This window comes from Filicampus tigris, chromosome 17, assembly GCF_054856515.1.
Source record: "Filicampus tigris isolate MCC_2025a chromosome 17, RoL_Ftig_1.0, whole genome shotgun sequence".
NCBI lineage: Eukaryota > Metazoa > Chordata > Actinopteri > Syngnathiformes > Syngnathidae > Filicampus > Filicampus tigris.
In genome coordinates, this window is record NC_141233.1 from 13,682,539 (window position 1) to 13,917,383 (window position 234,845).

The 234,845-nt window shown below is 42.1% G+C and overlaps 28 protein-coding genes and 1 long non-coding RNA gene across 71 annotated transcripts; 18 read left to right on the forward strand and 11 right to left on the reverse strand.

Annotated features, from left to right (window-relative positions):
- Positions 1-13,315: 13,315 nt before the first annotated feature.
- Positions 13,316-18,407, forward strand: cdc23 (CDC23 (cell division cycle 23, yeast, homolog)). 2 transcript variants are annotated; one of them, XM_086012940.1, is made up of 16 exons: positions 13,316-13,471; positions 14,114-14,186; positions 14,362-14,499; positions 14,577-14,619; positions 14,695-14,800; positions 15,089-15,221; positions 15,308-15,485; positions 15,907-16,004; positions 16,106-16,187; positions 16,592-16,745; positions 16,811-16,930; positions 17,005-17,080; positions 17,171-17,232; positions 17,599-17,677; positions 17,884-18,015; positions 18,107-18,407. In XM_086012940.1, exons 1-16 carry the CDS (start codon positions 13,359-13,361, stop codon positions 18,266-18,268), a joined length of 1,749 nt encoding a protein of 582 aa, XP_085869066.1. In that variant the 5' UTR covers positions 13,316-13,358; the 3' UTR covers positions 18,269-18,407. The 2 variants fall into 2 exon arrangements, with proteins under 2 accessions (XP_085869066.1, XP_085869067.1); XM_086012941.1 differs by having other exon boundaries at positions 17,896-18,015; positions 18,107-18,405.
- Positions 18,330-25,666, reverse strand: kif20a (kinesin family member 20A). The gene is made up of 19 exons (XM_086012939.1): positions 25,411-25,666; positions 24,697-24,868; positions 24,409-24,534; positions 24,220-24,339; positions 23,593-23,731; positions 23,254-23,429; positions 23,070-23,169; positions 22,780-22,992; positions 22,340-22,451; positions 22,171-22,245; positions 21,912-22,055; positions 21,561-21,729; positions 21,332-21,481; positions 20,859-20,998; positions 20,672-20,774; positions 20,383-20,578; positions 20,084-20,169; positions 19,876-20,013; positions 18,330-19,243 (listed from the first exon to the last, which is right to left on the reverse strand). The coding sequence occupies exons 2-19, from the start codon at positions 24,862-24,864 to the stop codon at positions 18,872-18,874; spliced, it is 2,727 nt and encodes a 908-aa protein (XP_085869065.1). The 5' UTR covers positions 24,865-24,868; positions 25,411-25,666; the 3' UTR covers positions 18,330-18,871.
- A 535-nt stretch (positions 25,667-26,201) lies between these two features.
- LOC147133475 (cationic amino acid transporter 2) lies at positions 26,202-31,419 on the reverse strand. Its single transcript, XM_086012113.1, has 11 exons — positions 31,038-31,419; positions 30,037-30,192; positions 29,794-29,950; positions 29,464-29,597; positions 28,943-29,165; positions 28,674-28,810; positions 28,480-28,582; positions 28,006-28,130; positions 27,710-27,876; positions 26,499-26,607; positions 26,202-26,424 (listed from the first exon to the last, which is right to left on the reverse strand). Exons 1-11 carry the CDS (start codon positions 31,405-31,407, stop codon positions 26,291-26,293), a joined length of 1,815 nt encoding a protein of 604 aa, XP_085868239.1. The 5' UTR covers positions 31,408-31,419; the 3' UTR covers positions 26,202-26,290.
- Positions 31,420-35,030: 3,611 nt separating this feature from the next.
- Positions 35,031-38,501, forward strand: casr (calcium-sensing receptor). The gene is made up of 6 exons (XM_086012648.1): positions 35,031-35,215; positions 35,411-35,717; positions 35,804-36,643; positions 36,716-36,946; positions 37,173-37,296; positions 37,366-38,501. Exons 1-6 carry the CDS (start codon positions 35,031-35,033, stop codon positions 38,499-38,501), a joined length of 2,823 nt encoding a protein of 940 aa, XP_085868774.1.
- Positions 38,502-40,369: 1,868 nt separating this feature from the next.
- b4galt4 (UDP-Gal:betaGlcNAc beta 1,4- galactosyltransferase, polypeptide 4) lies at positions 40,370-46,416 on the forward strand. The gene is made up of 7 exons (XM_086013357.1): positions 40,370-40,818; positions 42,312-42,748; positions 43,734-43,966; positions 44,044-44,231; positions 44,359-44,481; positions 44,581-44,685; positions 44,776-46,416. The coding sequence occupies exons 2-7, from the start codon at positions 42,493-42,495 to the stop codon at positions 44,903-44,905; spliced, it is 1,035 nt and encodes a 344-aa protein (XP_085869483.1). The 5' UTR covers positions 40,370-40,818; positions 42,312-42,492; the 3' UTR covers positions 44,906-46,416.
- A 2,328-nt stretch (positions 46,417-48,744) lies between these two features.
- On the forward strand, positions 48,745-60,568 carry arhgap31 (Rho GTPase activating protein 31). Its single transcript, XM_086012104.1, has 12 exons — positions 48,745-49,115; positions 52,082-52,184; positions 52,327-52,471; positions 53,468-53,550; positions 53,642-53,749; positions 53,857-53,999; positions 54,071-54,275; positions 54,437-54,558; positions 55,279-55,335; positions 55,438-56,085; positions 56,721-56,860; positions 56,971-60,568. The coding sequence occupies exons 1-12, from the start codon at positions 49,016-49,018 to the stop codon at positions 58,927-58,929; spliced, it is 3,813 nt and encodes a 1,270-aa protein (XP_085868230.1). The 5' UTR covers positions 48,745-49,015; the 3' UTR covers positions 58,930-60,568.
- A 4,016-nt stretch (positions 60,569-64,584) lies between these two features.
- On the reverse strand, positions 64,585-91,499 carry gsx1 (GS homeobox 1). Of its 6 annotated transcripts, none has more exons than XM_086012109.1 (6): positions 91,472-91,499; positions 89,359-89,426; positions 87,031-87,104; positions 85,422-85,495; positions 65,486-66,038; positions 64,585-65,372 (listed from the first exon to the last, which is right to left on the reverse strand). In XM_086012109.1, the coding sequence occupies exons 4-6, from the start codon at positions 85,464-85,466 to the stop codon at positions 65,020-65,022; spliced, it is 951 nt and encodes a 316-aa protein (XP_085868235.1). In that variant the 5' UTR covers positions 85,467-85,495; positions 87,031-87,104; positions 89,359-89,426; positions 91,472-91,499; the 3' UTR covers positions 64,585-65,019. The 6 variants fall into 6 exon arrangements, with proteins under 6 accessions (XP_085868235.1, XP_085868237.1, XP_085868236.1 ...); XM_086012111.1 differs by having other exon boundaries at positions 65,486-65,832; positions 91,472-91,495; XM_086012110.1 differs by lacking the exons at positions 89,359-89,426; positions 91,472-91,499 and adding an exon at positions 87,524-87,607 and having other exon boundaries at positions 65,486-65,832.
- On the forward strand, positions 87,142-92,251 carry LOC147133480 (actin-binding protein WASF3-like). 2 transcript variants are annotated; one of them, XM_086012106.1, is made up of 9 exons: positions 87,142-87,409; positions 88,498-88,656; positions 89,287-89,421; positions 89,524-89,677; positions 90,146-90,263; positions 90,597-90,781; positions 91,053-91,253; positions 91,353-91,645; positions 91,735-92,251. In XM_086012106.1, exons 2-9 carry the CDS (start codon positions 88,524-88,526, stop codon positions 91,890-91,892), a joined length of 1,377 nt encoding a protein of 458 aa, XP_085868232.1. In that variant the 5' UTR covers positions 87,142-87,409; positions 88,498-88,523; the 3' UTR covers positions 91,893-92,251. The 2 variants fall into 2 exon arrangements, with proteins under 2 accessions (XP_085868232.1, XP_085868231.1); XM_086012105.1 differs by having other exon boundaries at positions 87,143-87,409; positions 88,495-88,656.
- Positions 92,252-92,700: 449 nt separating this feature from the next.
- On the forward strand, positions 92,701-97,416 carry LOC147133481 (V-type proton ATPase catalytic subunit A-like). The gene is made up of 15 exons (XM_086012889.1): positions 92,701-92,906; positions 93,342-93,439; positions 93,624-93,752; positions 93,925-94,139; positions 94,517-94,654; positions 94,755-94,906; positions 94,988-95,150; positions 95,239-95,347; positions 95,435-95,557; positions 95,646-95,760; positions 95,845-95,908; positions 96,000-96,203; positions 96,349-96,443; positions 96,521-96,692; positions 96,824-97,416. The coding sequence occupies exons 2-15, from the start codon at positions 93,358-93,360 to the stop codon at positions 96,914-96,916; spliced, it is 1,854 nt and encodes a 617-aa protein (XP_085869015.1). The 5' UTR covers positions 92,701-92,906; positions 93,342-93,357; the 3' UTR covers positions 96,917-97,416.
- A 1,795-nt stretch (positions 97,417-99,211) lies between these two features.
- zdhhc23a (zDHHC palmitoyltransferase 23a) lies at positions 99,212-103,986 on the forward strand. 2 transcript variants are annotated; one of them, XM_086012683.1, is made up of 5 exons: positions 99,212-99,641; positions 100,170-100,304; positions 100,455-101,051; positions 101,992-102,159; positions 102,902-103,986. In XM_086012683.1, exons 2-5 carry the CDS (start codon positions 100,186-100,188, stop codon positions 103,173-103,175), a joined length of 1,158 nt encoding a protein of 385 aa, XP_085868809.1. In that variant the 5' UTR covers positions 99,212-99,641; positions 100,170-100,185; the 3' UTR covers positions 103,176-103,986. The 2 variants fall into 2 exon arrangements, with proteins under 2 accessions (XP_085868809.1, XP_085868810.1); XM_086012684.1 differs by having other exon boundaries at positions 100,455-100,958.
- A 1,268-nt stretch (positions 103,987-105,254) lies between these two features.
- LOC147133483 (lipocalin) lies at positions 105,255-106,536 on the forward strand. The gene is made up of 6 exons (XM_086012580.1): positions 105,255-105,420; positions 105,509-105,648; positions 105,731-105,804; positions 106,068-106,181; positions 106,256-106,357; positions 106,425-106,536. Exons 1-6 carry the CDS (start codon positions 105,328-105,330, stop codon positions 106,442-106,444), a joined length of 543 nt encoding a protein of 180 aa, XP_085868706.1. The 5' UTR covers positions 105,255-105,327; the 3' UTR covers positions 106,445-106,536.
- On the reverse strand, positions 106,530-115,690 carry LOC147133484 (zinc finger Y-chromosomal protein). 8 transcript variants are annotated; one of them, XM_086012577.1, is made up of 8 exons: positions 115,205-115,486; positions 112,926-113,022; positions 112,596-112,689; positions 112,375-112,503; positions 111,241-111,390; positions 111,012-111,134; positions 110,607-110,750; positions 106,530-110,074 (listed from the first exon to the last, which is right to left on the reverse strand). In XM_086012577.1, exons 3-8 carry the CDS (start codon positions 112,687-112,689, stop codon positions 108,762-108,764), a joined length of 1,953 nt encoding a protein of 650 aa, XP_085868703.1. In that variant the 5' UTR covers positions 112,926-113,022; positions 115,205-115,486; the 3' UTR covers positions 106,530-108,761. The 8 variants fall into 8 exon arrangements, with proteins under 8 accessions (XP_085868703.1, XP_085868701.1, XP_085868702.1 ...); XM_086012575.1 differs by having other exon boundaries at positions 112,375-112,521; XM_086012576.1 differs by lacking the exon at positions 115,205-115,486 and adding an exon at positions 115,174-115,195 and having other exon boundaries at positions 112,375-112,521.
- Positions 115,691-117,597: 1,907 nt separating this feature from the next.
- LOC147133485 (diamine acetyltransferase 1-like) lies at positions 117,598-119,153 on the reverse strand. The gene is made up of 6 exons (XM_086012271.1): positions 118,899-119,153; positions 118,775-118,826; positions 118,611-118,694; positions 118,447-118,548; positions 118,293-118,333; positions 117,598-118,201 (listed from the first exon to the last, which is right to left on the reverse strand). The coding sequence occupies exons 1-6, from the start codon at positions 118,962-118,964 to the stop codon at positions 118,034-118,036; spliced, it is 513 nt and encodes a 170-aa protein (XP_085868397.1). The 5' UTR covers positions 118,965-119,153; the 3' UTR covers positions 117,598-118,033.
- A 936-nt stretch (positions 119,154-120,089) lies between these two features.
- Positions 120,090-122,579, reverse strand: prdx4 (peroxiredoxin 4). The gene is made up of 7 exons (XM_086012270.1): positions 122,271-122,579; positions 121,676-121,793; positions 121,464-121,580; positions 120,914-121,036; positions 120,692-120,822; positions 120,522-120,556; positions 120,090-120,198 (listed from the first exon to the last, which is right to left on the reverse strand). Exons 1-7 carry the CDS (start codon positions 122,482-122,484, stop codon positions 120,148-120,150), a joined length of 789 nt encoding a protein of 262 aa, XP_085868396.1. The 5' UTR covers positions 122,485-122,579; the 3' UTR covers positions 120,090-120,147.
- A 694-nt stretch (positions 122,580-123,273) lies between these two features.
- Positions 123,274-128,238, reverse strand: pdha1a (pyruvate dehydrogenase E1 subunit alpha 1a). 2 transcript variants are annotated; one of them, XM_086012600.1, is made up of 11 exons: positions 128,092-128,238; positions 126,994-127,062; positions 126,734-126,907; positions 126,526-126,652; positions 126,351-126,442; positions 126,173-126,265; positions 125,917-126,072; positions 125,596-125,667; positions 125,425-125,492; positions 124,763-124,871; positions 123,274-124,653 (listed from the first exon to the last, which is right to left on the reverse strand). In XM_086012600.1, the coding sequence occupies exons 1-11, from the start codon at positions 128,137-128,139 to the stop codon at positions 124,489-124,491; spliced, it is 1,173 nt and encodes a 390-aa protein (XP_085868726.1). In that variant the 5' UTR covers positions 128,140-128,238; the 3' UTR covers positions 123,274-124,488. The 2 variants fall into 2 exon arrangements, with proteins under 2 accessions (XP_085868726.1, XP_085868725.1); XM_086012599.1 differs by having other exon boundaries at positions 126,526-126,907.
- Positions 128,239-128,719: 481 nt separating this feature from the next.
- map7d2a (MAP7 domain containing 2a) lies at positions 128,720-138,695 on the forward strand. 3 transcript variants are annotated; one of them, XM_086012596.1, is made up of 17 exons: positions 128,720-128,995; positions 129,885-129,977; positions 130,053-130,148; positions 130,232-130,309; positions 130,686-130,849; positions 131,029-131,125; positions 131,914-132,000; positions 133,099-133,205; positions 133,295-133,410; positions 133,511-133,770; positions 133,841-133,988; positions 134,069-134,219; positions 134,869-134,973; positions 135,054-135,104; positions 135,325-135,355; positions 136,650-137,190; positions 137,395-138,695. In XM_086012596.1, exons 1-17 carry the CDS (start codon positions 128,959-128,961, stop codon positions 137,639-137,641), a joined length of 2,409 nt encoding a protein of 802 aa, XP_085868722.1. In that variant the 5' UTR covers positions 128,720-128,958; the 3' UTR covers positions 137,642-138,695. The 3 variants fall into 3 exon arrangements, with proteins under 3 accessions (XP_085868722.1, XP_085868724.1, XP_085868723.1); XM_086012597.1 differs by lacking the exon at positions 128,720-128,995 and adding an exon at positions 129,005-129,483; XM_086012598.1 differs by lacking the exon at positions 131,914-132,000.
- Positions 138,696-139,657: 962 nt separating this feature from the next.
- On the forward strand, positions 139,658-145,546 carry LOC147133489 (uncharacterized). Of its 2 annotated transcripts, none has more exons than XM_086012216.1 (10): positions 139,658-139,795; positions 140,515-140,576; positions 140,685-141,377; positions 141,741-142,379; positions 144,124-144,236; positions 144,343-144,433; positions 144,514-144,565; positions 144,675-144,743; positions 144,846-144,995; positions 145,101-145,546. In XM_086012216.1, the coding sequence occupies exons 2-9, from the start codon at positions 140,536-140,538 to the stop codon at positions 144,984-144,986; spliced, it is 1,839 nt and encodes a 612-aa protein (XP_085868342.1). In that variant the 5' UTR covers positions 139,658-139,795; positions 140,515-140,535; the 3' UTR covers positions 144,987-144,995; positions 145,101-145,546. The 2 variants fall into 2 exon arrangements, with proteins under 2 accessions (XP_085868342.1, XP_085868343.1); XM_086012217.1 differs by having other exon boundaries at positions 140,688-141,377.
- Positions 145,547-145,693: 147 nt separating this feature from the next.
- On the forward strand, positions 145,694-148,495 carry LOC147133490 (SH3 domain-containing kinase-binding protein 1). The gene is made up of 5 exons (XM_086012224.1): positions 145,694-146,251; positions 147,121-147,221; positions 147,317-147,543; positions 147,609-147,672; positions 147,761-148,495. The coding sequence occupies exons 2-5, from the start codon at positions 147,141-147,143 to the stop codon at positions 147,797-147,799; spliced, it is 411 nt and encodes a 136-aa protein (XP_085868350.1). The 5' UTR covers positions 145,694-146,251; positions 147,121-147,140; the 3' UTR covers positions 147,800-148,495.
- lipia (lipase, member Ia) lies at positions 148,326-155,537 on the reverse strand. 2 transcript variants are annotated; one of them, XM_086012219.1, is made up of 11 exons: positions 155,368-155,535; positions 154,764-154,849; positions 151,738-152,108; positions 151,516-151,624; positions 151,201-151,302; positions 151,041-151,130; positions 150,803-150,970; positions 150,491-150,580; positions 150,201-150,309; positions 148,999-149,172; positions 148,326-148,923 (listed from the first exon to the last, which is right to left on the reverse strand). In XM_086012219.1, the coding sequence occupies exons 2-11, from the start codon at positions 154,837-154,839 to the stop codon at positions 148,839-148,841; spliced, it is 1,374 nt and encodes a 457-aa protein (XP_085868345.1). In that variant the 5' UTR covers positions 154,840-154,849; positions 155,368-155,535; the 3' UTR covers positions 148,326-148,838. The 2 variants fall into 2 exon arrangements, with proteins under 2 accessions (XP_085868345.1, XP_085868344.1); XM_086012218.1 differs by having other exon boundaries at positions 148,326-149,172; positions 155,368-155,537.
- LOC147133492 (choline-phosphate cytidylyltransferase B-like) lies at positions 155,258-161,256 on the forward strand. 3 transcript variants are annotated; one of them, XM_086012223.1, is made up of 10 exons: positions 155,258-155,560; positions 157,105-157,246; positions 157,313-157,430; positions 158,732-158,831; positions 159,365-159,481; positions 159,589-159,740; positions 159,815-159,893; positions 160,014-160,156; positions 160,240-160,428; positions 160,844-161,256. In XM_086012223.1, the coding sequence occupies exons 3-10, from the start codon at positions 157,353-157,355 to the stop codon at positions 161,030-161,032; spliced, it is 1,047 nt and encodes a 348-aa protein (XP_085868349.1). In that variant the 5' UTR covers positions 155,258-155,560; positions 157,105-157,246; positions 157,313-157,352; the 3' UTR covers positions 161,033-161,256. The 3 variants fall into 3 exon arrangements, with proteins under 3 accessions (XP_085868349.1, XP_085868346.1, XP_085868347.1); XM_086012220.1 differs by lacking the exon at positions 155,258-155,560 and having other exon boundaries at positions 157,005-157,246; XM_086012221.1 differs by lacking the exons at positions 155,258-155,560; positions 157,105-157,246 and having other exon boundaries at positions 157,267-157,430.
- A 968-nt stretch (positions 161,257-162,224) lies between these two features.
- Positions 162,225-167,056, forward strand: LOC147133493 (palmitoyltransferase ZDHHC20-B-like). 2 transcript variants are annotated; one of them, XM_086012830.1, is made up of 13 exons: positions 162,225-162,385; positions 163,231-163,257; positions 163,344-163,438; positions 163,661-163,781; positions 164,617-164,686; positions 164,963-164,995; positions 165,081-165,201; positions 165,344-165,473; positions 165,607-165,733; positions 165,836-165,922; positions 166,020-166,099; positions 166,181-166,227; positions 166,340-167,056. In XM_086012830.1, the coding sequence occupies exons 1-12, from the start codon at positions 162,268-162,270 to the stop codon at positions 166,222-166,224; spliced, it is 1,053 nt and encodes a 350-aa protein (XP_085868956.1). In that variant the 5' UTR covers positions 162,225-162,267; the 3' UTR covers positions 166,225-166,227; positions 166,340-167,056. The 2 variants fall into 2 exon arrangements, with proteins under 2 accessions (XP_085868956.1, XP_085868955.1); XM_086012829.1 differs by having other exon boundaries at positions 162,226-162,385; positions 165,341-165,473.
- A 149-nt stretch (positions 167,057-167,205) lies between these two features.
- Positions 167,206-171,693, forward strand: LOC147133494 (organic solute transporter subunit alpha-like). Its single transcript, XM_086012831.1, has 8 exons — positions 167,206-168,115; positions 168,387-168,538; positions 168,686-168,759; positions 169,163-169,321; positions 169,401-169,512; positions 169,578-169,724; positions 170,202-170,307; positions 170,396-171,693. Exons 1-8 carry the CDS (start codon positions 168,040-168,042, stop codon positions 170,554-170,556), a joined length of 987 nt encoding a protein of 328 aa, XP_085868957.1. The 5' UTR covers positions 167,206-168,039; the 3' UTR covers positions 170,557-171,693.
- A 1,207-nt stretch (positions 171,694-172,900) lies between these two features.
- On the forward strand, positions 172,901-176,361 carry LOC147133495 (uncharacterized). Its single transcript, XM_086013350.1, has one exon. It carries the CDS (start codon positions 173,086-173,088, stop codon positions 175,579-175,581), a length of 2,496 nt encoding a protein of 831 aa, XP_085869476.1. The 5' UTR covers positions 172,901-173,085; the 3' UTR covers positions 175,582-176,361.
- A 1,393-nt stretch (positions 176,362-177,754) lies between these two features.
- Positions 177,755-189,677, reverse strand: LOC147133496 (pleckstrin homology-like domain family B member 2). 3 transcript variants are annotated; one of them, XM_086012262.1, is made up of 18 exons: positions 189,532-189,677; positions 188,482-188,590; positions 186,989-187,947; positions 186,670-186,891; positions 185,468-185,518; positions 184,324-184,458; positions 183,789-183,926; positions 183,138-183,281; positions 182,315-182,425; positions 182,146-182,235; positions 181,425-181,562; positions 181,074-181,173; positions 180,712-180,898; positions 180,538-180,628; positions 179,526-179,672; positions 179,213-179,432; positions 179,003-179,088; positions 177,755-178,910 (listed from the first exon to the last, which is right to left on the reverse strand). In XM_086012262.1, exons 2-18 carry the CDS (start codon positions 188,534-188,536, stop codon positions 178,770-178,772), a joined length of 3,015 nt encoding a protein of 1,004 aa, XP_085868388.1. In that variant the 5' UTR covers positions 188,537-188,590; positions 189,532-189,677; the 3' UTR covers positions 177,755-178,769. The 3 variants fall into 3 exon arrangements, with proteins under 3 accessions (XP_085868388.1, XP_085868389.1, XP_085868390.1); XM_086012263.1 differs by lacking the exon at positions 185,468-185,518; XM_086012264.1 differs by lacking the exon at positions 183,138-183,281.
- Positions 179,172-205,658, forward strand: LOC147133497 (gamma-aminobutyric acid receptor subunit rho-3-like). 4 transcript variants are annotated; one of them, XM_086012265.1, is made up of 16 exons: positions 179,172-179,219; positions 179,305-179,448; positions 179,601-179,721; positions 182,718-182,841; positions 184,357-184,478; positions 194,163-194,250; positions 196,274-196,441; positions 196,797-197,108; positions 198,458-198,570; positions 201,461-201,528; positions 201,633-201,856; positions 202,992-203,074; positions 203,590-203,727; positions 203,819-203,971; positions 204,756-204,949; positions 205,092-205,658. In XM_086012265.1, the coding sequence occupies exons 8-16, from the start codon at positions 196,966-196,968 to the stop codon at positions 205,392-205,394; spliced, it is 1,419 nt and encodes a 472-aa protein (XP_085868391.1). In that variant the 5' UTR covers positions 179,172-179,219; positions 179,305-179,448; positions 179,601-179,721; positions 182,718-182,841; positions 184,357-184,478; positions 194,163-194,250; positions 196,274-196,441; positions 196,797-196,965; the 3' UTR covers positions 205,395-205,658. The 4 variants fall into 4 exon arrangements, with proteins under 4 accessions (XP_085868391.1, XP_085868393.1, XP_085868394.1 ...); XM_086012267.1 differs by having other exon boundaries at positions 179,174-179,219; positions 197,029-197,108; XM_086012268.1 differs by lacking the exon at positions 198,458-198,570 and having other exon boundaries at positions 179,175-179,219; positions 197,029-197,108.
- Positions 205,659-209,231: 3,573 nt separating this feature from the next.
- LOC147133498 (uncharacterized) lies at positions 209,232-211,449 on the forward strand. Of its 3 annotated transcripts, none has more exons than XR_015090348.1 (9): positions 209,232-209,476; positions 209,916-209,982; positions 210,049-210,247; positions 210,306-210,420; positions 210,496-210,634; positions 210,700-210,772; positions 210,854-210,982; positions 211,068-211,129; positions 211,213-211,449. It is a non-coding gene; the product is annotated as an uncharacterized LOC147133498 (long non-coding RNA). The 3 variants fall into 3 exon arrangements; XR_015090349.1 differs by having other exon boundaries at positions 210,049-210,216; XR_015090347.1 differs by having other exon boundaries at positions 210,049-210,420.
- Positions 209,757-222,700, reverse strand: LOC147133499 (uncharacterized). 12 transcript variants are annotated; one of them, XR_015090341.1, is made up of 12 exons: positions 222,664-222,700; positions 221,800-221,909; positions 215,640-217,519; positions 214,198-214,312; positions 212,767-212,855; positions 211,105-211,372; positions 210,874-210,948; positions 210,682-210,769; positions 210,484-210,624; positions 210,262-210,363; positions 210,121-210,184; positions 209,757-209,990 (listed from the first exon to the last, which is right to left on the reverse strand). XR_015090341.1 is itself a non-coding variant. In XM_086057402.1 (11 exons), the coding sequence occupies exons 2-8, from the start codon at positions 217,475-217,477 to the stop codon at positions 210,611-210,613; spliced, it is 693 nt and encodes a 230-aa protein (XP_085913528.1). In that variant the 5' UTR covers positions 217,478-217,519; positions 221,800-222,679; the 3' UTR covers positions 209,757-209,990; positions 210,121-210,184; positions 210,262-210,363; positions 210,484-210,610. The 12 variants fall into 12 exon arrangements, 1 of the variants encoding a protein (XP_085913528.1); XR_015090337.1 differs by having other exon boundaries at positions 215,640-215,759; positions 216,174-217,519; positions 221,800-222,683; XR_015090340.1 differs by having other exon boundaries at positions 215,640-215,759; positions 217,434-217,519; positions 221,800-222,680.
- On the forward strand, positions 215,847-226,472 carry LOC147133500 (adhesion G protein-coupled receptor G2-like). 2 transcript variants are annotated; one of them, XM_086057400.1, is made up of 27 exons: positions 215,847-216,146; positions 216,536-216,594; positions 217,332-217,394; positions 217,961-218,013; positions 218,085-218,122; positions 218,425-218,543; positions 218,615-218,696; positions 218,789-218,826; positions 219,085-219,123; positions 219,223-219,290; positions 219,391-219,428; positions 219,510-219,549; positions 220,051-220,082; positions 220,160-220,287; positions 220,362-220,494; positions 220,566-220,946; positions 221,232-221,394; positions 221,702-221,866; positions 223,123-223,245; positions 223,465-223,510; positions 223,592-223,695; positions 223,972-224,096; positions 224,458-224,829; positions 224,915-225,198; positions 225,305-225,371; positions 225,455-225,595; positions 225,716-226,472. In XM_086057400.1, exons 1-27 carry the CDS (start codon positions 216,091-216,093, stop codon positions 225,747-225,749), a joined length of 2,991 nt encoding a protein of 996 aa, XP_085913526.1. In that variant the 5' UTR covers positions 215,847-216,090; the 3' UTR covers positions 225,750-226,472. The 2 variants fall into 2 exon arrangements, with proteins under 2 accessions (XP_085913526.1, XP_085913525.1); XM_086057399.1 differs by having other exon boundaries at positions 215,853-216,146; positions 225,270-225,371.
- A 101-nt stretch (positions 226,473-226,573) lies between these two features.
- On the reverse strand, positions 226,574-234,050 carry sms (spermine synthase). The gene is made up of 11 exons (XM_086057401.1): positions 233,861-234,050; positions 232,013-232,133; positions 231,781-231,868; positions 231,338-231,402; positions 231,080-231,255; positions 230,839-230,995; positions 229,824-229,911; positions 229,532-229,646; positions 229,362-229,441; positions 228,294-228,409; positions 226,574-227,904 (listed from the first exon to the last, which is right to left on the reverse strand). Exons 1-11 carry the CDS (start codon positions 233,904-233,906, stop codon positions 227,874-227,876), a joined length of 1,083 nt encoding a protein of 360 aa, XP_085913527.1. The 5' UTR covers positions 233,907-234,050; the 3' UTR covers positions 226,574-227,873.
- Between the last annotated feature and the right edge of the window lie 795 nt (positions 234,051-234,845).

The following is a 234,845-nucleotide window of genomic DNA, read 5'->3' on the forward strand; positions in this document are numbered from 1 at the left end:
AAAATTTCAAAACCTCAACGCGCCGCATAGGTGAAAGAAAAAAAAAAAAAAAAAAAAAAAAAGACATTTCCAACACACAACAGAACGGGACGCTGTGATTTGTGATGTTAAAATAAAACAAGAACAGCAGAGCCCGGCGCCACTGCAGACAGATGGCAAACATCTCAAGGCGGCCCAAAATGAGAAGAAGAAATATGAGCGCCAGTACAGCAAAGAAAGATGATGCAATAAAGCACTGACACAACAGAAAAAGGATGGAACTGGAAGGAAGTGATGGATTCGGTGGGGAGGGCCGAATAAGCTTGAAGTCGGCGGGAATGTTTTGGAGCGAGAGAGAGGCGGGAATAAAAAAATAAATAAAAAAAAAATGCTTGATGGCACGCTTGGCAACCATGAATTCGCAGAAGATAGAGATAGAGACACGGTGCAATAGGAGATGAGAGGTGGAGACAGCCAAGTGGGTGGCTGGCCATCAGCGCACAAGCCCCGAGCAATGAAACATTGCGCCGGGATAATGAAGATGGTTCTGCTTGGTCACACTCCGCATTAGCCCAGAGTCAGAGCGACCCCAAAATGTCAACAAGTTAATAGACTGGGCATCAGTGACTCTTTCACACTGCTGCCCCCCCCCCAGCCCCCCCACCCCGCCACCCCTCTGAAAAATAGCAATTATTTGCCCCAAATTTGTGTGTAAGCAAAAACAAAGATCTGGACAGGGAGTTTCCAAAGGTACGGGTGCGCCCAATTGATTGTCGTGCCGTTTGTTGACTCGCAATGTTGATGACTTAAAGTCTTTTTTGTGGAAGACAAACAACAAAAACACAGACTGTGCGCAATAATGATTTCAATAACATGGAAATTGAATGTTGTAAAAGATTTAGGTGGGTGAGTTGGAGCTCATTTACCTTGGGCTGATCCATTTTCGGATATCTGGTGTGAAGGGATTTCACACTTTTACTTTTCAGGGGTCAGGCGGTCCAATTGTTCATTTTGTTTTTTAGTTTGACATTCTGAAAAATGGACACACTGCAAAGGGAAAAACTGCGACTACATACTGTACTGTATTATTTTTCATTGAACCACAAGCACATGACACAATTGTCGAAGAGAGAAGTAGCTTGCCACAATTAGAAGACACGAACGGGAATAAAGGAGGGAGCGTTGATATTTAAGAGGTTGTTGGCAATCATCAGCATTTTAGTGACAGAGACTCTCCGCGCTTTGCTTTATAACCACAGGTACATTTTGGAATTATCATCAATATAGTTACCGTAACTATTACCAGAAATCATAATGCATATATATTGGCATGGCTTTCTTTTTTTTATTTATTTATTTTTTTTTTTAATAAAAGAATATGTCATTTCCTGCTACAGTACGTCTGTCACTCATGAAGACTAGCTGCCAGCACTCGGCACACTGTTCAACAGTCAACTGCTCCTAATGATAACCAGTGAGAAAAATCATCAGAAAAAAAAAACCTCAAGTAAAGCTCAAATACCTAAAAAAAAAAATATCTACTTAAGGGCAGCAACAAGGTATTTGTACTTTGTTACTTCCCACCAATGATCTGCGCGATGACAGTGTACGCAGAAAAAAAACAACAACAAAAAAAAACAAACACCATATGAATGCAATAATCAGGCCTTGACCATGTGTGCGGATATGAATCAATTATATTCCAACGTGAATGCAGTGGAAGCAGACAGCTTGCATATAGAAACGTCATTGCAAGCCGATAAAATTCCATAATCTACGACGTACACACTCGGCAACCCACCCACGTAAATCAAAACAGCAGCGAAAGCGAGGAGGGGCGTAGATCATTAAAAAGGGAAAATAATGGCCCTCTGATCCCGGTGGAGTAGTGCGAGAGTTACCTGCCTTTTGAGGAGCCATGTTGTCACTTCTCTAACTGACTTGCTCCTCCTCTTGTTGTTTTTCTGAGGAAAACATTTTTGTAGGTTGCATAACAGGAATTGCTAAATTGCTAAGTAACAACTCCACTCGACTCAAGTGTACTCGGTTCTATCCGCCTCCGTTTTTTTGGGGATGGTCAGTTGTTTCTCCTGCCTATTTCGAGTAAAAATTCCAGATATGTCCGCCAGAGATGGATAAAAAAAAAACGGTGGATTTTTCAGTTTAATTCATATTCCACAAATCATGTTCCATTAATCCAAATGCCGTCTTGGGACTAGTGTGGGCGTATACAACATATTGTTTTGAAGAAAATTGTTGACTTGACTTCCAATTTAAAAAAAAATAGATCCAGGAACTAAAAATAAACTCTACATGTAGATTAGAAAGATTCGCCAGATCCCATGACGACATCCAATTTTATATAAGATAAGATGAACGTAGACATAGAAGACAACGTTACCATAGCAACTAACCCTACCCTTAACCCACATGTATGCATTACCGTTGGCATATTCTACCACTAATGAGGATTGTTTAGTCGCATATTGATTACCTTTGCCTAATGTAACCACAACCTTAAAAAGAATATGGATTTATACATGACTTTGGTATCGGTATATTCACGTTCAGGCAAGTTCTGTGAACACGCATAACTAGCCGAGCCATTTTCGGAAACGCAGAAGATTATGCGCAAAGAGCCCGTTCCTTTTCTGTTGACAACTCGAGAGTTTGTTGTAATACTCGGCGTCTTGAAGGTGCTGCAGGCCCAAGGCTAGTCGCGCTCACTTAGACGTTGCTCAGATTTTTTTTGGGGTGGGGGGGGGGGTGGGGGGGGGGGGGCTCAACAGCAGACTGAGCAACAAAACCGCCAGTGCACAACGAAGACGATTTAGTGTGATGCATTCCGGTCGTAACGCTACGACGAAGGCGAGCCAGTTGGAACATCGTTCTCTAACCCAAAGCCTTGAAGCAATGAATTTTAGTTGGGAGTTTTGATCAAATAAAGCGTTCTTTTGGACAAAGTCTGCTCTTGTACAGAACATGTGTGAATGGTTTTTTACACGTCGCTTTACGTCATAGTGGAAAATGCGGTCGGCCTTGTTAAAGTGTCAAAATCAAGTTGGGCGCTGCCTGATTAGAAATGCAAATATACACAGTGCTTGCTGTATAAATCTAAGGCACGGTTAAGTTTGATGATGATATAGTAAACATTTAAAGAGTCAGCCAAGAAGAAGTCAAGCGTCTTATGTTTCGAGCCCAATTAAATAAGGGGGAGACTTTTTCAATTAAGATGGTTTTGACAGTAGAGAATGTTGACAGGCAGCCAGTGTGATACTCCAATGCTCGTAATGCTTTGGCTCGTGCATAATTTTACATATCAGCCACGATTATGTCATTTGCTATTTCAATCAGGCGACTCCAGATGTCGGCTCTTCCATTCGAGCAGTCTTTCAGGGACTCATTCGACAAAGGCGGACAAGATCATGTCGATGGTGAACTCGGAATAAGACAGAAGAGAACTTTGGCAAACTCCTCTCTATTTGCTTTGAGTTAGTGAAAAAGGCTTGGGGGGGGGTGAAGTCCAAAATTGATCCGTATATCCAAGTAATCAGGCGACGACAGCAAATGTCCTTTGGCGTACCTTTGACCGGAGACGGGGATATTAAGGAATAGGATGGTTAATTTCATAATTTACATTTTTGCCATTTCAAGCAGGGCCACGCGTCTCGGCGGCAGCTTGTTAAGCATTCCGTACGGCGCAGGCTTCACTTTCCCCTTTCCTTTCACCTTTACATACTCTACATTTTAACAAGTTTGTCTTTGATTTACTCGCAACATCTCACTCAGAGCTATTCTAAATCTTGAAAATATAATTGAATGATAATTGCATCAGCTTCATGAGGCCTGCAGCTCAGTTTGGCTCCAGTAATGTATTTATAGCTTGAGGTTATGTCTTGTGTTTTGCTGCGCATTAGAAAGACATTATAATTATATCACAGTTGCCTCGTAAAAAAACAAAACAAAAAAAAAACAAAAAAACAATGACATCATATGACAGCATCATGCACCATACATGGTAATGACCTTTCTGTGGTAAATGTTTTGGCATATTATCATCTCACAAATGCACAGAATGTAAAAGTTGTAGTAAAAGCCAGAGTCAAATAAAAAAAATGCAAAGCATCATATTCATCCCTTGTCAATGTTACAGTGACAGTTCATTATGATTAACTCATTCATTGCCAGACATTTTCAGACCCTCTTTTACCCCTACCGTTTAAAACAAAACAAAAAAATGAAAAAAATATGAATAAATTCCCGGGATTTAATGTCTGGACTGTGAAAAGACACATAAAAACGTTTTTGGCAGTGAATGAGTTAAATGTTCTATAATGTGCAACAATATCAGGTTGCGCACTCAATGTTGAATTTGACTTTTTAGCGCGATGTGAAACTTAAACGATATCTTCAAGTGAAGAGCTCTTTTCCAAAATGAGGTAAAAGCCAAATTAAAACAAAACGCTTGATCTTGATCATTAACCGTTTCCGGACACAATATGTTTTGTCGAACATGTTCAGACTGAGCCAAAGAATTGTTTTATCTGGGTTAATAAATGATATTTTATTCGAGGTACTGAAAATAGATGAATCCAAACGACCAAAGAAAACTAATGACCTTTGGGACTTAAAAGTTTCCAAAAAATATGCAAACAATTCTGGTTGGTGAACATAAAATAGTGAGATGATCACTGACAAAAAAAAAAAAGGTTTGCTGAACCAAGCACGCAGGTCAAAATGGGGATGGGTAAAATTGTGATTACGCAATCTCCACACAGCAAGGACTGGATTCAAACCTCCAACCTTAAAACTGTGGGGCAAATGTGCTCTCACACCATACTGTCCATTGGTCCAAATATCGCCATAATATCGATCTCAACCCCGAATATGCAGTAAAGGTAGCACACGTTTCGCTTTGCCTTTGTCGCGTCGCTGTCTTTGATTGACACGCGGAGTCCCTTCAACTCTTTAATTCAATCACCGTCTCCCGGTACATCCATATCCAGAGCCTGCAAATGTCTAATGTACAATAATTAAATCTCAAATTAAAACAAAGGCTGGGCCATGTCGTGTGCTGTTGTTTGAGCTTGGTTAAGCACAATAGATCCTGACAGGAAATACAGACGCGAAGAGCTGACGTCTCTCCTCTCTGATTGTGACGTTTACCTTCGTGGCTATACTTAGAAATTACCTAAGCGCGTTTGAGAATGTCAGTCAAAATCCTCTTTTTAACTCGCAAATGTAGATAAAAGTCACCAAGCGTTGAGTCTGTTTTGACATCAGCTCCTGACGGCTCCTTTGTCGTCGGCCACTTGATTACTCTGCTTTTTTTTTTTTTTTTTAATTAACTGTGTTTAAAAGTAAATCAGAGAGACCGAGGGAGAGGTGTTTTTTTTTTTGTTGTTTTTTTCTCCTTCAAAATTTCCCCAAACGAATATAGCTTCTTTCTCTTTGGAAGCTTTGTGTTTGGCATGTACAAGCATGAATAATGTGTGAAGCAGTCTGAATGGAAGGGATAAAACGTGGCACAATGGGGACTCAGTGATGTTTCGCTTTTCTTCAAGCCTTTATGTGATTTCCAGCGTGTTGCTTCTTTCGGGCCTTGATCTCTAGCAGAGCAGTCCACGTTATATCCTCGCACACTCAAGCGTCCATCGCGTGTCATCTCGGTGTCAGCGAGTTCATCAAAAGTGTCTCGAGCAGGAGGGAACAGTTTGCACGGCGGCCGCGATGTGGTCGCCCGGCCCCCGCGGAGGCGGCGGGAACAGGCGGTGAGCGTCAACGCTTGACATGAGACCGGAGTGTCGTGTTACTTCCGCGAGGTCGGTCGGGTCAACTGTTGCCTGTCGACAGGCCGCTCGGGGGGGTGGGGGTGGGGGGGGGGCAATTTGTGTGTGCGCTACATGTTAGCAAACAATAACGGCGCTGGACATGGGAACCGTACACCTGGATTGAAAACAACATGGGAGTGTGACACAGGGAATGTGCATGCAATCTAATTGAGCACATTTGTTCAAGTTAAGATCTTTTATTTATTTATTTATTTTTTTTTTAAACGTCTGCGTGAAAAATGTGGGGTGCATGGGGTCTTTTCCACCACCAGCATGCATGGCTGCGCTGTAACCTAGCAGTTGAACATTTTATCACTTAATATACAATTGACCCCTTTTACCCTCTCAAGCCTTAGGGCTGGAAAAAGAATCGTATTCTTCTCCTTTTTATCGATGTATACATTACGAGTCAGCTTGTTCAAGTATCCAGTGATTGTTTATGCTTAAAACCCGACACATTTTGATACCTGTAGCATGCCATCCAAATGGTAATATAAGGGCGTCCAAGTCATTTAATACACGGGCAATTGATGAGATATGTTGATCAAATGTGCTTTGTACACTGAGTGGTTATCGAGGTTTTTAATCACATTACATTTGTATATTTGAGGAACCACGTTGAATTTATGCAAATTAAAAAAAAACGCTGGCCCCTTCCTCCCGTCATAAATTTCTTGTGCCACGCATAAATTGACAGACGTTGTCAGTGGATGTCTTCCGTACTTAATCCTGCAGTTTCGCTGAGAATGCGTATCCAATTTAGTTTCAATAAACCGTGGCACACGCTGTGCCTTTTCGTGCGGAGGGCCATTTTTGTAGGGGTGATTTTAACAGACCCGAGTTCATCGACAGCATGCTGAAATCCACAAATGCAATGTGACTTCAAACTTTTATATTCACTACGTATACGTAACAAATCGGATTAATACATCTCCTCAACTTGAATGTTTTGGTTTTTTTTAATTGCAAAGCAGTTTTATGGACTCTCTGTATATGATAATAATACACAGTATACTTCATTGGGTAACGCCAACAATATAAGTGTCAGAAAGCCTGCCGTTACAAGGTTAATAAAGCTCAGTAAATATTTTTCCATACGTTGCTTTTTGTGGGTTTCAACCACTTGTGGGGTTATAGTCTTCTAGTAAATGCATTATATTCCTTTTTCCACCGTCATGTTCGACTTTTGTTCCTTCAGAACAGCTTTTTAGAATCTGTTTTCGGAACTGTCTTCATAAAAAGAAAAAAAAAAAAAGTAATCCTCCAATTAAAACACCACCTGGAAAAGGTGCCAATAGCTTGTATTCATTAACATTTGAATGGAACAAAGAACCTGCAGTCCGGCTAGAAATTAGCCACGTCTCATCTGAAGGAAAAGAATGGAACCATTTATGTCATTTAAAACACCTAATAATATATTTATAAAGCTTTTGGTGCAATAATAGCTACATCTAGTCTGCCACTTTCCGTCATCTATTATCTATCCTGTATTCAAAATATCTTTTAATCTTGCAGCTTCTGATTCAACACTCTAAAAACAGTCGGGTTAAAAAATAACACAATTATGGGGTCAAAAATGGACCGATCCTGTAATTGGGTCAATTTGATCCACGTTCTTGAGTTGTTTTGTACAAAACTACAGATTTTTGGGATTGTTTTCTGCAAAAACAACCGAGGAAGTTGAGTCAAATTGACCCAAGTAACGGTAAAAATTGTGTTTTTAGACTGTTGCTTGCCATGTCAACTATAGATTCACCACCTAATTTACCTGGCAACAGTCGAATATGGGGTTACCGGCACTTTTTTTTGTTTTTCCCCCTCACTCAAAGCACTCATTAGTTAGTAGTAGGAGTAGTAGTACTAGTAGCAGTAGTCTGTACCCCGAATGTTTTAATTGAATCACTGTTTTAACATAAGAACGATGTTTTGAAGCTGTTGCCATAGAAGCTTGTTGTAGTGCAGAGAAAATCCTTATTACTCAAAGGAGAAGACTCTCACATTACAGGAGATAATAGTGCTGCTGTAAAAGCATATCGCTGACAGAGATTTTCCATATGAATTAGTTGGCTTTATGCTCCCAGTGTCCCATGGACTTAAAGTGGAGCGCGGGGAGGGGGGGGGGGGGGGGGGGGGGACGGGGGGTCACGTAACATTAGATTCATTGTGTCTGCTCCCGCTCCTCTCAGCACCTGTCTCAAAGGGCAAATTAATCCTGTAGCCAAACCATCCCGCAACACCCGCTCCCCCCCCCCCCCCCCCCCACCCCACCCGCAGTGTGTACGGACGAGACACATCTGTCTGAGCGCTCACCCGCGGCTTGCCGTCTTTTCTGCTATACATCACGCGCCACCTTGACACTGGGGATGCGTATTGCAACGTCCGTGGCTTTTCGTTGTCCCCCTTTCTCCCCATTTAACCACAATCAAATATTATCTTTGCTGGCAAAACACGCGAGCAAAGAAATGTCACACTACCCCACAGGAGACAAGCTGTATTTGTTTTTTTTTTGTTTTTTTTTGTAAGTAGGCCACTACAGTGGACAGGTTGAACACAATTGTGGTCAACCTCCCATTTGTTTGAATTGAGAATAAAAATACACCATCATAAATAATTGTTGCCATAACACAACTTTTATGAACAGCACATAACATTTTAAGTAGCCTTTAAATATTCTTATCTGTCATATAAGTGTAATAAGTTAACCACAATACCAAATTGAGTTGGGTCATAATAACTAAGCTACAGTCACGCCATTGCTTTTACTTAAATAACTATGGATACAATAATTGGATACTCTGAGTAGTTTAAATGTAACAAACCTACCTGAGTATTTTTGGAAAGAAGAGTTACTTTTACTCTGTTAAAATGAGCTAGCTACCTGTACATTTCTACAGAGCTACTTTTTTGCACTTTTGTCACACTGCAATGAAACAAACTTCAATATTAGTCAAAGACAATCTCTTTCAGCGCCGTGTAAGAATTTCGGCCCACTCATCTTTGCAGAATAGCAGTATGGAAAACAAATTGATGGACTACGATGTACTGTCAGCCTGAAAATATCGACATTTCAGCCTACAGAAACTCCACTTGAGAAAGGGCCTCTGCCAGGTGAGCCTATTGTGCCGTTTCACAAGGATGAACAGAGAAAACATTTCTTGTGGTTGAATTTGCCTTCATTTATGTTATTTTATGAAGACTGAATTGATCATTTTTCGAGTTAGTGATATTGTGACCCTTGCGAGGATAAGCGGCGTACATAATGGATGGATGGATGGATGGTCTGATGGAACAAGTTGAAAAATCACAAAAACAACAACATGTCCTGCTATACGTTCTACAGCACCTTACTTTTTTTTTTTTGCAAAGTAACTCCCACAAATGCATCGCGCATTAAACAGCTATTAGAGGCTGCATGTGGTGGTAGTGGCATGCAAATAATGCATTAAAAGCATGAGCATGAGTGAGGCCAGTGCTCAGGTGGTGGCTGTCCCCGATGAGTCGTGGCCATTGGCTCCCCTCCACTTCGGCTAAACAACATCAGCGACCAATCACACAACGCCGAGCCGGGCCCTAAAGATTGAAACCCCGGGGACTGAGTATGTCTGCGAAGCGGCTTTTTCATGCTTACTTACACAAACGCAACAGATGTACATAAGTGTTTTGCTCGCAAATGTGTTTATTTTTATGGCCTCAGACATTTCTGCGGATATTTTCACGTTACGATCTCACCATATTGCCAAACAGCTGCCGAGCATCCGAGTTGTTTTTCTCATGCAGATATGCTCGCCTCGACGTCAGATTTCTGACAGATAAATTGAGCGGTCGTCTATTCAGCTTTATTACACTTAGAGATCATCTGGTCCACTGTATGTGATATTCATGATATGGATAGCGCACACACATATGCACGGCCCACAACAATACCGTAGTCGACGCCTTTCCCGTTCAATTACACAGCTGTCTTAAAATTCAATCTCAGCACCTTCTTGTATTTTCTATTTCACTGCTCATACCTGCGGCATATACGCACATGCGTGGGATGTTTAAGTGCAGTATTAGAGTGGTAAAGAGAACAAAAAGTGTGGCTGTGTAGGAGAATGAGAGCAAGAAATGGGAACAAGATGAGAACAAGAAAGTGAGGAAGGGCCGAGAGAAAGGGATGGTTTCTCTGGCCTGTCTCGGCACCTCTTTCAACCTGCTCAGTGAGCCGTGCGCTCGGCCTTGTAAACTGCAGTCTGACTTGATTACTTTGTCAGTCTTCTCTGTAAGTGGCTTTTGCTTGCCGCGCGAAATGGCCAAACATGCCCGGCAGAGAATAAGATGCGAGGTGAGGCGAAGGGGAGAAGCTCAAACTAAATGAGAGGAAATTGTATTCTGCAGTGCGTGTGAATAATGGAGCGTCGCTGTCCATATCAACTTTTCAAACGCAACACAGAGCCTGGTAGAGTCTCCCTGTATTGGCTATAGAGGGCGCCATTTTGTAGTTCAGAAGTTGCACCCTATTCCTTTTCTATCTTTTCTTCAAGGATATGAATTAAAACATTCGAAGAAATCACTATGCTATGCGGTATCGTAGCATAGCCAATGCGCTGGCCAATGGGTCCGTTCCTTTAACCAATCAGATTTCAGATTTCGTCCTCACGGGGTCAGGGTGCTGGCCCTCGACGATGTCAGCGTTTTACCTTCCTCGGATTAGTAGGCCCCGAGCAAAACTTGTTGCAGCCAATTTCAGCTATGGCAAAACACATGTGTGCAGTAAATAATTTGCATGTCTGGCGAGTATGAGGTATGCATTTGTCAAACATTGATTCTGAACTGGTCTGCTGACGTATGTGGCACATTGTGTCGTATTTCGGAATTGTTTCTGTAACTCCAACATGGTGATATTAAAAGACGTGGATTGTCCAATAAGCCCCCACTGAAAGGCCCGTGTACTAAATTCACTGCCCACCACTGGTATTGCTTGTACTACTTACAATCTTGTTGTCAATTCTACCCACATCCAAAAGGAGCGACTGTGACTCACTCTTACTCCCTGAGGTACAAAAGTATCAACAAACATGGCAAGCATGGGTGGAATGCTGACTTCAGCGTATTTGGCTGCAGCACAACACAATGAATGAAATAACCGGGAGAACTTCAATATTGCTTTTTGAAAGTAAATATTCCAAATCATATGAATACATATTATAAATAGCCTAATGGAGACGCGATACAATTCAAGTCCCATATTACAAATTACAGGTTCCATAAGTAAATGTAGAAATGGCAAAAGATAAGGAAGGCTATGATTGGTCACGAGATAGCAGATGTGCTCCCTCTTTTCCTTGCACATTTCAAGCAAATCACACAATGAAATGTGCACGCATTAAATGTGAGGCGATCTTCTCCGAGCTGGGGTTCAATTCTGTTGCTCGCACTCAAGGGGAATGTAACTAGACACTGCCACCCCAAGGCCAATTTAGGTATGACATAATTCATGTGCTTGTTTACACGATGTATTTTTTTCCATATAAAACCTTAACTTTGAGTCATCCTAACTATGCAATATTACCATAGCAGCATAGCAGTTTGTTTTATTTTGTTAGTACACATTGTAAATGTGTGAAGTTCAAATTTGGTAAATATGTAATTGTTTTGTGTAGGCCTGCCGGGTGGGCGGCAAAGTGGGGAGTGGTTTACAAATCTGCCTCGCAGTTCTGAGGTTGGGGGTTCGAATCTGGGCACCAGCCTTGCTGTATGAAGATCGCATGTGCATATCCCGTTTCTTCCATAGGTTAATTGAAGACTCAAATTTGTACGTTGGCGTGAATTGTCTTTTGTCAATAAAATGTGTGTCCTGCAATTACCTGGTGAAAAGTTCAGAGTGAAAATCAGCTCACCCCTAACTAAGTCTACATGCTGTGTATATTTCCTGCTCTGAAACTTTTAACATAAACATCTTGACTGCAAGCTATTTCAGGAGTGGCCTTTGACTTCCACTAAAGTGCATTGCGCAGCTGTCACAAGTGGATTTGCTGGCGATTCGCACCTGCGTGATTTAAAGCTCTCTCTCATTTTTATACTGGGCACACTTCAAACGAATATGGTTCCTTACCTCCATGCAAAGATGGAAATGCCACACAAAGGCCGCGATGCTCCTGACGTTGACGGACAGGAACATGATGAGTTATGCTCCAGAGAAGGAAGGCTGTGTGGAGGCCAATGACAGCGGCTGGACAGGTCATTAAAAAAATACACATTCTTAGTACAAGCAAGAGTCATATTGTGCCTGTTCCTTCAAAACTTAGTGCTGTGTTATTGATCTCAAGCCACTGCAAGTCAATGTACATAATAGTGCAAGTACAAATGAAGGTTTGACGTATACTTTTAAGTTATGTTTTGCACTTTATTTCTTAACTCCTTAAATTTAGTTGAAAGCGAAAGCCGCGATGCTGTTTTAGTGGCATGTGTGGACTAAAACAAAGCATTGCCTAATTTTCTGTAACTGGATACCACACATTTGTTTTGTTACGCACATTCTTGGCAGTAAACACGATTGTGATCCAGACGATTATGAACAACTGCTGAAATCTATCCACTCAAATGTGCTAGTCACATGAAATTTCAAATCTAATTATAGATGAACAGGAATTATGATAATGGGGACAATAGTCTTAGTACAGTTATTAGATAGTAATGCAGGAGAAATATTCCCGGGCCATTCGATAGGAATTCTGAATTCCTGCTGCGACAAAAAAAAGGGAAAAAAATGTTTGTACTCCCCCAAGTATACCATAAACGATGATCTAAAAATAAAAAAATCACCCTTTGAAATACAAGTATATGGCTTACAGATGGTTTGATACTCAGTCAAGACGTATCATTTCAGCAGCCTGAAATTCCTTGACACAATGTACTACTTTTCTATTAGACGCTGGGGATAGCTTTCATAGGGAGAAACACGAATGTGAATGCTTGAAAAAATAACTATCAATATGTGGGGGAATTACTGTACTAAAATTAGAATGAGTGTTATTACAAAGATTATGGCCATATAGTGGTTAGCATGTCTGCCTCACAATTCAATGTTTTAATGTTTCGAATCGCAGCTCGGGCCATCCAGTGTGGGATTTGCATGTTTGCCCCATCCTGGCGTGTGTTTTATCCAAGTAGACATGCACACACACGCGCGCACACTCCACATTTCAAAAACATGCATGTTCATGTTCAGGTTCATTTCAGACCCTAATCCAATGCAGATGTCAAATTTCCTGTACATGACAAAATGAAGATGATTGTAGAAAAAAAAAATCTATCATTCCTCGTGGATACGAATGTGAATGGGTGTCTATAATATGTGAACAAAACCAGTGAAATTAATAGTAAAATAACCAATAATAGACATAATATAATAGTAGTAAAATTAAAAATGAAACACATTAAAAATAAAATGAAAACTGATGGACTGGACATCGCTATTACTACAACAGGAAAGGCTTTGTGAAAACGGAAGTGACGCCATAAAGACAGACAACGTCCACCAATAGCGATCGTTCTTTGTCGAGTATGAACATGGCGGCGCTCCGAAGTGAATTTGGGGACCTGGTGCAAATTAAAAAGCAGCTCCTGTCTGTAACGTGGCTTTGTAAAGAAAGAGGACTTTTGCATAGCGCCAAGTGGTAAGACTGGCGGCTCACAAACTGTCGGGGCACTGACAATTTGTTGCCTGCCCAAGTGACGCTATTGTGTTGTTGTTTACTTGGCTGTTAGCTTCTTTAGCATTTACTTATTTTTAACGTAACATAACATAATAATACGTGGTGCGATCGGCTAGAAATGTATCCAACATAGGTGCACGCACGTCCATAAAAGTATTTTAGCTGTGCTAACGACTATATGTGCGATACAATCATTTGGCCATACGAAGAATGTTTTCTTTTAATGTACTGGGAAAAGGCTTGAATTCGATTATGAAAGTGGTTGAATTTGGGTTCAAGTCCATTAAAGTATGCCACTCACATTTTTTTTTACAGCTCTGGCTTTGGATCTCATTATAACAGTTTCTCAGCCTGTGGAGGCAATCTACATTTTTTTGGACAAAAGGGAAAACAGCCTCACTCATCCAAAACCCAAAAATGAGTTGCAAAACGTAATGATCATATGTGGTGATGTCATTATACATCACTGTCATAAATATGTGTACAAAGGAGTTATTTGGATTGTTTGTCTGAAATAGACCAATAAAGTGCAATTTGATCATTGTCCATGGCATGCTTGATGATCTCAGGACAACCGCTATGTTTTTTTTCTCTATGATTCAGGGCTTCTGAGTTGGCCTTTGCTTTGGATCCTCTTCCCAAAGATGCATTGCCACTACCACATCCCTTGTCAGAGGTTTGTACAGTGTATTCTTAATCAATACTCACTAAGGTTTAATGGAAACCATTGAACAATAATTGGTGCAAGTAAATATCGCAACACAAATTGTCTGGGGGCAATAACCGTTCCAGTGTTGGCTATGCTTACTTTTTGAAAACTGTTATTTATTTCGCCTGTCTCGCACCGATAGGAGGACATACAAGACCTTGATGCACTTACGCTGGCCAAATCCTACTTTGATTTGAAAGAGTATGACCGTGCTGCCTACTTTTTGAAGGGGTGCACCAGTCAGAAGGCTTACTTCCTCTACATGTATTCACGTTATCTGGTAACACTCTGGCGGCAATACTCACTTGGATGACATTTTCACACACGTGAACTGAAAACATCCTTTTTTGTTTGCAGTCTGGTGAGAAAAAGAAGGATGATGAGACGGTCGACAGCCTGGGTGAGGACAACGTAAAAGGGAATGAAAGCGTGAAAGGGGTTTTCAAACTATAAAAGCGAATATACCTGTTTTTAGGTCCTCTGGAGAAGGGTCAGGTGCGCAACGAAGCTTTGCGAGAACTGAGGGTGGAGCTGAGTAAGAAGCACAACGCAGGAGAGTTGGATGGTTTTGCTTTATACCTGTAAGAAATATTCTTTGACTTTTTCAGCAGACTTAGAGTTGGGCAATGACTCCCAACCAGTGTGTTGTATCAGGGAAATTATACAATTGCGCTTAATTTGTTTGGTTTAGCTACTTTTTGTGACTTTTTTTTTCCTGTGTAAATTGAAAATAAATCTCTTGAATTTGGCACACCAGTGTTGTTAAAAAGTCTGCCAAATGTGAATGATTAAGATAAAAAAAAAATCACCAGGTACGGTTTATAAAATGAAGATCCAAACTGGTGATGTGTATGTGTGTAAAATGGCAGGTATGGAGTGGTGCTTCGAAAACTGGATCTACTAAAGGAGGCGGTGGACGTTTTCGTGGAGGCTATTCAGGCGCTTCCTCTTCACTGGGGGGCGTGGCTGGAGCTCAGTAACCTCGTTACCAACATTGAAATGGTTATAGGCTAATTCACTCAAGTGTTCGTCCTGCCACAAGCCAAGTGCGGATCATCTAAAAATCCACCATCTGGGTCCTCTTCTAGCTGAAGTCTTTGTCTTTGGCTGACTGCTGGATGAAGGACTTCTTCTTGGCCCACATGTACACAGAACTGCAGATGATCAAGGAGGCGCTGCAGAAGTACCAGAACCTCATGGACGCCGGCTTCACCAAGAGCACTTATATCATCTCGCAGATGGCCGTCGCCTACCACAACATTCGAGGTTTTTTTTATTTATTTTTTTATTGTAAAGTTAAAAAAAAAAAATTCACCATCTCTGATACTTCTATCATGTTGGGCTGTGTATTTATGGAAGGATCTTTTGAGTATTCATTCTTGGGCTGAATGATTTGGAAAAATAATGTAATTGTGATTTATTTATTTTAAATACATTTTGGGCTTGTATATCTTAGGGTTATGCTAAAATAAAGCCAAACCCATGAATTAATATAATAATTAATTAATAGCTTATCGACCCCAATTACATTTGTTGAGTTTAACTAAACACTTTGTCTTGGAGTCTTTTAAGCGTTCACGATGACAACTTGACAAAATTCTGCCAAACAGGTGTGGCGTAAACAAAAGTCAGAACAGGTCAAAAGTCCTCTCCACAGAGCTTTGCTGCAATTGTGCTATCATTGCAGATATTGACCAGGCGGTGGCTCTGTTCAACAAGCTAAGAGAACACGATCCCTATCGCATCGACAACATGGACACTTTCTCCAACCTGCTTTATGTCAAAGTGAGGCCATTTTTTTTTTTTTTTTTTTTTTTCAGGATTGAAGTGCAAGCAAACCAGGCACTATTAAAAAAGGTGAACGTTTCTTTTGTGTGCTTGCACAGATTATGAAGCCAGAATTGAGTTACTTGGCCCACACGTTGGTGGAGATTGACAAGTACAGAGTGGAGACGTGCTGCGTCATTGGTAAATATTGATCGCACTCTAAAAACACCTCAGTTGCTTTTCGGTGTGAATGGGAGTCTATCGCGAAGTGGTCATAAATCCAGCGACATCATTTTAATGCTTGACCCGCAAAACTATGCTGCAACACACTCACTGGTCAAATAAAAGCATCAAATACTATAGAGCGTGATCCCCTGAATTCACATCGCCCAACCCCTTTCTTAAAATGCCACAAAATGCTGCCCAAGCCCTGTCCAAATAGGAGCAGGTAATTATAAACATTTTTGGACGGGCATCAATTAAATGCTATTTAACTGCAGAATATGCGGCATTGCTCAGTCCTCATGCCCCACTTCTACGGTGTGTGTAATTCACATCTAAATGGCGGAATTGTCGGTGTACTAAACTGCGCTTTGTTATGGCAGGCAACTACTACAGCTTGCGCTCGCAGCACGAAAAGGCGGCCCTGTATTTTCAGCGGGCCCTCAAACTAAACCCTCGCTGCCTGAGCGCCTGGACCCTCATGGGCCACGAGTACATGGAGATGAAGAACACGTCGGCTGCCATACAAGCTTACAGGTCAGTCACCGCCCTTTTTGACGATCACAAAAGGGCGAGCGTTAGATTCTATTTGTCTCTGCCAGACACGCCATCGAAGTGAACAAACGGGACTATCGAGCTTGGTACGGCTTAGGTCAGACTTACGAGATTCTCAAGATGCCCTTCTACTGTCTCTACTACTATCGAAAGGCTCACCAGCTCAGGTTTGTATCGGACTACAGTATATTGTTGAAATGGAAACAAATAGCATAGACGGCGGGACTTATTGCGGTTGCAGGCCCAATGACTCGCGCATGTTGGTTGCGCTGGGCGAAAGCTATGAAAAACTGTCCCAGACCGCCGAAGCCAAGAAGGTAGCTTACACTGAAAAAGACGATATTCTTTCCGTGCGTATGTGCATGTTTGAAGACACGCGGGTATGTTTTTTTTTTTTTTTTTCCCAGTGTTACTGGAGGGCGTACTCTGTTGGAGATGTAGAGAAGATGGCGCTACTTAAATTGGCAAAGTAGGTGGTAATGACTCATCTTTTATGTCTACAAATGTCAAGTGTGTTATCATGCATTTGTTAGTTACATTTTGGTGGTGGCAAATTATATATTTTTTTGAGTCTTTCGGTAAAAAAAAAAAAAAAAAAGCGTTTTTTGGATAACAGATGGGTTTCACAAAAAGTATTTCCTCTAAAAGGTGGTTAAGAAAATAATGATCGTAGAAAGTTATTACCACCGGGATGAAAATTAGCATTTTTATCTTTGCAAAGGCAGATTTAATACAGCCCTTGTATCCTATTCCATAACATTGTACAAGTCTATTTACTTAAGTCTTATATTGTGTTATTAACATAAGGCTAAATGTGAACATTTGTCTCATTAAGGCTTCATGAACAGCTGAATGAAAATGATGAGGCGGCCCAGAGTTACATGCTTTACACCCAAGATGTCTTCTCCTGTAGGGTAAGCGTTTTATGTAAACTCATCTTCTGTTCACGTTGGAAGTCGAGCCCTTTCAAAGGCTGCTATTATGGAACATTTGAGTTTTTAATATCTTATTTGCAAATATTTGGGCGCTGTAGAGCCTGAACACCCACTACTGGTTCTGATTTCCTGTTATGGATGGCCCGAAGTAACCGGCGCGCCAACAACTTATCTTCTAAATACAGTTGTTCACACAGGAACAGTTGGAACACACTGAAGTCAGCACAGCCCTCAAATACCTCGGCCAGCACTATTTCAAGAACAAACTCTACGACGAAGCGTCTCTCTGCGCCCAGCGCTGCTGTGACTACAACGATGTGAGCGTTAATGTGCAGTTTAGAAATGTTACCAGATTTAGGAACACACTAAGCCCGCCCCCGCTCTCTCTATCTATGTATACTTTTATAGGCGCGAGAAGAGGGGAAAGCTCTATTGAGGCAAATCTCTCAGGTGAGAGATCAGATGGAGACACCGTCATGCGATCTGTTTGCCCCGCTCTCCAACAACAATAACAACACCACACCTGTTCGGAGGGTGTCGCCACTGAATGTCATCTCCTTCACACCATGACGCTCCTGCTTGTTTTGGACTAACTTATAATTGTGTTGCAGAAAATGATGGAAATTTAACAGCCTGTTCAAAACATTTACTGAATGTTGCATACAGTTTAATATTAAAGCTTTTTTTTTTTCAGATAACAAAACCCTTATGACAAATACTGTGGGGGGGTGGGGGATCCTGCAATCAAGCACAGTGAACACGTCTAACTTGTTTATGGAGACCCTTGTCTTGTATCATTTAGCACTATACACAGTATACAGTATATTTAAACAATGACAAGGCTGTTTGTATACAATAGAAAAGAGGCCATGTTTTGACAATGAGCTGAAAACATGACACAAAACCTCTTCTCTGTCGCATACAAAGAAACCTTTAAACCGCCAAGACACAATGAGTCTTGTTACAAAGGCTGCTATATAGTATATGAAGCACATGTGCAAAACTTAAAAGCCCAAGATGTTGTCGTTCTTGGGCTTTTAAGTTTTGCACCACAACTCTTTTCAGAGTTTTCTAATTTGTTGAGCATCAGAACTGTATCTGGTCAAATACCAATAAGGTAACAAAATCGAAACTGTCAGTAAACATGCAAGATCTGCATCCCGGTGAACAAGCTCAGTACTTGCCGCGTAGGCTGCGAGGGGTAGGGAGGGGGCTCGGAGGCGGCGACTGCTGGCGTGACCTCAGGATCCGCGAGGAAGGGGTTTGGTTAGTGTCCGCGGCATTGCGCGTGTTGTATTTGCGCATCGGCGTGCAAGTGGGGAACAAAGTGTGGTAGAAGGGCCTCTTGGGAGGAGGCTTGTTCTCAGAGTTACTGGCCGCCACGGCGCCACATCCCCGCTTCTTGCAAGAAGTCGGTGTGGCAAAGCCCAGGCGGGGTAACGGGAGAGGCTGGGCGGGTTGCGCCTGAACCGGGGTTTCGGCCTTGCGCCTCAAGTCGGCCTTGACGAGCGCCAGGCCGTTCTGCAGCTCCACCAGGATCTGGTCCTAAGAGGAAGGGGGTTACAACAGGGTTACACAGCGCAGTGAAGGCGTAGTCACCCAAAGTGGTTAGGACAGCAAAACCCTCCACATGCTCGAGCACACAAAATTCACCCCTTGAGTTAAGTTGGTTAATTTTAAAGCTGGTTGTGCAGGGGAGAGATGTGAGTGAAAATGAAAGAGAGAAGGGGGGGAAAAAAAAAAAAAAAAAGAAACATTACTTGGAGAATTCCTGAAATAAATAACATCCAATTATTTTTCTCACAAAAATTGTTGAGGCTTGTCAACTCCTCTCAGTTAATCAGTACGGCACTAATTAGTCATTCTTCACAGAAAGAGAATATAAGACTATTGTGAACACTGTTTATATTGTCTTTTGTATTCCACTGCTTTAAGGGTTGTAACACTGCAACATAGAAGCTAATTAGCGCAACACAAAATGTATAATAATGAAAGAAAAATAACTAATTTCATGCTTTGAGCCCGGAAAAAAAAAAATCCCCCCCACACACGTCCTCAGTGAAGTGTATGGAAACGTTTTTTTTCAGGTATTTCAACACCCAACAGAAAAATCTGCACTCTCAGGACCGCTACAGAGCACTGTATTTATGCGATATTGATGGCAGGGAAAAACATACCTGTTTGATCAGAGTTTCATCTGCGGCAGCCAAAGCCTGCCGCAGCCTCTCGCCACTTGTGTTGCGGCAGCAGGCCCGTTCGCCAGACTGCAAGTCCGAGCCGAGCTTCTGTAAATCCGAGCGCAGCTGACGCAGGTTCTGTTGGAGGCAGATGCAATAATTATTGGCGGCGGTGGATTTAGCCGAGGCGCCGGCTCCGAGTCCTAACCCTTTGTCCTTCTTCCAACTTGCGGACGGCAGCGTTTGTGCCCATTGAGCCTGGTGCCTCCAGCTGGGTCTTCAGCTGCGACACCTCTGAAATAGCAAGCAGAAGAAACAATGAAAATTGGGGGGGGGTTTGGAATGGGGTAGCTTCTTATTTTTATTTTTTTTTTTTTTAAACATAACATTGTCTTTGTGCTTGAATAACACGTTCAAATTATTCTATTAAAGTTTCCGGAAATAAGTTATCGCTTCAGTGAAAACTGAAAATATATCATTAACAATAAAATCGTGCAACGAACGTACCCGTAGTCTTGCTCAGCAGCTCAGCTCGACACAGTTGAAGCTCTTCACGCAGTCGCACGTCTTCTCTCTGGGTGCTGAGGCGCTGAGACCGCCGGGGCCCCTCAGATTCTTGCTGGGGCGCAGGGTTGGGGCCCGTCTCACTCGTCAACTTTTTCTCCAGGACAACAGACAGTTCTTCAATCTCCTGATCACGCTCCTACGTCAGAGTAAAGTGTTGACGGACGGTAAATTTCCCACATCTAACCTTTTTAGGATAAAGATTCTCCCAGCGCAGGTTTACAACAGTCACCTTTAACTCTTGGCTGTAGAACATCTTCAAATGTTTCTGTAGGTTTGTTATTTTGTCCTCGCAGCGCTCTTCAATCAGAGCCTTCTCTGCTTCCAAGGTCTCACTGGGGGACAGGAACACATCAGTTGTTTTTTTTTGTTAGAAAAAAAAAAAAAAACGAACAGAGGTTAGTTAGTCCTTAGCACACCTGAAATCATCTTTCATTCTTGAAATAACCTCCATCATCTCAGAGACAACCTGCTCCCTGATGTTAGCCTCTAGAAGTTCTTTTTCTTCCCTCTGGCGCTGCACCTCTCGCTTCAAGACGTCAATGGCCTGCAGCAAAGACTTAAAAAAAAAAAAAAAAAATCAAATAAAGCAACCATGATTATTCACATTTGTTCAAATGGAATGCCAATCGTGTACAGCTTCAAAACAAATTACTTTATATAGAAGAAGTTACACTGTGGCAGTTATAAGTGTCTACAAAAATTCCCACTACTGTGTCCATAAACAGATTACCAATGAAAAGTCTGAATATGACAATCTTTACCACCATTCTATATGGGTTTTTTTTCTGTTGACAGACAGCCACAGGTAATGGGGCGAAAAAAAAAAAACGTCAAATAACTTGGCATCAATGTAAACATGAAACAGTGTTGAGTGATAATGTCCCATTACCTCCATATTCAACATGGTGATGTCGCCATCTTCAACATCGCTCTCATCTGCATCCTCCTCCAACACCGTGCTGTCATTCCCATTGGCTGGCTCACGCAACAGAGACAGGATATAGGCCACTCTGGTTTTTGTGGAGGGTGCATGGACCAGCTAGAAAAGGGGGGAAAAAAAAAAAAAAAGTCACCTTCCTTTCGGTCTAACAAGTAAAAACTAAAATGTGGATGCTTACTTGGGAAGCAATAGCCGAGAACTTGAGGGCTTGGAGAGTCTCATCATAGATGGAGGCACATGTGTTGATATTGACCACCATGCTGGATGTTCCTCGGCCACAGAAGAAACCCTGAAGCACCCGCGTCAGCTTGCAGTCCCTGAAGGGCACCACTTGAGGTGGCCGTGACCTGCCAATGTTGTTCAAACGTTGAGGCCTTCCCGCCTCCCAAAAATTTGCTGCATTGGTGTAAACGGGCGATTCCGACCACACACCATGACGAGGGAAATAACCGAATTTCACTGCCCCCGCCGTTACGAAAAGTATTTTCTAGAAATACTGCAAACTGATAGTATATAGTTGAGCGCGTACTTGTTGGTCTGGTTGTGTCTCAGCGCCGCAATACAGCGGCCCAGTGTGAGGAGGGACGTGTTTATGTTGTTTGCCTCCTTCATCCGCTCACCGTTGCGCTGCTCTTTGCAGCGTTCCGACCCAGCTAGATCACACACAGTCAATCTGTAAGAAATCCACACGAGACCAGATGAGTAAAGCAACTACACTAAAAAGGAAAGTCATTTGGAAAAAATGATATTTGAGGACACCTAAATGTCGTCTCAAGCGGTCCACTTACTCGCTGATGTGCATGTTCTGACCAGATTCTGCATCTGGGCGGACGTGCAGGAGACGAATGGAGAAAATGCTATGGCTGAAAAGATGAAAAGAGGTCAGCTCTGACAAGAAAAAATCGGTAGCAATTACCACCAATACATTAAGAACTGAAAATAAAATGAGACTCTTACCTACGACTTGAGTTTTGGTTGAGATGTGTGCTGGCAAAACTTTGGTTACGATGCCCGGTTCTCAGAATCTTCCAAGCTTCTTCTGCACTGCGGATCTGAACCCACGTGAGGTCTGACACAACCCGCAGACGCAGCAAATGTTTATATACATGTAACATCAGCAGAAAAGACATTGAAATGCTGGGCCGGGCGAACCATCCACATTGGGACCCCAATCTCATGACAGCTGTATCAAAGTCTCTTTATAATGCTCCGCTTTAATTTAAACCGTTTCAGAAAGTTATACATTTTTATGAAATGCAATTATTTACCGCCGCCAACTACAATAAATATTTTACGCAAGTGCACTCGATAGCGTCCAATGACGTTACATAATACAGTATACACGCCGGTCATTTCAGAACTTCAACCTCATATTTGCATAGCTGTCAATCAATTACCTTTCACGTAGGGATTGCCGTGCTTGTCGTTGCTAAGTCGCAGCGTGATCCTCTTTCTCGGCTGCATTGAGGGCGCGGCGTCCAGCAAGTCGTACAGGAACTCGTTGTAGATCTCATAAAAGGACACCCAGATGGAGAACTGCAGCCCTTTCTCAAGGTCGTCTCCGCCGCTGTGGGAGAGGCTGTCGGGCTCCAGACACACACTGTCGTAGTCTGCAGGATAAGAGCGTGTGCGCGAAAGGATGACTGAAGCGTTGATCTTAAAATAGACTCGTAAAAAGTTGTCTTACCTTCCAGTTGGGTAGCAATGCGGCTGGTAACAGAAAGGCCCCCGATGCCGCTGTCCCACGTTGTCGTGTTGCCACCTCGGCACAAACTCGGGTTCTCGTCCTGTAACGCATAAAATCAAGACTTGCGTATCAAACGCGCAACTAATCAGGGACATACGGTACTTGCTGCTCTGGGTTGTTTTACCTCGTTGAGCAGAGAGTTTCTGCGCATTTCCTCCACCCTGACCTCAGAGGGCTCCAGATGTCTCACGTCCTGGTACAAGACCGGCTTCAGGTCCATGGCGCCGTACAGACGACCCTGCAGTTTTCGGAACAGAGACACTAAAGCTCTGGGTAGGAGGCCTGCATCACGGCCAGTGCCTGCAAAAAAAAAAACAAAAAAAAAACAAACAAAAAAAAAAGTTATTATTGGATTTTCAGAAGCAGTTTAAATGTTTAACAAGACATATAATATTGTCTCGTCAATCGATGATGAGCACCGGCAGTTTTGTGTTGTGTGGCTCATAGCAAAACATAATCTCACCTTGAATAGTGTAAGTCTTTCCAGAATTGGTGACGCCATACGTGTAAAGGAGTCTATTCTCTCCCTGAAGAACATTTTTGACCATCTCCTTCATGGTGCACTCATAAAAGTCTTGCTGGGTTGTCTCCGGTCCACAAATCTTATGCAAACAGAGATAAGACAAAGACAAAGTGTATGTTGTTACAGTTCTTGTATTAGAGCTCAGTTGTGTCACTATTGTGTGTGTAGTTACAACTGCGTGATTACATCTATTTCGTCCAATTTATCGATCTGGACCATTTTTTATTTTTTTTAAAAACTTCTGCGGTTCAAAGCGAATCCCCGCTGACGTGCGCCGCTTACGCCATCAACATGGCTACAAACAGCAAGGAGCTAGTTGAAAAAAAGTCAGCGTCCTTGTTGCCGTATTGTAATTTTAATCGTTATATTAAGCGACTTTTTTGATGTCTTTCGCAATGATTTGCAGACAACTTTAAAATTTTCAAATTTGCCGCCTATTACAAGAAAACAGCCAGCTTTTCTTCAGGGGTTATAACCAGAGATTGGATTTTTGTGAAATGATCGACACTTTAAGGCCATATTGCAAAGCCCCTCGTGGCACCTAATGTGCTTATAAAAGCGACTCACCTTGGAGAAAGTGAACTTGTGAATGCTCGGAACGATGCCCCTCTCCGCCATCTTCATGGTTTGTGAGCACCTGGGAGCTTTGAGCAGCAGAGTCTCTTCATCTTGTATGTCCACACATTCCTGGAAGAGGGGCACATTTAGAGAGGCACCGCAAGCACAACAGTGGAACAGGATGGATCAAAAATGGACCTGCTCTTCGCCTCTCTCCCTCTCCACCTCTGTGAGGGGTCGTATGCGCAGGAAGACTTTCACCCTGTCTGCGTCGCCTTTGCCACCACTTCCATGCATCGTCGCTGCAGGTTTCGAAGCCAATTCCTAAAATAAGAATACATCCGTACGTTAATCATGATTTGCCAATTCAAGTCGCTAAACTGCCGAGGGGTACATTTTGCATGTGTCCGTTTGGTTTTAAAGCCAACAACACAATGGAAACACTAAAAACAGACATTGTAAAAGACTTCATAAAATAATACTCACCGGCCCCATGGCGGAAGGCCGAGTGTCCAGGCCCGGTGATATGACCGAGATCTCAGGCAGACGCGGCATGCCCACTCCTCCATAGTCTGCTGCTGTGGACTCAAACACAGCCATATCTTCCCCTTCGTCAAAAGTGGACGCGCACGTCGAAGACAAAGAAAACGCCATTGACCTGTTGCAAAGGCAACAATATATGTCAGGTTATGTGGATGCAAAATAGTGTCTGCACAATTGAGGGTCTATCTTACCTGCTGAAACACACATTGTATAACAAAATGTTCAACTTAAGTATATACTAGTGCAATTGTTTTAAATGGACTGAGTATTTGTACAGTCCACAGCTCACTCCTAAGTGTAAGTGAGGGTGTGTCAAAAGACAACTTCTTCACAGTTGCCCGAGTTGCCAAACAGGAAGGATTTGTCAACCTGTGCCACACGACGTGGGGGGAAAAAAAAGGGGGGGAAACGTAATACAACCTCGCCAACGTACGAGTAATACTTGAAATGGCATTTTTTGTTTGTTGCCTTAGTGAATCTATTGGTTATGTTAATGCCGAGTTCCTCCGTATTAATGTGACAATCGACCACCAATATGGAAAATAGACTCATCAAATCCTATGCAGGGGGAGAAAACAATTACAGTTTGAAATATAATTGATGCGATGTCACGAGTAAGATTTAACAAGCATACTTAGGCAGTTGTTTTGAACTTACCTCGTTTGCAAAGGTTCAAAGGACGTTTACTCTCCAAAGAGTGTAAACACTCGCACCTCTAAAATCGTTAAACCCCAAAGAATTCAAAATAACCTTCAAGTATATAAAAACTAAGCTAACACTAACTGCAGATTATTTTTTTTAGCCCGTCTAAACACTCTTAACACAGTATCCGCTCTATCTTCAAACAATGCGCCAGTGAGAAGTGGTTATAAAGCAGCTTTGAGTTTGAAAGAGCCTCCAACTATATATCCACTCGTTGATTGGCTGCTGGTCTTAAAACTCTGCTCTAATTGGCTCTTACGAATACTGTAGGTGCGCCTGTGAAAAATTCCTTCGTAAACAAATTGATGCTAAACATAAGATCCGGTCACGTGTTCCTAACGTTCATCTCGAAGTTCTCTAACGCTAATGGAGTCTTAAAATCCACTGCGCTTGAATTGCAGTTTAGTTGATCATGCAAGACGAGAGGGATCAGTGCAGTTTATCCACTCACAAATTCTTATTATGGCCATACTACACTATACTATATTTTATTTTAGAAATGGCAGAATCTTAACCTTTGATGTAGAGTTCATTAAACTACAACTGCGATTAGCTATTTAATCATAACAATATATTTTATTGGTTTGTTGGTTGTAAACATCTCACAACTTGTACATAACTCATCCTGGCTCAAAGTTTTGTTTCACACCCACATGGAAGCACATTCACATCAAGTCAAATTCTTTATTTTTACAATTTTTGCATTATAGTAAAAACATTCAACAATACAAATTTCAATACAGGTTTTAAAATAATTCTTTAATACTTTTAATAATACTGACCATGATCTATTGATCATACAATTTTTATATCAATAATCCAACGAAATCTAGCTCTAATCTTGTGCGGGACCTAGGTTATCATCGACATTGCAGTTGATTCTGTTAATGCTGACTTGGTTGTGTGAATTTTGGAGCCTTTGCTTCTGTACACTGTGCTGAACGCCATAAGCAAAGTAGATGATTAAACCTGTTTGAGAGAAAATATTTTTGTGTTATGTCAGTCCATTTCGATGAAAAATTAAGTCCATATTCTTCACGTACCTATTGCCATCCACACCGCATAGCGTATCCATGTGTCCGATCCAAGTTGAACCATTAAGTAAATATTGATTAAGGTGCTTAAGATCGGAAGCAATGGCACAAGAGGAACCTGTTTATGCAAAAGAACAGAAACATGATGAAAAAATAAAGCAATGTAGAATTGGTAAAAGAAAAATGTCTATAAACATACAGGAAGTAGAAACAAGAAAATGTTTCCAGAGAAAAGTGGTAGAGAGAAGTTCTGTCCAAACAAGATACAGAATAGCTGGTTCACATGTTATTTTTTAGTAGATTGGACTATCCTAACTGGGTTTTTAGAGGTCTGGGGAAAAAAATCACTCCAACAGCTGCAACTGGTCCAGATTGCTGCTGCTCAAGTTCTTACGTATACCATGAAAGAGACCACCTTGCACCTGTCATAAAATCTTTTAGTTCCCGGTGGGACTTCCAGACCCTTCAGGTTGTTGGGTGCAGGCTTTTTAAATGTTTCCAGAAACAGAACTAAACGAATTGAAGAAACATTTTGTTTATATGCTCCTCAATTTTGGAATATTGTTTTCATTTGTTAGTTTGACTTTTCATGTTAGGATTTTAGCTTCATTTTTAGCTTTTATTTTTTATTTTTTATTTTTGCTGCCTCTTAAAGCAGAAGTCAAACATTTTTTTTTCAAGAATATGTTCTATGCAAGCCCACTAGTTGAAACGGGGAATTCTGATAAATATTGCGTTTGTGGAATAAGTGTTAATCCACTCGTTTTTAGCCATCTCTGGGGGCGGCCATTTTGTCTTCTGTCGACTGAAAATGACATCACAACTGCTCACAACGACCAATCACGACTCAGATTCAGAAAACAGGTTAGCCGTGATTGGTCCTTGTGAGCAGTTGTGATGTCATTTTCAGTCAACAGAAGACAAAATGGCCGCCCCCAGAGATGGCTAAAAATGAGTGCTTTTTGCTGCTTAACTTATATTCCACAAACGCAAAATAAATCAGAATGCCGTGTTTCATTCAACTAATGGGCCTGCTGGGAACATATGTGATGGGTTGACTTCCGCTTTAAAGCACTCGGGATTCTCCCCGAATGGTGCTCTACGACTAATCCTGCCTTGCCAATCTTACCTCTGTTAAAATCACTTCAATCAAGTGCATCTGACTTCTTCCACAGTCTCTCCATATAGTGTAAGCTTTGTAATTAACAAAGGTAACATGCCATGAAAGCGGCTCTCGCCGTGCTCTGCGGTTGTCTCCCGATGACGAGGACAGTGAGGCTCAGAATCGCTGTCAATACAACCACAGAGAGCACGCTCCACCACTCCGAAGACTGCAGCGAGGTCACAGCTTGGGATATTAAGAGACTCAGGATGGTTGCTAAAAATACTGAGATGAAAAAAAAAAAATGTACGCTTAAATAAAAAAATGACAGAAAACAGTCATTAACGTCATCCCAAAAGAGGGAGCAAATCGAATCCAAATAGAAATAAAAGAACAGAACAAAAGAGCACTTACTGATGCAAACTGTCAAAACAGACACGTTTTTTGATGTGCGTGCTGTGCATTGTGAATGAGGAAAAAAGAGTCCTCTGACTGTAAAAGGCTCTTCTTTGTTGTCAGCATTGACGTCCGCTTGGTATCTGTACAAGTGAGGACATACTTTACATACAAATATAATTTAGCTCAATAAATCTGTCTATAAAACTATTGATCTAAACTGCTAAAAAAAAAAAAAACAAGTCACATTTTTCCTCGTACACATTTCTTGAAAAATATACATGGTGTCCAAAAGTCATTGAACTCTTCCATTTTTCTCATTCATTTCAGGTATCATTCAGACAGACGTGAGGCAAAGTCTGTCCAGGGGGATCCATTGGAATGCACGTATGCATGAAATTAGTGCATTTATTATTATATCCACGTAGGCGAACTGATAGTTTAAAATCACACATTAAACAAAGGAAAGAAATCTGAAAACGCTCAAATTACCTTAATATGAGAATACATATGGCAACAAGGGTGTAGGCAAACAGGGTTCCAATGGACATCATGTCAACCAGCGCCTTCAGGTCAAACAATAACGCCATGACGGCTGTAAATTCATGAGCAAAAGAGTACATTCCGTTATTTAGGCTCACATTTGTAATTTTAGCTATTGTTGTTGTTGTCGTTGTTGTTGTTACCCGCGACAACACCTGAAGCCAGAGTAGCAATGACAGGACTTTGTCTCTCACTCATTTTGCTGAGAATGCTGAAGAGAAGGCCATCCCTCGCCATTGCAAAGAGCACACGGGGCATAGGGAACATTGATCCCAAGAGGCTGGGGTGCAAATTAAAACTGGTTTGATGAAATCATAAATGAAACATTATCCTATCCTAACCAGGGCATTGAATTGATCGCACCTGGACTGTTCTGGTTGTCTTAAAAGATGTGGGACCCTTGTGTTCGTACCTTGTTGACAGTGCACAGAGGGATCCCACTGCCACGGCGTACTTTGCGGGGCCCCAGCCCACATATGTAAAAGCCACAGGCAGTGGGCTGTGAACGCTGAGCAAATAGTATGGCATCATTAGAGTCAGGGCAGCGGACACGCCAAAATAAGCCAGGAAGCAGATGAGAAGGGATGCCACAATTCCGAGTGGGATTGATTTCTGGGGATTCTGAACCTCCTCTCCTAAGCAAAAATGAAAACACACAAAGTCATAACCTACAGCACAAGGCCCGGTGGCCAAAGCGTGAATTACACCTGCCTTTATAAATACATATACTGTATGCTCATATGCATATAAGCTACAAAGTGTATTCTTTTAACAATAGGCTTCTTAAGGAGGTATTTCCAATTCTTTGGTTACCTTATTTAGACACATAAGTGCCAAAATATTAGAAACTGAAGCAACATTTTCATTTTAATTCAATATATTGATTTCTGTGTGGCGTATAAGTCCGTCTTGCAGTTTACTGTTTCAATTTACCTGTCGTGGCAATGCAGTCAAAGCCGACGAATGCGTAAAAGCAAGTCGCCGCTCCTGCTAATGTTCCATCAAAGCCAAAAGGGAAAAATCCGCCAGTTCCAAAAGGGATGGTTTCATTCAGTGATGACGTGTTTCTACAGCAAACAAAACAGGAAGCCTTTAACGTCATTCATATCATTAAACACTGGAAAGCAAACAATTCAGAGAAAAGGGATTTTTATTTTTATTTTGTCCATTTATCCCGAGGGAAATGAGAGGGGCAAGCACAATTCTTATAAGTGTGTCTTTTTTTGGTCCATTAGAGTGGTAGGAAAAAAAAAAGATGCATACTCATGTGAATTTAGTAGATTTTCTTCATCAATGTACCAATTGTTGAGATCTCCCTTGATGAAGCCGGTGAGAATGACAAAGAGCAACACTATGATGTTGACTGCTGTAAACACTTTGTTCACCATGGCAGACTCTTTAACACCGAATGCAAGAATACCTGGAAGGAAAGTCACATTACAGTAATACAGTAATATTTAAGGAGTTGTGATGTAATACTTGAGCGTGTTGACGGTTAAAACATGCCTGCCAAGAGCATAATAAGGCCAGCTGCAAAGAAGTCTGGGTAGGGAGCTAATCCTGGCAGGTCCATGGCAGCTTGTTTACCCAGTGAATTGGCAATGACGTTTCCAATGAGGTCATCAAAGGTTCCACTCCAGGCTCTGGCCACACTGGATGTGCCTAAACACAACAAATGGGGACATTCATCCATCCATTTTCCAAACGGCTTATTTAAAAAAAACAATTTATCAATGGAATCTCTTAATGGTTAGAGAGCAAATAAATATGTGCGTACGTTCAAGTTTTGATCAACTTTGTGGCTTGTAACAGCATTCCTGAAATGTTTTATCGTGTTTATCGTTAGACAATCAGGATCAGCAAGTTTAAAATGAATGATCGCTGATCCGATCAGAAGATGGAACAATAAATCCAATTTATTTCAACAACTTGTTTATGGTACAGCCAAAATTCACATATAATTGACACCCATTGAAATACATCCAAAATCCAAATCCCCAAAACGAAATTATTTAAAAATATTGGGGAAAATATGGAAAATCTAATTTCATGCTGAGAAAACAGAACCACAGAACGTTCCTGCAGTGAACGAGATTATATTTGCTGTAATGTCCTATTTGGCGGATCTGATCAATGACTCAATTGATCAATCGGCCAATTACGACATTACAACTGTTCACCGATTTTGCATGAAATGCAAAATATCTGCCGATTTGTGTAAAGTCTATTTTACATATAAAATAGAGTGAAAATTAAACTGAAGGTGATACTCTGGCCTTTAACATTCAAAGTTGTAAATGTTAACTGCGCTTAAAAAAAAAATGGAACCAAAATCTCTGGATAATCATGTGACCACAACGAGGATACTGAGAATAGTTAGCTCAGGTTCTGTCGCTAACGCCACGATGCAGACACAGGCTTGTGAAGTCATCTCGGCTAGATTCCAACCCCTGAAAAACATGGATAGATGAATATATGGATGGATGGTGGACTTGTAGTGTATTTACCTATGACATAAGACAGGAGGAGATTCCACCCAGTGATAAAAGCCCATATCTCGCCCACTGTCACATAGCTGTAGAGGTAGGCAGAACCAGTCTTGGGAACCCGAGCCCCAAATTCAGCATAGCACAATCCCGCAAAAACCGAGGCGATGGCTGCTATCAAGAAGGAGATGATGATACTGGGCCCGGCCACCGTTCTGGCCACCTCTCCGGACAGCACATACACGCCAGCCCCTAATGTGCTGCCCACCCCCAAAGCCACGAGGTCAAGGGTAGTCAGGCAGCGGCGGAAGTTGGACACCTCCCCTTCGGGCTCCAGCGGTTTCCTGCGTGATAAGCTCTGAAGGAACAGCAGGATCTTTGCACCAGACATCCTAGTGAGACGCTACGATATACGAGATAGAAGGTATTGACAACAAAACAAGCATGCGAAGGCTTGAAATGCAAACGAAACATAGCGCTGGATTTAAAGGAAACAAGTACACTTGAGAAAAAAAAAAAAATCATCACAATGTGAGACTGAATGATCAAGAGTCAAAACGTCATCATTAGCATGACTGAAATATTGTTGAGAAACTGGCAAATTAGTGGAAAATATGACAGATAATGCAAAAAAAAAAAAGTCTTGTTTATGAATGATGGTCAGGTATAACACAATAGTGCATATAAAAAAAAAAAAATATATATATATATATATATATAGTGCAACTTTTGAAATCAAATTTGACTGCAATCAACCAAATAAATGTCCCTGGCCAAACACACATCCTTGAATGTTTGGCCTGATAATAAAAAGTACACAGTTTCATGCACATTTATTTGAACCAGTGTTCAAATAAATATGAAGGGTGGGTTTCCATACCTTTAACTTGATTTATTTGTGTCTGTGTCTCAATAGTCGAGCTCTTGTGAGACTGCACGTTTCATCCAGGGCGGCAATAAATTGGCTGGAGACCAAGGATGGCAAAGAGAACGTTTATGAATCAGGAAAATGACAATAGGTAATGTTGAAATTCTATGACAAAAAAAAAAAAAAAAAAAGAGACATATGTTGAAAAGCTCTCAGACACAACTGCCAGGAAGACTGTTCGGTATGCAAAGAAAAAAAAAAAACTGCAAAAAGTGGCTTTGCCTAATCACTTGGGTTTTCTCTAAACGATGCCATACATTATAAAAATCACGACCGAGTATCTCAACTTGGTTGTAATGACACGTTTTGTTTAGACAAATGATTGTAGTTAGTTAAAACAATACAATACAATACAATACAATTTTATCTATACACATGTTAGAATGAACTGCTTAGTAGGAATGAAAAAATAGCACATTTGATTACCCCAAAAATAATCTCTTACCTTTGCAGGATGAGAGTGACTTTCGACACGTTTCAGACCACACCACTTGTGTGGATATGTCAATCCCCTCACTGTGAAGTAAGTATTCATTGAGCGGCATTTCTTGATGCATTATGTTACATTTCAGATCTATGTGCCATTTCTGGAGGGAAAAGGAGAGAGGGAACAGATGAGAATGACTAAATGCCGGCATGTCAAACGTTCAGCCATTTTTTAAAGTCGAAAGGAGTACGGTCCAATCGGTTGAGGATGGGTTTGTCTCATATTTGTTTACCGACGATTACGAGTGACGCGTGTCAAATAGATTGTTGGTTGTTTAGACGCGTTGGAAAATTAATCCTGGTTGGAGAAAATATTTGAATGATGCACTTTGGGGAAATTCAGATGATCAGGATCATGCAAACTATTGGGAATATACAAAGCAATAGCATAGCAAAGCGAAACAGGCTAAGCTAATAAATGAATAAACGTTCAGTGGTCACGCCAAGCATTCAAAATGCAATACAAACTATTCATGCTTGCTGTTCTCACATTTTTCCTACAATTATTGAATGCATTAAAAAAAAAGGAATTGCATTGACATTGACATTTCTTCCTTTTGTGTTTCTGCTGGCCTGTCTGGCTTCACGCACGGTAATTCAAGTCCTTTCGGGATGAAATGGGTTTTAGCTTCAAATAATAAAGAAATACAAGTCTTCCAGTGAATTATTCTTTTGGTGTATTTATTTCATTCTTTTTCTTTTTCTTTTATTTATTTTTTCGAGGTTCCAAATCACACTTAGATGCAGACATGGACAAGAAAAAATGGTTACTGTTCACCGTTTGAGATCAGGTAAACACACCCCAAAATAATTGCACATTACTCCCCTCAGCTCAGTTGATATTAAAAATACGAGTGATATTTAAATACATTTGATCATCAATATATGGAAAAGGGGTAGGGTAAGGTTTGTGTTTAAAAAAAAAAAAAAAAAAAATGGTGACATACCATTAAGACAGCAAGCACCGTTCCGACTCTCATTGGACACTACATTAGGAACACTTGCACAATCGAAGATAATCTGATAAAAGAACTACATTCAAATGTCTGCCTTTACAAAAGACGTTCCGTTTGGACACCGTCAACGAGCTACGACAAATATATGTATACATCACTGCGTTTTCAATGTTGTCACTTTCACGTAGCTAAATATTAGGAACACCTGAGCAGAGACATCTGCTCAGCAACAAATTGAGGAGTGGTTCATCAGAGCAGAAGGGACACTGTTTGAGGAAACTAATGGTGCGATCCACCGCTTCCAGGGATTCTCGGCACCATGCAGTAATGCAGATTAAAAGTGGAACCCAAAAAAAAAAAAATAATAAAAAAAAAAAAACGGCTATTTGTGTGTCCTTTGATCTATTATTTACGACTATGATGAAAATGTTCCAAATAGTGGATGGATGCAGATGTTGTGAGGTGAGGAGGAGTGCAGGGTGAGTGGGCTTTATTAGCTGGAGGAAATGGACAAACCTTCTCCCTGTTAATCATTCATCCAGACCACAAAGTGGGCTCACAAAGTAATTGCGCACTGAATTCATTTCGCACTCAGGATATTTTGGTTAAACACCTTTCAATGGCTTACTGCACTTCTTTGAGTGAGGTTTATTACAGTGATTGCAAAGAATTCTAGAGGTAAGTTCGACTTGGGGATATTTTCCACGTTGGGCCGTTTTTTTTTTGTTTTTTTTTAAATCAATGCTTGCAATGCAAAGTTATTTAACAAAAAAAAAAAAGACACCAATAATCACCATATCTTGTGGTTGCATTTTTTCTTACACGTCTGATGTATTAAAATAATTTAAAATAATTTTTAAACTGCTCTCTGTGCATGTGTACATTTGTGTATTCTTTAAGTATGAAATGATCATTTTTGGATATATTTTGTGTTTATAAATAGTGCATCCTTTTTAAATTTGAGGCTCTCGGCGGTGGGGGGGGGGGTGCTCCGGTCAGTTTTTATTGGCTTGATTTTCACAGGACTGTAAGTTCTATCATTAATTATACTATGTCCATGTCTACACATGATGTACAGTATTTTGTTATGTTTGTGGTCAGCCAAATTTGATATTTGGGTGCTGAGGTGAAAAAAATCGGAAACCTTGGATAATATATACTGCTTGTTGGACAAATTCCACACTAACTGCTGGTCACAAATTCCTCGTGTGCGTAACACACACAAACGTATTCAAATTCGGCAGTTGTTTCAAAATTGTGCCTTTGTGACAAAAACGTTCTCAGTGAAGAAAAAAATGGATGAAATGGTCCCGCATTGAATTTCGATGGCAAAGCAGAGTGCGGCGGCCGTTACTTCATTATCACATCTCTGCCCCAGCATTTTTCCAGCAGTATTAGCGAGGTGCAGGCGCCCAGCTTTTGGCTGTTCTCCATGATGACTGGGTTGACTGGCCACAGCATGAGGCTCCAGGAAGGAGGCTCATTAGAGTGTGACTCCTCTCTCAGATCAACACTTCTGTCTTCCTGTGATACTTTCCACAGCGTGAACATGAACGCCGCACGGCAGCGCAGCGAGCAGATTGACGAGCAGAAATAAAACAGCGCCTTTGCTGGACATTGGGATAATCCCTCCCGGCAGAAAAGATGCCGTTTGTTCTGTGTTATCTGCTGCTCCTCGGATGCACTTGCGTCACGTCCACCTATGGGCCTCATCAACGAGCACAGATGACTGGTGATATTTTGCTCGGGGGGCTCTTTCCCATTCACTTCGGGGTAGCGTCCAAAGACCAAGACCTGGCAGCACGGCCCGAGTCCACCCAGTGTGTCAGGTGACCGACTTACACGTCACAAACAAGCCAGCACATTCAATACACACGAACAAGCTGAGATCAAGTAGCTTCATCGGAAATCCCGATCTTTTACAGAGATGAGTTTTAGGATAAAGTGTGTCAATATGTTCACTTGTGCGTCGACATCTGTTTTCTTAAACCGTCTCATCGACCGCGTTACGTTGTGTCCTCCAGGTTTAATTTCCGCGGTTTCCGTTGGCTGCAGGCCATGATTTTTGCAATCGAGGAGATCAACAACAGCAGCACTCTCCTGCCCAACATCACACTGGGCTACAGGATCTTTGACACGTGCAACACGGTGTCAAAGGCACTGGAAGCCACTCTCAGTTTCGTGGCCCAAAATAAGATCGACTCCTTGAATTTGGATGAGTTCTGCAACTGCACTGACCACATCCCTTCCACTATCGCGGTCGTAGGAGCTGCTGGATCTGCAGTCTCCACAGCCGTGGCAAACCTACTGGGACTGTTTTACATTCCACAGGTAAATCGGTGTCCGCGTACCGTAAAAGTCTGTAGGACCAGGATCTGTATTTGTTGAGTCAAATGGCGTAAACTCTTGTGTTTCAGATCAGCTATGCCTCATCCAGTCGCCTCCTAAGCAACAAGAACCAGTACAAGTCCTTCATGAGAACCATCCCTTCGGATGAGTACCAGGCTACGGCAATGGCGGATGTCATTGACTATTTCCAATGGAACTGGGTCATTGCTGTGGCCTCCGATGACGACTACGGGCGGCCCGGTATAGAAAAGTTTGAGAAAGAGATGGAGGAGAGGGACATCTGCATTCATCTCAATGAACTCATCTCCCAGTACATGGAAGACCACGAAATCCAAGCACTGGCCGACAGGATCGAAAACTCTAGCGCCAAAGTTATCGTGGTGTTTGCCAGTGGGCCCGATACGGAGCCTCTAATCAAAGAGATGGTCCGGAGAAACATCACAGACCGCATTTGGATCGCGAGCGAAGCTTGGGCAAGCTCCTCTCTCATTGCGAAACCTGAATATCTCGACGTGGTGGCCGGCACTGTTGGTTTTGCCTTAAAGGGGGGACACATACCCGAGTTTAAAGAGTTCCTGCAACGAGTGCAACCAAAGAAAGATAGTCACAATGAATTTGTCAGGGAGTTTTGGGAGGAAACCTTTAACTGTTATCTGAAAGACAGTCCCAGACTTCAAGAAAGTGACAACGGTAGCACAAGTTTTAGGCCTTTGTGTACCGGTGAGGAAGACATCACCAGTGTGGAGACACCATACCTGGACTACACTCACCTTCGTATCTCATATAATGTCTACGTTGCAGTTTACTCCATTGCACAGGCCTTACAGAACATCCTGACCTGCACACCTGGACATGGACTTTTTGCAAACAACTCCTGTGCGGATATAAAGAAAATGGAAGCATGGCAGGTAAAATATTGCTTTTTTTGTTACAAAAGGTGCTAAATACATTTAATTACAAGGCAAATGTTTGCTACACAGGTCCTAAAGCAGCTGAGACATTTGAAATATACCAACAGTGTGGGAGGAAAGACGCATTTTGATGAGAACTTTGACGTGGCGGCAAACTACACAATAATCAACTGGCACAGGTCTCCTGAAGACGGTTCGGTGGTGTTTGAGGAGGTCGGATACTATAATATTCATTCAAAGAGGGGAGGCAAGCTGGTCATTGACAAGACAAAGATTCTGTGGAATGGATACAGTTTTGAGGTACATACCAATCGCAATGTTCCGTCTGGGGTAGTCAAAATATAAATTTGAGCGGTTCCGTTCAGTCTGGAACAGAAATTCCAGATCTGGTTTGTGTTTGTACGCGATAGCGCTCCAGTAAAGAGAGTGACACGCGGTAGTCTCTCACAAACAGGACGAACGGTTCGTAACGATGTAAGTCGTGCTCACTCTCTCACCCAACTTTGGTCTGCTTCCAATCTGTCAGGTGCCGTTCTCCAACTGCAGCGAGGACTGCGAACCCGGCACCAGAAAGGGCATCATCGACAGTATGCCTACTTGTTGCTTTGAATGCACCGAATGCTCCGATGGGGAGTACAGTAACCACAAAGGTACGCCGATCGCAAACGTTGCCGTCTTGAAAAGTTGCAGTTCTAAGCGTGATCTTATTTTCCACACAGATGCCAGCATTTGCACCAAATGTCCCAATAACTCCTGGTCCGGTGGGAACCACACCTCCTGCTTTTTAAAGGAAATAGAGTTCCTGTCCTGGACTGAACCATTTGGGATAGCTTTGGCCATATGCGCAGTACTGGGTGTTGGGTTGACAGCTTTTGTGATGGGCGTGTTTGTCAAATTCGGCAACACGCCCATAGTGAAGGCCACGAACCGAGAATTGTCTTACTTGCTGCTCTTCTCGCTTATTTGCTGCTTCTCCAGCTCACTTATCTTCATCGGAGAGCCGCACGATTGGATGTGCCGTCTGCGTCAACCAGCATTTGGCGTCAGTTTTGTCCTTTGCATCTCTTGCATCCTGGTCAAAACCAACAGAGTGCTTTTGGTCTTTGAGGCCAAGATCCCAACCAGTTTCCATCGTAAATGGTGGGGGTTAAACCTGCAGTTTCTTTTGGTGTTTCTCTTCACGTTCGTCCAGATTATGATATGCGTCGTGTGGCTTTACAACGCCCCCCCTTCTAGCTATATGAACCACGACATCGACGAGATCATTTTCATCACCTGCAACGAGGGCTCCGAGATGGCTCTTGCATTTCTCATTGGCTACACGTGCCTCCTGGCGGCCATTTGTTTCTTCTTTGCATTCAAATCCCGCAAACTTCCAGAAAACTTCACCGAAGCCAAGTTCATTACTTTTAGCATGCTGATATTCTTCATTGTTTGGATCTCCTTCGTCCCCGCCTACTTTAGTACTTACGGCAAGTTTGTCTCAGCGGTGGAGGTCATTGCAATCCTGGCGTCCAGCTTCGGGATGCTGGCCTGTATTTTCTTCAACAAAGTCTACATCATCCTCTTCAAATCTTCCAGGAACACCATAGAGGAAGTCAGGTGCAGCACGGCAGCCCACGCCTTTAAAGTGGCCGCCAAAGCCACGCTCAAACAGGGCACGGTGTCCAGAAAAAAATCCGGCAGTATCGGGGGATCTTCTGCCTCCTCCCCGTCGTCCTCCATCAGCCTCAAGACGAACGGTGACGGCGGCGAGACGCCCTCTGCAAGGCACATGCCAAGAGTGAGCTTTGGCAGCGGGACAGTCATGCTGTCTTTAAGCTTTGAGGAGTCCAGAAGAGGTTCTTTAATGTGATCGCCGACCTTTGAGTTACACCTTTTATTTTTTGGGGGGGACTTCAAAAAGGAATGAAAACCATGTCAGCCTGCCTTATTACGTGTAATTTACAGTACGTTCTTTTGACTTTTAGCATTAATGTGAATAACCGTGGCACGCTTAATTCATATTTTGTATTAAAACAATATTCCAAAGACATTATTTTGCTGATCATGTGTATGTTCGACCGTTAGCGAGACAATTTTTATTCGATTTGGGTGGTCTGTTGGATCATCCCCCATGGAGCAATCCATTACGTTATGAACACTGTTTCCTAACATTTCTTTTTTACATCGCCACCATTGATTTATAATTGAAAGTATATCACACTCAGACTTAAAACTATTTGGTTTGCCCCTTACAAAGCTGAGACGTAAACTGTTTTACTTTAACTGATTTACTTTTTTCTAATCATGACCCCCACAGCTTTACATTTAAATAAGGTTTCAATGACGGAGTAACTAAAGAGAGCAAAGATGCAATAGAATTATTGAAATTGTTTTTGCAAGAACGGTAAGGATGCAGTGAAGACTCAGAGAATTTGTCGAAAGAGTTTCAGTGAACTTTCTTTGCTTGCTTATAACAAGTGTGTGACAAGATCAAACAGTGCAGATGTGTCTCACGTGTAAATGCGATACAGACAACAGGCCGACGCTATAGGCGCTCTTGACGAGCGGGACGTAGAGGCATCAGGGAGGAACACCTTTGCGAATGGCACTATTTGTTCAAAACCACTCAAGCAACTGCGAAGAAAACAAAGCTGGTTCATTGCCTTTGTGAAGCACGTGTGAAGCTTTTTTGTCCTTTTTTTTTTTTTTTACAGTAAAATGAACCACTGAAGTGGAGAGAAAGCTTGAATCATCACCACCTTATTTATTACACTGTATTACTCTAATTTAACCAGTTACAAGAACCTTGAAAGATGGGAAATCACCACTTTTAATAAAAGCTTTCCTTATAAATCAAACAAGTAACAGCTGAGTGAAACGAATGTTTTTTTTTTGTTTGTTTGTTTTGCTTTTTTTAATGAGGGCAAGGGCGCTTTTGAGGATGACACGCTGAGATTTTCAAGATCAGGGTTGACTTAAAACAGGCTGAGAAGCAGCTGGACAACTCAAGTCCCACCAAACAACAAATGGATGTCCAGCCGAGACCAGCATGGCGTTCGCATCTGATCCTCAGTGGGAAATGAGACTGAAAGACATTTTCATTTGTCTCAGCCCTTACAATTGCTTATATTTGCAGTGTTTAACTAATGGATTAGCTAGTAAAATGCACCACATGCATGACATGTTCATGATAAAAATGACTACAAGTGACATCTGAGTCAATCAGTCCTTGGGGAAGTATTTTGTTTTCAAAACAATACATCAGAAATATGATACTGTATTCAAAGAACAATTTCCCTGTGTGGTGATCCTTTATAATCCTGTACTGCACATCCAACACAAGACCATTAGGAGAATATCCATTTTAAAATTTGTTTTTAGGAGGTATGTAAGCATTTTGGCAATATTTCTAGACAATCTGATGAAGAATCACAAAGCAAAATATAAATACTAGCTTAGTACACTATAGTTACTACAGAAAGTGAAAAATCCATACCACAATACCAGACTAAACCATTTTATGTGAATGTTAACGAAGTGGATATACAATTGTCAATCACCCTTACACGTATTACCCACAATAAAAATTTAGGGATACTACTATTTGGCTAGAAAATTTGCGAATTCACATGTGAAGATTATCATTGAAAGTCCGTCCTAAGTTTTCACAATAAAAGCTATTATGGTTTTGTTATGAAACCCCCAAGCCGGAAGTGCATATATTTACGTTAACTTTATGGACGTCAAGACTGGGGAGCGTCAGCCGTGGAAGTGGCAACAAAAACTCTTGCAAACCAAAGCAAAGACTTCCACCGAACCAAAGCGATGCTTTCAATGTTACGGGAGCTATCCGTTATAATCTCCGTGCATATTCTTCAGCTGACGTTCGCGAACTAGCGGGACAGGGAGAATCTACTGAGGAGGTAAAAAAAACAGTGATAAGGGAGATAACGACGTATGAATTGTGTGCAAACATGGAGAGCATCCGGCTGGAGGAGGACATGTCGCCTTTGTGAAAGGTGTCCACTTGTACTTGTGTGCCTTTTTTTCTTGGCGTAATTACAAATGCACAGTACAGTAGTGGCCAGTGTGTTATGCTGGGATGCTCGTGGAGCTATCCAATGCTAGCTCGACTTGTCCCGAAAAGATGACTTCGAGGAAAAACAAGCATCATTAGGTCATTTGAAGTAAGTAGAAGTAAGAATACAAAATATTTTACATTCTGTTTGAATGTGCACGTTAACCAGACTGTTGTGATTGTTAATGTGAAGCCTTGTGTTATCAATGTGCTTACTTGTTAAATTAACTAGCTACAGAATGACCCTATTGGCCATAGTGTTTATTCTTAATATAATGAAACTAAGACATTACGTCATTGCATATGGCAAACAGATGTTGATTATTTCCTTTTTTGTTGTTGTTTGTTTTTAGATTTTTTTTCATCATCATCATTATTATTATTTATTTTTTTTACAAAAGCAAATTTCATCGCATGTTTTTAATGCAAAATGAATGATTAGGGCAACAAGTAGTAGTGGTTAGTACGTCTGCCTCAGGTTCTGGGTTCGAATCTGCAGGGCCTTTGTGGAATTTGCTCTCCACATTTCTGTGCGTACTCTGTTTTTTTCACATTCCAAATACAGTACATCCATGACACATTAGCAGAGCTGGGCATTCCGACGGACGCCCATTTTTGACGGTCGACGAATGACACATTTTAAAATAGACGGATTAAGCATCGACGGAGTTAGTTTTTAGTTCAAAAATAGAGGCAGAACGGCCTATAGATGGGTACTATTTTTTCCCACCGGGAAAAATGACGGACAACGGAAAGGTAGCCTCGCCGCTAACAGATGACGGACACTCAATTTTTTGTAAAATGCCCAGCTCTGTGCATTAGTTTAATTGAAGAATTGGCGACCACTCCAGGGTGTCCTCTGCCTCTCCATCTTACCTGAAATTCTAATGTGGCTGAATGGATATTAAACATGTACCTAAAGAATTTACTTTACTTTCAAATGGGAAAAAAAAAGTTTGTTTTTTTTCGCATGGAAAAATGAATAGACTCAATGTATTCTTATCTCATTAAATGATTTATTGTTAGTAATGCCCCTAGATATTGTTTTCCTATTGGATGGCGATGCGCATTTTAAGGTTGAATCGGATTGGTCAAGTGCAAGTGTACCTAATCAAGTGTCTAGTGAGTATTTAGTTACATTTGGGGCAAGTGAAAATGAGGACATAGACAGGATAATAGACAGGAGGACCTACAGAAAACTCAAAGAGATCTGTAAAGTGATACCGAGCTTTACTGTCATTCAGGTTACCAGTGTCGCTAAACTAATGGCTCTAAACACAAAGGAAAAACCTTTTTGGATACTGAACCTGCAATTTACACTTGACCCATTTCAGCTGTAAGAAAAGTAATTGTTATTTTTGGAAGATTAGATCTTTAATGGTGTAGTTCATATTGTCTGGACACATGCAATGACATCTAATAGAGCTGTATCAACAATGGTATTTTTCTATCAAACACACATTAAAAATGACCACTGTACTTTAATGTGAATCAACTGATCGCACAAGGATCCACCATGTCAATCGTTGTACTTTTTTTTGCATACAAATATGTTAGTTCTGTGCACTACATCTCATCTTTTTCTCTCTCGCTCTTTCACAGCTGATAATAAATGTATCAACCCCAAAACGACATATTCAGGCTACAACCATGAATCTACACCCCAATATGGAACCACACGGTGGAAAATGTAAAGCAGCGGCATGCTTCACTGTCTTGGGCTGACTGCTCCAGTCATGAAGGAAACATTTTAAAAGAAGTGCGAGAACATAATCACACAGCCATGGGCTTTTGTTCGTCCGCGTGCAAGATATTGCGCAGGGTCAAGTACGTTTTCCTGCTGCTTCTCTCCCTGTCTGTGCTGGCATGGATTTCCATGTTCTCGGGTGGCAGCGTAAAATCCGCCCTGGTCCCGACAACGCAACCTCTGGTTAGAGGAGAGAACACGCAGGAAGTGGCCAACTCGGGGACATCAGCGGCGGTTCGCTTAATCACACCAACGCCAAGAGCCGAATGTCCTAAGGAATCGCCGCTGCTACGTGAGTGAACGCCCACGTTTAATTCAACACTGGAGACGGGTGGTGTTTGCTTTGTTTAAAACCAACATTGGATAAAATACCTTCAACTGCCAGACACCTGTACTAATCTAATGAGATGTTTTGGTTACCTTTCTTCCAACCATGATATGAATTTTGTGAAATTAACACCTCCCTGCAAGTGTCAACCAAAACCGAGATTTAAATAAATAAATAATAAGTAAATAATATAGTGTGTTTGGAGGATGCAATGTGAATGTGAAGGTGAGTTTCTTTTTTTTTCTTTTTTTTTTTTTTCTTAACTAGGCCCTAAATCTCTGGCACTGTCCCGGGGTGGATGGCATATATAAATATTATAAACGGTCATCAGTGAGCCATATTTGCAAAAGGTAGCGCTGCTGTATGTTAGCTGGTCCTTACAAGTGACAAAGTAAATATCGTAAAATAATAATGAAAAGATTGAGGATTGCTAGGCTTCCTTCAATTCAAATGCAATCAAAATGTTTTGCCATCCGTAATAATAGCTGAAGGAATTCAAAATCGTATTTTACATTAATAACCTTTAAGGGCGGTCCTAGAGTAACATTTTGACATTTTCTTAAAGGCCATAAGTGTTCCATTACGTAAACCGCTTCAATATTAGCACTTTAATGACAAATACATGCACATGTGTCAAAAGAGGTGAATCTCCAATATATTATTATTGCTTAAACAATGAAATTGCTTACTAACTTTAATAAGCGGCAAACAGGCGGCTAGCGAGTACATGTAGCGTATCGTGTTTGAAATTGTTCCGGCTGGTCGTTCTCTTGTAGTAAGTGTCACAAAAAGCTCAAGAACTATTGGCACAATATACAGACGTCTCACGTGATGACTGTGGGACCATTTTTGTGCAACCTTTCCCGGCAAAAATGTCCCCGAACGGCGAGGCTCTACTACAAAAGGGCTCAATGATTTATCAACTAAGATGCAAATTCTGATTGCGCAGAAGGAGCAGTGAAGCTGAACTTTGAGCCCTCTCTGAAACTGGAGGAGGTGGAGGGCGAGAACGCGCGAGTGGCCGAAGGCCAGTATCGGCCTCGCTCGTGCACGGCCAGACAGAGCGTGGCCATCCTCATCCCCCATCGCAACCGAGAGCGACACCTCCTCTACCTGCTGCACCACCTGCACCCCTTCCTGCAGAGGCAGCAACTCCACTATGCTGTTTATGTCATCCAGCAGGTACTTTTCAACACTGACCTAATTTATGGTTAGCACGAGCATATTCTCATTTCGCGGTCTCCTCTGTTTTTCAAAAGGCTGGTGATGCCACTTTTAACCGTGCCAAATTACTGAATGTGGGCTACTTGGAGGCGCTGAAAGACTACAGTTGGGACTGTTTCATTTTCCATGATGTGGACCTAGTTCCTGAAAATGATCACAATCTCTACGTGTGTGATTCGCAACCCAAGCACCTGGTAGTTGGCCGGAATGCCACCGGATACAAGTAAGTTCCTGGAAAAAGACTCATTTCCTGTATGCCCACTCGGTTATGATATTAGCAAATGATTGGAAATGTTCTGATATAATCCTAGGCTACTCATAGTCTAAAACGAATGTGTTCCCTCCAACAGGCTGCATTACAAAGGCTACTTTGGAGGAGTCACAGCCATGAGCAGAGAGCAGTTCCATAAAGTGAATGGATTTGCAAACACCTACTGGGGTTGGGGTGGAGAAGATGATGACCTGCGCATCAGGTGAAAGAAAAAACAAATGTTTAAAAAAAAAAAAAAAAAACATTTCGAATATATACTGCTCGATGGAGAAGGGTCTTCATGTCTTTCATGTTCTCTTAGGGTGGAGCTGCAGAAAATGAAGATTGTGCGGCCGCCCGCTGGCATTGCGCGCTACACGATGGTGTTTCACAAACGGGACAGCGGTAACGAAGTCAACAAAGACAGGTCGGTCATTTGTTATCACGGTGTTCTGAGTCAACAATGTCTAGTTTGCCCTAATTGATTTTGCCACACCCCCCGCCCCGCCCCGTTCAGGATGAAGCTATTGAGACGGACGCCGCTGGTTTGGAAAAAAGATGGACTGAACAGCTGCAAATATCAGACGTTATCGGTGGACAGGCTGCCACTTTATGTCAATGTGACCGTAGACATCGGGAAGCCGTAGAACTGACGTTTCAAATAAGATCTGCTCGCTGTTACGCCGTTTTAGAGACGGGGTGAAAAGACTACAACCTGTCATTGTGAGTTACACTTGATATAAAGCAGGCAAGTACACATTTGAAGCAGCGGAAGCAAATGTGATCAAATCTGCAATATCCATCTCAAGCCGACTTCTCCGTGGCAACAAACGTTGTCGATGTAATGCGAGACTTGAGCTTGATTGTTCAGCTCCACTTTTGCCAAACAACATATGTTAAGGTGTGCAGTGTGAGGAGTGTCCAAACTGTTTTAGTTTACTTTGTGTCCATGCGGGACTCTGGACTGTGTGCGGTTTGAAGTACTGAATGTGATTCCAATCATTTCGTTGTCATTTTTCTTTTTTGACTAGATTGCACTTTTTGACATTTCATTTACATATTAGACTTTGAAAGGACACATTGCTCAACATATCTATGACCAAATGTCTAGCTGAACTTAAAACTGTTTGGACTCAAAAAGATAAGTAGCAAGAAGTGAAACTGGAGCCCTGTTTTGAAATACTCACTGGCCAAAAGACATCTTGACATTACTGCACGGCGAAATAGAACGTTAATCGTGCTCAGTAAAAGTATTGACAGTTTATTTTAAGATGAAATGTAATTTATATCTTAAATAGAATACTTTATACCCAGCATTGAGATGTGCCCTTAGGCCATTACAGTATATTAGAAATTGATATCATTCTAAGAACTGATTTTTTGCTGAATTATATGAATGTATCTATTCACACACATGGCTGACCATGTTGAACACTAGTTATTCACAACGGTTTTCAAAATGTTGTTATAAAAAAAAAGGGGAAGTGTCCTTGTAGGATTTGTGACGCAATGAATCTCTGGCTGTCCTCAGATAAACATCATCCTGATAACTTCTATTTTTATTGTTTAAATAGTCAATGATATTCCTTGACTGCCTTTTCCTAGAAGTTAATTATGTCCTGCCATGTTCAAAGATGGAATTCTGCACGCATTACATTATATTTTATTTTAAAAAGGGCCTTCTTTTGTTTTGCAGGAAAATGTTATTGGGTGGCGGGGTATCAATGTTACCTTAACAGTGTCTAAATGTGACCAATGAAAACAGCCTCTCATTGTACAAGTAGTGAACTGCATGATGGTTATGTAATAGGACTTGAGTTGCACATATCAATTTCATGATATCTTCTAAGAGGTGTGCGGCTTCTTGTGTGTTACAACGTGTATATTTTGTGTCCATGTAACCATCAAAATTTTCGTCCATTCATAGGTTGGTTGCAAAGTACTTGAATGGCCCTCTGACCGTTTCAGACACATTGCCAACCCTGAAAGGAGGATTTTTGCTTTCTAGATTAATTATACAACACTATTCATTATTTGAACGTGTCATTGGTGGATTTTTTTTAAGTGGCACTGAGTTTTGGAAAAGACAGGATTAAATATGACATGTTTCATGGTGGGGGGAAATGTCTAATAAACTTATTTTCATATTGTCGGATGATATTTTGTGCTGTCATAGTCTATGGTAAATTCAACCACAAGTAACATCGTTGAAATAATAAAAAAATGTTTTTTTAGCATGAAATGATTCTATTGATTGCAGTGTATGGATCTGGCCACTGGGAGGCGGAAGTAACACGGTTGCCTGTCGTGTATTTATTGTGCATTAGGCCCTAATGTACTAATGATTAGGCAACATTCAGACTAATGAGGTCACAATCAGTTTAAAAACCTGACTCATATCCCAAGTTATATTGAATTCTGCTTAATATGATAAGCACAGTCACACATGGAAGTTAAACAGAGCCCCTCCAGTCACTTTTATGAAGGGGGGCTCCAGTCTTGTGCATCTTTTCTGTTTGTGATACTTATCACAAAAAAAAGTGTTCTTTTTTTTTTTTTTTTTTTTTTTTTGCTTGGTGAGACAAACACATCAATCCGAGCAAATGTGCAACCTTTCCAGCGTGATCATAAAACTACACTGCATTTAGTGGATGATACAGGAAGCCAAGGTAAAAAAAAAAAAAGAAAGTAAAAAAAAAAAAACGATAGCAGACGTCAAATACTGTCAAATGCAAAACCACACCGGAGAGATAAGCAAGGAATCACTGACACACAGAGACAGACAACCGCACGCATTCCTAGCCGGACTCTATTTAGAATACACATTAAATGCTGCTTGCACTTTCAGAATCTTGATGCTGTGAAGTGACAGAGTTAACTGTGTAGTACTCTTTATCTTCACATCAGCACAAGAAGAGTTTCACATAGTTTCCATTCCCTCATATGAATCTGATGCTAAATATTACAGCAATAAAATGTGCAGTGACCTCTATATAGGTCGCTTATTGGCTTCCAGTGACCCCTTGTCTATTTCTTTTTTTTTTTTTTTTTTTTTTTTTTTTTTAAACAGGACAAAGAGAGAGCGGGATGTCTGAGGCTTTGTATGGACAGCATGATGTCATGTCCTCTTCCTATGGTGCAGAAAGAAGCTTTGTCTTCCAGAGACCAGGCCTAGTCATCAAGCTCACATGTGACACACACACACACAAGCACTTTTTATAAAACAGGCCCCGTTGATGCCATGTTGCCCAGTGTGCGCTACGCGTCGAAAGCTGAAGAAAGAGATTGAAATATTTTTTTCAAGAATATGTTCCCAGCAGTCCCACTAGAAACAGAATGATGTCAATTTGTCTCGAGAAATAGGGGACATAAGGGATGATAGTGTATCAATGTACAGATCTGATTCAGCGAAAATAAGGAAGGCTGGACTGTTTGCTGGACTCGAGTGGCCACACAAATCAGCGATAAGTGAGCAAAGGATCCACGACAGTCCGACGATGCTCACATAGATGTTCTGCTTCACTTCTCGTCGCATTGCACTTTGAAATCCAATTGAGTAAATCATTGCGGTAGGTGGTCCGGTCTGAGTGAATGCACTGCGTTTGGAAAGCAGGTCTGGTTATATGACTTTTTGGAAAGGTTAAAGCACACGGTTAAGAGATTTCAAACCTCAGAATATGGAATTTGGGGTTGCGGGTGTGTCATTTTCCCTGTAAAACCACTTCGTCTGGGAATACAAGGAGTCAATCATGACAACCAGTGAGTGCGCCACAATGCGCTGATGACATCCACTTGAGGTGCCTGGAAGAGTGGGAGAAAGCGCTCTGCGTTCAGTTGGGAGTCCAGTTTGTCCAAGATAAAATGCACGTAACAAGAACCATGTGTCCGTCTCCTAACCCTAACACCCCCTGCACCCCACCTCCCATTTCCCATCTGTGCCCTTCAAGCCCTCACTTCAGTCACCTCCCACTTCCCTCCTTCCTTCAGAACCCCTCTCTGTTTTTGTTTTCCAGCCTGGTCGCTTTGCACAGGAAATTGTATACACTGGGAGCATTCAGGAAGGCAGAGGGCAGCCATCCCGTATACATTTGGGGGAACGTGAAGGAAAAATACGGAGGAACAGAAGTCGACTTTCCACATCTGTCTCCTTTGTCGCAACATTTGGACAAATCCGTGCCACATCGCGGCCGGCTTCAAGTTCAAACACAGAACCCTTGAAGGGAAATCGGATTATAAATAGAACGTTCTTGAGATGATCGGCCTCCCTTGTATTGGTCGCTGCTCGCGACGGACGAGCCAGTGAGCGAGGAGGCTGTGGAATGAAGGAAAAGAGGAGGAGATAGAAAGGAGCAGAGAGGACTGGTCAGTGGAAAGGGGGGTGGGGGGGGGGGGGGTTAAAAAAAATCCCAACAACAGGAAACGGAGCGATTCTAATGCCGTTCCTGCAAGTCCTTCACAGATAAAGCGGCCGGTTGCCACGTCCCAGCAAAGCAAAAGTGTCCCTGTGTCATTCCTGTGAAGCCATGGCACCCTAAACGTTTAAACGTTTAAACAAGTGACGTCACTTCTGCCCTCAGCCTCCAGTCGGGCGCTCGGTCAAAATGTGAGCGGATGCAGCACATTTGGCAGAAGATTGCCGGGGACTTCTACGCGGCCGCTTTTTTGATCCGAAAAGCTCCCCCTTGCTCGGGGTCATATGGATTCATCGCTACGATTACAAGGAGCTGCTAATCATCTGGAGCGTTAACTGGAACCACATGAAGAAAAAAGGGACCAAGCAGAAGTCAAAGACGAAAGGAAGCGAAAATGCGTTCGGCTGTGACCTGACGGAACATCTCCAGAACTCAGGACAGGATGGTAACACTTTGCTTTTCTTCCCACGCAACCGGAATAGTCTTAGGAATTGTTTCGGACCACTCAAATTCAGGATGGTATAGGACAGCACATTTGTAACACACTGGTATGTGGAAACGTAAACCAAATGGCATGAAAGACAAAACGTAAAGAACTTTCAAGTGGCTTTTGTTCAATGACTCCATAGCATGCGATTTGTGTAGATTTAAGCGTTTTACATTGACTTGCCATTCATTCACCTATTGCCCGCAGTCACTGGTCATTTGTGAAGTTTGGGTGTGGCTGTATCTCATTTTCTTTTGGACTCAATTGCTTCCAGCGACGGAGAGTCCCTGTGACTCGCCGTCTGGGCCTCGCTGCTGCCGACAGGAAACTAAAGAGAGGCACAAAGAACAAGATGGTCATTTCTTCCGACATGGGACCATTGTTGTTGATAGAATGTTTCCATGACACCAAATGAAGATTTGGATTTTAAAAAAAACAATTAAAAAAAACAATTTGTTTGGGAGAGGGAAAGGAACGCAAAAGCAAACTTTAAATTTAACTTGAATGTTCACAATGTGAGGCGGAGCATTCAGTCCAGGAAGTGAGGGAGGGGGTATGGTGACACTGCCATTCACTTCTGTCATAGATACCCTTTTTTTTAATGAATAGTTGATATTGAGATAGCCCCCCCCCCCCCCCCAAAAAAAAAAAAAAAAAAAAAAAAAAAAAACTATGATTCCATCTGATAAGCAGACCTTCAAGGTCGGGTCTCTTGACCAAAAATAAAATAAAATCGAATGTTAGATTGTGAAGTACTACAAGCCCATAAGCCTGTATCTGATATCATGGAGAATAATGGGAATGATATTTGGAATACTGTAGATTTTCTATTACGGTGTAAAAAATGGAATCCCTAAATTGCTAGATCATCATTTGTATCCGTGTTTCCTCTGCACACTTCTCTTTTGGGTTTCATGAAAAGCAGTTGTTTAGTTGTTGCGCAATCCTGCTCGTAGGAGGTAAAACGTAACTAAATTGTGAGAATACGTCTTACTCGAAGAATACAAGTAGTTTGCACCCCACAATCAAGCTCGAAAGGTTATTTTTAGTGTGTCTTCTGCTTTATTTTTTTCTCTGAAGAGAATCTCAGCAAATTGAATTGCAGGTTGTAAAGCATGTAACGTTTTGCATTAAACAGCTACTCATTGAAAAGTATGTCTCCTACTGGATAAGAGATATCACTTTTGATATGTGCTGTATATTTTGTACCATTTCAAAGCAAAAGAAAATGCGTGCGACAACAACAAATCCGAAATTCGGAGTAAAAAAAGCTAATGATGCAGATACAGGCACATGTGTAGATACGGTAATTTATTTTCAAACATTGAGTCACGTTTGTCATCAATGAAATTATCCAGGCGCCAGAATTATGACCGTACCAAACATCATCCTCCATGAACCAGGAAGTAGAGTGATAACTTGAAAAAAAACAAAAAAAAAAAAAAAAAACAATGGTAGTGTATGAAATATTTTCATTACAATCCACTTGCAATTCAAACCTCAAAATATGCAGCATTGTAAATATTAGCTTACAAATACAAAAAAAAAGGAAACAATGTACTGTATGTCAAATTTCATGAATATTAGTGCAGCGCATTCAGAAGTCAAGCTTAAAGGGGAGGTCAACCCAGTCTTTTTTTTTTCAAGGATACCTTCCATGCAAGACCACTAGTTGAAACAAGGCATTCTGATAAATAGTGCATTTGTGGAATAAGAGTTAATCCACCCGTTTTTAGCCATCTCTGGGGGCGGCCATTCTGTCAACTGATAATGACATCACAAATGCCCAGGTAACGACCAATCACGGCTGACCTGTTTTCTGAAGCCGAGCCGTGATTGGTCGTTGCCTGAGCCCTGAGTAGTTGCGATGTCATTTTCAGTGGACTGGAATGACAAAATGGCCGCCCCCTGAGATGCCTAAAAACAGGTGGATTTTGCATCTTAACTCATATTCCACAAACGCACTATTAATCAGAATTCCCTGTGTTTCAACTTGTGGGCCTGCTGGGAACAGATTCTTGAAAAAAATATATCTTTGGCTTGATTTCCAACTTTAAGGAGGAGATGCTGCAGGCACATAGGTAAACATTCACTCATTTTTAAGATGTAATGTTACAAAAATGGGAAAAAGCCTGTTTGGGCCTTCCAGTAAAGGCAACTAAATGTGCACATTTAAAGCAAATCTAGATGGATGCCTAAGCAGCAGCTAAGCGTGTCCCTGTGTTGACGTCTGAGTGAAAAGACAGAGGACATAAATCAAGACCGCGACACTGGTCATCATCCAGCTTTTCACCGCAGGCACGCAACCTAGCGTCCAATCAAATCAAACATAAGTGAACATAGCGGAAGACTCTTTGAGCCAACGACGAGGGAAGACAAAGCACCTCTAAAAATAGCTTGTAGACTATCTTCGCAGCAAGATACATGCGAGTGAGGGCGTAGTTCAAAGTTGGGGTAGTCTGCCGGGCAGACGGAACGCAAATTACACGGACAACAACAATGTTTCTATTTCGAAAAGCAAGGGATCACGTTGTTGGTGAAAAGGTAGTTTGACTTCAAAGTCTCAACTAAGGCGGCCAAGCCGAAGGTGTACTGAAAGCAAAGAAAGTCGTCTTGGCCACTGGTAGCCCGTTTTCTATTAGAGGAAATGTCGTAAGTAATACCCGCTACACGGGCTGGGTGTGTCAACCTTCCTCTGAAACAAACAAACCATTTTTAACTTCCTGTCAAAGGCCACCTACAATCAGTAACCCCGAAGGGAGAGAAAACAAGCCCGTAGCATTCGAGGCAGCATTATAGTTTGCCCATCACTTTGCCACATTTAACATGACTGGAAATCTCATTGCTATTCACTGAGCATACATGAAACGGTGTCCATGTTCCAGCAAATAAGACTTAACATAAAAACAATTTCTACCCTTAAGTCCCTCAGGTGCTACAGAAATGTGCAGAGTTCATCGAGAAGCACGGGATTGTGCATGGGATCTACAGGTTGTCAGGGGTCACCTCAAACATCCAGCGGCTCAGGTGCGTCGCTTGCTGCGCACTCATCTCATTTTAAATTGGTCACATGACACATCAAGGATCAGGCCAGTATTTTTATTTGATTTTTTTCTTCACTTTTCTCACATCGTGTGTGTGTGTGTGTGTGCGCGCGCGCCGACGGCAGACAGGAATTCAGCGCCGAGGCATGCCCTGACCTTACAAAGGAAGTGTACCTCCAGGACATCCACTGTGTGGGTTCCTTATGCAAGCTGTACTTCAGGGAGCTACCAAATCCTCTGCTCACGTATGAGCTGTACAGCAAGTTCACCGTAAGTTTGCCGCCGAACGTATTCGTGAAAAAAAAACATGTTTGGCTTGACTTCCGCTTTAAAAAAAAGATAATAAATTTATATTTGTTAAAACTGTCAGTCTGACTTGACACTAGTTCATTAGTAGAGGGAATGAAGAAAAAAAAAAAAAAATCAACACTCTGGCATCGCCTTGTACCTTCAATGACGATTCAAAGCGCCTGAGGAAAAACAACCAATCCGAAACAGAAGGCGTGACGGACGATGTCCGGGTTGCCCCACAACCCTTAGTACTTGCTAAATCTTCCAACTCTGCGGGAACCACTGGCAACGGCCCTTTTCTGTCTCTGTGCGGCGGTCCACAAAATAAGGTCCGGTGCAGTTACGTACATGTGATGTGGAAGCGCTTGAGAGACCTGACCTCAACCCCCATCTAACTTAATAAACAGCAACAGCGCTTGTGAGCCGTATGTTCTTATCCATGCATTGTGGCCTCTCAACAAAATATTGACAAAAGTCTTCCCAAAATGGAGCCACCAACTCCAAATGTTCAAGTGTGTTTCCAATACTTTTGGCCCTATCTCAGGGTTCCGGGTGTGTGTTTTGTGTTTGATTTGGCATCATGAGTGTGATTCGTCATTTGAAGGTGATTTTCAACTTCCCCTCCATCCCCAATAACCTTCCTGGAAGCTTTTAGGGTATATATATCTGTCATCCTGTGCTTTATTAGTTCCATTTTTTTCCCCCCTCCTTGGAACCTCGCCACCAGACTTGCTGCCAGACGCATACGAGACTGCATAAAAGCAGTTTACGTTCGTCACGCATGACCGACAAATCTAGAAAAATGTGTCCAGGCCTCAGTCACATCATTTTGGCAAAGGCTTGTTGACGTTCACGCAAGTGTCCAGGTCCGGCTAGGAGGGCGTTTACTTTGTTCACACAAGCTCAGGAATTCGGTTCATATTCCAAATAAAGCAGCGAGTGGAATAAAAAACATGGCATTTATCTCACATGCAGGAAGTGGCCTCAGTGTGCGGCGATCATGAAAGACTTCTACACATCCAAAAGATTGTTAGGCAACTGCCGACCCCTCACTTCAGGTGAACTACAGCACTGGATGCCGTTTCATACTTCATTTAAGTCTTAGTATTGTACGAAATGAGAGACTGAGTGTTTCTCAACTGCCTTTAGGACTCTGGAGTACCTCACCAAGCATTTGGCCCGCCTCGCCACTTTGAGTGCCCAGACAAACATGCACACACGCAATCTGGCCCTGGTTTGGGCTCCTAATCTATTGAGGTAAGTTTGGCTCATGCAAAATAAAGAACAATCGGATTCTGAACGGTTTTTTTTGTTGTTTTTTTTACCCCCCCCCACAAGACCCAATGCACTATTTATTTTCACAGATCCAAAACAATAGAGGCAACATCTGGTAATGGAGACATGGCTTTCCAGGAGGTGCGACTACAGCAATCAGTGGTGGAGTTCATTCTAAACCACACAGAGCAGATCTTCAACAGCGACTGTGTGCAAATCAAGCCAAAAGAAGGTATGAAATCCACCTGAGGCAAACAGACCCTGAAAAGATTAGTGAAAGCTTGACATGTAGCACGTCGACAGGGCCAAGTTTGCTGTGTGGGGAGAAGTACGCCACGCTCCCGATCGGCGGTCAGTGCGGGCCGATGAAACTGATGAGCCTGGAAGAAGCCCAAGCCCGCTCCTTAAGTCCGAATCATCCCGTGCATAAGGAACGCCAACGAGAGAACAGTCTGCCTGACACCAGCACGGCCACACTCTACCACACCGTCATAGACTTGGACAGCAAGTAAGTCACAGTTCACTGAGTGCGCAATCAGCGTTGGCCAATGCTTGCAACCGGACGGGGCGGGCGGGCGGGCGGCCGGGGCGACAACGAACAACAACAAATGTCATCTTGTATGCCGGATCCAAATGAATTAGGTGAAGCAACAACCGCATGTCTTTTAGGAGAAAGCTTTCCGGGAAATCCAAGAAATGGAAATCCATCTTCAACTTGGGACGCTCCGTGGACTCCAAAGGAAAACTGAGCCGCAACGGAAGTGTGTTCATTAGAGCTCCAGGGTTAACAGGCAAGTATCTTGAGACTAACATGGACAGCTCATTGGTGACAAAGATTTACAGAATGGCAAGGGACAGCATAAAACGCAGCGTCGTCGCTCAAACCTTACAAGCCAGTGGCATTGTGCAAAACAATGCACGTATTTTAAATGGCATTCCAAGAAATCTTCATGTCCAAAAATCGGGAAATCATTGGGAGATGGGACAAAAACGTGCTACTCCGACATGAAATCTTAATTCCTGATTGCATTAATTCTCCTGCGGATGAAACAACTGCTTTGTTTTAACTTGAACAGCAGAAGGGTCAGAGTTAACAAGCCAACTGAATTAAGCGCGCTCACTCCCGCCAAATAATTCTTGTCGAGAAATGAGCATGTTACTCCGTGAAAGCAGTCTCATGACAGTCGGTCTAGCGGCCGCATAACACCCGCTACAAGTCCCAGAAGATTTTATTACAAAAGAGTCCCTCGGCTCCAGTTTTTTTGTTCTGTCATTTTGCTTTTTCTCATAGCGCCATCTGGTGTACGTGCCAAGTGGTGTAGCGAGACACACACGCAGCATAATCTCATTGATACAAACGCGTTTCTTGACGCTCATAATCGGTCGTTAAAACGATCTCGGTATCCATCCTGAGCTCATCACAGGTTCATCGAGAGCTCAGTAAGTTTGAGGTACGTCTTTACAGATTCCTGCAATGCTCTGCGTAACATTATTGTGCATTTTGCCCTTAGAAAAGTCATCTCTTCGACCCTCCAGAAGCATGGAGTCGCTGTGCTCCTTGCCAACAGGTAAAGTCTTTGCCAAATAGAATGAAACTTTTACTCTATCTGTGCAGAGCTAAAAAAAAAAATAATAATAATCCTTTTTGGTCCACCTCCTGTTGTTTCCAGACGATGACAAAACTGCAAACAGTCAATCAGAGGGACAAGGGAGCATTTTTGTTCCAGATGTCAAATCAAGAACACTGGGATCCGATTCACTTTATGACTTGAGTGAACACGAGCAAAACTGGGAATTTAAGGGGAAAAAATCCGGCAGAGCAACAGGTGGTTGGAACGCCGGCTCGAGCCAAAAAGGCGGGTCTTCGGGCGCTTCGGCAACTTCTCAAAGAACACTGCCAGAGCAGCTCAAGGTGTTCAAGGGAGATGACCTGAGTGGCTACAAACCTACGTCGCCTAAAAACAGGAGAATGCTCTACTCGGGTTCCTCCTACAACAGCACCTCTCGACCTTCCTTTCCGGGAAGCTTCTTTCCATTGGAGTCGTCGCCGAGGCATCAGCGTAGAGCCGTCAACATATCGGAGCCTTTCGCTGTGTCGGTACCCTTGCGTGTGTCGGCCGTTATCAGCTCAAACAGCACGCCGTGCAGAGGGCTCGCCAAGGACCGAATGGCTGCAGCAACCCTGAAACCCTGCAGAGAAACCTCAGAGCAGGGCAGCGGTGGAAAAAGCAACATGTGTCCCGGAGTGGAGCCTGACAAGAAAGATGGAACGGAGAAGAAAAAATCATTGGAGCTGGCCTCAAGTGAACCGCCAGCGGGTAAGAGCTGCTTTATTGAACTCTTTTTTTTTTCGTTTTTCTTAAGAACTACAATCTCTTCCAAATCCAACCTCATCCAAAATCAGTCCTTTTCTCCCTTCCTTCATCATGACTTTTACCAGATGTGTCGGACTGGTGTTGCAAAAGACATATTTCTAATCTAAATGAGATACTACGAGTTCTCCACTTGAATGTGGGCCGGACGATCAAGCACGTCTACAAAGAGATCTCGCGATGTTTTCTTTCGTATGTATGTCAGGGGTGTCAAACTCCAGTCCTCAGGGGTCGCCCTCCTGCATGTCTTGGAGGGCTGCTCACAATGCCCTGAACAGCCGTCAGTTCATGCCCGCGAGCATAGCCATCGTGGGGCAACCTCCCTACTCACCCGATCTCGCCACCACGCCAAGCTCAAGAGAATTATAAAGACGTGGAGGGGATCAAGATGGCTGTGATGATGGAGGATCCCGAAAGACTCCATTCCTGGACTGGGACATTTTGGATTTTGAATATTTTCTTTTGTCACACCAGTCCTAGATCCAATCCGAAACAGCTTGTGTGCTACTGTCACCTTTGGTAGCATAGGTGAGAAATCGCAGACTAGCAGTATAGCTTTCAAAAACGTGCTTTGTTCTCAGATTCGAGAAAAGGAGTAGTCGAGGGAGCCAGGGAACCGATGAGTCATACTCCAGTGGAGGAGCTTTCAGTTCTGAGTGGAAGCACAACTGCAACGCATTTGGGTGGGCGACAACTGGACAGCCAAAACACTGCTCAACAGGTAAATCATCTGCTGTTAGTATTGTTACAACAGTCTTTTAAACAAGTGTTCCAGTGTCGTATAAAAATGTGACCAGTGTGAAAATGTTGTTTTGTGTCTTTTTAATCCAGGATAAGGAGCTTTGGTGTGACGTCGGCCAAGAACTGAAAATAACTGAGGCTGAAATCGACCTGCTGGATAAGACTTGTGATTCCATGTTGCCTTGCGAGAACAAAAGGTTAACCATGGATGTAAAGTCAAAAAGAAGTCGCAGCTCTCCATCACTGTCCATGTTCTGGAAAGACCAGACTTCAAATACCTCTCTCAATGATCATCTTAACCCCCCCAGGGCGGAATCTACAAAGAAGCAGCCTTCAGAGTCGGACATCCTGTTTTCTCTCCATAAAAATGATGTTTGGGTGAATGACGACAGAAAAATTGTCAGCCCTGCTCCGGATGAAACGAACAGGAAAAGTCGGCAGACGTCTCCAAAAATTCCGCCTTCGAACAAAGATGCAGCTCCTACGCAACAGTGCCAACTTACTTTAAATGAAACTTGTGCAAGTGAAGTTACAAGCGACTCTCCAATAGTCGACGGCTCCTCGGCGGCAGGTGACGACCAGAGACAATCTGCGGAACACCAAAGTCCTGCAGGGGAGCAAAACGTCTCGCGTGATGTAGAGGCAATTCCTGAAGTTATTTCAAGGTTTTCTGCAAGTTTGGAGGTGAGACCCAATTCTCTGGAGTTGCCAATCCAAGAGGATGATGAAGGATGTGCAGGAAACGCTGAGGAGCTGGACCTAGTGGAATCATGGGAGGACCTCAGCTCCAACAAGCAGTGGGTCACCAGTCCGCTGCACTCACCTGACGTGGAGGAATTGTTGAACCAGCGATTGTCGTTCAGCTCACAAGAGGTAACTTTGAACTCGGACGAGGAGCGAACCTCACTTGCCTCGCGCGGCGGCAAACAATCGAAAAGAGCATGTCCGGCTAAAACCTCGTCAGGAAACATTGCGCAAGCGACCGGCAGCAAATGTGAAACTAAACTGACCTATTTGCCGTCGACTCAGGCTGGCCTCAACACCAGCAATGGAATGCAAGCTCCAACTGGGAAATGCGGACTCAAAAAACAGAAACCATCGCAACACTTTTATAGACAGATGTCTTACGATTCGGCGGGGCCAGAGAGAAGAGAAGAACACAGCTTTTCCAAACACAGACCATACTCCCTTAATTTGGACTTGGGGCCACGATGCATTCGGGACATTTCTAATCAGCAAAGCCGTCCTTCATACGACTTTTCCTCCTGTACGAGGAGTTTGTCCGGGACTGTAAACAATGGGCTCCTCTCCGAGTTGGACTTGTTCCTGAATGACCGGCAGGCGCCTCTGCGGCGAAACTCTGCGCCCGTCAGTGTGTCATCAGTGCGGACCGCCTTCATGATCAAGACGTGCCAGGCCAAAGCCGTGCCCGTTGTCCCTCCAAAGGTGCAGTACAGTCAGATACCTCACTCCAGGAGAGATGGTGACATTGAGACAGGGAAGGAACAAGACAAGGAATATCCTAAAACGAGTACAGAGAAAAGCCATGCCGCACCTCTGCCGGTGATGTCCGATCTGAAGGAGGAATTAGAGAATAAAGAGCCCGTGCCCAAACACCAGTCCCACCCAAAGGTTGAGAAACAGGCGGAGAACGCGAGGACCAGCGCAACAGAACTACCGGTCATCACCAGGCGGCACGCCCCGAGTCTTGAAGTGTTTGTTGACTGTCCCAGACCCAACAGAGCAAACCTTTTACAAAGGCCGTCTTTTAGGAACCGGCAGAGACCCCAGAGTCTGATCCTGTTCAGTCCCCCATTCCCCATCATGGATTACCCTCCATCGGGTGACGACAGCAAGCTTCTGTCGTCCATCAAGAGCCTGACTGAGGAGTCGGCAGTGAAAGAGACTTCGGGAGAGGCGATTGCTCTCCAAAGTAAAATGACTATTCCGAAAAGTGGTCAGAGACTGGAAACTTCAACCAGCTGCTTCTACCAGCCACAGAGGAGATCGATGATATTTGATAGCAGGAACCACAGGCAGATCGAGTAATCATGCGGACTTGGCTGAATGTAAATAACTTACTGAGACAGATATGAGAACGTGTTGTAAATCACAGTGTAGTATTTTATATAAAGCTGTTCTTGAGGGTTGAGCGTTTTGTTAAATTAAGATTTCTCACGTCATTCGCGAAGTATTTAAGAGAAGTATTGTACATTTCGGAGAGCTTTTAGGCTGTGAGTCACTGAGGCGCTTTGGCGGCTACTTGCGCGACAACAACGGCGATTCAGAGATACAAAAGTGTTTTGGACCCCGCGCGTGGTGCTTCAGTCACTTTATCGCAAAATGCTTTCGACAACATACGACTGACAATCAACTTTTGATACGCTATCGGTTAGCTGCAGACTTAACGCTGTTATTTTATACTTGAAAACCAATGAAGGTTAGTTTGACTGGAGATCGTTTTCTTTGGCTCAGTCTTGTAAATGCCATACAAAAGGCCTTTTACCTGTTGAGTTTCTGTTTCTTACTGGAAAAAAAAATGTTTTGTTTTGTTTTTTTCGCATGTCCAAATCTGAAAGACTTGGTTGCATTTACAAGCACATTCTCTGTATGCCATGAATCCAGTTTCCACCAAGCAGTACCGTTCCGTCCATATGCACAAGATGTGGCAGGTACACAGTGTAAGTGTAAAGCAACATAAGGAAGGACAACTTCATCGCTCTTGTGTCACATTTCTCTTTTTTGTTGAATTCACTGGTGGGCTACGTGCTGTTAAAACTGCTACGATGTCAAGACTGTCAATGATGGCTCAACATTAGCAGTTCCAAACCATACCATGGCAAGAACTGAAAGGTGCCACTTGGTGGAAAGCTGACTCTGAAGATTTCAGAAGATTGTATTGTAATGTACTGATAATGAGCTGAAAGCTAATGTTCATCCTGCAGCCTTTAAGTGTTTTGTTGAATTGCATCCAGTTAAAAACAAAAACAAAAAAAAACTTCAAACATGAAGTGGAATTTCTGGATCGATGGAAGTGTACAAAACCGATAACGACGCTGTTTAACAGTTTACCTGTGCTAGCTAGCTATAATGGCTATGATCACACAATTTGCAGGGACTATACTGCTGAAGATGTGTGTATCGGTGACATGAAGTCAACTTTAAACATAAGGAGATAAAGTACACAGTATTAAGCTTTTGACTGTGATTAATGTGATATTTAAAAGGAAATGCCGTTTCTGATATGCAGACTATATATCGGATAATGATTTTAACCTACAGAAAAACCTTTTCGCGTATTTTTATTTTTTCTTTATATTTTTTGCTTTTTTTTTTTTTATCTGAAAGACGCTCTGTGAGGAGGAGCAAAGTTGATTGCTACAGCCAACATGAATGAAATATACTGGAGTTGCTTCCCTGGAGGTTGACTTGCGCATGCTGACTGTGGACCCATGCGTGCTGCTTTGGAGTATAGAAAGCATCTATAAAATGTTTTATTTGGTCTAACTCGGGTTACATGTTGTATTATACACAATGTGATGACCGTCGTGATTTTTCTTTCCTTTTTTTTCTTGTTGTTGTAATTCTTGCATTTGCATTGATGCCTAAAATGTCAGTCGAGAAAGTCCTCGTTAGCAGAGTTTTCCTACGACAAAGATTATGAGAATAAACAGTTCTTCAAATGAAATGTTTGGGTATTTTGATTTCTTGGAATTACAGATTCTAATTTGAGGAAAAATTTGAGTGTAAATGTAACTAATATTAACATTGTTTATCTATGGGGTGATTGTTCCTTGAGGGTATTGTGCATGAAGAGTGGCCAGATAATAGGCTGTGCTTATAGAAATATTTGAGGGGGCCCCTGAATCAGATGGGGGCCCCTTTGAGAGACCCGAGGCACTGACACACAAGTGGCTTGGTTAGCCTACGAAAACACTCTCGCCTTGTACAGTATTTCCACTATGTTGGTACCCAAAGAACATACTTGCTTGTAGTGAAAACATGAGGCAACATTACTCGTTTAAGTGTTGTGGTGGCTGCTCTTGCTGCTGCACACGTACTGTACGCACATTATATCAAGAGAGTATTAATCTGCAGTGACATATTGTCTGCTTTTGGAGACTATAACTCAAATCACCGATAAAACTTTTCATCTATGGCAGGAGCTTGGCTTGGTTACATTTTCATTGCTGGTTGACATACATCACATCGTGCCGTTTTAGCAGTGAAAAAAAAACATGGAGCCTTTTTCCTTTTTTTTTTTTTTTTAAACACCACACTAAATGAATCAAAGTTTGCCTTTTCTTTACCAGCAGATGACGCTCATGCGCCAAACTGCAGGAGACCAAAGCGAGCCACGGTGCAGTCCAGCTGGACGCACACCGACAAACACACAGAGTCTGTGTGTGTGCGCAGCAGGTGCACAAAACGTAACTCGCCGTCGCAGTAAACAAACAGCAAATGAAATGTGTCCGCATTTCATCTTCAAAAACACCGGCGTTTCGTGCGTAAAAATCGGGACTTTTTAAAATGGATTTAATTCATATTCCAGTGTACGTTTTCTCTTAAACAACATCACAGCCTCAGGCATTGCAACTACAATAACCTTTCATCCCGAGGAGGGAAAATCCACATTGTTTTAGGAACTATCGCGATGGATTCAAATAAACAAATCCAGTCTGCACCGGTTCAAGTATTTGCGTTAAATGATTTACTGACACAGAAAGTGTATCCAAACGCGTAAAGGACAAGCATCGCACGCACGTCCAAGTCTATCATTTGGCGCTTGGAGAGGTCACTTCCATGTCTACGTCAGTTCATTATTAGTCGACCTCTGACACTGCTTCTATAAGCGGAGGCCGAATTAAAAAGGCGCATTCTGAGCACCCTGAAAAAGGCAAAGCAAAGCACGGTTGCGCGCGTTGAATATTCAATTAAGAAGGGGGGCACATGAGGGAGAAGTGAAGCTGCGTGCCAGTCCTTCATCTTACATTACTGATTAGCTGTTAAACAGATTATATGCAGCTGAATGGGTTCAAATGTTGCGGCAAGAATACACTCAAGAGTTCAAGGCGCCAGTTTCCTTCTCTGACACTTTTGACAGGATCTGCACCCCAAAAAAAAAAAAAGAAAAAAAAAAAAAGCTTGCATGGAATGCTGCAGCATGCTTCATTAAAAGAAATGCAACACGAGAAGCAAGTATGTTATAATATACAATATCATGATATATGAACTTAATGTATAGCTAAATAAACATTTGCCATACATATATAAACACGGAAGTGATATTTGTCTATCCCCGATTGTAAAAGACATTCAACGTTAAAAGGTATTTATCCTTTAAAACGTAAACAACAAAAAAAGCCATTATAGCATATCATAATAGGAATAATTATAATAATTGTCTGTGCTATGAAAGCTAACATTTTAAAAATGGGTTGCAAGTGCGGAGCAGCAGCTGCAATTTTTATTTATTTTTTTTCCTTTAAAATGAGGCCAACAAACAAGTTCAAACAACAATAAGAAAAGGGTTTCAAAGACTTGGAAGTTGTTTGGTTTGCACGCTGGGTGCTCTATAGCTTATTTACTGGGCTGCAGAAGTTTTAAAGTAGTCGAGTGTGCAGAGCCTGCACAAGCAAGCCACGCTCTCATTGAGAAGCCACGTGTCCGTTTGCAAAGCCTCTCCAACTTAACCACCTCCTTTGTACCACTAACCCACATCGGCAGCGTCCCTCCACATAAAGGGATTTGCAATTTCAAGATATTTCAGCTTAAATGTTTTTGACAGTTCCCTCGCTTTTACCTCGGCTTGGTTATTTTAACTGTGCCAAATGGGTCACCTTGGGTTGCTGTCTGCGCGCAAAGGGCTTTTGCGCGCATTCAGCCTGAATTTTTTCCAACTTTCCTTGACGGGGAAACCAGCTGCTGGTCGTGAAAAGACGGCTTATTAATTGTCCTTTGTCATGCAGAATTGCTTGATTTCTAAAGAAACGTACAAAGGCTCTTTTTCAGGATTCAAGTATTTTGTTTCGTGCGTATTTTCAAACCATCGAATCAGCTGCAGCGCTGCGCCCGTCTACCAGACTCTCAGGTACTGACTGCCTGCTCCTTTTGTCCCCTTTTAATGCTGTTGTAAATCGGGCAGACTGATTTGTTACAAGCCGTTCTTTTAATCTGATAGATAAGAGACATGTCAAAGAAAAGCCGTAAATAAAAAATTAGCCGGGATAAAGACGAGGGCGAGTCTGCTAGATGGGCGCCTGTTGACTCAAGCGGCTCTCCAGCGTCAGGGGAGCCCTCTCGTCAGCCCCGTCGAGGTTACGTGCACAATCCCCTTTTATTCCTTTTAAAAAGACACCGTGGTCCTTTTTGCTTCAATGAATTGATCGGCACAAAATTAAGAATAAATAAATTAAGCATTTGGAGCACCGGGCGTATAAGCTCCCCCAGGGCGCATAGCCCCGGGCTATTGAATAGATAAAGGCTGCTTTACAGAGCACATTTTCGGAGCAAAATGGGGCTATATGATGCAATTAACAAAATAGTCTAATCCCACATCTTAACAAATGCAAATATTGCCGTTTTGTTAAAATGCTTAAGTGAACCATTAAAGGAAAGTTTAAAAGCGAAAGCTAACATCCAAAAGGGACATTGATGCAAATAGCAGGCTGTGTGTGCACTTTTCGGGTTGGTGGGTTTTTTTTCCCCCCTTTAGAAAAGTCTAAGATATGTTTAGAATGAGGTAGATATAATTTAAAGTGTATTCAGTGTAATAAGATCAGTTGAAGGTGCCAACAGCAAGGAATAAAGCGGTTGGAACAGTGCGTAAAGCAAAGGCGAAATTCCGTACACGCACGGGCTGTGAGAAGAGATTTATCTTTATTAAAATACATATTGATAAATTATAATTTTATTTTTAATCATTGGATGTATCTGCAACATTCTAATGACATGTCAGAACGCACAATTTGACCATAAACAGCACACTTTTTTCCATATTTCTTTTTTTTTTTACTGTTTCCTTTGTGTGTACATAAAAAAAAAACAGATGACGTCAATAAATAGCGATGTTTTTATCCAAGATAACATAAATGGAGGCGTATCGTATTTAGTCTCTTAAAGCCACCTGCTCATGAAAGCGGCAATAAACTTGACCACGCTAACAACACAACAATGCGGGTCATGCGTGGGCACCAAGCCGTCTCTCCTCATTTAATTTCATACTAGATCGATATCTTACGTTATAAGCACACTAAATGATGCGCGTTTATTCAGCCACGGTGACGATTAACTCATGCAGTCACACGAGACTTACCGTTTCATCCTAAGACCACAAATGAATTGAGTGGCAGTGAAATCTGCTTTAAAGGTCCCCCACGGGAGAAATATTTATTATCTAGGCAAAGAGGACAAAATATTTCATCTCTCACTCCACGTTGTAGTTCAGCACAAAAATGTCGACACCGATACAAAATATCAAAAAATTGGAATAAGTCTCTCTGCACATGCACATAACAGTTGCTATTGTAATATTTATACAGATTTGTGGATACAATCTACAAGTTTTGTGAGAGCAATCCTATTTCTTTGTATTTGCGTAAGCACACTTGCACAGTCAAGTCCGGTCGACTCACATGAACTTGGCTCAGATTCACGCGCGCACACAAAGGCGCGCAAAAAGACCACCAAGACAACAACAAACCGTACGGCTCAGAAATATGCTTTTATTTCGACATTTTTAAATAAATAAATAAATTTGCAATGACACTGAATGATGGGATATGAGTCCGAGCACAAAAACTGCGAGGGCAAAGTTTCTCAAGCTTGCATCCTGCAATACACCCAAACCAGTATGATCTTATACTGAGGGGGGAATGTTTTTTGTTTTGTTTTGTTTTTTTTCTCTCATTTGAGTTTGCCTTTACAAATATGCCTACCATGGGTTCGGCAACAACAAATTGACCGTTTTCAGAAAAAAACTACATACAAAACGTACAACATGTATACTGAATGATACAATAATTCAGGACAAATCCCTGAATAAATATTCTCTTTGTATGTACACAAGTGGAACAGTCTTTTTGGCTCATGTCACAAAAAAAAAAAAAAAAAAAAAAAAAAAATCGTCCAGAAGGGAGTTCAGGGGGAGACGGACAAGTCCACATCATCCTTTTCGGAGAATGATGAGGGAGACACGGCCATGTCGTCCTCTTCTTCCTCCGAGCATCTGGCTGCCGAGCATTTGCAGCCGTTGGTGGCAGTCCGTGGGCCGCCGGATCCGATCTTGCCCTCCTTTTTGTGCTTCACCCTGCGGTTCTGGAACCAGATCTTGACCTGCTTCTCGGACAGGTTGAGGTAGGTGGCGATCTCGATGCGCCTCAGCCTGGACAGGTACATGTTGGAGGTGAACTCGCGCTCCAGCTCCAAAAGTTGCGTGCTGGTGAAGGCCGTGCGCATGCGTTTGCTGCTCTGAAGTTTGCTGTTGCTGTTATCTGACAAAAAAATAAATAAATAAAGATTAAAAATTAAAAAACATGCAACCGGATCGTCAGTACACGTGATGGCGAATATAAAGAAAGGCGACGTGTTAACTATGTGAACTCACCGATGGAGATGCAGTGATACTGTCGCGGGTCCGGCACCGTGTAGGCGGCCTGGTACATGGCGGCTCCGTGGCCGAGGTTGAGGCTGTTGGATGAGGCGTGTTGCCTGGACAGAGCCGTGTGGCAGTACTGCGAGCCGAAGGCCGGGAAGGACGCTTTGAGGAGCGGCAGCGCGGGCGGCGAAGGGTGCAGCTGGGAAGCGGCCATGCACAGCGGGCAGAAGCACAGCAGGCCGGCCTTCCTGGAGTGGCAGGAGCCCGGCAGCCCGTGCGGGTGATGGTGGCCCGGCGAGTGCACCGCGTATGGGAATAAAGGCGGGCTGTTCTCGCTCCCCTTGTCGCTGGCCTCTCTTAAAATCAACGAATCCACAAGAAAAGACCTCGGCATGGTTGCGGACGTGCAGACGAGTAGTGGGTGAGTTTGTGCAAGCCAGCGGCGTGGGACGTGGGCGGCGTGCTCTCGCGTGGATGGGTGGACAGCGAAGTGGTGCTGAAGGCGCGCCGGGGGCTCCTTAAATAGGCGCCGCGGAGCCGCTTCGGCCATGTGACGGTTACGCTGCAAGCGGCCGAGAGCCCTCAATAGGGTTTTGTGCTTTTCTCTCGGCATTCCCACTGCACGCTTCCCCATTATTTCACTTGTTAACTAAATGAACTGCATAATGTAGTCTATTCTTGTCAGCCCCACCCACGCCGCGAGAGGCGGCACTGCCCCATTTTGCCTTTTATCGGCGCTCTTATTTTATCATAAAACACAGCTTAAATAGTCACATTCAGAAAGCCAGCAGTTGGGATTCAAGGATTTGTCAGCCTTAGGTGCACGGCACCAAAACCAAAGTACAAATTGCGCACGATATTCCGCGAAACCATCACGAGGAGATGCATCTGAAATGTTTACTTTACTTGTTTTTTTGGTGGTTGTATACATAACAGCTGAATGTAAAGTTTATGCAAACCAATTTAGGGGTAATGTGTCATTTCTAGGCACAGAAAAAAAAAAAAGGGACACGCCATTGCCTGGAGGCAGTTGTGTTAAAGAGCAGTGATTAATTCCTTTGCTCCGGCCCCTGCCGAGTCGGGGGCGGGAGGGGTGGTGGTTTGGAAGAATATGTAAAAATAACCAGGTTTTCACTCGGCGGCCCTTATTGAATGTCATTGTGGAGGGTTTCAATGAGGGAGAAAAAGAGTCGAATTAAAGTGTGTGACAGCGGCGGATAGACGCAACAAAAGCGACTCTGTCATGGAGCGGCGCAGCCTCGCTTTGCGCTCTCATTCAATTAGCTAATAGGAAAACATTTGCTTTCACTTTAAGGCGCTCTGAACACGACCTTCAAAGACGTGCAAGTTCCCCCGACACTATAAAAGTTGGGACAGTTTTAAAATCATTAACGTCAAAAACACGGAGCGGGAAGCGCGCGCACATCCCTCCCCCTCCCATCAGACCGGTTTCCAATAATTGTTTAGTTTTATAGGCTTATTTTTTTTGGCCAGTCACTTCGAAACACATCAGGATAAATGGTGTCTGTGAGGCCATTATAATGTGCTCAGCATCACACCACTAATGCGCAATAAACCTTAGACCTGTAATAGGGTTCGCACCATTACAGTGAATTAGGAGCAGTTAAATGTGTGATCCCGGGATAAAAAAAATCGCCTTTTCAAGATTTTGCTCATTAATTAGCCCGCCAATCTCGTCGGAACTTGCAACGAGATCACGACAAGTCTGTTTTAAAAAAAAAAATGACAGCGGCAATTGTCACAAGAAAAAAACAAAAAAAAACGGGCCAACTGTGTCAAGTTATCTTTCAAACCCACGAACGCGATTGTCAGCTTCAAGTGGCTTCTCTCCAGAAAGCTGCAATTAGACGCACTAATTCCCAAAGTGATGTACAGCAGTCGCCCCGTGGATAGGAATAGAGGTTGTGCGGGTCGTCACGCAGGGAGACTCATCCCAATTTGCAATCCCAACTGGAGACCGACAAATAGTTCTGACCTCCCTCTGGAGGCGCTGGCCAGAAGTGCAAAGAATCTCATTCTCCATAATCACTTGCCACTGACGGAAATAATTGAGGCAAATATAGCCTGCGTGCTCAAGCACTGCGCTTTACTAATAATAATTTAAAAAAAATAAATAATAATAATAATAATAATCATGACGCTGGCGTCCCCACTTGAAGATGCCCCGAGCTAATCCAACTTCCATAAAGCTGTTTGGACAATGTTGGATGAAAGAGAAAGTAAGAGTAAATTATTTATAAGATATTAAGTTGGAACAATTGCCATCACTCACATTCATCCCTGATGATAAGGCTGACCAGTGCCTGCTGTGCTGCAGGAGGAGATCATTTTCAGGGGCTTTTATGCAATTATACCCAAAGATCTCGTGCCCGCTGACATAAAGAGCGCAGTCTGTTTATGGAGATGTAGTCAATATCTCCTTTTCTTTTGGTATGAATAATTCATAGTTTAAGACACTATCCCACCCCCCCCCCCCTCACTTAATATGTACGCGCACTTAAACACCCACACATCTCTAATACAAATGATGGTTTTAGCTGACAGTGTAACAGGATTTAAGGTCCCAGAGGGGTTTGGGCCCGGCTGACGATGAGCGCTGTGACTGTCGGCGTGACACGGAGGGCCGGCTGCCCCTCCTAATCTCCCCCTGAGGCAACACGGCAGAGTGCAGATCCCGCTGCACCTCTCTGGACACACAAAGGCCTGATTATCATTCATATGCTCACCAGAAAACACCAGTCCAATAGATAACAGATGACACATAAGTACCGGCTGAATGGTGCAATATGTTTGGGCTGCCGGAGTCTATAGGGACCAATGAATCTTTAAGCGAGAGGGCTTGGGTAAGGGGGTGTTCGGGGAGGGCTGCGAGGGCGGGGCTGCTACAGGTGAATGTGCTGTTGGGGTGAACTTGGGGTTGGACAAAAAAAAAAACATGTTTTATAGATACAGGGAATCACATCATTTCAATGGATTTATTAAATGAGGGGGATATGAGCCAGAATTACAGGGAGCTCTCAAAGGGGGAGATAACACCCCCCCCCCCCCCCCCAAAAAAAAAAAAAAAATTCTATGCAATATGTTCTGCGAGCCTTCACTGGTCTAAACATGGCATTCCGATGTGGAATATGAGTTAAGCAGCAAAATCCATCCGGTTTTAACCATCTCAGAGGCGGGGCATTTTGTCACTTCTGTCGACTGAAAATGACATCACACTCTGAAAACAGTTGGGTTCAAAGTAACACAGTCCTGGGTCAAAAATGGACCGATCCACAACTTTCTACACTTTCTTGCATTGTTTTGTACAAAACGGTCATTTTCGGGGTTGTTTTTCACAAAACTACACATTTTTGGGGTTGTTATCCGCAAAAACAACCAAACTGACCCAAGTTGTGGATCGGTCCACCCCAAATTGTGTTACTTTTAACCAAACTGTTTTTAGAGTGCACAGTTGCTCAGGGCTCAGGTAACGACCAATCACGGCCGACCTGTTTTCTGTAGCTGAGCCACGATTGGCCGTTACCTGAGCCGTGAGCAACTGTGATGTCATTTTCAGTTGACAGCAAATGACAAAATGACCACCCCCTGAGACGGACAAAAACGTGGGGGGAGGGGTAATTTTACTATTTAACTCATTCCACAAAACTAATATTAATCAGAATGCCGTGTTTCCGCTAGTAGGGCTGCATGGAACATATTCTTGAAAACAATATATGTTTGGGTTGACTTCCGCTTTAAGAATACATAAATTTGAACTTGCCTTCTCTGAGTGCAAGTATGCACATTGGCTGACCCTAACATAAATTTAATTTGTTTAGGCTTGGATTTTTTTTATTGATTGGGTAAGGACAACATTTGGGAAAAATAGCTTTTTGCTTTGCTGTCCCCGCGGCATGCAATACTCTGCTGGTCCTGTCACAGGGGGAAAAAAAGGACGTGACTTTAGAATCGACATTTTGTGGCCTTTCCATAGTCTTACTGAGTTGTTCAAGTCAAGCAATAAAAGCGCGAAAGTCGGGTCTCAAAGCGAGCTAAACATTAGAATACACTGTTCTGAGAAATCCCAATCTGGATGTTGTGCATTTAAAGGAAATATACTATCATAAGAAGAAGTGTTACAAATTGATTATTTATGTGAAACACTGATCTACTAACATTTCTATTCTCATGTCAAGAGTTCAATAAAGTTACAATTCTTTTTTTTTTTTTTAATTTAAATAAATTCCTCCGGATGGAGTTGTCGCGGTGCCTGGCAAGTGTATGACAAGAATAAATGAGAGATAAATGCAAACCTGAGAGTCCAGCCGTCCGTCCTAATGAGCCAATTTACATCTAAATGTGACGACGTTATGGGAACGAAGAGGCTCAAGTTTTCCATGACGCGTTTTAACATCTCACCCACCAACACCACAAACGTTTTCATACAACATTTGGCATTTTTCTTCGATTCTCTAAGACCGCCTCTTCACTTGTGGGGAATCAACGAAAACAATGAATCGATAAACGCATTTCAGTCGAAATATGAAGTGGGGCGGTGGGGGGGGGGGGGGGGGGGGGGGGCAAAGTCCTCCGAGCCATGAGAGGTGTAAATATCTTTGGATTATTTCAAATTCCCTTTTGATGTAAATCCATTTGTTCTGCTATAGATATGTCTCCAACTTTCCCTTTGACCCCATTCATATAAAAAGTCTTCAAAGGGGTTTGTTACCCTGCGAAGGTCACGAGGCGATTACATATGGCTGACTCACATTTTTCCCAAATCAGCAGACTTTTGGCCTAGAAATAACAGGTCAAACCAATGAATTTAATGAACTCTCGCAGACACAATGAAGCCTTCTCGCCATTTGAACCCCGGCAAAGGGATATGGGCAGGTCAGCAAGGCCTTTCAAGGGGTCTGTACACAAATGTGACAGAGTGGAGGCGCTTGAGTGTCCACGTTGACAAGTTGCTCAAAGTGCTGGGGATGTCAGGGATAGTGCCTTCGTCCACACTGCCCCTTTTGTTCCACGTTTTGTGTCCTTGGCTGCGCCGTGAACAGTCCCCCAAGTACAAAAGGCCGAGGCGGCAAAGCGCCTTTTGCGATGTTCTGTTTGCCTTATTTCTCCCCGCCGAATGTCATGCCGCAGGCCGACATGCCGGAGACGTCATTGTGGGCAAGACAAAGCGGAATTATGGCGCCCAACAACTTTTTGATGGCGGCTCGCTGCTCCCTCCCTCCTTTTCACTTGGCTTCCCTGATCCTCCCCTCATTCAATTTCGCACTTTCCTTCATTGTCGCTTTTCGCTCTCGGCCCATTTTTCGGCACTCTGATGTTTCCGCGGAAGACTCTTTTCAAAGGACAAAAGATCACAGGGACACAGGACGGGAGGACGTTGCGTCTTGGCCCGAATTCCCACTCCCGTGAGTTCCCCCGATGCAGCTGCGAGGCCGTTTTGTGAGAACAAACATCTTTAAGCATATGCTAGTTGTGTGTTCACTTAATTGAGTCAATTGGAGGCTCATGGGAAACCACAGAGGGGGGTAAGAGTCAGGGGAGGAGGGAGGTCAGAGAGCAGCGCCCAAACACTCCAAGAAAGAACGCGCGCAAACACTAGGTACACGTTTTCGACCGTGCATATTATTGGGATTTACCTTCGTGGTGTTTTAAACAAGAAAACACGGGTAGGTGGTGAACGTTTCAAAGCTGCGACCCCGCAAGGAAACAAATAAAGCAGTGTGACTCCTGGAAAATTTTATGGTTTTCTCATTAATGACCTCCTGCGGTTTGCACTATTTCCTCTGCCATTCATCTCACATTAGTTTCCTTTCAGGGGTCGCCTTTGTTTCGGAGCGGTCTTCATTTTTTTTTTTTTTTTTTTTTGTGAAGCCCGGTTTGACTGCCAACGCAAACTCTGACTTCTGAAATGTGGACAAAGGGTTTGAAAAGCATTCTGTGAGAAAGTTTTAAAGATAGTCCAAGGCTGCCAATAAATGTGTTGATTGTTAATCTTTCTTCTTATAAAACAGCATATAGAAAGGTCATTAAAGTAATGTTAGTGGTGGCTCAGTAATGAGAATACAGTAGAGTATTTCGGTGAGGGTGCCATTCTCCTTTTTAATTAACCGCAAAGAATCTAATTCGACAGACACATCATCCTCAAGTCGGCATTGCAAGCATTGTGATTTGGAGTCTGCTTTTGTAAGATTCTTTTTCTCCCCCACCCATCCTTATGACCCCTGTGACAGCTTTTTTTTTTTTTTTTTTTTTTTAATTCCGTTGACGTTCCGCTTTTGACAGAACTGGGAATATATGGCGCCCACTCTCTCTCTCTCTCTCTCTCTCTCTCAAGAGTTATGACACAAGCAGTGTGAAAAAGAGATTTAGGCTAATTCAAAGTCTATATACGAGCGCATGTGTGAGAGTCGGTGTGATGACGGGTCACTGCCCATCTCGCCGGGTCCCCCCTGTATTCTGCAGATGCGCTCTATTGGGGAGGCGACACGCGGCGGGGCGCTGCTGGGAGGTAGTTACTTTTTCACCATTGCCATAGAAACCGACACACTGGCTCTCAGCTGGTCAAGGCCAGGGGTCTGCCGACTTTCACACTACTCGTAACGCCACGGCGGCATCCAAAATGCATCAGCACTCTGAATAATCAGCATTTATATTTGGTTCAAGGACAAAATGAGCTGCCGGACGACAAAAAACGAAGAGGCCTCCTTTTTATAATGAACATAAGATGGAAAACAACAACACAATCGCACTCACGTGTTGTTGGCCGCTGATGTAAAGAGAAACCTGGAAAATAACTTGCATAGGTTGCAAAAAAAAAAAAAAAGCAACAGGTGACCCCCCCCCCCCCAAAAAAAAGCAGTGAAGACAAGTGTTAAACACAATGCCTGGAAAGTAATTTGTTGTTTATATTAGGAATGGGCATAATTGTTGAGTTGGTTAATTGATCATGGAGGATTCAGTGGGCGATTAATCAAATCGGAAAGCAATTGAGGCAACCAGCAGAGGTGCAGTTGATTCGGACTATTTTGCGGTCTAACATTCAGGATAGAGATTTTTCCATCCTTTGATTGTGTGTGCGCCTTTGTCACCAGTGGGCAGTATAAATACCGAAAGGAATCACGCACAAAGAAGAGTTTCTCTAAATCAAATAGTTATCTGCTGTAGGAATAATATTTTTTTTTTGCAGAGGATAAAGAATGCCTGTCAATATTGTCTGTCTACATATATTGCTTCACTGTTTATGTTCAAATGTCCATTGCTTATGAATAGTATTTTTTAGCCTGTCAATGGTGTTTTGAATAGTGTGTTAGCATTAAGCTAGCAGATAAGCTGTTAGGGAAATGGATGGACGGATGGACATTCAAAGTGATGTGGGGAAAAAAAAAAACTGTTGCTCGTTGTGAAATGACTTCATTGGAGTTTGCCGCCAACTTCTAGAGTTTGTCTCTCAATTTCTTGGGTTACTCACTGTAATTGATTGTTCGTTCCCTTCACCGAGTCCATGAATGAAACGCGAGCTTTTCCGCCGGTCTATGAGGCGCTCTTCTTATGCCGCAACTACAAACTTGTGACGCGGGCGGCACAGATTCGTACAGTTGGGGGCGCATCCTCAACAAAAAATGACGTATACATTACATGCTAGGAGTAATAACCGGGCATTGTCAAAGGTACGGGGTCAGAGTTCACCATTGATCCTCTCACCCCTGGCAGGTGCAGCTCACAGGAGTGAGGGGAAGCGGCCCCCTCATCTCTGCCACCTCTTCACGCTGCTCAGCGAGAGAAAAGGAGGAGTGTAAATGAGTGCACTCCAGAAAGCCATCACCTGCTCCCTCCACCCTAAAGTCCCCACCGACAGAGATATCCTAGCACCCCAGCCCCAAATTTCTGCAACTCCCGATTAATGAGTGGGACGAAGTGGAGAAAGAGAGACGGGCCGGCGGACAGGGAAGAGGGAGGAGGGCAAGGGAGGGAAAGGCTAGTTGAAATGTTTGTTAACTCTTCGCATTCCGTGCCGTGATTTTGTTGTTTTTGTCTGTTTTGTTGTTTTGGGTCTCGACACATTCACGGGCAGCAAAATGTACATTTGTCATGCCCATAGAGGGAAGTGAATCGGGCTGCAAGGCGCATTGAGTTTGTGCGCACAGAGAGCCCAAGGGTGAGGTTGTGTATTGATGGATGCCCCTCCCAGCTTCTCCCAGATTCCTCCTCTATTGTGACTTTGAGTGAATGTATCCTCTTGCTAAGGGCACTGGAATGTGTCTCCTCAACTCATGTGATGGATGGGGGCCTTGTTTTCGCACTCCTCCGCCCCTCCCTCTGAATCCTCTCTCTCCCCCCCAGCCTTTGACTCTTTCACCGCATCCCTTTATTCAGCGCCAATAAAAGTCAGCGATTCTTCATCGGCCGTCGTGTAGATCTGAGGGCGGCTGTTATTTTTCATCGGGAGTGTGTCACACATCACCATTCAGGCCCTCAGTCGCACAAATTCAGACGCTGGCACGGAGGCCGAAGCAGGTGGAGATGCACCGTCAATGAATTATTCAAATGAGACGCCCTTCTCCTCCTTTAAATTTCATTTAAATGCCGGCTTGAATGTGCTTCAGAGGTGGTTGACGGCGATTTCTGCATGATGATGGTGAATGAACGATTTAAAAAATATATTTTTTTTAATGCCAGGCATCAAAAATAATCTGCAAAGAACCACCAAAAAGACTTTGATTTACACGTTAAGATATTATTACAAACTAGCCCTCAAAAAGTAATTTCTGAAACTTGCATTTCCAGTGTTTGCATTGTTTTCCCTCTGATTTTCAAGAAAAACAACCACACATTTTCCATCACGGTGGAAAGCACAAAAAAAAAAAAAAAAAAAAAAAAAACGATTGAAAAAGTATTATTCAACACATGTTATATAAGAAACTCCAAACAGGAGTCAAATGAATCACCAGCTTCTGTGTTAAGCAATAATAACCTGGACCTCTCAGTACTCAAACTCACACAAATAAAACAGTTTACTTACAACAGTTGAAACACACACACACACAGACACACACAGAACCCCTGGCTGTTAGTTTGTTGAAAGAGTGGAAACAAAGGCCAAATAAATATGCACAATGTGTGATTATGATATGACAAGTACGTAGCGCATAAAATATGATAATTGTAGTATGACTTTCACGGGTCTTTGCAGAAAATAAAAAGATCTGCCTTTGGAGACACTCAAGAGCATTTTATTTTAGCTCTGGCTTTTGCCTATTGTTAAAAAATGGTTATTGTTTTATTATCTTTAATCTTAATGATAGTAAAACCTTTGAGTAATTAAAGGTCAACAGCACGTTGCGAAAACCTACAATTGTGGCAAACTGAACTGAACTGGAGTCAGAGTCACTGAATGTTGGTTTCTTGTTCATCGGTTTGGTGCCGTCCTTGAATTTTCCCCCTTTTTTTTTTTTTTTTTAAATGCAAGAAAGCCCTTTGCACTGAGGGAAAAAAAACAACAGTACATGGTTATTTTGTTGCTTTTATATAAAAAAAATTCACAATGAAAAATGAAATATATTTACAGCACATATTTTGTCCATATTTGAAAAATATTGTCATATCTGGTACAGAGGTGCGTGGTCCGATACTAAATGTGTGCCCTCACAGGAGCACTGATGAAAAATGGTGGCCCCCGCCAGCATATAAATTGCCCATGCCTGGGTTAAATTATATTACTGTATATCCCCCAAAAATGTGATGGCTATTCGATTTTCATGACCATATTGAACATTTTGCAATATATTGAAATATTTAGAAGATGAAAAATACAAATATTTACTTATTGAGATTCATTTTCTAGCGCCACATCCTTTTTCAATAGTTGGTTATTCCAAAGTCGGAAGTCCCGTAAACGACCCGAATCATTGAGTACTTGGGTGCAAATATAGCAACATGGTGGGGGTGGGGGGGGGGGGGGGGTAGGTAACTTTAAAGAATAGGTCTGAGCTTAAGAACATTACTTTTGTCTACAATGTGATATTGGTAATTTGGCAGGCGCTTTTTCTCAAATCAAGCGACATGTCAGAAGGAGCACTGGTTACACATGCTTTCAGATCCGTGCACATGTTTGTGTGGAAAACAAAACTGCAAGTGTTTTAACCGCTCTTGCTGGAATATCCTGAAGCCCAGGAAAATGGCAAAGGCATTACAACGCAGTAATGAATTTCAAGGAAAATGGACATTAATGGTATTAACATTACTCATGTTTCATGTAACAAATTATTGGGAATGTGACAAGCACGGCAAATTATCTCCTCATGCTGGCCAGGAGTGTGCTGAAGTCCCCTCTACCTGCCGAGGAAAGACTATTTCTGCTCATTTCACTATTTTTAACAATAGAATCAAGCCATTAAGACAAATTAATGTCATTATCAAGTCTCTATGAATATGACAAATACCAGCGTTTCGAGCAGCTTTAGAGCCTATTGACAATAATGAAATTCGCTGTACAGGTACTGAAAAGAAACACTCCAAGTAATTATTTTCTAGTAGCTTGTTTGTCTGCCATCCGTTCATTTGCTTTCATCTCAATTATCTGACTCTGTGAGCATGTGGAGGCGCATAGTGCTCTGCGGCCCACGGAGCGAGGGCCCTAATTGGGCAATTACCGTTCTGTTTCTGGGCTTTTAGCAGCGGTGGAGAGTGGAGGGAGACCGCGGTGTGTAAAACCATGAGGACCTTGCATGCACAAAAACCACACAAACACAAAACCGCCGCAGCGCTATACGGTGGCGCTTGGGAGCAGCTTGTGCAAGGCACCAAAAACATGAAAAGTGACCGCAGCTACAGGACAAAACAAACTCTCGCCGTCAAATGTGCGACAATGAATCCGGCGCGTTGATGCAAACATGCCATTACACCACTGCCTCACGCTCAGCTCTCTGTGCATTCCACCAGCTTTAAACAACAACTCAAACTACCGGCGGCTCTAAATTGTCATCATTGCTCACTTTTAGATGTCTGGATGGTCTGACTTTTTAGTTTGTGGATAAAAAAAAACCCCCAAAAAACAGACCTAAAAATGTACATGGCTTAACAGTGATTCTTCTGTTGGCAGCCACTCTCAACTTTTTGTAAAAGAGTAACCAAAGCAGAAATTGACAAGAAATGAAGTCACAACTTTGCCACTCCAGTTTTATGGGTGGCAGTATTGTGCAACACAAAGTGGAAGACTGCTGCCTTGATCCGTCCGGATCTGTGTCAAAATTTGACATGAGGCCATTTCGTGGTCGTGTACCAACCTTCCATTAAGTTTTATGGAAATCCAAGTTTTTTCTTCATAACACTGCAAACACACCAACAAGATGGCAATCAAAACATTCCATGATGCTTTTCATGTTGAGTAGAGGTCAAAAGAACGCAATTGCAATGTAATCACATGCGGCGTATTAAAAATCGAACTTATCGAGCACGACTGATTGTTGTGTGTGCGAAAGGTTCCGGGAAGCTGTATTTCAAACCCGCCGATGTGTTTCCACTTTCAACGTGGCCTAGACGATCAAACAGCACATTTACAAAGAGCTCTCCATTTGATTAACTATCTTTACATTATAGAATGTGTTTTATCAACAAGGACTTGCTTGTAGGCTACTATTTAAAACACTTTTAAAAAAATACCTCCCAAATGATCAAATTGTTTTTTTTCTTTCCCACCGCTGTTTTTCAAAAACAGAAGCAGATTCTTGATTTTAAACCATGCATGTAAAAGTTGGCACCCACTTTTCAAACCGCACCCCTCCCCCTCACTAATTTTCATATTATCCCTGTGCTGTGTGCTCTCCCCCTCACTTTAACATTCTGTCACGCGCTCCCTGGATCATGCAGCGGCTGTTAATTAAACCCTCTTTGGGATCATTTCCTTGCACAAGTGGCCTCGGTGCAGCACCCATTAGGCAGAAAGCTCTGTTATCTGAATTTCCAAATGTAGCTCAACATTTATTAAAGTGAAATTCATCCAGTAATTGCCCGCCTCGGTATGCCCCATGTCTCCCTCTTACCTCCAGGGCCACCTGCTCGGCGCCACCAACTATTTACCGGCGTGACGCAGGGTAATTAGACCTCTGACCCAGTCCAATAAGAGCCAGGTAATTGCGTTAATAAAAAAAAATTAACAGCGGCAACATGAGGATCATTATGTAAAAATACCCTGTAATGAAGCATTAGCCTTGATTCTATGCAGATTAAAAACAGCCACAGGTATTTTAGCTTCCAATGTGAGATCAAACAATTTCAGTGGTTTCAATATATTCTTTAATGGATCTCGGTGAGAAGATGACTTCACAAAAATGTCTGTTTAATACCGCCTAACCAAAAATAAATAAATACATAAACCTGTTTGTAAAAGAGAAGTTCATTTTTATTGCGAGTTTTGCTGACTATCAAGTTCCCTCACGATAAAGAATATACGTTGCATGGAACTCTTTTATAACATATTAGTCCCAGCTAGCTAAAGACACCACTGAAATGTATGGTTTCTTGCTAAATTTTCTCTAATCTAAATCTTTGTCATAAAACTACAGAAAGTAGTAAGGTAGTTAGTCGTCTCTCTACTGACACCCCCTGGCCACAAGTGCAACTGCAGTACCACTGGAAAATCAATGGAGTCCGTTTTGGACTAGAAAGAAAATAGGGTTGAGTTCAAATAAAAACATAACCCCCAAAAAGGTGTGGCCAACAGTTATTTTGTACGTTAACGTACTTTTATTTCAACAAGGCTGTTTGCCAGCATGACCAAATATGTTGTCTGAGACCTACATTATATAGTCACTTCTATATCATTCCTCAAATGATTTTCCAAGAGGGAATTTCTCCAGCCAAAGACCTAAAGCTATTTTCTGATCCAAATAAATGTCAAGCATATGAAAGTATTCGGACATTATGATACTCACGCTTCATTTAACATCTGTCCTGCTGAGCTGTACTTTATCATGCCATGGAATGAGGCGTGAGACAAGACAAATGGGAGATAAATGTACAGTTTCCCCTTTAATGGGTATAATTGTGAGGCGAGCATTCAGTTTGTTTGGTTAAAAAGGCTGAATAGCAAGCTGGGCTGTCATGGCCTCCCTCATTCCAGACAAGCTCAGTTGGTATTTACAGCATCGCGGAGGAGCTGACCTTCACACCTCAGACCCCACCTCATTCACTGCGACTAAATCAAGGCAGTCCCCCCCCACCCCCAAACAAAGAACTGTTTGCTGTGAAAAGACACATTTGTGTGGCTTGACTCAACTTCTTTTTTTTTTTTTTTACCCCCGTGTGTATTATTGCAAACAATGTGAGGGATGCGACAAGGAAGCGATGTCCAATTAGCAAATGAGGAACATCGCCTTTATTGAATGCCCATTCGGGAATGATCAGTCAAGCGTGCCGTCATCCACCTGCCACTACTGAATTATGTTCTTTATTTAGATGTCTCTTAAAAAGAATTGAAATGGGGTTTTCAAACATGCAGGATGATGTAAAGGCTTTTGGGCTTCTGGATTGTTCGTGTTGCCACATTATGAGTTCCCCTTCCTAAGAGAAAAAACAAATGTCCAAAAATCTATCAACAAGGGCTGATACCAACCAAAGCCAAGATGAAATTGATGAGTACCATTTCCGATAGTCTGTCATTATGGCAAATTCAAGATAAATTGCTTAAAGCGCGGGACATAAGGTTTAGACGTTTGACTTTAAATGAATAAAAGTCAGGCAAAACCAACTTTTCTACCGACAACAACTCATTCCAACATAATGTGAGAATGTGACCTACGTGAGGAGCAGGTAACGCGCGCTGTCAAAAACAATTGTTTGAAATACTCCACTAACGCTGAAATTAAAAGCCTGAGAAGAAATTATGCATTAACCATATTTATCTTTTGCTGAGCATCTGACTGTGAAATCTTTGGTCTTGACGTCTAAAGACCAACGAGTAGACCTTTTGCTTCATTTCATTTTAAACTGCCTTAAGGAAATTCTATTCTATTCTATTCTATTTTGGCCTTAAAAAGAGGACACAAAACAAGGTACACTTTTTTTTTTTTTTCAAACTTACTCCATTTTGAGACATCTAAAATGAGGTAACAATAGCCTCTTCATCCAAGCCTTTAAAGGAGCTTTGCCTTTGATGACAGCCTGAGCCAAACAATTCTACCAGACCCCCGTCCTACTCAGTGAAGGCCTACAAAGGGCCAATCCTGAAAAGACAAGCGGTTGTGGGAAATAATAGAAAAGCAAATGTTGAGAAATGAGAGCTTCCAAAGACTAACACATTTGATAGAATGTGTACGGATAGTATTAAGTGCCATTCCCGGGAGAGCGCAGGAAAACAAAAGGCAAGCAGAGAAGGGTATGGAGTGAGGTCAAATTGTGTCAGGCTAAGTTACGTGCAGATGACTGCACGGCGGTTGACCCGTGGAGCAAGCGTAGGCCCGCGCCGGCGTGCTGAAAAAGCCCGATTGCATTCGACTTCCTTGATGTCATTCTATCTCCAGTGGGCCATGTGCCGATAGTTGACAGCCTCCTACTTTGACGACGTTATTTTCCCTCAAAGCTGCCTATGAGTGAAAGCGTCCAGAAAATGTCCACGTCTGCGAAAGGCCACATGTGCGATCCGGTAACAAATTAGGCTATTCAAAAATTCGCAACAAAGACAAGAATTTCGGCGGCGAGGGTGGTAAGTGAGCTTGAGGTATAGAAGCATCTGGTCAAAGTTATGAATCACACTTTAAAAAAAAAACAAAAAAAAAAAACATCTTCCTTGACAAAGACAATAATACCTTCTTTTTTTTTTTTAACTCTACCATACTGGTACTTTGCAGACAATTTCAAGACCATTGTGTAGGTTAAGCTATTATAATACACACAATCCAAATATGTTTTCTGTTTTACAAAACCACAAATTCAAGCAATCATTTATTGTAAGGGCAAAGAAAATGTCCCAGTAAGCATTTTTCTGGGTAGTTGAACTCAAATACATTGCATATATTTCTTTTCAACATAAGCAAATACATCCAGTGTCTTATTAAAGCTGGTGCCTCGAGTTGAGTGAGTTGCAATAGAAACATTTTAATAGCTTGATATCCCCCTTGTGGCGAGTACGAGGTACTACAATACTACTGGTCCAATTTACTGACGCTTATGGCGAATTGCTTCAAGACTGAATTAAAAAACAGGATAGGTTTAGGACTGTGTTAGCTTTAGGAACGTTTTTTAATCAGTTATTCTAGTCCCTGAAATATAGGGCTTTCTCTTTCACTCTTTCAACTTCATTCCGTAATGCCATTGGTGGTTTAACGTTATACAATATGGTGAATATCACCGTAAATTGCCTTTGGAGTCCTCATCAGAATTACTACAGCATACAAATGTTGCAGGGTTACGAAACTCTGAGTCCGAGATCTGATTATAAGTATCCAAACATGTGCATGCAGTACAATTAAATAAGTATCCTTAAATATGTTTAATTCATTCATTCGTTCATTCATTCATTTTTCATTGGATGTATGTGATTCTAGCACATCCCGCACACTGCTCAGCTAACTAGTGTGGGTCATCGGTGTTTAAAAAAAAATACAGAATTGAACTTTTTGAAATGGTTTTATTTGTCAGCAATGAGTTATTTAATTAAATGAGTCATTTTGATCATGGATATTGTCATTATGGGGTAACTTCCCCTTTAACACACCCTCTGATGTTTTCAGTAATGCTATGACCAGTATTTCTGCCTTTCTCATTTAAAGGCTGAAACGGGATGGTTGCAGAATAAATACTATAGTCATATTGAAATATCAAATGTTTTTTTTAACCGCATTTACTGCATACTTTAAGTCTACAGAATTTGCTAAACAGTACTGAATCATGTTGCAAAGTGAAGATCCACCATGTGCTGATTAAATGTCAACATTGCTAAAAATGTCAACCCTGTCATTGTCCACCCTGTCGGCAGCTCACATATATGCTCTTTACATGTCCATTTTTGTTTGCAGTTACATTATTTAAAAATATGTTTTAAAAAGTGTGGAAGCATTTTCAACAACATACCATTTAAAGAAAATCCAGCCATCTCAGGGGGGCGGCCATTTTGTCACTTCTGTCGACTGAAAATGACATCGCAGTTGCTCAGGGCTCAGATAACGACCAATCATGGCTCAGCTTCAGAAAACAGGTGAGCTGTGATTGGTCGTTACCTGGGCCCTGAGCAACTGTGATGTCATTTTCAGTCGACAGAAGTGACAAAATGGCCGCCCCTTGAGATGGCTATAAATGGGGTATATTTTGCTGCTTAACTCATATTCCACAAACGCAATGATAATCAGAATGTCCTGTTTCAACTAGTGGGCCTGTATAGAACATATTCTTGAAAAAATATACGTTTGGGTTGACTTCCACACACATTGAATATGAAGTTCAACGGAAAATCTCAACAGTTTTATGCTGAAACGGGGAAGTCTCCGAAGCACCTTACGGTGATCTTGACTCGGTAATAGATTCAAGTAAGCTGACCAAAGGTCAACTGAAGTTACAAGCTAATTTTTTCGCCTTCATATCTCTATTAGCAGGGGAATAATTGAGCTCGCGTGCCTCATGAGAGTCGCACTGATGGGTGGTGTGGCCATTTGTTGTTTTTTTTTGGGGGGGGGCTGCACTTCATTTGCAAAAAGACATTGTCCTTTTTTTTTTTTTTTTTTTTTTTTCCTCCAAACAACCAACGCACACGATGAGATTCCTGGGCGCACACAGTCACACAGCTTTTAGACACTCATTAGCCCCTGCTAATACAATAAGTGTCACCTTCCATTACATGGTGCTGGCAAAGATATCAGGATTGGAAAGCCACCAAATCTCCGCACAAGGGGCGCCGCGGTCTCATGCCCACTATTGTCTTTCAGCCACAATGTTGAATTGTTCTTGCTTGTTCCTTTACTATTTGCTTAAAATAGAAATATACGCAACCAAGTGTGCAGAAAATGCTCAGGGAGAAAGTTTGGCGACCACAGAAGCAACAGCGCTGACTATCTAATGAAGTGGCACATTCCTTCATAGTGGGGATCTTAATGTTAACTTTGCGGATTGTTTGGGGAGCGGGCAGCTGTTTAAGGAGCCGCCACACCCCGCCCTATTCATGCCCGTTGTCTCGCATATGAACAGCACATGCAGAGTTGTTAAAAATCTTAATTAAGACTCCTAATTCTCCACGCTGTCGCCTGAGCAGAGCTGTGTGCTCACGTGAAATGCTCTTTTTGTCATTCTGGTATTTACGTTTCTTTTTTTCCCAATGCTGCTTTACATATAATTCATGACAAAAATGTATGTCTGACAAAGTCCAACACAAAGCGGATTAGAGAAGAAAATAAGGATTCTGTTACAAATAGCAGGTGCTCGCTCGCACTCTGTGCACAGGTTTAAGAACCTTTATAGTTTTTCCAGCACTTTTAAGTAATCTGCAGTACATTTTGACACAAAAGAACCAAAAATGACTATTCCGCTTTTAAATAACTTTTTTTAAATGTGTTAAATAAATAAAACTAAGTGTCGTAATAGCGGCGAGCTAAATATTCAGGGGAATATTTTCATTTCTCCACCTAACAAGCAAAAATGGTCATAATTTCAATCTTTTTGAAGCACTTTTTGACGAATTCGAGCATGCAAGAATTTCCAGAAATCTATTTCTCTACTCAAAATCATTCCATTGTGCATACATTTCAATTAGTATTCAACCACTGCACTTTTTTTTGTTTCAGTTTTATATTCAATTACCAGCGTTGCAAACAGGAATCACCCCAACAATCGTCAGCCTTTACATTTACTGCTACTTATTTCACAGCAAATCAGCAACCCCTCCGCGAGATGAAGTGACAAGTGCTTATCAACGTCAAGCTGATTTCTGAACGTCATGAGAGCACTCCCTGCGAGCGGTGGCAAAGGGCATGCGGTCCTCTGCGTGCAACGGTGCCCCTAAGACGACTTGAGTCGAAAATGAGCGTGACGCGTGTTAAACAGGCGAAGCCCCCGCGACACTGACGTTTGACAAGATGATGGGCGTCAGCAATCGGGATCGTCTCAGCGAGCAGTTAACACTCAGCGTTGGCGTCCAGGGTACAAATGGGGGCCTTTGGGGGAATTCCATGAAGGTGTGTGGATGGATAGGTAGAATTGAGAACGGGGGTGCTTTTCCATCATGCATGTTCAGCACTTGTTTAAAATGATCAGTGTTAAGACGAGAGAACAAATTCCTTCCCCTGCGACTTAGCTCTAAGTTGACCTCAGTCCTTCCTTCCGGACAAAAGGTGCCAACGACTGCAAGTTGGGCATCATGGCGAACATGCCAAGGAGGTGCCCCCCCCCCACCATTGCTCCCCCCCCCCACTCCAGAACCATTTGGACCACAGGGAATGGGTTAATCACATTAGAGGCCCAGAAGAGAGATGGGAAGTAGACAGTACCGTGACAGCCGGGGTAGCACTGGCACGACTAATCCCGTTAGAGCGAGGAAAAAGGGGGACGCCATCGCGCCTACAAGGCTGAGAAAGAGAAAAACATTTTCCCAGGAATGAGTTCACCTGTATGGTAACTGGGAGAAGTTGGCCTGTTGATGCCTATTAGCTGAAACAATCGCACTTGGCACACCCAAATGTTTTTTTTTTTTCCCTTCATGCTGGGCATCACTTTGTCTGTGCCTGGAAAGGGAGAAAAAAACAAAACAAAACAAAAAAAAAAAAAAACAATCGGTAGCAGACAGTGGCATTGCGTGAGATCCTCTTTCATGGCACGGTAAAAGCAGCCCCTTTCAACTCTGTGCCATCAGCACCCCAAACATTGAGAAGATGGGGAGGGGGTGCTGTAAGAAGGACAGGGCTTACTTCATCTGCCATTGTAAGTGCACCCGAGTTCAACCTTAATGTAAACCTTTGCAGGCAGGATATGAATAGGATGCTCTCTATAAAAATAGATCCTGCTGGGTAATCCGGCAGATGGCCACAGCGGTGGACACTACAAGCGCGGCTGGCCACTGCAGGGGTAACAGCGAATGTCCGACCAGCCGCCACTCTTCAGCCTGGGAGATACGGAATCAAGATTCCTAACTCCCTTTTGGCAAGGCTGGGAACCCGAGCCGTCACTTTGCATCCATCAAGTTTCTTCTTAATCTCGCTCGCCATTTTTTTTTTTTTTCTTTCTCCCCATTTTTCGCATCGGCCCCTTTTGTTGTGGGGATTAAGCCAAGTGGTAAAACAGTGATTTAATGATCTTTCCATGGCTATGTGCGCCACTTAAACCATGAGACAAACAAGCCAAGGCATTCTTAGAGTCACCCCCACTTAAGGCGGCTCAGGAACTGTGAAGGCTTTTCATGTGGTATTAAACTGCGCCTGATTATTTTTCCCGCTGTTGTGTGATGCGCCGCTATGGGAAAATTCAACGTTCCGTCTTTTGTCGAGGCTCATTGTAAATAAGACAAGAAGACAACAGTAGCTTAATTACATTATGACAGCACCACCAGAAGAAAGTACAATTTGGTATTTAAAAGAAAACATTTGGAAAATAAGTCTCGGACTATGACCTTTCATAAGGCGTTTTTAAAGGTGTTTCTAAATGACTAACACAAAAATGATATCATCATTTTCTATTCCACTAGTGAGTGGTCAAACCAACTTGAACCCAAAACTAAATTAAATCTTTATGTTTTGGAAACGGTGTATAAAGCAGTAGTACCACGTACCTGCAAAAATATGGTGTCCACTTGCACAAAACAGTGAAAATAGATTTTCGGTAAAATATTACTACCTTTAAAGAGCTTAACTTGTCTTGAATATCATAATTATTGCCAAAGTGGTCATAAAGTTGTGGCTGGTCAGTGTATACTGTTCATATACAGTACTTTATGAAGCAGATTTTTTTTACTTACAATTTCCCACCAGGCGGAAGGGGTTTGCTCTCTCTGAAGCTCCATTGCCTTGCAGTGTTCACAAAGCTGGCCATCTAGCCAAAGAAACATTTCAGAATGTAATATTCACATATATTCATCATACTCTTTGTTTCAACACATTGTCAGTTAATAGCCCGTAAGGCACAATTCATACATGAGAAATATGTGGCATTCCCTAAAATACAAGTAGGAAAACGCCAATCTGCTCATTTACATGTCATACCAACAATAGCCAGCAGGCGGCACTAATGAGAGAGTTCAATTGAACCCAGTGCTGGATACTGTAGTAGTGATTCTGAAACGTGTTACACCAAGTACTACTAGGTCTACATTTAAAATATATATATATATATATATATATATATATATGGTCAAAGCATTCTTGTACTAATGCAATTAATGACACATAATAGCAGAACCCGTGCACGTTTTGTCTGTAGCAATAGGCGACAAAGATGATAATGGGGGCTACGTATTGTATTGGGGTTAATACCGCTGATCTGGAGATTATTGCACCATCAAAAACACCGAAGACCCCTAAGTGACACGTGCTCTTCCCGTGTCATGACACCATCATGTAAATAATCCCCAAGAAAAAAAAAATGGTCTTGTGAGTTTTCAAACTGTGTTGAAATGTGGATGCACTATTGTGAAATACAGTCTGTAGTCCTTGCTAATATACATGATGACGTAGTTTATGAACACTTTCAAAATTGTAAAAAAAAAATTAAAAATGCATCCATGTCACTTGCATACAATAAAGCCTTTAAAGCAATGATAGAAGACAACTAATATTCTACTTATGGCGCTGCAAGGTATCTCAATCAATTTCCTGCCGAATTTCATTATCATACATCGAAGGGTTCTGTAAACATCAACATACTCAAGCATTAAAAACAAGGCGAAATCTGAAGGAACATCCTTAATGTTGGATTAAACAATGTATTTATGGAATAAGCAGACTGCTGTTTGTAGGGTTAAGAGTCTGACGGTGTGCTACTTATAAAGATTTTTTATTAAGCCTCCATATCTAGGTTACACTGCTCCCTCCCACAATCCAGATGATGCCATCTGTGATAAAGCAGCAATGTGTGTTTGTGTGCGTGTGCATGCGTGTCCGCTCGTGTGTATGTGATGCTTTCAAATCAAATAGCGAGTGTCTCCTTTCACTCTTAATCCAGGGCAGCTCCAGTGTGACTTGCAGGCTTCTGTTTACTTTGTGAACATTGGGTGATTTTGAATTAAAAAAAAAAAAAAGTCAACTTGAGAGACAATGAAGAATGTTTAAATGGCAAAAGTTTAATTCATGCCAAGTAAATGTGATACCAGCTGCAACAGGGGAACCCTACCTCTGAAAAGTAAAGATTAGAACACAAGAACTATACATACAGTAATGAATAGTGAAATAAATTATAATTTTTCTGATTTCTTAAATTTTCCACTTACAGTGGGTTATCATACTATCCGTGGTGGGGTGTGGGGGGTATATTATTTGTCAGGGACGATTTGGGTGTGCATGTTTTCATTATTAGCCGACAAATCCAAATGAATGCGTCATTTGAGAGGCAAATGAGAGCTAAATGCTCACCTAATCAAGGTGGAAAATTTCAAACTGATGACTCCCCTCATACTTTGTCCTTGGTGTAAGATCTTAATTAGGCCCTGAAAAAAAAAAAGCACACAGGATGTCAGAGGTCTACCATGGCACTAAGGGATTGGTCGATCCAGTAAATCTGCTGACTAAATCCCTCATGTTGTGATTTAGATTGAGAGGTCATGTTGTCACAGTGCATTCCGTCGTGCACAAATGTCTCCGGAAGCTACTTGGCACACGACAGGAGAAAGGAAGTTAAAAAGAAAAAGGGTTGTTTTGTTTGTTTACTATATGTTAACTAAGACACTCTGAGTCCACTGCTCCGCTTGGCTGAAAAAAAAACGAAACGAAAGCACCCAATTCTGGCAACGACGTAAGTAAGGTTTTTTTGTTTCGTTTTTTTTTGGGGCGTGAAGAGAAATGTGTTTTTCGCCCCCACTGTTGTCGCATAGAGAAAGTTTTGTGAAGAGTACTGAGGAAAAGTTACCTGTGGTATTTGTGAGCTGCACGGTCATTCATTTTCAAAACGTTTTCGCGTATCGCACCTGTACACAAATTGACTTGGTCGCGCGCCGCGCAATGAATTGTGGGTTTGAGTAAAAATCAAAATTTTGAAAAAATGAAAGAAAGAAGCGATAGAAAATAATATTTTAGGGGTCACTTTCCGTTCTGAATTCCCTTTTTGCGTTTAAAAAATATATATCATTAAAAAAATGGCAGCAATTGCCAATTCTCCGTCGTCCAAATTCCAGCATTTTTGCGTAATTGTTTCATTGTTAAATGAAGACTCTATAATCTCCATAGGCGTGAATGTTAGTGTGAATGTTTGTCTATATGTTTGCAAGTGACTGGCAACCAATCCAGATGTACATGCTCTCTTGCTCAAAGTCAACTCGGACCGGCTCAAACTCACCTATGATGCCAGAAAATGGATGGATGGACATGCAACAATATGGACATTAAATAAATTGAAGCAATGAATATAAGACTATAAGTGTGCATTCAAAAATGGCGCGCAATATGGTGACTTCACCTGTATCGAAGAGGTCATCCATTTTAGGGGTATAATATGTACATGGACAATCAATATGATTAGCCTATGTCATCATTTGAATTTACACGAGTGCAATTTCTGTGACAGTACATTATGCAACAGATCTCTGATGACAGGGATTCTCAAACTGTGGTACGCATATCACTAGTCGTCGCAATCTTTTTGGATTGAATATTGAATCATTATTATCCCATGTGTTTGGATTTCAAAATAATTTGACTTCCTTGTAAATTATTGGAGCATTTTTATTTTTTACCTCTTGTTTATTATCAAGTATGGTAAAATGAGGTCCTTTTTGTCAAAATATGGTTTTGTTTCAGCCATTGTGAGCAGTTTTATCAATGAAAGGTAAGATTTTGAGTTGTGTGGTGCTCTATTAACACCAATGTCGTCTTGTATTCCAGCAGGTGCCGCGGATGAGATGTGAGGAGGGATGCCTTTGGTCAGGAGAACCATTGAGCCTCGGCACCTGTGCCAAGCTGCTGTGCCCAACAGGATTGATAGCGAGCTGGAATGTGTGAACAACAACACCTTGTCTGCCATCATCCGTCAGCTCAGTAGTCTGAGTAAGAAACTCAAATTTTCATCGACTGGTGCATGTTTGGATCTGATATATATTATTTTTGTTTTTTCCCCTACAAACCAAATTTTGTGCTTGACCAACACAAAGACAACTGCCGCAATGTGACATTCGGGGAGAAAAATTAACAGACTATTTTTGGAAACAAATTTACTCTAGGACATCTGGCTTGTAAGTCTCTGACACACACATACACGTGCTCAGTGTGTGTGTGTGGCGGGATTTAGTGAAGTTATGAGGGGTTAGAGTTTACTGCCGAGCTTGCACATAGGCAGATAAGATGGAGAATGGGTAGGTGGGAACACAAAGCCAGTCTAATAACACATAATACTCTCTGCCATTCTTAACGTTTGCTTGAGAACAGATCACGTGGTGCTCCTGTAATCCAGACAGATTAATTGGATTTTTAAAAAAGCACACAAACAGTCGCTGAAGTGCCCGCCCGGTCAGTGTAGCGTAGATTATACAATTGATGGTATGATGGATGATCTCAAATTTATAGTCAATCGTACTAGTAGTCATTCACTATTTTGCACATATTACATTTCAGCCACACTGTCGCGGCTGTTTTTCATCTACTTAAAAGCTATTCTCAAAAATGTTGTCGTGGTCGCAGGTCAACATGCAGAGAATGTATTTGGTGATCTTTTCAATGAAGCCAACACCTTTTATGTGCGTGCAAACTCACTCCAAGACCGCATTGACCGCTTGGCCGTCAAGGTCACCCAGCTAGACTCCAGCGTGGAAGAAGGTCAGCTGTACCAACAGAAAACACATTTAAAAAAAAAACATCTTTTCTAAATTTGTTAGCCAGCTTCATAATATCTTCAATATGCATCCTGCTGTTTTGCAGTCTCTCTTCAGGCCATAAATCTGAGGAAGGCATTTAAAAGCTCGACTATTCAGGACCAGCAGGTGTTGTCAAAAGGCAGCACCCCGAGCTCGGTGACTGACATGTACCACAGCAGCGACCAGCCACCGCCTCTTAGAGACCTCACTGCTTTTAGGTATGTCAAAAGCATTATGATGTAAGTTCATTGATTCCCACCTACTGTGTTTGTAGCACATTCATATGACGTGGGAGCATATATCCACTGTCACCTTATTGGTCCAAAAATAGCTTCTTTACTATGAAGGAATGTATCTTTGTTCACCTATCGGTGCCAGTGACATATAGTGGCAAGCAGAATAATTACCTGTAAATGCTATTCCACTAGATGGCAGAAGGCGAAAAATAATCTGCGTACCAATCTGTTGCTATTCATACTACTTAGTATTTGTGAGTAAGTGCGACAACGTTATTATTGTTTCAGTATTCATACATGTTGTGATATTTTGGTTTGGTGGTGCCAGGAGATTTTTCGAATGTAGAATATGTGCCTTGGCTCGATAAAGGTTGGGAGGCGCTGGTCTGGTTAACTAGCCAACAAACAGGAAAAACACAATTTTTCTTTCTTTCTTTTTTTTTTAAACAGAGATGACGGCACTGACGCCATGAGGTTCTACTCGGACCCGTCATACTTTTTTGACTTGTGGAAGGAGAAAATGCTGCAGGACACGGAGGACAAGAGGAAAGAAAGGAGGAGGCAGAGGGTGAGCGCATGAAACATTTTATTTCCCTGCTACGTTTTGATTAGCATTAGCAGCGAGATATTATGTGTGTTAATTTATTATTGTGCGTGCGCTTGTATTGGTTTTCCTCCAACTATTCCTCCTACATTCCCAAAAATGATCTGTTGGTGCGAATGCGAGTGTCAGTAGATATGCCTAAAGCACCGGTATGTGCAGGAACACATATACCCAGACAATATAACAATACTCACAGGCATATATTCTTTATCCTTCCTTTGATGTATCTTACTTAGCAGTTGTCATTACCAATGGTTTGCGCATTTCTGCATAGTTGTGAATTAATTCTCCATCCAGGAGCAGAAGCGATGCGTGGAAAGCAGCACCCTGCAGCGCCAAGTGAAGAAGGTGAGGAAGGCTCGAAACCGCAGACAAGAATGGAACATGATGGCTTTCGACAAAGAGCTCCGACCAGATCACCGCCACCCTCAAACTCTGCGGCGAGGAGCGTCTTCCGAGGGCTCGCTCTCCCCAGAGGGCAGGTTTGTGCCACGGGAATGTAATCACGGAGTCCATTTTGTGACCTCATTTAGGTTTCACTGACACTGTCCGAGAGGTTAAAAATTTGAACCGTATTATCGTTATTGTGGTTGTGGTTTGCAATGGTGTAGAGCTGCTAACAACATTAGCTGTTCGTTCATTCATTCGTCTTGTTTGACCTCCTGACAGCAAAAGGCAAGTTCCACAAACATAAAGCAGCAATTTACTTTTTCAAATCGCAAATCATGTTTTCCTTTCATTTTGTTCTTCCAGGCCTGACCTTCCTGACTATCCTACCCCACCTGTGCCAGCCCACAGCGCTGCTAACTTTATCAAGTCGCATGGGAACGCGCAGCCCTCTCCACCAGCAGAGCACGAATACCACAGCATTGACGTCAACTATAAGATAACAATGGAAGAAGCTCAGGCCACAGAGAAGATGAACACCTCAATACGAATGCCTGCTGATTACAAGTATGTTTGGATAATAATTGCTGCATTATGTAATCAGAGCTTGAATTTATTTATTTTTTAAAAATGAAAATATTCTTTTCATTTTTTATTGTCAAAAAGCTGTGCCCACCCTCCACCTGCCCAAGGCCCGCCCATCCCATCAGCCCAGACCGCCTTCGGTTTCGCCCCCCCAGCAGCTCATAATGGAGCCACGACGCACGTCGGCCCAGGTTACCCACTTCCACCTGTGCCTCCCCCAGGACCTTGCGTTGCTCCTCCTCCAGGTCCCCCGCCACCACCTCTCCCTCCCCCGGCTGCCCCGTCACACCTTTCAGGACTCAGCGGAAGCATCAGAGCTGAAATAAAACCAGTGAGAGATGTGAGGAGTGATCTGTTATCTGCAATCCGCATGGGTAAGTACTTATAGTGACCCTTAAAGCCTTAATGTTCATGGAATGTACATTTGGTTATGTAATTCGGACGTTTTGTTTCTGGTCATTAGGCATCCAGCTGAAAAAAGTGCAAGAGCAGCAAGAGCTGCAGAGCAAGCGTGACCCAGTCGGGAATGACGTGGCCACCATCCTGTCACGGCGCATTGCGGTGGAGTACACTGACTCTGACGACGACTCAGAGTTGGATGACAACGATTGGTCGGACTGACTGCAGTGTGTGGCTTAATTTGACCTTCTGTGCGACTAAAGACACTACTGGGAGGACATGTATTCATAATGTTATGAATCATCATCATTACTCATGTTCTCACATCTTTAGACAAAAACAGCAACGAATGAGTACAGCAATAATACAAATTGTAATCATTTGTTGTGACACAATACAATGTATTGTTTTATTGTTTTATGTCTATATTTATTTAGTATTATTTTTTAAATGGACCATGATAATCTCCCTAACTTTACCTCCATCTATGTGTCTTTTCCCCTTCCATTTAAATGACATCACACTAAAGAATACAGTACTGCAATATTATCACTTAAGATCAATAAAGAAATATGCTTAGATGTGCTAGAGTATTTTTTAATTGCATGTTATATATTTTATTGGGGGGGGGGAGAATGAACGCACCTAACCTCTTGTAAGGTATGGCATAAGATAGAATACAACTTTTTTTTATGGAGCGCATTTCATAACGGCTGCAGCTATAACAAAGTACATTACATTTAACAAAATTATTATCATTAGCATGCTTGTCACTTTGCAATGGCTTTGAAGTCAAATCTGCTCTGTGTAGACAGCCACCATTCGCAGTGGAATGCACTTTAATGTAGAACAAAAAATAAATGACGAAATACAGTACAATGTTTAAATATCGTTTACAAAAAACATGTTTATAAATTATTTGTCATTAAAGAATGAATTGCAATTGCATGACGGTGAGTTGAGGTGAAGCTAGCAATTATGTCCAATAGATGTCAGTAGCGAACCTCGTATAACTGCATCGACCTATGACATGGAATCTGTGGCGCTTTCGCCGCCATGTTGGCTCCAAGACATGACTCACTCTTCGGCATAGAAGCTAACGGCCCGAGCCACAATGGCGACAGTTTCTTCCCGTTTCTTGCCTGTCTAGTGCCGGGCAGGTGATTAGCACAGCTAAGCTTCTCTCTGCAGCCAATACGTGAGTGACAAACCTGGATAACTGTACATCTCTGCGAGGTAGGACATTGCTAATTGCATTTAGCTGACTTTTGAGCCACTCGTTAATATTACTCTTGAGTCATTTTTTCGGAAATAATGACGATTTTACGCGTTTATGATGCGGATGATGACGTTAGCATGTCGTTGCAAGCCAGTCAGCTGACTTGTACGTGTACACGATCAACTTTACCCCGACTAACGATTTAATCAAGAAACACTAAATTTGTGTTAACCAAAAGCGAGACAAACAAGTGACGGTCGTAATCGACGCTAAATGTTTTTGCCTCATCCGTGTTAGCCAGTGACCCTGTGCTGTCATTCATACTGCGGCATCGGGTCATGTGAGCTGGCCTGTTATTGACATTGGAGATGTTGAAGTCTCTGCGCTTGTTTCAATGGTCTGGTGGTGTGTGTGTAACGCCGCTAACGCATATGTCTCAATGGGTCTTTCAGAAGAGGAACTGTCAAGATGGATACCTCAAAACTTCCAAAGATCCAGGATGCGGAGCGAGAAAGCCAGTTTGGATACGTCCATGGAGTTTCTGGACCAGGTCTGGTTTAGTTTCCTATTAAAAATACATGCTCAAATTTCAGTGCTCATTTTTTTTTTTTTAAATGATGCCCCTTGCTAAACATAAATCATTAAATGTTCCCTTATCCCCATATTGCATCGTAAATATTTAGTTTACCCATAGCCATTGTTTGTTCATAAATATTTGTTCTCTTGTCTCCCAGTGGTGACAGCTACAGCGATGGCTGGAGCCGCCATGTACGAGCTGGTCCGTGTAGGCCACAGCGAGCTGGTGGGAGAGATCATCCGTTTAGAAGGAGACATGGCCACCATCCAGGTCTATGAGGAGACTTGTATCCTGTTTTTATACTCTGGTAGCTCCCCTGGAGTCAAACACTTAGCAAGCCATGCTCATTGACTGTTACAAAAGCTGTGAAATCCATATATTCCGCAGGTAAACTATCATTTGGTATTCATTGTCGTGTTGTTTAGCAGTTTGTCGCTCTCCTTAACTTAGCACCACAGCTGGCGTGTCCGTGGGTGATCCAGTTCTTCGCACAGGTAAACCCCTCTCTGTGGAGTTGGGACCAGGAGTCATGGGCTCCATCTTTGACGGCATCCAGCGACCACTAAAAGACATCAATGACCTCACGCAAAGCATCTACATCCCAAGAGGAGTGAACATTGGCGCCTTGAACAGAGACCTCAAATGGGAGTTTACCCCGATCCAAAGTCTTCGGGTATGTTTTTAGGTGGATGTTGATGCTTGGTGGATAACAAAACATCATTGTGTTATTAGTCCAACTTGACAAAGTGAAGTAATGACAAAAAAAAAAAAAACTGTTCCGGGCAACATTGTAGTTATGGTTTTCCTCAGAAGGGCCATAAATGTTTCTTCACCTAATCTTATTAATACATATAGGACAACAAATTGATGGATAACTAGTTTTCAAGTCTGCAATTTAAGTAATAAAAGAGTTTTGTAGCAGAAAATGTTTGCAGTATCTCAACATTATTAACTAGACAGTTTGCCATTTTGTTCAATTCAGGGCTGAGTTTTTAGTATTCTTTTACCGCTGTAAGTTAGTTACTACTAATGACATTCCATCTTTTGTAGGTTGGCAGTCACATAACAGGTGGCGACATCTACGGCATGGTGTTTGAGAACTCCCTCATAAAGCACAAACTGATGCTTCCGCCTCGCAGCAGAGGCACAGTCACTTACGTGGCCCCACCCGGAAACTACGACGTCTCTGTGAGTCCTCCCCCCCCCCCCAAAAAAAGTTCCTTTGTCGTTTGTGTATGATTAGAAATGAGCAACTGTGTATTTTTGTCATTTTTTTTTTTTCGTTTAGGATGTGGTTCTCGAACTAGATTTTGAAGGCCTCAAGGAGAAGTTTACCATGGTGCAGGTGTGGCCGGTGCGGCAGGTCCGCCCAGTTACCGAAAAACTACCTGCCAATCATCCACTGCTCACCGGTCAGAGAGTCCTGGACGCACTTTTCCCGTGAGGCTTCCTGGGTATAACACAAACATTTAGCTTTTGTGCTAAAACAATAAAAACTGCTGCGTGTGCCGCACTTTACAGCTGCGTGCAGGGCGGCACCACAGCTATACCAGGAGCCTTCGGCTGCGGAAAGACCGTCATCTCCCAGTCGTTGTCCAAATACTCCAACAGTGATGTCATCATCTATGTTGGGTGTGGGGAGCGCGGAAATGAAATGTCGGAGGTGCTGCGAGATTTCCCAGAGGTTAGCGAGAGACCTTGACTCGATTGAATTAAAACTTTTGAAATCATCACAATTTGATCACAATATTCATACTGACCTTGCCCAACAGCTCACAATGGAAGTGGGCGGCAAAGTCGAGAGCATCATGAAGAGAACGGCACTCGTTGCCAACACATCCAACATGCCTGTGGCTGCCAGAGAGGCTTCGATCTATACAGGTACCAAAAAAAAAACAACAAAAAAAACATCATCCCCCAACTGTCCTTCACTTAGTGCTCATTTTTATTTCATGATCACTTGGGCAGGCATCACACTGTCTGAATACTTCAGGGATATGGGTTACAACGTGAGCATGATGGCCGACTCAACGTCGCGATGGGCCGAAGCTCTGAGAGAAATCTCCGGCCGATTGGCCGAAATGCCCGCCGGTGAGTCATCCGGACGTGTGCCACAAACTCAAATGAGGGAGGAAAAATGCCATTTTGTGAACGGCGACTTGGTTGGCATCGTGTGTAGACAGCGGATACCCGGCCTACCTGGGCGCCAGGCTGGCCTCCTTCTACGAGCGAGCGGGACGCGTCAAGTGTCTGGGGAATCCCGAGCGAGAAGGCAGTGTCAGCATCGTAGGAGCGTAAGATGGCTTTCATATTAACAAGAAGTGAAATAAGCCCTACTTTATGCTGCTACACATTCATTATTGGTTTAACTTTTCTAGTGTGTCTCCCCCTGGTGGAGACTTTTCAGATCCCGTCACATCAGCTACTTTGGGCATTGTACAGGCAAGTGGTGACTAGTAGTGCAAGGATGCACTTATTCACGAGACACACTTCATCTACTATGACGCTATTTCCTTCATTTGTGTCCTTTCAGGTGTTCTGGGGACTCGACAAGAAGTTGGCTCAGAGAAAACACTTCCCATCCGTGAACTGGCTGATTAGCTACAGCAAGTATACTCGGGCGCTGGATGAGTACTACGATAAACACTTCCCGGAGTTTGTGCCTCTTCGCACAAAAGCCAAGGAGATTCTCCAGGAGGAGGAAGACTTGGCTGAGATAGTGCAGCTTGTAGGAAAGGTGAGGGGGGGGAAAAGATTTGGAAAGCTAAAGCGAGGCGCACGAATCATTTTTAACGGAACAAATTTTTCAAATGTGAGAAGCCCGACAGAGGATAAGGAAAAAAAAAATCGTCATGCAATCTTGGGTTATGTTTTGTGCTCAGGCTTCTCTGGCCGAGACCGACAAGATCACGCTGGAAGTCGCGAAGCTCATTAAAGATGACTTCCTGCAGCAGAACGGTTACACCCCTTACGACAGGTGAGGACAACAGCATCGTAAGTGCCACACAAAATGTTTTTGTCCTCACCTGACCCCACCCGCCCCTCCGCCAACAGATTCTGCCCCTTCTACAAAACGGTCGGCATCCTCTCGAACATGATCGCCTTTTACGACATGTCGCGGCACGCCGTAGAGTCCACGGCTCAGAGCGACAACAAAATCACCTGGGCCATGATCAGGGAGCACCTGGGCGAGATCTTGTACAAGATCAGCTCGATGAAATTTAAGGTACCGCCGACTGTAAAGTTTATAACCAACGTAGCAAACCAACATCTCACCATCTAAACCAACACTTAATCAACCTCATTCATTTTCCTCCTGTTTTGTGTCACTGTCTTTCAACTAATGGACAACCTCAGGACCCAGTCAAGGATGGGGAAGCTAAGATAAAAGCAGACTACGCACAGCTGCTGGAGGACATGCAGAATGCGTTCCGGACCTTAGAGGAATGAGTTCCTCAACCTTGAAACACCTCCCCCCACAATTTCTCAACCATGTTTGGTGGTGCAGTCTAGTGCAGATTAAACGGTCCTATTTCTGAATGTCACGTGAACTCCTTTTGTGTTTACTCTCCCATGTAAGCATTCCATCATGTGCACACATTTCATCCTGTTGATTTACCTCAACTGTGTAAAGGACCGGTCAGTACGTATTTATTTATCCATCTTAACGTTGCAGTTGAAACAGTTAAGTGCTGCTGCACAGAGACGGGAGTTTACTGGGAATATGCACATGGCTAAAGGGACATCGTGTTGTCTGGAGGGAAGGCGGACCGATCGTCCAACCCGTAACCTCCAAAGTCTGATGATAATGTGATTTTGTGGATTCTATACTTGATATTACGTGTAAAATGTGGATGAATGAGTCTTTTAGAGTTATGTTGTAGCAAAACAGATGTCTATGTAATGTCAAGTGTGTCTCGTGAAATAAAATAATAATCAGGCAATAATAATCTGTTGCTTTTCTTTGAATTTGTTGCTGAGTGGACACTTGCAAAAACGTGAGATGCAAGAAGTGTAATTCAAGAGTGGTCATTTATATGACACTTTGCCCCTTTTACACTGCTAAATGTGGACGTGTGGGGGGCGGAATCTGCCGAATTGCAACGAGACGGTAGGTGGCACACAAACACTGATTGTGTGCCAAGAGAAATGCAGCCATACATACGTTTACTTTAACACTTACTGTTGTCAGGGTCATATGAAGATTACTGTATACAGACACCGACAACCATAATACAACAACTTACTACTCTTTTTTTTTTTTTTTAATTCCCCACAAATATTGGGACTCCTTGACCCCAAATGAAGACCCAATTTGAACTAAGTCAAGACATCCAAAATGATGAGGTCACAGTTTTCAAAAGCTCACCGGCCAATCCTCCATCTTTGTGGTGCAGTCGTACACTCATCACACGCTCGCCCGTTCAAATTGCGGCAGTAATTCCTCCAAAATAGATTAGAGGCGGCCTGTGTATCTCCAGTTCCGGCGTCCATCAAGACTAATGGAGGCACAAAAGCCACAGGAGCAAGAGCAGCAGCTTTGCGCTGCATTGATTTGAGTCCATCCAGACTCACACGGACATTAAAAAGGTTTCAGTGACCTCATAAGGCTCGGGCCTTTATCTCATAATGCACATGGCTCTTTTTAGATGACGTTCTGATAATCAGTGAAACATTGGAAGAAAAACGAGGGTGCGTCCTGGTTCACGCTCTACTACAATTGCTCTCCTGACATCACCTAAATGCCAATTTACAGTTCATAGCAGAGTGCTAGTAAAAATAAAAGCAGCACTTCTAGTCTTTACCATACAATGGGTTGCGAAACTTTTTTTCTTTACTCACGAATGGTTAAATTATTATTTTCTATAGCGCTTATCCTCATAAGAGTCAGGTGTGAGTTGGAGTCTATTTAAATGCAAGGCGCATATAAACAAACATTCGCACTCACTCACCCATGCAGGCATAAGAAGAACATAACAAGACCCCTGACCTCATAACTGTGTGGTGGCTGTGCTAACCGCTTTGAAACTGTTTGATTTTGGTGATAAAAAAAAAAAAAAAAAAAAAAAAAAATGAGACCAAGAAAAATCATTAAAAAAAAAAAAAAAAATGCTTCCACCATTAAAGTGACCCATATCCTGTACAACTCAATTAAATAAAACATTTGAATCTTTTCAAGAGGGGAAGTAAAAATGAACAGCGGAGATAATGTGGTTGCGCAAGTGCGCACACCCTCTTTACACTGTGGCTGCGTTCAGAAGTAACTAATCATATTCAAAGCCATGTGAACTGGGAATCAGTATGCAGCCGCCGCCATTTAAATACCCTGGAATTAAGCCCAAATAAAGTTCAGCTGTTCCCCACGCTTTTTCTGCAGTGCTAAAATGACTACAAAACAACAAATGAAAGTGGACCATACGGCAGGGTCACACTATAAACCTGACACTTTATCAAATCATACATTTAGTTTGTTGTACATGAAATAATAATCATTTATGGCCATTACAACACTGTCGATTCTAAAATTGCCCAAATCGGAATGCAAAGAAATGAGTATCAGAACAAGAACTGGACTAGACACAAACAAAGTCTTCCAGAGTTTTCTATGAGCAAGCGGCAAGGTCAGGTTGCTGGTGTCGAGGAGGAAATGTGATCCCGGTGGGTGGAGCTGCCCGGTGGCTCATCACATCACATCACTCCACTCCGCTCCACGTCCATCTACTACGCTGCCTGTCATGTGGCTAATATTATGCAGCCTTGTCCTATACAGCCGGGCCAGTGTGGATCCAGGGAGGCTGCTGACACTCAACAACAAAGCTCCCTTAGCCAATCAAACTACGTTTTTAATTCAGACCTAAAAGGGTGACGACGGTAAAACTTTGTTGAATTTGCTCAAAAAGAATTTTTTGTGCCCGAAGTGAGGAAGCAACAATAATTGATGGGAGAACTTGAAGGCAACCATCTCATTGCTTTGACACGGAAACACCACAGCGGAGACGTGAAAACTTTTTCTTCCCCCTTTTTCTTTTTAACCGGTACTTTTTTTTTTTTTTTTTTTTGCCATCATTGACTCACACAAGAGCTGCAAGAAGCTGAAGCCGAAGCTAGGACCGAGAGACGTTTTTACAATTTTTTTCTCAGGGGTGTATCTGAATCTGTGTTTGGAGATAAAAAGGTAAGTTAAACATTGGAAATTGGAGATAAAAGGCAAGTTAAACACTGAAAATGTTTGTCCTAGGTGGACAAATAGAAATAGAGGAATTATCCGTTAGTCTTTATAGATAATGAATACACTGAATAACGCTCTAATTTGAATTAATACAAGAAATGCATCAAACCATCTGCCTATACTAAGAATGCTCATTTTGATTGACACATTGAAGGATGACATTTCATGTCCTTATTGAATGATACGAAATACGCAATAATAACATACAGTAGTTAGACAGTAGCTCAAGTGCATTACAGTTGCATATTGGGAACTTGATTGGCCCAGATAGTTTGTCTGGAGGGACACAGTGGCCTTGTTTCAACAAATTACGTTGAAAGCACCAAAGGCTGATTATAGAAACGATTCATTTTTTAAGCCACCCCGTGGGATCCAGATAAATTAGCCTGTAATACGGTAACGATAAATGCACTCTCACTGACTGATAAAATGTTTGTCCTAAAGTGAAAGATTTGGGGACTGTGTTGTGCGTAGGTCAAAGTAAGCCGCCATGAAATGGGAAAAGTTAAAACCTCCGGAACCGGATGATCCAATGTGTTGCTGCGAATGTGACGTATTCCAGTATGGATGTTATTGTGACTGTGAGGATCTGGATGAGGCCTTCAACAGGTATGGAGGTACATTAGTATACCTAAACCTCACACGCAATGTCATGTCCGTGCACTGACTACGGAAGGATACGACATTTCATTCATATCCGTCTATCCATCAGCGCATTGTTTTGTCGGCCTCTTCATCAATCGAACTATCTATTTGTAGATGGCTGAGGGACAAAGCACCAAAGAGTGGATGTCATTCATTCCTACTGGGGGCCCTGATTGACAACTTGGAGATCTCCCTGGTCCCTGCACTGGTTCTGCTGCCTCTCCTGATGCGCGTAGCGGCGCTGCACTACCTGCTGGGTATCATGATCTTGACCGCTCTGCCCGGCCTGGTGCTCTGGCTCTACTACGCCACCCACAAGAGGAAGAGACGCACGCTCTTCTTCCTCACACTGGCGCTCTACTCTCTCACCTACATGTACTATCTCTTCATCACTGAGATTGTACCTCGCGGGGACGTGAGTCGGACGCAGCTGTGTACCGTGACCACGGGGATGATTTTCACTATTGCGTCTCTGGTTCGGACCAAGATGAGCCCGGGATTCGTTAGTACTTCGTCACGCGAGGAGGATGCCAAGGGTTCACCGCATGTCACCGAGTCCGTCCAGACAGAGGCGTCCTCCTCTTTTTCAGGATCGATACCGAGCCAAAAATGGAGCAGGTGTCCTGTGTGCAAAATTACACGACCCCCTCGGGCGGGACATTGTAGAACATGTGGAGTTTGTGTCCAACGCCTGGACCACCACTGTGTTTGGTGTGTGACTTTATAGCCTATTTACAACAGGTCACTAACTAAGATTACGACATATCTTCTCGGGTTCAATTTAAAGTGGCAGTCAACGGGGAAAAAAATATTTACAATAGTATGTTCAATGCAGGCCCACTATCTAAACACGGCCTTGTGATTAATATTGTGTTTGTGGAATATGAGTTAAGCAGTCTAATCCACCCGTTTTTCTCTATCTCACAGGGGGCGACAATTTTGCCATTTTCTGTCGACCGAAAATGACATCACAGTTGCTCAGGGCCCAGTTACCTATTTTCGGAAGTTAAGCCATGATTGGTCATTATCTGAACAACTGAGATGTCATTTACAGTTGACAGAAAATGGCAAAATGGCCGCCCCGTGTGATGGACAAAAACGTGTGGAATTCACTGCTTAACTCTTAATATTAAGAGTTTTACTGCTTAATATTCCACAAACACAATATTAAGCAGAATGCCATGTTTAGATAGTTGAAACACAGCATTCTGATTCATTTTGCGTTTGTGGAATATAATTTAAGCAGCAAAATGCACTAGTTTTTAGTCATCTCTGGGGGGCAGCCATTTTGTCTTCTGTCGACTGAAAATGACATCGCAACTGCCTCCAACGACCAATCACGGCTGCCCTTTTTTCTGAAATTGAACCGTGACATATTCTTGAAAAAAAATACGTTTGGGTTGACTTTCGCTTTAAGCACTTTAACATTTTCAAGTCTATTTTACCAACAACACATTTTGCAAAAAAAAACAAAAAACAGATGTATTCAATTTAATATAATACAATAAATCAAAGCTTTGCATTTGAAGCTTTTGAAACATTAAAATACAGCTTTTCATGGATTTGAAACATTCTTGGAACTCCTAAAACATAATGGCCTATCACACAAGGTTTTAATCCCCAAAATCAATGTGTGTGCACTATGTTGTAGGATAAACAGTTGTGTAGGGCAGGGTAACCACCGCAGCTTCCTGTTGACCCTATGCGTGTTCCTGCTAACATCTTTGTATGGGATCAGTTTGGTGCTGCGCAGCCTGTGTCCTCAACAGTATCTAATCGGCGCGCTCTTCTACTGCCCGGGCGTCTACTCTCAGTCCAGGTATGACCACCAAAATGTGTTCCCAAACTACAAGTGAACAAGTCAACTGATTGTACGCGCTGCATACAGGGGAAGGGCGGTACATTATATTGTTCTCATCCCAAACAAATGTTGACTCCTGAATACAGTTTGGTTAGCCATATAACGTTTTCATAGCATGCTACTAACTTTATTTGATACGTTGCACTGGTGAAATCAGGTACTTGCAGGTTTTGTACTATTTATACTTTTAGTTGATGGTGATATCAGTAACTTAAACTATTTCTTTTTTTTTATAAATACCCAGTCTGCAATCAATTGAACCCAAGGAGTTTTGATATGTGAGGGCCATTTATTTGAGGAGAATTGTACTCATGCACACACCTTAATCTATTTCGGGTTAATAAGAGGCTCTTTAAACAGTGGCAAGTGTGTGCTGACCCCTATTTATATATATATATGAATTTAAATGTGACTGCTTAATTCTGAACACAACCACATCATGTACAAGAGGGTGTGTGCACTTATGCAACCATGTCATCTCAGATTGTTTTATTGACTGTGTTGATTGTGTTAATAGAAAAAAACCTGATTAGCTATAAATATAGTACTACTGCTTTTTTTCTACGTGTTACGAATAATTTTGGCGCTGTGCACATGCCTGAGAAGGACTTAACAGTTTCTCTGATGATGTTATGCATATATTTGCCACACGTTTTTAACCGTAGCACACTTTCATGTCCCTCTCTGTCGGTATGTGTAGCTCAGCGCTCTGCTTCACCTGCGCCTGGTACGGCGTCATAGTCACAGGGGGGCTGCTGTACCTACTGGTGGCACAGGTGGCGAATATCAGCTTCAATGTGACTGAGCGGGAAGCCCAGCTGGCCCTGAGGAACAAAACGGGCCAAAGTCGCCTGTGGGGGCTCGCCGTCGCCACGGGAACGCATTCGCGAGGCTTCTACCAGAACTGGGTTGACTTCCTCACTATGGCTGATGCCTCGACGTGTCCTCGAACCCGCCCCCCCGACTTGGTCTAGTTTCACATCCTTGAATACGACTCAACATTAACAAAGTGGAGCTCATGTATTTTTAAAACAAGAAACGGTGCTTTTCGTTTTGTTGTCGATGAATATTGGACATCTCAATATGGAAACAAAATATGGATATTACATGCTTCGTGATTGAAACATTAAACGCACATACATTTAACGCGTGCGAAATAAAAAAGTCGCCAGTGACTGTTTTAGCAGTCATGTGGTAAATACATACTTTCAATTATTAATATGTTAATGAAGGCCTGACCATCGTGAGTATGATATTTAATGTGCTCTTTCTGCTTTTTTATAATGCATATGGTGGGTGGAGCAAGCTGTTTAAATCAATACATTGTCTTCATGTAATGTCCAAGTCAATGCACTCAGGGTATTTTTTGTTTTAGCCATCAATGCATCCCCTTCTTTTATCACCATGTGAATGGATGTGGGCCTCTTGAGTTAAACACCTCTCTGTATGATGTTGTGCAGTTCTATCCCACAATGGCAATCACAATAATAAACATATTGTGAACCACCACCACTGACAGTGTCAATCAAAACAGAGTATTATCATCTTTGTAAATACAAAATGTTTTATACAGGTCTTGTATGGGATTCCATTATATTGTACAGGTGTACTTAAAGCGGAAGTCAACCCAAACATTTTTTTTTTTTTTCAAGAATATGTTCCCAGCAGGCCCACTAGTTGAAACACAGCATTCTGATTAATTTTGCGTTAGTGCAATATGAGTTAAGCACCAAAATGCACCCCTTTTTAGCCATCTCCGGGGGCGGCCATTTTGTTTTCTGTCGACTGAAAATGACATCACAACTGCTCACAACGACCAATCACGGCTGACCTGTCTTCTGAATCAGAGCCGTGATGGCTAAAAACGAGTGGATTAACACTTATTCCACAAATGCAATATTTATCAGAATGCCTTGTTTCAACTAGTGGGATTGCATAGAACATATTCTTGAAAAAAATATGTTTGCATTGACTTCCACTTTAAGGTTTTAGCTGAGGCCCGTGGGTTCCGAATTATCACCTCACTCAAGTTTTACAAGGTACCAACGGGACAACATACAGAAAATGATTCGGAATATAATATTTTGTAATACTGTATATGAATATAAAAATAATATCCTTATAAATGAATTGTAGAAAATCAGCCTATAGATGGCAGTGTACAACAATCCTCTGGTTGGACACTTGGTGTTTTGAGGGACGCCATGGCGTCATTGCTTTTATGTCCATGATCTCATTTCTTAACTTCCTGCGGAAACTTTCAAACATTTTAGGAGCCATAAGTGTTTGAATAGAGACTCGCTGTCTCGCCTAAAGCACACATTTTGTACCTTGAGCTGTGGGTGGTTCAAAATCAGTGTGCAAATTGGCATCAAATTTGGCAGTTAAGGCATTTCAAGTTAAGGCGTTTCAAGTGTTCTCGTGAAAATATACTGCAAATCATGACATTAATTACATGTTTCCTCAGGGCTACTGGTTTACCTGTTTAAACTGGCAAGGTATGTGAGGATTCTATGCAACGAGCCCCCTGGCATGGGGAAGGCGACTTTGGCATATGTTGTTTCACCATAGGACAGCACTTATAGAACATACTTAAAATCACTCAGTCAACACTCATTTTTTCAATTCTAAAGTTGACCTTAAAGCTAAGTCTTTCTCCAAATGGGCATTAGATGACATTTTGAAGTCAACGCCAGAAATCGGTGTAATATCAGTTTGAATGATGTGGCAAGAGCATTGACAGAGTAGCAACATGAGAATGCAGTAGTTTCTCATGCGTGGATTTGTTTGTGTTGTAACTGCTGACAACTGAATTTAATTCTGTGCTCTCCGCCGTGGAATACACCAGAGAGGAGCCACTGTTTTGTTCTCCGTTTTTAGTCAAACTAAGGGGATTAAGAATTACGCAATATGACACATTGGTCTAACTCTGTTACTCTTAAGCACATTTTGCTGAATTCTGAGTGTGATAGGGTTCAAAGTAAGGCGTGAACATGTTTGGACTCATCCCAGCTACCATTTTGTTTATGAGTGTGCTTGCAGGGGAGAGAAAGTGAGCCCTCCACTATATAAAGAGATGTCAGGCAGGCAGAGCATTACCTCTTCGTCCTGCCTTGTTTTCCGGCTATGGTCTTGCTGGTGACAGTTTTGGCGGCCGCGCTGGCCTCCATCGGGGCGTCTGCAGAAGTCATACCCCCAGCTGACTTCAACGTCCAGGGGGTAAGACGTCTCGACTGGGCGGAAAGATGATTTGGTGTCATTTTGCATGTACACTGCAGCGTTCAGGATATCTTGCATGCGTCCACAGATGGCAGGGAAGTGGTACCTGATCGGTTTCGCCTCTAACGGCCAATGGTTCATCCAGCACCGCGCCAGCATGAAAATGGGCATCGCCATGCTCAACCCGACTGCAGACGGTGACCTGGAAATTTCATATGCAAGTCTAAAGTGAGCGAGACGGGTGGAAAAAGGGATTTTTGCGGTGGGAGAGGGTGACACTGCTTAGCGTGTATTAGTTGTTTCTGTGCAGATCTGATGGAACATGTTGGAGGATGAACAACCTGGCCAAGAAGACCGACACGCCTGGAAAGTTCACATACACAAGTGAGTGTGCACAATAACAAAACTACAGTGCATGGGCTGTTACCAAATTCCAATGAAGAATTCATTTTTAAACAGTAATCCTTGGAATTTGAAACGTAGAACTGGTAGTGATGAATTTGTGTCTATGGCTCCAAATCTTTTTTTTTTTTTTTTTTTTAAATGACCAACGCGCGGTGCACATCAGCGAGTCACCCCTGTTCAAATGCCAATTTATCACGCAAGTGGCTCTGCCTTCCTGAGATCTGTCCGCCTCTGTCCATCAGGTTGGGGCAATGAGAATGACATGCGCGTGGTGGATGTCAAGTATGACCAGTATGCCCTGATTCATACTGTTAAGATATCTGGAGATCATCCCACCGTTGTAAACAAGCTATATGGTAACGACCTTGATTTTTTTCAGTTTGTAACATTTCAACCTTCAGTGCTCAACTAACCTGATGTGGTTCCACAGGCCGCGGTGCGGAGCTCAGCCCAGATCTGCTGGAGACGTTCAAGCAGTTCTCCCTGGAAACTGGAATCCAAGCTGAAAACATTGCATCCCTCCCCCAAAACGGTACGATCAAGATTTATGTTTAAACTCACGATTAGAGATTGATTATCACTATTTTTGCCTCATTTAGGTGAGTGCACAGCTGCCTAGCTTCCTGCCAGCCTCAACTTAACTCGACAATGCCGTCAAGACAAACAAAGAGGTTACACATGTGTGCTAATAAAGGTCAAAGAGCTAAAATACTTTTTTTTTTTATTATGTTTTTCTTAACAAATACGACACATCCAGATTGACACAGCCCACTTTCATCAAGTGTTTACATCTACACGCTTTATACAGATTTGTATACAAAACAATAATTTACGTCCCATAGAAGTCTAGTTACACATAACTATACAACAACTTGTAAATGGAAATAAATATAAAAACAAATCACAGGGTGGAAAAGAAAAAGAGGAAAAATGTAAAAAGTACACCACAAGCACCTGTCTTCTGAAGTTGCTTCTAAAAACATTTACAGTTTTTTTCCCTTCTGGTAAGAGCAATGTGTGTTGAAAAAAAAAAGACGGTCCATTTATAGCTGGCAGCACCGCATGGTGTCCTCTACGGATCCCAAGTGGGCCATTGTGAAGTTTTCCTAGTCGGCAAACAACAATGAGGCCATTTCTACAATCTAAATGTGCCAGTTGAAAGGTTTGTTCATAGACAACTTGACAGAAAAGCTTTCTTCAGAAATAATTCATGAGTCAAGACTAATCGGGCATTTTGAATTTACGCGGATTATACTCCCTGGCGTGTGTAAAAAAATAAAAAATAAACATGAAAAAAAATACTGCCTTGATGATCATTAGCTACCGATTTGGACACTTTCTGATGACCAAGGTGGGGATCATGAACCTGCGGCTATTTGTAGAATTTTCACTTAGAACATTCGCTTCACAATGAATGCCCCGAATTTGTGTACTAATCTCAGAATGATCGTTTGCATCTCATCTGTGCGCTCTACACACATAGCCTTGGCGATTTGTCACAAAATACAAGCCACTATGCTCCGGAGGTGGATGTTTCAGTATCAGGAAGCAAATGCTTGAAGTCAGTCACACATAATTGGCACACGGCTTTCGAGAAATGCCTTTACCTTTAGCCAGGTGTCAAGTGCTACGGCAAACGCGGTCCTAATCCACACGGCCCGTTTAAGTAGAGCGGGACTCGGAGACACACTTTACACTTGGGTTTGAAGACATGAAATGAGGACCGTTATGATTGCAGTCTGCAAAATGAAAAAGAAGCGTATCAAAAACAAGAGGTTTGCACTATCTGTCATGCAACCTTCCCCCCTCCACAGCATGGAACATGCAGTTTAAAAAAAAAAAAAGTGCAGGTCTACAGAGAGTTCTGCTGCTCCCCAAGAGCATTGGTCTTATGTACATGTGTATACATGCGAAGAGACACGAGGTTGAGGCTGTAAAAGACAATTACAGTGAACCCCCGCTATGATGCGATGAAAATTCACACCTCTGCTTTATTAGGAAGTTCTAATTGTTTTATTTATTTATTTATTTATTTTTATACAGGCAAGGCTGAATATTGTTGTATGCATTGATTGCATGTGTTGCTTTAACGGTTTGCAATTACTTTAACATCTATGCTAGCTTGTTAGACTATCTATGGCGTTTCACACTATATGCTAGCATCAAAATGGTGGAAATATGGATTTGCAGGACCATTTTTGGGGTTAAGTAAACATTTTTTAACTGTCTCATTTATCAATTTTATAGTAACCTTCAACTTCGAGTGACAAATGGAGATCCATGCAAGCGAGTCTTTTGTTTCATCCTCAAAGTGATATTACGACTTCTTGACCGTGAGCGAGTAAGAACAAGCGCTTAGGAATATTCTAAAAAGTATGTTTGACTAAAATTAAGTGTGTTTTAATTACGGCTGAACACATCAAATTAAAATCAACATTGCAATGTCGTAGAATGCAAATTTAAAGTCACAAAGACTGCAATTTTGGGGGAAAAAAAGATCATTTTGTTGGATTGGCTTTTGTGTGTGTGTGTGTGTATGTGTATATATATATATATATATATATATATATATATATATATATATATATATATATATATATATATATATATATATATATGAAGTTGTTGCAGTGAATGCTTAAAGGACTGCAAGTCAAAAGCGTTTGTAAGTTAACAAGTAATTGCAATTAGACATTTTTCAAAATCATTCAGTCCTAGTTGTAATTAATTCAAATGACGTGCTTAAAGGGGGAGATTACGTTTTTTTTTTTTGTTGTTTTTTTATGGTCGGTCTTTATCACAGGTTTTCACCTCTTGGAACATATCCACGATAAACGGGGGTTCACTGTAAAGAAGAGGACAGGCTAAGTGCAGCAGAAGCTCCACAAAGTTTCACGTGAGCGGTGCAGTGCTCAGGATTTTGATGGTCCGTCCTGTCACTCCGTCTGAACCACGTCTTTGTGGTGGCGCAGGATATGCTGGTTCTTCTCCGACGGTCGCCGGAAGCCTTTCGAACAGATCTCGCAGCGGTGCGGGTAGTCCTTTGTGTGGATGGAAATCACGTGCCGCTTGAATCCCGACGCGTCGCCCGTGCTGTAGTCGCAATACTGGCACTGGTAAATCCGGCGCTCTTTTTGTCCTTTGCCGATAACCACAGTCACACTGCTCGCTAAGCTGGCTGCGCTCACTCTAGTGGGCGGGCCGGAGCCGGAGGAGGCGCTCGGGGCCGACTTTTTGGGGGACGCCGCGGGAGAGTGCGTCTCTGTCCTCTTGGGCTCGCTCTTTTCAGGGGAGGCCTGCTGCTGCTGCTCCTTGGTGTGGACGGACAAAATATGGCGACTGAGGACAAAGGGGTCGGCGTTTTTGAAGTTGCAGTGCCGGCACTGGTGGAGTTTCTTGGTGCGGTGGGCCACCGAGTGCTTCTTTAGTTCGGACGGTCGGTGGAAGCCTTTGCCACAAACGGCACATTTGTGCGGGTAGTCCTTGGTGTGCACGGATATGATGTGACGTTTCAGGTCGCTGGAATTGGAACTTTTGTGCTCACAGTGGGCACAATGGTGGGTCTTATTTTCCTCGTGCGTCAGTGCGTGCTGGTTTAACTCCTCCTCCTCGGCAAACGTCTGGAAACAGCGCTCGCACTTGTATGGCATCTCCTTGCTATGCTTTGTCTTGATGTGAGTCTTGAGGTTGGACGAGTCCGCAGACTTGTAGTCGCAGTACATGCAGGAGTAAGGCTTCTCGCCTGTATGCGTGCGCATGTGTTTCTTCAACTCCGAGGGGTGACGGAAACCTTTCCCGCATTCCACACAGATGTGCGGGAAGCTTTTACTGTGAACGGCCAACAAGTGTCGGTTGAGCAGTCCTTGCTCGGCAGTTTCATACTCACAGAACTTGCATTTGTGCGTCTTGGCGGGTGGCGGCGCAGGAGTCTGCTGACTCTTGGCCTCCCGTTGGTGGTGCTGCAGTCTGTGGGAGAAGAGCGCCGCCTGCTGGTGAAACTCCTTGCCGCACATTTCGCACTCGAAGGGGGCCTTGCTGCTCAGGGCGTGCACCTCCATGTGGTTGTGGAGGCTGGCTTTTTTGTTGGTGGTGAAGTCACAGTCCGTGCACTGGTACTTTTTTCGGGTTATAACCTCCTGGTGATGATTCTTTGTGTGCCGCTTCAGGAAGCCGCGCGATTTGAACTTTTTGCCACAAAGCATACAGGGATACACCGTCAGAGGTTGACCATAGGGACCGATGATGATGGCTGGGGAGGAGAAATAAGAGCAACATAATGTAATGTAAAATATGTGCCTTAAATTGAGCCCAATAAAAGGTTGGGATACAATGTTTAATATACATGAATTCTAGGAACAGTCAATGTGCAAGAGGGTGTCCGCTTTGGGTCTCGCATTATTCACAGAGCTGCAAAACCGCCAGTACGAGAATCAGCACCTTCAAGTCTGAGGACATGGTATGGAAAAATTGTGGCTTGTAGATCCTATTTTAGCAGCAAAGTTCTGTCTTAAACATCTAACTAGCCCTGGCTTACTTCTGAGTCAAAACATAAACAAGGCTAGTATTCTAGTTTTATCTACAAAGTACCCTGTAACCCCATTATCCAGACCCGGATATGTGAAAGATAACTGATGGGTACAGAATACATTTGAATGGGCCTCAAAACACATGTAATGCATGCGATAATGTGGAAGCGAAATAGAACCATGCACACTGAAGTTGTACAATTTGAATTTCAGTGTGTTCGAAGGGGGGACCATCTCCCCGGCTGCATTTTGTACCTGTTTGGACTTGTCGAGGTTCGGTTCGCCGCTTGGTCTTGTTGCGCTGTCGGCCTATTTCATCCACACCGTCCGATTCGTCGATGTGCAGCAGCGCGCTTGCGGCTCCGTTACGGTTTTCACAGCTCTCACTATCCTCCACACCTGTGAGGACAATATAATGACATCAATAAGATTACATCAGTACAACCGGCATGTCAAGAGCGGTTGATTCACTGACTTCCAGTATTATTAACAGATTTATAAAACCTGAGAAAACTCAAGCGGCCACCCAACAAAAATGTAACAAAATCCTTGCGCACAAGCATAAAAGCAAGTTCTTCACCTCAAACAAACGGACGACGCAGATTTGTGAAGTTTCCGAGGTCTGCAATGTTTACAATTTGGTTGCACTAATTCACTCACCGTGGTTTTCTTGGTGATGAGAATCACCGACAGACATGTAAACCATCTTCTCTCGAAGCGTTTGGCCCGAATCTGACAGCGCTACATTCTCCATGTCCCCATCGCTGATGTCGACTGATTCTCCTGCAGGACCAAAAAAATAAAATACAATAGAATCATACATAAAGTCTCCTCTTTGTTTGTGATACAAAAAAACGATGGGTAAATGCTTCGGTTTGAATGCTCTTACCCATGTCATCCTCCCCAGAGTCAGCTTTGAAGATGTACACCTTGATCACCTCTTGCCCATCCTCATCCTTCTCCACTTCCTGGTCCTCCACTGCACCCTCCACCGTTACCTCTGTCCCATCTTCTGACACCATTTTACCAGCTTCATCCACTGGTGAGGGTGACAGAGAGCGCCTAATGTTACTTAACAATTTACCGCACGTGCTGGTGACATTGACTACTCTCGGTGACTCCGGCACATTTGAAATGCCCAAATTCCGTATTTTTGTCAGACTCTTATTGCCAGACAAAATAAAGGGAATTCTTTTGGAAAACGATATGCCTTTATTAATCATTTATAATGAGTGTAGTTTTCCGCAAACCTCTAGGTATCTATTCTGCGTAACTTTTTTAGGGTTCAACTTGACTGCATTTCCTAGTTTGATCAGAGGACAATTGACAATCAAAAATATCAATTGGCAGCATGGTGTAGTCGTGATTAACTTCTTATGTGGAGTTTGCATGTTCTCCAGCTTCCTCCCACATTCCAAAAACATGCATGTTAGGGTCATTGAAGACTCTTAATGGTCCAATGGCGAATAGGTATGAATGGTTGTGGTCTAAATGTGCAATGTGATTGGCTGTCGCTCAGTCTATGGTGTATACCGCCTCTCATCCAAAATCAGCTGGCATAGCCTTTCACTCTACTGACCCTAATGAGGACAAATGCTATTTAAAAAAATTGATGCATGGATAAATCAATTTAAAAAAAACATTTCTGCAGGGACACTTTAATCTTATTAGAACTTCTAATGTGTGATATCTTGAGGGATGATTGAAAAACAAAAAGGGAATATTTGGAAGCAGCACCAAAGATTTCCTTTGTTTTCTCACACAATAGGCCTGAAGCTTTGTAAAAGACTCTTGTATAGATAAGCCAAGCCACTTGGAAAAACAAGATAAATTTTATCTACTGTATTCTTGGAACTATACACATTTTTCCATACAACAGTTTCCATTTTCCAGACTTGGAAACGCATAAAATCTACCTCCATACTTTACTAGGAACCCTGGATTATGACAGTTTTTATCTTCACACGATCATTACATTTTGATGAACACAAAGCAAGATTCTCACTACAAAGCTTTAACTTACATGATATCATCAGATAATCGCCACAGCTATCTTGGTCATCATCCTGCTGCTCGGGGTCGAGGCCGTCTTCAGGGATGTCACCCATGGCGACGCCTTCCTCCTCACCATCCAAGGCCATCACGCAGGTTTCTACAGCGACATCTTCATCTTCATCGCAGTGCACATACTCAGATACCACATCCTCAACAGCATCCTGGATGACTAGCTCGTCTGGGGCAAACCTGTGCACCGCCATGCCTTCACCCTCGCCCTCTGACACCAACAAAGTCTCTTGAAGCTCCACAACAAACTCCTGCCCGCCGGCACCACCCTCATCTGGAAGAGGCAGGATTACCCAGTTAGCCAGATAAGCATGCAGAGCATTTGTTTATTCAAAATAAAGATCCATAGGATTGAATGGCTCATTGTCATGCATGCACATAAACTCTTAGGTCAAAATTATCTGGCTAAACTAAGAATCCTGCTTCTTCAAATACCCCAGCACGCTCTACTGAATGGCGTCAGCATTCTTTTTGATACATACAAACATTCATACAAGCATGGCTCATTACCCGATCCGTGTATTATTATTTTAGGTTCTTCAGAAGGTATTGAAAGCCTGGTGACCTCCTCATCCATTGTCCTCGCACTTCATTTGTTACTGGAAAGCTGAAAACAAATGATAAAAGAAACTTAGGTCTTCCACACTATGGGTAACAGCATTTTAAAAAAATAAAAATAAAACTTCAAGCCGTATATCAAGACTAAAACCATCCTATCAACTTACAACTATTAATATGATTAATGCCAAATGTATGACTATGAGAATCAAAGAACAATCCTTTAACCGTAACCCCTATTCTACATTTATTAGAACTTTGGAAAAAGGTTCTTATTAAGGTGCACTAAAAAGATGATCTTTTTTTTCTCAGGCAAAACAATTTTAAAAACATTACAGTTTTGTATCATTGTTGGATGATTCCTCATTGAACATCTAATCACATTGTCATTCGATCAATTGTTTACATATTTACCAGGTCTTTGGTATTTTATATGATATGGTGTGATGTACAGGAAACCCCCACTATACAACAGTTCAATGTTCGCATCATCGTTACATCCCAAATTTTACCAAAATACAGGCATGTCTGAATTCAAGAGTGCGCCTTCAGAGTAGTGCTGCAACATGTGGGCAGCACTGTTGTCTACTGGATGAGATGCAGCGTAATTAACAGCAAGTAACAGAGGCAAAAAAGTAACATTCATGCTGACATCCATTGGACCATCTGTGGTGTTTCAATATAAATTAGCATTAAATTTGCAGACTTTCATTAATCTACAGGGATTGGTTGAACATTTTGGTTTACATACAGAATGTTGAACTCATTCACTGCCATTGACGAATGTACTTGTCTTTTCACAGTCCAGCCATTCAATCCCAGGGATTTATTTATATTTTTTTTCAAATTTTCGAATATTAGGGTAAAAGAGGGTCTGAAAATGTCTGGCAGTGAATGAGTTAATTCGCTTTTATTTTATGAGTTAAACAGCAAACTTAAATGGGGTGACAAATAACTTGAAGCAAGCACACTGCGCTTCTTTTTGGGAGAGCTGTGCCGCAGAAGTGAAAAATGAGAAGGAACACTTTAAAAGTGTATTTTAACCAGGTTTACATGCGGTTCATACATTTCAAAGCGTTTGAAACACGGGATGAGCGGAAAACTAGTTTAAATTTGTCAAGTTTGTCTCTAAATCTTAATCAATGGTGGGTCAGTCTGAAATGGATCCCATGACAAATGGTCATTGATTTTATAAATGCATTATGCAGTAATGTCTAATGACTTAACATTCACACACAATTTCAAAGTTCGCTTACTTTGGCCATGCATCCATCTATAAAGCCTTTACAAGGAAACTAGCACCACCTTCCTGTGATAGTGTACATCTTTTTTACACTCACTTTCCCACCACGCACACGGAGAGGGATGCAGAAGGGTAACTAGTGATGAGGGATGCTGGGGGTACCATCCCCCCCACCCCCAAATCCAGGCGAAAAAGACATCTATGGCGTGAACGATGCTGCACAACAGCGAGCGGTTAATTAGCTCAAAAACGTACACCAGCAAACCGAATCAACCAAAGGCAGACTCAAACCGATATTAACAGCCAAGTAAAATGAATAACAGCATAGTGCTTCACTGGCCACCGGAGAAGAGCTGACTTACACACGTGAAACCGACTCTAAATACAAATTTATGCAAAGCAGTCATCTGAAAGAGTAGAATACAGAAAACAGTGAAGAAGGTCCACATGTCGTGAGCAGCTTTTTTTGGAAGAGAGGAACACACACACATGCACACCTTTGCCACAGCCAATTTTTAATCACACCAGCATCCGCCATTTTGTTAGCTTCATGTACAAACGAATGCTAATTTAACTCACGTATGTAGAATAAACAAACCAAAGGAAAACACATGAACAGCACCACAATTGAGGGTTGTCGCGCGTATAAAGTGTTGAAACAATACAGGCGTGGCGGAAGTCGTTATATTGGAAATAAATCCGCTCCTTTTTCCGAGCTAGCGAGTTGGTTAGCACGCTAGCTAACAGATAGGCCCAAATTCCCGGTACAAATTGTGGCCTTTCTTCGGGCCTGGGCCTAAGAAGAAAAGGCCACACCGCTTCTTTTTGCGGCCTCTCGGCGAGAATTAATGGATACATTAAACGGTCTCATGCATGCAATAATAATCATCATAATAATAGAAGATACACAACCAACACGAGCAAATGCCCAATTCGCATTGCAAGCGGCCGCCTTACGAGCAACAAGGAGCCCCATGGAACCCCGTACCAGATGCAGCAGGGATGGCCTCCGTCCGCTCCTCGGCTTCCCAGGGCCGCTCGGTCCCCCCCACTACCCCAGACTCGGGCTAGATTCAATCGGGAATTTGGTGTTATTTGGGCGGGCCGCGGAGGAGTAGAGAAGGAGGGGTCGGGGGGTGTATCTGGAGCTCCACTCAAAGCAAGGCAAGGCGTCTGGAGCCTGATCTTGTCATGCTAGTAGCCCCCCGCTCCTCCGAGCTCCGAGGCCGCCGTCAGCACGACACGTCACAGCCCAAGAGCGGCAGGAAAATGCGGAAGGGTTTGTGGTGGAAAGCACGCGGGTAGGTAGCAGACGAAAACAGGCCATAAACCCCCGACAACCCCTCATTTGTGGTTGTTATTTTAATTTGCGAAGACCACCAGGGAAGTTGACACTTGGGGCTCTTTGTTGCACACTTACCCACAGAATTCGGAGCAGCAGGCGTGTAGTTGCGCATTAAAGAGTCAAACAATGGCTCCACTTGGTGCATTAAAGCGAATATAACTGAAATAAATAAATAAATACCATGAGTTGATTCCATTAGATTGGTGTGGAGTGAACTAGTGGTTAATTTCACCTGGAAAAAGAAACACTTAACCATTGTTGCACTCGTTTTCCACACATTTTACTTTAATACAGTGCTTTTCAAACTTTTTGCACCAAATACCTCCTAAACACAACATTTGGTTCTTAAGCAATGACAATCATTAAAAACAGTAGCATAGTAGACCCAAGCGAACTTAACCCCAAAACAACATACTTAGACTAAGTCATAAACTAAATGTACTATTATCTTAGTTTTAGGGCTGGGCGATAATTCAACATCAATATGTTTCATGATAGACATGAACAATATCAAGAGAAAATGTGTTTAATCGAAAAAGTCAGGAAGAAAACCTGACCCCTGCATTTGCATGCTGTAGGCAAAGCCCACAGTATAGCGTTAGATTTGTGCCACAATTACAAGCACGAAAGAGGAAAATTTGAGCACAAAAGTGTGTTTGGAGCACAGCTGAGCCGCAGAGTGCTCATTTGCCATGTGGCCGCCCGAATAAGTAAAGCCGCTTCAACCAGCGAAGAAGTGCGCGTGCAGCCATTGCACACACGTGCACGTGTGGCATACGCAGACTGAACGAAAGCGTGGCTGAGCTTTATTCAAATAAATAACCAGTTGCATCACTGCAACTCTTTAAGATTACTGTATATTGTACAAACACATCCGTCTTTAATGTGCTAGCTCCTGCATTTTTTAGCCAGTTCCAACACTTATCATTGCCACGAAGTCACACTGAGGTAAAATAATATGTCCTATGGCAATAATGAGCCTGTTAACAAGTTAAAGTAGACTTAAGACTGTTGGTCAACTGTAACACACAAAACGTTGAACATCCCTTGAGAATTAGTTTTACTACCTGATATTTTGAATGGTATTACACTGTATTTACTCTGGATAGTTTTTAAATCAGATTTATTTATCTTAAAACCCGTTGAATAATTTTTCTAATTCTGATTAGGTAAAAAAAAATATATATGTATATCAATATCGACTAATATGACATACTTATATCTTAAACTTTCGGGCTATATCGCCCAGCCGTACTTATACTTAAAGAATGAGTTTGCTTTTTCACATGGAGAACACGTCGGGCTAACGAGTGGCCATAAGATTAGCAAGCATAAGCAAAGCGACAGGACCTGGGGCAACAGAGTGGATTTAAAGATAAACTGGTACATTTACCAACTCTTTTTAATCATTCATTAAATGTAAATTCCAAAAAGTAAAACTTCAAAATGATCAATTTGGTCCTATACAAGTCATGCTACCAATATAGCAGCGGTGGCTAACGTTGGCTTAAGGTGCTAATGCTATCTTAGTATTAATAGGGCTGCCAATTTGTTAAAATTGGATAGTGTTCAAACACAACAAGACATTTTATAGGCGTGTCCCAAAATGTACTCTCGGCGTTCTGTGCTACACTTTGAACCACGGTTACATTATGATTCATTTGAACTATAATTCACATATTATTTTACGTACCACTAGAGGGAGCCCAAATACCACCAGTCGTAAACAAACAGAATTTTGAGAAATTGCTACTGGATTAGGAAAAACCTAATTTACTCACACGTTTATTTAAACCATGAGTTATTTTGTCGTATGACTGGCAACAGATGGATACACAGGTTAATTAATTATACCTGTGTACTCAACCCGTTGTCTGCCTGAGCCTTTATAACGACACAACTAAATGGTGATTTATTACAGACATTATAAAATTGTGTATATTTTGGAAGGCACCCCTTTCCAAAAACACAACAACAAAAAACAGTATTAGAATGAATGTACTGCATGATCTATAAGACAAACACACTTGTTGAAATTCTTCCCAAATATTTTATTAAAGACCTATAAATACAATGTAAGACAAAAAAATAGTGGAAACCGTTCCAGTGTAATAGAGTGAATCAGGATGTGGAATTGAATCTATGAATGCATTTAAATAAAACAGTTTTCCCCTCTGCATTACAAGATTTCCATTTTATTTGTTGCATTACTATGACAGTTTGATTATATGGTTTACTGTAAAATGGCGAGAAAAAAAAAACCTGGATGAAACTTCTGTTTTTTTTTATTATTATTATTCATTCATTCGTTTGTATTGTAGTTGTATATTTCTTTTTCCCTACTATTTCAATCATTTGGGTGTTCCAAAGAAACAAACATAACAGCAGGGATAACATAGAAAACTTGCAGCTAATGTACATGCTTTATCAAGTCTGTTTGTAGAAAACATAGGTGGATTAACTGTAAACGTTTTATTTGGTGGTCATTTTCAACAGCTCCTCCTTGTCGATGGCAAACAGGCGCCAGCCTTCCTGGGAGGAAAGGTCAGCTGCCCCCCTTCTCTTGTAGAACTCAATCGACTTTGTGTTGTTTTCTGCCACAATGAAGTGCATGCTGCTGCATCGGGTCCTCACTGCAGTCTGCGTCAAAAAGTACACGTGACATGAAGACAAAAAAAAAAAAGCACAAAGAAGATCTTGAAGGCAGTTGTGAACAGTAGCTTTACTTTACCTCACTCAAGACCTTCATGATCTCTGAGCCGATTCCAAACCCTGACCCAAGATTGAAATAATGACATGTCATTATGATAATTAACAGACGGTGCACGTTCAAACGTTACGCCACCTCATCTATACATGATTAACACACAATACACAATTATTACCCCGAAACTCTGGCATGACGAAGAAGTCCTCCAAGTACAGTAGCTTTCCAATCCAAGGGTCGTACGTGAAGTAATACATGCCGAAGGCAATTACGGTGTGCCCTAGTGGATGAGCCAAATAAGATTTCACAGTCACGCTGCTTACATGATTTTATTGCTTTTACCTTGTGGTGTTTTCTTTTCGTTTGGCACCTCAGCAACCAAGCAGTGGTAGAACGGATGATCTCCAAAGCCATCTTCAAGTAGGTCTGTAAGAAGAATCCTGATTTTATTTTCTCATTTGCATAGATTGAATATTGACAATCACACATTCAGACACAACAATGACCTTTCTCAGTCAGAATGACCTGCTCCTCCATCTCTTCATATTTTGCAAGTTCCTAGAGGCACAAAGAATAAGGTGTCATGACGACAACCACTCGCAGAAAATTAATGCGTTGTAATGGTCTTACCTTTATCAGTCGTAAGATATCGCACACATCGTTTGGTTGGGCCATCCGTAATATAAAATTGGCCATTTTCTTTTTTTTCCCTTTTTGCCTTTGCTTACTATCCCTCTGAATGTGAATAGAAGCAAAATGTGTTTCTTCATCCGCTCCTCAGGAGTTGACCCCCCCGATGAATGAGAACAAGCAGCATAGACTGAATGGCTTTGGGCTGTGTTTGCTTCACGTTATTTCCCATGCACTATATGTAGACTTGGGAGTGGAAAAACAAAAATCCATATATGGGAAAATGCCAGTTACTTCCTGTTGTATTACGAGCCTTATCTTGGGAGCGATGACAACACTGCAACGCAAACGCTCCCTTAAGGTAAACATTAATCAGAACTGGAAACTTTCCAGTCGATTTAACAGCTTAACAAGTACACCGTATACGAATGGCAAAAGTTAAAGAGTTAATGTTTCACCTTTAAATCCTTTAGTGTTAGCATTCATGTCTTCAACAACCAATGAACTCTCAGTTGCCTTTCATTTTTTTCTCAGATTGCGTGACCCAGATGACTGAGAAGCTACACAGACAATAAACCCTAACCCTCACAAATTTTCAGCTGCTTTTCCGGTGTCTATTGTATATAATGTTTTGTGTTAAATTATTGATTTCACGTGTTGCATTATGGCTATTTTGTTGTATGTAAAGTGCTTTGTTGCAGTTGTAGCTGTTGTAAAATGCGCTGTATAAATACAATTGTATTGTATTTGAACAGGGGTGTGCAGAGTTTTTACACCCACTATTCATACTATAGTCAATGTAGTAAAGATGTGAACATTAGCAATTTAGACAAAAGTTATTTTCTCATTAGCTGATATGACCAGAAAACGGCATGGCGTGCCAGTGGTTTGCATTTCTGCCTCACTGTCAAAGTGGTATCAGGTTCGAATCTTTGATCAGGCTCAGCTCCTGTGTGGCGTTTACTTGTTTTTATGTCCCCTCTGATAATTCAATAAACATGTTCTTCAAGCACATGCAGTACTGGCTTTGGATGAAACTGTTGACAATTTGGAGGTCATTTGTGTCGGGCGCCACCTAGTGTTTAAAAGTGGCATTATATTTTTTAGTAGAAGATTGATTTTACAGTACAATATATTGATTCTACGGACTAACTCTTTGGCTGATAGGAATGAATTGATTTCAGCAAAGGGTTGACCAAACAAGAGTCTTAACAAAAGACATTTTATTTGAATTTCCAAATGTATTACATCAATTCAGTTTATCAAAATACTTCAGCTTGCCTGACGGGTCGGGAATGATCTGCAGAAAAACATAAGTCAAATTAGGGTACAGTAAATAATTCGGGTTAAAGATGATATTCAAATCTTTCAGGCTCACAAGTTAAGCAGGTTTGTTTTGATTGCTTTATGTTTGTTAGCAAGATTCTGAAAAACATTACATAACCAAATTCTATAAATTTGTGGAGTGGTGGTGCGTAAACCAAGAAAGTGGACATTAAATTAAGGCACAAACCCAAGAGTGCATGTAGGTTAGGGGGGGTCTGCTCATTTATGTTCATTTATGTTGAATGCACTGTAAACAACAACAGCTGTTCATGGCAAAGGATCAGTCACATCACTCACTGTGTCACTGCCTGGCTTCCATCCTACTGGACACACTGAAAAAGTCATTTCATTCCAGTTAGTGCTTGAGGATAACATCAACACGAATGTGATCAGCTAAAATATGTATGTCCGCACATGTAATACGAAAACTTGTCTTTTCATCTGTAAGTTAGGTGAGATCATTGTACCTTCTCCGTGTTTGTCGGTGTACTGGAACGCTTGAACCAGCCGAAGCGTCTCATCTACGGATCGTCCAACTGGAAGATCATTCATGGTGATCTGCCTCAGGACGCCTTTGTCGTCAATGATGAAGAGCCCCCTGAAAGACATCGACAGCGACTAATTAACTAACTAATTAACATGAGTTTTGACTCATGAGAGAGGCATCGAAACTGGTTTGACATCTGCACCTCAGTGTGTGGCCCTGATCCTCCAGGTAGACTCCATAGTCTTTGGAAATCTGATGAGTGAGGTCAGACAAAAGAGGGATTTTCATTGGTCCAAGTCCTCCCTGCTTCCTGGCTGTATTGATCCTGTCAAAGGAAGGAATCGGGAGCACAATTATTCTCTACCGGTATATTTGAAGGTTTCACAAATCCCATAATTTATGGATATCTGTGTGGGGTCAAATACTGAAATAAATAAATATGTAAAAAAAATCATCCAGGTTGGCTTCAAATTAAACATTTAACACACGTTGGCTCCAAATTCAACTTTTAACACAATAGGGTTGAAAAATGCTACTGTTCGGATTTGTCCATGAAGGAAGCTTAAATGCGAATGGAAAAACAGCATCTTGTTGCATAAAATTGATTTAAAGTGGAAGTCAACCCCCAAAAATCTTTGCTATATGTTAGTAACTACTGTATACTGCTAACCGCACAAAACAATTTTTTTTATCCAACCGGACTATACATCTATATTTTTTTCCAGATGTGGATATGAGGAGTGTCAGGTTACCAGGCCAGGTGGGTAAACTGGGAGTCCACCGAGCAGGCAACCACCTCTGTGTTGATGGCCTGAAATTCATGCACGCGATCACTGAAGGCAATGATCTCAGTTGGGCAGACAAAGGTGCTGATAAGAGAGGGAAAAATAAGACATATTTAAAACAGTTTCACTTCGCAGCTGAAGCGGTGACGTCAGTACAACGTTTGTTTGCGGTCACTCACAAGTCCAGAGGGTAGAAGAAAAAAACGAGGTATTTTCCTCTGTAGTCAGACAGCTTCAGCTCCTTGAATTCACCGTTGATGACCGCGGTTCCTTCCCAGTGTGGCGCAGGCTTTGAAACTACAAGAGAGTCATTTTTGTTTTGTTAAAGCCGATGTAGTTAGTTAAGAGTAATCACTAAACAGGTTGTATTTGCATATTTAATTACACGTGGGCGAAAATAATTTGTAAATTTAGGGTTAAAAAAGGGACACGTTCCACATGCTCCAGTTTAGTCCAACCCCTTTGTGTTCTTTTGCCAGGTACGTCATGTGTGCGTGGGGGGGCGGATGAGGGAAAACAACATGGAAGAATGACGTGTCCTAAAAATGCACCTAGTACTGTATTTAAATCCGGCCTAATGTCTTCATTGTCTACGTGCAATTTACCACAGTAACCTTAAAGAAAGAAACTGAACGACAATAAAGCAGACTGCAGCTCTCTAAAGCATTTGTTGTCCTGACAGCAGCACCGTGGCAACGCCGATTAAGCGTTCCGAATGCACGATTTTAATAAAAAGCAAAAGGCTCGCAAGCTTCTTGACTCAAATGGACTCACTCTTGGCCTGGCTGAGGTGCAAGGAATGCTCTGAAACGGGCACACGGGAAGCCTCCCCGGGATAGACGTGTCCTCCCGCGTAGTTGTGACACTGAGCGTTCTTCACTTGGGAGTTTTCTTGCGCGGAAGACAATGTGACGAAGAGCAGCAAAGCGGCACAAAAGAGTTCCTTCTGCATGTTAACGGGAGCGGAAATCTCCATCACGAAGTTCATATGAGTGCACGTAGACACTAGCACACGTGAGTGGTTGTGTTGTGGAGGCTTTTGCCTAAATTGCAGACGCTCTTCGTCTTCAAGTACTACGGCAGTTTTGCAACCGCACTACTGCCACCCTCTGGAGATAAATATACACGTTAGTTGCCAACTTTTTTCGAAGGATGTTGCTGAATGACGTCGCATTAAGTGATGACGTTGAACATTGAGTAGATTACGCAGTAGCATTAGTCATCTTGATCGGCCAATTTAGCAAAAGAAAAAATGCTTTGAAATGTGCTGATTTAACTTGGTTTTTATACGTGTAGATCTACTGCAATTATTGGGGTGAGGACCTGTCCTCTGTTATTTGTTCTTGTGCTGTCTTAAACATGTCTAATATGAAAAGATGCTTTAGCACCATCTTGCGGCATCTAGGTACGAAGGAACTACTGTGTGATGAAGTGATGAATTCTTGCTGAGAAATGACACTGTACAGTATGCATACCTTTCGGCCAGCAGTTGTCCTCTGTGTTGATACGATACTGGTGAAAAATAAAGCCATTGAGCCTGCTTGTCTCATGATACCTAACTAATTCGATTTTGATCTCAGAAAATGTATGGTTGACTGTTGGTCTGCACCTTCACTACAAACCACAAAGGCAACTGAACCGTCACGACAAATCACAGTCAACCAACCATTTCTATTAACAGACATTGCCACATAATTACACATATGATCTTAATTGGCATCCATTCAAACGGTTTGACACGCAGCAGGTTGACAATAAAAACAAGCAATAAAAAACACAGGATTTCACATAGTTTATTCCACGATACTCTTGAGTCGTTCCCTTGAAACATCATCCTTCTCTCGATGTAACAGTTATCATTGGCAGATCGACAGTTGAAGTTGCAACAAAACAGGCTCAGACATTCCCAATGTTTTTTGTTGTTGGCAAAATAGGCTATTTCTATGTGGAAAAAGTCTTAACATGTTGATGTTGACGTGTACTTTCTTTATTTTAAGTGTAGCATAAGTGGACTTGCGCTGTTTATTACCTGTCTTATGGAGTGTGACATTTGCAGAACATTTTTTTAAATGACACACCTTCCTGGCAATCACCAGATACTGTGAAGCATGTCATTGCTACCAGTATGTCTTACAAGTGCTTCATTGAAGGAAAGAGAATACTTGCTATTGCAGTGTCCTATCTCAACACTAACCAAGGAAGAATCATCATACTCCTTCTTGAAAGGAGGTTTATTGCAAGTTGGCGGTTTCTTACCTTCAATAGTAAATGAATGTAGCCCAGGGGTGTCCAAACTACAGCCTCGGGGGGCCATTTGCGGCCCTCTATCCTATTTTCAGATGCCGTGGTGTAGAGTAAAAATGTCGTTGGACACGGCTCGCAAGGTTAATTAATAAAATTCTATTAATAGAATTGTTTCTTCCGTTTTCTGCTCTACGTCAATGTCCGATTTGTGAACATTAACAATGCTCGAGTAACTGTTTTAGAAGTGGTCAGCTTACTACAGTTTGTTCTTGTTTTGGTTCTAAATGTGGAGATGGGATTTGGTCGCTGTTCAGTGTAGGAGTAGATCCAGTCTAGTGGGATACAAGGCCAACCCCGAAATCTTGAAGCTCCTAAATTAATGTTTAACAACTTTAACAGAAAGCTGTTGTGTAGCAGTTAAAAAAGCAACTAGGAAATATAAACAATAAATAATTGCTTGACTTATTGATTTCTATGTGTTTAATAAATTAAAGAAAATAATTTCAGAGCGGCTCTTGCATCCTTCCGTTTTTCTGTATGCGGCCCTCAGATGAAGTTTGGACACCCCTGATGTAACCACATCTTGCACTTTTATTTGAAAGAGCCCTAGCTGTAACATATACACTTTGGACATAAAACAAATTGCTTGGACTTCAGGTTTGACTTTAATAGCTAAGACAGAGGTTCCTTTGGGGCAGCGGGGTTGTTTTATGAATATTGAAGTGGAGTGGACGGAAAAAAAAATTCTTTAACTGACAGACTTCAGCTTGGTCCATGGGTTGGTGCCGCGCACCTCCAGCGGTGGATCGTTGTGAAAGATGTGGTTGCACAGTTCTTCCAGCGGTGGTTCAGGATCCGTGGTGGCAAACTGGGCTGCGTCTTCGATTTCCTTCCTCACCTCAACATCAATTTCCTACAGACACAACGCAACAGTTTGCTTAATCAATCCTAAAAGCACAAAAGGTTGACATGAAAGTATCTTTTTTTTTTTTTTTTTTTTGCTGAGTGGCGGTAGCTGCTACCTTGAGCTCTTCCACGCTGGCCATGTTGTTGCTGAGCATTCGGTCCTTCAGCAAGGAGATGGGGTCGCTCTTACTGCGCACTTCCTGGATCTCCTCACGTGTGCGGTAGCTGTGAGGGCAAACATTGGTGCACGGTGGTTGTGAAGGTGCACTAGAACAATACGATGGACTATCGTACTTCATACCATAACATAGCAGTGTATTTTGCTGTTTTGTGTTTTCTTTGAGAACAACGTCTGGAAATCTTTGGTATTTGCCATTTTTGTATTTAGGCCAAAGCAATTTATGTATTATTTTGGCACCTTCTGCAACACCCTGTTTTGATGGCTCAAAAGTCTGAAAGTATGTTTCTGCTTCCTTCCCGTTGCAGCTACAAATAGCCCGTTTAGTCAACTTAACTGTTAAAATGTACCTGTATTCCCTTCACAATTATTATTTTGAATTGCCAAAAAGGGAGTTTTAAGACTTAAGACCTGTGTTAAGTGCTAGCGTGCACATTTGCTAGTATTAGACTAGTATGGTACCTAACACTATTAATTTGTCTCAAGCTAAGGTGGTTTACGTTAAATCATTTGAATACTGAATACAGTTGTTTATGTATTAATTATTAGCATTAATTATTCAAGGTTTCTCACTCCGTCCCAATCAGGACTCTGGATTACCTGACACCAGGATCACTCATACTGTGACCGTGATAGCGATATGTCTGAAGTTCCATCAGAACAGGGCCCTGGAGGAAAAAAAAAAAAAATAATAAAAGAGGGTGAGTAAATAGACTGAGCAAAAAAAACGAAACGTCATCTGTATCTCATAATTTCATATGTTTGACATACTTTCCCAGCTCGGCACATATCGGCTGCAAAGCGAGTTGCTTCCCGAACACAGAGGATGTCCATCCCATCGACCTGAAATCGAAAAAGGGTGCATATTTAACGGCTGAACAGGCATGTTAAAACAAGCTAATGTTTGTGTGAAATGTAAACATTTCTAGGAACTTTGCAGTTGCTCAGTCACATTTTGAGATGTCTAATGATCTGAAATCGTCAATTCGGACACAAAAAGCCCACAGAATCTAGTAATGGCTGATACAAATTCGACTAACACTGTAATTATATAATAGTTTTTGTTGATGGTTTGCAATGGAAGAGTTGTACCCTAAGACCAGGGATGTAGTCTCCTCTCTTGAAATAGTCCGTGCTGGCTGCTGCTCGCTCCACTGACGTGCCCATGCCGTACCTGTTGTTCTCACAGATGAAAATGACGGGCAACTTCCAAAGCGCGGCCATGTTGTACGTCTCAAAAATTTGACCCTGTGGAGCACATAATTTGCTTGAAAATAACAAAAAACAATAGTGTGCTATTCACTGTAGTGTGCGTGAAGAATAATTGGGGAAATAAAGTACAACTCACCTGGTTGGCAGCACCATCACCATAGAGACAGACACATAATTGTTTGTTGCCAAGATAATTGCAGGCCAGAGCCACGCCCGCACCCAGTGGAACCTGAGAATTCAAACGCACAAATGCAAACCTCCACTAATGTTTTTGCACGTGTTTCGCCCATGGAGTACACATTTTACACACATACCTGTGCTCCAACAATACCATTTCCGCCATAGAAATGTTTACAGTACATATGCATGGAGCCTCCCTTGCCCTTTGCAATACCACCTCTTCGACCTGCACGTAAAAATTAATCCAAATACACTCAATCATCAACATCGTCATGCTGGAAATGATTTTTAGTGACTGTGGTGATTCACCAGTGAGCTCAGCCATGATTTCCTTCACAGTGCCTCCCCTGGTTAAAGTGTAGCCATGAGCGCGGTAGGCCGTGATCAGGTGGTCGGATAAGTTGATCGCTGCCTCGATACCGACAGCACAGGCTTCCTGCAAAGAAAAATAAAAAAAGCTTAAGTCAAATTGGTGGTGGTCAAAATTACACCAACGGAGATTTGGTTTCCCGATTACCTGGCCGTCATAAAGGTGACAGAAACCTCTGATGATCTTTTGCTTGTACAGCTGATCGGCCTTCAGCTCCATTCGCCTCATCGTCTGCATGGTGCGATAGTACTGCAGACCCTCATCGCGAGTCATCACCACCTCAGTGGCCGGGCCCTCGTCCAGTTTGTGGAGGTCACATTTCTAGTAGAAAGTAGAAACAACAACACGTGAATTACAATCCCAAAGTGTGCTTGGTATTGACAAGCTCTGCAGTATTTGAAACTAACCTTTATTTCAAAAGTAGCCTGAGTTGTGAAATCGGCGTACGTCCTTGCTGACACAACCACTGCAGCACCCTGAGAACAAAGTTAAACATGCTTTCAAGCAAATCTGTTCTACAATAGCATAAAGGGAGAGAAACATTTGACACTAACTACCATCTAAAAAAATATGTGGCATTTAAAGATTGAAAAAGGAAAAAGACTGTACTGCACAAAAAAGTTACATTAAATTGTACAGATAAATGGAATTTTCTTTTCCTCAAAATTCAAGCAGACTAAGATCCAATGAGTTTATTGTTATTGTCCCAACACACATTTCCACATGACAGTGCATGAAATACGATGCCTGAGGTCCCAGGTTAGCCCAGTAAATAACATCGAGATAATATAAGTATGGTGAACAGAGAAAGGGTAATGTTTATCAAGACTTCAATGTGTGCAAAGATGCAAGCAATCAAAGGGGGTGGATGTCGCAGAATTAAAATGCAAAAGGCTTGAATTTCACATATTTACAAGTTTTGGATTGGACAAATAACGTTCAAGAATAAAGTGTTCAGCGTGCAGGGATGAATGGGCATAAAGCTATGATGATAGTTTTTAGTAATTTATTTTAAGTGGTTAAAAAGATACTCAAAATCAATAACAAATGAATAATCATGATTTTAATGTCAATCAAAATAATCGTGATGTTTTTTTTATATGACCGTCCAGCCCTACCATTCGGTGGTGTTATGATATTACATGAGTCAATTACAGCACATATAGGATAAGAACAGAATATCGTAGAGCCAATGCCATCACTCGGTTAAGTGTACATTTGATCTTTGTCTAACGTAGCAGTGTGAAGGCGTAAAACGTGTAGTCATAATCAAAGTGATAAATGCGTGAATGTTTAATAAGAAACCTATCAGTGGAAAGCATTTGCCAACCAAAATATTTGGCCGCCCTCAGACAGCGATGCCAGCTGTTAGCAACCATTCGGCCTAACAAGGTCAACACATCGCTACAGTTTCATTTTGGGTACGCATGTATCCATACATGTGGGATGAAGGTTGTTGTAGGTTACTGCATTCAAGCCCTCGTGATACGAAATAGTGTACTTACATTTTTTTGAGCACACGTCCTAAGCACACTGGAGAAAAGTGACAGCATCTTTCCTGAGCTAGCTTGCTACCGCCCCGCACAACTCCGTCCTTCTGGTAGCAGATGTATTTCCGGTTCCGCTTTATTTCTTCTTCCACGACTCGTAGGCCGTTGCCAAGCAAGCTTTGCTGCCACCACTTTTAGCGGTTTCTGTTTTTAAGATGATTGCGACGTTTTCTTATGTGGCATCCTAATTTCTCGAGGTGAATTGTTTTTTTCTTAACTGAAATTAAGCAATCATCAAAATAAACTAATAAAATAAATAAAATCACAACATCATATATAATTGTTTTATATATATATATATATATATATATATATATATATATATATATATATATATATATATATATATATATATATATATATGTATATATATATATATATATATATATATATATATATATATATATAATCTAAATTTATAAGAGAAAAGCGTTTACTTTTCATTTTAAATTTATGTATTTTAAATAAATGTACAATACAATAAACAATTCGCCGACCTAATAAGATTTTTTTATTTTTTTATTTTTTAATGCAAATACTGCACAGTAGTGTTAGATGCTTTCCAGGAGACACTCCCCCTGTTGGCTGTATAGTGCGTCATGCAGTAAGCGCACGCTTCCGCTGTGTTCACTGGGTTGTCATCTCAGCATCATCCGCGCCAGACTCCTCATTCCTAGCCCTCACCATGACCTTCATCGGGACTATTTAGCTTCATGCTGAGGTTGTTTTATTCCTTGGAGGTTTGCTGCATGAAAGCGGACACCTGCGCTGCATAGCGGCGTCACTGCAGCTTGTTTGGAGCCTTTCTTTTCTCATGCCACCATGGCCAACATAATACCGTCCGACACAGAGGCAGCAGGTAAATATTGACATCATATTTTATTCTTTAATTTGATGTTTTCATGAGGCTTTATTGCAGCCTCGTGAATAACGTCATTGGGGAAAAGAACTGCGCGGTGTGCTCGACGCAAACAATAGCTAAATCTGTGCATGATGATGCAGCATGCATGGCCATGCTTCATTTTCCTGTAAACATATCCAAATTATTCACACATTAAAATCGACGTCCTCGTGTTTCCTGTAAATTATTTAATTGTGCTTCCGGAAGGGGAATGCCTGTTGGAGATTTAAAGGCAAAACGTAGATCTACGTTGTTATTGTAATGACGTCACTCTGTCGTCGAATAGCTTTGAAGGGTGTTGAGTGCGTTGACATGGCCCCCTAGAGATTAGACTATTGTTTTTACGAGCATCCTCCCACGCCAGTGATGAAGATGTTGATGATGATGGTAAAAGTTGAAGTCATTGTTAACCCTTCCACACCCTGAAAGAAGAGAAACATCAGCAGGTCAGTAATCGCATTTCCTATAATCATGTCAATGACTCCTCCAGTGCAGGGAACAGCTCCATGCCCATGTCACATTGAGGTTCACTGCTCAGTGAAGACAAATTAGCTGAAACTGAAGCTCTTTTAGTTGTGTTGTCACGAAAATTGTGGCTTACATGTATAGAGTACGTTGAAACGATATCATTGCAAAAACCGTGACAAACCAGAAACTTAATTCTTTGTATTTTTGTGGTGTAAAACAGTACTATACCATAATAATAATAATAATAATAATAATAATAACCACTGCAAACTACCACCACAATAAGGATTGTGTCAATCCAAATTGTGTAGTAAAAACAGAATTGTGGATTCATGTCTTGCGTGATCTTGCATCAACATATTTGGTTTCTGCACTACAGTCGAAAAGATGGCGCCTCCAACTGTCCCGTTACTTCCCGACAAGAGAAGTGGAACAAACAGTCACAGCTCTCCGGCCAGAACTAAAAAAACAAGTGAGTAATTCAAATCAAAGCTGCAACTGTTGAGTCCAAACCAAATGTCCCATCCTTCCATGTTGGTGATTGTAGCTGCAACTAATACAGACAAGAAGCCTCTATTGAATGGACATGCATTGCCTTCACACTTGGTTGCGAACATCAGCACCAACCATGCCAACAAACCAAGTAAGTATCACTCATGAGTGTCACGTTGTTCTTTCGTCTGTAATTAGCCTGTATTGATTCCCCCTGATGTCTCTACCCCTCAGTTGTGGAGGGTTTTTTGAAGACAGACGACAGGATGCGTTTAGCCAAAGAGAGACGGGATGAGAGGGACAGAAGCCTTGGTAAGGGGGCTCTCGTTTTCAAGCACAAAAGTCACACCGTCAAAACGTTTCTGTATTTTTCAGTCTCCCTGAAATGGCCTTAGGATTCCTATTCTGACGTTTCCCCCCCACTGCCTAATTGCTTTGCCAGTAGAACATTTACTCTGAGCTCACTGGCTCGCTGACGTGATGAGCTCTGTCGGAGCAGAGAATGTTGACCTCGGCGTATCGAGTAGCCCACAGAAATGGGTCTCATGGCATCAGTCAATTCCCTCAGAAATTGTGTGTTAATAGCTGAAATGACTTAAGGACTATAACGTTGGAAAGTGATATCGCCCTTCCGCCCTTTATTCGGATTATTTTGAACGTATAACAAATTGGGTTTCATGTCTTTCAGCGGCACGGGAGCAGCTGATCAGGGAGAAGGAACGTCGATCTCAGCTGCAGTACGAGCGCACGGTGGAGGAGCGATGGAAGCGGATGGAGGAGCAGAGGCACAAGGAGGAGCTGCGCCGAGCTGCGGTGGAGGAGAAGCGAAGAGTGCAACTGGAGGAGGAAAGGGTCAGCTCAATCCTGATCATCCTTATTTATTTTATTTGTTTTAAATTACTTGTAAATTACTTGTAATATTTATCTTAAAATGCTAGGGGCCAAATTGACCCAAAAGCCGAGTTGCCAATTCGAACATTAAGGTGAAAAAGTGGTAGGGTGACAAAAAAGCTCTACTATGATGCATTTAGGAGCGGCTGGAGGCCCTGATGAGGCGTTCTCTGGAGCGCACCCTAAACCTGGACAACAGACACAAACGCTGGAGCAGAGGCTTCCCGATTGGAGCAGGTGAGAACGTATTAGTCTTCACAGGTTGTGGGAGTAACATTAAACAGGAGAACATTTGTCATTTGAAACAGCAGCCAACTATGACTGTATTATTATATGCATTAAAAATGTGTATGCCACACAGAATCTAATCAGAACCCATACAAGAGAAAATAGAGCACAGATCTTTGCCAAGATTAAAAAAAGAAGTCTGAATGTCCATCTGAATTATCCTTGTCAATTCTCGTCTTGATTCTCATTGGGTGAGGGTTTGAAATCCTTAATGCAGTTTTTTACTTACTCTTAAAAAGATATCAAAGTGCAAGAGCAAATTGTCCAGTTTTACTCTTATAGGCGCAAAGAAAATTAATTTTCGGATTTTTAAGACCAATGCCTATTTGTCTCAGTTATTTCTATCAGTAACAATGATAATTTTTCATATAGCTCTTGTATTGGATCTCATCAGATGTGATTCGAAGTATACCTAAAATGCCTGATGACTGCTGACAGCTTGGCTTGTCAAAATAAAAATGCATGAGAACAAATGAGTGTTCACTGATTGCCTTAAAGACGGGATGATGTGATACCTGCACTTGCACCCGTGTAGCGCCAACATACCAAAATGTTTCATGCAAAATTGTGCCAGGTTCTTTGCGCACACACAACCCAACACAGCTTCGACTTCTAAAAAGTATATAAAAAAAAAGTGCCCTTGCAGGTATCGAAACGCACATCTTGGTCTCGAAGGCTAGACAAGCCTCAACCAAAATGTTCATAATGCTCTGCTCTGCTCCGACTGCTGACTTTAGGTGACACTGAGAATGCATCGCTCTCTTTCTGTGCTGCCTCCGCCCTTTCCCATGGCCTTGCCTCCCTTCCTGCTGTCAGCGAATCTGGTAATGTTTAGCTCTCCCCAGCCACCTCCACCCCCAAATGTATATCCCCATGCAACAGTTATCATTTTATACCTGCATCTGATTGCCTTTGAGTGGGATTTGTATGCACCATGAACAAAGGCAAACCACTGTTAATGCCTGCATGTTGTGTGTGTTTTTAGTTAGCTATCAAACTCGTTTTAAAGCGGAAGTCAACCTAAACATATTTTTTTTCAAGAATATGTTCTATGCAATCCCACCAGTTGAAACAGGGCATTCTGATAAATATTGCGTTTGTGGAATATAAGTTAAGCAGCAAAATGTACTCGTTTTTAGCCATCTCTGGGGGCGGCCATTTTGTCTTTTGTCGACTGAGAATGACATCACAACTGCTCACAACGACCAATCACGGCTGACCTGTTTTCGGAATCTGAGCCGTGATAGCAAGTCTTATTTGCTGTCTTAATAATGGTTAAGATTTAGAATACTGAATTCAAATTAAAAAAATAATCTTCTTTGGATCTGTTGTGCTAGAATATTAACCTCAATTACACAGGACGACAGAACACATAATTATTGTTGTTACCATCATTTCTAGTGTGCTGCGATTTCCTAAAATCGGCTAAATGACCTTTGGTGAGCAGATTTTTTTTTTTTGTAGATTAATTGCACATGCCCTAGAACATAAATGCACACGCCACTTTTTAGAGATTACACTTCACAGATGGTGACAGATGGAACCAGAGGTCATGTGGGATGGCAAGAAAACAGTTTATAGTTTTGTGTGTGCAGAGGATGACCAAGTGTGGGTTGTCAGTGATATACTGTACAATGTCGTGTTTTGCATCCATGTGCTTGAATTACGCTGAATTCTGCACTAATTTGCAAATAAATGAGGAATCGTTGATATCAGGATGAATCTGCCAGACTTGACTGGGCAAAATCAGTGAAATTCAACATGGATGCTGTGTAAATTAATATGTTGATGACTTTGCTTGTGCGAGGGGCTATAAACATGACATGACTTTGCAGACAAGCCTCCCCCTGCTGCTCCTGAACTGATATCAATCTGCTGGCATTTTTTGATTTCATAAGCAATCCTATTTTGTGGTCATGCAGCACCTTGCAGCCCTCGCAGGTCACCTCTGTGCAACTCACGGAGCCCCGCTGATCCCCACAGAAGCGGACGACTGGAAGGCTCTCAGTCCACTCCCAACACGCCCAAGGTTAGGCAGGGCACGTGCGGACGTTCGCCACCACCACATGTAACCTCTGAGAACAAACAAGTTGAACGCTCGCTCTCTGTTGCTCTCAGAAAGAGCGTCTGCGAAAGGAGAGGAGAACTGCCTCCCCAGGTGGTCCATATACAAAACAAAGATCTGAATCGCCCGCTAACGTCACCAAACAGAGGACACCTCCGACTGCCTCCAAGTGATTATCAATTATCATTTTGCTCCAGTTAAAATGTCATGAGGCATAAAAATCCAAATGTGCAAAACCGAATGAATTTTTCTGTGATTTTTGTCCGAAGGCTGGCTTCTAAGCCACACGTGCAGTCTCCCGTCAATGTCCATGAGTACCACCACTCTCCCACCAGACCTCGGCCGTTCAATAATAATAAAGCACAAAAGGGTGAGGCGGCAGAAAAAAATACCTCCCATATCCACAATACAGCTGATGTATGGAAAGGCAGATCATCTGAAGCCGTCAAAGGTGACGCACCTGAGAAAAAAGCGGACCCATTTGAGAAGAAACCAGAGCATCACACTCAAAATAGAGAGAAGAAAAGAGGTAGATGTCTAATAACGTTAAATAACAAGATTTGTTTTATTTTTTAGTCTTCATGCATGTGTTTCAACAGAATCATCGCCATACGCAACTACCGGGAAGGCAGCGACCGGGGTAACCAATGCAGAGGAGGCTAGCAGGCTGCTAGCAGAACGTAGACGCCAGGCTCGGGCACAGAAAGAACTGGAGGACAAAAAACGAGAGCAAGCGAATGAAGAAAGGTAAAAAGCAAAGCCGTTTAATTCAAGGCAGAATGGATTTGTAAAGTGCAAATGATGTGCATGATGTACCCTGCTGTCAGGCTCAATGAAGAACAGCAGACCATACAACATGCACAAGAGCAATGTCAGCACAAGGCCAAGGAGCCTGAGAAAAATGGCACCCTTGCTAACAAGGCAACGCAAGAAAAAAGACAAGGGGATGTGCAGGAGAAGGAGCAAATGGAAATACAGGTAAGGGATTATTGTACATCATGTTGGGTGGCTTCTGTTATAATGGACCTTATTCACCAATATGTATTATTTTTTTTTTTTACAATTGTAGTGTCGTAAAGAGTTCTTATGTTGCAGTGAGCATCGGTCTTTGTAATTTTTTAAATTAAATTTAAATTAAATTTCATCTAAATAAGACATGCAATTTTCCCACAAATTAGAATGGCTCACAGATATCTTGAAAAATGTCTGTAACAGGTTTTGGTTAAAATAACCTGGCAGTCAAGGATTACAGCATATTTCAAATCTTGTTGTGAGCCCTGAATTGTAAATTTATTTGAAAACAATTCAGGCACTATAAATAGCCAAAACATTACATATAAGCAATTACAACTTGCTATCTTCTGACAAACAAACAGCATATGAACAGCATCGGTAAAGATTCATAATGAAGTGTAATCTCATTCTACAGTCGTCAATAAAAAATGTATTGTTGCTCTTTGAATACTGTTTGCTATGCAATATTTGAATAGGGGTGTCGTCATTAATAGCACAATCATCTAAAAAAAAAAGTGCCAAAGAAATACAGTGTTTCAATACAAATATGTTAGTAGAACCACCATGCCTGGTTTTGCTCCGTCCTAAAATCTTTTGTTCAATATCTTCAAAGAGAGAAAAAGCAAAAATTCAAGCACACGAAGAAGCGCAGCGTCAGCGTCAAGACCGAGAACAACAGTCGCAACAGGAAGAGGAGGAGAGGCAGCTGAGAAAGAAGGTTATTGCAAACAGGGCAACGTTTTTGTTCACTGCGTGTACCTTGAAACGCATATTTACATGTTGACGCCCTTTTTGCAGAGAATAGAGGAGATCATGAAGAGAACGAGGAAAGGGGATGCTGACGTGAAGGTACTGTAAGAGACTTCCTCTCATACAGTCGCCCTACTGCCTTCAAACACCTGCTCATGTCACAGTGTCATCTTTTTTTTTTAATTTTCTTTTTTTTTTACTTTAATTTATTTTTTGGTTGATTGTGTATTTATTAAATTCTATGATGGCACTTTGGTTTTGCGTCCTATTTGTCAAAAATGCTTATTTCATCGTGGTTTTTCCTGCATTGAATCTGAAGGACGAACAGGTGGAGACAAGGTCGCCACCAGGTTAGTATTGATTTAGTAACCATGCAAATACTTTTGTCTGCTTCTCCTGCTTACGTCACCTCTTTTGTACGCCTCGCAGCTGCATGCATGGCAGATATCGATTGCTATGAGCTGGCACATTTAAAAAAAAAAAAAAACAATTGACTTTGTCGTAGGAGGTTTTGTTTTCTGCTTGTTAGCTAGCAGGAACATGCAAAGACTGCTTGAGTGATTTTCAGAAAACCGGTGGGGTGGTGCATGGGCTAAAAAGGAAAAAAAAATGATATGAGGAAACTTCAATATTTGTTTTTTTTTTACATTTTCAGTTTTAGTGAATGATGCATGACGAATCTTGACAAAATTCAGGCATTTGCATCGGGACAACAATTTTATGCTGATTCAATTTGAGTGTATGGCTTTGGCAGATGTTTTGCACTCTACTGAGTGCCGTTCTGTGCATTATATTTTAGTTTCCCCTACTCTACGTATTCTTTAATCCGTCAAATGTATGCTTGGGCAAAGATTGGGTGCTGCTGAATCTCGTCTACATAATGAGCTGTGTCATTGCTCTAATATTAGCTAACACATTTCAATTCAGTTGCAGGGTGGGGCTATATCCTGGAATGTCATTTAGTGGAGTGAAGTACCATGGGAGCTGGCTATAAATGAGTGTGCCCTTGAGATTATAGTTCTGCCACAGCTCTGACTCACTCTTGAGTATTCTTAACACTGTTAGGTTTTAGAATAAAAAGTTTGAGTTTCTACAGTGAGCTGGAACACCAAATCCTGCATTGTAATGCTGTATTTCCTTAAAGTGGAAATCAGTTGATTGACAAAATGGCTGCCCTCAGAGATGGCTAAAAACAAGTGGATTAACTCACTCTTATTCCACAAACGCAATATTTATCAGAATGCCTTGTTTCAACCAGTGGGCTTGCATAGAACATTTTCTTGAAAAAAATACGTTTGGGTTGATTTCCTCTTTAAATACCAAATGAAAGATCATGCAATAGTCAAGCACGCATAGGCCTACGGTTAAAAAGGGCTAGTCTTGTTTTTACCCGGCTGTAATTTAACTGTTCTTCATCATAGGGTTCATTCTCTATACTGCATGCGCGCTGTGATTGGCTGGCCAACCGTCCAGGGTGTAGTGTGCCCTGTGCCTATTGTCAGAGGGGATAAGCTCCAACTGTGACCCTGGGAAGAATAAGGGGTATAGCTGGGGAAAACAGGGGACATCTATTTGGATAGAGATGTTTATTTGTTGAAACAAACAAATACATCTGGCGTGTGTGATGTTTGTTATTCTCCACAGGGGAGGTAAATACTGTTGAAAGTAAAGCTCGGGAAGACTTTGAACGGTGTAGAGAGCAGGTCACAAGCAACGGAGAGGGGAAGAAAGCTGCAGCACAGATGGACCATCGGAAGCATGTTGAAAACAACGCTGAAGTGATGCCAGCTCACAGTGTTCCTGACAAGAAAATGGACGTCAGAAAAATGATAGTTGCAGACAAACTAAGCAATGAGGGTGCAGATGGTCCCCGACTACAGGAGAGGAAAGTGCACGTGAATGCAAACAAGCAGTTGAGAATCCATTTTAAAGACACGGACCCACTCACAAAAGAAGCAACCAATGTGGCGGGTGGCCCGGTTAAGGAAAATGAGATGATTGGAACAGTTGAGAGGGCAGAAAGTATCCCTACGAGAGGTCATGTGACAGCTGAGGTAAGCAAACAGAAGGCGGCGTCCTCCGCGGGGGGGCCTGAAGGACAGGGACCTCGACCACCGTGCGCCATTCATCTGGAGCCACTCGAGGTGAAGCGGTCTTGTAATGAGGTGCAGTACATGGATGTCAGGTGAGCATTTCTCATTTATCCAGGTCATGTTATTCTCGCAACTGGACTGTCGTAAAAGACTGTCGGCCTCTCATATGAGCAGACTATCATTTCACACACACATGCTAGATGCTAGCTATACATCTACGACAACCACGACAGTCCAGTTGCGCTCAATCCGATGCCCTCTGAATCAAACCTGATCATTTTGTGGTTATCTTCCAGCCCAGCTTCAAAGGAGGAATTGATTTCCATCCCAGAATTCTCGCCTGTTAATGAAATCCAGCAATGCGGCATAAGTAACACCCGGGCCCTTCAGGACCTGATGGACCTGACAGGCAGCGCCACGGTCTCCAAAAGGACCTCTGAAGGCAACGTCGGCGACTGCAACAAAAATCTGATCCAGGGGGTTGTCAGCCCCATGTCAGACTCTAATCTTATCGGGATGTCGAATCAACTTAATATCCATTAGTGCAACCATCGTTTTCTTCTTTGCGCATACTAGACCTGGCATTTATAAAATACACCTCTGTACCAATACATTTATGGAAAAGAGCCATATAAAATGACAGCAACTAAAACTACACCTTGCAGTATTGCAACATCGCATATTGATGATGTGGGTGATGGTGACGGAGGAAGGGTGGCCCTGTGATTGACAGCACTGACTAATGGAGTATGGTTGGGCATTTGACTAAATTGTCTTCAATTATGGGTAGAATTATCATTCAATGAATTGTTTTTTTGAACTCCCGTTTACAAGCCAGTGTCATGTAGAGCATAATAATGCTGATGGATTTCGTGGATGTTACTCAAAATAATGTTAGTCCTATTGTTCAAGTCATGTTGTACAAACTAAGTCAGCGGCCCTGATATTAGTCGTGAACTCCATTTTGCTTCAGTTTTTAGTTTTAAGTACAAATAATCAACAATTCCACAGCAAGTGCAATTTCCACCTAAGTGTTAATGTTAGGTTAGTCAATGACAATTCTAATACCCATCCAAAAGAGGGAGGTACGTAAAAAAATCTTTCGGGCTTTTCAATTTTGAAGAACTGTGTAGAATGCTAGAGTCTCAAGACAATTTGATGTGTTTTTCTGACCGAAACTTCAGAATTGGATGTGATCGATGAAGGTGATTCTGGAAAACTTGATGTTTGGTGCAAATTGGAAGGAAACTTGTACTTGGATTTGGAAGCGCAGTGCTGGCATTGATTTTATCCTATTTCAAAAGTGAATTTGACTTTCAATGAGCAATTTCAACCTTGCCTCTAATGTTTAGGATATTTTGATGCATTATTTTCTTGTCAAAATACGGCCATAGTTCTAGTTTAGGAAATAATACTAAAATGCACAAAGTAGCAGCAGTTTGTCACTACTGAGCTCCTTAAAATGCTTGTACAACCAACTTGGGGTTTTTGTTGCTAAATGTTTTCATTATACAGATACCTTAAGGAAGTGCTGTTGAGTTGTGCTTTATTATCATGTTCAACAATGATCATAAACAATAAAATGTTAAGCGATCAACATTGTTTTTATTGTGTACCATACATGTTTAGTCACGATGGCTCTGCCATACTGTACATTGGAGGCCTGGAACACATCAAAAAGATGGATTTGGAGGAGTTTGCATGTTCTCTCCTGCTTGCGTTGACTCCATCCTCCCAAAGTCAAAACACGTTAGGTCTACGTCCAAAGGTGTGATCGAATGTGGCTGTTTGATGGTTTCATTGCTTTATACGGTATAGCATACAGTATATAATCATGCATTCAACTAATCCATTGTTGGTGGTCCGAACAGAGGACTAAAAGGTTGTGAGAGATCAAATAGATTGTTGAAACTGTAGTGTGACCTGTTCTACCTGTCTGGGTTTTACAACATTTGTGATTCAGCAATTACGTAGGAAAGCACAATAAGGCGTTACCCATTAATTATTATACATGTGGTGTTCTGAATACATGACCATCAGTAGCACTAGATCAAGCTTGAAAAAAAAAAAAAACAAGTAAATCATGTGAGACTAATCTATTATATGTAACAATACAACATAGGCCTATAGTGTAAAAAATATATTTTCTACTTTTGTGATGAAGGCTACATTTTAGTCTGTACTTATTTAAAGGAGTTGACTCCGCTAATTGTACTTTTCTTGTTTTGTTTTGTTTTAAACAAAATATCTGTTCTAGAATTTGAAGCTCTGAGTAGACCACTGTGCTGCTCACTCCTACTGTACTGTACATAAAGTTTTGATATAAAATAAAATAGTATCCAGTTAATTTTCTTTCAGATGAAATAGTAAATGAAATGTACTTTTGTTTGGATTATTTTAGAACGTTACTGAAATAAGGGAGTACTTTTAGAATTCAGTCACGTAATCACCGTATCAGGTTCCGTACTGGCGTCTCCCTTTTGTTCCAGAATCCAAACCAATCACGTCTTGACCCTAGAGAATTTTTGTACTTCAACGAACGTCATTGGTTCAAAGAAAGTCATGTGACTCGCAGGCAGGAACCCATCAGGTCTTCGTCATAGCTAAAGTGGCGATCCTTTGCCATGGTTGACGACGAAAGTGAACAGCTGAATTGCTAGCTATCCGTGAAGCTAAGTGTTCGACGATTGCACTTTGGTAAGCTGTCCAAAGATCACCCGTGATGTTCTTACGCGATCATGTTTTAGTAGAACTGAAGCACGATTACCGTGCACTTGTCCAAGCATCGATATTCCAGCAGTGCGTGGATGCCATTTTGTGGCAACTGCGCGTGGTTTTGCTTTCCTTAGTTTAGCATCGAGGTAAGATTACTGCCGTTACGAGCCTTTTTGTGTTTGTGAGGTAAAACCACACAAACGACATTAAACATTGTTTTTGTCATTTATGTGCGTACCTCCTGTTAAAAGTGCTGTTCTGTTTTGCACGACCTGTGGTTTGACGTTGCAACGTTGAACTGTTACAGGCCGTGTATTGAAATGGGCCACTGTTACGTATACTGAATTATCTTGTTGTATAATTAAAACAAAAAAAACCCCAGCAACAATCCTATGAAAAAATGTTTTTTTTTGTGTATGTGAGGATTGTTTTTTGGCCATCAGCTCTACTGTTATACTCAGTGTCAAGCTTGATACAGTCAAACTGATCATGCGCCTCATAGACTGCATTGACTTGATTAAATCCAACCATACATATTTGCATCAACTCTAAGATAGTGATTTAACTAAAGAGTTTGTGGTAATGCCTTAATCACACTAGACGAGTTCATTTTTTAATTTTATTTTGAGGGATTTGTTTGGCTGTGCAGTACCACTGGATCAACAAAATATTGAAATTGGACTTTTTTCCCCCCTCTTTAGAGTATAGATACACTACAGAAGATGGTCCGACCACATTTTGGACCTCCGCGCATAAAGCCAAGGTATCATAAATTGATGAACTTGAGTCACACCCACACACCAAATTGCCATGTTGTTAGCGAGCGTTGTAAAATTTTAATGGTTTACCCTTCCCCCTTGTTTTCGTACAGCAGAGCTTATGGAGATGGTCATGGCAGTGGGCCCAGAGAAGGTAATTATTCCCCTAATTCAAAAACAAGGAGAGACTCCCATGGCCCCCCAGGAAAGCCCAATATCAACTGGAGAGAGTCAAGGGGTCGAGGTCGACCTCCAACCGACAGAAGAGTTCCACTGATGGAAGAACAACGAGAGCCACGTTTCAATAACTGGAGAGCACACAATCAGGATTCCTATCAATCATATTCTCCCAAAATGGAACCACATCACAGCCAGAGGAGACCGCCTTCATCCAGATCAAACCGCTCCCCGCATGCCCAGCATCAGTCATCATCGCGCAGTCCTGCACGAGGGTCTCCGGGTCATAGGGGGCCTCCTCCCCATGGCCACTCCTCAGCTGACAGGTCACCCTCCCCGAGACGTTTTCGAGGCCATCCCGGTGACAAGAGGACCGGCCCCGCCCCAGCCTTTCAGGGTTCTTTCAGGGACCCCAAAAGAGAGCCCGGTTTCCCTCACCAGGAGCAGCGGTATCGAGGCCCCCGTGGGGATGTCAATCCAAGAGAGAGGCCCTTTGTGGACTCTGGTCACGGCAAGAAGCGATGGAATGACACCGGAGCATTCTCTCATCCACATAATGGCCAACACGGGCCTTCGGGGCCTCAGCGGAGCCCGAGAGAGATGCATGGGAGAGGCTCGTTTCCAGAGAGGTACAGGATGGGAGCAGCTCTTCCAGCTGGTTAAAAATGATTAAAAAGAAGGCTGACCCTGATGCAGACCTCAGTTACATGGCTCATAATGCCCTATTCCCAGCCACCCTTTGAGTAATTAACGGGTGTTGATAAGATCTGATGTAAAGGTGCTTTCACCTGCCTTTGAGAAGAATTTCTGTAATTGGTCTTAAAAAAAAAAAAAATGTATCATTGAAAATGATCAGATGCCTCCTTCCTCCAGTTTCATTTTGTCATGGCTTTGAGGAAAGGGGCTGCGTAATATAGAAAGTTCCGCCACCCACGTAACATGGCAGGAGGATCTGTTATTGTAACGATTTCTTCTGTCTGATGGATATGCAGGTGGTCGTCTGAGCAAGACTCCAGAAGGCAGCGTGGTCCCATGGAGAGGCAGGGCGGCAGACCCCACAGCATGGAGAGTGCAAAAGATGTCCCTCGCCTGCCCCTTTTCAGACCCCCACCTTGGAAAGGAGGCCCGCCGCCTTCATCGTCCTTTCACAGGAGCCCGCAGGACAGACCACTGACGGGTCTCCGCAAGAGGAGATTATCAGACGTCGGCATGTCCTCATCAGGCCCGACGCAGGATCACAGTGGCCCGAAATTCCCCAGAAGGGAGAGAATTCCACTCCTCAGTATTCCCAGACCGTTTGGTGGTCGACCTTTATCACTTAGGGATAAAAGTTTCATATTTAAAGGCAGACAAATGAGATTTGAGTCTCCCATGAGACTGAGAATTCCTCCACCTTTTAGACCCAGGCCACACTTGGGTGACATTCCCCCTCGGGGACCTCCCAGCTCTATTCTTGCTATCAGGAAGAAGCGCTTCCAGTCTAATCCGGTTCCCTTGAAAAGGCTTCAACCAAGGGACACCAGAGCTCAACAGTCCCCCGACAGAGATGAAGATGAAGCCAGCAGGTCCCTGCGCGAGACTAATACCCGAAAAGAACAGGTGGAGTCTCGTCGCTCCTTGAATACACACAGGTACGGTATTTTCCTTCTTGCACTCTTCGCAGGGGCTTGATGATGATGATTGGGAGGTGAAGAAAGAATGTTTTGATCGTGAGACCACATGTGAAAAATGAAGAAGACAAAATGCTGCGTCTCAGATTCGCCTCCCCCCCCCCCCCCCCCTTCCCCTCGCTATCGCCATTCTGCACATTCCATAAAGAGATCTTTATTCTCCCGTACCGTGAAAGCAAACAGCCGCCCAAGTCTGGCACGAAAATATATATCAGTGCTCCTGAAGCCCCGTCTCGTTCCGTGAGTTGTCTCGAGCATGAAAGGAGTTGCCCTCATGTCAAAACGTCTTTGGCCTCGTGAGTCACGCCCACTGTTGAAGGAGAGACCACGAAAAAACAAGGCACCCTTGAGCAATATCCCAAAATACATGCTAGCATGAGCGTTGGCGCTCATTGGGGAATTATTTCCAGCCAAGAGGAGTTGGTAACTAAAGGATGGAAATTCAAATGCTGCCGGATTCTTTATTCATCACTCATTGCAGCGAAATCATATTTGCTTTTCGATGCATCGATAAAATGTACTCGGCCACTTTGAAGCTGCACACAGAAACGGCGAGGTGGAAAATCACATTTTGTCTGCGGAAGGAATCGATGTCTGTAGTGGAGAAGAAATGGGAAGACGCAAAGGTTTCCACTACGACTGCTTCACTTTGAAGCGCCGAAGACGCCCCGCTTCTCTACGGCGTCGACCACTCGGAAGAAAGATTTGTACATCGGCTCGATGCCAGATCCACGCTGGAGCTCCACATTTTCTGTGCAGACAAGGCGGGCAATATACAGATTTAGCAACAAGACCGCTGCTGAAAATATAAATCCCCGATTTTTAAAGCTTGAATAGCTTCATACTTGAAGCCCAAAGCACTGTCACCAAGATGAGACTAAGGTCAATCGACAGCAAGACTGAAAGGACTTAACCCAGCAGCGCCATACCAAAAGCTGCATAGCCGAAGACAGAGACGTCACCTTTCCGTCCAACTTTTTATGCTAATGCTGCCTTCACAATATGAATGCATCTGGGCCACAAATATAGCGCGCTCTACGAATACCCAAAAGTCCCGCCTGATATGGTACAATGTTTACTACCTCTAATGTACCCCAGCTTGCCCCTTTTGTATGTCAGTCCTGCTATGCATGTGCAAGCCCAGGAACCGAAAAGATGCTCTCAACCATTGCCCCTTGGACTTGTGATGTCGCCAAAGGAAGAGGAGTCTGCTCGCCCTCCACCAAGCCCCAATTCGAAGACAAGCTGAGGTTGTCCGAAAGGACGCCAGGCGCGCTCTTTAAACCCCCAGCGCAGCTGGAGTTTGGATCCCTTTCTCTAAGCGTCGGGAAACCTTCACGACTGCTCACAGTTTCCATGCAGCTGATAAAATAGACCACGCGGCATCTTTGAGGAGCGGCGCGGCCAAATAAAACGCGGATTGAAGAGTTGTTGATGCAATGTTTTACGATACCCACCCGACCGGCCGCTTTAACGATCACTGGGTGTAACTGAAGAGGGCTCGGGTTGATTGCGAGTGCAAATATAGGAGTAAAGAAGCATGGACATTCCATGGTTTTGTAAGTACCACCGTGTGACATCTGGCTTTACATGATCATTTTCCTTCCTGCAAAGCTGTTGCTGTTCATTACTGTTTTTTACACGATTTTGACAGGTCAGCCTTTTTTACGTGCGTTATTTTACTTGACTGTTCATCTCCCGTCAGATCTTCCCCCATCGAGAAACGGGACCTTGTCGTCGTGTCTCACTGGACAGCCGGCCCGAGCACGTCCAAGGAAGACTCGCCTGCGAAAGACCGTAGCCCAAAGTCCAAAACTGGTAACTGCCATGCTTTCCCTATTTAGTCATCTTGGGACACCACAAACGGGAGTGTGTGCTTTTTGTCCAAACTTATTTTGTCATTTCTCTTTATAACCTGCTTCAGACATGTCTCTGAACAGCCCACCATCAAAAGCTAATTCAAGGTCGCAATCGCCCGACAGAAAACGAGGATATCTTGAGAGAAGAACGTTCAGGTAGTTGTACTGATCATTTTACAAAAAAAACACACAAAGTAGCCCTTTACTGAGGCTATGATTTATTTTTGGTCCCACAGGCCAGTTAATTTAATGGCCGACAGACCCTTCAGGCGACCTGGTCCCATGCAGGTGAGTGCAGACATTCCATGAAATGAACTCTTCTTTCACAGTTTTCATCCGCATGTTTTCTTGTACTTGAGAAAATATGATCGATTGTCTTCAATTTAACGTTTGATAGAGACCAAAGTTTCCTGGCCCGAGGAGGCCTGGCCCTGAGCCCTCTGGGAATTTTAGACGGCCACTCATGGTATGCAGAATTTTTTCGATGAGATCAAATCCTTTCCTTTGGAAGGTTTTTTTTTTTTTTTTTTTCCCCTCCACTAACCAGTGTTAACATTCTTTTTACAAGGAGAACTTGGTGCCACGCCCCTTCCCGAACCAGAAGCCAGTGTTCCGAAAAAGCTACAGTATCATGTCCAAGTACCGCAACATGAGAGTGATGCGACAGCGCCCTCCGTACAACAGAGGGCCCCACCAACAACGCTGGTGACCACCTCAGGTATCGAGATGATTTATCATCAGTCTTGCCTTTTACAAGCAGTCAGCTTGAGGTAATCATCCTAAGAATGCTATGAATAAAATGCCTTTTTTTTTTTTTGCACAGGTGCTGATACTGGACACTGGAAAAAAAAATCACCAGTCAAGTTTAATCGGGAATGCACTCCATTCATTCAACAAAGCCTTGTAGACGTGGTGCTTTTTTTCCTTTGTAAGATTTTAAGTCATCTCACTACTTTTATTACATAAAAAAAGGTCAGCTGACGCATTCAGGACATATCTCGTTATTTTTATGTAGTCCAATGTCCTGTTTTGTGAAATTGAGTGCATTTCTGAGGAAACTACAGCTTTTGAAAAGATGCTTGACTCCCTCTTGTAGATACTGTTTAACATAAATTGATTTGTTAGCTTCTGACAGAGTTTAAGAATGATTTTTTTTGTTGTTGTTTTCTTTCAGAATTGACATTTTCTCTGGCATCCTAAATTCTGTATTAAAACTGTAATTGACAAGAAATAAACCACTGCTCACTTTCATGCGCGGTGTACTCACTTGCTGAGCACAGATGGCCTTGTTACTTTAATTCATCCTTTTTGAGATTTTGAAATAGTCTGGTCAAGCACAAAATCAGGTATGTAATGGTTCTACTTGGAAATGTGGATAATTATCCATACTAACAAGAATTACTAAGATCGAACTTTGCTAGCACATATAGACCTGCAGAGGCCCACCAATTCAATATGTTGGTTAGCACCTGTTTGTCCACAACCGTTTACTTCATGTATCTCATTTTTGGATTAAAAGTAACCTTTTCCCCTGAAAAGCCAAAGTAAATAGTTTGGTAGAAATTGTTTTGTCATCTTTCGTAAGCCCTCTGATTTGACTAAAATCAGAGACTACAACTAAATTACGAGACATAAATGCTGTTTCTTCCGGGAAATAAGACATTGCATTCCACTTTTATCTGTCTGTCCAAAGATGAGATTTCACAATTCCTCCATGAATAAAATGCATAGATCTTTTATCCCCTTTCATGTAACCCTGTGCTGACTGAGTCACCCTTCCTAGAAGCACTTGCCCTTCACTTGGAGACACCCTTTCACTCTGGCCTAGTGATATTAGTGAGCAGGGTGTCGCCCCTGTGCTAAACATAGCTGTCAGTGCTGCACCCCTCTTCAAAACACTGAGCAGGCTACAATGGCTGGTGTTGAGTTACCACAGATGCTGCTGTATCTCACTGAGGAGGATTGCGAAACACGGTAAGTGTGAGTGCTCGGTCTGAACAGTAACTCATTATTTATTGAACATAAATAGTGATATTGCGTCTTTGTTATTGTACACACTCAAGTGGTGTGAACATGGAAAAATATCAAATACCAGGCATGTACATTCGCCCACAGTTTAGACTTATCGGTGCTTTCCATCTGGCATATTTAAGATGTTTATGTGACAGAATTGGTTTCTCTCTACACTTGCATTCCTCTGTCTATAGCCATTGCAATACTGTACACAAGCTGAAGCAATTCATGCAATGTGCTGTATCATAAAACTGACTTTAAAATGATTTATTAATCAGCTACCGTTTGTTTTTGCGTTTGTACTGTAGTATTGTATGTGGATATTAAAAATGTGTCTTCCTAATGTGTTGGAAATATCTTTTTAACCTACTTCTAATTAAAAGTGGTTTACCGTATTCTGCAGCTACAGCCACAATAATAAGCATTAGAAATGATATTTGTAATGTTTTGTGATGAATGTAAATGTCACTAATGTGGCCATGGCTAGTGTACATAGGATAAGATATGAAGCCATGCCTTAAGAATGCGTGTGCGTGTGTTTTGGCCTTGGTATATATTTAGCGCAACGCATTAACAGCTAATAGCTATCTACCTATCCATGTCTTTTTATTTATTTTTATTTTTTTAAAGAACTAAAAAGTTGTGCTTTCTTCATTCCATTGCCATATAATAGTAGATAAGAAAATCATAAACAATAGCCTTAAATACTTTATATAGAAAACCACTCATCTATAGTTTGCTTGTTCCTGGAAATAAATATTTGTACAGTATTTTATATTTTCTTTTAGTTCAGCATTAGCTAAAGTGTTTATTTCAAAACCCTGCACTAGCCTTAAGGTGTCAACTGTGGATGGAAAGAAAAACAAATCCGAGTTCTCCAATGCAGCAAGAAAACTCCCACGAAACCAATCAGAATGGAGCTTCCCTTCGTGTAAGTAGGGGGGGGGAATCATATAATCATGGGTACTGCAAGAAAATTAGATTAATTTTCTTTAATTAGTTTTTGCTGTCCATTCTTCTTCACAGGCAGATGCACCCAGACATGTTCACACACAGTCATCTCCATCCCTCTCCCCGCTGCTTCCCAAAGCTCTCTCCGCTGTTCTGCACGCCAGGCAACCTCCACCGAGCCTCGACCCCGAGCATCGAGCCATCAGAGGCCCAGCGGAACACTCGTCACCCAAACTGGAGCGGCTGCAGTCCGAGCTGAGAGAACTGAGGGAGCAGTTTGAACAGATGAAGAGTCAACACAAGTAGGGCATTGTGTATTCTCCTCAGCCGTACTCTTGTTTTACAAGCTCATTATCTTGTGTTCTAGCAAAGAAATTAAACTTCTAATGAATGAGCTGGATGAGGAGAAGAGAATTCGTTTGACCTTACAGGTAAGGAACAAAAGTATAAATTCCCTTTCTTTTCTTTTCTGGCTGTCCACGCAATGGCATCCATGTTTTTTTCTTTCATTTTTTTTAGATGGAGCTACAACGTATGAAGAAGCACATGTCAAAATGACAAAAATTACTAACAAAAATGATTGTGGTTGTGATGTGGAACTAAGCTGCACCATACTGAGAGCTTTTGCCAATTTATGTAAATAAGTAAAATATCTAGAGCAGCTTTCAGCATGATTCAGTGCAGTTCTACACCACTGCGATCTACTTTAAAAATGTATTGTCAAGTTAATACCTTCATGCAAATGCTAATCAATTTTCTTTGTGGAGGCAACATTTTTGGTCACTTTGAATTGGATTAATTGTGCAGATGTATTTAATGTTGTGGTCAATGAAAGTACACATTTGTGAAACCATGTTTGGTCAATAACATTTTCACATGTATTGTAAAAGTATATTCAAATAATATCATATTATTGTTCGTCATATTTCCCAGGAATAAATGAGCCAGTGTCACTTAATTTATAGAAGCACAACTATTAAGTGTTTTTTTCCTTTTGTGTTTTAGTTGAGATTATTTGTTTGCCTTTTATTATCTATGTGTAATGTCTTACTGCGTACAGTGAAACGGAGGACAAGAAACAAGAGGCAGTTGTAAATATGCACAAATGTGTGCTTTTTTTTTTTTAAGACCACATTATACTGTACTCTAGAGCACTGTTGTATACATTTCTTTCCAAATGTGCGTAAAAAAATGCTGTGAAATGATTTACGTGTTGGTTGGAATCCATTAAAGACAGAATATTATAAAATGCAATATTTGTTTTAATAACGCAGCACAAACTCATCCACAAAAATAAATAATATATATATCCATCTGGTCAGTTAAAAATACATTTATCCTGTTGAACAACACTAAAATGTCACAAAGTTGCAGATGAGGAAATGTCTATATTTACATTCACTTTACGAACACAAACAATACTGTTATGAGATATCATTGTAAGGGTTTTTATCTGATTGAGAACTAACTTAATTTTCAGTGGCATCAGATAGTCAAAACAAATCTCTCAGAAAAGACAGACAGTACATTCGATGTGGCACATTGCGTGTGGCCAATTGCAGACTGAATGGTGCAAGTTTTGTCATGTGATTTAGCCTCAGAAGTTGGACTCTTGGCAGGGAAGTGGGGTGAAGGAGACCTCTTTGCTCTCCTCGAGGACAACGTCGTAGCGACAAAGAGGCCTGAGATGCACAGGTGAACAAACAAGTGTCGGCTCAGTAAGTTGTAAACAATGGATACATGTCAGGTGACTATACCTGTCGTCGCGTTCCAGATGTGTGAGACGGATCCGGAGAACACGCAGTTTGTATTTGGGTTTGAAAACGTTCCCAGTGGAGAACATGAGAGACATCTTGGTCACTGCCTGGAGGTCAGTGTCAAACTGGGCGAACAACTTTGTCTCTGTGAACTTCTTGAACTGGGCTGCTCGACTGATTTGTAAAACACAGACATGAACGTGTAAAAATGAATGTGCCGATGACATAATTTAAGACTAACATGATTTGTGCTGCAGGATGTGACCCAATTTCACTCTGTCCAAAAATTATGATTTAATGCAAATATCTATCTATGCCAGTGAGTTATAGAGACAGAACAATTAAACCTGGGTTTGGGCAAGCACACACTGATTGTCCCCTTGATTAATTCCCCCCTAACAAAATCTAAAAAAAATATGTTTTCCTTTTTTTTTTTTGGGCTTCAAACCCTTAGGCGTTGGATTAAGATAGTGGATCTTTCATACTTGCATTGAGAATTGTATTATGAAACACTGATAATGACAGAATAAACAATGTACTACTAAAAAGAAAAAAGAAATGTATTAAAATCCAGTATTTCGCACGTATATTGTCCATATTTAAAGTCAACCCAAACATGTTTTTTTCAAGAATATGTTCCCAGCAGGCCCACTAGTTGAAACACGGCATGCTGATTAATTTTGCGTTTCTGGAATATAAATTAAGCAGCAAAATGCACTCATTTTTAGCTCTCTGGGAGCATTTTGTCCTCTTTGCATTTTGTCTTCTGTCGACTGAGAATGACATCAGAACCGCTCAGAACGACCAACGGCTGACCTGTTTTCTGAATCTGAGCCGTGATTGGACATTGTGAGCAGTTGTGATGTCATTTTCAGTCAACAGAAGTGACAAAATGGCCGCCCCCAGAGATGGCTAAAAACGAGTGGATTAACACTTATTCCATAAACACAATATTTATCAGAATGCCCTGTTTCAACTTGTCGGCTTGCATAGAACATATTCTTGAAAAAAAATGTTTGCGTTGACCTTCCTTCCTCTTTAAAATAGCATTTTTGTTAAACATCTGTGTAGGAACTTGTGTAGTTCTGTGTGGCCCCTCAGTAGCACTGATGAAAAATTATGGCCCCCTCCAACACTTTCCCACTGGATAGCAGAAGTTACTTAAATAACCTGTGGAGCCACGGCACACAATGAAGACTTACTGGTCAATCTTTGCCACAGCGTCTGTACCATTCCCATGAAGTTTAACAGTGATATAGCCCCAGTGGTCCTCCTCATTCCATACCACCACATCCAGTCTGTAATTTGCCACTGACAGAGGACATGCGATCATTTGACACTTCCTCAAAGACAAACACTCAGTTTCATGTTAGTGAGTATTATAAATGACTGTTTTATGTATATATAAAGCATTTGTGTCGTACGTGGAAATGGAAAGAACATGTTACTCTGTGTTCATTCCAATACTTTTTTTTTTTCTTATCATACTTACTGCAGAATGGATCCTTTTCATTTGTGATGAAGTAAGTCTTGGATTGGCCCAGCTTCAACAAAATGTGTCTCCACTTGTCGATGTCGTAACCTGGTTTGTAGGCAAACATGAATGAATAGCTTCTAACTTTGAGAAAAAATAATGGTGATACGGTCTAAGGACAGATTGTGTGATTCATCTTTTCTATGGCAAAGAAAAACGTATCCTTTCCTACATATTGACTTTTGTAAAATGGTAAAAACATCTATGGATTTCATGAGGTTGTTCAGGTGTAAATAATAGTAAAGAACATTGGGATAATAGAGTTTGTACCAAAAACAGGGCATCCGGCGTTGCCAAACTGCTCACAGCTTGTGCACTTGCCATCCCGGAAGTCCTTGAAAGAGTCGCATGGGAAGGCCCTGCTGGTGCAAGTTTGATTCAAGGACTCACAGTAGAGGTAGACTGATCTCTGATGGTCACATTTAAAGTAGGCTGTTCCTACACAAAAAGTCCAAAGCGAACTGTCAACGCATTTTTACAGGATCAGAAATAATTCAAACGTCGTTACCTGCGAAGATGTGTTTGGGGCAGCCGGGCTGATCTGTTCCCCCGTTGGCGTAAAAATCAATGTGACCTAGAGCTTCTCTGTAGCCCAGGGCTGGAAAAACACAAGCATGTTAAAGTAGTACTACAAGATTTATTCTATAAACGAATGATTTTTGTTTTACCATCTATGTCTGTGTGCAGAGCATCTACAAACTGGGCGTCTGCGGGATCCAGTCGGTCCTCTGGGAGAGCTCCGGTGAACTGGGGCCCTGCTGGATCCAGAGCTGTACAAATGTCGTAAATGTCAAAAACCAGGACTCGTATGATTCTTGCCCTGGGGTTCAAATACCAGCACTGGAATGAATCTAATCAATATGATGCAATTTGTTTCAAAAGTCATTTCAAAGTATTCCAGAGTGTAAAGGGTTAAATACAAATAGACAAAGTCATCTTTTAAAGTCAAATTGTGTAAACCGGATGGAGTGAAAATGTTTTACCTGTAATTCTTCCAATTGTGCCGTTCAGGTTAGCGCCGACAAAACCGGATATGTGTGCGCCAAGGCTGACTCCAATCATGTGGATGTCACTCATTGAGGCGCCTTGCTCCTGTAAGGAACATCATTTAGACACTAAAAAGGCCTCACTTGCCTCCACAAGTCAGATTACACTTTGGATGGTGATGAGGAACGTCAAGTGTGAAAATGAAATCCTAATGGTACCTTCATCAGTTTAAGAAAGCCAGTGAGGTTTTCTCCGGCCTTGTGCGTGTTCTCCACCGCTTTGAAATAATTCACATTAGCAGCGCCGTGGTTCCAGTCCACCAATATGACGTTGATGTCTTTCCTGGCCAGAAGCAGATCTGTGATCCGGTGAGCCCACACGGGGGGAGAGCCCGTGGGCCGATACCCGTGGATGACGAAGGTAGTTGGCCGAGACAGGTTGAAGTGAGGTTCGGCCGAGAAGTTGGTGTGAGACAGAAGTGAGCCGCAGTGTATTGTGTCCCTGGTGAAAAGCAGCAACCTTATCTTGAGGCTTGTCCCGATGATGGCGTGCGCCAGGTCTAAATCTACTAAGTCGGCACATCCCCTTGCTACAAAAGAAGACAACGTGAGAAAGAGGATGTATTTAGATGGAGAGGACACGATACAGTCATTGGACACAAAGTCGGGTCCACTGTCACGTTTCAAATTGTGATCATGTTTTACACGCTACATTCTGACATCATACAACATCATCATATATATTATAACCTTTTATGTGACACGGCAACGTAGCTTAACAGAACGTCTATCATTTCTTTCCTTTTGTGAAACATGCATGTCCAGCTTTTTATTGCTAAGCAGAATTCATTGGACTTAATTGCCCTATTGGCCAATAAACAAAAATGTCATTTTGTTTTACATGAATAATAAATAAATAATAAATGCATCATGTGTATATATGTATGTATATATATATATATATATATATACATTCTAGTCAAAGCAAACTGTAGTTTACCAAGCAGTGTGGGGTCATGGGAATTTGTGTCCCTACGTAAACACAACCACAGAGGAATCAGGTGAGAATCATCATGTGGACAAGTGGCGCGCATGCAACACCGCATGGCGTATAATGTCATGTTGATAGTAACCACAAAATTGGAACATCAGTACATAGACTGACACACCATGTTTTCAAATCAAAGATGAAAGCTAATTCATTGTAGTTATCATCTTCATATCTGATCAGTTTTCTATCCTCGAAACCAGAGATATGTTGTTGATACAACTTTTGTTTTGATTGAAGTTTCTAAAAGACAACGACGGAGCACACTTAAATAGCGCAAATATTATTGTAACAGGTCACCGCATAATACGAAATTGAATACTGTACATGGTATTCCTGGAATTAAAGCGAACTGGTATTTCAACACATTACAGTCGGCTTCCCTTCTGAAATGAATTTCGCAGCTGACGTGAAATTCCTTTTGCGCAATTGCGTTGTCTTTCCACCAATTCTTGATGCATGAGTTTGATGTCGTCGTTTGGAATGGATTGACGTGAGGAAAATAAAACCTACAGGTGCCAGTGAAGGGAGTACTTGAAATGATTTGTAACTGTTTCTGAATACAAAGCAGGTTTTGATTCTCATCCATGTTTCACACCGTGTTGAAACTTTGTTTTGTATTGTGGGTGCGCAGCTGGGCCTAGCTATCAAAAGGTTGCTGTTACATGTTGTGTTTGAATGCAAGATGAGGCATTCAGGGGCCAAATGAGTTACAAAAGAGACCATTGTCCTTTTTAGAAGCTGTGAAGTGGAGGCATGATGTTACTTCATTGTACACTTCACTGTTCATTTTCCCTGAAGCAAAATTTCACTTGTGACAGAAGTCAGATGATATGCAATAGCATATGGACCGAGTACGGGTACGAATATGAGTACTTTCACTTGAGTACCGGTACTCGCCGATACCAAGAACTGATACTTTGTACTGCTATTTTAAATTTAAATTCCCAGACAGATCGTTGTGAGGATAAGCGGTATAGATGATGGATGGATGGAATTCCCAGACGGCCCGCCCGAGTGGATCTACACCGAGGGTATATGTCAGGCTGGTTAACTCATTCACTGCCATTGACGAATTTATTTGTCTTTTTGCAGTCCGGCCATTCAATCCCAGGAATTTATATTTTTTTCAAAATTTTTCAAACGTTAGGGTAAAAGAGGGTCTGAAAATGCCTGGCAGTGAATGAGTTAAGTGGTATTGGTGTCTTAGTATTGGGACGTTTTTATGAATATGAATACTGACGTACAGTATCAATAGTGGTGCATCCCTAATATGCAAGGCACGCCAGCTACACCGAGTGACGCCGTAAAATTAAATTATAAATAATGTTGAAAGTAAACAATGAAAACATTAAAATAAAAAAAATAAGATCAAAAGAAAAGTTAAGAGACAATTTATAATTTAATATTGCACTTATATTATGCAGCTATATTAGTCAAAGCATTGGGGTTGTTCGATATCTCTTTTTTTCAGACCGATACCGGTATGAGTGTTCACTCTTTCAGTACTCACTGTTACCAAGTACTGATACCTCAAATACTTTTGATGCATAAAATTTCATTCAACACAATGCCAAAAAATTGTGAACAAAGATCTTTCTTTCTGATGCAGATGATGATTCGGCTATGTGTCAAACTGCCACAGTATAGCGCCAACTAGTGCTGAGGAAGACTTAAACGATGTCAGATTTTTTGGGGCGTTAAGTATCAGTGGCTGGTATCGGCAGCCTGCATGAGAGCCTGATACCTTTAAAAAACGGCTATCGGCCTGATACTCTATCAAAATGATAGGATAACATAACAAAAAGAATAATTAGAAAAATATCAGTTACGCGAATATAAAAGCTACAACAATATGAAAACATGACACAATTGAGGTCATTTGGTTTCTATGTAGTGATGCGCTGGTCTAGTTTGGTGATACCTTCAAAAATACCAGTGTCATTCCGTTTCTATTGCACAATACTCGTGAAACTACATGTGTTGTGAAACTGTTGCAAATATTTGAAGTGTTCTGAACAGGGGACAAATGAGTGACAATATTTTTCCCGCTAACCATGTTTAGGTGTTTCAGTCACGCTTTCACTTCCTCGTATGTTTCTCGAACTCCTTTTCCCACATGCAGTACAGTCATACATTCCCTGTCAAACGTGTGGACACATACAATAACCATGTTTAAGTATACACTGCGCCTTACCTTTGCATATATCTACACTTATTGCCAAGAGAAGTGCCAGGAATTGCCACTGGGACATGATTAAGGCCAGCCACATGGAAATTAATCTAGAGTTTAAAACACACAGGATTTGAAGTCAACTCAGCTGTTTCGTTGCAAATGACATCACAAACAAAATACTAAGACATGATCCTGTGGCCTCACTCCACACATCATCATAGCTAAGAGATTACAATATTTCCAAGTGCAGATTTTTTTCCTGATATATCTTTTTTTTTCCTTGTTGTCTTGTATTCTGCCCAATCAGACGGCAGTTTCAAAGTTGTAAGCATTTCTTCCCCGGTGGCAGGCCGGTTTAGTTACTCATCTACTGACCCTCCTATGTTGGCACACAGGATATGCATGACCAACTATTTTTTCATTGTCAGTGTCGCAGAGCCTTGCATTTTTTTTTTTTTTTTTTTTTTTTTTTTGAAAACAGTGATCTCACGTGACTTTAATTAAGTGGAGATGTGCAGAAATCAATCTCTGACTTGGTTCCTGACATGTGTACACAGATAGGCATTCCTAGTTAGAATCAAAGACCGCAAGTGTAAAACCTCTGAATCAACCTTATTAGTCTTACCTTAGTTGTGGGGAAGTAGTCCCTGACCCGTTCTATCCGAGATTTAAAACCTTGAAGTCTATCCTGTGTTTGTATCCCTACATGTTGAGGCACTGTTCACTTCAGGAAGTCAGTGGAGTGAGAGATACTTGTCCCGCCCGCCTGCTCTCACCAGGATGGCCACACCCCTTGCTCCAGGTCATTGTGCTCGCAGGTGAAACATTCTTGTCAACTTACCCGTGGTATGTCTACTGTTACTGCACGTGTACAGTATATTCATTCACTTGTGAAATCTCCATTGATGGGATTATTAGTCAAATAACTTGGTCCCTCACTGCAAATGAATTATTTCAGAAATTGTGAGCCAAAATGCTAATTTATAGATAATAATTTGAGGACAAAACTGCTGGTTTCTACATACCATATGCCTGAAACTAGCACCGGGATATCATTTTTGATAATCTGATAGGGCACCCAGTAAGTGCTTCAGTGAAGTGCTTCATATGAAGTTTGAGTCTCACCTTTTGAATTGATCTACTGAAATAAATTCAGTTTTCCCACAATATTCTAAATTATTGAATTGTACCTGCATAGAGTAACATATCAAATGTTACACTTTTAATTACAAAACATCAACCACACACATTTCCCCAGATGGGTTTGGGAGATTTTGTTATGGAGAGATGAAAGGTTGATCTTTTTAGCCACAATTCCAAAAGGTATGGTGGCCCAAACACAGCACTACTCAACTCCAACTTAGTACAAAACCACATTATCTCTGTTAACATGTACCTCTTTTAGGTTCCCTTTGCAAAAAAAATGTATTTTCACCAGAGTTGTAGTTATAGGCCACATTGATGGTGGAAAAAAAGTTTTTAAATTGTTTACCTTGGTCTTTTTTAATATAAACAGGGGTATGTTTAAACATTTGAATCAATCAATGAGATAAAAAAATTGTTCCTGATTGAGTTCAAATTGTTGAGAAATGATACTGTGATTAATAGCTACCTTATTTTATTGTTGTACCAGAGCATTGTGTGAATTTGTGGCTTTGCATTCACAGATGGAGGAGAGAAAGTACAAAATGTAACATTTGACGCTCAAATTTCTGGAGTGTTGATTTTTCTCTAAGCTAAGATAAACAAACACCTTTAAAATATGCTTGAACGTTGTCTTGTATTGTAAATAATATAAATATATTATTCTTGATAGAACAATACAGTACAGGTTTGTATGGCTTCTATTCCTACTACACCCACCAGAAGGCAGTGTATTACAAAATAGTTGGCATTCAACCACGGTAAGAAGGGAATGCTAACAAAACAAAGTCACAAATTAATCATAATAAACATTTCTGGCCCTTTAAACAACAATTTTGAACTACATGTTCATCTCAACATGACAAAAGTGTGTACTTTTCTTACGCGTCAATACTGAACTATAAAACTGTACTCATTTACTCATTGTTGTCAGGATTTTAGGTGATTCAAGCAAAGCGTAGGTGACTAGTTTTACGACTTTTAAACATACAAACTGTGAAATGTCAACAACCTTTATGAAGTGCCAAAACTATATCCACTATATTCAACTGTATTCCAATTACATAACATCACAGACATATAGTCCTACTGTGTTTACTTCCAAAGACAGACATTTACACACACAACTGATCACAATTGACACTTTCTCGCTCTGTCACACATCAAAATTTCGATTCATTTCTCATTGCTACTTGTCATTTGTAATTCTTTGTTTCAGTCTAGCGCTGCCTACGTGGAGATATGGGAAGTCAACCGGAGGCCCGTGATTAACAAGAACACGCTACGTTGTAGCGGCCTGAACTTTGCTCACTACATTGTATCGTCATCACTCATCAGAGTCCGGCAGGGGCCAGGCGATGGTATGCATACGTACTTGGAGGCAGATAAAGGTTTCCACATACTGTATCTGCTGTATTATGCTTAAGGAGCCATAGGTGCAGGGTTGGCGCTTGATTCTTTGAGAGGATGCCAGAAAGGAGACGTAAAAGAGGCGGCAACAACCAGCAGCAGGCCCCGCGGGGACGAAATGGAGCCTCAGGCCGGGTAAAATACATCTCGTGTGGCTCTTGATTTGAATGCATGTATACTAAAACTAATAAGATAGGTGGGACAATGACTCATTATGATACCTGTATACACCTAGCAGCCAGTTTATGATGTACTAACTAATACTTTGTCCCTTTCATGTTGCTAGATATTGTTCATAAATAAATGTAAAGACATTTCCCCCACTATACAGCCCCTTTCTCAACTGTTAGATCTTATTTGATTGTACATGCAGTGGCCAGCCAGTATCACCCCTGATCATTATTTTTTCCCCACAACATAAATTTAGAAATTTATTCAAACTAAATTTATTTTATTTTCAGTTTTAAACCTGAAAGAAAATAAAGGCTGACACAACTATTGGCCTACTGATGAGTATTTAACTCATTCACTGCCAGTCATTTTCAGACCCACTTTTACTCTAACATTTGGGAAAATTTGAAAAAAATATAAATAAGTTCCCTGGGATTGAATGGCTGGACTGTGAGAAGACAAATAGATGTGTCAATGGCAGTGAATGAGTTGAACATTATGAGGGTAAAAAAACAGGATGGCATCTTTACTGAAAATGTGACCAAAAATGTACAGTATATGCTTCAAGTGCTTTTATTTGTTTAACGGGTCACAAGCAGTAGTGTCAAAGAATACCTAGCGACAGATAAAGTTGTGTATAATATACACACAACACAAAGTCCATGACCTGCCCCTCGGTGATTGCTTGCTTTATTCATGACCCTCTAAAAAAATAAAAAAGAAATACATAAACTTATATAAGTCTTTTTTCTTCAATGACGCACTTGTAGATTATTGTTTACTGCATGAGTCAGACATTTGTGTTGAATGCATCTTGGTAACCTTTTAAAAGCCGAACTGGTTTAACACAAGATGCAATTAAAAGCACGACTGCTTGTCCATACATGTCCATTGTCATCTGCCCCCCACGCTTGGATCTAGGGTTAGGGTTGGGATTTAGAGCAGTGTTTCCCAACTGTAAAAAAAAAGAAAAAAAAAGTCACAAGATGTATAAATAGTAAAATAATGATATGTAATAATTTACTCAGAAATGGACTTAATCAGTGTGCAACCTGGGTCTGTTTAATTGAACACAAAGCTGATAAATCTGCAGGAAGCTGTGACTTATTCCGTTGTATGAATAGCAAAAGGTTGATACACAGGATTATTGTACCTTCAACCATCTAGTGGAGTTAATAATTTTTCTGAAAAAAAGAAGTCAAATTGGATAGATTCCCGCCGCACCCCTGATGATCTCTCATGGTTTGTTGTTATCCACTTTCCAGGCTCTACGGGAGCCAGCTGCGTTTGCCAAGTCGACTGGTTGTGAATCAGAGGTCCCCCATGAAAAGTTGACCTTAGCCCAGGCCAAGAGGGGCACACCAGGTTCCCATTTATTTCTCGTTTATAAATAGCGTCAAGGCAAATTGTTGTCTGTAGATTTTGCTTTGATTGCAACGTTTTATTTACAGCAGATATTAAACAAAGTTGACGTGTGAAACTAAAAATCTGTCTTTTAAAAAGACGGACCACATAACGTTTTCTAAACCCTCAGAACTGGAATCTAACAGCTCTTTTTATTTTTTTAATTATATGATTGAAACTCTTGACTCATCCTTCCAACTGAATTCTCCATTCTATAACCATTGCTTGTTTTTTAACGGAACTGTATGTGTGTGGGTGGCTGTGAGTCACCAATAGTGTAGTGGTTCACTCGCCTGACTACCGTGCTGGCCACTCAGTGACAAGTCTTGCCGCCAAAGTGGAATGATGTACATTTTATATATCTTATTATGGTATTATTACTACACAGTACACGTTCACCCACTTTACTGTTTGTCATTTTACAGAAAGGTGTCAACTTCTAGATAGCCTCATCAAAAATGTTCTTTTTTTCTTTTTTTTTTTTTTTTTTTTAGCTCATAGACCAGTTCGGGTTTACGCTGATGGCATATTTGATCTTTTCCATTCTGGACATGCCCGAGCACTGATGCAGGCCAAAAATGTGTTTCCAAACACACATCTGATAGTGGGAGGTAGACTGTGACTCTTTCTCGACTTGCTTATTTATTAAATGGCAGTATCTTAAGAAAATCAGCATAGACTGGAACTCCATCGGATGTGTTTGTTTGTTTGTTTGAAGTGTGCAGTGACGAGCTGACGCACAAGTTCAAGGGCTACACGGTGATGACCGAGGACGAGCGCTACGATGCCCTGAGGCACTGCCGCTACGTCGACGAGGTGGTGCGAGACGCTCCCTGGACCCTGAGCACGGAGTTCCTGACGAAACACAAGGTCAAAGGTTGTGCAGCCGTAAAACTAGCTACTTATTGGATGACGCTTTTAACACTATTGTCTGACTTATGCAGATTGATTTTGTGGCCCATGATGACATCCCTTACACCTCTGCTGGATCAGAGGATGTTTATAAGCACATCAAGGCAGCAGGTGAGGATTCATAGTTGCGCAATATTATTCATCACTGGCAGGTTACTAGGAAGAAAAAAAAAAAAAGGTGAATGGATGGCTGGTTCAAGCTTGAACGTGTCACGTGTGTCATTGTGGCAGGAATGTTTGTGGCCACCCAGAGAACAGAGGGCATCTCGACGTCCGACCTGATCACTCGCATTGTGCGAGACTACGACATCTACGTACGACGCAACCTGCAGAGAGGCTACACGGCCCGAGAACTCAACGTTGGATTCATTAACGTAAGGCCCGGAAAATATGTTGGATTATTGTATTGTTTTTTTGCGTCCTGAACATAAATCAGACACCTTGATGTTCATGACAGGACAAGAAATATCGCCTTCAGAACCAGGTGGACAAGATGAAAGAGACGGTCCGTACAGTGGAAGAGAAGTCCAAACATTTTGTGTACCGAGTGGAGGAGAAGAGTCAAGATCTCATCCACAAGTGGGAAGAGAAGTCACGGGAATTCATTGGCAACTTTCTGGAGCTTTTTGGACCAGATGGAGCTTGGGCATGTTTACTTTGACATTTAATCCACATACACATATTATGATTAATCACCTTTTTTTTTTTTACCCCAGATGATTTTGGAGACATTGTTACATCCATCCATTAATTTTCTATACCGCCTGTCCTACAAACTAAATCTAACACTACGGTACTTTACATGCAGTATTACAAATCTATCCCTCAGAGTAATAATAAGCATTATCATTGTTGTCAAAGTTTATAATTTTTTAGACCGTGCAGGTACGTATATGTATGTAATGGAGTGTCCAATGAGTGTTTATGTTGTTTTATTTCCTTCTTTAATGTACTGCTCTTGCATCAGCTGTTCACATTTTTTGAATCAACATTGTGCAGGACTTATCTAGTGTTGGGACATGATAAACCAGCTCCACTTTTCTGTTTGTGTCCTTGTGCAGCATGCTATTCAGGAGCACAGTGGACGAATGCTCCAGGCCCTGTCGCCTTACTCGTCCCCTCGTGGCTCCCCCAGCAGCAGTCCAACCAGAATGCGCTCATGCTCTCCTCATTCCTCCTCAACCTCCTCCAGAACTTCTCCCGCCTCCACATCACCGCCTGCTTCTCCCTCCGCCCGCCGCCACACCTGAAATTGGAACACTCTTCTTAGTCAAGGCTACCTCCACATATTGTGCAAATCAACTATTATGTTCCCAATACCAGATCCTACCCCCCCCCCCAAGTATTATATTAAAATATGGCTGAGATGTTCCATTGATTTCACTAAAATATCATTAGAATTATTTTGACTGGTTTAGTTGAATTTACATAGAATACATTCACAGTTATGGTGTTTTCTCCATTAAAATATACAAGAAAAAGAAAATGTCATTTCAATTTCTATGTACTGACCATGCTGCATAGTTAACCCAAAAAAATGTTGCAACCTGAAATGGATTGCACAGGTAAATGTTGCATAACATTCCAGGTATGGGTCAAACAGTGCAAAAATGTATTGAACACTACTACTGACACGGGGGGCACGGTGATTGATTGGTTAGCATGTCCGCTTCATAGTTCAGAGGTCGTGGGTTCGATCCCGGCTCCGGCCTCCCTGTGTGGAGTTTGCATGTTCTCCCCGTGCCTGCGTGGGTTTTCTCCTGGTACTCCGGTTTCCTCCCACATTCCAAAAACATGCATGGTAAGTTGATTGGACACTCTAAATTGCCCCTAGGTGTGACTGTGAGAGCGGTTGTTTGTTTGTCTCTGTGTGCCCTGCGATTGGCTGACAACCAATTCAGGATGTCCCCCGCCTACTGCCTGAAGACAGCTGGGATAGGTTCCAGCACGCCCATGACCCTTGTGAGGATAAGCGGTATAGATAATGCATGGATGGATACTACTAGTACTGCTTGTTTAATATGAACTAACAATTGTCATTGAGGAAAATAAGCTTTTGTTAATTTTATTTTAAAATTCAATTTGTTAAAGAAAATATTGAAATACATAGTTATTAAAAGTGAAGATAATTTATTTTCACACTGAATTTAGTAAAAAACATTTAGTCACATGACTTACTGTACATGAAGTGACGACAAACATGACTATCCATTGCAGTGTTTACTTTTACATCTTGTGTTTTCCTTTTGAGTATTATCAGTTTATTCATGTTTGTTATTAATGTTACTAATTGTAGGTGCCTCAGATAATCGTTCTCGTCGATATGTTTTTTTTGTGGAACAAGTCGCTAAAAAATATTCAGCGACTTGAACAGGAAAGTTAGACATTTGGCATGTCTGGGATTTGTAGTTTTTCAGTGTTCGCCTCGCATGGCCGTGACGTCATAACTCACCGGCTGCCACAGACTGGCCATTACAGATTAAAGATGGCGCCCTCTCGTACACTGAGGTGCTGCAAACGGGCTCTTAACTGGATACCTGTCCTGTTTATTAACCTGGTCGTTGGCTGGTCTTACTACGCTTATGTTGTGGAGCTTTGTGTTTGTAAGTATGCTTTATTTTGTTTATTCAATTGTATAAGCGTGTATTTGTCGTGGAAGTGAATATGCGGTTGTGTTGACAACTATTTCCCGGTTGTCAAGTTGTCAGCTGTCATTTGTCAAAGTGTGATTTACGATTATTGTCGGGCTTTAAAGTAATTCTTTTATAATTGTTTATTTTTCTTCTTCCGTTGTTATTCCATTTACAAAAGTTTTTCATCGAAGAGTTATTGTAAGTTGAGAAATGTTGCATTTGCGGGTCATACATATGAGGAAGTCTAACGGTATCTCTCGTCAACAATATTATCTACTGAGCTATGGAAGCTAAAATAAGTTTTATAATACACGTTCTGCCCCACTGTGTGTTTACTTACAATTCACGAGTTAGTTTTTTTTAAGATCAAATTAACTCCAATAGTGGATTTATGGCAGCCATAAAAACCCAGTCATTAAAGTAATTGATTGATAAGTCATTTAGATTTGTTTGTCAAAAGGCAGGCTGTTCTTTTTTTTTTTTTATTAGAAGACGGGAACAAAAAGCATTCACTGTCCTTAATAACAGATGGCTTCTTTTTTAGCTGCCAGCGTGGAACGGATGATACCATTATCTGCATGTTGATGAATTTTAGCGGCTGTGGTCAGGCGAGGGGCGTCCCTGCTTGCTCAACAAAGCTCCTTCTCATTGTCTTATTGCAAGGGGGAGCGGTTGGGTGGGGGCACTGCAAGCGGTGCCAGGCCACTGCCACATGGTGCCAGGACGGGGTGTCGTGCAATGGGAGATGTGAATTTATGCATATTTGATGAGCACTAACTAATGTCTTGTCTTCTTCATTTGTGCATGTTATATAGATACAATCACAAACAATGCAGAGCGAAGTAAGTGAACCATGCATGTTCCTTTTTTAATTTATTGTTAGCAAACATTACATGAGTGTTGCTTCATATTTGCGTCCTCTCAACAGTCAGCTACCTGGTCGTCTTCCACATTTTCTTCTTCATGTTCATATGGTCTTACTGGAAGACCATCTGCACCAGACCCGCCGAACCATCGAAAGTGGTATAAGAGAAAATTTGTGTGTTTTATACCTTAGTTGCACAAGCAGGCTTTGCCCCGCACCATCAAATTGAATGTGTTGTCATGATGACATGCTATTTATAAAATGGGCAGACAAACTTAATTCTGACATCGAACATAAAACAAGACATAGTATTCATTTTTTTCAAAATGAAAAAAACAGTTGTGTATGGTTTTTACCGCTGTAATTTCTTGTGCTGTCAGTTCACCCTGCCCAGAGCGGAGAAAGAACAGTTTGAAAGGGAAGAGCAAGCGGAGATGCAACAGGAAATTCTGAAGAAGGTGGCGAGGAATTTACCCATCTACACACGTACAGCAGGAGGAGGTGAGGCCTTTTACTCTAGTTGTAAACACTGACTGCATTGTAAGCCGTTTAAGATCAGACCACCAGGGAGTGTGCCTGAACAAAGGAAGGACACACACCTTTCAACATTAGTCATGTCATCAACATCTTGACACACTCACACTAAACACAAGAGGAAGTTAATAGGAACTCATACAACAAGATAATAAGCACATTTATATTTTAACTAGGATCTGTGGAATAATTTAAATATTTTCAACATTTTGCAAAAAGTTAAAGTTCCCTCTACTTGCTGCATCTCTAAACTGGAATGACTGAACAATTACGAATGTTAGTTTTCCAAAAACAGAAAACCTATTATTCTTTTCAACTCTGCAGTTGAAAATACTTCATTTTACTACTACCGGTAGTTGAGTTTGCATTTAGGATTATTATTGTTTATAAGTGAGAAATTGTGTTTATGCCTTATTAATTTGACATTTTTTTAATTTTGCTCCAAAATATCCTGCCCGTAATTAGAGCTTGTGTTTTCCTGCTCAGGCGCAGCAGGTTCATGTGTAGCCAGAGCAACACTGAACGGAAGGGCTAATTGGACTCAGGTGTACTTGTTTTTCTCTTTGGGCACACGCGGTTTGTTCCGCTCAACAACATCGTGTAAAATTACAGGCAGCATTGTTTGCACACCCCCTTTTACACTGACATCTCTGATCTTGTTCCCTGTGCGGCGCGCAGCACCAAATCTAGACCTTTTGATTTAAAGATGAATTCAATATTCAGAGTATATACAGGTAATGTGTTTGAAAACAAAAAAAAATAAGACAAGATGGACGCAAAAAGTCATTTCTATTCTCTACAGTCATCCGATACTGTGGCCTCTGCCAGGTCATCAAACCTGACCGCTGTCACCATTGCTCCACCTGTGAGATGTGAGTATAAGCACTTTATTTAGGTCGCATTTGTTTACATGATGAAACAAAATGTTAGATCGGGATGTTCTGAAGGCAACTGTGCACGTGCATATTTGTTCACACGTGTTTAGATTTATAATACACACGTACCTCCTATATACAAAATTAAAACACGCCTCTTAAAAATAGAAGTGCACAATGACTATTGGAACAAAAGTACTATTCTAAGTTTTCAAAAATGATAGTCAAATACTCTTTGACCTAATCACACATCTACTGTGTTGTCTGTTCAAGGTGTGTGCTCAAAATGGACCATCACTGTCCCTGGTGCAGTAACTACTTCATTAAAAACAACTTTTTATATTTCGTTGTCAGCTTTCAAGCTAAAGTGTTTTTGTTTTTCCCCACTCAGGGTGAATAACTGTGTTGGCTTCTCAAACTACAAGTTCTTTGTCTTGTTTTTGGCATATGCTTCACTTTACTGTGGAGTGATATGCGCTACTGTCGTCCAGTACTTCATCAAATTCTGGTCTGTGAGTATCAGCCCCCCACCCCCCTCCCAATAAATTGACGTTGTCTCAGACATCATTAAATGTGCCTCACAGGCTTCACATTTTAGTTTGTATAACTTGATTTGAGGGTCAGTAATTGTCTTTCTGTTCTTCTCCATAGAAGCATCTTCCCAACACGCATGCCAAATTCCACATTTTGTTCCTTTTCTTTGTGGCGGCACTGTTTTTCATCAGCATCCTGTCACTCTTCAGCTACCACCTCTGGCTTGTAGGCAGGAACAGGACCACCATAGGTGCCGTACTTGTTACCTTTCGCATTATTGAGTGTGACAGTGCTGCCATTACCCACTGGAAAGTCACCACAGATACCACGGTTGTGCAATTTAACCTTTTTTTTTTTTTTTCTTTCTCGATACTCATCAACAGAGGCTTTTAGGGCTCCAGTCTTTGTAAAAGGACCGGACAAAAATGGATTTTCTCTGGGCTTCAAACGTAATGTCGCTGAGGTGTTTGGCGATGAAGCGAAGCACTTCTTATTTCCTGTTTTTTCCAGGTCAAATTTCATCTTTAATTTGAAGTGCTCGCAATATGAAGACTGTTTCATACCATGAATACAAGAAACCTTTGACTTTTGTTCCCCTCTCTATTTTGTCAGTCTGGGGGACGGGCATTCGTTTGTAACCAGACTGGTGCACATCGATCCTGAACAGGCAAACAGTATCTTGCAGCAAAATGGCAAAAGGTTATTGAAGTTACTTTTTTGAAACATTTCATTTGTAGTCTGTTTTTTTTTTTTTTTCTTCTTGCCATTAATCACCAGTGTGACTTTTTGATTACAGTCTTTCTAATGAGGATATAAGCCCTAATGGGCTGGCCAACAGTACGCAACACAAAGCGGATGACAACAAGGAGGAGAATGGTACACCATATTAAAAATTCAAAATTGAAGTTTAATGTCAAAGCAGGCTTCTCTAATTTGGATTCTGTATTTGTCTTTTAGGAGGAGTCCAGACAGTGTCCGTGGCCATGGAAAGTGAGCCATAGAAGGTATATCAAATTGTATAATTATTCATGATATTTTGGTGAGTGTTCTCCTGTTTTTTTTAAGTACTATTATTTTTTTTGTATTTTATTTTATTTATTTTTTTTGCTCATCCAGCTGACCTCACATGCCGCCTTGACCATCAGCACGTCCACTGGAGCCATCCTCCGCCCACAGCTAGGCTTCTACAGCCCCCCCCCCCCCCAAAAAAAAAAAAAAAAAAAAAATATATATATATATATATATATATATATATATATATATATTTTTTTAAACGTACTTACATTAGCTCGCTACTTGGTAATACAAGGGCTTCATCGCAACCCTTTAGACAGCAGTCTGATCCAGAGGTTTGCATTCGTTGTGGTCCAAAAAAACATTAGCAGCAAACTGATTGTGCTTTACTCTCCGAGCCAGTGTGTAGATTTTACCTCACTCATTAATTGACATATTATTCAGTATTATACTAGCATCATTAAAATGGATCAGGAGAGATGAATGCTGCCAACCGTATGTGCAATATGTCCAAGAAGATTCGACGCAGTGAATCGCTTTTTGAACTGGGTTCAGTTATTGTCAAATGATTTATTTTTGTTTACACTGTTGAACTACGTATTTAGTCACATTCATAAAATCTACTGATAATTGAAGCTTCCAGTGAGAGAGACTAAATCTCTTGATGAAACTATGACACCGAGTGTCACTGCAGATAAATACTTTGAACACATATGTCCTAACAACTTCCACTGCACTATCAATATTTGTAAATGACTTCCTTATTCTCTTTGTAAGTTTATAACCTTAAATATTATAAAGCACAAAGTGTTGACTTTATTACAGCATTTGACAAGTCATTCTTTTGCATGCCATCGCTCATGTCACTCCACACCACACATGATAAAAAGTGGTTTGATTTGAGCTTTTCTCAAATGATAATCAAATTCAAGCACTGGTAATTTGTAGTTAATCGTGTTCTGCTCCAGTCCCTTGGGTGGCAGTATTTGCCCATTGTAAAACAAACGTACTTGTCGGTGGAACTAAGTGTACATTACAAAAGGTGTCGCTAACCTACCACACAAATGAAGACATTTCTGCCATCTTTAGTGCAATTATGAGTTTTGAGGAAAAATTAAAAAAAGATACTCAAATGTTTCTGGAGCCACTCCTATCCGTATTTGCTTCCACTGTGTATTAAATTGAGTCTTGCTATAATATTTTAGTCGTAGCTTCATGACTTCTTCTTTTGTTAATGAGACCATTTTAATATTCCACTGGACTAATTGAATTAGCCCAAATGGCACCAAAACCCGATTCCTCCGGGAATCCTGCGAAATAATAGGTTATATTTAATGTATTATAAATAACGTAGAGGTAATAAAATATATCCCCAGCAGTCTGCCTTCAAAAAAAAAAAGGCCTTTATCTGTTTTACACCTTTTTTATATTCACCTGAAAGCCCCACGCCCAGCCAAAGTTCACGTGCGCTGTTACATTCATTGCCTCTCTTTTGGTGTCATTTTAATGACCGCGACTGTGAATGAATGAGGGACAGTTACTTGTGGAGGGATTCTCATAAACCCGAGATTTCTTAACGTGTCATCAAGCCGTGGCTCCTTAAAAGTAGCATGAGGTTAAAGTACACTTTTCTTGAACCCAGTGCACGCACTGCTATGTGAAGGAGAAAGTCTTCTGTTTTTGTTTTTTTTTTCCACCCCCTGTCACCTTCCAGGTAGAAGTTCGGTTTGGTCAGATCTTATGAAGTTCCAATAACAAGATTTACAGGGGGGATAATTTAAGCGAGAAGACCATCAGGAGCCATGGAGGAAGTCGACAACAGCACTATCGATCCCGCCTGTTTACAGGAACCCCCTCTGGCTGTGGATGTGATAAAGCGTAAGTCTTTTTCCTGTAGGTCAAGTGAATGACATACCGCAGCTGCACAGCAATGTTGAGCATCCGAAAGTTGCAAAACTTTCGCAGCGCTTTTGTCTCTGCTCTTGACATTATGCACCTCGTCCACCCCAAAGTAACTCGTAGCTCAAAATAACTTGGCTGTAAGAATAACAAAAGGCTTTTGTATATTGTGCGCTTGCCGTTACGTTCGTATTTAACATGCCACTCACTGCACTACTGCTGTTTTTTCTTTTGTTTGCGTTCCAATTAGAGCTTGATGTGTTCGGAATGTGCCTGTACGCCATGCTCACCGTCATGTCCTGCATATCCCTGCTGCTCTACTTGGAGCAATGCAATTACATTTATAAAAAACTGCCCTACCCGAAGAAGACGACAATCATATGGATCAATGGAGCTGCACCAGTAAGCTTCCCGCCGCCTCTTAAATGATCTTCCATCAACCGATTTATGAATGGGGATGTATTGAAATAACGCATCCAACATTGGAAGTTGTGCATGACTGATATTTTAAAGCATTTTGAGAATAATTATTTTATTTTCATATTTCAGGTCATTGCCACCATGTCTTGTTTTGGGATGTGGATCCCCAGAGCTGTTATGTTCACAGATATGACATCAAATTGGTGCGTTTTTTTTTTTTTTCCTAGCTTTTATGTTATAAAAATCTGCAGTGTTCAATAATTTCTTATACTGATATCTTCTTCTTTTAATAAAATGAAAATTTATACGGTATATATGTGTTTTTTATATTACATTACAATTACTGTAGTTGGAAATATGCCCTTGAACAAGGCACTCAACTGTCACATCATCATGCATCATCAACTCAAAAACATCGGAGTGAAACCTTGCGTGTAAAGTCTGAGTGTAGTTTAAGCCGCTCAATGAATCATTACACAGGACAAGATCACAGGTCACACTATACTCGCAACTAGTTTGCATGTTTCATATACTGTGCTTTCGAATTTGCCCACCCGTGTTTACCAGTACATGAATTGTGATTGAAACGCGGTTATATTTCCGTAGTTATTTTGCAGTGGTGGTGTACAAAGTGTTGGTTCTGCTGATTGAGGAGTTGGGTGGCAGCGATGCATTTCTCAAGCGCTTTTCTGGGAAACCCTTCAAGATCACCACAGGGCCGTGCTGCTGTTGCTGCCTGTGTTTACCCCGTGTGCCCATGTCACGGTACTGACAATTAACTTTTTCATCTCGCTTGTAATCGTCAACGAAATGAAACGCCAATGTATACTTTACTGCTTTTAAGGGGCATGCTGTTCCTGCTGAAGCTGGGTGCACTTCAGTACGCCATCCTAAAGACGGTGCTCAGTGTCCTCTCCGTGGTACTGTGGACAAACGGCAACTTTGACCTCTCAGATGTAAGTCGACGTTCCCGCTTCATCCCGGAACGGCAAGCGATTGCAAATGAACCGCTCTTTTCCAGCTAGAGATCACCGGCTCTGCGATTTGGATCAACCCGTTCATTGGCGTTCTCACCATCACCTCCCTTTGGCCCGTCGCCATCGTGTTCATGAACACCAACCACCTTTTACGCAGCCTCAACATTGTGCCAAAGTACGCCATGTACCAAGTGAGTAAGACACCGACCGCAAACTTTAATACAAATTCTTGTATCCAGTAGTAGCAATAACGGTACAAACAAATCCTCATAATATCACATCACTGCAAGCATTATTTACTAGGGATGTAACGATTCACTCAAGCCCCGATACGATTTTCAATTCGATTCGATTAAAAAAAAAAAAAAAAAAAATGCTACAATGCTTGTCTCTGTGCACTAGTGTGGCCATCCACAAATTCAATATGCTCAATTGGCGCAATTTAATCAACTCGATTTTCGATTAATCGATCCGATTAATTAATTACTGTACACTGTACTGCTCTAAAATAATAAACATACTGGTCAATTAATGCCTCTCTGACAGTTTCCATCACACACACACACACACAACAATCACAAACAGACAATCGATTTTAACTGCTGCATGACTGTTAGGAGTCTATGCTGCATTCCATTAATGAAGTACTTGTTTTTAATAATCCTTAGCTAATACTCGTATTAAGTCAACTGCAGACGTCCATCATCAACATCCTGGCTCTCGATGGAACCATCGCCTGCTCCCCTCCGTTCTCTTCGCAGGCCCGTGGATCAAGTGAGAAACCTTTCCGCGTCTCTATTTTCATCCTCCCTTTTGGCATGACATGAACCCAGTCCCTTTCTGTCTTTTTTTCCCCCCGCAGTGCTAAGTCAGCAGATGATGATCATGGAGATGTTCATCATCACCCTGGTCACTCGCTTCTTTTATCGGCGTACATATGAGACGCTTCCCTCAGCCGCGCATAACCACCACCACAAGGACGGAGCCTCCCTGCAGGCTGCTCACATGGAGCACGACGTCTGAACGAGGGGAGCTGAAAGATGCGCTTTATCTGAGGTACCACCGGTCAAATGGTCAATTGGATGTGGTTCTGTGAGGGGAAACTACCTCATCCGTCACTCAAGTGGGAGAAAACATCTTCACGTTAATAATATGTGACAAAGTATTTTCGCAGGACTGTAATTACTAATTTGAGTAAGTTCTCTTAGGTTTGTTCTTCCTTCATAATCAACGAAACCTCTGATCAAATATAACACCGTTTCAAAGAAGCCATGTCAAGTTGTCTTGGCCAGTTCAGTCCGACTTTTTTTTTTTCTTCTTTTAGATATACTGATTATTTACATATCCTTTAAAAAATTGTTTTCGGATGAATCTAGTCATTTTAAATACTTAAGCGTGTGTCAAGAGAAACACACCGTATTCTCTTGACCAGGGGCACTCAAACTAATATCTTGATACAAGAGCCGTGTCAACAATTATGCAACGATTGTGATATGATAGTAGGCCATGTGTTCATTATTTTTGCTGCATCGTACTGTAAACATATTTCTCATGTTCTGTTTGCAACTTGAGAGGGGCAAAGTACTGTATTAGAAATATTTGTACTGTATCGTTGCATGGTTTTACAGCACTGAAAACGACCACAATCAACAATATTGTTGTGTTAATACCACTTTATTATCTTATTAGAGGCTGAATTTAATACCGGTACTGGATTTCGTGAGATGGCGTCCAGTATAACAACTTATTCCAGGACAGTAGTATAAATAGAGATAATGATTTTATAAAGGCCTCTGATTACATCTATAAACCCTGGCACGATATTTTGTTTCTCATTGTGTGATATACGCGCCATTAATTCAATATTTCATAGCTCATTGTTTTGAGAATCATGTGTTCGGCTGCATTTAAGCCTTTTCATGTGTGATATACAGTATGTCTGGATATCAATGCTGTGCTCCCACCAAACCTTCTGTTGTCTGTGAACGAAACGCCAGAGGTTTATTTAAAGACTGCTGACCCACTTAGTACAAAGCGGGAAATACTTTGTGCCGTGGATGAGGTGGCAGCTTTTTCTGCTGTTCCTCTAATGGCCAAAAGAGAGCGTGTTCCACTTCAAAACCTCATGCGCTGACCTGAAAATAAAGTACCATCCCTCTCCCCCTTCCACTCACATGCCTGATTTTTAAACCGGCAAAGTTCAGATCATGTTTTATCAACCTACCGTGTTGCATTATTTTGCATGCAAACAAAAGATAAAAAGTACGATGTCACATTCTTAACAATACGCTCGGTCTTAAAAGATGTAAAGGTAAACACAACGCATTATTTTGTGATCCAGAATGATGTCATGTTACACATTTAATGTGTTAATTTCGTTATTAGGACTACCTTTAAAGGACCCAAAATAATACTGTTTTACATTAAATGTGTATTCTATTAAATGTTTACTAAAATACCAACTTTTCTATTCACTCGAACTTCAAAAACAGATACTTTCTTGTTTCCTTGTAGCTACTCCTCAGCAGTTATGTAATTTTTCTCATGACTCCATTGTGTTCAGTTCTGATTCAAAGGCTTAGTCCTCTTCTGCTTTCAAATTGATTCATTGGTTCTAAAAATAACAATTATAACGTTAGCACCCAAGCCTCACATTTTCTTTTCAACTCACTAGTCAATATTCTATCCTGCCTTATCGAAGGGTAAACTATCGCTCATGGCTGTGTAACTTCAGAATCTAATCTTTTATTCATATAAAAGTCTACACAGCCCTGTTCAAAAACAAGGATTTTATGTTTAATACTGAACATAGCCACATCCCAAACATAAGAGGGTCAGTTGTTTATTTTTACATCCCCGTTAAAAAAACAACAACAAAAATTTAAAGATAAAAAGAGAAATGACATTTTAATGGTGAAAGGTCACCTTAATGGTGGATAAAGTTTTGAAATTATTTTCCTTCGTCTCACTTTTTAAAAGTACAAATACCTGGCATTTGAACCGGTGAGTAGAATTTTATTTTATTTAGCATCAGAAAACCGATAAGGGCCGCTTTATTCAGAATAAAGCTTGGTTTAATGATGTTGATTATTCTTGTAGAGATGCAGGGAACACGATGAACTGAGATATTTAAACCTATTGTGATTATTTGCACATCTCAATTCCTATTAATAGTCTAAATGTCTCCGCTGGTTATGTAAACAGTCATCAGGCGTATGGAGAAAGAGAGAGCGTGTTGATGACGGCCCATGGCTCTGCATTGCTGACGAAAGGAGCTTACCCCCTCAGTTGCCATGGTAACTGGGGAGAGGAGCCAGGCGAAAGCGAGGCAAAGGGGAGGGGCTTTTGAGGGAGAACGAGAGGAGAAAGCATTGGAGGGACAGAGGGAGGGGACGCAGACAGACGATAACATAGTAAGCGTGGTGGGACCAACGCAGGTGAAGACGTTCTTCCGAGGGAGACAAAGATAAACTCGGATCTAAATGCTCCATCCAGCGAGTCGAGAATAATAACCGCATCAAAAGAGGGGACGTGGGCCGACGCAGAGGAAAGATGGATGTACAGACGGAGAACGTGGACCCCCCGCCTTGTGAATCCCAACCAAGTGGAAAAATACGGAAAGGATTCAAGCTCTTTGGCAAACGCAAGCCTGGCAACATCTTTTCTCTTAAAAACAACAAATCACCTGTCACCAGGAGCCAAACCCTCGATGGATTACCCGAAGGCGCTGCGCCTGATTCCGAGCCGGAGGCGGACAAGGGGAAGGAGCGGGAGGTGAGTCAAGGGAACGGCGAGCATGCGGCGGAAGAGCCGACGGGCGAAGATGGCGTCCTGGCTGCTGCTCGCAACTCCATCTCCTCAACCGGCTCGGCCAAGTCCCTCCATTTTTTTTCACGGCTGAGGGGAGCCCGGAGAGGAGGGGGCGACCGCAAAGTTCACACGGTCTGCCATCCGGCGACTCGACAACGGCAAGGGTTGAAGGGTCTCTTTGACAGCATGAAGTTACGCCCGAAAGACAAGGAGGACAAGGCGGACGCTCCGCCGAGCCCACTCCTCATGTCCTCCCGCTCTAACAGTGTGGAAATCATCAAAGAGGACATAGGCCTCACCCCCAAATCTCATCCTCGCTCTCTGCAGAGCCCTGAGAAAGCGAGCAGTGACAGCTCCCCGATATCAGCAGGCAATGAGAACAAGGATGCGGCATCCGTACCTGCGGCGGCCACCGAGAGCAGCCTGGGCTCTTTGCTGGACGACATCTCCTCGCTCCTCACCTTCCAGTCCATCTCAGGAGGAGACATCATGGCTGACGTGAAGGCCGAGTGGAGCAAAGCCAGATGCGCCTCCGGCCTGGAGCCGCCTGAGGTCTCGGCAGTGGCCACTTCTCCTTCTCCCGCACCTGCCGCCTCCTCTCCTCTGACCTCTTCCTCACACGTAGCTGCCGACGATCATTCTATGACTCGTGCGACAACCCTAACCTCGTCGTTTGTAGCTACGCCAGTTGTGACCGCTTTGACCAAATCCTCCACACTGACAACCGAGTCAGTTAAACCGAGTTCAGACTCTTCTGCCGCCTTAGAGCAACCTTCTGTTGGGATTACAATAAAATCACCTCCTACAACCGCAAACGCGCAACTTTTATCAGGCCCTCCCATCATGGCCACCCCTTCGATTACAATGAAAACCATACCGAGCACTCCTCCCATTAGCCAGGCTTCTCTGGACAATTCTCAAGTAACCACTTGTAACTCCACTTTTGGCAAAGTAGCTTCATCAGACACAGCAACTCTCCCTTCTCCTTCTCCAACTATTGCCTCAGTAAGTAAACCTCCCCCTGTAGCTACAACGCCTCTCGCATCCCATAAACCCGCAACCCATAGTCTCTCCTCCCCTGCTACCTTCACGCAACCCGATAGCGATTTTCAAACTCCCTCTTCCACCAAACCTCAAAATGTATCTGCAAAGGTGGAAACCGCTCCCAGTCTTGTTAAAAGCAAAACTCCTTTAACCTCCCCCGCCACGATAACCGCAGCAATGCCAACCATTTCCAAACCCGTACAAGAATCCAACCAACGGATGTCCAACAGGACCTCCGTCACACCGGATGGTCCCCAACCTGAGCCTAGCCCAACCAGTTTTACAAGTTTCTCTATGGCGAAAAAACCTCCTGTCACTTTAGATAGCACTATTCTTGCAGTTTCTAAAGAACTTCCAACAACCCCTGCTGCAGCTCAGAGTCCAGTCTCCCCTCCACCCCCTGTGACAGTATCAAAAGACCCTCCTGTTCCTGTATCTTTAGTGTCTGAAACTAAAGATTCTCCTGTTGCTGTGCCAACCTCTACAGAGCCTCCCGCCCTGGCCCATATTTCCATTTCCCTTCCAAAAAGCCCTCCTGCTCCAGTACAGTTGGCTGTTACTCAACCGAAATTACCCGCTCTCCCAGTCACTTCCTTCCCCGCCCCTACCCCTGTGCCTTTGCCAAGTGAAACTGCGGCATCTAACAAGATGGGCGCCAATGAGCCATCAACAAATGGACAGTCGCCTCGCCCGAGTAGCGCAGATGCACAGACGGCCAAAGCGGAGGAACGGCTTAATGGGTCACGCGTGGACGTCCCCAAAGAAAGGAGGACGCAAGTGAAGGCACTTAGCAAGATACCCGTGGTTGGAGGAGGTCGAGCCGGAAAGCTACCAGTGCGGGACGGCCAACATGCCGATGACGATTCAAGCAGGGACCCGCCCACTCCCATCGAAGAAGACAGGCGTCATTTGGACTTTCACAACACAGGGAACGGAGACAAAGGTGGCAGTGTTGAGGTCCACGTGGCCACCTTCAAGCACTGCCAGGAGGAGAGTCAGCCGCCTCACCAGGCGAAGGCCCCCGCCGGTGTTCCGCGTGACTCCAAGATCCCCGTCAAGCACGGGGCGCAGTCTCCACCCGCATCCCAAATCCCACAAGCTAAAGAAATCCCTCGCACCAAGATACCCGTCTCCAGGGTCCCGGTCCGCAGGGTGGGTAATAAGCCCGCGACTGCCGGTGCCGTGAGAAAATAATAAGGTACTGTGACACGCCATGCCCTTTCTCCAAAGGTATGACTGCGACCATATCCCCCCCCCCCACCCCCACCCCGTTTAACTTTAATGTTCGTTGTCATCTGCTGGCTTCAAAAAAACAAAACACAAACAACAGAAAGGAACGGAACTCAAGCACAAACATCTCCACACAGTCACGCAAGGTTCAGCGTCAAATCTGAAACACGGCGACAACAATTCATCTTCAAGATCAAAAAATTCTCTCGGAAATCCACACGCAACTTGGACGGGTGCCTTTTTAAAGGTTGCTTTTCCTACAGATTTGAATTCAGTCTTTTCTACAGTATTTTCAACTTTTGTTACGCGGATGTTTTGTAGAGGCCGTCGAAACCTTCTCGTCTTTCTTTCCGGGACCACTCTTTTACTCTTCTTTCTATCCAGCAACCGCAGCTCCTAATACACATTCCACACTTAGCTCGGGATCTACTGTATGTAGCAGAAAATGTGCCATTTTATATTTGCACTCGTCCGATGTACATGCCCTTTTGTGCTTGCCTGCTCCTGTGTAACATGGGTTGATCACATGGTGAACAAAGGGAGAGACTGGGACTTTGAAACAGGGATGGAAATGACTCAGCGGCCGTGAACGGCTGCCTCTGTGGACGTTTTGAGAGGATGCAGAGATATGTTTTGCAGTTTGTATATTGACACATATCCTCATCCTGCTTATGCTCAATCTGTGTGCATAGTCTGACCAATGTAGTTTCCTATTTAATCAATAAAAGGATATGTGTTACTTGGCACGTGGCTTTGCGCTGCTGAAGCGGTGGGTCGGCATGACGTTTTGAAAGCAGCTCGTAAAAGAGGATTTATGAAGTCTGATGGATTATCTTTTCGGGTGATTTAATAAGGAAGGAAAAGACATGAGCCTGTCGTTCAGGAAAAGATAAGGGCACATAAAGATTTTCAGCTTGGTTTCACTGTGACCTCCTCACGGAAGCGCGATTGTGACAGCATCCGCGCTGCGAGTTCACTGACCTGAATAGAAAGCACATTAATGTCAACTACAACCTGGCCAATCCGCTGCAAGGGGTTAGCACGCGGCTTATTAACGGGAAGGGTTGGCAAATCGGCGTCGTTGCTATTCGTGGCGTGCGGATTATTTCCGGACGTAAATATTCTCAAATATTTCTCGAATGATTTTGGTATAAATGAGAAGACAAGGCAGAGTAAATAAGCTAATGTGAGGGGAAAAACATTGCCCAAAAGACACTTGAGGAGGTCAGGTGCTAAAAAGACAAAGAATCTCCCACGCGGCACAGTGCAACAAGTGGTTATTTGTTGCTCCGATTAAATATTTACACTTTAAAAGCATGTTGAAGTAATACCTCTCTGAGTAGAGATTCTAATTACATTATTGGGAAATATGATTCTCGCTGCCGTTTGCATTAGGAAACACGTCCAGGAAAATTCAATGAATGTCCTTTTGTCGATAAGCATTCACATGATTCCCCGCTAATGTTTCTTTCAACCTTATAAGTAATGACTACAACAGCATTTCTGGTAGTTTGACTTTTGAGACTCATTGCATAAGCTTTAACAGACAATAAAGTGCTTGTGTGCGCTCCCAGTGTGGTGCACCAATTACATCCCCCATAATGCTCTGGGACAGCCACCCGGGTGCATCTCGTGTTTGAGTGCATCTCGTGTTTGAGTCTGCATCTGCCCCCAGAGAGAGAGATGTGCCTCTTTAGAGCCTAATTTAGCATGCTTCATTCTGCGTTTCCATGCCAACTCCACTAGGTCAACCAATGGAAGGCCGCAGGCCTCGATGGGAGGAGTTTGTAAACACGAGTGCCTTGCTTACTCACTAAAAAGAAAACTTGCACTCATTACTGATTTGCATGATTGAAATATGGCAATTAAACACACACTTTTCAGACACGCGGCTGTGGATTTGACCTGAATGTTTGTGTGTGTCAAGATTTAATTATGCTAATCATTATTCATTTGCCCGGAGCAAGTAACATGTCACGCTCATGCTGGTAAATCAAGTAACTCATGCGCACATTCATTTAGCGCATTATGCCTAAAATGATGGTGATGATGACTATTTGGGGCATCACTTCTACTAAAGTGCAGTGTGAGTGCTTACTACTTCTCATTGAAGGCTTATAGGAAAGAAACATACATATAAAATTCTTAAAAAGAATTTATTCTTTTTTTTTTTTGTTGTTGTTGAAACTATTGGAGAAAAAAAAAAGTGCTGACTAGCAAAACCATTCATATTGAAAATACACTATAAAACGTATATTGAAATATAAAAATATATAAATGTGATATACAACTCATATACAGGAGCATGTTGGTCTTAAATGGGGACATTTCAAATTAGAACTGATATCAGACAGGCCGAGCAAAGCATTACGTCATGCTGTTGCAATCAATCTCTCACTGAGGACCTCTGCTGGTGGGAAAAGGAATACTGAAATGTTAAGCTCACAGACTGAGCATCGCAACACGACCGTAGCAAATTGTCATCAGCTTCTATGGCCGCTAGAGGGCGCCACTCCTACAGGGTCTGCTCCAAAAATGACTTCATGCTGGTAGACTGGCAGCTGCGTCACAAATACTGGCGTGTAGGAGGTAATCTAACACTGAATAATAGTACCACAAATCCATTGGAATATACCTGGAGATATACTATGCAATGTGCATTCTCGCAAACACAAATAAGGGAATTTTCATTCAAGGATCACCAGGATGCTCTGCTTGACTAAAAAAAAAAAAGTCAAAAGTGCTGAATACATCTCTGGCAAATTGCTATAATGATTGATTACGACAAAAGATGGAACTATATGGACTTAGTGTACGGACTACAAAACAACCATACAGCTTCACTAAAGTAGATTACTGTATGCATTCATTTGTTTGTTGACAGGATTGCGCACTCAACTGTTGGCCAGTCGAGTTCGGTCACAGATGAATGTAGCTAGCTAGGGTACATAAACGACTAAATACTAATAGCTTAATTACGAGACTGGTATAGAACTTATTTTGATCTTTATACTTGATTACATGACCGTGAATGAGTTGTCTCTAAGGCTTCACATACTACATTCAAACACTGAAGTGGAATCGTGCAAATCTTCTCTTGTGACAAAAGGGGAAAAAAAAAATAAAAATAAAAAAAGACCTCTTAGGATCTGCTACACCATGAAGTGCATGTGTCCCTCCGCGCCCGTCACAATAACATCCATCCAGATACGCATGGCCTCGGGGGACGGGGCCACCATGTAGTAGACCCGGTCATGAGTCTTCACGCTAAAGGTCAGCGAGGGGTTGGGACTCTTGGGTGGAAGAAGAATTAAAAGGAGAGTGAGAGCTAAGATGCCAAAAGGGAAGAAAACAACAAAAATAGCCTAGCATTAAATCATCTTACTTTGTGTGCATTCTTCAAATGGTCATAGTACACCTCCTCTATTGCCTGGAAGTAAATGACTCCTTTCATCTTGGTCTCGTGCTTGTCTGTGGTGAGGAGGGGGGGAAAAAAAAAAAAACAATCGGAGCTTTGAGAGAATGCCAACATGGCATAAAGGCGACATCACTGCTATCCACTGTCACGTTTCCAATCGGAAGACGATTTCCTCACCTGCATAGTAAGTGAGCGTCCTGCGATTCTGGTCAAAAACAAACCAGCGCTTCTTCCAGGTCTTTATTTTCCCTCCCATTTTGACAAGGAAGCCCCTGCACGTTTTGTCCGTGATGGCCAGATGGAAGCAGGCGTCCGGATTGTGTCCCGCCGCCTCAATATGGCAATGAAGGTCGAAGTCGTCGTTCCTCATGGGCAAGTAACGCGTCAGGAGTCGGGACTGCGGACCAAATCATGTACGACGTATTTGGGTACCCGCGCCATCCGAAGCAGGGTTGGGCAAAGTTTTGATATCGGGTCCATGACGTACTACCTGCGATCTCTGTTTCTCCCTGAGCTTCACTTCCCTCTCCACAAGTTTCTGTCTCCGGTTGGTCTCCTCCTGCAGGCGTTTCTCCAGCTCCTCCCTCCGTCTTCGCTCTTCCTCCAGAGCTTGCCGGCGTATCTCCATCTCGCGTTCCTGCGTGTGGCGCATCAGAATTGGAATCGCCATCAGACACAAACGAAAGGTATGCTCACGCTGTAAAAATGTTATTGCTGTGTTTACGCTGGCGGCTGTGAAATTACGGTAACACATTTTCAATATTTACAGTACAAAATGTACTGCTAACTGTTTATTTTACACTTAAAAATGTACTTAATTCAAGATTTCACCTTTAAAAAAAAAAAAGCTCTTAAACTTTCAAAAGCAATGTTTTACCCGAACATTTATATTTAACAAATATTATTTCTATGGTAAATGTGCCGTCACTTGTATAGCACTTTTCTACCTTTTGTTACTCAAAACAATTCACTCACTGTACGTCATACTGATGTCACGGCATCTGGAGCAACTGGGGGGTTCAGTATCTTGCTCAAGGGTACTTCGACATCATCATAATGGCTAGGGATCGAACCCACAACCTCTGGGTTGGGAGACGACCACTCTAACACTGAGTCATGCCGCCCCGACAATTGGTAAAATACCGCAAGCTATGGTTGCCGAACGCCGTTAAATTACAGAAACATTTTCTACCTTTACGGTACAATTTTGAAGTTTTTTTTTTTTTTTTTTACAGAAATAAGTATTTTCTACACAATACCGCTGTAAAAAAAAACACAACTTTGAGTTTATTTATTCATGTACAGTTATTAAAAGTATTTACTACAGGGACTTTTGACTGTTGCTATTAGACCTATTTTTTTTACCGTAATTTCTACAAATTTTTAAAGTGCAGGTTTGTTTGTTTTTTTGCCACACAGTCATCGAGTTTTAATCCTGTTACTTTTGGTTGTATGATGTATAAATAAAAACAAGGCATTTGGCATTTGCCAACGACGGTTACCCTGTGCTCAAGCAGCCTCAGCTTTTCCACCTGCGCCTCTCGGAGTAAACGCTCCATCTCCTCCAGCTTGGCCATGTTGGTCATGCTGGCGCTGACAGCGAAGAGAGATCACAATGCTTTGATTTGCTTTTGGGCCACGTGATCACCACTAGCAACAACCCGATTCCGTCCAACCTTGAGATGTTATCTGGAGAGCATGCGGAGAAGCTGGTCTCCATGCTGTCCGAGCTGTCCACACTGACTGTGTCGGATGCCTGGCTGTTGTCCGGGTAGGACAAAGCGTCCAGGAAAACGTTGGGCTCCGTGAGCAGACGACTGCCGAACTCACTTTTTCTTTGTCGGCTGTGTACGCTGTCATTCACTGACGCAAAGACGTTTTGAATGAATTAGAATCCGTATTTCGCCCGTTCCCCCCCCCCCCCCCCCCGCGTGTTCAGTGACATAGATTATTACAGTAATATCACACAGTTCGAGATGGGAAGCAGGCCGTAATGGTGGTGTTGTTTATCGGATGCGACGGCGCGACTATGACTCACTCTTTGGCTGGCGGCGAGCGTTCAGGTCTCGGGGGGCGAAGCTGAGCCCTTGCGGGATGACGCTGCCACAGCTGGAGCTTTGTGACAGAGGCAGATGGGCCTGGGGGGAGGAGGAGGAGGGGGGGGGGGGCACGGCAAGGCACCGCAACATTCACACAAGTGAAAGCATCTGTCTTGCAGTGGGTTCATAAGGATTGCTGTTTGGCCGGATCACTCTAAACACATGCAGGAAAGGAATTCGCCCCCCCCCCCCCTCCCTCTGTTGCAGAATCTAAAAGTCTAAATATGATGGGGCAATTTCCTCCTTTTCTGTCGGATGTGAAACGTTGTGTTGATTTAAGAAATAATGACCTTGGGCGGCAGGGTGCGTCCCAGAGATCGGCCGTAGGGAGTGACGAGCTGCTGGCTCCTCTTCGGAGTTCCGTTGTCGCTCGGATGGAGCGAATTTTCCTTGCCGCTTCTTCTCCTTTCCTTTGCCGAGTGAATGAGCTACAGCAGAAACGTATAGTTGAAGGCAACCTTCGTTTATGGTGCCCGAAGAGTCAGGAAACAGTTGATTTTTTTTTTTTTTTCCCTAATTCCTTTCGGACGGGCATGAAGCCGTCAGCATTTGACATCTTAGACGGTTTTCGAAGCAAATCGTGTTGCACAAGATCGTGATCGTCAACAAATTGAAGCTTCATCACCTCGGGAAATGAGCCGCACTATTTACCAGAGACCAACATTCTCCCAAAGTCCCAAAGTGTTGCAAAAAAAAAAAAAAAAATGCAAGCATAACGTAAACTAACTTCAATTTGGATCCAGTTTAACTCTGGTATTTATTCCAACCTTTTTCTTTGCTCGTGAAAGACGGCCGGAATTAGCAATCGGAATTGCTAACGGATGCTCCGGAGTAGAGCCGAAATGGGCAAGACGAGATCGGTCAAACAAAAAACGAGTTTTTAATTTTTTTTTTCCCCGTCCAAAAATTGTTATACGGCGTACACAATTTGAAATGATAAAAAAAAACCTTATAAAATACGGGCAAAACGTACAAGTTGACGGGTATGGTATTATTCTAACCGCCGCTCACCTCTTTGATGCCCATATTGCTGTTGGCCAAGTTCTGCTTCTCAGACAGCTCCGCATACTTTCCTTCCAAAGACGCCAGCTTGTCTCTCTCCTGCGGTCGCCATGATGACATCTTCAGTGACGGCGAGCCCATTTCGCCGCGCTGGGCCAGATTTCACTGAACGGCTTACCTTCTGCAGCATGATGAGCAGATTGTTTTTTTCCCTCTGAAAGTCTTCCCTTTCCTGTTGGGACTGTAAAGTAATCTGCGAGGATTGTTTCTTCAGAGTCGCAAGTCTCTCCTGCCAGAGGGACGAAAACAACAGCAGGGTGTCACTTGAAATTGGTGGCACGTTTGTTTGTTTTACGTGGGAGTGTAAGTAGAAAAACTACGTTTGTGTGCGATTTGGGATTTGTTATGTTATTTTATGTCATCCCCTTATTTGTTTGCATACAAATAGTTCCGTCCATCCATCAAGTGTGAAATTTAACAGCCAAATCAATCTTTACTTATGTGCCTATTTCTTGAAATGCATCTTCCGTCTAATTGACATAAGAGCCACTCCCACATTGTGATTCTTCCGCTCATAACAGGATCAGCGAGCTTGGGGAAATCCAGAGTCACTTTCAAGCAACTCCTCCGTCGGTAACACCATCATAGCATGGCTTCCCCCTCGTGACACGATGACACCCCTGATGGCATGTCCAAGACAAAAAGGTAAGCAGAGCTGCATCGACTTTGGTTGGATGCACAGACTGGCGTTGAATAAAAGTATTAGCCTCTAATTAGCTGCGCATACCGGACTCCAGTTATCGATGGAGTGGCGGGAGGTATTTGGCCTCCTTTAAAATATATATTATGGATGCCTACTGTTTTGTTATGTTATTTGCTATATAGATTCGAAACTACCCTATACTGATGATAACAAGCCATAATCATTCAAAGTGAAGATATTTGCTTTAGTTATGTAATTTGTATATTATACTGTACATACAGTATAATACAGTATGTACCTTGCGTGTGATAGCGAGACGCTGACAGTCGGCAATTTCTCTCAATAACTGACTCCGATTTTCCTTCTCCTCATCCCGGTCAATCTGTCTCTCCAATTTTTGAAACTCCAATTCCTCCAAGCTTTTTGCTTGCTCCTCTGCTTCCTACGACAGACAGGCAGACGTACAAATTGATGCACGCATCAATTCAGCGGATCTATGAGCGGGTAGAGCCAAATCGGTTTGTGGACGCTTCCTTTCTTGGCACTAAAAATTCCGAGCGAACCCAAAATGTGTCACAATAATTCACATTGGTTTGCTTCTCTTATTGGTCATTGTAAGGGCACAATAATGCAAACAGGGACAGTTTGATTAAAATTAAATGTGATCTTAATTTTTATTTATTTATTTGATTATTTTTATTTGAAATTTAAAATTAAATTTAAAATTAAATGTAAAATTAAAATTATATTCATTTATTTATGTTTAAATTTAATTTTAAAATGATTTATTTATGTGTACTGTAAGTGAAACGCTACGTTTGTGACAGAGGCAGATGTCGGCAAACCTCTGTGAAAATAAGATGTGCGATGTGTGGACATGCTAAGCGTTTAAGTTCCAAATTCACAAAGCTCAACCCATTTTTTTTTTTTTTTTTTTTTTTGGGGATACCTGTGCTTTCTCAGTGTGGCTAATCTTCTCCGTACTGTGAATATTTTCCTTAAGATGGTCCAAAAGGTCCTTTTCTTTTTGCAGCTGAGCCATCTCTGACTCTTGCTCCCCTTCCAGCAAGGCACACTCCACCTCCATCTGCAGGCAATGATATTGAAAAACCGGAAGAAATAAACAAACCGGTAATGAGCTAAGAAAAACAAAACGCATCGAGCTTTTCATACTCTTTGACCGGGTCTTCGCTGTATTAAAATCTGACTTATGATAACGGTTTTGATAGACGCTTGCCAGAGAAGTATTACTTTATACCGCATCAAATCGTCAGTGTCAGCCAAAAACAAGAATTATCTTTGGGACATTTTCTTGTATCAGACCTCAGTTTGACCAGCGAGTGTAGCTGCTGTCCAGTTGTATTGTGCGCTTACGTAATGTCGGATGCTGTCTTGACTCTGTTATGCCAGGAGGAGTAATTATATTTTCAACGCTTGTTTAAAACAAACACTGATGCGGAGAAGTGTTGCACTGTGTTATCTACCTCTCTAACGGACTCCTCCATCTGATTGTCCAGATCTTTAATCTTCTGCTCCAGCTCCTCAATGTTGTTCACAACCTGGATCCTCTCCTCTTCAATGTGTGTCACTTCCTGCTTGAGCTGCACGCTCTCCAACACCTGGACGCCATATAAGGAAGGTTAGTTTGGATATTCTCTCCGTCACCCACACACACACACACACACAACATTGTACATCTTATATGGACATTTATGATCCGAGTTTAACCTAAATATCTCCGTCGTAACATTTCATGGCTAGGGAGCGTTTTTTTTTTTACGGCATTCCAACATTGAGCTAGCTTCTTGCATTAAGTGTGATGTTAAACACGCAGTATATTCCGGCACTTTTGAGAGGAACAGCAGCAGATGTTTTAACTTGGCAACTGTTGGATGAATGACAACAACAACAAGATTCTTTTTGGCTTGGCCTCATGGAAATCAGAGCATTCGGTTGCCAGTCTTACCAGAGTACATCAGAATGTCTCGTTAAGAATCACTTATGTATTTATTGGTCATTCTTCTCGTACACTGGAAAAAAAAAAAAAAAAAAAGAAAATGGCTGAATTTACTCAATTATATTCGTCAGGTGGTTGCACAAGATCAAATGATCTGGATTCAGATGATTATATTCCGTGCAACCACTTGAAGAAATAAAATTAAGTAAACGATGCACAGCATTTTTTTTTTTTTTCAGAGACGGATCATAATTTGTCTACAAACTGATGGGACAAGCAACTCCAAGGCGTGTTTCATAGAACAATATTTTTTATCTGCCACAGTGCAGAAAACATTGGCTCGACTTGGAGTCTATGGTCTAAGAGTCCGTTTTTTTTTCGATATAATCTAATAGTCAAATTTTTTTTTTCGATACAAAGTTCCAAACATCTGGAAAAACGCCTTTTCCATGTGTATACACTAGAATTCTTCCATTCAAACACGCATGCATAATAAGTCTCAGTGGGATAGAGTCATTTCCTGTCCCCCCCGCCACCCTCCCTGTCTTTTGGAGTTGAATGGCTGAGTGGCTGAAGCACAACTTGGTCTTCTTCATTAAAACCAGACACACTGCCGGGTTGTAACTGTTTTAGCGTGGAAAAAAAAAAAAAAAAAAAAAGGCTTGACTTACAGAGACGGTAACGGCACCACTGAGACTGTGGCGGAGAAGCCGACCTGGCAGCTGAAATTGCACAATTTGATACATTTACTTAGCGCACGGCAATGACCACAACGGAGAAACACGAATCCAGCGGGAACTAAATATTTACTGTAAAATGTCCATTAAATCCTCTCCAACCGGATTGGTTGTGCCTGAAAAGGCGATGTGCGCAGGGCGATGTGGAAATAGAGAAACATGGGAATGGTAATCATTCGCACTGATTGCACAAAAGGGAAACAAACAAAGATAAACAAGCTCTCGGCGGCCTGATAAAGTGCATTCCACATACTGTGAGGGGCGCGTCCCATTGCTTTTTTTTTTTTTTTTTTTATTAGAACGTGCTCTTTTTTGACAACTGTGGAAAATGGAGAAGAGCAAGTAAGAAGAAAAGTGTATGTCGCGCACAAAACAGAGAGAGAGATTTCAGAAGACCGCAAACCGGCGTTGCTTTTCGTCACTTTTTAGTCTCGTGTGAATGCGCCAGCCAACCATAGTAACGCAATACCTTAAACAAACTGCTCTCACCGACTCTAGTTTCCAAGCATAATAGTGTAAAGGGTAGGGGTGGGAATCTTTCGACAGTCAGGTCACGATTCGATCATAATTCAGGGGGCTATGATTTAATTAGCAAATTATGCATCTTGAACAGATGCACATTTTTCCTATATTATGTTTTTTTTTTAATTTTCTACTATGGCAGGTTTGGGGTTTGTATCGCATGATGCGGTTGGCAGACTTAAGTATGGATTCATTATGATAGAGAGATCGGCTAAGAAGTTTTATGTATGAATTTTGCAATGAAAATGACTTTGCGATACCTTCAGACTCAGTCGGGTTTTATGTTAATAAGCCTCATTTAAGACTTGTTGTAACAGCTCGTTTTGTGCAACGAATCATCAGCCTGTATGTGCGGGATTGATATTAATGCGGTTTGGTAAAAGTCATTGTGACGATCCCTTGTAGCATTTCATTTACTTGACGAGATTTTTTTTTTTTTTTTAGCCTCCCAAACTAAAGGCAGATTTTGATTAGTTGCGGATGATTAATCAAACCAAAAACGGGCATAAAAAGGCAAATGAAACGACCTTAGCTCTGTGTTCGCCGGACGGCCTGTTAAGGCTCGGAGCCGGTGAGTGAACTTCACTGTAAGCGTTTTGCTGGCGACTGCTGACCTGCCGCTCGTCCCTGAGAAGCAAATCTCGTCCTCTGGTGCCAAAGCCGCTTTCTGGCGCCGCGCCGCCGGGGGAGTCGGAGAAAACCGATTCGTCGTCCGACACCTGCAGCTTCTCCAGCTCCTTATTGATCTTCCGTAGATCGGAAACTGCTGAACCCGCAGGCTCCACCTGAGCGAACTCCGTGCAAAGGCTCAGGATGGTCTCCAGCCGCTGGCTTTCCTGCAGACGGAGACGCACGCTTTCACCCGTTTGGATTTTGGGAAACGACACTCGTACGTCGCCAACAACGGCTCAAAAGACTCACGAATGAACTCACCAGCTTGTGCACTTTCTGCTCCCTGAGTCTTTCGTCTCTCTGGTGCTGGTGATAGTCTCTCAACTCCTCTTTGCCGTTCAAAGAAGTGATGCTGCCCACCCTTTGCCCCGGACTCAGCCCGCCTTTCCCAAAGGATAACCTCCGCTCTCCAAAGCTCACATCCAAATTCGGGCCATCCATCTCAACACCGAGAGAGCTCAGGGACGCCAGGCTGGCCCTCCGCGGCGTATTGGGCATGCTGGCGGGCACCGTCACATCCGGCGGCTGTTCAAGGGAGGAGAGACTGCGCCGCGCCGCCGCCGAGCGCCCCGCTCGGTGCAGATGAGGCGGCAGGGATAAAATCGGAGGATCTGCCGGAGCGTGGAGGCGCGGCAGGGAGCGGCTGTGCGTGCCCAGACTGCTGAGGGAACCTGTGGAGTATTTCCTCTGCCTGGACTCACTGACGGCTTTGCCGTGCGAGTAGAGTCTGCGGCCCGATCGGGGGCTCGAGGGCACGCTCGCCGTGCCGCTCTTGACCCGAGGAGAGCGAGGTAGGGCTTCCCCGTAAGAGGAGACGAGGGGACTTCCGTCCGTCGGGTGGAAGAGGCTGTCCTGCGATTGGTGGCGAGCGTTTGGGTGACGCGGCAAGCCATTGGGGCTGAACTGCCTCTCACCCTGGCGAGGGGAAGGGGGCACGCTGCTGCTGCTCACGTAAGAGAAATTTCTGGAGCAAGGCTGCTGATGGTCGCCGTTACCGAGGATAGACGCCGGCCGTTTGGACTGGGCTCCGCCGGCGGGGGGCGGCGGCGGCATATTGAAGTACTTGCGGCTGCACTCAGCCGCCCTCAGACTGGCCTCCAGGGCGCTCTTCCTGCGCTGCAGCGTCTCCATCAATTCCTGCAGCTCCGCCTTCGAGCGGGAGCCCCGGAGTAAAGCCCCAGCGACCGGGCCGCTGCCGCTCGGCTCCATCTTCACGCAGTCTGGAGATGGGAGCAAATGAACAGAGCATGTCATCCCCACACTTTTTTTCCGGGCCCGTGCCGTAAAAGTGAAGCCGATTTTAATGAGCCGACGTGCTGAGTAAGAGTGGGGGGGGGGGGGGGGAAGCGTGTGCGCTCATACACTTCCAAGCCCAACACAAACACTGGCCCTGCCGCTTGCCAAGTGTCTTCTAAAAATGGAAGAAGGCAGAATGCGTCATGGGTTTATCTGCGAGGACCCCTTGGAACAAGCGCACTATAAGGGCAAAAGTACTGGGACACCTGGCCAGGAAGTACAAATATGGACTTGCTTTTTCCTTTTTGCAGCAGTAACTCCTTCGTTCTCCATTTTCTGACTTACAATCATCCAGGGACGGACAATTCACCGGTTAAGAGCCGTAGCTCCATCTCCGCTATATATTGGGTGATGGAAATCCAAGCCGGGTTCAAGGTTTACGGGTCTGCAATGGAAAGCTGAACAAAACTTTGCTTTTGCGGCAATGTCACTTTTATTTAGCAAGTTTTGAACTTTACCTGAGACGTAGCCCAACGCGCTCACAGCCGCCCTTTGAGGAAGCATGCTGCTCATCTGGCTGACCTCCGTCCTTTGATTCGGTCCCAGTCAGGATTCAGCTATGCTTTGCTGCCAGAAGGGGAGGAAAAAACAAAAAACAAAAAAAAAACCACTCAAGTCAATAAGCAGACTCGAGGCAGGGAATCGGTTTTCGTCTCTAAATTCAGAAATTGGTTAAGAATATAAAGACGGCCTTTCACGTCTTCATTTCCCCTTCTATTCCATGCAAAGAAGAAAGATCGGATTCATTGAATCATAAATGTAGTTTAGCGATGCATTAGGGGGATTTCTAAAGTCACTAGCACACACGCATAGTAAGAGATGGTTGATGTGGGACTTTGTGGTCCTGCTGTCTGGAGAGCGGGCCGGCAGGAAGTAGGGTATCCTTTTACACACTCGCACAATCAATCAGCATGAGTTCATTCTTAGGACCCCCCCCTCCGGAAAAAAAAGAGGTGGGCCTCATGTCAGCGGTGAGAGATTTTACGGCCATCACCCAGACTACAGGCCGGCAGGCTAACGCACAGAGTTAAACGCGCAAGCGAATGTAAACGGCACACGGAAGGAAAGTACTTCATTGAACGTCTGGGTCGCCAAGAAATGTCATTGCGCGAGGATTAAAACCTACACATGAAGGACAGTCACTCAAAGGTGATGGTAACTAAAACTACGATCTACTAAGAAGTTGGAACTAGCTGATTTTGACGTATGTCGAAATGTGATGACGATTGTTCGCATGCGTGGGCTACACATGCCGCCCAATGTTAATTCCCGGCAGTTCAATTCAAGGCAATTCAGATGAACAACATGTGAGAACAATTTAAGCTTGCGATCCGGAGAACTCTGTGCGTTAGAATTCTGGCACAATTTCAAAAAGTTCAAGAAATAAGAAGAGATTTGCATCTCTGTGAGCATCTTTCTCTGAGCTGACCTTTTGACAAGAAAAAGTGCCCCCCCCACCCCCACCCCCACCCCCACCCCCACCCCCTCCTCCCCCTCCTCCTCCTCACCTTGGTTGACATAGTTGCCGTCTCTGCCCGGCTGGAGGTGAAATCCTCTTGTCCGTGCACGGCGGCAGGAGCAGAGTAAAACTCCAAAGTCTTCCCGTGACAAAGGATCGGACAGGAGACCCTTCCCACCTCCCCAGAGAGGGGAGGGAGGGAGGGAGGGTGAGAGAGAGGGAGGGGAGTTGCAGCCTCAATGTTACTTTGCAGCATCTGGCACCACTGCTGCCCTCTAAGGTGGTTTGAGGTATTGCAGAAGAGAGAAACCAGGCGACCGTCTATGAATAATGTTCATAATAAAAAAATACACGGGAGACGCTGCAACAAATTCAATGGGTTAAAAATACTACAGGTATGTCAAACCTTGGACATAAGAAACAACTCTCACCAGTCTCTGTAAAGCAAGACCCAGCCACGGTATTTTGGTATCAAAACATGTTGGACAGTTGTTTTTCCGCGGTATGTGGAGGCAGGGGCTGCCCTTGGCTGCCTCATAAAGAGACAAAAACTCCACTCCCTCTCCGTGGCGTCAACAGATGGAGAGTGAACGCTCCAAGTTCAAATGCACTTTTTCTTGTGCACCGCAACACGGAGCAAAGAAACGAGTGTGCTTTGATCCGCGAGAAAAGACTTTGTAGCCATTTTTCCGAACGTATATATAAAATGTCAAAACAGTTTGAGAAAAGCTTACATAAGAAAAATCCCCCAATTCTCCGGGAACTACAGCTTCAATGACATCATGGGGAGGGGAAGGGGGGGAGGTCTTTGGAAAGCCTGGACAAGATGATTGCTTCCAGACGCAGACCTTGGATCTTTGTCTTCAATTCACATACACACACATGAATGTGTGATTCTGGGAGGGTAGTTACGGCGATACTGATGTTCAAATGACATATTTGATGCCATTTTCAATGTCCAGAAGTAGCCGGCTGCGCGCACCTGGCGAGGGCGGGGTCTTTCGAGCCCATAAGTGGGACATTTCCGTGGGACACTGCTCCGCATTTGTTCCCAGAAAGCCGCATGTGGCACAAGGAAATTATGTTTTCAAACTATTAGTGTGGTTTAGCTCTTTTGTCTCATTTCAGACCCATCGGCAATGACACATCCTCTTGATTTCGTGTGAATTCACGCTAGAGCCCATTTGAAATGAAACACACCCACAAAGACGTATTGATGCAATCTTGCCATCTATTGTTTTATGTTATTTTATTTCTTTACTTATTTAGAAAAAAAAAATAAAAATAATTCCTTCGCGGTAAAAGAACACTCATTTAAAAATGTCAACTCTCTTGCCCGCATGCACAGATGTGTTTTCCGCTAATCGCGGGGATTTTACACCTCCAGACAGTCTTGGGGAAAGATTAAGTCTAACCATATGCAAAGTCATTTAAAATTCTGGGCAGACGCCAACCCAAAAAACGTTAGTCTAGTGGAGAAGGAAAAAAGTTCTGTTTAACAGCATCACATATCGCCCGACACATTTGATTGACTACATGTACAGTACTGTGTATACTGTGCATTTCTTTGGCATGGATCATAGAAATTGCTCTAAATTGCTCAAGGTACAATGCACAAAGACCGGTGTCGTAAAGATTTTTTATTTCGAATCCAACATACCAACTTCGTCCATTTTGATAGCGTCCATGCCTTCAGAACTGGTTCCCTTCGTGACCCGCTTTTGCTTAGGTAAGAGGGGAAAAAAAATAATTTGATGTACACATTCAAAATGTGCTATGCATCTAGGATGAAAGATCGTTTCAAGACATCATTTTCTAGATGGATTCAAGCAACCCGATTTTTCGATTTATCGAATCGATTCATCTGGGCGAATCGACTTTCGATTAATCGTTACATCCCTAGCACCGATTGAAGCAAATTGCTCAGGATCTCTTTGTGGATGCGCTGGTTGATCACTTGACTTACATTGACGAGGAAAACCTGTGAGATCTTTGAGATCTATCGTTTGCCTTGCGACTTTCCTGACACACCTCACAAGTTACGCTGCCTTTATCATCTTTTCATTTCATTTCAAGTTTATTTCCGGTTTGATGCATTCACTTCTGGTTCAATGTTGTCGGGCTCGGTGTTGACAAAGTTGACCAGGTCTTGATTATTGGACCGCAGAGGATCATTTTCTCCACTGGCTGTTTTTCCTTCGTCGCCTTCTGGCTTATCGCCAGCAGAATCCTCGGCAGTGTGGTCGCGCGCTGCGTTTCTGCCTGGAAATCCATTCAGCCCTCCGGGTTGTACTGCTGATATGTTGCAGTCAACGCCATGCTGCTTAAGTATTTGTAAAGCTGTGATGTTTGGATCTTTACGCAGCCCAAACGCAAGCAGTCCTCCGCCATTTTGTCTGTGTGAGCGTTCTCCTGTTGGCAGAAATATGAGTTCGTAAACCGAGACAGGATTGACCACAGTCTGCATTTTAGTTTTGAGTCCAATGACTAGCTAGGTATGATGATTTATAGCAAATTTTGTTGTGTGCTATTAGCGGATTCCAGGTGGTTAGCGCATCCGCCTCACAATTCTGAGGTTTGGGGTTCAAGTAACGGCTCCGACCTTCCTGTGGGGAGTCTCCATGTCCTCCCCCGAATTCTGATTTCCCACATCCCCAAAACATGCATGTTAGGTTCATTGTTTGGTTAAATAGTTCCTCTGTACCATGTGATTGGCTGGCGACTAGTCCAGATTGTACCCTGCTATAACACTTGTTGCCATACCAACCGTCTTTACTCTGTTTATGGCATCGAGACATGTTAGATTCAATATATTTAAAGGTTTTAGCGCAGAGTGACCTAAATGGCCTTAACGACATCAATAAAGGAGTTGGGCGCGAGACACTTTAATAGCTTCTTTATGTTGGCAAGACATTTTGGAACAATTTGATGTTCCCAACTTAGTGGGAACAATTTCGGTAAGTTTTTCTGTTCCAGATTGTTTCCTCCCCAGAAAATCAAATTTGACACTTGTTGGGTGTTTGACGTTAACCACATCAAACGTCTCTGTGAAGAACTAGAAGAAATTGTGAGCCAAAATCAGTGGCTAAAGTTCTCTTCTGGATAAAAAGGCAGTTTCAATTCCAGTTGGGTATAATGGCCACATGTCCCAATGTAGACATTTTATCCATCGACAGTATTGTGACGATTAACTTAACTCATTCACTGCCAGACATTTTTAGACCCTCATTTACCCTAATGTTTGAAAAAAAAAAATGGAAAAAAAATATTCAAAAAAAGTTCCTGGGATTGAATGGCTGGACTGTGAAAAGACAAATAAATTCGTCAATGGCAGTGAATGAGTTAAGTTACAAATTACATACAGACACTTATACCTACCATAGACATTCCACATACCTCTGTGCCTTAGACACTTTGGAATAGCTAAAATGATAGTGAACAAGACAAAAGCTGCTGATGCTGCTGTGCTCCATCTTGACCTTGGCACACTCTTCTCGTTCAAACCTGCCAAACGACTTTTCATGGTCATGTTCGTTTTTCCTTTCACCGTTCATCCAAAGCCGTACGGCGTAATACTCACTTATCGCCGCGACGGTAATATTGACTTTGGTCAGAACAACGAGTCGACTCTGCGGACCCGTGAAGGTGCACGTGTACGTCCCGGAGTGCTGGTCGCTGTCGGGCCTGCCGAGCAGAAGGGATCCATTTCCCAGCAGGAGCTGCTCCCGGTCCAGTTCGGCTCGGCCCTCCCACGAGTTGAGGGCGTGGCCGTGTCTGCTGTCGTAGCGCAGGATCACCGCGGGCTCGCCGGACGAAGTGAAGCTCCAGATGAGGGAGAAGTTTTGAAGGCTGTGTGGCATGATGCAGGGGATGCACAGCGTGCGCCCCTCTTCCCGCGTCATCACTGGAAGACATTTGAAGCTACATTGCTTGTCCGTTGACAGTATCGCCCCCGTGACCCACCTTGATTCCTCCGAGAGGCCGTCCACACTTGGCTCTTGTCGGATGATACAAACGAGCAGAAGAAGGTGTAATCTGAGAGGTTCCCCCGAATCCGAAGCGTACTTTGCACGTTGAAAAGTCCCTTGTGCTCCGCGGTTTTCGTGGTGACGTTTTTTAGCGCCTCCTCTGCGGCGGGGGGGTCTGTAGCCCAGCTCACCTGGGGGACGGGGTAGATGCTGTTGGAGGAGCATGTGACCGTCTCATCTCTCATCTCCATGGTGACTGATTGGATCGGCGCTTTGGGAGGGGATACAATGAGAACGGGATGAGCACCTGTCGGGTAATAAGGTGCACAACCAGGGGCGGAGCCAGACTGACAGACTGCCCACCCAGTGACATTCATGAAAAAATATATCCTTTTCCAATTTTTAGAAAATTGTTCGATTATTTTTGAATTGCGTAATTGTGGTTGTCTAAGGAAGATCTGAACTTCATACTATTCACTTGTGATGTGTCGGGACAGGAGGATTATGCCCAAAGAGAAATATTCAGGCCCAGCCATTAGCCACGTTCTGGCTCCGCCCCCGTGCACAACCGTTTTGGGCAAAGACAGTTGAGGATGGCCCTTTTCTGTATCTGCCAACCCAAAGATCATAAAGATAGCCCGACTTAAACCCCATCAAGCACTTTTTGGGGGATGATCTTCAATATAAATTGATATTTCCTTCTTTTTTCCAGTTAAATGTCAACCCGCAGCATTCTCCGCAGCAGTAAAGTAAAACTCCAGCAGATGGCGCTATTTGCACCACACAGAACTCCTACCTGAGTAAGTACAATAATACGAATATCGGTCTCTTTTTATCTACTGTCTGTATGTATGCAAGTATGAGTTAACAGAAAAGCTTTACTGACCCTTGACTTCCATATTTACAAAGAGTTCCTGGTTCCCTTTCCGCGTGCTCGTGTAACACTTGTACCTGCCCCTGTCCTGAATTTTGACCCTCCTGAGAAGGAGGGAAGCGTTCCCGTTTGGGATGTGAGCATTGAATAGACAAGTCCTCCCGCTGAAATGCTTGTTTTGCAGGCCAAACTGGTCCTTGTTGTAGTAGTAGCTGTGGACGGGTATTTGCTGCTTGTACCAGTGGATCACCACAGTGCCGGGGGGCCTGAAGCTGCAGGGCAGGAGGCAGTCGTCGTGGATGATGCAGGAAACGTTGGCCTCTGGGGGTACAAGATGAACGCGCTTAGGATGTAGAATCACATCACTAGAATCAGAATTGGAGTCATCGTCCGAGTCATTGTTTACGGCCGAGTATGTCTGCCTGCTTTTGGGTTGGGCTGTTGGAAAGCTAAATTGGTGCCATTTTTTTTTTTAACAGATTTTCCTTCTCTAATGGTCTGTTTTCTCACAATTGTTTTCTCTGCTTGCAGCAAGACAAAGACACAATGCAGCTTTAAAAATAAGAAAATACATATCTAAGAAAAATAATGTTATGTGAAAATCAACCAATCCTGTAATATTTTTAATATAATATAATAAAAATATATATTTTTTTAATTTTTTAAAAATATATCTTATAAAAGAAAAAAATATGCTGTCAAAGGTAAAGAGTACAAATGACTTTTTTTTTTCTTCTCATCAGCTTTATAAATTCTTAATATTAAGCTCGTCTTCATGAAAATCACATTTAAACATAGATGCCAAATTGGGCATTATTCAATTACAGTTTACAGGTTACCGTCGCTATTGTTTATATGTTGCATAGGACGCGACATTTACATTACCTTTTGAGAGTGTCGTGAAGAATTCTCCCGAGAAAATAAGCAGGAGCAATACGGTTGCCTGCGTCTCTGCCATGTCTTGGAGTGATCTGCATACTTGCGTGAGAACGGTTGCCGGTGTGCGGCGAGTCGCATCAACGCGATTCTACTTTACATTCTCTGCAACACTAATGAAACACTGACTAATTAACCAGGCAGGTGAATGTTTAACAGGCTCCGTGTGAATGCTCCATCACGCAACACCTCCAAATGTTGTTCCCATTTAGTGGACACACCTGCGCAGTGTAACAACATCCCTTGCGAGAGCACATCAGCAATTCTGGGAGTTGATTCCAGTTTATTTCAAGACAGACAAAACAATAAAAAAAAATTAAAAAAAACGTCACGAGAAAAATGTCATATGAAGTGAAACAACAGCCAAAGTTCAAAATGCAGATGGAACTTATCCACAGCGAATCCAAAAAAAAGTCTACACACCCCTGTTCAAATGGCATGTTTTTGTGATTAAAATAATGAGGCCACATGGAATCATTTCAAGACTTTTCCCAACATTGTGACCTATAACCTGTAAAACAATTTGATTTAAACTAAAAAAAATAAATAAATATTGTGATTGCACAAGTGTGCACACCCTGTTGTAATTCAGTCACATTCCAACTCATGTTTGATGGGAGTCAGCACACACCTGCCACCATTTAAAGTGACTCCGATTAATCCCAAATGAAATTCAGATGTTCTAGTGGGCTTTTTTTTGGGGGGGGGGGGGGGGGGATCTCGCAAAAGTTGGAAGGTTTTGTGCTCAAACTGTCTACCATTGTCAACTGTTCATAATTGCTTCCACCTGTCAGTTGAAGGAATTAAGGCCTCAATTGTAGGTATGGTGTTGTGTTTGTGCCCAACATACCTTTTGGAATTATGACCAAAAAGTTCAAGCTTGACTAAATCGGACCATAGTACATTTTCCCACAAATGTTTGGGAGATTTTAAGTTTGACGCAACATAGCTAATTTATTCGTACACATGTATCTTTAAATGATCTCTCGTTTGTTTGTTTTTTTTTCCCCAAGGTGGAGGCGGCTCATATCCGTCACGTCATGGCGCCCAGCCACGCAAGTGCGACGTTTCCAAGAGGTGGACCAAACATATGCTGACATCTGTCCCCTGTGCGCGGGATCATTCATGTCCAACCACCCTGACAGAATGCAACTGGAGGGAAAATCCCGTTGTCTGTAAAAGTAGGCTACAGGCTTTTTATTTTTATCTCCTCAGAATGATGATGAAACCGCCGGTTGTATTATCCCCCCGCGCCCCGCTCGCTCCCCGCCCTCGGCTGCCTCCGGTTTGTAGGTTACTGAAAGATTTCGCCAACCGCAGATAAGAAGATTAGGGAGGAATTAATGGTATTCCTTTGTCGTTATTGCAATAAATTGATATTTGGTTTTCGAGACGAGGGCGGAGACTGTTTGGGGTCAGAGGCAAGCATGCGTCGTCAAGAAATGCGCGAGGACGGACGGCACATTTAACCACCGAACTCAATCAGGGGTGGAGGGGGGGGACTATCCGGACTCATGCACACCGCATTTGCCGCAGATGAGAGTGCGGGACAGTGCACCGATTACTGGGCATGTGCTAGCCACAGCGGGATGAGCGCTGCCGGGAGATGGACGTGCCAGTAGGGGACGGGGACTGAGGCTTCCATCGGTGGGCGGGAGAGGACGCTCGGGGGGGATCCTCTCGTGTTCCCGGCACCTGTTTCACCATGAGAGCGGTCCTCCTGGCCTCACGACTCATGTGCTTTGCCTGCTTGTGGCCTGTCACCCAGCTGAACGGCAGCCACTTCCCCGGCAAGAGGAGACACAAGGAGCTCGACCTCGGGGACGTCAACAAACAAAAACATGGCGGGTGAGCCCAAGTGCGATTTTGTGTTTTACCTTCATTGAAGTGGGCTAGTTATATGGCTTTGTACAAGCTTGTTCGGGTATTATGTTTGCTTGAATGATTATATCCGGGCTTGCAAAACGGAAGCATGACAAGGCAGGAGTTGGGAATGTTTCATGAGAATGGAAATGTATCAGGATGGTTGGAAATCAGATGCCCGGACGCACATTTTCTGGAGCAGGTCACTAAGATTGCGTGATGACGTGAAGCTTAGCCCAGCTGACTTTGGGTGAGATGCGAGGCACACCCTGGACTGGTTGTCGGCCAACCGCAGGGCAGGGAGGAAAAAAATTTAAATTTGAATTTTCTGACGGCTGCAACGAACGATTATTTTGATAATCGATTGTGTCCATTATTTTATTTTATTTTTTAGATGAATTAATGACTTTTTCCCATTTCATTTCCTTTATTCAAAAACAGGACATGATTCAAAATGACGGTGCACAAACAAATGTGATTCAGTTACTGGTTTGGCGTGTAAAATCAGAAAACGGGCAAAAGTGTTCATATTCGTTTTCCAAAGTAAAAACAGATGTTTACAAGTGTCTTTTGATGAAACAAAGATAGTCAGTCTACTTTCACGGATGACTACAAAAAATCTATAACATTTACTATTGACAGGCTGAAACACAGAACACTTAGCCAATTTTAAGTTAAACGATTAGTTGTTGATTAATTGTTGCACCTCTAAATTTTTGTTGTACCGCTACATTTTTTTTAAAGTAATAGTAAATATAACGTACTACTCTGCATACATGCTTTCTTATGACAAAAATAAATTGCAGCCTAAAAATGACCCAAATTAGTAATAAATTCAGATTCTTTCAGATGAATTCCCTTGGAGTGATTGCACCTGACTATTTACAAAATTACCACCATAATCGGGATAAATTTGATTTATAGCGGTTTGTCTGTAGTGTATTTGGAATATGGTCACATTCTGTATCTTAACATGAGTACTGAAAATCATAGATAAAGTTAAGTCAGGCCCGGGGGTTTGGTTGTTGTGACACGAGAGTTGACATTCAAAAGTCCAGTTTGACATCTTTGAGTTTTGTTGCCAATGTACAAAAAATGATTTGTTTGATTTCCTCTAACAACAGAAGCAAGATGAGCCTGTTGAAAAGAAACACGTTTGAAGAAAGCAAACTAGGAACTGTCATTATTTAGATCACAGGCTCTCTTTTAATCACGCGGCTAAACTCCAAGCGCTGGTCAATGAACGCTCCACCAGATGTCAGTTCAATGAAAGATAAAGACCGAAAGAGATTGTCTGTTGGCGTCAGCTGCTGTTTGTCCTCTTTGCGTCTTAGACGAGTGGACCTCAAGATGAAAAAGCTCGACAGCACAAAGTCCTTGCTAATTAAATCGGAGCAGCTGCTTCGAATAGAGGACCACGACTTTGCCATGCGGCCAGGCTTCGGAGGTAAGACCCCGCTCACTTTCTATAGCTATGCGTTTCCCCCGGCAACCCGCTAAAGACTGATGTAGGTTACTGTGCTCTCCTTGCTATTACGCGTCCCCAAAAAGCTCTTGGTGACCTAGATAGTCTGCGTGAGACAACGGCTGCGGACGATAGTACAGATAAAATAATCTCAACCGCGCACCTCATTGGACCGCCTGACGTGTTGAGGTGATTGAAATCTGTTGCGCAGATAACAGATGGAACAGCGCTACATGTGTACGACACAATTGCTTCAAATGGCCCCGAAAATGGAACACAAGGAAGAAAATCCACGCCAAGACATTAGACATAAGGCAGTTTTGTATTTTGCTGAATGTGAGTCCTTGATAGGACATATTTCGGTGGTCCGGGCTCTTAAGATGACATTTTCTATTGCCATTTAGTTGGCCACATGCTATAAAAACAAACACCGCAACATTATTAGCACTTGCACAATTTAATGATATCCACTAAGTGCTACTGTATAGCAAATATTGTGCCAAGAAAATAATGTTCACTTTTGACTGACACTATCGGAGAGATTAAAACCCATAAAGTGTGAATGGTTGTTTTTGTTTTTATGTGCCCTGAGATTGAGTGGAAACCAGTCCAGGGTGTAACCCCGCCTCTCGCCCCAAAATCTGCTAGGTTACATGAGACCATAATCAGGACGAGCGGTGTAGAAAATATCATTGTAGTTGTACTTTGCAGTGGCCTAGAACTGCATCACAAAGTAGAGCTGAGCTAAGAGCTGTGCCTAATATTTTGGTTACTTCATTTAGTTACGAGCCGGTTAAAAATATGAGGCTGGATACGACAATGTCAATCAAACAGAGCATTATTTTCTTTCCGAAGACACGATCTGCACTTGTACATGATTTTCTTATATTGTGCGGTAGTCATAATGGCGTGGCTGGTAGATGCTGTTCGGTTGCTTGAAGTGGAAGTCAACGCCAACTTTTTTTTTTTTTTTTTTTCCAAGAATGTGTCCTATGCAAGCCCACTAGTTGAAAAAAGGCATTCTGATAAATATTGCGTTTGTGGAATAGGAATTAATCCACCCATTTTTAGCCATCTCAGGGAGCGGCCATTTTTTGTTCTGTCGACTGAAAATGACATCACAACTGCTCACGACGACCAATCACGGCTCAGATTCAGAAAACAGGTCAGCCGTGATTGGTCGCTGTGAGCAGTTGTGATGTCATTTTCAGTCGACAGAAAACAAAATGGCCGTACCCACAGATGGCTAAAAACGAGTGAATTAACACTTTTTCCACAAACGTAATATTTATCAGAATGCCGTGTTTCAGCTAGTAGGCCTGCTGGGAACCTGTTCTTGAAAAAAAATATGTTTGGGTTCCATTTTAACGATGTGCTATAGTTTTAGAAATTCGTAGTAGACTCCTTCAGGTGAAATCAAAATAAATCTGCAAAATCTTTTCATTGTTTGCTGCATCTTGGCACTATGAAGTTACAGTAGTTGATGTTTTTACTTTTTGATACATTTGACTTTTTAGCCATGTTATTACATTTCATTGTATGTAACCAGTAATATTGACGAGGACAACCAAGGCTACAGTCCGCCTGATATAATCCCTTCTTCACTATGCTATTGTAATTGAGGAGTGATGCTTTTGAGTGCTTATCGTCATTAGGTAATGGTAGTGATAGATCAGGATGCGTATAGTTCACCTCATGCATTTTCATCATTGTGCCACGGAACAATGAGGTAAGGACTGAACTGTTTATAACCCTGCATTTATGTCATGGTACAATATAGCCGCTTCCACTGTACATTATGAAAACCTTTCCGTGTTAAAATGCAGACCGTCAAGATGGGGTGTGTGGTTTTGGGTCATAGTGAAGGTTCAGTGAAGTTCATAGCTCAGCTTCGGAAAATAGGTGAGCCGTGATTGGTCGTTATCTGAGCCGTCAGGGTCTGTGACGTCATTTTCAGTCGACAGAAGTGATAAAATGGCCTTCCCAAGAGATGGCTCAACTTTTTAAAGTGGAAGTCAACCCAAACATATTTTTTTCAAGAATATGTTCTATGCAAGCCCATTAATTGAAACAAGGCATTCTTATAAATATTGCATTTGTGGAATAAGTGTTAATCCACCTGTTTTTAGCCATCTCCAGGGGCGGCCATTTTGTCACTTCTGTCGACTGAAAATGACATCACAACCGCTCAGGGTTCAGGTAACGACCAATCACGGCTGACCTGTTTTCTGAAGCTTAGTTATGATTGGTCATTATGTGATCCTTGAGCATCTGTGATGTCATTTTAAGTCGACAGAAGTGACAAAATGGCCGCCTCCAGAGACGAATAAAAATGGGTATATTTTTGCTGCTTAACCCATAATCCACAAATGCAAAATGAATGACAATGCCGTGTTTCAACTAGTGGGCCTGCTGGGAACATATTCTTGGAAAAAAAATGTGTTTGGGTTGATTTCCACTCTAAGTGAAATGGGGAATCCTCAAATGAACTTTATGGTGATACTGACTCACGTACAGTAGGCGCTAATACACAAGTATGTCAAAAAAAAACTTTTGTTTGAAATCGTCAACTAGCATTCAGAGCATTTGATCAGCATCAGACTGCCCTTCCATCTTTACTATGCGACAAGCGCTGATTTAACCTCAGTGACGTTATGAGTCATGATTATCTAACATGTTGTCTCCAGCCGGTATGTCTCTATAGTGTGGATTACGCCTTCTCTTCCAGGCCGATCGTGGCATATAAATACGTAATCCGCGGTGGATGTACAGATGGCCAAAACATGGAGGATGACATCATCATTACAACATGTTATCCAGCTGCTGATAAACACCGATGTACTGTATGTTGACATTTGACCTTTTGTGCCAGGTTCGGCCATCCCCGTTGGCATTGACGTCCAGGTGGAGAGCGTTGACAGCATAAGTGAAGTAAACATGGTGTGTATGGAGTTTTGGGGAACTGTTCCTACGCACTTCAACCAAAGTAATACTTTCTTTTCTTTTCTTTTTTTTTTTCTGGCGTTGCGCTTTGTAATGCTCAGGACTTCACCATGACTCTGTACTTGAGGCATTACTGGCAGGACGACCGACTGGCCTTCCCCTCCAGCAGCAACAAGAGTCGAACGTTCGACTCGCGTCTGGTGAAGAAGATCTGGGTGCCTGACGTGTTCTTCGTCCACTCCAAGCGCTCTTTCATCCATGACACGACCATGGAGAATATCATGCTGAGGGTTTTTCCTGATGGCAACATCCTCTACAGTGTCCGGTGAAAAACAAAACAAAAAAAAAAACCAAACATTTAACGTCTTAATATCTTCATTATAATGCCCCCAAGCGGAACGTGATTCTCTTTGTTTTAGATCTTACCTTGTCTCACTGTCAAGTGGATCTGATTCACTAATTGCGATACAGTACTATCAGAATGATAAACATAGAAGAAATCAGCAGCACTCTTACCGTACGACGGTATTGACTGTCAACAGGCTTTGTACATTCATCATATCCATTCCAGTCCCTCATGCTGACAATATGGCGCCACAGACTGCCCCGGCAGAGTGTGCACAGTGGATAGCAGTAATTAGTAATTGAATGTACCGGAGGATCAGTAATGCAGCCGTCTGCTGGTAGGATTCACACTGCGCTACAAACCGACGGACCAACGTTAAAATTGGTCACGGAACAATTTAATAATGGGGCAAAATCTTCTCGCTTTTTGAGTCAATCAAGAAAAATCAGGAATGTTGTACACAAAAGACTTTCCATTTCAAAGCACTGAGGATTGTCTTAAAATCTTTTTTTTTTTTTGTAGCCTCACTAGCTAGTCGGCAAGAAGCAAAGTAACAGGACAGGCTGCTGTATATCATCAGACAGTAATGTCTTTGTTTGTGGGCATTGGTGAAGCAGCATGTGGCTCATTATCCAAGGTTATTCTCGGGAGTCTTGTTCCGAAATAACTGTAAACAATGGTATGCTTGTGATCACGAGTTGGCTCAGGTTATTATACTGAACAGCTGCTGCCATGTTGGAGGACCTCATAATCAGTGTAAATTCAAAAGAAAAGAATAAAAAGCTAACTAGAAAGACAGCTCTTGGTATTTAATGGTGTTTATTGCACTACAATAGTATTTTTTTAAAAATCACAGCACATACAATATGCTGTCTTTTTTTCTATGTAAATATGATGGACATTTTAAAGCCATTAAAGACTGCGGGGGTAAAAAAAAAAAAAATGAAGAAAAAAAAAATACTAGCCCAAAGTAACTTCTCCAATCATGACATATCATGTACAAATTGCTACTACCGGTAAATTCTCCTGTGGTCCAAGTATTCTAATAATGACAATTGATATATTGTAGTTTGTGTGTGTGTTTTTTTTTCTTGAACTGTGAGCTGTGTTTTAGGATTACTGTGACAGCACTTTGCTCGATGGACTTCAGCAGCTTCCCTCTCGACACACAGAACTGCTCTCTGGAGCTGGAGAGCTGTGAGTATCACACACAGCACAGTTTTAATGTTTGTTTGTTTGTTTTTTCCATGGGAAATGTGTTTGCGTGGTTTGTTATTATTCTCGCATAGCTACGTCTGCTGTTAAATCAGGTCAGTCACTGTCCATTATATAGTTTTCATTAATGATGGGTTTACAGAGGATTATATTTCCCTTCCATTCTTTGTTGCTGATCAAACTTGGATCTAAGTGCAGGCAGAGTGGGGATTTCCCTCCATTTATACACTACAGAAACTTTTTTTTTTTTAATCTTGCTAATCTTTGTCAAAGGTCAACGCATAAATAAAATATACATCCTAATCATAGAGGAGAGCCAGGAGTTCCATTTCAAATCGAATCTACTTATATAGCACTTTTCATACAAAAAATAAAAAATAAAACAATTTCCATGCACTATACTATTTTCCTCTCTTCTGAAAATGCTGTAGAATCCAAGAGAGGCGTCGTGTTGATTTCATCCTCCCGCTTTTTCTTTCTTCTCTCCTTTCTTGGAGATGCTTACAATGAGAACGACCTCATGCTCTACTGGAAGAATGGCAACGATTCATTGAGGACTGATGAGATTGTGCTCTCTCAGTTTTTTGTTGAAGACTTCCAGCCTTCCTTTGGGCTCGCCTTCTATAGCAGTACTGGTATGCGTAATTGAACTTTCTAAAATAACCCCAAAAAAGTGTAAACGTATTCACTAGTCCTGATCTCCCGCCGCCGTTTTTGTGGTTTCAGGTTGGTACAATCGTCTCTACATTAATTTCATTCTCAGGAGGCACATCTTCTTCTTCATGCTGCAGACGTATTTTCCCACCATGCTGATGGTGATGCTGTCCTGGGTGTCTTTTTGGATAGACAGGAGGGCCGTGCCCGCCCGTGTCTCCTTGGGTACATCAAACGTTCATTCTATATTGATAAACTTGAATGTTTTAGAGAGCGTTTCAGATTATTCTAAATAAATTGATTTACAGAGGGGGGAAACAACTACTCAGGTGAGTATTGGATGATACTGACTTTAAAGATAATTGAATTCTATAATGTGAGCTAAGGTTCAATAATTTGATGCGTACTAATGTAAAATGTGTGGGCATGGTTGGTTTTTTTTTTTTTTTAGATTACCAAAGGTCCTCAGAAATTATGAAACGGGTGCTGTAATTGTATTGAGTCTATATAAAGTCATGTATAGTCATGTGAACCCGTTGGTCGAAATGTGCAAATTCGCATGTTTGTAGACTTCTCTGTTTGTTTATTTGTTTTAAAGTGTTAGTCGTCACATTTTTTTGCCCATGTCTGATGTCGCGTCAGCTTGTGCTAGCCTCTTATTTAGCATAGTATGCTAGCTAATACTAATGATGATGTGAAGAGGATTTGTTCATGTTGAACTGAATAGTTGTTTATGTAACATGGGTTCATTATTGTGCACACGCTACAAGCGTGGCGTTAATGCTTCATGAGCATCTCCGCTTTAAGTGCTTCGCCGCCATCTTGTGCCATCGATACACAATTTCCAAACCCCGTTTCGCTGCACACTACAGTAATGCAAATAAAATAATGAAAGGCCAAAAACAAAACATGCAGTGTATGTTTTTCTGGGGAAAGCACACGCAAGCATGGAGGTTTAAACGTTTTTATATGACTAAAATAACTGTTGTGCTGTGCTCCCCGCACGCAGGCATCACCACCGTGTTGACCATGTCCACCATCATCACCGGCGTGTCCTCCTCAATGCCTCAGGTGTCTTATGTGAAAGCCGTGGACATCTACTTGTGGGCCAGCTTCCTGTTTGTCTTTCTGTCCGTCATCGAGTACGCGGCCGTCAACTATTTCACCACAGTGGAGGAGATGAAGAAGCTCAAGAGGGCACAGGTCGCTGACGCTCCCTCTTTGTCGACTAATTTCCATAAATCTCGTGCGACTTGTTTGACCCGCACAAAATCATTTTCGCGCCATCTGGATCAACAACGTGAACTCGAAACGTAACCCCGCCTCTCTTGCCATGTCCATGCAGATCCCAGCGTCCTATAACGCCACACAGGCCATGGCTTTTGACGGCTGTTTCCATGACAACGACATTGACCTGACCTCTTTCCCCGAGGTTTCCAGCACGCCAAATACAGAGAGGAACACACAGTCACGAAACTCCACTGTGTCGGCGCCCGCAGAGGGCACCAGGCTACGCCGCAGGAACCCTTTAAAACACAACCTCCGTTTCATCATGAGCAACAGCTATATGATTGACTCCTACTCCAGAGTTTTATTCCCTCTGGCCTACCTGCTCTTCAATGTCATTTACTGGAGTTTGTATGCGTAACACACTCCTTGCAGCAAAATCTTTTTATTTTCTTTTTTTTTTTTTTAGATCGTCATCAGATATTACAATAACATTTTAATACAGTAGGACTTGAACTGATGGTTTTGTCTGTTGCAAAATTGGCTTTTCTTGTTTTACAAAGCTTTTGAATCAGACAATTATTCCAATCTTGGGATTGTATTGTCTTTCTTTATTGCTACAGAGTAAAATGCAGATTTATTGTAAAATATATGTACAAATAAAATAAATGTATGCAGTGTTGCACGAATGTGTCTTTTGTCGTTGTTTTGCATGAAAGGGTCCTCGTTTTAGGATAAACGAGATTGGGAATGATGCGTGGTTTTCAGAGGTGGCAAAAGTACTCGCTGACTTTGTACTTAAGTAAAGGTTACGTACAAAATGTACATACTGATTGAAAAAATACTTGTGAAAGTAGCACTAGGTCTGATTGAAATGCTTTACTTTGTTATGTAAAAGTGCTGCTGCCCCATTTTTTTTCCTGCATTATAGCCTACCTTTTAATTTGTTTTACATTGGTGGTGTTGTTTTTCCCCATTAAAAATATTTACTGTAATTACGACTATTACGTCGCGCCGTAGGAACGGAACTTAGTCGTAAAGCAAGGACCCCCTGTATGTACATTACATGCATTGTTGTTACACTGCACGTCCACTAGATGTAAGTCAAATCAAACCTCTATGAAGTCCCAATCAGCTCCTACTTTCCTGTTTCTCGTTCTTTCTTAACGGTACAACAGTTATTTAGAGTGTACAGTACTGAAGATATATTAATCAGTGAGGTACCCGTTTGACAGAGGTGAACACAACTGGTACGTTGTCATTTGACAATTTCTTCATATTTACGTCAGGATCGTGAACTGTATTGTAACCTGTAAAAAAATTGTTGGTAAACTCTGTTTCCCACAATCCCATGCAGCGGGGCGTGTTTCGCCTTTTGTGATTTTTGGATAGTTTACGCGACTACAACTTTTAAGTGAATTTGAACAATTTGTAGCGATGGAAAAGTGTTTCACTCTGTTCCGTTCCAACTGACCATACAGAGTGGACGATTAAAGCATTAAATTGCTTACTTAACTTTTATTCGAATGAGACAATCCAATGCAATACAGTACGTTGCTCAGTCTCGACAATAGACAGAACGTCACTTCCTCTCGCCCGTCCCCTACTTAAATCAGTCCGCAAGCAACATCAACTCAATCTAATCCGAGGTATGATATCGATCTTGTTCAAATATGTATGTACAATACACAAGTCTGTGTACAATAGTCAAAGGGTAGTACAGTAGTCATTTGAATTCAGGTAAATTAACTTAACTTGTTTTCATCGATCTACTACGTTCAAGATTATCTCAGGGCAGGTCACTTTTCTACCACTTCTTCAAATAAGAGGCAAAAGTTCTTCAAGTTGTGTAATTGTCACTCCAAGTTATTGTTCCACGCAACACTGGCGTGTAAAACAAGTGTTTAAACAAGGAACGTCCGCTAGCTAAATGCTATCAAAATTAGTACCGATGTTACGGTAAATAAACCTTTAAACAGCCAGCACACAGGGAGCAGTCCAAGATGTTGTTTGCTTATCTTCTATTGTGGCAACTATTGACGAGGACACGGGAAATGAGTACACATCTGCGTTTAAATGTGAAACTATCTTCAGAATGCTAAACAACTGCGATGTGCGTGCCTTGTAACCATGGCAACAGCTAGCGGTGAACAAGAGGCGGACAGTTTTTTTTCGACGATCGCTTTTCTTTTGGGTGGGCGTCAAAACCCTGTTTGTCATGATTTTCAGAAGGCTAACGACACATTTTCGTCGCTAACAGAAGCAGATTAGGTCTGGCAGGAGTTTAAGACTAACTTTTGATCATTGAATATTGGGTTGGAAGCAGATACTAAAAATGTAAAAACGTCCGAATTTGTTTTTCAAAACGAAACGGGAAGTTAAATAAAACACTTGTTTTGTCAATATCAAAAGGATCGCACCAATACTTGAAATTTTACGGACATCACCATTTCTTCTCCATAGGTGCGCACTCAAAGAGGAAAACCTTTATGTCAAGACAATAGTGAGGCGATTTTTTCGATATTTTAAGAGATTTATGTGGCGATTGGTCGTTAATCTTTTTCACGCACACACTGGTAAATTTGGTTTGGAGGTGGTGGTGTTTGGGGGTACGGGTGGGTTGGATGAGCGGTGGTGTATAATCCCGATGACACGTAATACCGGTACTTTGGGGGGCCCTCGGAAAGTCTTCGCATTTTTTCTGCCCAATAATAGTAATAGTTATTATTAAATTTGATTCCACCATGTTTCGTTGTGTGTTACAGGTAAAGGGTACAACCCTGTCGGACCAGTACCGACCCACCCACTCCCCCCAAACAACGAGACGAGACTGTTTTCAACGCCCCATCAGAGTTGCCTTTATCGACAATGAAAGCATCTTGAAACTAAAACACGAATTGTTTGTGACTGAACAAGACACTTGTTTTATTCAAGCAATTTATTTGCGATCAACAATAAAGGAAATTAACAAACTACACTGCCTCTTTGTCATGTTCGTCTTCAATTTCATACCAAGTTGACTTTGCAAACCCTCCCCTGATGGATGACATCATGAAGTTAGTGGTAGTAAAAATTGATGGGTGTGGGGGTTATTTGTTAGCTTTGAGTGTCATCACACTTTTTTTTTTGTCAAGAAAATTGCATTTCCTTTTTTCATGTAACTGAGGATAAGCGGCTCGGGTAATTGCTAGATAGATGGATGTAGATGCAAAATTTGTTGTCCAAACTGTTGACCATGATCCAATAAATACACATTAAAATTGCCGGTTTTCTCCGCCAAGATGGTCGAGTGGTATAAGAAGTAGCTTAGTGTTGTGGCGACCAGGGTTCGATCCTCACTCTTTGCTCCATTTAGAAATTAAATGGAGAACAAAGCAAGAATCGAACCGGGGTCTCCTGTACACCAATCATTGACACTAACCATTCGACCACATCAGATCTTCTGGATATTTTTGAGTGGTTATATATAGATGCACTAATCCACATATTTGTGCTCACTGCGTCACCATATCTGATATATACTACTAAGTGGATCTGTGACAGCAACTAAGTGGTAGTCGAGTGGTAGACTTCCCCATTTCAGTACCAGACAACCATGGTTCGAATCCTGGATAAGCCTTTATGACAATGCTTCTGTTATTTCACCACCGCATTTTCAATGTAACTCATCTTTACTAGTGTTTACTTCTTAGCTTTCTGTGTTAAATAAAATTATTTTTTTCCCCCCTCTGGAAGTGACGTCATCACCGGAAACCTATTTAAGTCGACGAAAAAGAGGCAATCCTTCTTTCGCAGCTTGCTGACAGTGTCCAGTCGTCCTCGTCCACCTGCTGCTCCGCACACATCTCCTCCAAAAGATCATCGAAAACGTTGACTAGGTGGGTGCTCAATCTTTAATAGTCTCTTAAAACTCTCTGCTTTTGCTCACTTTGAACTAAAGTAGCACTTTTTGGCATGCTCACGCCTTGCTAACATGGTAAGCTAACGCGTTTGCACTCTTCCAGCATCTGGACGAACGTGCCGTTTTGCTGAAGGTAAGTAGACAAAACCTCACATTTGCTGAAGGTAAGTAGACAAAACCTCACAATTAAACTGAATAAATCAAGTATATTTTCATTCATGCGTATTAACTGTCTCATTTTTGCCCGCAGGCTTGCACGAACGGCCAGGTTGACTGCAAAATGGCACAATTGCTGTGTTTTTATGTAAAAGAGATCATTATTAAACAGACTAAATCAAGTATCTGTGTGTGTTGATTCTTTTGTCCGACAGGCTCAGATCTTTTAACCGAAAGGCCCAAATGACCCTTAAAATGGCTGACTTCTTTTTTTTTTTTTTTTTTTGGGGGGGTGACATGATTATGAGACTTTTGCATGACTAGCAAATATCAGGTTGCTAAGCCACTAGCTTGTCAGGTTGAGCATTTTAATGGAATGCTTACGTTCCCTTGTCTTTCAGGCCACCATGCTGTTGAAGAGGCGTCCAGCTCTGCTCTCCACACTGGTAAGACCCGCGCTTTCATAAATGTACAAATGCTTGACTAATTATTTCAGCACGTGGTGACAAAGGGACCTCCTGTGATCTTATCAATCAGCAAAGGTGTCAAATCCAGTTCCAGTAATTAAAAACCCAGCCACAGTTTGACTTGCGCCACAGGTGTTTCTGGGGAGCTCGTTTACCTGCCGATTGAGTGGAAGCACCTGCGGCTACAGGCAAACTGTGTTAGGGGTTTTACTTTCTGGACCTGGATTTGACACCCGAGTCAGGTGAGAACATTCAACACTTCACGATCATTGTCAACTTTAATGTTTGCTGCAGTAATACTCCAGGAAGAAGCACCAGCCAAGATTCTGGATGAAACCGAAGGAGGATCAGGCGACCCGATGTGACTTTCCAGCAGTGTCCCATCTGAACTTCTGCTTTTTGCTTTCTTGTCCACCAGGTGGCGCTGAAGAGCCTGATCAGTGCAGCATGGATCAACTTGTGAAGTCGCGCTCCTCTTGGTCAAGGTTGGGACCTGTTGCAAAAGACAAACTTGATGAATCAAAGTACTTGACTGTTTTTTGTTGTTCTAGGTGGTGCGATGATCAACTTGCTGACCGGTTAAACTGGCTACAAAAAGTCATGCATGTTGAAAAAGCACTCGCCTGCTTTTTCTTAGGCAGCTCTGCAAGCTTCCAGTAAGAGTGCCGTCAGGGACTCTTCCACCTGCTGGGCAAAGAAATTCTCCATAAATGTGGAAGGTCCTCAAAGCTGCCTTCAGTATTAAGACATGTAAATAAACATACTAAAAATAGCAGCTTGTCTGGTCCGTCATTTGTGGTATTTGCAGCTTTGGCCATCCGGGAGAAGTCCGCACCAGTCCAGAGTTTCAGGAGCTGGACCAGCCACTGCAGTGAATCAAAATATTTTAGTCAACTTAAAAATGAGTCGCCATGTCATTAAAGGTGAAACACTACATTCATTGTATGTTGCTGATGCCATAGCTTTTGAGTTAACTTTTGACTCACCTTTGTCTTTAGGTCCAAACGCTGGTCAGTGTGCTCTTTGCTGGTCAAGTGACGACTCCATGCAGCCATGAGGAGACTGTCTTTAAATGTCATCTAACTTGTCGCCATGGTGTTCCAGATGACTGCATCAATGAGGAGCGCCTGCAGAAGCGTAACAATAAAACGTAACTGCATTTCAGGTTAGTAATGTGTACTCACATGTTCCTTGTCCTGCAGATGGCGCCACTGTAGTGCTACGAGCTGCAACGTGACTCAAAAGTGCGTCTGCCCGAGGACGAGTCCTCTGCTGGTAAGAAAAAGCAACATTTCATTTCAGCTAGCATGTTCCAGTTGTTTCGACAAAGTTGAATGATTTTGTTCTTGTGTCCAGTGTGGTGCACGATCGAGTACCTGCTCGCAGCAACACTTTTGCCTTTCTTGTTGCCTGCTCATCCACGAGGTGCTGAAGCCAAACTTGGAGGCAGCCTGAGAAGAAATAGGAGACTTTTACACTTTGACGGTATGCTCTTTAAATTCTTTCCACTGCACAATCCTCATGACAACTTCTCTGACCCAATACTTGTTTTTTTTCTTCCCCTTTCTAGTCAGCAAAGAACAAGATTATCTTCCACCATAACGCACCTGTGAGGGCTTGTCTTGATTGCTGGTAGGTTTCAAGCCCCAAACACCTTTTGCACCAGACCTTGACCTAACTTTTGACTCACAGATGTTTTTTTTTTTTTGTCTTAGGTCCACACGGTTGTCCAAGTTCTTCTTGCTGGCAGACCACTTGGCAACGAGCAGACTGTCATCCGACTTACAAATTTGGCTTCTCTCTGGCCGAGCACTTGGCAACGAGCAGACTGTCATCCAACTTGCAACTTTGTCTTCTGGCCGGCCGACCACTTCACTACCAAGCAACAAGCAGACTGTCATTCAACTTGTAACTTGTGTGTTTGTGATTGTCTACTCTGCAAAAGAAATAAAGCTTGATTACAAATAACACTTAAAATCTCAACTTCATTCTTACACACATCACAAATAAACTTAAAGCAAAGTAACAAAAAAATACAAAAAATTTCCCAACCGTTTTTTTAAATTTTTTTTACCAATTTTTTTTTTTTTTTTTTTTTTTTTTTTTTGGGGGGGGGGGGGAGCTGTGGGACGTACCGGAAAGTGGGTGTGGCAAGGCTTGGATAAGGCTTTCTGATTTGTTGAGGGGTCTGGAAGTGGGTGGGGCAATGCAGATGCAGGCTGTGATTGGTCAATAGGTGGGTGGGACTATGCAAATTAGCAGCACGCTGATTGGCTGGATCTGAAGTGGGCGTGGCTATGCAAATTTGGGGCGCTCTGATTGGTCGGGTCGGTAAAAGTGGGCGTGGCTATGCAAATTACTCTATGCGGATTGGTTATGTAAATTAAAGCCGCTTTGTGATTGGTTGATTCAAAATTGGGCGGAGTTAGGGGCGGTCCTAGCAGCAGATCGTTTTTTTTAAGGCAATTTTGAGTCTTCAGGTCAAAGTTGCACATCAGTCACTACATGAGACACAAGTCTTTTACTATTGCCCTCAGTCGCACATGACCCAAAGCTCGACGAATTTAAAGATTGCTCGAGTTTTGAGTCACAAAGAGACAAACAGGAGTAGTAATGTGACACTTATGTCCACAGTAGTAGTGACTGACGTGCAACTCTCACCTCAAGACTTCAAGCAGCCTTTGGAATAGTTTTCCACTGCAGCAAACGACACGCATGAAAGGCTTCAAATGAGGGCAGATTTACCAATAAAACACAAAGGCTTCAATTCAAGTTGAACAATTTATTGGACAGAAAAGCTAACATAATTTGAAAGCATTTCACCGGTCAATGTTTGTGTGAGCTAACTCAAGTAGCACACACAGACATTGATGATGGAAGCATCTGAAGTGTTGCCTGCTTGATGAGCTCATGTGTGACGTCACTTACTTTAAATGACGCGCACACACTTAGGCGATGGCGCCAAAGGGGGACGTGAGCTCACTGGACAAAAGCACAACACCATCATCACACACAGCTGGACATGTTTTTAAATGACACTGATGAGAACCAAGTTAGTCAAAAATAAATGTACATTTTTTTTAACATGACATGATTTTTTAACTAACTTGGCCCACATCATTGTCATTCAAAATCATGTCCAAAAATGTCTGACGATGGTGTTGTGGTTCACAGTGTCGTGCAGTGCATGAAGCAGAAGTTGAATTTCAGTGCACTCACGCCCACCTTTTGGTGAGATGTGACATCACACAACATTGCTCAATACTCACACGGGTCCAAATGCAGCTTGGCCTTCCATTCCGCATGTCGCCACAAGTCCGTCGGCTGCACCTTTGAGCACGAAACCTCCTCCATCCATCTGGTCAGGCAGAAAATAAAAGCAGTAAGCAACACTCTTCTGTACATAAAAGTTCATTTTTTTAATTGTCTATTTTAAGATTCAATTCGTATTATTAGTCAAATATGGTGGTATAGTTTCACTTTTAATACGTCCATTTGCAAGTGTGCCAACACACGTCATGCATCACCTATATCGTGCTTCGATCCTTCATTCAAGTGGTTGTTAGTCTATATTATGTTATACTAAAAAGTCCCCAAAGGCTTAAATAACAAACAATAAATCTTTTGGTGCCCAAAGACTTTTGTCAAGTCCTGGATATAAAGAAAAATAACAAAATAATAATATAGAGTGCAAAAAAAGTTAAATGTTTTCATGTTCAATTGTTCTAAGGTGTTAAAAATGATAAACATGTATTTTTTTATGTTGTCAAAATGTGTTTTGCTCTTGTTTCCGTTTTGTCTTCTTTTCAAGTCATATCAAGTAATTGACCTGTTTCGTCAGCGGCGAAGAAGAACGTCTTTATGTCACGGCAAAACAAGCTTTGGAGTAAACAAATTACGGTCGTATTTTGTTTCCCGAATTGTGTCGAATAAACACATCAAAGATTAGCTTTCCGTTTTTCAATGTCCAAGTTTTAAACAAAAAAAGCATAGCCTATAGCGCATTCCTGTTAAATGGAAACAACAGCACGAGTGGAACGAGTAGGAATGGCCTTTACGCACATGTAAATATCAGAGACCTGTGTGTGCGTGTGAGAACATCTTGAAACTGCGTTCCTGCTGATCCACAAATGCACATTCGACATTTTACACGCAGAATTGAATATTTACACGATAAGTCCTGATAAATCCAGCAACCAATAAAAAAACGTGCCAGTCACGAATATATTTGCGGATCTGAAAAGCACATTTTAATGCAACTAAATCTTTCAATTCAAAAACATAAATACTTAGTTATTTAAGTGAAATAAATTTGTCAAAAGCACAAATATTTGTGGATCTGAAAAACACGTGAAAATCACGGATACATTTGTGTGCGAATAATTTTGAGACAAAGCTCTCCACATATGTGAAGCCATCACTCTTCCATTGTGGATATCAACTTTGGGGTAGAAACACACAAAACAACTGTCAAAGTCAAAGGCTTTCCTTGACTGACTTTTGATTGACAGCTGAGTTCTACTTGTGGGCTTACGAGCCACTTGTTGATTTTGTTTTACGGTAGCTAGCGAGCTTCCAGTGACGTAGCGAGTAACAACGAACAAATGCCTCCGTGTCGTAATTATAGTCCTAAATAGTGTACATACATACATTTGTATATAAATGGCAAATAGACAGTTTAAAATGTTTAAATTACTCACTGAAAACACAGCTGCCAGGCACCGGGAGACTTGGTGCACAGTTCTTCTTGTTCTGCTGCTGCTTCTTCGTCTTGTTTTTAGCGGGTGACAACTCCTTGGTGCATATCGCCACCGACTGGACAGGAGATCGCAAAGGCATTTGGCAAGCAATGTTATCTTATGGCATTTTCGTATTTTTTATTAAAAAAAAAAAAAAGAGTCAAAATCATCTGATTTACAGTCAAATGTGAATACATTATGAAAGCCTCCTCCATGAAAGCATACATACATACTATCTGGGTAGTGGAGCATACGTGTACGTTATCACTGTTGGATCCTTCATCAACCAGGTGAGAATGCTGGTCATTCCCCATGGTTGTAGCGGAGTATGTATGCCCGAAAATGTTGGCCAACCGACTTCTTACAAGTTTTGGAAGACATCTGTGATGCTACGACGCATTGGTTGAACATGTCCATATGGTCAAATTATTTTCAATCTTTTCTCAGAGTACCACCATTTTTGTCCAGGACTGTTTCATGAGGTTATGATTATCATTTTTAAAATAAAGCTGTTCAACCATAATCCAAAACCTATTTCTGATTTTCATTAGTTAGTTTTAAAGTTGTATTTGTTTTTATTACTTTTCCTATATATTCGGTATTATTATTGTTTTTATTATTATTATTTCTTTATGAGAGGATACCAACAATTTTTTCCAGGTTACAATACAGTTCACCATATCGTCCTCAGGCGCTACGCTGTCGCCATCTTCTGGTCACAAGGAGAAATGCTTTCGATGCTGTATTTGATTTTTGTCTATTTTCTGCTTCTAAACTATATCCAATAACAAAAAGAGACAAGGACCTTAGATAACATGTGTCTTTTTCCTTTTTTTTTTAAGAGTCCCATAATATTTACGGTTTAGCGTAAAATTTTTCACCAAGTTAAATGTACTTATTCATGTTAAAAAATTTTTTTATCTTATTAATTGTCAAAGTGATTATTTTTGATAATACAATACCCATTTTGGCTCCCCCCAAAGTTTAAGAATAAAACAAAACAGCATCTCAAAAAGTTCATTGCAAATTACATTAGGTGCTGCCTAGCCATCCTTCTACTGCCAGTGTCACGGCTGTTGCATACCGTGATTGGATGAATTGAGAAAAGTTTGATTGCTTCTCCCTGTCTTCTCCTTGGTCACCCAGTTTTGTACTACCTTTAGATGCTTAATTCCCCTGAACATTTTTGTGAAATCCAAACTCAGGGGCACTCAACTGTAGAGCTTTGACTGTTCCTCAAACTTGATGACTGATTATGAAGTACTTAAAGTAGGGTTTTGCGGTAAAAAAAAATAAATAAATAAGGTGAGCTGTTTGCTGGCTTAAGTTGCTCAACGTAGATGGAAGCACAAGTATTTGCTGTTGACAGTCAAGAAAAACAGGTGCACAAAACGGCAACTTACGATATATACGCATGACTTCTTCTAACACCTCTGTTTGACCTCTGTTTTGTTGCCCTGGAAATAAGTCTCACATCTTCCGTTTAAAAGTATCCTGGCAGGGCTACTCAGCAAGGGCGCACCCTGTAACTCAACACAATAGAAACACGTTCCTTAAAGGAAAATATTTGGCATTGAGTGATTTTTTTTTTTCTCGCTCCCTCCATATCTAAATGAAAGGTCATTTCAACTTTCCTTCCTTGGGTGTGCAATAAAAACACATTTGTGTTTCAGTGAGTTGGCCTGTTTTGTGAGGTTGACCTTTTCATGCTGATGACTTAGGGGGCGTGTCACATCAGCCAGTCTGACAGACTTAATGCCCGGAAAGACCATGGACGTTATAATCCAGTGACTAGGATTTTTCTTTCTCGGCTTCGGATAAGACATCGAGGGAGCTATGTAAAGCTTTGTAAAAATGTGGATAACATCATGGACAACATCTTGGGGAAATATCGATTTAACCTTCATCAGGTAACGTGATTTTTCTTTCATACTTACATGACACCCTTTAGTTTGTCTTCTTGCCGGTTTTATTTTATCTAAAAAGGTGGTGGTCATGATTTATCCCTCCAAAGTTCAATTCACGAAGACAATACAACGATGAAAATAACACAGACCTGTAACATATTACACAAAGGGAGAACCATTCCTCAAGGTGTGATGAAAAGTCTCGTGTTGTGCTCTTCATTACTGACTCTATTCTCTATTGTTATGCAGCATATTTGTGACTGTCAGGTGGAAACCGTTTTTTTTTCTTTCTGGATCTTTGAGAACACCGCCTGACACCAGCTTTATATAGTCAATAAATGCGAACGAGGGTGCATGGATATCTATTATACGTTGATGTCTTTATGTTCCAGTGTGAAAAAGCCACGTTCACATATAACAAAGGTCGTCCACCTGCTCCTACTATTCACAGGTAAAGTCACAACAACACTGAATAATAAAAAGTGTCAAATGAGCATCAGTCAAAATTATAGAAATGATTCTTAGCGCCACATTGATAAATAAGTGAAACTACAAGCAAACGATATCGTTTCCCAGGAATAACATCATTTATTTTCTCGTTCTAGTCTGTTACGGCCAAATGCTCCATTGTAGTCGTACAGTTTTATTTTAAGCGACGGGCCACATACCTGAATGGACGTCATCCATCAATTGTCATGTTAAACACACATTCAAACACTGCATTCTCATTTTTCAGGAAACCCGTTGTTCCAGTCAGAATACTGTCTGTGTGCATTGTCCATTGATAACACTTACAAAGGTCCACAATGCTGAAGATTCTTTGCAAACATGGAGAATGTGACGCAGAGAGAGCAAAAAAAAAAAAAAAAAAAAAAAAAAAATTGGCCTCGCACATCTGTACTTTTGGAGTATTTTTGATAAATCCAAAGTACTGTTTGGGTTTTAGGACTATAATAAATTCTTAATAATATGAGTTATCCCATACACGGGGGTCATTCTCTTCTTAAATTATTTATGTAGATTGCAGTGTCTCACACTATACAGAAGAAGAATACCGAATGCTGAAACTGGAGGTACTCAGCATTATGTGGAAACCTCCTAAATTCAAGTCTACAACTCAGGCACATTTTACATCATTTAGTTATTCCCTACTGATAAATGTTGAGTTTCCATTTCCTCGTCATGCAGGTCTCACTTCCTGTAATGAAACCTCCACGATGCCGCCTGATGTGACGAGCGCTCAGACTTCAGGTATGCTTGCACACTCAGGTTCTGCGTCAGTGGTATTACCTGTAGTTAGGTGTTGATAGATAACGCCGGCAGGTGCTGAGCATGACGTTAAGCTGCGTCCACAGGTCGGCGGCCAACAGAGGGGGCTAGAATAGACAAAAATTGGAGAAGGAAAGTCAGTTTTTTGAGGATAGTAGATTACAACTTTACAACTTATCATTATCATACAATACTTAGTGACCTTTTTTTTTGTAAATCTTGCCCTCAACAAATATTCCATGTATTGAAAAAAAAACTAATACTCAAATTAATTAAAAAAAATAAATAAATAAATAAATATAAAATAAAAACTACACTAAAACAAAGCATTTTGACAAAAATAAAAATGAACAAGCATGCTCTAAAATGTAACTGACTTTAAAAAGCAAAAGTCCAAATGAAATAGAAAACTAACTATAATGAATAATCCTAAACTATTCTAACCCATTATAAATGATAATGTCAGAATGATATAAAATGTCAAATATATACAGCATATTTTTTGTTGCTGCTCTTTTACTTTATTTCATTGTCTTCGCTCACTGCAGAATACTACTTTATGGAAGTACTGGATTTTGATGATATGGGTGAATCCTCCTGGGTATGTCTCTAATCATTTTCCCCAGATATGTTCATTTGTCATGATTTGTCACACTGATTGATTTGTAACAGGAAGTTGAAGTTTTCTGTGTGAAGAAGACGGAAAGACGGTAAGTTTGATTGAGCTGCCGATCAAATTCATCTTATTATGAAAACTATCTAAAAAAAAAAAAGTTGAGTTCTCTGTGTGGTGTCCAACAAAAAATCTACACCAGAATGTATTTTAGTATAGTAAGTTCAAAAAAATAATAAAGGAACACGTTGACTTCTTTGAGGGCAGAATGTACTTAATAGGAACACCTGAACAATCCAGTGATATGCAATACAAGAGTGGTATTAAAAAGTGGTTGATGTGATCCTAATGAAGTGTCCAGTGGGTATAAAAGAACACAAATATCTTCTTATTCATCAGAAAGCCCATCTGCTCGTCTGTTCTGGCGCTGAGGCAGAACGTGTCGCCATGTTGCATCCTGCAAACAATCTGCGAAGCCAATCAAAATTCCTCTAACATCCATGCAGTGGGAAATTTCAGTGAGTGCTACAATGTTTTTTTTTTTTTTAATTTTTTTTATGACCTAACCGTTATATGTTCTCCTTAATAGGTCACCTAAATAATTTCTGCAGCAGTGATGATGTGTTTGAAAACATCTGTATTTCTACACGTAATTCCACCAATTCAAAATGGTAAGCTGTTCATTTGAAGCGCTGGGATTTTCCTTGAAGAGCACTCTTCATTTCATGTCAAAAATATAAATTTGGACAATTTCAATCGACAGTGAAGAGTCAGCGCTTGGCGCACCTCTGTGTGCTGCAGGTGAGCACCGACATGTTCCGAATAATGATAATTCATTGGTCCACGTTTTCGAATAATTATCTAAAAAGAAGTTTATGTTGCATACTAAACACAAAGCATTCTGTATGTAAAATATGAATGCTAGCATTCCAAAAGTGCACGAATAAAAAGTAAATGTTATCTAAACTGTTGTTAGTGAAGACCTTGAAAATTTCATAAGTGTATCATAGACAATACAATACAATTTTATTTATATATGAACATGCTTTGACCTTGCAGATGAGAACTGCAGCTGCGCAGCTTACTGCAATAGGACCGGTATGTTTTAAACGTTATCAGCTACCTATCGGATGATTATTATTATTATTTTTTTTTTTTTGTCAGTCCAGCTCTATTTTTTTCATTCTATTTTCTCAGATGCATATTACACTTTTGAAATTTCAATACAAGACCCTGAGATGAACCCCTCCTATCCTCTGTCTCTGGTAAGCTCACCAAGTGTGTGTGTGTTCATTTCTACATTAACGAGTATTCATTTTGTGACTACTGTTGTTTATTAGACGATAAACTTCTATATTTGAACAGATTTCCCAGCTGAACCAGAGTTGCTCTCCAACAACAAAGTAAATTATACATTTGTAAAAGATCTGCTGTTTTTGTCCACTTTGAGTGTAATCAGTTTTTTTTTGTTTTTTTTTTTGCAGTTCCTCATGCTCTTTTTTCACCATTGCTTCTGAATACAAGGTAAACAAACGACCATTTTATATAAAGTCAGACTATTTTTGATGTCATAGAGTTAAACGGGAAGTCAACCTAAACATTTTCATTACAAGATTATGTTCTATGCAGCCCCACTAGTTGGCATTCTGATTAATATTGTGTTTGTGGAATATGAGTTAAACGTTTTTTTGTACATCTCATGGGGGGGGGGGGGGCATTTTGCCACTTGATGTCGGCTGAAAATGAAAGCAAGTGAAAATCACAATAGCTCAGGGCTCGGATAATGACCAATTAAGCTCATCTTTAGAAAACTGGTGAGCCGTGATTGGTCGTTACATGAGCCCTGACGACAGAAGTGACAAAATGGCCGCCCCCTAAGATTACTAAAAAGTGGTGGAAAAAACTTGTATTCCACAAACGCAATTTTAATCAGAATACGCATAGAGCATATTATTGCAAAAAAAAAAAAAAAATTCTGGTGGGGAGTTGACTTCCGCTTTAATCTAAACTCCTTTTTCCACTCAGAACGCCACTGTGGACTGTCAAGCTGGAAAAAAGTGAGTCTCGTGAAATCATCACATCACCTCTGCCGAAAGACAGATTGACTTTCACACGTGACCTTTGACTCTTCCAGCCCTCAAAATTGCAGTGTGATTTTACAGTTGGCCGAAGAGGTTCCCACCTGTAACGTGTCCGCAGCCATAACGACTGTGTTCCGATCAGAGGAGAATATAACGTTTGACGGAATAACAACTCGAGCCGGTGCGCAGATTACGCCGCTGTGGGCTCATGGACTTGCCTCGATAATAACCTCTTTCGTTCTTTGACTCTTACAGCTATCTGTGGCCGTCCAAAAGGTAGTGACAGTTTGTTGGACTCGGAGTTGCTATGGCTTACCGCCAACCTCCAGCATGCAGAGTTTTGTACGGCACACGAAGGCGCTCCTCTTCTACTCTCCACCCGCAAATGGTCTGTCATTGGTCTATTCAGTTTCACAGAGGTGATCAACGTTCACTAAATGTGTCCCTTTTTGCTCTAAGTCTATCGGGAAAAAATGCGGTGGTGGAGCTGGAGGAGCAGTGCGTTCCAACTGCGTCGCCCACGATCGGCCCAAACGCGACGACCGCGCAACCAAACACCGCCTCCAATAATCCGACGTCATTCACGCTGAACGCAACGTCAGCGACGCCGGATGTCACCGACGTCTCGCCTAATGACGCAGAGAGCCAAGCCAACGCTCTTCTCGAGCTGAGCGCCAATGTGTCCGGACTCAACTCCACTCGGGTGGACCAGCTTGTGTCCGAGTTGGAGGATCTGTTGTCGGGCCCCAATATCAGCCTGGCTCTGGCTAACACAACCGTCCACATCGTCAGCAACCTGCTGGACGCCTCTGCCGACACACTGGCCAGCTCCTACAACAGGTTACGTTCATGATTTATTTATTTATGTCATAGGATGTGTATTTTCCTGTTGTCTGTTTAATATGTTAATCCAATATTTGTGTGGTTGTAGTCAGTAACTGCGGTGCATCGTACTAAAAACTGTAATATTTTGGTTACGGCAAGTATTGTCTTGTCAACATTGTGGCTTTGTTGATCATAAAAAATCGTTTACCAATCTGTTTTGTGAGTCATGATGGCTGAACTTCTGCCTATTCTGATTCCGCAAATATAAATTAAATGTTGCTGGGTTTTTTTCTTCAACAGAATTATAAGGATGGTTGATACGGTGGGCCTTAAATTAGACCTTGAAGAAGAAGAAGAAGAAGAAACTCTCTTGTCACCAGCTTTGGCTCTGTCTGTCAAAACTGTGGATGGAAGTAATTTTCAGCAAGTGTTCTTCTCCATCTCCGACCCCAACAATGCACAGGTATGGCGCTGCGGCACATGTGTCGAGGCTGCCAACTTTTCCAATACGCGACTGTAAAGAATTACAGAATGGCTCCACTTAAGATGAATGAAGATTTACTAAGACATTTATTGCCATTGCGCAAATGAAATACTGTTTGCACAAACGAGCTCCTCTCTGCAAAAACGTGAGCATGTTGTTAACTGGACTGGTGACCTTTGTCATATTATTTCAAATCAATAGCACTCATCCTAATCAGTAGTGATCAGCAAAAAATCAAATAAAAATACGCGGGTGTGTGTGTGTGTGCTATGCGTGTGTATTTAAGGTTCGAGTGGATCCCAAGTCTCAAAGGAGTGTGAGGAACAACTCCGCCATCCCTCAGGGCTCCATCACGCTGCCCGCCTCACTCACACAAAACCTCACCTCAGAGGAGCAGCAGATGGCCTCCAGAGTCCACTTCAACTTTTACCAGAAAAGCACTGTATTTCAGGTCAAGTACCGTACACGGGTGTATCGCAATACAGCGGAATTTTCTGGAAAGAGAAGTAGGTCATTACACAGCGTAAAACAGAGAAATGAGTCTGACAATGGGAGCGCCACTGCCACCTACTGTAGTGAATCTTCAATTACACTTTATTCTAGTAAGGCAAATGTCATTATGAGCAGTTTGAACTTTCACACTGCACTTAATATGGACATAAAAAACGTATGAAATAAGTATTGCAGGAAAGGGAAATAAAAACAAACAGAATGAATAATAGAAAACAGTTTTAAAAGATTAAATGCAAATGTATTGTACTTAAAAGTTAAATACAAATGAACTGTACTTAAAAATGTTCTCTAGTGATTAAAAAAACTGTTTGATTCACCGTAACTAAAAGAAAGGTATTTTATTTGTGCTGGTAGGAATATCCAAATCACTGTTGTGAGTCCGGTTAGAACTCCGATAATGAAGATCTTGGGTTTGCTGACGTTTGATGAAGTTGAATTCACAGTAAACAGGTATTGATGCTTCAAGTCAAAGTGTGGTTCTACAAACAATTAACAAGGTATTAATGTCCAAATAATGCAAATATTACAACACAAACATACGAGTGAGAAACAGCTTCAAATTGTAAACACCAGACGAAATTGCGGTGATGACTCGCCATGTGTTTGCACAGCAAAAACACAATACTCTTAATGTTATAAACTTACTTGTCCCACGCACAATTTAGAAGCAGGGTAAACTGTGGACTAAGGCTTCATGAATTTAAACTTGATCAACAACTGGCACAAGTCTCCTACCGTGCTTTTTCCTCCTTCCTGCGTGGGTCGAAGCTCGAAGCTCCGCCCCCTTAAAAGGAGTCAGCATAGCAGTCGTCGAGCACCCTTTTCTACAGTAACATTAAGCACAGTCTGAACATTTAATTCGGTTTAATTTAATCCTCAGTGTGTACCACTTGGACAATCCTGAAATGAAGGAACTTTTCTACAATTTTCCAATTTATTGAGATGTGCCTAACGTCTGTACAGACACAGAACATAATATTTTGGTGATTTATTAAGAGTCAATGAATGTACAAATCGATTTGAACGTTTTTAATAATTTTACAAAACTGTCTACAACAAAACATTTCATGATATTGACAACATCCAGAACATATTCCATTCCATTTTCGATTGATAGTGCACTTGAGAGGACACTTCAAATTCAATTTAAGTTCTCTGACATTCACTGATTTACTGTCTGTGTGCTCCGTACAGGATCGATCTTTAGGAACACGCCGGCTTAACAGCAGGATCCTGGGAGCAAGTTTGGCCAACTTGACAGTCACGGGACTCCAGGAGGAAGTTGTGATTAGCCTCAGGAACCTGGACCCCATTCCTGTCAGTGTCTTTATTTATTTTATAACGAAATCCTGCACAGTATTTGTACATTTCTGGCTAATACAAACCATGCAAAGCAGCCCTAAAATTATAACCACCTATACAAACCAATTAGTGATGAAGCAACGCAAGATGTTCATTATTCAGTAGCTTTCACTTTTCACACTTGATCTCATTTCAATTGTATGTTTTTTTTTTTTACCCCCCACTAAAATACAGGCTAATTATGTGGCTACATGCGTCTTCTGGGACTTTGCATTAAATGGTGTGTTCGATATCAAAACATCTATTAGAACGCACGTGGCTATAACGTATGAATGTGCAGTAATTCTTCTTTCTCTGGCAGAGCGATCCGGTGGTTGGAACAGCAACGGCTGTTATGTCCGCAACAGCACAGACGACGTGACGGTTTGTGGCTGCAACCATCTCACCAGTTTCTCGATCCTGCTAGTAAGCTTTGGTTTGACTTTTATTGCTTTTGACTGGAACCAGCTGCGTATAACGTTGTTATTGAAGGGCGTTCATCCACTACATTGTGGGTGTGAAGTTTTCAGTGGTAGAACTGTACTGCCCCATATTTATATCTGGTAGTTTGGGCATTATAGCTAGAACTGTTTACAGTGGTTCAAATGAATCAATGAAAACTGCGCTTTCGTTGCAAAAGCCGACTTCTTCGTCTCCTGTATCGAGTCTTATTTGTGTCCTGTAAATGTGTGACATTCTCAGGACCTTGCCAGGCAGCCTTTAACCAGTCAGGCGCACGCCACCATTTTGACCTTCATCACCTATATTGGCTGCGGGGTCTCTGCCATTTTCCTGGCATTGACGCTCCTCACATACTTGGCCTTTGGGTGAGTAGTGAGTGCCACAACACACCAGGAGTGCGTCGTCACTAATAATTGACTCTCAACAGTGTATTCTTTTCATTTGATAGCGTTTCTCGCCGCCGTACAACTTCCAGTAGAGAGGTCCGCTTTATTTATTTCTTTTGTTCAATCAGATTTCAGCCTCTCCGTGCTGCCGTGTCGCTTCAATTTCCCTGAGGCCTTCAAACTATATAAGCAAACGCGTTCCTCGGACCAATCGGATTACGGATTTGCCTCAGTGGGCCAGTGGCCGTCCCGAAATAACATTCCATTTTTTTCCGTCCTCCGGTATATTCAGCGCAAGCCGAGCGCACGTGACCTAACACGATGTGCGAAACCGTTACAGCAAACTGCGCAAGGACATCCCCTCCAAAATCCTGATCCAGCTGAGCGTGGCCCTACTGCTGCTCAACCTGGTCTTCCTGGTGGACGCTTGGCTGGCTCTGTACCCGGACGCCGTGGGGCTCTGCATCTCCACCGCTTGGTTCCTCCACTACTTCCTGCTGGCCTCCTTCACCTGGATGGGCCTGGATGGGCTGCACATGTACCTGGCCCTCGTCAAGGTGTTCAACATGCACGTGCCGCGCTACGTCGTCTGGTTCTCGCTGGCGGGCTGGGGCGCCCCCGTCGTCGTGGTCGTCATCGTCATAGCCGTCGATAAGGACAACTACGGGCTAGTGTCCTACGGGAGGTTTTCTGACGGCACAAGTGACGACTTGTGAGTCTTTTACCCGCGTCTGTAATATCCCGCGATACATGACTAAAAGACTCCCGTCCCCCCCCGCCCCCGGCGTCTTCTACAGCTGCTGGCTAAAAAACGACATCGCCTTCTACGTGGCGGTGGTGGCCTACTTCTGCGTCATCTTTCTGTTCAACTTGATCGTGTTGGTGTTGGTGCTGGTCCAGCTGCGTAAGATCAAGCGGCAGAACCCGCACAACTCGCGGCACCGCTCCACGGGGCAGGACGTGCGCAGCGTGGTGGGCGTAACCATCCTGCTGGGCCTCACATGGGGCTTCGCCTTTTTCGCCTGGGGGCCCGTCAACCTGCCGTTCATGTACCTCTTTGCCATCTGTAACGCCTTCCAAGGTGAGACTCGGAGCTTCACCCCCAAAGTTTAAAGGCCGCGCACCCACACCGGCATGCGTCCTTGTTTGCAGGTTTATTCATATTTGTGTTCCATTGTGCGGTGAAGGACGTGGTGAGGAGGGAGTGGCAGACATACCTGTGTTTGGGAAAAATGAAGCTGGCCGAGAACTCAGGTACATTTTGACTTTCCGGAAAGTTGCTTTAAAGTCAAAGAATTTGAAGTTGGCCGCAACCCGCTTTTTCGGCCCTTTTACAGAATGGAGTCGCACGGCAACCCAGAGGACGGTGAAGAGAGCTTCGGTGATCAGACCGACGCGTTTCCCGTCCCCGGTGTCGCCGCCGTCCAGCACCTCGTCGTCGTTCCTCAGTCACGACTTGGAGCAGACTCACGGCATAGGTTGCGTAATAGAAGTTGCCATAGTAACCAAATGACGCGGCTCCCCGTCTTAGTGGGCGTGGATTTACTTACGTTAAGCCAATGGAGGGTTATTTTAATGACGCTGATGTTTTGCTTCAGGAAATCCGTTGGAAGACGGAATCATCACCGCTGACGAAACGCCCAACATGGACGTCATTCTTAACGAACTCAACAGGGAGCAGAGAAACCGGCGAACGCCCTCACGCACACATTATACTTCGTAAGCAGTGGCGGTGTTTTTTTGACACAACTTTCTACACTCACGCTTGTCAGAATCCTTACAAAGCTTTGTTTGTGTTCCTTAAAAATAATAAATAGATTAACTTATTTGTGAGGATTTGTCCCCCAAATTATTAACCACCAAACCACTGAAGAATTTAGAGCCAACACCGACCTTTCAGCCGTCTGAAGAACAATTATACATTTCATTTGTTGAAGTGAGTTTAAAATGTCTCAAGCTAACAAACTAATTCAACTGCAAAATTTCCCATTCTTCTCCTTTTGGGGCCAGTGTATAACACGTGTTTTTTTTTGTTGTTTTTTTTTTTTGGCTCAACAGAAAAACATTTGAGCAAAGCGATTCCAGTCGTGACTATTTAATCATTTGGTTTACAAAGTTTAATTTTAAACAGACCGTAGTTGTAAAATGTGTGTGAACCTTGCTGCTCTCTTTGCCAGCCTTCCGTCGCCACCACATCCACTTTGATGGAGATGAAAACAGGCATTTTACTGACTTCCTGTTCTTTAATTACCAGTTCACAGGCATCTCATGCAAAAGGCCACACATTTTCTGAACATGAATCATAGCGGCTTGTTTTTACTTTTAGATGCTACATTAAAATGCTTGAGACATGCACATTATGTAAGCTTCACATGCTTTTTAAAACACAAAGGCTTTCTTTCATTCTATTTCACTTTTATGTGTTCTAGGGAGGGGGGAGGAAAAAAAAAAGTCCATCAGCCAAAGCACTTTATTTCTAAAGATTACAAATGAAAAAAAAAAAAATTGTGGAACATTATTATTTAAGGGAGCGAGGGGATAAATAAATGCCACCGAGTCCAACTGGGTCGCTTGGAAACGTGCTACCGCAAGCTACATTCACCGTCCTTCACATACATCTGATATACACAGACTGGCCACACACACACACACACACACACAACAATATGACCACTTGCATAATAAGATCCAATAATTTGTTTACTATTATGCTTGCAGCCGAATACTGCAACCTAATATTCTGGTGATGTCGATTTGCTAAATAATGGATACAAAATGATTGGAAACATTTTTCAGTTTGTTCAGTCAACCAAACATGAATTTTTTCTTGACTCCATACAGGACGCCAGAGCCAAGATTCAAACTCAGAATCACATAATTGTGAGGCAGATGTGTTCTCCATGTTGCCCCACAATACAACCATACTGAATATTACTATTAAGGCCGTTTTTTTTTTTTTTTTTTAAGAAGTAGTCATATTATACTTGATCTTAATGTATATTGCAAGTGGTCATAATGTTGTGGCTGGCTGGTGTCAGTGGTCACTTGATTATACCCAAAGAAACCAATGTTACAAAAAATAGCAAGCACCCCACATGGCATAAAGTAGCGCAAAGATGGAATTAAAGCTGTGGATCCCCCCACCTCCCCACACATCCCCCGCCCTCGCCCGCCCCGCCCCCACACTGGACATTGGAATCATTAATTGTAAAGAGGATCAAATGACAATTGATGTAACAAAAAAAATAGCTTAAAAGCAATTCCGTTGCTGATATCTTCACTCCATAAGGGGGCAAAAGAAAGAACAACCGGTATATCAGTAACATTATCAGTGTATCCGCTCACAGTTCAAACCTCTAAGGAGCATTCAGAAGAATGCATACTTATTAATGGGCCTTCCAAACGAGGTAAAAAAAAACCCCAAAAAACAACACAACAACAACTGGACTTGTTGGCTTGCAGCAAACAATACTTAAAAACACAACTAAAAAGGTAAAAGACGTGTGTAGAGAAAGGGGGACAAAATGCCCCAATTGATGTGTTCAGAGTTAGCAGACCGCTGGAGTGTTTGGGCGTTATGATACAACTACACTGAAGATTTGGATGACTTCATTACGGGTGTTGCGTAATAGTACGTCTTTTACAGTGAGCGTAAGCTCATGCTGAATACACCTAGCTAGCGATACAGCAGAGAAGAAAGCCTGTTTGCGTTTCAGCAGCTGGAGAAAAAAAAAAAAAGAAAAAAAAAAAAAAAAGTCACTTCTTCCACACGGTGTAGAAAACCCAGCTGACGTGCACGCTTAAGGAAGAACTACTTTTAATGACCAGTCACATATTCACATTCAAGTTGCCCTCAATAATACTATAAGTTAACTGCTACCTTAACTCATTCACTGCCAGACATTTTCAGACCCTCTTTTACCCCAGCGTTTGAAAACAATTCAAATAAAATTCCTGGAATTGAGTGGGCGGACTGCGAAAAGACAAACAAATCCGTCAATGGCAGGGAATGAGTTAACAGTAAAGCATCATAAACATTTTTAGGGCCGCGTCAATTACTCACAGATGGTCTTTACTGGCGTTGGTTCACAGCATCTCGTTATACTGCAGACAGCTAATGAGCAAAACATGCTTGTTTTGTCTCCCAACCACTTGCACATTGTTGTTCAAGGATACAGTTCCAAGTAGGAGGGCACACAAACCACTTTTTTGGAAAAGTCCACAGGACAGGAAAGCCTTCCCAGCTGCTCCTCATACTGACTCAGAGCCTCTGTCAGATTTGCACTGTTGCCCTGATAACACAGAGACACAGGATGTCACAATGGCAAATACTGTACTTGTTTTATTTAAAAAAAAAAAAATATGCGACACACCATGTTATCTTGGACTAAACATCTCATCGGATTGTTCGGAGCACCCCTGAACCTGCTCGCAACTTCTAAGGACCATATTTAAATGTTATGCATTACTGTATTAGCATAGCAATATCAAACGTAGCGCACTTTAGTGTATTTATTCCCGGTGGGTATTTGTATTTAAACATATCGAGGCTATCGATAGTGTTTATGAGCCTTTTAAGGCCACTTGAAGCACTCGCATCCACACAAGGACAACAGAGTGCCCCGAGCACAGCTAACTGGCTTATTCCAATCTCGGTTATGCTAAGATGGAAAACACTAATTGCCAAGACTTTACAAAAGATAGCTGCCCTTTGAACAGCGGATGGACCCAGCATGTTAAGGATCATTAAAGCGGTCATTTTGGAAAAATTCAGCGGCACCGCTTTTCAAGGCTCCGCGTGTCATCTACTGCTCTATTTATGGTCAAGCAAAACATCATTATTAAAGATGAAATTACTCCAACCCTCGCAATGCAAGTAAGTCTGGGTCCATCCAACGGAAATGTGAAATGTCACGTCTATGGAAATCGATTGGGTCGGTAAAAATCGATTGAGGAATAAGCGGAAAACATACATGCAGATGAAGGATTATCAAGAAATCAAAAGATCTTATCAGTTGAGGTCTGTCATTCTCCCTCTGGCCGTCGAAACCCGTCGATTTATTAACATTCCTCAAGAAAACAGATTGTGGGAAATGTGTGGCGTGGATGATGTGGAACGGGAATTTCACTTTCTTTTATATTGTACACGTTGTGATGAGCTAAGAGAGTGCATGTTTCATGAATGCCACAACCCGGATACGTTTAATTGTCCAGACGAGGGAAAACATGAAATGCCATGCTCACCTGGGTGAAATATTTCCCCTTAGGATGCAGGATTTTTATTGACAGATCCAAAATGAGCCGAAGGAAATCCCATGTCGAGTCTGCAACGATAACGTCACTTTTGACGTGGGGTGAACGGGCATTTTTTTTTTTTTTTTTCGGGGAAATATTTACGATGCAAACTGGCGAACCTTCTTCCGGCTCTGTGGATATCGGAACTGCAGTGAGGTCGTTAATGATGTAGTCGAACGTTCTCCCCTCTAGGACGTACTTCTTGAGCACGGGCACGCAGTCCTCCACGAGAATCTGGCAACACGGCACGTTTTACCTTCATGCCGATACTGACATTTCCAACTTGAGCAAAAAAGCTACGTGTTGAAAGACTTTACGAGATTTGCGCGTGAGGAGTGACTGAGCAGCGGTTAAAAGCAAAAAGAAAAATGCGTTTCTGTGACAGCACTTCGATAGTCGCCGAGTACTCACTTGGTAACAGTCGCCCTTCAGGTTGTCCAGCACGTTGCCACACGTCTTCCTCATGTACTTTTTGCACCCGTCAATCACTTTCTGATCGATGTATTCAAGCTCGTCAAGGGACAAATGCCAATCACGGCAAAAACAATTCAAAATAGTCCGGTAATCGCCGACACGAGTGATGAGCACAGTTTAAACGCGTCTCCACGCTAAATCGACACCGCGCCTCGATTAATCACCCGGCGAACATCACCGCTGATAAAGACAAGTTTAGAGCCGTAATTAAATTTAGCAGCTTGTGCAGTAGTTAGTGGTCTTGAAAACAACACACCCCGCTTGCGAAGCAGACATGACATGTGTAAAGCTGAATTTTAAAGCACAGTTTAAATTTAACATATTTGAACTATGTGATTTTTTTTTTTTTCTAGGCCATGAATGTAAAACAATCGAATGAAAAGTTTGGCAGTAGCTGTCCTTTTGTGTTCTTATGATGTTGGTACCGTCATAAATAGAGAACATTCTGTACATTATACGTTAAATGCTACAAAACAGACACAAAAAAAACAACTAAAAAAAACACTCTGCTTTTATAATCGCCTCAGGAAGGCGATCAGAATATTTGCTACTCGGATTGCCGCTATCAAATATATTTCGAATGGATTCATCGAATACAAATTTATTTTACATGACTAAATAACAAAACTCGGTTTTGCCATCTCAAAGGCCACATTGAAGCATCTGTGACGTTTGAGAATGTGTACCTTTAAAAAGGCGGGGCCTGGCCTGGTGCCTGACGTGGGCGCCGGTGATTTGAGAGCTCAGGTTAGCCGCCCTCTTTTAATTGGCTAACTATTAGCCAGTTTGTGCGCTTTTGAGTGCCTGGGCGTCACTTGTGGCCACAGCAGCTGGTGCTCGAATGTGCTTTATTATGTGTTTATGGAACATAACGGTAACAAAATAAAGTGTTAAAAGTATTACAGTGCATCGGTTTCCTCAAAGGAGATAAACGAGCACAGCAGTTAAGGATATCTCCACCATGGTGATCATCTTTGGCTTTTGTTTGACGGCCTGAGCCAGGATGCCTCCGTCGCCTCCTCCTAAAATCAGCACCTCCTTGCCGGCGTAGTCCTCCTTTCCGCTGCCCATGATCGCTTCCGTGTAGGGCAAGTCGCTCTCCGCCAGATCTGCGCGGTTAAGTCGTTATCGCCGAGGCGGCATTGACATGCGGACGGCATTCGATTGTCAGGCGACTGACTGCACACACTCACTGAGATCTCCATTGAGGACCAGCATGTTCCCAAACTGCTGCGAGTGCAATATTTTGATATTCTGGTATGCCGAATCTTCGTCGTACAAGACGCGATCGATGTCGTACTCGGTCAGCCGCCCATCGGTGGTGGGCCAGTACCGGTCGACTTTGGCACCCCGGATGAGCGGCGGCAGCCTGGCGACGTCAACGCGGAATGATCGCGTATGCAGCAATCGGGCCTCGAGGCCATGCAGCAAATTTGAGTCGAGGGGCTTACCTTTTAATGCGTGTTATCTTGCCATTCAACAGAACCTTGAGTTTCTTCTCCAGTGTATTTAAAAGCTGAAGAAATACAAGTTGTACAAAGTGAATGGTGAAAATAATTGATTTTGACCTATACAATATTTTTTTTTTCAGAAAGATATAGGCAATAGGTTGGTTATGAGTGTTAAAAAAAAAAATAAAATAAAAAATAAAAAAAACGCGGCACAACTTTACATGAGCTGATCAGTCTTTCTTGCAAAAAGCTCTCCAAATGTGACAAAAAAATGCTGTTCATTATATTATATTCTTTTTCAACTGAATTTGTTCTGCTGCACGTGAATCTTTTATTTCCATTTGAACAAATCTGTGTTGACTTAGTCGCGACTGCATGTTATACTGGTAATAAGGTTGGAGCTAGTAATATTTCTGGATGTATATGTTGTCAAAGGCACCTACATTGTCTAGTTGAGCAATGTTATCGCCTTCATAACACTGCAGGTCGATAGTGAGCAACCCATGGGCGTGCACCCGCAAAATAACAAGCCTGAGGAGTAAAGAGGTGAAAATCAATGGGACATGAATCAATCAAATGACATTTGCTTTGGAAAATGGATGCGTCACATCCACACAGGTCAATACAGTTATTTAACTTCTTGGTGAGTGACTGTTTTTTTTCTTGAGTATTGACCTGCCGTTCTTTCCGACAAAGGTGGCGAGGTATCCGCGTCCGTCTGTGTCGTGTACAGTCTCTGTCATTTCCTGCTCGTGGAATATGGACAGCAGGCCCGGGACTGTTGATTCAGAGTCAACTGGGAACAAGAAAGTGGGGACCAGTAAAATCTTCAGACACAGTCAAGAATAAAAAGTCGCTTCCTAGACACAATTATAATTGTTGTCAGAAAAAAAAAAAAAAAGAGGCGACAGCCACTCTCACTTCCCCTTTTGATGAGGTTCACTTCATCGTCTGTCCTCTTATTTGCGCGCAAATTCTTTACAGGGGTTTTGGCACTATGTAGCCACTCCCACCACACATTGTTAGCTTGGCTGCATGGCTCACGACCACTGTCCTGTTCCAAACAGTTCTATTTGCTAATCATCATGTCCCTTCCTCGCACTTCACCTTGTATTAATTAAAAAAAAAAAAAAAAAAAGTTGTCACATTTATTGTTTTGTGTTCTTCAAGATATTTTGGCAGTGTTGTAGCCTATAATGGGGCAAAAGAAAGTATGGAGTAACTTAAAACCTCAAGCACAACTCAAAGCAATTTCAAAATAGCTGGAGCTGACGTTAGAGCCTGAAGCATTTTTCTTGCTGCTGTTCATTGTCTCGCTCTCCTTCGCAAAAAAACAAAACAAAACAAAAAAAATAGGGCTTTTCGTTGTAAAGGTGACAAATCCATTTTACCCAGCTGCAGCCTACTTTACGCCCAAACAAGGGGGCAAAGGCACCGGTTCATCCTGTTCAGTTACATAGCAAACAGCGCCAAATATCGCACACTAGAGCGGAGCTGCCGTCCTGTCCTACGCCCTACTCTACGGTGAACGCACAACTACAGTGACACTTCTAATAATAATAATTCAATGCAGTTTTACCACCGCGAAAACAAAGCGTTAAATTAATAGGAAGAGTGCATTATTAATTTCAACCATCTGCTTGTTGTCTTTTTTTCAGATTATCCAACTAATTGTAGTTTCTAACAAACAACCGGAAAGGAATACTTTAAAATGTGTTTTAATTTGTTTCTATGTTTTAATGAATTTTTAAATGAATTTTTAAATGTGTAACGGACATTGTTAATAATTCTGCCCGTGTGCTACTGATCCATTGACACTTGCACGAACACACACACCACATACTTTCCATGGTTTCGAGTCTATCCAGTTGCCTGAAGTCACCTTCATTAAGTAGATAGATGGATAGATAGATACATAGATAGATACATAGATAGAGAAGATAGAGAAGATAGAGAAGATAGATAAGATTGATAAGATAGATAAGATAGATAAGATAAAGGCCTATGCAATATGCATAATAGGTCATTATCGCGATAGATATTCTTTCAATATATTGTGCAAACCATAACAGACAGATGGATAGATAGAATCTAAGAGACGCATTGTCGGCCAACCGCCCCCCCCATTGAAATTAACACCCGTCAATGACTAATTTTCACTCACTTCCGGTGCCATTGCGTTATATTCTAGATGACCACAAGATGGCGCTGCCATCGCCGCCAATGACAGATTGACAAACTATTCCATGCATAGCCTTTAACAAATTGACCACCAAAAATGATAGATGAATTTAAAATGTGACTTTTTGAAGTCTCCCACCATGCATGCCCGCCCAATGCTGAGCGTTTGCAACGTACATGTCACGTCCACGTGCATTTGGTCGACGGCGTTTCATTCAAAAATCGATCACACATTTTGAAGGGCAGTGACATCGTAGCAGGTTAACGTCTACTGGAAGCTAGCCAGCTAGCTTAGCATGCAGCTCACCGCTACCACAGAGCGGTGACCGGGGACCCTCTTACCTGCCGTCGAGAGGCTGAAGTCAAGAGTATAGTGTCGCAGTGCCATGTTTGGAGGCAGCCGTTATCCATTCCTGGCGCAGGCTGGCGCTGTGTGTGTGCGTTTAAGTTGAGAGCCAGAGGGGAGGGGAGGGCCCTTGCTCTGCAACATCGGCCGGAAAAACGAACGCAGCCGAATGCAGATTCAATGGGCCCGAGCAAAGAGTGGTGACATGATGCCAGAGAGTTCTCCTCCTCGCCCAGGCCGCTAAACGCTCTTCGTTTGTTGACAGAATAACTTTGGCTTTAAGTGGAACATTTTGTAATAATCGAGTAAATCACCATATAAAGTGCCCTTGAGACATCCTCGATTCACCCCAAGAAGTCTTGAGATTTTCCATTGAACTTTGTATCCATTGTCAGGCTGCTAAATATGCATGTTGGTCACGCTTCAAAATGTGAGCTTGCTGACAGGGTGGATCAGTGACTGTGGTCACAAAATGTATTTTATAAGCACAAAAAAAGATTTTTTTTTTTTTAATTTAATTGATTTTTCACAATGACAGAATGGATCCATTATGACGTTAAGTCTGAAATTTTCCATTGAACATTGTATTCATTGTCAGGCTGCTAAATATGCATGTTGTTCACGCTTCAAAATATGAGCTTGCTGACAGGGTGGATCAGTGACTGTGGTCACAAAATGTATTTTATAAGCACAAAAAAATGAATCTTTTTTTAATTGAATCGATTTTTCACATAACAGAATGGATCCATTATGACGTTAAACGTGACAACATCCGTCTACTTTAACACGAAAATTACAAAGCAAACGTGTCAATATTTACTCTGCAATTAGTCACTGTTTCCGTCTCAAAATGACAAAATATTGATAGTCATGTCATGGACATCTATGGTAATGTCACTGAAAACAGTCGTTCTACAAGTGCACTGAATTGTCTTCCTACTGATGACAAAGAGCTTACTAGTAAAATGACCTTAAACCAGA

Bases quoted from the DNA above. Each gene is read 5' to 3' on its own strand.
- cdc23 (XM_086012940.1), top strand. From the start codon at position 13,359: ATGAACATGGCGGCGCTCCGAAGTGAATTTGGGGACCTGGTGCAAATT. The intron at 15,486-15,906 runs GTTTTTTTTATT...CTATCATTGCAG, and splicing joins CGCCTACCACAACATTCGAG to ATATTGACCAGGCGGTGGCT. The intron at 17,233-17,598 runs GTAGGTGGTAAT...TGTCTCATTAAG, and splicing joins GCGCTACTTAAATTGGCAAA to GCTTCATGAACAGCTGAATG.
- kif20a (XM_086012939.1), bottom strand. From the start codon at position 24,864: ATGGCGTTTTCTTTGTCTTCGACGTGCGCGTCCACTTTTGACGAAGGG. The intron at 22,452-22,779 runs GTAATTGATTGA...GGGTTGTGTCAG, and splicing joins CGGCAATCCCTACGTGAAAG to ACCTCACGTGGGTTCAGATC. The intron at 21,482-21,560 runs GTAAGCATCCAC...CCCCTTTTCTAG, and splicing joins TCTCGGCTATTGCTTCCCAA to CTGGTCCATGCACCCTCCAC.
- LOC147133475 (XM_086012113.1), bottom strand. From the start codon at position 31,407: ATGTCTGGTGCAAAGATCCTGCTGTTCCTTCAGAGCTTATCACGCAGG. The intron at 30,193-31,037 runs GTAAATACACTA...TGTTGTGTTTAG, and splicing joins CCTCCTGTCTTATGTCATAG to GCACATCCAGTGTGGCCAGA. The intron at 29,598-29,793 runs GTATGCATCTTT...TGTTTGCTGTAG, and splicing joins AATCTACTAAATTCACATGA to AAACACGTCATCACTGAATG.
- casr (XM_086012648.1), top strand. From the start codon at position 35,031: ATGCCGTTTGTTCTGTGTTATCTGCTGCTCCTCGGATGCACTTGCGTC. The intron at 35,718-35,803 runs GTAAATCGGTGT...CTTGTGTTTCAG, and splicing joins GACTGTTTTACATTCCACAG to ATCAGCTATGCCTCATCCAG. The intron at 36,947-37,172 runs GTACATACCAAT...CCAATCTGTCAG, and splicing joins GGAATGGATACAGTTTTGAG to GTGCCGTTCTCCAACTGCAG.
- b4galt4 (XM_086013357.1), top strand. From the start codon at position 42,493: ATGGGCTTTTGTTCGTCCGCGTGCAAGATATTGCGCAGGGTCAAGTAC. The intron at 42,749-43,733 runs GTGAGTGAACGC...CTGATTGCGCAG, and splicing joins TAAGGAATCGCCGCTGCTAC to AAGGAGCAGTGAAGCTGAAC. The intron at 44,232-44,358 runs GTAAGTTCCTGG...TCCCTCCAACAG, and splicing joins CGGAATGCCACCGGATACAA to GCTGCATTACAAAGGCTACT.
- arhgap31 (XM_086012104.1), top strand. From the start codon at position 49,016: ATGAAGAAAAAAGGGACCAAGCAGAAGTCAAAGACGAAAGGAAGCGAA. The intron at 53,551-53,641 runs GTGAACTACAGC...AACTGCCTTTAG, and splicing joins CTGCCGACCCCTCACTTCAG to GACTCTGGAGTACCTCACCA. The intron at 53,750-53,856 runs GTAAGTTTGGCT...TTATTTTCACAG, and splicing joins TGGGCTCCTAATCTATTGAG to ATCCAAAACAATAGAGGCAA.
- gsx1 (XM_086012107.1), bottom strand. From the start codon at position 66,110: ATGGGGAAGCGTGCAGTGGGAATGCCGAGAGAAAAGCACAAAACCCTA. The intron at 65,373-65,485 runs GTGAGTTCACAT...TTTTTTTGTCAG, and splicing joins GTATCACTGCATCTCCATCG to ATAACAGCAACAGCAAACTT.
- LOC147133480 (XM_086012106.1), top strand. From the start codon at position 88,524: ATGCCTTTGGTCAGGAGAACCATTGAGCCTCGGCACCTGTGCCAAGCT. The intron at 89,678-90,145 runs GTATGTCAAAAG...TTTTTTAAACAG, and splicing joins AGAGACCTCACTGCTTTTAG to AGATGACGGCACTGACGCCA. The intron at 91,646-91,734 runs GTAAGTACTTAT...TCTGGTCATTAG, and splicing joins GTTATCTGCAATCCGCATGG to GCATCCAGCTGAAAAAAGTG.
- LOC147133481 (XM_086012889.1), top strand. From the start codon at position 93,358: ATGGATACCTCAAAACTTCCAAAGATCCAGGATGCGGAGCGAGAAAGC. The intron at 95,151-95,238 runs GTTAGCGAGAGA...CTTGCCCAACAG, and splicing joins TGCTGCGAGATTTCCCAGAG to CTCACAATGGAAGTGGGCGG. The intron at 96,444-96,520 runs GTGAGGACAACA...CTCCGCCAACAG, and splicing joins GGTTACACCCCTTACGACAG to ATTCTGCCCCTTCTACAAAA.
- zdhhc23a (XM_086012683.1), top strand. From the start codon at position 100,186: ATGAAATGGGAAAAGTTAAAACCTCCGGAACCGGATGATCCAATGTGT. The intron at 100,305-100,454 runs GTATGGAGGTAC...ATCTATTTGTAG, and splicing joins CTGGATGAGGCCTTCAACAG to ATGGCTGAGGGACAAAGCAC. The intron at 102,160-102,901 runs GTATGACCACCA...CGGTATGTGTAG, and splicing joins GGCGTCTACTCTCAGTCCAG to CTCAGCGCTCTGCTTCACCT.
- LOC147133483 (XM_086012580.1), top strand. From the start codon at position 105,328: ATGGTCTTGCTGGTGACAGTTTTGGCGGCCGCGCTGGCCTCCATCGGG. The intron at 105,649-105,730 runs GTGAGCGAGACG...GTTTCTGTGCAG, and splicing joins ATTTCATATGCAAGTCTAAA to ATCTGATGGAACATGTTGGA. The intron at 105,805-106,067 runs GTGAGTGTGCAC...TCTGTCCATCAG, and splicing joins TGGAAAGTTCACATACACAA to GTTGGGGCAATGAGAATGAC.
- LOC147133484 (XM_086012574.1), bottom strand. From the start codon at position 112,992: ATGGATGAGGAGGTCACCAGGCTTTCAATACCTTCTGAAGAACCTAAA. The intron at 111,391-112,374 runs GTAAGTTAAAGC...CACCCTCACCAG, and splicing joins CGATTATCTGATGATATCAT to TGGATGAAGCTGGTAAAATG. The intron at 111,135-111,240 runs GTAAGAGCATTC...TTGGTCCTGCAG, and splicing joins CTCTGGGGAGGATGACATGG to GAGAATCAGTCGACATCAGC.
- LOC147133485 (XM_086012271.1), bottom strand. From the start codon at position 118,964: ATGGCCAATTTTATATTACGGATGGCCCAACCAAACGATGTGTGCGAT. The intron at 118,695-118,774 runs GTCATTGTTGTG...TTCTTCTTACAG, and splicing joins GGTCATTCTGACTGAGAAAG to ACCTACTTGAAGATGGCTTT. The intron at 118,202-118,292 runs GTAAAGTAAAGC...TTTTTGACGCAG, and splicing joins TCATGAAGGTCTTGAGTGAG to ACTGCAGTGAGGACCCGATG.
- prdx4 (XM_086012270.1), bottom strand. From the start codon at position 122,484: ATGAACTTCGTGATGGAGATTTCCGCTCCCGTTAACATGCAGAAGGAA. The intron at 121,581-121,675 runs GTGAGTGACCGC...CTCTCTTATCAG, and splicing joins TTCTTCTACCCTCTGGACTT to CACCTTTGTCTGCCCAACTG. The intron at 120,199-120,521 runs GTGAGTGATGTG...GTTTTTCTGCAG, and splicing joins GGAAGCCAGGCAGTGACACA to ATCATTCCCGACCCGTCAGG.
- pdha1a (XM_086012599.1), bottom strand. From the start codon at position 128,139: ATGCTGTCACTTTTCTCCAGTGTGCTTAGGACGTGTGCTCAAAAAAAT. The intron at 126,908-126,993 runs GTTAGTTTCAAA...ACTTTCTACTAG, and splicing joins AGGCTACTTTTGAAATAAAG to AAATGTGACCTCCACAAACT. The intron at 126,443-126,525 runs GTGAATCACCAC...TTTTACGTGCAG, and splicing joins AATCATGGCTGAGCTCACTG to GTCGAAGAGGTGGTATTGCA.
- map7d2a (XM_086012596.1), top strand. From the start codon at position 128,959: ATGGCCAACATAATACCGTCCGACACAGAGGCAGCAG. The intron at 130,149-130,231 runs GTAAGTATCACT...TCTACCCCTCAG, and splicing joins CAACCATGCCAACAAACCAA to TTGTGGAGGGTTTTTTGAAG. The intron at 131,126-131,913 runs GTGAGAACGTAT...TGCTGACTTTAG, and splicing joins AGGCTTCCCGATTGGAGCAG to GTGACACTGAGAATGCATCG.
- LOC147133489 (XM_086012216.1), top strand. From the start codon at position 140,536: ATGGTCCGACCACATTTTGGACCTCCGCGCATAAAGCCAAG. The intron at 144,237-144,342 runs GTAACTGCCATG...AACCTGCTTCAG, and splicing joins TAGCCCAAAGTCCAAAACTG to ACATGTCTCTGAACAGCCCA. The intron at 144,744-144,845 runs GTATGCAGAATT...TCTTTTTACAAG, and splicing joins ATTTTAGACGGCCACTCATG to GAGAACTTGGTGCCACGCCC.
- LOC147133490 (XM_086012224.1), top strand. From the start codon at position 147,141: ATGGAAAGAAAAACAAATCCGAGTTCTCCAATGCAGCAAGAAAACTCC. The intron at 147,222-147,316 runs GTAAGTAGGGGG...TCTTCTTCACAG, and splicing joins AGAATGGAGCTTCCCTTCGT to GCAGATGCACCCAGACATGT. The intron at 147,673-147,760 runs GTAAGGAACAAA...CATTTTTTTTAG, and splicing joins GAATTCGTTTGACCTTACAG to ATGGAGCTACAACGTATGAA.
- lipia (XM_086012218.1), bottom strand. From the start codon at position 154,839: ATGTGGCTGGCCTTAATCATGTCCCAGTGGCAATTCCTGGCACTTCTC. The intron at 152,109-154,763 runs GTAAGGCGCAGT...CTTCTTTTGTAG, and splicing joins AAGTGTAGATATATGCAAAG to CAAGGGGATGTGCCGACTTA. The intron at 150,581-150,802 runs GTACAAACTCTA...CCTACAAACCAG, and splicing joins CGCCGGATGCCCTGTTTTTG to GTTACGACATCGACAAGTGG.
- LOC147133492 (XM_086012223.1), top strand. From the start codon at position 157,353: ATGCCAGAAAGGAGACGTAAAAGAGGCGGCAACAACCAGCAGCAGGCC. The intron at 159,482-159,588 runs GTAGACTGTGAC...GTTTGTTTGAAG, and splicing joins CACACATCTGATAGTGGGAG to TGTGCAGTGACGAGCTGACG. The intron at 160,429-160,843 runs GCATGTTTACTT...GTCCTTGTGCAG, and splicing joins TTGGACCAGATGGAGCTTGG to CATGCTATTCAGGAGCACAG.
- LOC147133493 (XM_086012829.1), top strand. From the start codon at position 162,268: ATGGCGCCCTCTCGTACACTGAGGTGCTGCAAACGGGCTCTTAACTGG. The intron at 162,386-163,230 runs GTAAGTATGCTT...CATGTTATATAG, and splicing joins TGTTGTGGAGCTTTGTGTTT to ATACAATCACAAACAATGCA. The intron at 164,996-165,080 runs GTGCAGTAACTA...TTCCCCACTCAG, and splicing joins ATGGACCATCACTGTCCCTG to GGTGAATAACTGTGTTGGCT.
- LOC147133494 (XM_086012831.1), top strand. From the start codon at position 168,040: ATGGAGGAAGTCGACAACAGCACTATCGATCCCGCCTGTTTACAGGAA. The intron at 168,760-169,162 runs GTGCGTTTTTTT...ATATTTCCGTAG, and splicing joins ACAGATATGACATCAAATTG to TTATTTTGCAGTGGTGGTGT. The intron at 169,725-170,201 runs GTGAGTAAGACA...AATAATCCTTAG, and splicing joins CAAAGTACGCCATGTACCAA to CTAATACTCGTATTAAGTCA.
- LOC147133495 (XM_086013350.1), top strand. From the start codon at position 173,086: ATGGATGTACAGACGGAGAACGTGGACCCCCCGCCTTGTGAATCCCAA.
- LOC147133496 (XM_086012262.1), bottom strand. From the start codon at position 188,536: ATGAGCAGCATGCTTCCTCAAAGGGCGGCTGTGAGCGCGTTGGGCTAC. The intron at 182,236-182,314 runs GTAAGCCGTTCA...TGGCGACCGCAG, and splicing joins TGCTCATCATGCTGCAGAAG to GAGAGAGACAAGCTGGCGTC. The intron at 180,899-181,073 runs GTGAGTCATAGT...TCTTTGCGTCAG, and splicing joins CGCTCGCCGCCAGCCAAAGA to TGAATGACAGCGTACACAGC.
- LOC147133497 (XM_086012265.1), top strand. From the start codon at position 196,966: ATGAGAGCGGTCCTCCTGGCCTCACGACTCATGTGCTTTGCCTGCTTG. The intron at 201,857-202,991 runs GTGAAAAACAAA...GCTGTGTTTTAG, and splicing joins AACATCCTCTACAGTGTCCG to GATTACTGTGACAGCACTTT. The intron at 203,075-203,589 runs GTGAGTATCACA...CCTTTCTTGGAG, and splicing joins CTCTCTGGAGCTGGAGAGCT to ATGCTTACAATGAGAACGAC.
- LOC147133500 (XM_086057399.1), top strand. From the start codon at position 216,091: ATGTGGATAACATCATGGACAACATCTTGGGGAAATATCGATTTAACC. The intron at 219,124-219,222 runs GTATGTTTTAAA...CTATTTTCTCAG, and splicing joins AGCTTACTGCAATAGGACCG to ATGCATATTACACTTTTGAA. The intron at 220,288-220,361 runs GTGCGCAGATTA...TGACTCTTACAG, and splicing joins CGGAATAACAACTCGAGCCG to CTATCTGTGGCCGTCCAAAA.
- LOC147133499 (XM_086057402.1), bottom strand. From the start codon at position 217,477: ATGCTCAGCACCTGCCGGCGTTATCTATCAACACCTAACTACAG. The intron at 211,373-212,766 runs GTGAGTATTGAG...GTTGCTTGGTAG, and splicing joins CAAGCTGCATTTGGACCCGT to TGAAGTGGTCGGCCGGCCAG. The intron at 210,770-210,873 runs GTACTCGATCGT...TTTTCTTACCAG, and splicing joins AAAAGTGTTGCTGCGAGCAG to CAGAGGACTCGTCCTCGGGC.
- sms (XM_086057401.1), bottom strand. From the start codon at position 233,906: ATGGCACTGCGACACTATACTCTTGACTTCAGCCTCTCGACGGCAG. The intron at 231,869-232,012 runs GTCAATACTCAA...TTTACTCCTCAG, and splicing joins TTTGTCGGAAAGAACGGCAG to GCTTGTTATTTTGCGGGTGC. The intron at 231,403-231,780 runs GTAGGTGCCTTT...GTATTTCTTCAG, and splicing joins ACATTGCTCAACTAGACAAT to CTTTTAAATACACTGGAGAA.